This window comes from Podarcis liolepis (assembly GCF_965112155.1).
Source record: "Podarcis liolepis genome assembly, chromosome: 11".
Classification (NCBI taxonomy): domain Eukaryota; kingdom Metazoa; phylum Chordata; class Lepidosauria; order Squamata; family Lacertidae; genus Podarcis; species Podarcis liolepis.
Genome location: NC_139565.1, coordinates 6,309,640 through 6,593,117, shown reverse-complemented (window position 1 = coordinate 6,593,117; position 283,478 = coordinate 6,309,640). Strand labels below are relative to the sequence as shown.

The following is a 283,478-nucleotide window of genomic DNA, read 5'->3' as shown; positions in this document are numbered from 1 at the left end:
TTCACTTCTTCAAGCAAAGCACCTATATTCAATGTTGAATCTAAGATATGTAGACTAATATATTGGGCAATACATTTATGACACTGGGATGTTAGGGTGCATCAGAGCAACAAGAGCCATGGCTTAGCTACTGGACAGGACAGCCTATACTGGCATGCCTTTTTCCTGCCTTTCTTTTTGCTAATTCTGCTGTCACCTGTCAGGCACTCGAATCCTGTCCAACACTTAATGTGGACAAGTTGAAGTCTTTTAGAAGGGAGGAAAATGAGAACTCTGGTCCTCCAGCTCCTGTTGCTGAGCTGGAGTTAACTATGGACGTCTCTAGACATCCTTTTTATTGTGCATTCACGATGACGTGTACTCATTGTGCCATTGGGGTCACACACAATCCTGCTTTCAATTTTTTGTGGATTCTAGAAATTGTGCAAAATGCAGCTAAATTGTACTCATTTGGTATGTGCTTTATATTATTTTTCCCACCAAATATGCATTTTTGTGTCCTTCTCAGTGTGTTTTTCCTAAAATACACCACTTCACTTTTCACTTCACTTTATTATGTAACTGGATAATGGTGTATAATCAAGCAAAAACTGGAGGGGGCTGACATGAATTTTGCACAAGGTCCCACAACCAAACATCTATCTTAGATCACAACACACTTTCCCAGGTGATCCCAAAGTAGGTCTTTCTCTCATGATGACTTACAGCCCAATTGTCTATAAATATTTCGCATGTATATTTAAAAATGATTAACCAGTAAAGGAGGTGAAACCACCCATTAACCAACCAGAAGCCTGCAAAGAGAAACCTCGGATAGTTACATGCACCAAGTATGATCTGCATGGAGACATTTATTCTTGATTTAAGGCTTGCAGGAAATGCCAGTACTCTGCCAAAGTGTCTAAGAGAATGTTAAAAGAGCCTTTCTTCATTCACATGCCTGTTTCCATTTGCGCCACAGACTTTGGGTCCACTGAAGTCCTCTCCCCACCCATTTTTCTTTTCTGAAATATGTCATGTTGAAAGCAATCAATGAGATGTCATAATTCCAGTCTATAAACTAAATGGGAATAACAGCTTGGAGCGACCGTAGACTAGTTCTGCAGATAATGGTTTTTATAGACTTCATTAAAAGAGAATGTACGGCAGCAGGGGAAGACACAGCAAAGTTTAATGTGTCTGGAAACATGTTAAATGGCATAAGAGATTACAGACAACAAAGAAACAGCAATTGCCAATGTATATCTAGCCAAAAACAAATGGCATGATAGGACAAAGTCCGATCACTTTTTAGTTCCATTGATTTCACTGGAGAGAGGTAAGGAGGAGCTTTAACTACAGACCATACTAGACATAATGTCGGAGTTCTGTGATTTGAATGATCCATGGTTTTTCTTTTACAAGTAGTCATGGAAGGAGCATTTGGATAAGGGAGAGTGGTTCATCTCATCTTAGGGATGTCAAAGAATTCTGAGTAAAAAAGAAATGGGAGCAGAAATTGCTGGTGTTCAATTCTTCACCCCACGTTTGGAAAAGAAATAAATCCAATGTTGATTGGCATTCACTGTTCTTGCTTTCAGTCTGCAAATGTTATGCAATTGATTACTTTTCCCCCTCCCCATTTTCATTATGTTTCCTTTGCACTGAAATCAATGAGGTGGGATAATGTGATGTAATTTCTCTACATTTTTGGTAGAAGATGACCTGCAGTGGAAGAGAAACAGTGCTGTGTGCAATGAATAAAGAGCAGAATTGAAAAGGATACCTTCTTGCATCCCTATCCCCTTATTATTATTTTCCCCTAGTTGAGCAAAATAACAGCTTTCAGTTGTGATTTTCAGGAAGAAAACAATGTAGCAAGAAAGGACTAAATCCCTGTTCCTCATACAGAAGTCCCAACCTTGTCTTTCATAAAAGAAAACAAATGGGGTTTGGTGGGTCAGTCATGGAACATAATCTTTCGGCTTTTACCCACTGAAATCAATTGACATTTGGATGGATCATGATGAAACAGTGGAATTAATAAGGTCAAGAAAAAGTTTGAAATAAATGACAACTGAAAGGAGGAGTTAAGAAGAAACAGTGAATGATGCAGGAGCCCATTTTAATTCAGCCTGTCTAGATTTGAGGTTGCCCACAGCCTGCTTCCAATCCCTCAGCTGCAAAGCATAGATCAGTTTTTGAATTAATCATTTTCTCAACAACCAACTTCACTGGATCATTGGGGAGAAAGAGCAGGATAAATATCTAAATCATCATCATCTTGCTCAGCAAACAAAAAAATGATGAAAATATTTGCCTATTTCGCTTACTCAGCCCTCACTGAAAAAATAAGAGCATAGTCAAGTCAAAATGTTGCTGTTCAACCAATTAGCTGATCACAAAATAGTAGATTCTAATATTATAACAATGGCATTACCGCCAGTTTCTGTTTATAGCAATAACATCTCCCAGAACCAATGGAATAAAAAAAAGTTGAAAGGTCACCACAATCATCAATATTAGTTGTTACAAAATGTATTATCAACTTCTGAGCTGTCACAGCGAAATGCAGAACTGAGGTTGTTACACACTTGTTAAATTAAAAAAATAAACACTGTTATAAATATCATCCAAATTAGATAGAAATATTCTAAATTATCTTTCTCCTCAAATCTTCTTGCAAACCCAGCATGCTGAAGCTTTCACCTTTGCAGCAGCAAGCAGAAAGTCTAATTCCATATTTCTGAAAACGTAAAAAAACAAACACCCCAAATAATAGAAACCCTCTTTAATTGCCTGACCATCAAGAAGCAATTTGTGGTAATCAGGACAATTGCTAGAAACCACAACCCTGAGTCTTAATGTAATTAACCATTAACTGCTTTCTTTTGCACACCATCTGGAAATCCCTCGGCAACTGTAACCCTTATTGCACAGTTGACAACAGAACCATATTGTCTGCATACTTTAGCATCAACAGTCTGTGGAATAAAACTGGGACTGGTAAGCAAGCTGTCTTCTGAAACGCTGGTAAACAGGGATAGAGTCAATAGGACACCCTTTGCAACACCTTTGATAATAGGAACCACTTCTGAAAGTTGACCTTCAAAATTACTCTAGGCTGATGTGGACAATCATATGTTGGCTTAATAAGACAGAATATTAAGCCAACTTCAAACTGTGGCTTCATATCCTGTCCTGTTTCAAAACCATTCGTGACAGACTAAAGATGGGTGTTGAATAACATGATTGATTTTATGGGTGTGTCCATAGATAAATCTCTCCCTGTCACTTACACTATGAAAGTCTAAAGTTAACTGTTAACAGTAGCATTTGTGTTTAACAGCAGCAAGCATTATATTTCTGTGAAGGCTTCCCAGTGACCATTCATTTCCCACCCAGAGGTCCAAAGTATGAGGAAGCACTTATGGAACAGAACCTTATTTTTTCTGGAGGGATGAAGGGGTACACATACCCCTAAACATTTTGTGAATCTAAGTTTGGCCTCATTGAGGGGCAGTATTTCAATATAAGTAAGAAAATGAGAGTACCCCTAAACATATTTTTTTAGGGGGGGAAAGCACTGAACGGAACTATATGCTTATTTAAATTATACTCCACGAAGGTTTAACACTTTATGAGTAAGGTCCCCCTCCATTTTATCTATTTACATCTTGAGGGGTTGGGACTTGCTGGGCCTCCCTGCGATGGCAGAGAGCCTTGTCGGACCTCACAGCCTCTTCCTGATACGTGTGACATAATGTGCACACAACAAGCCCCCACAATGTTGGGTGGAACACAATGCCTCTGTAGGTAGACCTTTCCTACACAGAATGGCTATTAGTGTTCGAACCAGCAACCCCCATTTAGTCCCTTCCACAGGGAAGCAAAACCAGGTTGCCTTGCCTGGCTAACCCCACTCAGATAGTTCAAAACCCCCACTGTCAATCCTTCTCCCACTGAGCATCAAATTCCTATCTGCTCATCAAACTGTCAGCAGCTTGCTTAAATTTTACACCTTCTCTCCTGGTTGACTGCCAGTCTCACCAGCTCTTACTGGTTGCTGGGTCACCAGGAGGCAGGTCCAAAGTCTTTCTGTCACACCATTTACCATAGTTTCCCAATCTGGAATATGTGCAAAACTACAACTAATAGAACACTTCTTTGTCTCTTCAGTCTCTCACACCAATGAAGGAGAAAAGTGGTTGTGTGCTCTGCCAAAAGGTTCATTCATATCTCAAGTTTATTAAGCTGCACTGGAAGGACAGATCCTGAAGCTGAGGCTCCAATACTGTGGCCACCTCATGAGAAGAGAAGACTCCCTGGAAAAGACCCTGATGTTAGGAAAGATGGAGGGCACAAGGATAAGGGGACGACAGAGGATGAGATGGTGGGACAGTGTTCTCGAAGCTACCAACATGAGTTTGACCAAACTGTGAGAGGTAGTGGAAGACTTGAGTGCCTGGCGTGCTCTGGTTCATGGGGTCATGAAGAGTCGGACACGACTAAACAACAACATGGTCGTCTAAATATGGCCACTGACTTTGCCACATGTATCAATATAATGTTTCCTGATCAGAGTAAATGTCTGTCAACACTGGTATATCAAAATGTTACCCCTAGTGTCTGCTACCAAATAAAATGGTAGCTTTCAAATTGTTGGCAAAAACAATGTATAACTGCTTCCTAGACAATTAACTTTTCTAAGTCTGGCCTGTTTTTCCAAGATTATGCAAGTTAAAATTCAGCCCATTTTCCTAACTTGGTCAATAACAAGTGAAATTCAGAAACGGTACCAAACTAACTGGGTGATCGTTCCTGGGGTCAGATTTACCACCTGCTTTGAATGTAGGAACTACTGTATAATGCTCTGCTCTCATCCCTTCATGATCTTGCCAAAGGTGTTTCCATTATGGGCCAAGAACAACCCTTCCTTAAATTTTGGTTCAGCCTGTAGCAGCTTGGCAGCAGCCCTCTATAACCACCAGCCCTCTTGTCAGCTGGTTCTACTTCACCACACCCCTTTCCAACTTTTCTCAAAGGGCGGAAGGGAAGCAGCACCCCAAAAGGCTGGGGAAAGCCAAGCTCTCTTCCAAGGTTCTTGTGTTTCTGACTCCCTTTATTGATGGCTTCTGAGCATGGTTGAATGTAATCATGTAATCCAAGAGGACATGTTATGCAGCTCAAACAAAATAGAAAAGTATGAGAAAAAAGTTTATATAAATAACAGGGAGATACTTGCCCATCCACTTGTTGTTGTTGTTTAGTCGTTTAGTCGTGTCTGACTCTTCGTGACCCCATGGACCAGAGCACGCCAGGCACTCCTGTCTTCCACTGCCTCCCGCAGTTTGGTCAAACTCATGTTTGTAGCTTCGAGAACACTGTCCCACCATCTCGTCCTCTGTCGTCTCCTTCTCCTTGTGCCCTCAATCTTTCCCAACATCAGGGTCTTTTCCAGGGAGTCTCATGAGGTGGCCAAAGTATTGGAGCCTCAGCTTCACGACCTGTCCTTCTAGTGAGCACTCAGGGCTGATTTCCTGAAGAATGGATACGTTTGATCTTCTTGCAGTCCATGGGACTCTCAAGAGTACCCTTCCACTGCAGAACCAAAAATAACAAGGGACTGTTTATTATTTTGCATCTTCAAACCTATGATTTAAAAAATTCCTAATACATAATCGTGGGAAGTGGATTTGAACAGTACAATTCTCATCCTGGTCTTCCTCTGAAATTCCACTCCCCAGACCTAGTGACTACTGGGTGGTTACTAGAGAACAGCTGAAACATCACTGAAAGCTCACTAGGGGAGCCAGTCCTGTCAGGTGAGTCTCTCTTTAAAAGCAAGAATGGCAGGTCTTTGTAATGCAAGTTTGGGGCTTTTTTGTTTGCATTTTCCTTTCTCAGCATACGCTGTAGTGACACTTACAAAAATGAAATCTATAGTTCTTAGAATCTTAAGTCCATGCTTTTCTGGCTTGTTAAAAGTTATATTTGAATATTCAGCAGTGTGTGTCAAATAATCAATTTTAGCATTTGGTTTGCTGTGTACAACAGACTCAGCAAGAATCGATGAAGAACTAGATCTCCTTTGATTATGTTTTTTTATTTTTAATAATTTTTATTAAAGATTTTCCTCGTTTACAAAAGCACATGCATTGTCTCTTTCTTCAGGTTGTGTTTTCAGATCAGTTAAATTTGTTGTGAGACATTGGTGTCATATGCAGCATAGGGTTGGGAAGAAAAGAGGGGGGACAGGATGGGGGAAGCTTATGTTCTTTTATGTATATGTGGGGGGGTTTTGTGTCAGTGTCACTTGGGTAAATTCTTTCTATTCACTTATGTTTCCTTGGTAGTGAGAGAGGTTTGGGTGTGGTTGATTGTCTTCGGTTGGCTGCATGGGATATGTTTGTGCATGTGTGAGGGGGGAGTTTAGTTATTCAACCACCTTTGGCCATTTCGAAGTGCTCTTTCATGGCTTGGAGACACATTTCCCTATCTTTTGTTAGGAATATAGTCTGCTTCTACAAGAAACATAGGTATTTAGCACAGCAGGAAGTTGAATTTCACTGGATATCGTCATCATCAAAATTATTAAAGAAGTCTGCATGTACTGACTTTTTATTGACAGCTAAATCCATCAGCAAACTTGTACTTCCCCCAGCCTCCTCAAGGTCCACGTAAGGCCCCGTGCCCTCAAGGAACATCTTGTCCACTGCTGGCTTCATGACTGCGTCCCTCCGTAAAACTTTCCGGCCACCCTCCAACATTTTATTTCTTTGTTATTTTATTGGATAACAACTGACACAACTTTATTAAAGTCAATGGAGCTACATGATTTTCATAGAATCATAGAATCATAGAATCATAGAATCCTAGAGTTGGAAGAGACCACAAGGGCCATCGAGTCCAACCCCCTGCCAAGCAGGAAACACCATCAGAGCACTCCTGACATATGGTTGTCAAGCCTCTGCTTAAAGACCTCCAAAGTAGGAGACTCCACCACACTCCTTGGCAGCAAATTCCACTGTTGAACAGCTCTTACTGTCAGGAAGTTCTTCCTAATGTTTAGGTGGAATCTTCTTTCTTGTAGTTTGGATCCATTGCTCCGTGTCCGCTTCTCTGGAGCAGCAGAAAACAACCTTTCTCCCTCCTCTATGTGACATCCTTTTATATATTTGAACATGGCTATCATATCACCCCTTAACCTCCTCTTCTCCAGGCTAAACATGCCCAGCTCCCTTAGCCGTTCCTCATAAGGCATCGTTTCCAGGCCTTGGACCATTTTGGTTGCCCTCCTCTGGACACGTTCCAGTTTGTCAGTGTCCTTCTTGAACTGTGGTGCCCAGAACTGGACACAGTACTCCAGGTGAGGTCTGACCAGAGCAGAATACAGTGGCACTATTACTTCCCTTGATCTAGATGCTATACTCCTATTGATGCGGCCCAGAATTGCATTGGCTTTTTTAGCTGCTGCGTCACACTGTTGGCTCATGTCAAGTTTGTGGTCAACCAAGATTCCTAGATCCTTTTCACATGTACTGCTCTCAAGCCAGGTGTCACCCATCTTGTATTTGTGCCTCTCATTTTTTTTTGCCCAAGTGCAATACTTTACATTTCTCCCTGTTAAAATTCATCTTGTTTGTTTTTGCCCAGTTCTCTAATCTGTCAAGGTTGTTTTGAAGTGTGATCCTGTCCTCTGGGGTGTTAGCCACCCCTCCCAGTTTGGTGTCATCTGCAAATTTGATCAGGATGCCCTTGAGTCCATCATCCAAGCAAATCATCCATACACCAGCAAAAGAAATCTAGGGTTTTCCTGTGTGTAGGGAATGAGATAGAGGCCAAGCCGCAGTGCAACAATGAACACCCAATCACACTGAAAGTTTTGACTACAAAGTTTAGTTGTGTGGGGTCTCTTGCTAAAAGGCAGAAAGCCTGAGTCCAATAAACTTCATGCAGACAAGAAGTGCCTATAGTGTTCCAGCTGATGTCTTTATCTCACTGAATTATTCCTCTATCCTCCTTTGCAATGCTCAGTAATAAATTAATAATTTATGCTAAGTGGAGCTGGCTGCTGTAAACCCAGCTGATCAAAACAGAAAATGCAGTCGAGCTTCATGAAAGCGGTTCCTGAAATCCTTGCAGCTTTAACTGTGAACAGAACCTCTTTGGTACATGTGGACAGTTTAGGTAGTAGTGGGGGTGGCATAGGAGGGCAAGAGAGAAAATGGTTTTATGAAACTATGCCATAATATAATTTTTCTAAATCCCCTGTCTCTAGCAAATACCTAATTACTCTAATCTGGATTAAAGAGTCCACTGGCACTTGGGAGCTTTTGCCAACCTGATGTGGTATAATGTTTGGGAGATGCTGATGGGGCATCAGTCCATTTGGGGTTTGTGCTTATTTTGGTACTTCCATTGAATAATGAACCACAAGCTATTAACAGTGGAAGCTGCTCTGCCTTCTTGCTTGCATCCAGCCAAGGATATCAGTTTCCTCTTCTCCCCTGGGTGTCCCACTGAGCCCCAGTCACCACTGGGTATAAAACCTAACATGGCCAGTAGCCAATCTATTCTGATTATCTTCAACATATGAATGCTCTCAGGGTTGTAAATGCTTGATGTACATTAATGAGAATCGCCATTGACAGGCATCCTTTGCCTTCCAGTTTGGTGCTTAACTGAGCAAGAGGTTTGCTTCATATCTTCACTGCACATATGCTATGCAACACACTACTTACTCCCCCCCCCAATAGGAAACATGCACGAGCAATGTTAGTCAACATTGTTCCCTATTGCTACGATGTCATGATTTTTATTTTAATGTAAGGCACCAATATGCTGGAAACTGTAGAAATTGAGCTCATAACTTGATTGCACATGGCATTCAGCTCTTGCCAAAGCTGACTGATTGAGCCATAAGTCTTTTAAAAAGAGAGTGACATGCCATGACAACAGCGAGGAGAGCACTCTTGCCACACTGGTAACATCTGCAAAGTACTTGCCTGCAAAAGTAACAGCTTCTGTACATGTGGTGCCTCTGTTCAGAGCCAAAGTCAAATCCCGGGTGTTCTGAAGTATCCCACTAAAACTGCAGACAATACTGCTCATATTCAGCACAGCGCAGGATCTGCTTTATCTGTGGCATCATGATGTTGTTGTTTAGTTGTTTAGTCGTGTCTGACTCTCTGTGACCCCATGGACCTGAGCACGCCAGGCACTCCTGTCTTCCACTGCCTCCCGCAGTTTGGTCAAACTCATGCTGGTAGCTTCGAGAACACTGTCCCACCATCTCGTCCTCTGTCGTCCCCTTCTCCTTGGGCCCTCCATCTTTCCCAACATCAGGGTCTTTTCCAGGGAGTCTTCTCTTCTCATGAGGTGGCCAAATTACTGGAGCCCCAGCTTCAGGATCTGTCCTTCCAGTGAGCACTCAGGGCTGATTTCCTTAAGAATGGATAGGTTTGATCTTCTTGCAGTCCATGGGACTCTCAAGAGTCTCCTCCAGCACCAGAATTCAAAAGCATCAATTCTTTGGCGATCAGCCTTCTTTATGGTCCAGCTCTCACTTCCATACATCACTACTGGGAAAAGCATAGCTTTAACTATACGGACCTTTGTTGGCAAGGTGGCATCAGGATACAAGAGGCTATATAGCCTTGCCCTATGGATCAAGTGGAACGAGAGTTGTGCCAAATAGTTGTCCTGTTCTTCTTTTTTAAAAAAGCACACAGAAATTCCTTGTGGGAAAGACCTGTTCACCAAGTAAGAACACTCCCTTAATGGGCAGGTGGAAGAGATGTTGTTGTTTGGGGCACATTGTTCAGTACAGCGGTGGACAAAACGTAGCTCTGGATCTGCTGGATCAGGGGCGAAGGAAGGCGGCATGACACCCGGGGCAGGCGTTGCTACGTAGGGCGCATGTGCGGTGTCGCTACATACAACACATGCGCTGTATGTAGGAACGCCGCACATGCGCTGTACTTAGCGGTTTGCTGGCAGCGCTGCTCCAGCACCATACGGACGGCGCCGGGATCCTCTGCTCACAGCTGTAGCAGGAACAGAGGGATCCCAGCACCGTCCATACGGCGCTGAAGCGGTGGCACCGGCAAACTGCTATACAGCGCATGTGCGGCGTCACTACATACAGCACATGTGTGCAACGCCGCACATGCGCTGTACTCAGAGGTTTGGCAGCGGTGCAGGGAACCTCTGCTTGCGGCTTTAGCCGTGAACTAAGGATCCTCCACATGAGGCTGCGGTGGCTGCTCGCGTCGCCACGAGCCCCCATGGGGTGACTTCTTGTCACCCCCGCAGGCATGGAACCCGGGGCGCACCGCCCCTGCCCCCCCCCTGTTGCGACGCCACTGGCAAGGATTCTAACTCCCCATGGTTTACCAATAGCAGCAACAAAATAATACCCCTCCTGCCACTGCCCTAAATCATACTGTTGAAATTAAGGCTTAGGGTAATCCGGACAGAGTTTTTGTGTGGAAGAACTGTAAGCTCTGTGCACTGCTGATATTCAAAAGATATTTCTGGGCTCAGAATTCTATGATTCTGAGTATATGTCTTTTGTGCAGGGTTTCTAGAAGTAAAATTCAGACACAAAAGTTGAGCTTTTTTCTGGGAAATGAAACTTTCTTTTGGGAAATCAACCTCAAAATCCTGGACATTTTGCCAATTTTCAGAAATTCCCCCCAGGTGCTCTAAGGATATATACACACATCTACACACATGAGCTGACCAGAACTGATAAAAGTTGGAGTCCAAACTTCTGGAGGGCCTCAGGTGAAAGACGTCTGCTGTAAAGCTTCAGTTACTTCCAGAACTTACTCATTCCATTTGAAACTCCCAATATCAAGCTTCATATAGTGCCTTTGGAGAGGTAAGATGATAAATTGTGGATATGATATTGTGTTACATTCATCCAGACAAATCCAGATCATCAGCGTTCATGAGCTGCTCTTTCTCTGACTTCCCTTTATCTTGAATCGAGAGGAATTCTAACAGGGGACAAAGAATTAAATGAACAAATAACCTGTTAACTGCAGTCCTCTTAACACTGATATTAAAAAGTCACTGAAGAAAGTTCCTGGCAGCTATTTTCTCATTCCTAATAGTACTCTGGCAAGTCGGATAATTATTTGTTAAAATTCCACCCTCTCAATAGCCTCTATTTTTCAAGGATCTGAAACACTCATCTGTTGCATGAAATGGGCTTCCCATTGAAATTGTTTCAAAAATACCATATGGTGTTGGCTAGTTGATAAAAAACCAATTAGCATTTTTAAATAACTTGCAGAGAGATTTTGTGCTTAGGATTTACTTAGTCTGACCTTTAATACAGTGGTACCTCGGGTTAAGTACTTAATTCGTTCCGGAGGTCCGTTCTTAACCTGAAACTGTTCTTAACCTGAAGCACCACTTTAGCTAATGGGGCCTCCAGCTACTGCTGCGCCACTGCTGCACGATTTCTGTTCTCATCCTGAAGAAAGTTCTTAACCCGAGGTACTATTTCTGGGTTAGCGGAGTCTGTAACCTGAAGTGTCTGTAACCTGAAGCATCTGTAACCTGAGGTACCACTGTATTTATTTTGGCTTATTTCCACCTTTGCTAGCCTGATGGACTCCCCTGCCAACAGCCATAAGCCAGAATTGCTGGTTAAACCTTTTGGAGCCCCAAACGTCTGGAGGACTCAAGGCTGGAGAAACCTGTCTTAATTTGGTTTTTTGTCCCACAAATGTTGTTTCCCCTTCACATAACTTTCCTTCCTGTTCTTAGTCTTATTCAAAATGTCTTTCATCTCTAAATCATCTTCTAAAGTTTGCTGGTTTCTTCATATTTCTCACCATTTCTTTCTTCTGGTTCTGAAGACAAATTTTCTCTTTGACCTTGTTCATTTTCTTCTTCCTCTTTTTCTACTTGCTGCCTCAGAATGGCTCTTGCGTCTTCATCTCATTATATAGTTTGTTTGTTTGTTTGTTTGTTTGTTTGTTTATTATTATTATTATTATTATTATTATTATTATTATTATTATTATTTCATTCAAGCCACTGATTAAAAATGATTTTAAGCTGTGACCCTGTATGCACTTCCTGGTGGGAGTAAGCCCTGCTGAAAACAATGATATTTACTTCTGAGTAGCCATGTATAGGTTAAAGTTTAAGTCATTCAAAGGCAACTAAGCAGTGCGGTGCTCATCTCGCTTCAAGCTGAGGGAGCCGGCATTTGTCAAGACAGCTTTCTGGGTCATCTGGCCAACATGACTAAACCGCTACTGGTGCAACGGAAATGTTATTTACCTTCCTGCCGCAGCGGTACCTCTTTATCTACTTGCACTGGCGGGTTTTTGAACTGCTAGGTTGGCAGAAACTGGGACAGAGCAACAGGAGTTCACTCTGTCATGGGGATTCGAACCGCCGATGTTCCGTTCAGCAAGCCCAAGAGGCTCAGTGGTTTAGACCACAGTGCTACCCATTCCCTTCAATCCATGTATATGATTGCACGGTTAATCTCCAGAACCACTTCTAACATCATTTCAAGAAATTTTGATCCACTTCCCTCAAAAAATAAAATAAAAAAGAACTAATTCCAGATATATCTTCTTCTAGGTCACGGAGGGATATTTTCCACCTGATACTTCTGCAATATGTTCATCTAAATTATCAATGTCTTCTTCCATAAGTATGTCATTCTTGGGAGGGGTACCTTCTCACTGTACTTAATACGTGATTATGAGCTCTCATTGAAGCCCTCCAAACTTTTAACATGGTGTGAATCATAGAAAGTAACTCGTCGTTATTTCCACCCGTATAATTAGTCTCCTGAGACTTGTCTTGAGGTTTCAGATCTCCAACAGCACCAGTCTTGCCTATTTGCTAATCATCTATAGTAGACAACCTACCTCATTCTTTCCATTATATAACACCTACAGTGCTGGATTACCCAATATGTAACCCAGGCAGGCCAGCAAAGCAGAGGCATACAACAATGTGAGGGGTTTGTTTTAAGAATGTGATATCTGGGATTTTTAAAAAAGAAGCATCAAAGTAGTTATACAGTAATGGGGAAAATCAGAATTTCATTAGCCTTCTTTGTTGCCCACTGGACAGTCTTCCCTAATCTTTCTATTCTCTTTTTATTGCTAAACCAGGCAGCGTTCTAGGAATGTATATCAAAATAATGTGAGGAAATCAGATCCTGTCTTGTGTTGCAATAAATCTGGGGTTTTGTTTTATTTTATTATTGTAACATTTTATTTTACAGTTTAGTATTGTTTTTATTTTGAACAACATACAGTGGTACCTCGGGTTGCATACACTTCAGGTTACACATGCTTCAGGTTACAGACTCAGCTAACTCAGAAATAGTACCTCGGGTTAAGAACTTTGCTTCAGGATGAGAACAGAAATCATGCTCCGGCGGCAGCAGGAGGCCCCATTAGCTAAAGTGGTGCTTCAGGTTAAGAACAGTTTCAGGTTAAGAACGGACCTCCGGAACGAATTAAGTACGTAACCAGAGGTACCACTGTCTAGAGGGCACCATCTTTTCAATGCTTACCAGTGATTTCCCCCCCTAGAAAAATAGGCGCTGGTACTCACGAGGAAGTTGTTACTGTAAGTGTCACACTTTTTAACAACAACAAAAAGGTGTTGTTACTGCAAACCCTTGAGTACCCCCTGAAAAAGTACCGTATTTTTTGCTCTATAAGACTCACTTTTTCCTTCCTAAAAAGTAAGGGGAAATGTGTGTGCGTCTTATGGAGCGAATGCAGGATGCGCAGCTATTCCAGAAGCCAGAACAGCAAGAGGGATTGCTGCTTTCGCTGCACAGCGATCCCTCTGGTTGTTCTGGCTTCTGAGATTCAGAATATTTTTTCCTTGTTTTCCTCCTCCAAAAACTAGGTGTGTCTTATGGTCTGGTGCATCTTATAGAGCAAAAAATACGGTACTTGGTGCTTATGTCTTCTAAAGGCCTTATTCTGGCTCTGATCACCTACGCCTAACCAAAAAGTGTCAGAAACCTATTCTTCTGGTTCTGAGAAGTTCCCACCACTCCTGTCAGCACTCTACTCTCCCAAATCACCAAATCAATTTCCCCTCCCCTTTCCTATACCATTGCTGTGAGGAGAGATGAATTTCTGGTTAATTGTGTGATCTCATTCACTGCTTTCATCTTCCTCAATTGATCCAATCTTATTTGCATGCTCCCCACACCCAACATGGTTAATATTTGTGATTTCATTCCTAGAAGAGTTTGTGCATATTCAAATATGTTCCTATAAGTGTGTGTTCAGAATATATTGTAATGTTTGTTAAGGAATCATTGGAGGGGTTAAGATAATGGCGCTATTGTTTGTTGTATGTTTGACTGGGGGGTCGGACCTTAATGTGCCCCTGATTTTAAAAAAATGTTAATTCCTAAAATCATAAATGATTGAACAAGGGACAATAACTTCAACACCCTCATTGTGCATTAAGCATTTGTGTCACCCGTCACCCCCCAGGAACAGCTTTAGCTTTGTAGAGATGGATATATTTTCTTTAACTCCTCTCCCCCGCCCGTGTGTGTGTGTGTGTGTGTGTGTGTGTGTGTGTGTGAATTAAAAAAAAAACCTCCTGTCCATTCAGAATGAAAAGTGAAAGAATTCAAGTAAAATACTGCCATCAAGTGTTTTCTAAGTGTTATTGCTGAGAGAAAATTTTATCAGCGTACATAGCTGATCCAAAATACGGCTGTAGTAAGTATGAAGTGCAACGGCTTTCCACCCAGATCTTCCTCCAGTGTGCTCCTATTTTCAGAGATATTTCTAGTTAATAGCTACATTTCAGCCTGTGTTTTGGGGTATGATTTGTCTTTTGGAGAGAAGGTGGGGGTTCTGAACACTGCCAGTTTTTATTTCGTGGAATTAGTATTGTGTGATGCCCACAATATTTCTTAGGCTTTCAGATGTGCTTTCAGTCCCCACAAAAAGGTCGGGAACCCCTGCCTTAGAGCAAGTGTGCAGTAAATGAGCAGAAAGTAGTTTGGAAATTAAAACCAAATCCTATATATCCACTTTAGCTGTTGTGGTACAGTTACCTGTACTTGTTCTGGCACAGCTGAAAGCAGCGCCCTCTACCGAACAAGTGAGGCACAGCCAGAGGCTTCTGCAAAACCAGATGACTTATTGACAGGCAGACTAGGATTAATTTCCCTTTATCCATAAGGGCCAAATGAACTTTAATTAGATGCAGCCAAAGCATTGTCAATACTTTGCGAATACTTCTGGTGAAACTGATGACTAAGATTAATAATAAAGCAGAAAACATCTCCCGATGGTGTGAAGGGGGTGAGCCTTTTCCTCACTCCTTTCCAGTTTTTCTTTTCTGTTTAATTATTTTGTTTGTTTTGCATGCATTGTGGTACCATGTACAGTGGTACCTCAGGTTACAGACGCTTCAGGTTACATACGCTTCAGGTTACAGACTCCGCTAACCCAGAAAAAGTACCTCGGGTTAAGAACTTTGCTTTAGGATGAGAACAGAAATCACGCGGCGGCAGCGGGAGGCCCCATTAGCTAAAGAGGTACCTCAGGTTAAGAACAGTTTTAGGTTAAGAACAGACCTCCAGAATGAATTAAGTTCTTAACCCGAGGTACCACTGTACTGAGTCATGAGAAAGCCAGGCGTGTAAGGGCTTAAAAACTCAGAACAGCCACCCACTGCAGCCCCCGGCTCCTGAGTTTTCCCCACTGCAAGTGGGTGGTGAGCAGGGGCCTGGTAGGCAGCTGTCTTATTTGGGTCATTGCAGGCAGAGAAGGAGGGATGGGCAGCAATGCCGGCAAGGAGGAACCCACTGGCTTGGCTAGCTGAGGCTCACACTACAGATTGGCATTACCAGCAGACAACTAGCGAGGGCCCATTAGGGCCCAGGTCAACTGGCAATGGAGAAGAGGTGAGGAGCATGTGACAGCAGTTGGCTAGTGGGACAGTGTCCAATGAGCGTGTGTGTTCATTTCTCTCTCCTATCTATGTCTGTCTGAAGAAGAGAGAAATATGAAATGGTTGGATGCTTTGTAGATGCATTATTAATAATACCTTTACCTCAGGGGTAGGGAATCTTTTCATTCTGAGAGCCACATTCCCTTCTGGACAACCTTCTGGGTGCCATATGCCAGTGGTGGTTGGGGCAGAGGTGAAAGTGGGAAGAGCAACAAATGACTTTTACTTTTGTGCAGAAGGCTACGTAAAGGGACCCCTGACCATTAGGTCCAGTTGTGACTGACTCTGGGGTTGCGGCGCTCATCTTGCTTTATTGGCCGAGGGAGCCGCGGTACAGCTTCCGGGTCATGTGGCCAGCATGACTAAGCCGCTTCTGGCGAACCAGAGCAGTGCACGGAAAGGCCGTTTACCTTCCCGCCAAAGCGGTACCTATTTATCTACTTGCACTTTGATGTGCTTTCAAACTGCTATGTTGGCAGGAGCAGGGACCGAGCAACGGGAGCTCACTCCGTCGCAGGGATTTGAACCGCCGACCTTCTGATCGGCAAGTCCTAGGCTCTATGTTTTAACCCACAGCGCCACCCGCGTCCCAAACGTGCAGAAGGCTAGTGGTTTCTAAACATACTCTTTCATCCCTCTTTATCCTCCATCCAGGTGAGCAAGAGGCATGAGCAGCGTTCAAGAGCACGTTCCAGCCAGGCAAAGCACTCCAGCAGGGGGCAAAGCAGAACCAGCCAAGGATGTGACTGGGGAGGGAGTATGGCTTGGGGACAGTGCCAAGAACCAGGCGGAGAGGCCAGGAGAGCCACACTTGGCTCCACAGGGAGGAATTTCTCCAGTTCTGATTTACCATTATATCGAGACTCAAGAAAAGAGCTGATCGAGCCGATTCTGAGGAAAATACCGCGTAGTACAGACGACACCTATATCAGACACCTCTTAGCTGACAAAGACCCCGAAATCAACAGGCCTGTGGTGAAGTACTGTTACATTGCAACAAAAATAAGACGAGCAATGATGACAGCAACGGAGTTCAAATTGCAAACATCGAAGGAACGATAATAAACAGTAGTGACATTTGAATTGAATCCTTAAAACCTTAAAAGTCGAAACCTGGTCATAAACATAAGTACCAATTTTGTGATTTGGCCATATCTCCACTGTTATTTGTAGTACAATAGTACTTATATTGTCATATTTTATTTTATAAATTGCTTGCTGGTCATTGACCGTATTAAAGATATTTGAATTTGATGTACCATATGTTGTGTCCTGTGAAACGATGGGCACATTTTGAATTCTGTGACATGTGACTAGCCTTGGTGTCAGTGCTACTCATCTGTAAAATGTGAAAATATGTCTTGAGTTCGATGTCATGGATTGCAATGAGGCCAAAGTAGATGAAAGACGTGACGTGTTCATAGACCTTCTTGGCAATCGGCTCTAATTTCTCCTGTGTCTCCCCCGCAGTAGCTTTGGCATCTTCCGCAATTTGGCGCGTAGTAGCGTTTTCCTCCACCAATTTATTTATAGATTCTGTATTCTGGTTTAATCTTGCTGAAATTTCTGTTAATTTTAGTGTATTCTCTGAAGTCTGTTTTGTCAAAGACTCCAGAGTTTGGTTTATCTTGAGCAGGGCGTCTGTCACAGCTTCCATAGAGACGGCTGCTCCTTTGTCTTGTCCTGTTGTTCCTGCTGATCCGGCTGTTGCGCCTGAGATTGAGCCTCTTTTCTTTACCTGTTGCTGCTGCAGCTGTTGTTGTTGTTGTTTGGTCTTGGCTCTTGTAACTATCTCTTCTTGTGCGCCACTCATGTCAAGGTCAATTCCCACGGGATTTATTCTCCCTTGGAAAATTCCACTGTCTTAGGCCGTGCCGGACTTTACTTTGTCCTCTAGAGGGAGCAAATCAAAATGGCCATAGGGGAAAATTTCCAAGTACAAAAACAAAGGAGACTGTCCAAAATGTAAAAAAGGAGATTAACACACGACGCAACCTTGGCCTTGTGGGAGTTACAGAGGAAAGAGAGAAATTTAAAAATAAGACTGATTCCGGAGAATGAGAGAGACAACCTTGTGGAATATTTGACACGGGAGTTTGTGGATTGCTGGGACCTTGAGGAAGACGAATTCAAAATTACGACTGCCTTTAGATTGGGTAAAAAGCAACACAGAAAGACCCCGAGAGACTGTTTGATCACACTCAGATCCAAGGAGGAAAGAGACAAAATACTAGGACTACACTTTGAAAAGGCCTTGCAAATCGGAAATTCAGCTGTACAGATCTTCAAAGACATCCCAAAATACATTCTGGACTTAAGAAACTTCTACAAGGACTTAGCCCTCTTACTAAAGAAAAATTCTATCCGCTTCAGGTGGGAATTCCCACAAGGACTGTCATTTGACTACAAGGCAAACAAGGTGAAAATAAAGACAATTCAAGATAAAGACAAATTTTTGGCAAGATACCAGGAGGACCTACAGAAGGGGACTGTGGACGTACTTGCAGAACAGAGGAGAGCACTGGATCTCCTGAATCTCTCGATTGGACAAAAACCACCACCATCAGAAGAAGAGCAACAACTGGGAGCTGTTGGAGGAGCCTCAGAAAAATAGCAAGATGGCTCTGCAATTCCTTAGTTGGAATTGTAATGGGCTCAATGGGCCTTTGAAGAGAAGACAAGTATTTCATATATTGAATAGAGAACAACTGGACTTGATATGCTTACAAGAAACCCACATAACCAGAGCCCACAGGAGATTACTTGTAAATAAAAGGCTAGGACAAGAATTTATTTCTTCAGACAAAGTTAAGAAGAGAGGAGTTGTAATATATGTGAAGGAGAAATGGGCTCCAAAAATGATATTCAAGGACGAACAAGGGAGATATCTGGCAGTGGAGATACAAATACAAGGAGAAAAACTTCTAGTGGTTGGAATTTACGCACCAAATGAAGGCAAATCTGACTTCTTTAAGAGACTCCATGAAACCCTCACTGACTATCTGGACTACAATATGATAATCATGGGAGACATGAATGGCGTGGTCTCCACTAACATGGACAAGGCACAAAGACTAACAGTTAGCAAGGAAGGGAGACTCCCTAAGACTTTTTTCGAAATGACAGAAAATATGGACTTGATAGACATATGGAGAACAAGGAACCCTCTGGAGAGAGAGGGGACTTTCTTCTCCCAAGCAATGATGACCTGGACCAGAATCGATCAAATCTGGGTTACTAGTGGAATGGCTCCAAAGATCAAGAAAGTGGAAATCTGCCCAAAAACTTGCTCCGACCATAACGCCGTGAAGATGGAGATGAAACTCACAATACCTGGTCAATTTAGATGGAAAATGAATGACACCCTCTTTCGAGATAAGGAGATTCTCACGAAGGCCCAAAAGACCCTTAAAGACTATTTTGAAATAAATTTGAGGACCGACGTGGAGAAAAGAGTGATCTGGGACGCAAGTAAAGCGGTTATGAGAGGATTCTTGATTCAACAAAATTCAATAAAGAGGAAAAAACAAAATGAGAAAAAAGAAAAGATTCTGGAAAAGATAAAGGAAGGAGAGAGAAAATTAAGAACAAAACCAAAATCTCAGGACATTTTAAGAGAGATCAAGCTATATCAAACACAATATATGGAATTGATGAACCAAGAGATTGAATGGAAGATAAAGCAAATGAAGCAAAAGACTTTTGAATCAGCAAATAAATGTGGCAAACTTTTGGCATGGCAACTGAAGAAAAGGCAGAAACTAAATACAGTTACAAGCCTAGAGGTGGATGGAAAGAATATATCCAAACCCAATGAAATTAGAAACTGCTTTTTAAGTTATTTTAAAAAACTCTACACTCAAGGCCCGCAAAATGAAGAAGATATAGACAAATTCCTTGGAAAATATGGATTACAAAACATCTCTCATCAAAGTAAGATGGACTTGAACCAGAGAATCTCAGAACAAGAGATAGAGGCTGCCATTCAGAATATGCAACTGGGCAAATCTCCGGGACCAGATGGACTGACTTCCAGATACTACAAATCGCTGAAGGAATGGCTGACTCAACCACTAAAAGAAGTTTGTAATGAGATCCTTGAGGGAAAAAGGGCACCTGAATCGTGGAAAGAGGCATATATTTCACTCATACCAAAGTCAGAGACTGAAAAGACCCAACTCAAGAACTACCGCCCAATATCACTCCTTAATGTGGATTACAAAATTTTTGCAGATATTTTGGCAAAAAGATTTAAAAGAGTCTTGATGGAGAAGATTCATAAGGACCAAGCAGGTTTTCTCCCTAAAAGACACCTGGCAGACAATGTAAGGAATGTAATAGACATTCTGGAAAAGCTAGAGGTGAACATAAACACTAAAGCAGTATTGATTTTTGTGGACGCGGAGAAAGCCTTTGACAATATTTCTTGGAGTTTTATGAGGAAGAATCTTCATGGGATGGGGGTAGGCCAGGGTTTTGAGAATGGTATGGCTGCAATATATTCTGAACAAAAAGCTAAACTGATTGTAAACAATGTTGTGACTGAGGAACTTAAGATAGAAAAAGGAACACGACAGGGGTGCCCGATTTCCCCATTACTCTTTATTTCAGTTCTGGAGGTGTTGCTGAACATGATAAGAAATGACCAGCAGGTCAAAGGTGTGCAGGTCGGAGCTAAACATTATAAGTTAAGAGCGTTTGCAGATGACCTAGTATTGACTTTGCAAGAGCCAAACACTAGTACGAAAAAGGTTTTAGAAATAATACAACAGTTTGGCCAGGTAGCTGGATTTAAGTTGAACAAGCAAAAAACCAAAGTTTTAGGGAAAAACTTAACAGATATGGAAAAGGAGAAATTTCAAGAGGAAACAGGTTTGACTGTGGTAAAGAAGGTGAAATATCTAGGGGTATATTTAACATCTAAGAATGTGAATTTGTATAAGGACAACTATGAAAAATGTTGGTCAGAAATCAAAAAAGATCTAGAAATATGGTCAAATTTGAAATTGTCAATGTTAGGCCGAATTGCAGTAATCAAAATGAATGTATTGCCTAGAATGTTATTTTTGTTTCAGACCTTGCAGATTCTTGACAAGATGGAATGTTTTAAGAGGTGGCACAAAGACATTTCGAAATTTGTCTGGCAGGGCAAAAAGCCCCGAATTAAATTTAAGATATTGACAGATGCTAAAGAAAGAGGGGGTTTTGCCCTGCCGGACCTAAAATTGTACTATGAGGCAGCAGCTTTTTGCTGGCTGAAAGAATGGATGCTCCTCGAGAATACGGACATCTTGGATCTGGAAGGTTTCAATAATGCTTTTGGTTGGCATGCATATCTTTGGTATGATAAAGTTAACAGTGCCTTTAAAAATCACATTGTTAGAAAAGCATTGATTAATGTTTGGATAAGATATAAAGATCTATTGGAAAACAAAACCCCTAGATGGGTCTCACCAGTGGAGGCTAAAGCAGTGAAGAAACTCAATATGGAGGTCGGATGGCTGAAGTATTGGGAAATTTTAGAACAGGATGGAGATAAGTTCAAACTACAAAGTCAGGAGAAATTGAAGCATAAAGTAGAAAATTGGTTCCAATATCGTCAAATAATGGAATTTTTTAAACAGGACAGGAAAATCGGTTTTCAGGTGGAAAAATCAAAATTAGAAACCGAACTGTTAGAACCCAATACTAAGAATTTATCTAGAATGTACAACTTGCTGTTGAAATGGAACACACAGGATGAAACAGTCAAATCGGCTATGATCAAGTGGGCTCAGGATGTTGGACATAACATTATGTCAGCTGACTGGGAATGGTTATGGAACACCGGTATTAAATTTACGGCATGTAATGCCTTAAAGGAAAACATTATGAAAATGGTATACAGGTGGTACATGACCCCAGTCAAGCTGACAAAAATCTATCATTTGCCCGATAATAAATGTTGGAAGTGTAAAGAGACTGAAGGTACCTTTTATCACCTTTGGTGGACATGCCCGAAGATTAAGGCCTTCTGGGAAATGATCTACAATGAAATGAAAAAGGTACTTAAATGTACCTTTCCTAAAAAACCAGAGGCCTTTCTCTTGGGCATGGTCGGCCAATTGGTGACAAAGGAAGATAGAACTTTTTTTATGTATGCCACAACAGCAGCAAGAATACTCATCGCAAAGTATTGGAAGACACAAGATTTACCCACTGTGGAAGAATGGCAGATGAAAGTGATGGACTATATGACATTGGCCGAGATGACAGGCAGAATCCGTGACCAACGAAAAGAGACGGTGGAAGAGGAGTGGAAAAAATTTAAAAGCTACCTTAAGGACTACTATAAACTTAATGAATGCTAAAATGTTGTGGTTCCCAGAAGCAAAAGGGTACAGGGACATAAGGTTAGACTATAAAAGAGGACTAAGATGATAGAGATTGGAAAGCAACAATTGGGAGTTGCTAGTTGAATTATGGACATTGGGATGCAGAGAGGGGGGGTATGGGGAAGTCCAAGAAAAGAGGTTTATGAAAATATGTTTGAAATTATACGTGTATGTTTGTCTTTTTTAATGTTTGTTTGTTTTTCTTAAAAATGTTGTAAAACCAATAAAAATTTTATAAAAAAAAAAAAAAACAAAGTAGATGAAAGACGTGAAATAAACACTTGGGTTTGAATTCAGCATTGCGCTGCATCAAATGTTCTGTCCGTGTGCCTCACAGACATCCATTCTTATTGTTTGTCTTGTGATCACAAGCAAATATTTTTTGATGCTAGAGCCAGACACCCAAACTCTGAAGTCTGTGAAGTTGGATGTAATGGAAATGAAAGCACATGTGCAAGAGTTGCTAGGAATAATGAAACAACACAGGTAAGCTTGTGAAGAGACCTTTAGCACAATAACAGAGAATGCGGAGAAGTGGATGTAGGACTTAAAGCATCTAGACCAGAGCTTTCCAAACTGTGCGTCGCAACACATTAGTGTGTCGGCTGCAGTGTGTAGGTGTGTTGCACTCCCTGTGCTCCTCCTGGGGCTGGAAAGGGGTTACAGTGGTGCCCCGCAAGACGAATGCCTTGCAAGACGAAAAACTCGCTAGACGAAAGAGTTTTCCGTTTTTTGAGTCGTTCCGCAAGACGAATTTCCCTATGGGCTTGCTTCGCAAGACGAAACGTCTCGCGAGTTCTTGCGAGTTTGTTTCCTTTTTCTTAAAGCTGCTAAGCTGTTAATAGACGCTAAGCCGCTAAGCCGTTAATAGCTGCTAAGCCACTAATAGCCGTGCTTCGCAAGACAAGAAAACCGCAAGACGAAGAGACTCGCGGAACGGATTAATTTCGTCTTGCCAGGCACCACTGTAGTTTATCCTCCGATTTGATAGTAAAACTGAATTACTATGTCGCAAAATGGTGCATGCCTAAAAAGTGTGTCACCAACTTGAAAAATTAGGAAAGCTCTGACCTAGGCAAACCAAACAACTTTGGGAACACCCACTTCATACAATAAAAGCACATTCAACACACATTTGAAACAAATTAGTTCCCTCAAAGAATCTTAGGAACTGTAGTTTGTAAATCTGTGAGGGGGAAACTGCATTCCCAAGGATTCCTTAGGGGAAGTCATGTGCTTAAATGCACTATATAGTGTGGCTCTCTCAGGAAAGCATCGTTCCAGCCAATCCACAGAAGGGGTCTACTGGTGGTCCATCTACATGCCCAACTTGGATTTGTTTATTACATCATCTTGAGGACCCGTTTCTATGATGAAAACCAGCCTGTTTACAATTTGTTGGTGTCCCACAGTGAAGATCTTTCAAGCCCGTGCTAATTCTATTCATTCTGAAAATTTTGGGGATTAATCTGTTACTTGAATTTTTCAGTGCTGTTCTCTGTGCAAATAATGTGTATTAAAATGTATATGCTAGGTTAAAGTGTGCATAAAATGCTCACCAGTGGAAATTATATAGAAAAATGCATTATGTTGTACAGGCAAACCCCAATTTGTGCGGGGGTTGCGTTATGCGTCATCGTATGCGTCAGCAGAGTCCGCATAGGCCCACCCTACTTTGTTCTGCACCTGCGCCTCCCCCTTTCCACCCTCTTCCATGTCCAAAAACGGAGCATGCATGCATGGTCTTGTATGCTTTGAACGTGTGCAAAGTAGTCATTACCTGTATGAAGTATGTTAGGTTTTCTTAATATTTATGTGGTCAATGGTGTGTGTGTTTGTAATCTTAGCCTGCATGGCAGCACACCTCTGAGCTATCGACAATTCAGCATACCTGTGGTATGTTAGCAATAGCAGGGGGAGTTTACCTGCTGCACTGAATGCAACGATGTGATAGGATAATTGATTATTTTGAATACTGTATTTAAGTTGACCAAATGCTTTGTATCATATCTTGCTATCTTACTCTCTTATTTTATACTCTCTGTTTGACCAGTGTAGTGTTAAAGAATTTGGAGGAGTGTGTAGTAGTGAGAAGGGGTGTTTTGCAGCTGTTTGATTATTACTTAAAATAAAGCCAAGCAAAGATATTGCGGGCAAGTTTTTATTCCATCGTCCCAGCCGCTGCGCAAACTTTTTTTTTTAAGAATAATTTTTTATTAACCAACCAATCACATCAAATCAAACCAAATTACATAAATTCCAAATTACACAGCCAAATTTTAAATTTTTGTTGGGGGTACCCATATTTCAAGTTCCAAAGGGATCCAATCAACTTCTTGCTTCTTACTGCTGTTTTAATGTCCACAAATCTAACCTTATGGTGTTCACAGTACTATCCAGTCCTTTCTTATTATTTTTCCACATCTCTTGTTGTTATTTTCATATATTTTTCCTTTCTCTTTGTGACCTCTGATAGTCTCTGCAAGCTGGTTAGAACAGTTTGTAATCCTGCGTGGATATTAATTTTTTTTATCCAGTATCCATATCCAGACATTTTCCATATAACATCACTTCCATACATCAAAACAGTCTTAGCGTCATTAATCTTCACCAATCTGCCTCCTTTCTCAAAACCTCTGAGGAGATTCACTAGGAATGCAGTCTGAAAACAAATCCATTCTTCCTCCCGGCTATAAATCCTTTGGCAAGATGGCGACTCCGAATTAATTGCTGCACCATTCCCAAAAGCTCTTATTGCTTCTCGGTCTCCATAAAGCATACTTTTGGTTAAAGTTTTATCTCCACACAGACCTTAATCATCCTGCTTGGGTCAGTTCAACCGACGGTTCTAATGAGGAGGGGTTCTTGTAAATCACATAGAAGGAAAGTAAAAAAGGTTCCCCCCCCCATTCAGCCCCATTGTCAACATACCCCACCTTTGGTGTATCTTCATCGTAAAATATTCCTGTTTCTCCAGCCCGTCGTCTTCTTTCGCAGAGGTCACTTAAATTAGCAGACTTCACTCCCCTTCTTCACTTGAAATATGTGCATTTGCTTCTTTTGTAATTAATTATTCCAAATTGCTGCAACTAGTGCGTGATCAGAGACAGCGTCCAGGAGAGCCGAGGTCCACACGGGGGCATTCTGCCTAGGGCCCTCACCCCCTTCTTTCGAATTAGGGGGTGATTTATGGGCACAGCAGGCAAGGGCAGTGTTCCCCATTTCCTTGGGGCAACAAGGGAGGCTGCCTACTCCCATAACAGCCTCTTAATTACCCCGTGTGGGTCAGAGAGATGGTATTGTCAACCATCTTCCAATGCGCCCCCTAGTGGCCCCCCCACCGCTGCGCAAACTTGGTTGGCAAAGAAAGTCCAGCAGTTTGCACAGTACAGCATGCAGTTTACTGTATAAAGGTAAGAGTCACATCCATTACTCTGCCTACTTTTCCCTATGGCTCCACCCACCACAGACATGTGGCCCCTGAAAGGTTGCCCATGAGGGATTGTGGCCCTCAGTCTGAAAATTGTCTCCCACCCTTAAAGTGTAAAATAGTAAAAAATATTACTATGATAACTGGCTGCTCCTGCATAAACTGGTGTCTTTTTCTAGACTGCCACAGAGATTGCAAAGCTGCAGTCTGTTACTCTGAAATAAGCTGAAATTACATTCAGATCTCTGCTAGTATAAATATAGAGTGTTCAGCATAATCAGTGAAATTGCCTCACATTTGCACCAGTTTAGGGTAGATGAGACTTTCCTCAAGTGACTTTGGAACCATAATCTCATCTCCTCTAAGCCATATAATACTTGCAGTTAGAGTGTAAGGGCGGGGAGCCAAATTCAACCCATAATTCCCTATCAGTCACTATTATGGCCGTAATACGATTCTCATCCATTATAGTTTGATGCTGACAATTAATCTTTTCTGTAGCTGCTTTAGGCAGCTTTGGAAGGTGATTTTCTTTCAGCTTCCATTTGGAATTGTGAAATATATTTTAAGGTACTTAAGTGTAAAGCTGAATAAAATTGATAATCAATCACAAATAATGAGAGCTGCCCCTAAAGGCGTCAGTAAGTCAGAAACAAATAAGCCTTGTTCATTTCTCTAACTTCTTACACTTGCTTATAACAGGATAAAGAAACCTAAAGTCGTGGTGAAGAACCTCAGGTCCAGGAAGAAGACCTCTCTAGCCGGCCCTCAAGATTTTTCAAATTTTTTTCTAGTATAACCTATCATGTGATTTCAGGTGGCATAGCATTCAGTATGTGTATTCATTTTTTATGTTGTCATTTATTTTAATATGTCTAGACTGCTTTTCTGGCTATAAACGTTCATAGTAGTTTACAGATAAAAATGGTTACAGGAACTACAAATACATATTGAATCAGCAAGTGTAAAATACTTTGTGCAACACAAAGGATGGTCAAAAATATTTCAACAAACTTCCTAAAACCTGCAAAGTTTTAAACCTGACAAGCCTCCTATGAGGGAATTCCACAACAGTAGTGCCAACACTGAAAAGACCCTGCTTCAGGTGCCCATCAGTTAACCTCTGTCGAAAGCAGCAGATAGAACAAGACCTTGTAAATTATCTTGACAGCAAAAGGAAGGGGTGGTTCATGAGGAGGAGGCATTGCCAAGAACCTGTTAGAGAACCTGTGGTTCTACAAAAGATGTTAGACTTCAACTACCATCAACCACAGGCACCATAGCAAGAGATGACAGGACCACTTTCCCTAACCCTTGTCTAAAAACACATTTAAGCAAAACTCAAACAAGTATTTATTAGGGAATGGAGGAACACCAGAGTTTTTGCAGAAGCCCAGAAACTCTAGGGGAACTGAAGGAAAACCTCTCAAACAACCCAATGAATATTGAACATGCTCAATAGCCACAGAAGGCTGAGTCCGTGTTGATGGAGGGAAATGGAAAACTGGGGGGAGGTGGGGAGCAGAAATGACATTCCACACTGCAACCCTAAGTTGCATTCCCACTTGTAAATAAATGAGGAGACCGCAGTTGCTTGTCAGGAACTAGAGACAAAGGGTGACCAAAAAGGGTGAGAGAAGTGGTTTGGACCATCAAATGAGAATCCTCAGTGCAAGTCCACAAATGCAAGAGCTACAAGCTCAAATTCTTACCTGAATAACAACAGCTTGTAGATACTGTGTATTCCAAGGGAATACATTTTTTTGCATACCTCCAACTGTACATAGATGTCATGTTCAATGCTATATAAGTCACATACATTTATACTCCTATTGTACTACTTTGGCTATGTGTTTAATAAAATATTGAATTCTTGCATTGTGAAAAACAAAGATTATGGTGAAAAGTGAAAAACATGAATTGCAAAAAAAACTAGAGCTTACAGAACAAAACCAACTTCAGATATGAAATCAGCATGTCAAAATTAGGTTAGAACAACCTCAGGTATCAATGCAACAAAAAAATTGTTTCCCAGTGTAATCTTTCCCTTAACCACATTTGTTCTGCTCCATGTGATTCCCTCAATGGATTTTCACAGGCAGAGTTCCAGATCTTTTTGCACCCAACTCACAATCCTAGTGAAGCAGATATCCCACCGCTACCAACAATTGAAGCGGATCCCACTGCTATGTATACAGGCTATCTTGTGGTTTTACACAAGGTACAGCTTTGACACTTGGAAACTCAGGAAGAAGCTGAACAAATACAGGTTTGTTTTAAAGAACAAAGCTGGTAAAACAGCTGATTTGACAGGAGACAAAGTTTAGGAAACAGTTAACTTATTTACAATTATAATAAATTTAGCGGATGCTACAGCCTTTTAAATGAGTAAACGCACAGCTTCTTTTAAACTTCAGTTGCTTATATTCAGTGAGTACTCTTCAGTTAGATGCTACAGGCTTCCAGACTAGATTGTACATGTTCAGCTTATTTCGAGCTTGGTTACTTCAGTCTTGTGGAGGTGTCACAGGTTAATATGTTGGTTCTTAAACAAGGTGGTATTTTCTCTCTCAGTTTCCCAACCTTCTTTCAATCACACTCTAGCAGCATAACAGACCCAGGGGACCCCCAAATTCTTCTTAACTGGTTTGGGAGTCTTCTCTATCTAGAAGATCTCTCCCCTCCTGACAGAAATGAGACCCAAGGAGGCTGTCTCCTCACAGCTTCGACTTCTGTTCAAATTCTGCCTTCCTGTTAACTGCTGTTTAAATACTCCCACAAGACCCTAACATTGCCTTTCTATCTAAGCTCAGAGACTCTTTTCTCTAGCTGCAGATATTTTCCTCAGAGCGAATGTCACCCATGGACCAGAACCAACACCTTCTCTCCCTCTTAAACTATCTGAACCTTCTCTCAGAAATGGCTCCTTTTATTTTCCCTCCCAAAGTGCTGGCTCCACCCCGCTCTGTCTTGATAACCAATCAGAGACAGGCTCCAGCCCTCGGGTGGAATTCTGAGGCATCGCACCACCTGTCCATCTGTCTGGCTCAGTTGTCCACACACCAGATGTCATGGAGGACATGGAGGACCATCAGAGGGCAAAGAACCCATGTGGGTGGATGGGAGACCAACGGGCAGGGAGGACTTGACTTCTTCTCCAGCTCACATCAACTTCTAACTTTCCAGGATGAAATGCTTGCCTCACATAGGAGCCAACTCCTAGGGGCCAAGATCCCTTGCCCCCCCAAAAATATTTAAGGAGCCCCCTGCCCAGTTTATGGGCATTGCCATTCAAATGGTGTGCAAATCTTGTGATTGATTATGTGGGGCAGGGCTTACCTTGCCCACCTAATCTTTGATTCAAGTTGGCACCCTGGTTGCCTCATAATTGAGGATAATATTACAGGTCACTAATAATATTTCCAAGCCACAAAATGCAAAAATAGGAAGTGTCACTAATTAAAAGTGCAAAATTCACCATAAGCAAATTTGGAAAATCCGGTTTAATTAAACAGACTGTTTCTTCTTACTGGTTTTCGGATAAGGGAGCATGCTACTATTTTGCTAAAACAAATTCTAGACAGGCAAAGCTTTCCTAGAATCATGGAATTGTAGAGTTGGAAGGTACCCTGAAGGTCATTAAGGCCAACCCCCTCTGCAATGCAGGAATTACAATATTTACAAAATTTCACACCCAGCTCTTCCTAGAAGGCTCAGGACTCGAACTTCCTGATGGAAGGGAACCATTGCAGCAACTTTCTACAATTAATCATGAACTTTCAACATTTCCTCCACACCCTTTGTGAAGCAGAAGGCTAGGACTGTGGCTTCTGAAGGTCATTTGACAATTTCTATAAAAACAGAGGTGATAGTGAGCTATGGAGTGAGCTAAGATTGCTTCTGGCTTTATAACCCAGGTGGCCTGTGTACATGCTAGCAAAGTGAGGTTTGGTTAGTCTTGTGCCTCCTACATTTAAAAAAGCAAAATGTGCACTTCTGTCTACCCTCTTAATAATTAAAATATTGTTGTTGTTTTTCAGGGCAAACATCCTACAGCATTTGAGGACAGATTCTTCATGACATCAACACTAAGCAATCCGTGCCATGCACAACCAGTTTTGGTAGAAAACTAAGAGAAATTATCTGTTCAGGCCTGCCTCTGGTGAGAAAAGACAGTGCTGAATTGGAAACAATGGAGGGTGCTTCTTTTGTGATCACACTGCCCTAAAAATGTGGTATCTCTATCCTAGGTGCCATCTCTGTAGAGCTGAGGCCACCTTGGCTCCCTCAATATTTGTAGGCAGGGGGCCAAGCCCCAATATTGAGGCCTCCTCCCGACGATGCATGCCTCCTTGGCCTCCTGACGATGTGCGCCTTGCATGCCACATGCCACCGCTGCCACTCCTTGCTTATAAATGCAGCCAAGAATGCCTCAGACCACCAGAACCATCCACCACTGTCCACCACCTTGCCTTCACCATCTCTCTGCCACCTAGTGAGAGCGACTAGGACAAAGCTTCTGCCTCTGCCACAAGGCCTCCATTGAGGCCTGCTGCAGCCACAGGCATACTTCCAGAGCACAGCATTGTGTGAGCATGATGTCACATCACACATGCAACACTGCCCTCCCCAATCTGGGGTGCAAGTCAGCACCTCTGGTTTCCATTCCTTATTGCTGACAAACATCCCAGAATCACACAGTGACAATGATCTATAGAGGCTTTGACATGGTCTCTTGAAGTTAACTTGTGTTGGAGGATGTGGCAGTTTCTTAAGATGGCTCCTTTTCATCAAGTCTCTCATTGGCTCAAGTTAGAAATAACGACAGCAGGTCCATGACTGGGTCTCCCATGCTTTTTCTTCCAAAAGTGAATTGAGTTGCAGGGTGTGCAAATCAGATTTGGGCCATGGTGCTGCAGGAGAAGCGATTAACTCTTTCCGCTTCTCCCATTTACCGTATTTTTTGCACCATAACACTCACTTTTTTCCTCCTAGAAAGTAAGGGGAAATGTCTGTGCGTGTTATGGAGCGAATGCCTGCAGGTGGCGGGGGGGGGGATCTGCTGCAGTCGTGAGCAGAGGATCCATGGTTCCCCTTCCTTCCCTCCTCCGTGGTTACAAAGCATGGATCCACATGGATCCTCAGGATTTTTGCATTGGTCTACTCCAAACTCACTGTCAGATCACATGTCTGTGGCCACAGCATGAACCACAAAAATCATATATCCACTATTTCATTTAGAATATTTTTTTCCTTGTTTTCCTCCTCTAAAAACTATGTGCGTGTTATGGTCAGGTGCGTGTTATAGAGCGAAAAATACGGTAAGTTGGCCCCTTCCCAGTTAGCATTTGCCTCATGGTGAAAAACACAGTTACCTGTATGTTGTCTTCAGTGAGGCAAATGACAGCTGAGGGGCAATTTAAATTGGGAAAATGGTATTTTGGGTGGAGGTTTAGCTCCCCTGTTCCCACGCTGTAGCCCCAGCCCAATTCCTCCTGCAACTACATTTATCTTTAAAAAAAATAAAAATAGTGGTAGATTTGATCAAAGTTTTCATGGTTCTCGTGTGTAATTTAGCTAGTAATCAGCATTTCCAGGCATAGGTACCAATTCTATAGGACTGGTGTGTCTTTTCACACACACACACACACACACACACACACCCATCTGTTGGGATGGGGCTGAGCCCCTCCCCCTCCCATCTTGAGGGCCCGGGCCTTGCAGCGGTGGGGGCAGCCTTCAGCAGGCTTAGTGCTGGTGGTGATGCTCATAGCAAGGAATTAACATACCCAAGTGTTATGCAAAAGGACCAAATTGCCCCTGTAGCTCTCAAGTAGTCACTGATGCTTATAGAATAAGATGAGGACAGGACTTAATAAAACTTAGTTTATACAGACTGAGAATTGTCCCATTAATGCCACTCTGGGCTCAAACACGAAAAAGGGTGGGATATAAATCCAATGAATAAAAATAATGTAAGCTACAAAAACTCTTTGGTTTGGTTATGTCCTACACTGAATAAGAGGCAGTGACCACATTTGCACCAAAGATCTAGTCAAAAGTGGAACCTTTGAGGCCTAAGGCTTTCTTTTATCTCATTTGTAAACAGAGGATAGTAGACCACCCAGCTGACATGATTCCTTTTGAAAAAGCCCTTTGATGTAATCAAATACCTTGTGTTTTCTCAGGTTAACTCCCCAATGTCACTATTTCAATTAGAGTGTATTAAATCACTGGTAAAACAGATCTGCTTTTTTAAAAAAAGGGATTTCAGAGGTAAGGAAAGTTATGGGGAATTGCACTAAAAAGTGTGAGGCAAATGACAGCAAACACTCAATAAAGAGCAGGCATCGTATAATCTCCGTGCAAGCAAATCAGGGTGAAAGCTGCACAAGAAAAACTCCAAACTCCAAAGTAATCAAAGGTTGGAAGAAAGCTGTTGTATTTTTCTAATCTCAACCATCACCTGTATGTCTTGTACATGCTGCAAAACAGACTCCCCGCCTATAGCCTTTTGGTTTTGTTAATGGTTAAAATAAATTGATCTATTTTTTAAAAAAACATACGGAGGAAAGAATAGCAGAACTCCATGTAATATGTGCTTTGATTCCCTCTGAGCCTAAATTTAAGACAAAGTTATCTTTCCTCATTTTTAGCATGCTGCCCACTCATTACAAACACTGTTAAGTTAAGCTGCCATCTTCCTTTTACTGAAAAGGACACCTGCACAGCGGTTAATGTTCCATGTCCTTCATCTACTCACTTTGTGGCATATTCTGTATGAGTCTGAGCGTTAGCAAGACACAGATTCATAACAGCTTAGTGTACATAGTGTGCATTCTGCACCACTCCTTGCTGCTGTGGGTTGCCATTTCTATCTATCTATCTATCTATCTATCTATCTATCTATCTATTGTTAACGGAAAAATCTGAGGGCTCCCTTGGACAAAAAGTAAAGACACCAACCAGGATAACTTGGAGCAAAACAGCAGCCTGTAGGCTTGGCCTTTATTGAACTGTTGCAACAGGGTATTCCCTTCACTTGCAAGAGAGAGGAAAGACCCAGAAAGATGGTCTGCAAGACCTTATAAAAACTTTTGAAATTCCCCTCCTCTAGCTCAAGCCCACCCCCAGAAACATCATGCATACATTACAGAAAGGAGGGGTTGACATCATGCATACGTTACAGAAAGGGTTGACATCATGCATACATTACAGAAAGGAGGGGTTGAGGGAGGAGTTGTGGTGGTAACCTGAGTGTCCTGTCACCCAGCTGGTTCCTCCTTTCCCCCTCCCCATGAGTACTTTCCAGGTGACAATGGGGAGTTTGCAGTTTCCTGCCCCCAGAGGGAAGATCTGATCATTGTCCTTTGTTTCAGTCTGTGCTGAATCCACTACCATATGCAAGTTCTTTGTCATTTTGATTGTCTTCTGTCTGGGATTATCAAGGCTGACATAGCAACTGGGCAGGGTTCCTGTGGATGTGCTGGTATGCTGAAGGGATTATGGCTGACCAGAAACCAAGCCACCCTCCTTTGATAGTAAATAAAAATGGAACAGTGCAAATCCGATGTATGGTTGATTTTCTATGAATTTATAACAGAAATGTGGCGTATGTAGTGTGTGAGTGTGAGTGTGTGTGAAGTTTGTGCAAACAGAATGATTGGGGTGGGGGGGTTCCTGCTACACTATCTATCTATATTAAAAGCATCTATGCCCTGGGTCTTGATCTGGTTGCCTTTTGCTTCTTGATGGTATCGAAGACACACAGTTACAACTTCAGATGAAAGTTGTGACCTTAGCATGACTCATTCTGGAATAGTTACATAATAGAGCACAAAGCGTTCATTAGCAAGAATCACACCTATTACTATGCACCAGGAAATGACTGCGTGGCCACAAGCCAGCAGCCGTAAAAGAGCACACAACTATTGTAACTGTTCACGAGGACTTGTAAGTGTTTCATGATACTGTATCAACAGAATTTCCTTACCATTACAGTGTTTCACTGGTATTGCTTCTTTTAGTATGTGAATAGTAGTCACAAGTGGAAGCATTGAACTCTATGGAAGGATAGCCAGCTCAAAGCCACAAAGCCTCCCCCACAAACACGCAAACATTAGACGTAAGAATAAGGCTTTGCAAGGCAGAGCAGGTCTTTGTGGCCATCACCCTGAAGCCCTAGGAAATGCTCTCTAGCAAGGTCTCTCTAAATTCCTTGCAATAAACAAAAATCTGCCCTGATTCTCTTATGGGGAACACAAGAGCCCTTACAGAGTCTTTTGTAGGTTCTCCATTGGTTAGAGAAAATAACAGAGGCCAACCAGAGAATATTGAAAAGCAAAGCAGCTCGTAAGCCTGATCTTTATTGAGCTGTTGCAACAAGGTGCTCCCCTCACACGCAGGAAAGGAGGAAGAACCCAGAACAAATGTGTGCCTGCCCTTATATAGACATTTTAAATTGCCTTCCCTGGGGCTCATCACAGAAGGGGTAGAATCATAGAATCATAGAATCATAGAGTTGGAAGAGACCACAAGGGCCATCGAGTCCAACCCCCTGCCAAGCAGGAAACACCATCAGAGCACTCCTGACATATGGTTGTCAAGCCTCTGCTTAAAGACCTCCAAAGTAGGAGACTCCACCACACTCCTTGGCAGCAAATTCCACTGTCAAACAGCTCTTACTGTCAGGAAGTTCTTCCTAATGTTTAGGTGGAATCTTCTTTCTTGTAGTTTGGATCCATTGCTCCGTGTCCGCTTCTCTGGAGCAGCAGAAAACAACCTTTCTCCCTCCTCTATGTGACATCCTTTTATATATTTGAACATGGCTATCATATCACCCCTTAACCTCCTCTTCCCCAGGCTAAACATGCCCAGCTCCCTTAGCCGTTCCTCATAAGGCATCGTTTCCAGGCCTTTGACCATTTTGGTTGCCCTCCTCTGGACACGTTCCAGTTTGTCAGTGTCCTTCTTGAACTGTGGTGCCCAGAACTGGACACAGTACTCCAGGTGAGGTCTGACCAGAGCAGAATACAGTGGCACTATTACTTCCCTTGATCTAGATGCTATACTCCTATTGATGCAGCCCAGAATTGCATTGGCTTTTTTAGCTGCCGCGTCACACTGTTGGCTCATGTCAAGTTTGTGGTCAACCAAGACTCCTAGATCCTTTTCACATGGACTGCTCTCAAGCCAGGTGTCACCCATCTTGTATTTGTGCCTCTCATTTTTTTTGCCCAAATGCAATACTTTACATTTCTCCCTGTTAAAATTCATCTTGTTTGTTTTTGCCCAGTTCTCTAATCTGTCAAGGTTGTTTTGAAGTGTGATCCTGTCCTCTGGGGTGTTAGCCACCCCTCCCAGTTTGGTGTCATCTGCAAATTTGATTAGGATGCCCTTGAGTCCATCATCCAAGTCGTTGATAAAGATGTTGAATAAGACCGGGCCCAAGACAGAACCCTGTGGCACCCCACTAGTCACTCTTCTCCAGGATGAAGAGGAACCATTGATGAGCACCCCTTTGGGTTCAGTCAGTCAGCCAGTTACAAATCCACTGAGTGGTAGCATAGTCAAGACCGCATTTTACCAGCTTCTTTACAAGAATATCATGGGGCACCTTGTCAAATGCCTTGCTGAAATCAAGGTAGGCTACATCCACTGTGTTCCCTTCATCTACCAGGCTTGTAATTCTGTCAAAAAACGAGATCAGGTTAGTCTGACATGACTTATTTTTCAGAAATCCATGCTGACTATTGGTGATCACAGCATTCCTTTCTAGGTGCTCACAGACTGTTTGCTTAATGATCTGCTCCAGAATCTTCCCTGGTATTGATGTCAGACTGACTGGGCGGTAATTATTTGGGTCCTCTCTTTTCCCCTTTTTGAAAATAGGGACAACATTTGCCCTCCTCCAGTCTGCCGGGACTTCGCCTGTTCTCCAGGAATTCTCAAAGATGACTGCCAGTGGTTCTGAGATCACATCTGCCAGTTCTTTTAATACTCTTGGATGCAGTTCATCTGGCCCTGGAGACTTGAATACATCTAAACTAGCCAAGTATTCTTGTACTATCTCCTTAGTTATTCTGGGCTGTGTTTCCTTTGCTGAATCATTTGCTTCAAATTCTTCAGGTCGGGCATTGTTTTCTTTATCGGAGAAGACTGAGGCAAAGAAGGCATTGAGGAGTTCAGCCCTTTCTGTGTCCCCTGTAACCCAAGACCACCCCCCACAAACATCATACCTACATCACAGAAAAGGCGGTCTACAACAGAAATCTGAGTGCGTTGTTTATCTCCTGTCTGGCAGGTTACCTGTTAATGGTCACTTGACTGGATACCCTGGGGAGCCTGGCCAGTCTTTTGTAATGACAGATACGTAGTTCCTGAGCCAGGTCACAGGCTCACCCTATTCATACACAGACATAACCTTAAGACAGGATTTGTGAATGAAAAGACAATGGGGAGGCTTTTCCATTTTCCTTGACCTTGCAGAGAAATATTTGAGGTCAATTTGGGAGGGACAAAATGGTTTCAGGACTTTTTCTGTGGGGTTTCAGACATGTGGTTTATATATGCAGTTATGAACATTATATATATATATATATATATATATATATATATATATACCGGTATATATATATATATATATATATATATATATATATATGACCTTAATTTTTTTATTTCACCTTCATAACAGAATATAAGGCTTTCTGTTTGTTTCCAATGGTCTTCCAGAGAGAAGCAGAGTTTCTGTTACTGGAACTTGGCTGTTGTTTTGATAGCGAACTGTTGCTCAAGTGTGTTATGGTGTGTGCCTTTGCAACTGCAGTTTCCCCTTGAAGTTTCTTCGCTCCAGTACAGCCACCTTAAGGTTAGTGACAGTGTGTCTTGGGAGGTTGAAATGTTCCCTTAATCCTTTTTTTCGATATTGCCACAAGCCAAGACAATGACATTTGCCCTCTCACGCACCTTAGGCGGCAGGCCTGTACTTGCTTATAGGCAACCTCCCAACACAAAAGAGTTACTCACTGGTAACAAAAAGGCACATAAGGGCACAGGTACCAGCGCCTGTGGCAGATATACGCGTCAATGCTACCCCCATTTCTACTCTGGAAACACTACTAATTATATCATCCACAGCATCAGGGGATCATTCAGCGGCTCATTTTCCAATGCAATATATGCAATATGTAATTTGGCATGGTTCACAGGGAAAATAGGCTAGCCTCTATGCAAAGGAATAAATGGGTGGAAATCTGGGATTTGGCTATTTCAGCCTCATAGGGCACCCTGTAACTCATTGTATAAAAAAACTTCAAAGGGAAACTGCAGCATGAAACTGCTGAATTAAAATTTGTTAGAAATTGTAACGTTCCCTCTTGTGGATTGAATCACCACAATGGATTTTTTTTTCACACCACATGTGTTAATTGGTTGTTTGTGTTAATTATTACAGCTGGTTCTCTGTGAGTGTACAAATGGCCAGTGTTAATAATTGCTTTAAAACGTCACTGTGTGTACTTTTCTCCATTTTTTCCCTTTCCTGGGTTACGATCTTCCTCCCAGCCCTGTGTATATAAACCTGCAACTCATAATAGTATTTCATGCATCTGATGAACTGAACCTCCATCTGCAAAAGCTTACGCCATAAAAATGTGTTAGCCTTTAAGATGCCACAAGACACTATGTTGTTAATTCAAATAATAAAGGATCCATCTCAAGTTTGACAAGTTTTAGTATGTTGTACACATTTATTGTTCTTAGCACTGAATTTTTAGAAGTAACAAAGAATATTGTAAATATTAAACATTTTTGGTGACGATCCTATGTATGTTTCCCACTGTTTAGGCTGATTGATGAAAGTACACAATATATGGTGCAATAAATGCACAAATAGAGTCTTAAGTATGTTTCCCCAACATCTGCTTTGTAATCAGCTGTGGAGCCACAGTTTGTGGGTCTTCTACATGCACAGGGTATCTCTGCATTTGTGCACTGGGCAGATGCCAACCCTGAAGCATATAGAGAAACCTCTGCTTGTATGAAACTCCAAGAAAGTGCATATCAGAGCCTCACATGTACCTACAGACTTTGTTGAGTGTTCAGGTAGGTATAGGGGTTCCTCTTGGTAGTTCCACCACCTTCAAGAGGTTCTGGAGATGGCAGCCTCGGAGTGGGCATTCTCTGGGGCATCCCATCCCACAGAGGTGTGTCTGGCACCTTCATTATTTGGGTTTTTGTCATATGCTGAAAATGTACCTCATTAGCCTGCCTTTGACACTGGAGACATATTTTAGAACCCACCCTATTTCCTTGACTGTAATTTGTTTTAACTTATTTTAATATTGTTTTTCTAAAATGTTGTCTAAAATGTTTATTATTATTATTATTATTATTATTATTATTATTATTATTATTATTTATACCCCACCCTTTCCGGCCAAAACCAGGCTCAGAGCGGCTAACATCAAATGTATAACACATTAACATAAAACCAGGCAATCAATTAAAATACATCCTAAAATCAGATCAGGATCAGAATAAAATCCTATCAGATGGCAACCCACAGTCTAGGGTTGGAACCTGCTATTGAACCTGGTGGTGAAGGGTGGGTAGGAAATATATCATCATCATCATCATCCACCCCAATTCAGTGACTCTAGCTTAGCACATATCCACCATAACCCCTCTCACTGGGAACTCCTAAGCAAAATTCCAAGTATTCAGTTTATTTTGGAGCTCATAATGGAATGTTTCCTGGGGACCTACAACCCTGGCTATAGAGGGGTAATGATTTAACAATCATATGAAACTCTTTTGGGTTCAAAGCCATGTGTTAATCATCATCTCAAGAGTTTCACAAGCTTGGGTTTTCACACTGGTTTGTGTGAGTGAGTGACTCCTCAGAGACACAGGAAGGTGGAGCAATGAATTCAGCATAAGAACCCTGGGAGTGGCTACAGTCAGGTAAACTTCTAGTAGTAAGAAGAACTACTGTACACACAGCTTAACTTGATATTGTTGGTGGCTGCATAGCACCACAGCCACAGCTTTGAGAAGTGTCTTTTTTTAAAGCAACAACAGCCTTGCTCTACCTGAAGAAACAAATGGCTATACGGGAAGGAAATGGGAGTTTTGCCAATAGCTACAGGAACCCTGCATTTGAGGTAAGATGAAAAGGTTTTCATTCTGTGGAAGGCTAAAATGGCACAGTAAGGTTTTAGGGAGCTTATCTGATCAACAGGGACAAAGGATTTTGCAATCCCTGTTACACCTGCCAAAATGTATCCTACCTGTGCTCTTGACCAAAAGGCTGAATACAATTGGGGTATTGTGAACAGAAGCTCCCGTCACCGCTTTCTTTGTCACTTACTGTATCACTATAGCAGACAGAACAATTCTTGGCATGTTTGTTTTTTGTTTTAACTTTGGAGCCTTGTGAGTTTTGCTTACAGATTTTAAACATTCTCCTGCCTCCTGCTACCTTTCACTGACTGAAATTGTGCCCAGCAAATTATCATGGTCATTTGGGCTCTATGCCTGCTTTGGTAGTGTGGTAAAGTGGTTAGAGTGCCAGACTAGGGACCATGGAGTTCTGTGGGTGACCACAAACAAGGCAGTCATCACCTCTCAGCCTAACCTACCCCTCATGGGGTTGTGATGAAGATGAAGTGTGGAGAGGGAGGAAAGTGCTTAGAGTTTGGATTTGATATCCCGCCTTTCACTCCCTTTAAGGAGTCTCAAAGCGGCTACCATTATCCTTTCCCTTCCTCCCCCACAACAAACACTCTGTGAGGTGAGTGAGGCTGAGAGACTTCAGAGAAGTGTGACTGGCCCAAGGTCACCCAGCAGCTGCATGTGGAGGAGCAGGGAATCAAACCTGTTTCACCAGATTACGAGTCCACCGCTCTTAACCAGTACACCACACTGGCTTACAGGATCCTATAAAGGTAGAGATAGGTTACAGCCATTTCTCCCCCAGGTAGAGATGCTCCCCAGTCAAGGGAAATAGCCATAGCCTGGACCGTAGAGTTCAGTAACAACGCAACTGCTTTGCACCCCATAGGTTTAGGTTCCAATTCCTGGCATCTCTGAGTAGGAAAAGCAAAGGCCTTGTCTGAAACTGCAAACAGCTGCAGCCCATCAGTGTGAACCAGGGATGACTGGCAGATAGGAAGCCATAAGCAGGAAGGATGTGGTTTTCCTTCCCCTTTTATCCAGCTATACTATAATCTGCATGGTCAGAGAATGAGCCAAGTTGAATCATAGAATCATAGAGTTGGAAGAGACCACAAGGGCCATCGAGTCCAACCCCCTGCCAAGGTTGAGCTCTAGGAGGAAAGAGAAGCCAGGAACAGTTGCCTATCTGCTGTGCTGATTTAAAAAAACAGGCTTTATGATTAAGCACTATGCAAATTTTGTTAAATAAATAAACTAAATGGGTGCAACCCTTCATAACAGTGAGAAGAAATACAAGCGTTTGTAAAGCATTTGGGGATTTAACATTCCAAGATGCAAGGATCAGAACCTGCTTTTTCAATAAACCCATCATTCCTTACCCCCCCCCCCCATTTCCTCAAAAGTATGCTATCTTTAATGTAGCAGCAATATGCCATTAAAAAAACCCCAGTGTAAAATGGATTATTTTCTAATAGTTTGTAGTGCATATCGTGACATAATCCTCTCTAGGTTTACCAGGTCAGGAGCATCCCATACCTTGATATTTCAGAGCCCCAACCTGAGACCCATAGCTGTCAACTTTTCCCTTTTCTTGTGAGGAATCCTATTTGAAATAAGGGAATTTCCCATTAAAAATGGGAAACGTTGACAGCTATGCTGAGAACTAGGGGAGTGCTGCACATGGGGCAAGCCCAGTGAGGAAATTAAGCATGACACATTAATCACAGTCTCTGAGAGCATATCATTCAATGGAAGAACCGGAAGTCTAACAAATGAGAAAGTTTGTCGCTGGTTGATAGAAACCTTAGCTCAAAGGGCTGTTCCCAGGTCTAGCTGAAGTAAGGGGAGTATTGCTTCTCATGTGCTTAGGGAACCTGGGTAGTGAACATTGAATTTAGACTACAGTGGTACCTCAGGTTTCATATGCTTCAGGTTACAGACTCCGCTAACCCAGAAATAGTGCTTCAGGTTAAGAACTTTGCTTCAGGATGAGAACAGAAATTGGGCTCCGGTGGCACAGCAGCAGTAGGAGGCCTCCTTAGCTAAAGTGGTGCTTCAGGTTAAGAACAGTTTCAGGTTAAGAACGGACCTCCGGAACGAATTAAGTACTTAACCCAAGGTACCACTGTACTTGTTTCTGGCCAACAGGGTTTAAGTGCCCTCAGGCCAGGCAGCTCACGTGAACGCTATTACAGGAAGAGAGGAGCCAAGCATGAGGATTTTAGATGGCGACAATCACTGTTGTGAACTGCTCTTGTGAACAGTTAATGATGCAAACAGTTAATGATTCAGTACTCTATGCATTCAGTTTCCTTTTGACATCACTACCTACAAACATCACCACCCACAGCTTATGCCATTAGACAAGACATTATTGTTTGTTCAGAACCACCACCCCAAGAAAATACATGTAAGAATTTATACATAGCATTAGCATCAACCTTCTAGATCACCTGACTGGCATATAAAGTAATCTGGCAGAAGTGTGAAGTCAGGACAAAACAACTTCCCCAGCCTCTACTTTAAACAGAAACACACATACACACTTTATTTTACAAGCTCTGTGTTTAAGACACAGGATGTAATGGGAGTTGTAGTCCACCAGTGTAAGAATTGCAAAGATCTTCTTTTTCACACAAAGAACAGACCTTTCCAAACTTCTGCTTGGCACAGAGATAAAAAAAAAATATTTTCCAAGTTCTGTGTTCAAGACTCCTGGGGAGCTGTCAGAAGACAGTGAAAAAATAAAGTAGAAAAATATTGCAGAGCAAATTTTGTCAAGTATATAAAATCATGGTAAATAATCACTCCCCCCCCCACCAAAAAACAATTACACATCACTAAACAAAATATCACTAGATGCAGTGATAATAATACTGATCTGAAGGACTAACTGGAACAGACGTACTTTAGAATTACTTTTTAAAAAACTGAAGCAGGCATGAGAGGCTCTGACTTTGATTGAAGTGGTAGCGCTGCTCAAGTCTTCCTGAAAAATGTTATTCCAGTCTTACTCTTACCTCTGCCCCAGAGCTATTAGCTCCACTCCGCACTGGCAGGTGTCCATTTTAGCTCGTAGGGTAGAAGACATGAAAACCAACAGCCTGGGAATCCAGAGCCAGTGAAGCAGAGGCAACTATAATAAAATAAAATAAAATAAAATAAAATAAAATAAAATAAAATAAAATAAAATAAAATAAAATAAAATAAAATAAAATAAAATAAAATAAAATAAAATAAAATAAAATATTTATATCCCGCCCTCCCCAGCAGAAGCAGGGCTCAGAGCAGCTAACAACAGAAAAAGTACCTGTTATGGCTAAAATCTGGGTGCGGGGTTACTCTGCCACCCAGCTCATCGGACTAAATCCGTGGGTCCCTGCGGAAGAAAATGAGCTCAGCCGGATGCAGGAGCAAACTGCAGAAGATCCAAGTTTATTGCGCAACAGGTTCAAGGCGAGATTGAACAGCCAGAAAGGGGTGACATGAACTTTTGAAATTTCCCTCCATATCCCAGAATACAGTGCAAAATACATCCCAGTTACATCATGAATACATTAAGAGGTTGGGTTACACAGATTAACATATGGAGGAGGGAGGGGTGAATATGCAGAGAGCTGGATGGAGGAGGGAGGGGTGAATATGCAGAGCTGGAGATATGCGCAGATAAGCACATCCTGAGAAGACAATGGTCCATGTACACGTAGTCTGTCACCTGGCATTGCCCGGAGGAAAGGTTTGGCAGAGTGATTTTGACAGGATTACTTGAGAGATTATGGAGGACAGGGGAGGGGTGATGGAGTCCTAGAGAATTTGAGCAAATATATTGTAGTGAAGAAGACATGCCCCCCCCCTTCCGAAACAGTCCCCCATTCGGAGATAGATTTGCATTAAAGTTCTGTAAGAACTTGCAAATCTTTTCTCCGCACCCTAAATCTCGGTGAATGGGATGTGTGGCTTTATGCAAACCTGAAAGGGACTTGCAAGCCATGCCTCTTACGGTCATTTGCAAGTATAGCAGTGCAGGTAGCTGCATATAGGGTATTATATAAAAGAACACCTCTTGTATTTTGTTGCTAAATTACTTGTGGCATTCTAACACTTTGGGAGAGACCATTTACTCAATAGTGTTCTATGCTTTACACCTAGCAGGAAGGTCCACTAATGACTGAAAAATGCAGTTGGTGTTTTGTCCTTTGCCATTTTTGTGTATTTCTCAGGTGTCAAGCTAGCTCTTCTGTGGTCTCACACTGACATAGTGCTACAGCAACACATCCTGTCTGTTGAATCCCCTCAGGGCTTTCAATTTACCATGTCGCCTGGCATTCACCATAGCTGGCACAGGTTTGGACCTCTCGTGAGGGAGAGGTCTTTGCCTTGGCCTTTAGCTATGGGATTTTTCATTATTGCAGGCTCTGGTCTCGCACTCATGGAAAGTTGTCCACTTGCTCTTAAAGGACCAAAAGCTAGTTGCAGCCTGGATACACGTGTCCAATTCCAGTAGAGTCCAATTTGAATTTATCTTGCCCCGTGGTTCTCAACTTTTCAAAACCAATATGTTAAAACCAAAGCCATTCTTTAAGGGGGCATTTGTCCAAATGAGTCAATTTAACTCTATAAGGGACCATTCTTGCTACATCAAGGCATATACACGTTTCTTGTTATCAATAATAATATAACATATGGTAGTCGTGTCCTCAAATAAATAAATAAAATTTGGGACATGATCTACACCCAATTTCATCTGGCATCCTAATCAAACATCTCAAATAATAAGGAGCGTTGCTTCAAATCTACCTGATAAAATATGGTTCCGATAATAATACTTGGTTGTGGTTAGATTAATTTCACAGCTATACGGGAAAACCAAGATTAATAAGTAAATAAATACAGAACAATTGCTACTTGAAGACAGTACTGAATCTGCAAGAGATTCAGAGAAGTCATAGAAAAGATTTGAAATAGTTTTCTGGAACAGAAAGAAAGAAATAGTAAAAATCTGGGAACTTCATGTATAGGAAAACATTAAATACATAAATAAATAGGTAGGGAAGGTTGGACTCTGCAGAGTGCCAGGTGGGACAAGGAAATATGATCATCAGTTGACTTAATCTAAATATAGTGTGCTCTATTGGAAAGCATTGTAATATATGGGAATCCTCCATGAAAAACTTGGGTGTAAGCCATATCCTTCTGCTGTTCATAGTTATGTATCCTACATTATACAGAAACAATTACACACAGAATTTTTTCTTTGTGGAGATAACACATTATCAGACACACTTCAGCATTCCTACATAATAACACATAATACACAAAACGTACAAATTATTAATTCTACACTATATCTTGAGGCAATAATGTGATCTTGAGGCAATTCTTGCTGCTTTTACATGTATTTCCAAACTTGGCACAAGGGCATTTCCTTCAAAATCCAATTAGTCAGTTTCTCAAGTCTTTTATGGGAAGAAATTGTTGTGGCCACTGTGATGCATTGGCAGGTTGCTTAGCTGGTGAGGAGATGGTCTTAGTATTTTGGTCTCCCGCAAAGCATCCTTTGGAAATAGGCCTGTAGGATCTGAAGACATAATTAGTTGTTGTTTTTTCCTTCTTTTCTTTTTAAGGAGGAAGATAATAGTCAAGAAAGGAGAGAATATTCAAAAAATTTCTTCTTGGGAGGCTGTAAATACAAACTCATAGTTAAGCATTTTATCCATTTGAATATTATAATCATTTACATTTAATTTCCTTCACTTAGTTTGGCTGTGGAAGAAACGAAGGGACAAAACCTTTGTTAATTTGAACACAATTGGCAAATTGTTAAACATTTTGCTTATGTGGGTCCGAATTCTCTTCACTATCCTGTTTGAAAGGGAAATTTTTTATTTCCTGTGAAAATCTGTCAGGAATGCTGTTCCTATAATGCATAGGTATATAGTATTCACAAAACCAAACGAGATAAAAGACAAGCTCAGTGGGAAAACTGTGAAAAGAATTTTGCATGTTAGATTGGGGAACTGCTCAAGAGAGGAACTCACAGTGGGAGTGCTTTGATATTTACCTGTGAAAAGAATTTGGCATGTTAAGATTTGAAACTTGGAAAGCTCTTGACTTTTGATGGGCAAGTTTTTTGTTTTGTTTTGTTTTGTTTTGTTTTGTTTTGTTTTAAGCCTTTTGTCTTACATAGCCCCTGGAGCAAAGGCAGATTAAGGGTGATTTCCCTCAATGGTTCCAAGTTTTTGCATTTGGATAAATTTCTCTCTGCAGTTCTCGAAGAAACCTCCTCTCCCCCCTTACAGTTCCCCCCTTCCTCTCTCTCTCTCTCTCTCTCTTTTCTTTAGCTGATCTAGCCTCTGTGCATGTGCAGAGTTCATGTGTCAGCAAACCTTTTATACTATTGAAAATGTTGCATCCTTTGGCTAAATTACCATTTGAATAAGGGAAGGGAAGGGTATGGAGTAGATTTTAAAAATAGGGTTAGATTTTAAAACAAAAAAGAGAAACTCAGTGATTCAAGTATTCACCAAAGCTAGCAATTGCAGCCCAAGCAAAAAGAGTGCTTCCTTTATGTACAGGAAAGGGCTATCATTATTGGTCATTTTATCTGGTCATTCGCGGAACAATCAACCGCTCTCTTATTTATGAGTAAAAATGGCCAGAATCAGAATTCATAGGATTTTTTTTTTAACATTCTCAGTCATTTCAGCCTTACCATTTGCAGACAAATTTTACTGCCCTTTATTTACAGGATGGATGGTCAAGGCTAATTCTACTTGATTATTCATTTGTATGTGCTTAAACTTTGAGTAGACTTTTAAGTCTGATTTTTGTAAATAATAGACAAAATGATAAACACTGTAATCACTTAAATGCCTGATATCACCAGTTCTGCTTCAAACATCATGGCTTCACCTCACACCTTTTAAAAAACAAAGAGCAAATCTGGGCTGAATTTCAACTCATCAGCCACAAATTGGGAAAGTTGAAAGGGACCTGGGGTCATCTAGTCCAACCCTAAAATACAGGGTTCATAGCAAGATTTGTACTACCAGAAACACACACATACTTATGTACACAGACACAACTGAAGAAGAGACCACAAGCCATGCAATAAAAGTACCCATATTTACACAGAACCCTTTTAGCAGATCTTGAAGCTAGTTTGAGTGAGTTTGCTTCCTTAGACTAAAGAGTGCAAATTCCTATAGAAATTATCTTTAAAGGAAGATTGAAGTTAATATTTTTCCTAAGATAGGGAGAGGATCTTTTATAAAGCAAAGTTAATTCAATTGATATAACCACTCACAAATAATTACAACAGCCATAGATTTGACAATTTTTTCTGAACTTGCAGAGCAATAGTAAGCCTAATCTATGCCCCCCCTTGCAGTTTCCTTTAAAGGAAGCTTACTCAGGAGTAAATTTACCTGGCACAGAATAAGAAGGAGAAGGGAAAAAACCCTGAAAGAGACAGAATGAAACAAGGGGGGGCATTTTCTAAGAAAAGAGGCCAGGACGTCTTATAGAGACTGATATCAGGAGCCTTACAATAACTCTTCTGTCCTACCAAATCAAAGTTAAAACTGGACTCACATAATTTTCTTAGAAGGAACACCATACTTTCATAGGCATATGCTTAATGAAGTACATACACTGCATTTTAGCTTGAGAGAGCAGTTGGTTCAACTAGGCTTTTGCAGCAGAAACATTAGGTTATCAGCACCTTCCAAAATAAAGACTGTAGACTCACAATCTCAAAAGTTGGGGCAAAGCAAGAGGTGGGGTAAACATTTGCACACTTCATTCTCATTTTCTCTTATTTAGGACTGCTAAGATCCAGCATGGCTTCCTTAGATTTAAATTTTGAAGCAAGCTTGCAGTTTAAACTATGCACACTTAAGAAAGGCAGTCTGCCAGAGACAGAAGGAACAGGCAACACACATAACAGACAACATGTAAACATACATATTCTCATATATGTATTAACAGACAACACACATAACAGACAACATGTAAACATATATATTCTCATCCTTTAGTTGGTTATTGCAAGGAGTTGGGCCACTACCTTTGGCTTCATTAAATGAAATTAGTAGGAAGGTCCCACATGGTTTTATGAGCCTCCTTGCCTCTTCAAACACACCACCAATTAATCAAACTGGTAGGGCTCACAACGCTTGGTTGACTGGGTACCCCTTTATAGATGCATGCGTTGCTGTTGTTGCTTTTTTTGCTTTTTCCTTATTTTTTGGGGGGGTGTCTGGGATAGAGAAGGGGGAAAGAGAGGGGTTGATTAGGATTGGTATGTCTAGGGGTTTGGTATGCTTAGTACAGGGACGTATAGTAAAGAGGAGAAGGGGCTTCTAGTTGCCTGGCAACTTCCTTAGTGGGTTTTAGAGAGCTCTAGCTATCCGGTTCCTTGCGTTCCCTTTCCTATTTCCTTATTTCCTATTTCCTTATTTCCTTATTTCCTATAACCTGGGGTCTCTTTCCACTCTGCCAGTCCTGCCCAATTCCTCATGGGCTATCCCTCCTGGCAACCTCCTACCTATCGTCACATCTCAGGAAAAGGGGCCCTACTGGACGCCCGCGCCATGCGGTGCCAGATCGGGTGGTCCCTGGATAGAATTTCGAACTGAAAATCCCCCTTGCTTTTGGAAGCGGGCTCACGTACGATACACGTGTTACGTGGCACCGACCAGTGCGGCTGGGATTGGGATAGAAAGCCAGACCCATTCCTGCCCCCTCCGTAAGGGCGCTCGGGAAGTTCGGAAGAAGAACTCCAGCCCCTTGCTTTCAACTGAGATGCCCGTTGCGGAGAGTCGGCTGTCTTTCCAAGCCGGGTCTCACCGTCTTACTTTCGGACTCCCAATTGGTGCGGCTGGCTAGAGAGTTTAGAAAAAGAGATAGAGCTCAGAACCCCCCTTTCGGGTCGAGCGGTGGTCCACGGTCTCTCTCACTAACCGGACCAAGAGAAAGGCAAGAAGGAGCGATAGAGAGGAGGGCAGAGAATTCAGTTGCCAGGAGATTCCACCCCTTTCCCACCAGTGCACTGGATTTCTTTTCCTATACTCACGCGTCTTCAACGTTGATCCCGGGATCGATGAGTAAGCCGGCTGGATCCCTCTTTTGCTCCCCGGCTGAACTCCTAGGGCTTTCGATTACCGCCCGGAAGATGGCTGGGGGTCCAAAAGGATCTTCCCAGGCAAAATGGCCCAGAGCCGGCTGAAGATTTCGGGGCCCCCAGTCAGCAGCTCGGGAGAACCGCAAGCCCCACGTTGGGCAGCCAACTGTTATGGCTAAAATCTGGGTGCGGGGTTACTCTGCCACCCAGCTCATCGGACTAAGTCCGTGGGTCCCTGTGGAAGAAAATGAGCTCAGCCGGACGCAGGAGCAAACTGCAGAAGATCCAAGTTTATTGCGCAACAGGTTCAAGGCGAGATTGAACAGCCAGAAAGGGGTGACATGAACTTTTGAAATTTCCCTCCATATCCCAGAATACAGTGCAAAATACATCCCAGTTACATCATGAATACATTAAGAGGTTGGGTTACACAGATTAACATATGGAGGAGGGAGGGGTGAATATGCAGAGAGCTGGATGGAGGAGGGAGGGGTGAATATGCAGAGCTGGAGATATGCGCAGATAAGCACATCCTGAGAAGACAATGGTCCATGTACACGTAGTCTGTCACCTGGCATTGCCCGGAGGAAAGGTTTGGCAGAGTGATTTTGAAGGGATTACTTGAGAGATTATGGAGGACAGGGGAGGGGTGATGGAGTCCTAGAGAATTTGAGCAAATATATTGTAGTGAAGAAGACATGCCCCCCCCCTTCCGTAACATACCGTAACACAGTTTACATAAAATCACGATCAATTAATTGAAATACATTCTAAAATCAATTCGTTCTAAAATCAATTCAGATCAAATTAATGGCAACCATTGGGCTAGAGTTCTATGAGGATTACCAAAGGATTTTCCAAAACTAATCATGGTTTTGTCCAGTCCCTTTTTCTGGGGGGACGCAGGAGGTACGCATACCCCTAAACATTTTGTGAATCTAAGTTTGGCCTCCTTGAGGGGCAGTGTTTCAATATGAGTAGGAAAATGAGAGTACCCCTAAGCCTAAACATTCTTTTTTGGGGGGGAAAGCACGGGTTTTCTTCCCCTCCCTGCGGAGTTCAACACAGGCAACAATGAGAAGAGGCCTGACACCCAGGGTCACCCTGGCAGCCAGTTGTGAGTAAGAAGGCATGGAGGTAAGGGGCTGGCTGGAGGCAAGCTGCTGGTGATGGGGCACTGCCACATTTGCCCTAATGAACCAGCGTTCACTGAACCCATCCCTGGAAAGGAGATTAACCAGGAACCTATTGCACCTGCATATTTTCTATTGCAGGTTGTGAGATAGATAGTGGCTCCTTATGTTAAATACCCCATCTCCCAGTGCCAGTGATAAAAACTGGGGTCCCTTGTGGCTACTTTAACTTTAAAAAAATATGGATCACAGACTTCCCATATCCTGCTGTGTTTAGACCCAAGTTTCACACCTTAGGGATGCACTAAGAGTTTAATCATTAAGCTTAAACAAAGAGCATTGTTCATTCATTCTAGAGAGTAAATAAGTGAATTATCAGCTTATATCAACTGCTTACATACAGCTACAGTATCTACTTCCTAATGGTCAAAAGGTCATAATAGGAATGCTTTCTAGGCTACTAATGGGAGTGGCCTTGCAGTGACAGTCTTTGTTCCCTCCCTCCCTCTATGTTTGGAAAGGGCTTTTCTAAGACCATCAGCAATTGTTGTTTAGTCGTTTAGTCATGTCCGACTCTTCGTGACCCCATGGACCAGAGCACGCCAGGCACTTCTGTCCTCCACTGCCTCCCGCAGTTTGATCAAACTCATGCTGGTAGCTTCAAGAACACCATCCAACCATCTCATTCTCTGTCGTCCCCTTCTCCTTGTGCCCTCCATCTTTCCCAACATCAGGGTCTTTTCCAGGGAGTCTTCTCTTCTCATGAGGTGGCCAAAGTATTGGAGCCTCAGCTTCACGATCTGTCCTTCCAGTGAGCGCTCAGGGCTGATTTCCTTCAGAATGGAGAGGTTTGATCTTCTTGCAGTCCATGGGACTCTCAAGAGTCTCCTCCAGCACCATAATTCAAAAGCATCAATTCTTCGACGATCAGCCTTCTTTATGGTCCAGCTCTCACTTCCATACATCACTACTGGGAAAACCATGGCTTTTACTATACGGACCTTTGTTGGCAAGGTGATGTCTCTGCTTTTTAAGATGTTGTCTAGGTTTGCCATCGCCTTTCTCCCAAGGAGCAGGCGTCTTTTAATTTCGTGACTGCTGTCACCATCTGCACTGATCATGGAGCCCAAGAAAGTAAAATCTCTCACTGCCCATCAGCAATTAACAAGTGGTTAATTGCTTTAGCTCCAAGCCAAGAAAAGCTTTTCTAAGACCATCAGCAATTAACAAGTGGTTAATTGCTTTAGCTCCAAGCCAAGAAAAGCTTCACACACTCATTTCTGCACAGCAAAGGGTTCTCAAATGCAAATGCACTATTTATGTTAATTCTAGTTGGCTATCATGAATAATTTGAGGCAGCATGGGTTGGCTTCCCTACCAAACCAAGAAAGAAAGAAAGAAAGAAAGAAAGAAAGAAAGAAAGAAAGATGCTGACAGTTGACGGTAATAGGAAATGCTCTTGCATCTGAGTTCTCCCTCTCTGCTCTGAAACAGTAGTAAACTTCTAGTAGTAAGAAGAACTACTGTACACACAGCTTAACTTGATATTGTTGGTGGCTGCATAGGACCACAGCCACAGCTTTGAGAAGTGTCTTTTTTTAAAGCAACAACAGCCTTGCTCTACCTGAAGAAACAAATGGCTATACAGGAAGAAAATGGGAGTTTTGCCAATAGCTACAGGAACCCTGCATTTGAGGTAAGATGAAAAAGTTTTCATTCTGTGGAAGGCTAAAATGGCACAGTAAGGTTTTAGGGAGCTTATCTGATCAACAGGGACAAAGGATTTTGCAATCCCTGGTACACCTGCCAAAATGTCTCCTACCTGTGCTCTTGACCAAAGGGCTGAATACAATTGGGGTATTGTGAACAGAAGCTCCCGTCACCGCTTTCTTTGTCACTTACTGTATCACTATAGCAGACAGAACAATTCTTGGCATGTTTGTTTTTTTGTTTTAACTTTGGAGCCTTGTGAGTTTTGCTTACAGATTTTAAACATTCTTCTGCCTACTGCTACCTTTCACTGACTGAAATTGTGCTCAGCAAATTGTCATGGTCATTTTGGCTCTATGCCTGCTTTGGTAGTGTGGTAAAGTGGTCAGAGTGCCAGACTAGGGACCATGGAGTTCTGTGGGTGACCACAAACAAGGCAGTCATCACCTCTCAGCCTAACCTACCCCTCATGGGGTTGTGATGAAGATGAAGTGTGGAGAGGGAGGAAAGTGCTTAGAGTTTGGATTTGATATCCCGCCTTTCACTCCCTTTAAGGAGTCTCAAAGCGGCTACCATTCTCCTTTCCCTTCCTCCCCCACAACAAACACTATGTGAGGTGAGTGGGGCTCAGAGACTTCAGAGAAGTGTGACTGGCCCAAGGTCACCCAGCAGCTGCATGTGGAGGAGCGGAGACGCGAACCCGGTTCCCCAGATTACGTGACTACCGCTCTTAACCACTACACCACACTGGCTTACAGGATCCTATGAAGGTAGAGATAGGTTACAGCCATTTCTCCCCCAGGTAGAGATGCTCCCCAGTCAAGGGAAATAGCCATAGCCTGGACCGTAGAGTTCAGTAACAATGCAACCGCTTTGCACCCCATAGGTTTAGGTTCCAATTCCTGGCATCTCTGAGTAGGAACAGCAAAGGCCTTGTCTGAAACTGCAAACGGCTGCAGCCCATCAGTGTGAACCAGGGGTGACTGGCAGAGAGGAAGGCATAAGCAGGAAGGATGTGGTTTTCCTTCCCCTTTTATCCAGCTATACTATAATCTGCCTGGTCAGAGAATGAGCCAGGTTGAGCTCTAGGAGGAAAGAGAAGCCAGTAACAATTGCCTATCTGCTGTGCTGATTTAAAAAAACAGGCTTTATGATTAAGCAGTATGCAAATTTTGTTAAATAAATAAACCAAATGGGTGCAACCCTTCATAACAGTGAGAAGAAATACAAGCGTTTGTAAAGTATTTTGGGATTTAACATTCCAAGATGCAAGGATCAGAACCTGCTTTTTCAATAAACCCATCATTCCTTACCCCCCCCCCCATTTCCTCAAAAGTATGCTATCTTTAATGTAGCAGCAATATGCCATTAAAAAAAAAACCCAGTGTAAAATGGATTACTTTCTAATAGTTTGTAGTACATATTGTGACATAGTCCTCTCTAGGTTTGCCAGGTCAGGAGCATCCCCATACCTTGATATTTCAGAGCCCCAACCTGAGACCCATAGCTGTCAACTTTTCCCTTTTCTTGCGAGGAATCCTATTCGAAATAAGGGAATTTCCCATTAAAAATGGGAAACGTTTACAGCTATGCTGAGAACTAGGGGAGTGCCGCACATGGGGCAAGCCCAGTGAGGTAATTAAGCATGACACATTAATCACAGTCTCTGAGAGCATATCATTCAACGGAAGAACCGGAAGTCTAACAAATGAGAAAGTATGTCGCTGGTTGATAGAAACTTTAGCTCAAAGGGCTGTTCTCAGGTCCAGCTGAAGTAAGGGGAGTATTCCTTCTCATGTGCTTAGGGAACCTGGGTAGGGAAACACTGAACTTAGCCTACCTGATTCTGGCCAACAGGGTTGAAGTGCCCTCAGGCCAGGCAGCTCACGTGAAGGCTATTGCAGGAGGAAGAGAGGAGCCCAGTATGAGGATTTTACATGGGGACAGTCACGGTTGTGAACTGCTCTTGTGAACAGTTAATGATGCAATTGTCATTCAGTACTGTATGGGGGGACGCGGGTGGCGCTGTGGGTTAAACCACAGAGCCTAGGGCTTGCCAATCAGAAGGTCGGTGGTTCGAATCCCCATGACGGGGTGAGCTCCCGTTGCTCAGTCCCTGCTTCTGCCAACCTCGCAGTTCGAAAGCACATCAAAATGCAAGTAGATAAATAGGTACCGCTCCGGCGGGAAGGTAAACGGCGTTTCCGTGCGCTGCTCTGGTTGGCCAGAAGCGGCTTAGTCATGTTGGCCACATGACCCGGAAGCTGTACGCCGGCTCCCTCAGCCAGTAAAGCAAGATGAGAGTTGCAACCCCAGAGTCGGCCACGACTGGACCTAATGGTCAGGGGTCCCTTTACCTTTAACTTTACTGTATGCATTCAGTTTCCTTTTGACATCACTACCTACAAACATCACCACCCACAGCTTATGCCATTAGACAAGACATTATTGATTGTTCAGAAGCACCACCACCCCAAGAAAATACATGTAAGAATTTATACATAACATTAACATCAACCTTCTAGATCACCTAACTGGCATATAAAGCAATCTGGCAGAAGTGTGAAGTCAGGACAAAAAAACTTCCCCAGCCTCTACTTTGAACAGAAACACACATACACATACAAACTTTATTTTACAAGCTCTGTGTTTAAGACACAGGATGTAATGGGAGCTGTAATCCACCAGTGTAAGAATTGCAAAGATCTTCTTTTTCACACAAAGAACAGACCTTTCCAAACTTCTGCTTGGCACAGAGATAAAAAAAAATATTTTCCAAGTTCTGTGTTCAAGACTCCTGGGGAGCTGTCAGAAGACAGTGAAAAAATAAAGTAGAAAAATATTGCAGAGCAAATTTTGTCAAGTATATAAAATAACCACTCCCCCCACCAAAAAACAATTACACATCACTAAACAAACTATCACTAGATGCAGTGATAATAATACAGTGGTACCTCGGGTTACATATGCTTCAGGTTACATACGCTTCAGGTTACACACTCCGCTAACCCAGAAATAGTGCTTCAGGTTAAGAACTTTGATTCAGGATGAGAACAGAAATCGGGCTCCGGCAGCGCGGCAGCAGCAGGAGGCCCCATTAGCTAAAGTGGTGCTTCAGGTTAAGAACTGTTTCAGGTTAAGTACGGACCTCCGGAACGAATTAAGTACTTAACCCAAAGTACAACTGTACTGATCTGAAGGACTAACTGGAACAGACGTACTTTAGAATTACTTTTTAAAAAACTGAAGCAGACATGAGAGGCTCTGACTTTGACTGAAGTGGTAGCACTGCTCAAGTCTTCCCAAAAAATGTTATTCCAGTCTTACTCTTACCTCTGCCCCAGAGTTATTAGCTCCACTCCGCACTGGCAGATGTCCATTTTAGCTCATAGGGTAGAAGACATGAAGACCAACAGCCTGGGAATCCCGAGTCAATGAGGCGGAGGCAACTATAAATATATAAATATATATTTATATCCCGCCCTCCCCAGCTGAAGCCAGGCTCAGAGCGGCTAACAACAGTAAAAGTAACACAGTTTACATAAAATCACAATCAATTAATTGAAATACATTCTAAAATCAATTTATTCTAAAATCAATTCAGAATCAAATTAATGGCACCCATTGGGCTAGAGTTCTATGAGGATTGCCAAAGGATTTTCCAAAACTAATCATGGTTTTGTCCAGTCCCTTTTTTCTGGGGGGATGCAGGGGGTACGCATACCCCTAAACATTTTGTGAATCTAAGTTTGGCCTCCTTGAGGGGCAATGTTTCAATATAAGTAGGAAAATGAGAGTACCCCTGAGCCTAAACATTCTTTTTTTTGGGGGGAGCACTGGTTTTCTTCCCCTCCCTGCTGAGTTCAACACAGGCAACAGTGAGAGGAGGCTTGACACCCAGGGTCACCCTGGCAGTCAGTTGTGAGCAAGAAGGCATGGAGGTAAGGGGCTGGCTGGAGGCAAGCTGTTGGTGATTGGGCACTGCTACTTTCGCCCTAATGAACCAGCGTCCACTGAACCCATCCCTGGAAAGGAGATTAACCAGGAACCTATTGCACCTGCATATTTTCTGTTGCAGATTGTGAGATAGATAGTGGCTCCTTATGTTAAATACCCCATCTCCCAGTGCCAGTGATAAAAACTGGGGTCCCTTGTGGCTACTTTAACTTTAAAAAAGTATGGATCACAGACTTCCCGTATCCTGCTGTGTTTAGACCCAAGTTTCACACCTTAGGGATGCACTAAGAGTTTAATCATTAAGCTTAAACAAAGAGCATTGTTCATTCATTCTAGAGAGTAAATAAGTGAATTATCAGCTTATATCAACTGCTTACATACAGCTACAGTATCTACTTCCTAATGGTCAAAAGGTCATAATAGGAATGCTTTCTAGTACTAATGGGAGTGGCCTTGCAGTGACAGTCTTTGTTCCCTCCCTCCCTCTATGTTTGGTAAGGGCTTTTCTAAGACCATCAGCAATTAACAAGTGGTTAATTGCTTTAGCTCCAAGCCAAGAAAAGCTTCACACGCTCATTTCTGCACAGCAAAGGGTTCTCAAATGCAGGTGCACTATTTATGTTAATTCTAGTTGGCTATCATGAGTAATTTGAGGCAGCTTGGGTTGGCTTCCCTACCAAACCAAGAAAGAAAGAAAGAAAGAAAGAAAGAAAGAAAGAAAGAAAGAAAGAAAGAAAGAGCTGCTGACAGTTGACAGTAGTAGGAAAGGCTCTTGCATCTGAGTTCTCCCTCTCTGCTCTGAAACAGTGAGAAGACCTACAGTCCTGGGGCAGAATAGGGAATGAGGAAGCTACAGCCACAGAAGATGGGAACAGCCATAATGCCTCAATGAGAATGGAGAATTTGGGCCAGGGGGTGGTTATCCACAGCAATTCTAGGTGTGAAATTCAATGCAGCACTATGTAAGGGATGCACTCATAGAACACTCATGCAACAAGGTCCACTTTCCTCCCTTCTCCTCCTCCCTTGTATCACATGCACACACCCTAAACCTGTTTCGGGAATACTTCCAAGCACCCAGTGCAGGTTTAGGGGGTGAGATGCATGGGGGGGGAGAGTCTCATTGCATGAGCAGACCTTGTTCCATGCATGTAACAACTTAGTTGAATCCCACCCTGTGTGCCCAAGAAGACGAAAGCAGTCCTTTAAGTCAGCTGCTTTGGAGATTTAATGCAAAGCTGGCATTCCCCTAAACCTGGTTATACATTTCTTCTTGTATATGTATCATACTGTTCTGGTTACTTAAGGATCAGCTCTCAGAGAATGTTCTCACTGGTAATATATATGATAAGTAATTTTTCCCAGGGTGTACACACCTGTTCTTCATGTCCCCTAGCTCATCTCTCACAGAGCAGGTTTTGCATGCTTTTGAAGCATTACAGACACTATTCGTTCTATTATTTCTATGTCATTTCCAACACTCTGAAGGCATACAGACATGAAATATGGAGACTTTCCGGCATGACTTTCCCTTAGGGCATAGCAGATATTTGAACATTCCAGGAAGAGGTTTTCCATTCATTTCAAATGGGGCTTGTGAGGGATAATTTCTCAGTGGATTTTGCTCTTGTGATATAATAGTATTCATTGTTCTTTTTCTTTCTAAACAAATCTTTGCCGTGAGCTGCCTTGACTCACAAAAGTGACACAGAAAGGCTGGAGTGGAATATTTGAGTAAATAAGTAATTATTTTTTCAAATAGGGACTTGCCTAAGACCATGCAAGCTCACGCCAGAAGTGAAATTTCAAGTGGGGATTGTAGTGTTTTTTTTACACTTCATACTTAGTCACTGCACTCTGCTATGCGGAACTGTGGCTTCTTTCACAAACGTGCCTTTCCCGTCAGCAACCGGGCAATGCAAATCTCTTGAGGAAATACATGTTCCTCTGGTTTAAACTCTGATGCCAAAACAGGACAGCCCATATAACAAATCCTGGACTAATGTCAACCTCCTGAATAGTAAAGCCTCATAATCCAGAGCACAGCATGCAATTAAGCAAAGAGTGGTTTCTGGCTACATCAAAGATAAGGCTTGTTGTTTTTTTCCACAGACAAAGAACTGCATTTCCTTCTGGGCAATTTTCCTGGGGGTCAAATGCCAGTGATGGGTAGGAGCAGAGGCAAACATGGGCAGAACAATGAACGTGTATTTTACCTTTGAACAGCAGGCTAGTTCCTACACACACTCATGCAACCCTCTATTATCCTCTATCCAGACAAACAAGCAGCATGATCAGCATTATCAGAGTGGACAGTTAAAATTTAGCAGGTGGGGGGACAGTCAATAAGGGAGCAAAACAGGAGCTGTGCAAACACACCCACCTGCCAGGGAGGGGCCAGGTCCAATTCCCCATCCCTGATCCAGAGTCAGAAACTTAGGCTGGGTTTAAAGGGTAAAGGGACCCCTGACCATTAGGTCCAGTCATGGCCGACTCTGGGGTTGTGGCGCTCATCTCGCTTTATTGGCCAAGGGAGCCGGCGTACAGCTTCTGGGTCATGTGGCCAGCATGACTAAGCCACTTCTGGCGAACCAGAGCAGCGCATGGAAACACCGTTTACCTTCCCGCTGGAGCGGTGCCTATTTATCTACTTGCACTTTGACGTGCTTTCGAACTGCTAGGTTGGCAGGAGCAGGGACCGAGCAATGGGAGCTCACCCCATCGCAGGGATCCGAACCCCCGACCTTCTTATCAGCAAGCCCTAGGCTCTGTGGTTTAACCCACACAGCACCACCCGCGTCGCGGTTTACACTGGGTTTACACTGTACCTCTAAAACATATTAAATGCACACAGAAACAGCGGAGGAAGAAGCTGCTTGGGCGCTTGGGGCAAGTCACCCATAGGGGTGTGGTGTACTGAGGGGCCTCTGGAGTCTTCCTGCCTCCTCCCACTTCCTGCCTCCTCCCTACAGCTGGGGGGGGAGGCAGGGGGCAGACCATTTGGGCAGCGTGGAGCCTTGGTGCACCCAAGCCACCGCATCTCTCCCAGGAGAGATGCGTGGCTGTGGTGCGCTACATTCCCCACCATGACTGCCACCCTGCATTTTGTCACACACCCCCTCAGTGGTGACACCTGGGGCAGACCGCATCTACCGCACCCCCCTTCTTCTGCCCCTACACACACACACACACACACACACACACACACACACACACACGGGTTGCTGGGAATTGTGACTCTGAGGGATAAACCACAGTGCTTAGAATTCTTTGAGGGAAAGAACATGCTTCAAACGTGCTTTCTTTTCAAATAAGTTTTATTAGTTTTCCAACATTCTCTGAATAATACCCAAATTATAACAATATCAATTAATTCCAGATCAAATGTGCTTTAAATGAATAGCGTCTACACAGCCCGTGAATCACTCTGCCCATTTGGGTGGTATCTTCAATGCTTTTGTTTTGCTTTGCTTTTACACATTTGTTGTATATTTAAGGCAGAGATGGTGAAGCCGTGACCCTCAAGATGTTGCTGTACTCCCCATGCCTATCCTCAGCCCCAGCCAGCATGGCCAATGGTTAGGGATGACAGCAAATCTGTAGTGGCAGGTTTCATCCCTCATTTAAACAATACAGCCTAAGAGGGTCACACAAATGCAAGTGTGCACAGAGAAGGCTCTCTAGAGACTTTCTAACAGGTAGGTCAGAGGTGGAGATGCTTGCCCAAAGAACAGCATTCATTGAACCTGAATGAGCATCTCTAAAGGGCTCAGAATTGCTCTCCTGTATCCTTACTGAGGCAGGATGGTGGCAATATGCTTTGGCATGAACTCTGAACCAGGAACCTCTTCAGTAAAAGCCAAGCTGTGTACACTTTACTGTTTACCCTGGCTCCACTATGCCCCCACTGCTATTGTTCGAAGCTGAGCAAGCAGCGCATTAGTCACAATCCATACCTATCCAGTAGTTTCTTGACAAATGTTGCTGTTTGGCATTTCACCCCTCAAACAAGCTTCCATCTGCTTTGAAAATGTAAGCTGCAGTTTGTCAATTGGAAGTCTACTCAATAGTGATCCAGAGTAGATTCCAATGTATAGTTAGCAGAGTAAAAACTTAAACATGTTGCAGGACGCACACCCTCCCCAAATAGACCAGAGGCAATTGTATTTCATCCAGCAAAGCTACTGAAGGCAAATGAGCATAATGGTCATAAATCCAATACAGTGGTACCCCGCAAGACGAACGCCTCGCAAGACGGAAAACCCGCTAGACGAAAGGGTTTTCCGTTTTGGAGGCGCTTCGCAAAACGGATTTCCCTATGGGCTTGCTTCGCAAGACGACAGCCCATAGCGAAATCTCAGGGACAGCGGGGAAGCGCAGCGCGTCTTCCCCACTGTCCTCGGACCTCCTCCGAAGCCTGGCGGCGGGGCGGGGACACCTCCTCCCGCCGCCGCCGGGCTTCGGAAGGCTCCTCCGAAACCGGGCGGCGGGGCGGGAACACCTCCCGCCGCCGCCCCGCTTCCGAACGGTGCTCCGAAACCGGGCGGGGGGGAGGGGACACCTCCCGCCGCCGCCTGGCTTCGGAACGGTGCTCCGAAGCCGGGCGGGGGGGGAGGGAACACCTTCTGAAGGCGGGCGGGGGGCGAAAGTCTTTGCTCCCCCCTGCCTGCCTGTCCCGGAGGGCTTTTGAAGGCAGGGGGGGAGCAAAGACTTTCGCCCCCCGCCCGCCTTCAGAAGAGGTCCAGGACCTCTTCTGAAGGCTGGCGGGGGGCAAAAGTCTTTGTCCCCCCTGCCTGCCTTCCCAGGGGCTTTTAAATCGCCCCGGACAGCGGAGAAGTCCTCCGCTGTCCCGGGGTTTTTTAAAATGCTGGGGGTGGGAAGAAAAGCCCTTGTTCCCCCCCCCCCAGCCTTCAGAAGAGGTCCGGGGACAGACTGTCCCCGGACCTGGTCTGAAGGCAGTTTCCCTAGGAATGCATCAATTGATTTTCAATGCATTCCTATGGGAAACCGTGCATCGCAAGACGAAAAACTCGCAAGACGAAGAGATTTGCGGAACGAATTAATTTCGTCTTGCGAGGCACCACTGTACAATCAGGATTGGCAATATCCATAAGAAATCCAGTTGCAGCAGACTTAACTTATACTTACAAGTTACTTATAATAAGCATATAGTATACTAGAACAAAAACCACACTAGAACAAAAGAGAGACAGAAAGATAAAGTGTGAAAGCCAAGCTCCTTCTGGCCTCTTATTATACTACCAAAGGTGTCATGGACTTTGAAGAGACTCGAACTCAGAACGCAAGGGAGAAACGTGCTAAGAGGAAGGCACGCTTGGCAAATCCACATTGTGGTCAACTCCTGCCCGGGAACCAATGTCCCCACTGTGGAAGGACATGTGGGTCCAGAATTGGCCTCCACAGTCACTTATGGACTCATTGTTAAAACCGTGTTTATGGAAGACAATCTTACTCTGCTATGAGTGATCGCCAGAGAAGAAGAAAGAAGACAGAAAGACAAAATAGAACCAGTTTAAATCAGCTGTACTCAGCTTCCCAGAAGGAATAACCCAAACATCAGGAACCTTCTGCTTGCTTCTTTCACACAGAGAAGCTTCCAGAACCCTCTTGAAATTAAGTAGAATAGGGGGAAGAAACTCTACACATCAGATCAATACTTTCTGCACTAAGAAATGAAAACTGACACAGTTAAGCTAAGGTGTGTACATTTGTGACATCTGTGGTAATGCACATCAGGGGAAGACATCCTTGTCCCCTCTGATGTGTACAGCAACATAATAATAATAATAATAATAATAATAATAATAATAATAATAATAATAATAATTATTTATTATTTATACCCCGCCTATCTGGCTGGGTTTCCCCAGCCACTCTGGGCGGCTTCCACAGAGACCAAAAATACACTAAAATGTCACACATTAAAAATTTCCCTGAACAGGGCTGCCTTAAGATGTCTTCTGAATGTCAGGTAGTTGTTTATCTCTTTGACATCTGATGGGAGGGCGTTCCACAGGGAGGGCACCACTACCGAGAAGGCCCTCTGCCTGGTTCCCTGTAGCTTTGCTTCTCACAATGAGGGAACCGCCAGAAGGCCCTTGGCACTGGACCTCAGCGTCCGGGCAGAAAGATGGGGGTGGAGACGCTCCTTCAGGTATACTGGGCTGAGGCCCTTTAAGGCTTTAAAGGTCAACACCAACACTTTGAATTGTGCTCGGAAACGTGCTGAGAGTCAACATAAAAATGTTACTTGAAACGCAGCACAGGGAAAGTACTACACCTTGCTGTGTACATAGCCCAAGTTCCCAAAAAAAACCCTCTCAGATATTCATATCCGTGAACCTTAGGTGATCCCTTCCCTTTTTGTTTCTATATCATTTTTGCATGCCTGCCTACATGACTAGTGGCATGTAATTAATTAATTAATGTAGTTTCTTTAACCTGGGCAGGATCTGTTTTCATTAAGAACTTTACATTTTCATTTCCTGAAGGCCGTGTCAGAGCAGATGATTCAGAAGCCACTCCTGCCCTCGGGATAGAAAGGAAAAGTATTTGCATATAGCATAGCAGTGAAGTCAGACCTATAATCATGCTGCCATTATGACAATGGCAGATTGGGTCCAAGGAAGCAGTGCATCTTTTCATGGCCTTGATCCAGAACAGAGAACTGACTCATTTCGGTCACAAAGAGAGATTCTAAAGAAGCACCAAGGAATCCAAGCATGGTTATGTCTAGGACCCATCTTTGCTGAGAAGTGTCATCAAACACAAAGGAGAGCGGGGCTCCTATACCTTGACCAGTTGTGTCGTGTTGGACATTTCGGCAGGCACAACTCATCATGCAGATGTGATAAACAGCGGCATCAGCTGAAATTGCTCTATATGATGAAATGGAAGAAGAACATCACCTTCCTTTGTTCTTTTCTGGTCACCCGATTGCAGCTTTCACGAACTTGGTGCCCTCCAGACTACAACTCCCATTAGCCAGGGAAGAAGGCGTCCTTCCAAATTTTCTGGTTCCACAAAAGCTCTAGGCAAAATTGCTAGCGTGATCTTTACGGTGAATTGGAGACCACAGGTTTTGAAAAATACATTGTAAGCAAGGAGTAATCATAACCAAAGGGCAACATATAACAAAACCACATGATTGTTTAGACTACACAAGCCCACAATCTAAGACTAAACTTTAAACAGCTGCCAGATACTATGTAGTTCAGGGTTTTAGTATCTATGTTTACATTTATAGCTTTACCCACTTGTGAAGAACTATGAGAAACGGGGGGGGGGGGGGAATTGCATCAGTCAAAATTTATGTCAGTAAAATATTATATGCATATGAGCTCTGGCCTATTTGGAATCTGGTACAGCTGCCAACTTTCCAAGCAACCATGGGAGTTGTGCCTTTAACAGCAGTTATGTAGACATTAACAGACATTAACACAGGGATGGGAACTTGTGGCCTTCCAGATGTTGTTGGACTACAATTCTTATCATCCCTGACTATTAGCCATGCTGACTGGGACTCTTAAGAGTCCAGCAACACAGGTTCCTTATCTCTCCCACAGTTTAGTTCAGTATTTTTTGTGGACAGTCTAGACGCCTGTTGTGGGACAACTAATAAATCTTTGAGATGGGTCATGGGGAAACTGAATAAGACTGGACCAGAATACTATGAAGTCAGTACTAAATACTAGGAATCCTTAATTCTGCAGCTCCCGCTTCATCCATTAGGTGCCTCCCATGCTATTTGAAACCTCCAGGTATAGGGCAGTATATAAATTGAAACAACAACAACCTGCTCACCAAAATTCACAATCACCCTTTTCAGAAGGTCAAGCTGTGTAGGTGAGTGGCAGAGGGTCGACAGTGGGCACTTTCTATTCTATGCCCTACAAGAGCTCACTTGAATGTTGTAATAAGAGACAATACAACTGCAGGCTCTCACGTAGACAAGTATGGTGTTTCACTGAGGATGAATGTCTGAAAGTGTCTATTGTCTCTCTTTAACTCTGCTATCTTCTTACTAAGGCATTGCAGTGGGGGTGTCCTCCTGTTTGTTGTTCATTGTGCTGATAAAGGTTTGTTATTAACTTCCAATCGGAACAAATTCTCTGTTTTCAATTGTTGTGCCTTTTAGGAGGAAATCGAAAGTGATGATACAAACAAAAAGAATGATATAGCAATGAGACACAGGAACATGGAAAAAGGCAACCCCCTCCATCCTAACCAGGTAAGAACTACTTATTTCACCCACTTGCTACAAGCACTTCTGAATCTGAATACCAACCAAGCTAAGGGCCAAGCTACACTTCATATTATAGCAGACTTCCTCAAAGTGGTCTCTTCTCGATGTTGTTGGACTCCAACGTTCATCAGCCCTAGCCAGCATGGCCAACAGTCAGGTTGATAGACTTAGTCCAGCAGTGGCAGACTTTGGGCTTTCAGATTTCAGTGGTGCCCTGTGCAACACCAAAATTCGATGTTCCCCCTCCTCTCGCATCTCATTATCAGTTATTGTTGCAGTGTCCCCTGTGACAGCCTCATGGCTTGGCCCCCAGTGCAGGTGAACCAGTTCCACACACCCCCACTCAAATTTGCCTCCGAGTTCAGCAACATCTGGAGGACACCAGGCTGGGAAAAGCTGTATTTGGATTTTTAAAAAATGGGTGGGGCCAGGAGGAGTTTACCCATTTCCACCTGCCCCACAGTCCTGACAACACTCACACACAACTTCCATCTTGCAATTGCTGTTGGGGGGAAATTTTTCATTTGGACCACGGTGCAAGGGGAACTTCTTCCTGTGATCATGATTCTGATCCCCCTGCTGCTTTCTCTTCCTTTTTAAAATAACACTTATTTTTTTAAAAAATAATATTTATTACTTTTCCAGCAATTTAAACACTACAAAAAAAGAAATAAACAATACAATACAAAAACAATTCCTTACACTAACACATTAAACTAACAAAACAAAACAAAAACAGTTTAAAACACATCAAACAGTTTCAATATCTTATCTTTCATTCACTTATTTCAATGACCTCCTCACACCTCCCTTTTTGTACTCCACTTCTGTTTCAGCAATTCCTTTCCATCTTCCTCTGCTTTCTATCCTTTAATTATCTTAACACATTCTAACCTTATTTTCCCCTTTAATACTCTAGTAATCTATTTATACTTAATTCCTTATAACATTTCTACTAAAGCCATATAACTTCATTCCAACATTTTCCTAACATTCATTAATTTCACAGTATTTCTGTAAATAGTCTTTAAACTTTTTCCAGTCTTCTTCCACCAACTCCTCTCCCTGGTCTCGGATTCTGCCAGTCATTTCCGCCAGTTCCATGTAATCCATCAACTTCATCTGCCATTCTTCCCGGGTGGGTAAATCTTGTGTCTTCCAATACTTCGTGATGAGTATTCTTGCTGCTGTTGTTGCATACATTAAAAAAATTCTATCCCTCTTTGACACCAATTGGCCAACCATGCCTAGGAGAAAGGCCTCTGGCTTCTTCAGAAAGGTATATTTGAGTACCTTTTTCATTTCGTTATAGATCATCTCCCAGAATGTCTTAATCTTTGGGCATGTCCACCAAAGGTGAAAGAATGTACCTTCAGTCTCATTACATTTCCAACATTTATTGTCGGGCAAATGATAATTTTTTGCAAGCTTGACTGGTGTCATGTACCACCTATAAATCATTTTCATTAAATTTTTTCTTAGGGCATTACATGCCATAAATTTCATACCTGTGGTCCATAACTGTTCCCAGTCAGCCATCATTATGTTATGTCCAACATCTTGTGCCCCCTTTTTAAAATAACACTTAAAGGTGATGGCGTTTTTAATATAACTGCCCTAAACCCACAATCCTATGTAGTGTTAGGCTAGCTTAAGGTCATATATGTCAGCAGAGGTAGATGCCTGGGACTGGGCTGCAGGAACGAATGGAAGAGAGTTTCATTTGTTTGCGTGTTCAGACCCAGAAACCTCCCCCCTAAATAAATTCACACATGACTCAAAATTTTGGTTTAGTTTTTGGCAGAATTTAGGCCACAACTTTATTGTTTACATCAAGTGACTGGTTGCATAGGCTCTGGTTCGACAAGCTCCCTGACATACAGGTAGCGCTGACCCAGGGTTCCAGCATAGGTCAGCCAAGGGTGAACACCTGGATAAGAGGAAAGCCAGGAACAGGCTATCTCCGCCACCAAAATGTCCCCCTGGACTCAGGCATGGGCACAATCCTCTCTCAGGGGTTGACCAAACCATCGAGTCCCTGGATTCCTTTAACGGAACGCCCTTCACATAGGGATGGTGAGAGCGTTCCCCCATCCCTGTCACCTGAACCAGAGCGTATCCACAACCTTACAAGTTGTGACGATTTCCTACGCGGCAGACAAAACCCAAATGGCAACAGCCAATCAGCCAAGTGGGGAAAATTCCTGCCGTGCCCCTGTCCCAACGACAGACGACACACGACGGCATAGCAAGGTCAAGTGCAACAAGCTCTAAAAGTAGGGAGAGGTGGGCGGGTGTTCCGAATGCACATGCCGAAAGAGGAAGCTCTGGGTCACGTGCAAGGGTATATATAGGTCCCTCGAACCATTTGGACTGCGTCCCATTGGCCAGATTGTACCCAGCTTCGAGGGACCTACCAGTCAGGTGTTGTGGCTTACCAAATGTTCCCACCCACAACACAGGGTGTCGGTTGTCCAGGTCTCACCGCAGTACGTGCCCTCTTTAAGGGAGGACCCGATTTTCCATCTGTAAGCAGATAAATCTGATTTTTACCTCTTGGATATGGATTGGATGGTAATTATCCTTCAGATTGTGCACTCAATTTTGCAAGAAACAGTAGCTGAGGATGACATGTTCAGGATTCTTCTCTGCTTCTTCCCACCTCCCCCAACCCATCCAGCTTGATACAGACATCAGTATTGAAGGTGAACAGGAAGTGGACAAACATGACTCAGGAGAAAACAAGGACTCTGGGTGCAAAGGGTAAAAAAATAATTCCGAATTTCCCACTACCACTTTCCTCTTCAAGTGAAATGTCACCACATAGATGTGTTCTGTTTGCCAAATCAACATTCAACACCATATTTTCAAAGGTGTCACTGATGTGCAGAAGCCTATTCCAGAGGTCATCACTTGACCTTGAACCTCAACCAAAACTGTTATTGTTTCTTTCCTCTAAGTAACACAGAGGGATGCACACAGGGCTGCCCCATTTTATTCTAACAAATAAAATCTTGGGAGGAAGAGACTTGGAGAGATAATGACTTTCCCAAAGCCAGAACTTCCAGCATTTAAGGCCCCATATTTTATACAGAATGTCAGAGATCAGGGGGTGGGGAAACTCAGGACCAAATGTAGCCCTCCAGGACTTATTTTCTAGTCCTTGGGACTCTCTCCAATCTCCAGACCACAAAACCTCACTGCGGGCTGGAATGTGTCCTTGAACTATAATAAGGCTTCCTGCCTGTCTGGATAAAAGGCTGAGAATCAGTGCGCCAATACGTTTTTGAGTGACTCTACTCTGAAGACAGCACCTTACAAATCTGTGAAATGGGTGCAGAGCTTGGGATCCAGTCTGCTTCCTTTTGGGCTGCTTCAGGGAAGTGCCACTTCAGCCTGGAGAAGTAGCCTGCTTCAGTTCGGTATTCCTATTCCTCTGTTTGTCTTCACTTTTGTTTGCTTTCACCCACCCTCTTTGCTTTTTGTCATCCTAGGTGTTTTGAAAAGAAATATGATGCAGCCTTACACTTTTTCAGGAAACATAAAACCAGAATTCGATATGTTATTTATGGAATACTAATAGCAGGTATTTATTGAACATCACAGAAAATGATAATCTCTTAGTTTTATAGAGAGTTTGGGTGGGTGTGTTTCTGTTTGAAGCCTGAAATTACTGTATTTTTTGCTCTATAAGACTCACTTTTCCCCTCCTAAAAAGTAAGGGGAAATGTGTGTGCGTCTTATGGAGCGAATGCAGGCTGCGCAGCTATCACAGAAGCCAGAACAGCAAGAGGGATTGGTGCTTTCACTGCGCAGCGATCCCTCTTGCTGTTCTGGCTTCTGAGATTCAGAATATTTTTTTTCTTGTTTTCCTCCTCCAAAGACTAGGTGCGTCTTGTGGTCTGGTGCGTCTTATAGAGCGAAAAATACGGTAATGACACAAAATGGAATTACCTTATTAGACAGCAACTGAAACTTATCTGACGATTGCATACCATGCAGAATAGTAGTGCTACTTGTTATTAGGATCTACAAAGGGAAAGATATGATGTACACTTACATTTTTTATTATTATTACATTTATACCCTACCTTTCTTCCAAGGAGATCAAGGTGACATACATGGTTCTCCCCCACCCTCAACAACCCTGTGTGGTAGGCTGGGCTAAGGGACTGCAGCTGGCCCAAGGTCACCCAGTGAGTTTCATCACTCAATGAGGTTTTGAACCCTGGTCTCCCAGATCCTAGTCCAGAGATAGACCTAGTCCAGAGTCCCACGAGTTCCAGCCAGCGTGGTCAAAGATCAGGAATGAAGAGAGTTGGACTTCAACAACATCTGGAGAGCCACAGGTTCCCCATCTCTGTCCAAGTCCAACACTCTAACCACTGCACCAAATTGGCTTGATGTGATATACATATTTTCAGTATAGCTCAGTTGGTAGAGCATGAGAATCTTAATCTCAAGGTTATGGGCAAAATATTCCAACATTGCAGAGGGTTGGACTTCTTGATGATCCTTGCGGTCCCTTCCAACTGTACAAATACTTTGATTCTTTGAAATCTCTTTGTAAGATTTCAAGAGACTGCCACCTACTTCTAAACTTACTACAGTGTGATCCTACACATATCTATTCAGAAGTCCTATTGATGGGATTTACTCCCAAGCGTGTACAGGATTTCATCCTAAATGATCTAAATTACCCCAAAAGCTCACTGGAAAAACTTGTTGGCTCCCTGAACCTCCCACATTTTGAGAATCATTGTTAGGGCGCCTGCTTTGCATGCAGAAGATTCCAGGTTCAATTCATGTTCTCTCTAGTAGGGCTGGGAATGTCTGCTGTCTCAGACGCTGAGACCCATTGCCAGTCTAAGTAGACAATATTGAGCTACAAGGACCAATGGGTCTGACTCAGCAGAGGTCAACCACCAAATGTTCATGCGTTCAGAAGCACAGTTGGTTTGTAATGATTTTAACTCAACATGAAGCCATACTGGCATTGATATCATGATAGGTAAATGAACTTATATTTCAGCAATATTGTTTTGTAAACCCCTTTTTGTAACAATTCTCCTGGAGAAAATACATGTTCACACTGCAAGTTGTAAAATGAAGTTATCAAAGCTGGCTGTTCATTCCTACCTTTTGCTCTTGGATCAGAAAGGTGGTTCCTCCCACCTTAATCTTTAATGAAAACTCAACGAAGAGAGGATTGCAGAAACGCCACGCATTCATCTCACATTATCCCACATGTAGGCACTTGCCTCACAGTGCAAAACAAAGCACACTTTATTTATTTTTATTTTTTACCATGGGAGCTAATATTTAAGGATTCAGTTTCCATGTCTCTAGCTATTTGCATAACACAGGCTCTGGGGCAAATAGTGAGAAAAATATGTGAAAAGGCCTCTCTAAATAATTGGTTCCTTTTCATAAGCACTTCTGCTGTTGTCTGAGGGACTTGGGCACTTGTGTGCAAAGGAGAAACACAGACCTTATTTTACTGGTGATCGCAGAGACTTCCTCATTTAAATATACCATGGGAGGAAATGAGCCAATAATGTATCCATTTTACCAAATCATGAAAGTCCCTCAGTGGGAGCCAATTCTGTCTTAAATGATCACATTATATTACAGAATAAAGACTGGCTTTGCTAAGTCATGGCTTTTCTTTCATTAGAGCCTCTGCCTCTTCCAAAGCTCTTCCATGAACCTCAAAATAGCTTCCATTCAAATGACTGAACCTACCCTGGACCTACCTGGGATGCGGGTGGCGCTGTGGGTTAAACGACAGAGCCTAGGACTTGCTGATCAGAAGGTCGGCGGTTCAAATCCCCATGATGGGGTGAGCTCCCGTTGTACGGTCCCTGCTCCTGCCAACCTAGAAGTTTGAAAACACATCAAAGTGCAAGTAGATAAATAGGTACCACTCTGGCGGGAAGGTAAACGGCATTTCCGTGCGCTGCTCTGGTTCGCCAGAAGCGGCTTGGTCATGCTGGCCACATGACCCGGAAGCTGTATGCCGGCTCCCTTGGCCAGTAAAGCGAGATGAGCGCCGCAACCCCAGAGTCGGCCACGACTGGACCTGATGGTCAGGGGTCCCTTTACCTTTACCCTGGACCAGAATACAGATTGTGGTCTAACAGGTAGCTGGGCCTGCCCTAGACTGGCCAGGTCTCCTTGAAATACTTCCTGATAGTCTGATAGTCAACAGTTCTTGCATTATCCCCTCCCTTTTACAAGAACAGAGACTGAAGCACTATGAGTGGAATTCAACTAAGTTTTATTCAGAGTAGATGTGGTGTTGTTTTTACTTACCGGTAAATTATAGTAATTATTTCCAAATGTGCATCTATATATATAAATTAGCATGTGAGAATCTTTTGTCCTTTTTAAAATGTACCTTTTGTGTGATATGGAGGTATGTGGTGATGGGAAAATGTTGCACTTGGGGTGGAGCTCTCAACTCTTCTCTGATCAGCAACAGAGAATTTCAAATAGATACACACATATCAACAAGTGTAATGTGAGCAAGTCTTCTTCTAATTTTCTTTGTCAGTGAAGCATGGAAATTTGGCTTAGTTAAACATTAGATGTGATAGTGTGAGTGGTCCTTTCTGCTTTGCTGGGTAAGGATGCTTCCACCATCCTCCCTCCTCAATAATAATAATAATAATAATAATAATAATAATAATAATAATAATAATAATTTATTTAAACCCTGCCCATCTGGATGGGTTTCCCCAGCCACCCGGGGCAGCTTTCAACAGATTATTAAAAAAACAACAAAACATCAAACATAAAAAGCTTCCCTGAAAGTCAGATACAGTAGCATCTCGGCTTACACGTAAACTTCAGGTTGCGAAAGTGGCAAACCCGGAAGTGTTTCACCTCGTGCGCATGCACAGAAGCGCTCTACCATGCTACGCACAAGCGCAGAAGTGGTCTGCTGCCACACACGCACATGCGCAGAAGCGGCCCCTCAGGTTGCGGAAACCTACTGATCCAACAGGAACTCCAGAAAGGATCCCGTCTGCAACCGGAGGTACCCCCATAGTTGTTTATTTCCTTGACATCTGATGGGAGGGCGTTCCACAGGGCGGGTGCCACTACCGAGAAGGCCCTCTGCCTGGTTCCCTGCAACCTCGCTTCTCGCAGTGAGGGAACCACCAGAAGGCCCTCAGAGCTGGACCTCACTCTTCCCCGGCATTCCAGCATAGGAAGCTGCCTTAAACCAAGCCAGATGAATTGGGTCCATCTAGCAGCTAGATTCTAGCTCAATGCTGCCTACAGTGATTGGCAGGTTCCTCCAGGATTCTTTCCCCAGCCTCAACTAGAGATGTCAGGGATTGAACCTAGAACCTTTTGTGTGCAAAACAGTTGCTCTCCCACTGAATGCTTCCCCAAGCATTTGCTCTTATCGCATGGAAAGGAAAATTGCGTCAATAAGTGCACTGGCTTATGCAAGTAGCACTGTTTGAAGTGCTGTTTTCCAAACAAAGGCTTGGATAATTGTAGCAAAGATGTTTGAGGATTTTGTTGGGAGAGGAAACAAGGGAGGACAGGTATTGTATGCAATGGGCATGTCTTATATATGGCATATCTGATTTATGACTATGCTTGTTTCCATGACAGCTTATCTGGCCATGGTAATTGCGGCCTGTATCTTGAATTTTCGCAGAGCTTTGGCCCTTTTTGTACTCACCATCCTGGCCATTTTCTTCATCTGCTGGGACTTTTTGATGGCCAGATATGAGGACAGAATCGCAGAATCGCTTTCCCCTTGTGGAAAGTTTCTGGATACCCAATGGTTTTGGCTGAAATGGTAAATATTGTGGTTTCCTTTCTTTGCAGATGAGTTAGTTGCTCTAGCTCATAATCATCACATAATGTATTCATTGAAATCACACTTTGAAACCATGATTTATTAATTTTTAAAGAGGCAGGGAATATAAATGCAGCTTTATGAACACCGAGGATGGACCTTTAGGTGTTAGTTCTTGGTAAATGTTAGTGCCTTCTTAACCCTGCAGAAGTCAGTTTCAGTATATATAGCCATAAGGTGGGTAGGCAAGAGCTGGCAACATTTGAAGCCACCTCTGCAGCTGTCTTTTTTCACAGCAGTTTGCAGATTTTCACAGCACTTAGCAGATTTCAGTGTTTAGCTCATTGGTATCGAAGGGTTATCAAAGTCCCCCTAGGAGGGAACCTCTCCTATTCACTCCCACAAGGAGTAGTGATGGCCACCAACTTGAATAGCTTTGAAAGACACATTCATGGACCATATAGTAAAAGCTATGGTTTTCCCGGTAGTGATGTATGGAAGTGAGAGCTGGACCATAAAGAAGGCTGATCGCCGAAGAATTGATGCTTTTGAATTCTGGTGCTGGAGGAGACTCTTGAGAGTCCCATGGACTGCAAGAAGATCAAACCTATCCATTCTGAAGGAAATCAGCCCTGAGTGCTCACTGGAAGGACAGATCCTGAAGCTGAGGCTCCAATACTTTGGCCACCTCATGAGAAGAGAAGACTCCCTGGAAAAGACCCTGATGTTGGGAGAGATGGAGGCAGAAGGAGAAGGGGACGACAGAGGACGAGATGGTTGGACAGTGTTCTCGAAGCTACGAGCATGAGTTTGACTAAACTGCAGGAGGCAGGGGAAGACAGGAGTGCCTGGCGTGCTCTAGTCCACGGGGTCACGAAGAGTCGGACACGACTAAACAACAACAACAACAAGACTATCAATGGCTACTAGCCGGGATGATGCCGCCGCCCTCCACTGTCGAAGGCAGTATGCCTCTGAATGACAACTGCTGGGAATCACAAGTTGGCTGTTGTGCTGAGGTGCTGCTTTGGGGCATCCCATAGACACCTGGTTGGCCACTGTGAGAACAGGATGCTGGGCTAGATGGGCTTTTGGCCTGATCCTGCAGCCTGTTCTCATGTTCCTATGTTCTTAGCAAGAGTAAGCCAGACTAGTTTTTCCTTGCTTCTTGGCAGCCGTAAATATATGCCTTGTCTTGTTTGTAGGTAAACAGGGAGGAAAAATAGGGGGATTTTTGTGTGTTGATGATTTATATCTGTTTATTTGCTTTAAGGAAATTATAAAGTATTTTAAAAACATTTATGTGGGATGAAACATAACCTGAGAGGTCAGCATGCCTCTCAAAGGTCATGTACCACTGAAAGATGAATGCCTATATTCACGCAAACCTGCAGGTGGCCTTAACATTCTGATCTTATGCATGTTTACTTGGGAGCAAGTCCCACTGAGTTCAACAGACCTTAATCCTAAGAACATATTGTTACACACACTCCAACTGATGAGCAGAAGGAATTCACAGGAGTCCCAGCCTTGGGTTGGGTTTTGTTGGAAAGGAGGTCACTGAAGCCTTATGGAGTCTTTGTGACATATGGTTTATTTTCAAATATATAGAGAGTGAGCATAAGATGGAAAATTCACAGCACTGACACTCCAGGAGACCTTGCCCCACCATTAGGTTTTTAGGTGGAGCAACAATGCCATAGCCTTGGATTCTCACAGACAGCAAATGAGGCCTTTGTGTGACACCTGCTCTTCCAGGGGAGGGAGAGAGGCCTAGCCCCTCATCTAAGCATCACCTGCTATGATAATGAAACTTTGGACCAAGTTTACATAACAAAGCCAATCTTTAACAGACCTAGATAGTGGCATTAATTTAACAAAGAAAGCAGTTTGACCATACCCCTCAACTGTCCTGGCAAAACTGGGATGTCCCTTTTTTTTTTTTTTGCAAGAGCCCAGCACCCACTTTGGGCATAGTCATCTCATGCCACTATCTCACCCTGAAAAAGGAATTTTTCAGGGTCGCAATCTCATGCAGTGCCCAAAAATGGGTGGTTTGGGGCACTGTGCTCTTGGGCATGGTCTCTTGAAACCATGATCTTACGCAGGTCACATGACTTGTGTGAGAGTGCAACCCTAGAAGATATGCACCCAGGTTTTTCACCTGAAGGGCATGGTTTGACTATTTGAACAATCTTTGCAGAAATACTATCTTATAGATATAAAACACAAGCTTGAAGAAGCCCCCAAATCCATTTAGTCTAACCCCAAACTTATTGCACTATGCATGGCATTATATTCTTAATCTGCATTGATTTCAATGGGATGTAAGTATCCTAAGCTATGCATAAAAACGCGTAGTTGTATTTTTGGTGGAATTTATTGCTTTCTTAACCTTCCTGGAAATAACCTCAACTCAGACCTTCATTGGTTGGGAAAGAGCCAAGCTAACCCCATCCCAATCAAGTAAGAAGTGGGAAGCATACATTTCTGTCTCTTGTGAAGATGGCACAACCTATGCTGACCCAAAAAAACTGAGCAAGGTTCAACCAGCCATCTGTTGTGACCTGCAGGACAACCCTCCTGCTGTCACACCCTAAGGCAAGTAGCAGAAACAGGAGAGTGATTGAGCCTGTGGTGGGCAGCTGTTCAGAGAGATGGCGGGCTGCATTTGGCTTAGCGTATGTGCTTTGTGAGGAAGGGTGGTACTAGAATAGTGCTTCTGTTTTGCTACTGAAAGTGATTTGTGGTTGTTCCAGATTTAGTTTTATTGTGCCCCATGGTGAAAGGCATGTAACCATTTTTTATATAAATAAGTTGCCTAAAGCTGAAGGGAAAAGAAATTTCGACCAAGATGACGGTTGTAAATCTTTTTCCCTAGGGCAGTGTGGATATCACTAGCAGCTGCCATCGTGTGCTGGCTTGTCTTTGACACTGCCAGACAAGGAACCAACCAACTCATTTCCTTTGGCGGCCTTATAATGTATGTCTTCTTGATGCTGATCTTTTCCAAGTACCCAACGAAGGTGAGTCCTACATTTGCTTTGTCTGTGGCTTCATGTACTAACACTATAGATTTGGACCCCTGGTGAATGAGCTTACTTGCAGCAAGATTCCTAAATAATTATGTATCTGTTGCCAACAAATACCCAGTTTGGGAGTCAAAGGCTTGATGTGAGTACTTTTGATACAATTTATTAAAAACACTCTAGGCAGATGCTTTTATCTCCTATGGTCACAACTGGGCCAGGTCACTCCGAAGGAAAAGATTGGGTTGCACCAGAATCTTGAAGATGCAGCCTAAGTTTAAGAGGGCTGAAAATACCCTAAACCTAGTCAGGGCTCTGGAAACGTATAGAAACAAACCACAGAATATGCGGAGTTAGCCTATCTTTCTGAAAGAATTAGAGATAAACCTAGGCAAAACTTCATTTTAGAATGGGATCATTAAGAGATACTTTTAAAATAGTTGCTGCAATCTGAATACCGTAATAGCTTTCGAGTAAACTCTGTAAATAATATATATTAAGGAAAAAGATAAGGTAAAGGTAAAGGGACCCCTGACCATTAGATCCAGTCGTGTCCGACTCTGGGGTTGCGGCGCTCATCTCGCTTTATTGGCCGAGGGAGCCGGTGTACAGCTTCCGGGTCATGTGGCCAGCAGGACTAAGCTGCTTCTGGCGAACCAGAGCAGCGCACAGAAATGCCGTTTACCTTCCTGCTGCAGTGGTACCTATTTATCTACTTGCACTTAGACCTGCTTTCAAACTGCTAGGTTGGCAGGAGCAGGGACCGAGCAACGGGAGCTCACCCCGTCACGGGGATTCGAAGTGCCGACCTTCTGATCGGCAAGTCCTAGGCTCTGTGGTTTAACCCACAGCGCCACCCGCGTCCCTGAGGAAAAAGATATGAAACACTAAATAGTGTGTTACAAAACAACTAAACAAAATCATGCAATATTAAAAGAAAGAAATATGGAAGGGACGGGAAGTCAGATGTCCGTGAAGAAAATTTATTGCTGAAAAAGTATATACTTTTTGTGATGATTGATGTTTTTTGATGGATTGGTAATGATGATTATGAGTTCATGTTGTACAAATATAATTACGAACAATAAAGCATTAAATAAATAAATAAATAGAAACAAGCCACAATGAAGAGGACAGAGGAAGGTTCACTAGCATACCCAGAAATGCCAAACTGCATCTTTAATAGAATCCAGTGTCCTCTTCACCTTGTTATATGAATATCCCAGCTTTTGAGAGTTCTGGTTTGGTCTGCTACAATCATCTCTGCTATGATGACAATAGAAGATGGTTCTTTGATCACCAAAGAAGATCAGCTTACTCTGATTTTCTTGCCAAGAACCAAGGCTTTCATCGGAATCATAACCTTAATCCACTGCCCTAGTTCACCACAAGTCACTGAGCTGTTTCCTAAGATTTTTGAGTCTCTTTGTATATGAGGAAATAAGCAACATAGAAGAGGAACTGCATACCAATACAAATTCTGATAGTTAAACCACTTTTCTGGAACAATTAATGTCTTGATTGTAACCCATAATCCTCCACATAGCATTCCTAAAAACACCAAGTGATAATAAGCCAGTCATCTTGTGTTTTCCCATGAGTCTTATTGCCCCTAATGGGCCAGTTCTGTTACAATGAAATCCAAACCTGACCCCATTAGCTTTAAAATAGTCGAGATTTACAATCTGGGAGAAAACCGCAGAGGATAGAACTGTTCATAGTGGGATACTTCATATTCTAAAATAAGTATGTTCTGGAAGCTTAGATTCTAAAATTCTTCCAAGTGGTCAAGTATCAGAACCACAAAACACGAATACACACATGTGCCTATAACAGGTTTTTTCCCTTATACAAGAAATTTTAAGCCATAATATATAAGATATATATGGCAAGGTGTTAGGAGTTCAAGAAGCGCATTCTAATCCCCTCCCTTAATTTTCCTTTTCCAATTGTCAGCATTGCTATTGAGCATGCTCAATCCTCAAATAACTGTTTTAGGAAGGTGTTTTCTTCTGGTCCCCTTAGTTTTAAAACATTTTGGGTACTTCTGCAAATCATGGGGTTTCCCTGTATCTGTAGATTTTGCTTTCATATTTGTTAGTGGCCCTGTTTGGACTGTAACCTTGCTCATGCTCAGCACCTGAGATTGCTATTAGATTGGTCAAATTTCCATTCTAAATCGAGTGCTTTCTTTGTTTTGATGCATGGCTAGGTTGTATGGAGACCAGTAATTTGGGGGATAGGATTACAGTTTATTCTTGGACTAATAACTTTGAGGACAAAAGTAGTATTCGATGCATTCAACTGGCTTGGTGGTCAAGTGCAGGTAAGCCATTTTTTCTACCTATATGCATCAGCAAGAAGAGCTGTGTGGGTGGCTGCGGGAGGGGAAAGAGAGCCCATGTGAGTGGCTCCATGAGGAGCTATCCCAAAGTAGGTTTATCTGCCATGTCCTGGAGGCTGAAGCATATTCTCCAACATGCTGCAGAGGAAAATCAGGATGGGCATCTTTTGGGGCTATGCAAGTCACATGACTCACATAAGAACACCCCCACCCCCAAACACACGTCTTTTGGGGCTGTGACTTTTGGGTGATAGAGTGACTGCTGGTGGTCACATTAAAGGGGGACAGAGAAAGAGAGAGACCTAGATCTAAGAGATCCATTCCATGGTGGACAAGAAGGTGGGTGGTGGTGGTGGGGAAGAGATAATCTTGTTAGGATATTGATGTTCCGTTCCACCTTAAAAGGAATAGGCAAGACTGTTGTGTGTCACATGCCTGTTTACAGTCCAGCACAGCCTGCTGGGAACTTCCGTTGTGGAGAGCTTTTGATTTTGTGCTTCCTGCTCTTGGACACAAAAGAGAGCAGACATGTATTCTTTGTCCTGAACTATGCTGAATAAAATGCTTGTAAGAGAGTATGCCCCGTTCCCTGGACGCATCCCAACAACACTCACCAGCTCAGTGGGGCAACCCCGACGTCAGCGAAGGTTGACTGAGGGAACCCAGAAGTAAGCTTAGAACAAGCAGTGGCACTGGGGTGGGAGCTCACCACCAGATGTCACACTGCTGCTCAAGGAGCCAGGTGACATGTGCGAGCCCAGAAAAGGTGTGTCTTTCAGGGGCATACTCTCATGGGAGCCAAAACAGAATACCCTGGGATCCATCCAAAGCCAGGATGTCTTCTGTAATTCCAAGATGTCCCGCTTAAAGTGGGACAATGGAGGGGTTTTCTGAAGGGAAGCAGCAAAGTAGATCACTCATAGAGCGATTACTTGGGATACGGCCTGATCCATGTGTGTGACTCCCGGCCAAGATGAAACTGTCCACTTTTCCACCAGGACTCCTGCGTCTTCTTTTCATGGAGGATAATATTGTCAGTTTCTTGCCATGATGGCTATTGCCCTGCCTCCACAGTCAGAGGCAGCAATGCTTCCGAATACCAGTTGCTGGAAACCACAGGAGGGCAAAGCGCACTTGCGCTTGAGTCTTGCTTCAGTGGCATCTGGGTGGCCACTGTCAGAACAGGATGTTGGGCTCAATGAGTCATTGCCAAAGCAGGTTCCATTTTAGAAAAGGCCTTCCGTGTGGGAAATGGAGGGATGCCTCTGCTAAGATAGGATTGTCAGGATTAACCAGTTAAAACTGAAGCATTAGTGCAAAGGTCTACACTGTCGGGATCTGCGTTACGACCGAGCTGATAAAGCTCATGTTCCTCCAGCCAAGCCTTTGGAATCGCCTCCCGACATGATTAATGACCTGAGCCTTTGATGAGGCCTCAGACACATTCCCATCCAGCAGAGAATCAAAGCAGCACGCGGAAGTGATGAGCTTTATGGCTACGTGGCTAAAGAGTTTATTTCTAAGCTACGCAGACAAAAAACACATCCTCTCTCTATGAAAGCAGAGAGCAACTGAACAACAAAGGAGCAAAGGAACAGGAAACCACTAACGTCACATCCGTCTCCCGTGAGACTTCCAACAGCCTGGAAGGTCTCTGGAATGTAAACAGAGTCCTGCGACTCCAAGCAGCTGCACAGTGGCAAAACAGAAACTAACATACACTAGGAGTGAGGAACCTTTGGCCCTCCAATTACAGTTGTACCTCAGGTTAAGAACTTAATTCGTTCCGGAGGTCCGTTCTTAACCTGAAACTGTTCTTAACCTGAGGTACCACTTTAGCTAATGGGGCCTCCTGCTGCCGCCGCGTGATTTCTGTTCTCATCCTGAAGCAAAGTTCTTTTTATAAAGATTACCCGCTGTGGGATCCCACAGCTAATTCTCCCCTGGTCTCCTCGCTGGCCCAAATATAACTAATTTAGCCAGCTAGCCCTGGTGATCATCTAATGTTTATCGGATGGATTTTCCCCCTAAATTGATTTTTTACTTTATTGTTATTCATGTTTTATACCGTATTTTATGCTGTTTTTTTGTAGCATCAATTAAGTGTTTTAAATTTGTTGTTAGCCGCCCTGAGCCCGAGTATAAATAAAATTTTTTTTTTATTATTATTATTATTATTATTATTATTATTATTATTATTCCAAGGTACTATTTCTGGGTTAGCAGAGTCTGTAACCTGAAGTGTCTGTAACCTGAAGCATCTGTAACCTGAGGTACCACTGTATGTTGGACTACAGCTCCCATCATCTGCAACCACTGACCTTGCTGCCCAGCCTGCATGACCAATGACTGGGGATGATGGGTGCTTGAGTCCAACAGTGTCTTGAGGCCCACAGATTCACTGGTCTGGATTCACACCTGTAACTATTTGGATAAATTAAACATACAGAAATATTTTCTCTTGTGCCAGGAAAAAAGTCAGGTGAAGAAGTAAGTGCAGGAAGTGCAGCATAGATTATTTTTAGGAAACAAGGAAATGTACTGGACATGCACCTGTGTAAATAGATACAGTACCTGAAGGAGTTGTTTATGGTGAATGATGTTCATTTATTTCAAACTACTAGACCTATAACAATGCGGCTCTACAACTCTTGAACATTTTCCATTTGCTGTTCAGAACAAGTACATTTTGTTACATTTCTAAAGCAGTAAGCTAACCACACTGACATTTAACTGGCGGCTTCACAATGCTTCCATTAGTTTAAAACCATCAGTCCTCTACCTTTTATACTAGCAGCTGCTTTTGTGGGAAGGGAGTGAAAAGCATTGCAAACACACCTGAACGTACAGCAACTCTCTGGAAGACCCAGGTCCAAACACTGAGACTGCACAATGACCATACATTTAAAGCACTGTTGTTTGGATCAGGAAAAGCTCAGGCCAACTTAACACAAAATCGGAATGACAATGGCCACTTCTCTTTGTATTCTGATGTGATGGAAATGCCGTATAAGAGACTTGAGCATCATTTCCAACTGGCTGTTCATGTGCAGGGGTGCAGGGCAGGAGCAGGATTAGGATTCTGCCTGCAGGTTTAGAAAGCCCCATTGAGCTCAATAGGATTTACTCCCAAGTAAGGTCCCATCCATACGCTGTTTGTACTGTGATTTAAAGTCATGAGCCCAAGAGGCGGTTTTTTGTTAGTTTTGTCCTGCTACTTTCCCCCAGGAAAACTCACTGTTTACTGCTAAATCGAAACAAATTCCAATCTGGCTTTCTGTGGATCAATATTTGTTCTGATTAAGCAGTAAATAGTGGGTTTTCCAGGGAAATGGGTGGGAGAAGAAAACAACCCACCTCTCAGACTTGTGAGTGGAAATCACGAGACAAACGCAAGTCTGGATAGGCGCACAATAAGTCTATGATTGCATCCTTAGCCAGTCATCAGTTCACCCACATGTATAATCTCTGGCAACATCTCTGGCTCCACCAGGTATGTTACGGAAAAGGAACAATGCGGCAGCGAGCTGCAGCTGGCTGGAAAGCAAAACATGATGGGAATGTTGGGACTGTACCGTGGGAACAGAGGGACAGTCTATTCACAGTGCTGAGCACCGGATTTAGCTCAGAGTGTAATTTGACCTGTACAGGAAGTACAGGAGGTGGAGTTTGTCTCTCTGCTGTTGGAGTTTGAAGAGAGCAGACGCGTTTCTCTGTAATGCTGCAAAGACAGAAATAAAGGCATGTAAATACATTTCTGTCTATCTCTTTCCCCTCCCTGGGGGGAGCAGGGGGCAGGGAAGAGTAGTGTGTCCTTCTCACGCTGAGGAGGATCGCCGATCGCGACCTAGCCTGTATCCTGCCAGGAAACGCAGACAGGGAGGTCAACAAGGAGATCAAGCCGGGTGCCTGGAGAGTGGCCAGTTTCTCCTGATAAGGCTTGAATTTCCAACAGTCCCACTGTATTATTCTCAACAGATCCACCTACTGAGGCAGACCAGATGGGACTAGGAATGGACGGGGGCAATTCAATTCAGTTCACATCTCAGAGCAAAATTACCAATTCATATTTTCACATTTTCCAAAACAATATATGAATTGAAACACACCTTCAAAATTCTTCAAAATACATACTTATCCATTTTTTGCAATGCATTTCTCCCCCCAAGTGATGTGTACACTAATGCATTAAAAGGTAAAGGTACCCCTGCCCGTACGGGCCAGTCTTGACAGACTCTAGGGTTGTGCGCTCATCTCACTCAAGAGGCTGGGAGCCAGCGCTGTCCGCAGACACTTCCGGGTCACGTGGCCAGTGTGACGAAGCTGCTCTGGCGAGCCAGCACCAGCGCAGCACACGGAAACGCCGTTTACCTTCCCGCTAGTAAGCGGTCCGTATTTATCTACTTGTACCCCGAGGTGCTTTCAAACTGCTAGGTTGGCAGGCGCTGGGACCGAACAACAGGAGCGCACCCAGCCGCGGGGATTCGAACCGCTGACCTTTCGATCGGCAAGCCCTAGGCACTGAGGCTTTTACCCACAGCGCCACCCGTGTCCCGACAGCGCCACCCGCGTCCCGATGCATACACTAATGCATATACTACGGCAAAGTGTGAAAGTAACATGCAAAGCTGCACGATATCAGGGGGATGCGGCAGCTGAACTGGTGACCGGGCATGGCCACTGGGATCATATAACACTCATAAACAATCTTCACTGGCTCCCAGTACGTTTCTGAACACAATTCAAATTGTTGGTGCTGACCTTTAAAGCCCTAAATGGCCTCGGTCCAGTATACCTGAAGGAGCATCTCCACCCCCATTGTTCAGCCTGGACACTGAGGTCCAGCTCTGAGGGCCTTCTGGCAGTTCCCTCACTGCAAGCTGTGAGGTTAGAGGGAACCAGGCAGAGGGCCTTCTCAGTAGTTTTGTGAAACACCTTCCCATCACATGTCAAGGAGATAAAGAACTACACAATTTTAGAAGACATCTGAAGGCAGCCCTGTATTGGGAAGTTTTTAATGTTTGACATTTTATTATGTTTTTATATGTTCTGCAAGCTGCCCAGATGGGTGGGGTATAATAATAATAATAATAATAATAATAATAATAATAATAATACCAGTTTGCAAAAATGTATATAGTAGGGGAAATTACATATAACAGATACTCAGACCATTGATTGCATCTAAAAGACAGAACAAGATGAATAAGGCCATTCTACCAGAAGCCGACATCTGCCCTACTCCCGTGGAAGAACCCAGTAGATGGGAGAAACCGCAGCCAGCTACCCGGGAAATCACACAAGAAAAATCCAAGCTCTCAAACCAAGCGACTGTAGCATCAAATAACAGCCTCGCCCTTGATACAATAGACTGGACAGTCCCAGAAGAAGTAGATCTGCTGAGTAACTTTACCAAGCTACCAGACAAAGAACAAATAAACATACTCAGTAAATTGACGAAACTACAGGCCAGATTGACCGAAATTCACCAACAAGGGCAACAAAATGCAGTAGAAACAATACACAATCAAACTTTACACTTACCAGCCCTCTCCCCTAAATGCATAGTCAAAAAGAAAGCCACCAATGGAACTTTCAAATGTATAGATGCAGACCTTCAAATCCAGCCTCCTTTAGAATATGAAATGGCAAGGAAAAACTCCAGCAATGAGACCACAAATTCCTGGCTGAGATATCAAATACTAGCTCTAAACGAAATAGGTACCCCTTATTTAAGTACTACAAAGGACTCTAACATTGCCGAACAAAAGATGACCTCCAACAGACCTGATTCACTGAGCCCAACATCAAATGAGGCCAAAGAAATGGAACTAGAGACTGAAAACAGTCCTACTGTCCACAACAGTCTACCAACCACAGAAATTTCTCAGGAACAAGGAATAGTTAAGGAAGAAAACCAAGAAAGGGAGGAAATCTTAATTTCCCGCACTTTAAAAAAGAATCTAAAAGACCCACCATTATGTTCCCCGCCGAAAGCAGCGACAAATGGCTGTATCTGCACAAGACAAAATCCCTCGCTGGACTCAATAACAGAACTAGAATGACTAAATGCTGTCAACCAGCCATCAACTCAAAAACGGATCCTACGCTTGCTGTCCTGGAATATTGCAGGGTGGGGAAACAAAGACGGAGACTCAGACCTAATGAACTTCCTTAAAGATTTTGAATTAATACTTCTACAAGAAACATGGTCAACTAGAGATATTAAAATCAATGGATTCACCTCCTATACGAAACCCGCAGTGAAAACAAACACGAAGGGCCGGCCGAAAGCAGGGTTCTGTTGCATGATCAAAGACAACTTAGGGTTTGAAATCAAGCAGCTAGAAAAATGCTTACCACTTGCACAAGCTCTACTTTTAACCCAAAAAGACGATACTTTGCTACTTGTAAATGTCTATATCCCCCCAACCAAAAACAACAGCAGCAGTGAAAATTGGTCACAACTAACCTTTTATATAGAAAATTTGATCGATAAATACCCAAATGCCTCACTGATAATAGCAGGTGATTTTAATGCCAGAGTGGGAACCAACAATGAACAACTATGTAGCAAACTAAATTGGAATACTGATAATGATATCGCACATGCCCTGAAAATAGGACGATTCTCCAGAGATAGGGTTGTAAACAACGAAGGCTTACGCCTACTTGAATTATGTAACAACTTTAATTTGCAGATTGTGAACGGTTCAACAAAAGGCGATAGAAGCGGGGAGTTTACATACTTCTCCCCCCGAGGATGCAGTGTCATCGACTATATTCTTGTCCCTTATAATATTATAAATTCAATCATGGACCTCAAAATTGGAACGCGTACTGAAAGCGACCATCAGCCATTATTGTTGTCTATTAACTTAAAGGACGAAACCAAAATAACCAAGTACAATATCATAGAACCTTCTCAATACAAACAAATGACCCAATTAAAATGGTCCCAGGAAATGAGTGCAGCAGTGGGGCAAAAACTTACAGCCAACCTGAGAAAACAAGTATTATCCAACTTAAAGACCACTAATCCCTACAGTGATATTCCGAAAATTTATAATGAAATCTTCCAAATGTTCGTAGAGCTTAGTACTCCACCTAAAGTTTGGGTACTTAAACATAGCGCTAGCCCTTGGTTTGATGATGAATGTTTCCAGCTAAAAAGAAAGCTGCGCCAAACATTTAAAAATAATCGCGCTAAACTAGAGCCCTCTTATCTTGATGAAAAAAGACAATACCATTACATTCTGGCCGAAAAGAAACAGAAATATGCAACCCAAAAATGGCTACAATTACTCGACTCAATTCAGAGTAAAAACAACAAAGCGTTCTGGAACCTGGTGTACGGAGGATTGAAAGCCGAAAACCAACTAACTCTACCACCAATTGCAGAATCCAAATGGTCCCAATACTTCACATCTGTATTTAACAATCTACACAGTGAACTCAAAGGAAATGAGACCACTAAAAATAAAATCAATAAACTCCAGGAGTGGCCAAGGGTAGAAGAAGAGGAAATTAGAGAGATAGTTAAAAATTTCAAATCGGGGAAATCTCCTGGGCCAGACGGTCTACCAATAGAATTATTCAAGACCTATATAGATTGGTGGGCAGAACCCTTAGCTCAATTGTTTACTCTCATAGATAAATATGGGATCATACCTGAGATATGGTTAAGATCAATAATTATCCCAATCTTTAAAAATGGCGACCCAAAAGAACCAAGGAATTACAGACCGATAAGCCTATTATCAGTAATAGGGAAAATCTACGCCAAGCACCTTTTATCTAAACTTCTTACCTGGATGAAAAATCTAAATTTACCAGGGAAAGAACAAATAGGTTTCTCCAAAGGTTGCTCTACATTAGACCACTGCCTTATACTTATGCATTTGGTTGAAAAATATAGATCCCAAAGGCAATCTAAGATATATGCTGCTTTTGTAGACTTTCGTGGTGCATTCGACTCAATTGACCGCCCAAAGCTGTGGAGGAAACTCGCAGAATTAAAAATTGATCAGCGCTTATTGATTCTAATACAAAATCTATACTCTTCCAATACCTGTCAAGTCAAACTTAACACCAAAGGTCACCTTTCATCAGACATCCCAAACTCGAAAGGGGTAAAACAAGGGTGTATTCTCGCTCCCTTTCTATTTAATTTATTTTTATCAGACTTGCCAGATCACCTCCAAAAAATAGAATCACATGCCCCTAAACTTAATCAGAAACCAGTTCCCCTCTTATTATACGCAGACGATGCTGTCCTACTATCATTAATGAGCTTGGGTCTGAAACGTCTTATATCTTCTCTGATCCTTTACTGCGAATGTAACAAACTCTCTATAAATTATGAGAAGACAAAAATTTTGGTCTTCTCGAATGGTTGGAAATTAGAGAAATGGAAAATAAGAGGGCAAGAAATCCAACAAGTGAAAATCTATAGGTATCTGGGAATCTTATTCCAGAGCAATTTAGGGTGGGCAAATCATCGCACAAATGCCATAAAACAGGCAAAGTGTACCTCATCAGCAGTTGCCCGTTTTTATTATCAGAAAGGTAATCAATTTATTCCTGCGGCCAATCAGATATTTCAAACAAAAGTGCAATCCCAGATATTCTATGGAATCCCGCTATGGGTCCAAGCATATAACAGTGATTTAAAAAAGATTCACTCCAGCTTTCTGAGACGTATTCTTGGACTCCCAGCTGTGATCAAATATGAAACAATGTGTGCAGAAATAGGCATACACACAATGGAATATTGGGCATGGTCCACCTCAATAAAGTACTGGTTACGCTGCCATTTTCGCTGCCCTCCATCAAGTCTGCTCGCTGATTTGCTCAAAGACTCCTATAAATCAAGATGGTATCAGTACCTCGAAAAAAAGATTGAATCTTTAGGCATCGAGCTGGAGCCCCTGTACAATTCTAATGAGCAATACATTTTCCATAATATCCTAACTAGACTAAAGGATATCGAGAGACAAAATATTATGGCAGCTGTAAACAAAATTTGCTCCCCCATATTCTATGATTTAAATATCCTAGATAGCAGAGCCAATTACGTCACTAAATTAATAATCCCAGCCCAACGTAGGGCTTTTATGCTGGCCCGTTTGAATGTTTTTCCCTCAGCATTTGTCAGGGGAAGATATCAAAACATTCCTAGAAACAAGAGATTCTGCAGATGTTCTATGAATGTCCCGGACACTGTAGAGCATATTCTCTTTCATTGCCCATTGTACAGTATCCCACGTCAACGCGTGCTGTCCCCTCTTTTGGGTGGTCTGGAACCCCAGCAAGGTGAATGTGTGGGATTCTGCCTATCCGACGTCGACCAAAGGGTAACGGCGGGGGTAGCTGAGTTTTTGGTAGCAGTCCTCCAAGGAGCAGGTTAACAACGAAAACCACTGATTTTATATGTATATATATATATATGTATGTAGCCAACTGCTGCCTTTTATATATATTTCAAAGCTTTTATATGTTATTTCCTCTTTTATGGTTTTATTTGCACAATGCCTAATAAAGGTTTGATAAGTAAGTAAGTATTACATATAACATGCATAGTGGAAGAATTTTGCACTAAAATGCTGACAAATTTTCACACTTACTGTAGCACATCATCTGTAGCACATTGTTGTCTAGGAAAGATTTCTTGTCAGTGTTTTGCTTTGTTTTTAACAGTTTTTCTTCTTTTTCTTTTAAGACTTTCTTGGAATACACAGATGCTGGCTCTAAGTTTGTCTTTGGTGATAAATACACTGACCACTTCTTTGCTTTCAAGGTAATTAGTTATTCCTTACGTTTCTGGTGTAGTGTCAACCGCACAAAGGCATGTAAATTTGGAAAATGTACAAGTAGTATGTGCAACAAAACGCTGCAGTGTGTTTCTCATTTTAGTGCTGTATTGATGTTCAGGGCTTAGCCAGTCATTCCCTTCAAGCAAGTTCTCTGCTGGGGAATGGAATGGTGGCAATTCTATTCTGCTGAAATTGTGTGATACATTGATTGGAGTGTTGGGTCTGGCAGAAAGATGTCCAGCTTCCCACAAGATATATTTCTGTACTTAATCTAATTAATGACACACATGAATGCATGGATGAGATTCCCACTCTCTCTTCCTACTAACTGGTGAAACCACAGCAATGGGAACGAGATTTGGCACTGGTGCTTTAGTTGAGATCCCTGCATTGCAGGGAGTCGGGCTAAAAAACACGCAGGGTCTGTCCCAACTATACAATTATATGATTATCCTTGCTGAGAGGAGCAAACTTTGTTAATGATCTGCAACAGCACAGCCTCCAGCATAAATCTAGACTTTTTGCTTATATAACCCTTATATAACCCTATCACACATTCTTTTGATTTCCTTAATTAATGGTACAATTTTCTTAATGATAAGTTTCGAAAGAGGAATCTGAAACTATTGGGTGATTCTCAAGAGGCTGCTTTAAAAAGAAAAAGAAAAAAAGGTAATCTTCACCCTAAGTGTGCCCTCTAAATTCACAAAAGGAATCAATAAAATCTCTCTCCAAGCTCCCCTCTCCTGTCTTAGACTCAGGAATGAGCCCAGCAATACTTGACCTCTTTGGAAGGGGATGTTGCCCAGCAACCAATCTTTTTTCCATTTCTTTGGTACTGGAGCAGATGAGAGCAGGCAACAAGGTCTTATTCTCTCTTATTCTCTCTTTCTCCATTGGATTGAGGAGACAGGTCAGGCCAAAGAATTGGCCTTCTGGAAGAAACTTATGTCCACCTCATCCGCATTTTTTACAGCCCTTCTGGAACTTTTCTCAAGAATTCTTCATTCTGAGAATGAAGTGTTCCCAGTCCCCCACTCATCCCCCAGCCCCGTTCATTATTTCTGTTTGTGATTACATCCTCTTTTCATCGGCTGGCAAATGTATTGAAATCTGTTGCTTTTGAGAGGTGCCCCTTTAAATGGAATTCATTCCCCCAGTTTACCACCTGGGATTTCGTTTAGGATTCTTTCCAAAGGGGTGGATTCCTGTTTGTCTGTTTTTTTTTCAAATGCATGTTCCATATGTGATTTAAGGGGGATGGAGTTTACTCACTGTTTTGATGGCCACAAACATATTTCTCCACCTTATTTTCAACCAAGTTGCTTTTGACTCTGTCCCAGTAATATGCATGGAATGTATCAGGCAGATTTTTATTTTCAAAGCACTCGGTGTTCCTGCGCACCCTTGCGCAGCCCAGGAATACGTTGCTTTGGTGCACTAATCAAAGGCATTCTTGAGGAGAGCAGCTGGTCCCGAATGACAAAGGAACTAAGCATTGTTTATGTGGCTTATTAAAAGGCAAAAATATTAGATGGAGAGGTTCTGCTCAAGCGTCCTTGATGTGATTATTGTCAGCGAGACAAAATGAGCCAAGACCTGATAATCCCAGCTTGCATATACATCTAGCAAATTTGTGCCAGGGAGCATCTTCAATCATTAAACCATCATATTGGATGCATCTGCCATCCTATCCCCTTTCGATGCTCCATTAGGTATTCATTCTCTTACCCCTTTACTAGTAAGCAGATATATTTGCAGCCTAACGTGGCTTTCACTTTGGGCACCAGCTGTGGGCCTCCCTTCCTTAAATAACACAACAAAACAAAAAAGCACGATCCTTTTGCCACAATCACCCATGCTTGGGCAACTTCCAGTTAGGCTGCTGCATTGCGCTGCATATGGGTCTGCCCCTGGAGAGAATGCTGAAATTTCAAATGGTACAAAATATGGTACCGGATGATTGGCTGGTTCCTATAGAACTGACTGTATCTTGCCTGTAGTAAAGAGTTTCATTGGCTGCTTGCGCAATTCAAGGTGCTGATTTTGACTTTGAAGTCCCATATGGTCTAGGCCCAGGTTATCTCAAGGACCACATCTTCAGCTGCTTGAACTTGCCTGTGTTTTAAAATAATACGCAGAAGCCTTGTTTCAAGTGCTTCCCTTTCAGAAATGAGGCAAGTGACTACTGGGGACAGGGCTTCCTCTGTTGTGGCACCCAGACTGTGGAATGCCCTCGTCAGGCACATCTTTCTACCTATTTTTCCCTGCCCAGGCTTCTGAGTTTTTTCAGCCAGTGAATATTTTCTGGTCTGCATTTATGTTTGTTCTTGATGGACTTTTGTGGTTTTCAGCTTGTCTGAAGGCTGTAGCATAGGTATATCCTTTGATTTCAGAAGTGCCTACCTATTGTTTCTCTCTGGAAGTTTAGAAAAAAGGTTTGATTTTTCTCTCCTAATTAGGTGCTGCCTATTGTCATTTTCTTCAGCATGGTGATGTCTATGCTTTACCACCTTGGATTCATGCAGTGGCTTATTAAAAAGGTAACAAAGCCCCCAGGTACTTTCTCTCATACTTTTGGTGAATTGTAGAATTCCACTCTGTCTCTCACACCAAGAGGGCCCCACTCTGTGCCAACAGAGTCTGATTCTGTGGCTTTTGAACAACTTAATACTTTTCACCTCCACTATCCAACAAATCCAGGCCCTCACCTGAGTGATATGAATCGTTGCCCATAGAAAGGATCTCCCATTCCTTGTCCACAGTAGCAGCACAACATATCCACGTAGGGCTTGGAGATGCTCCTACCCAAAATCCTTTGTCAGTCAGTGCAGACCAGGGTTTCCAAACTTGGGTCTCCAGCTGTTTTGGACTACAGTTCCCATCATCCCTGACCACTGGTCCTCCTCGCTAAGGATGGTGGGAGTTGTAGTCCAAAAACCCAAGTTTTGGAAACCCTGGTGTAGACAACACTGAGTGAGATTGACCAATGTTGTGATTCAGTATAAAGAAGCTTCCTGTATTCCTAACACTTCCATTTATTTTTTAATTTACTCCATGTTTTTCCCACTCACCAGTGAGCTCCCCATTCAGATTTCTTTGTCTTCTCTTCTCTGAAATCCCACCAACCCAAATTGTACAGCTTTCAACCTGTAAACACCTGCCTGGTTGGGCCCACCCATCAAATATGGGAACAGGATAGCACAAACTTTCTTTTCAAGCACTAACTTCTTGCATAGCTTGAAGAAAAAAGCATCAGGCATAACTGCGATAGGTAAAGGTAAAGGTACCCCTGCCCGTACGGGCCAGTCTTGACAGACTCTAGGGTTGTGCGCTCATCTCACTCTAGAGGCCGGGAGCCAGCGCTGTCCGCAGACACTTCCGGGTCACGTGGCCAGCGTGACAAGCTGCATCTGGCGAGCCAGCGCAGCACACGGAACGCCGTTTACCTTCCCGCTGGTAAGCGGTCCCTATTTATCTACTTGCACCCGGGGGTGCTTTCGAACTGCTAGGTTGGCAGGCGCTGGGACCGAGCGACGGGAGCGCACCCCGCCGCGGGGATTCGAACCGCCGACCATGCGATCGGCAAGTCCTAGGCACTGAGGTTTTACCCACAGCGCCACCCGCATCCCTATAACTGTGATAGGTTAGCTTTAAGTTTGTAAAGTTGGGGTAGAATTCCTAGCCTGTTGTTTCTGGGGAGATTAGCAGATGTAGGTACCCTAGAGAATCTCTTACTATATTCATAAATTGTAAGACACATTATCCAAGCTGTATCATCTGAATTCAGTAATGTGCCTTATGTGGCCCTGTGACATTATGCAGATTTATTATTCATACCTATGGTCTCTGGGAGAAGATTCATGGGGCCATCAGATATTCTTCTCCAAGAGCAGAGAGAAAGCTCTAGCCTTGGAAAGAGAGATCCAATGTCAGATGGCCCCCCTCTCCACTGCCACAAACTTCCATAGATTTTGCCCTCCCCATGTCCTGCTGAAAGGAGTCCAGGGAGGTGCTGGATAAGGTAGCTAAACCACTTTCATTTCCCTACCACACCTTGGGATTTCACCCTTATTTCTAGATTTGCTGCAACAGCACACTACAACTTGACAATTTCCAAAGTACTGCTTAGATTACTTTGGCTGAATTTCCCTGGCAACTGTCTGCATCTCTGCCCCATGCATTGTGATTTCTTGCACTGCAGTAAAATTATGTTTACATGGGGTGCCAAAAGGACCTCTCCTTGTTTGACACTGGAAAATAGTTACTTTGGGAAAGATGTGCAACCATCCTCTAGTCTAGACATGGCGTTGACACTTCTAGAATTTCACAAATGTGGATTAGCTTGAGAACACCAGGAAATTACATTTCCATGTTGCATCTTACACCAGTGTGGTGTAGTGGTTAAGTGGTAGACTCGTAATCTGGTGAACCGGGTTCGCGTCTCTGCTCCTCCACATGCAGCTGCTGGGTGACCTTGGGCTAGTCACACTTCTCTGAAGTCTCTCAGCCCCACTCACCTCACAGAGTGTTTGTTGTGGGGGAGGAAGGGAAAGGAGAATGTTAGCTGCTTTGAAACTCCTTAGGGTAGTGATAAAGCGGGATATCAAATCCAAAACTCTCTCTCTCTCTTCTTTTCTTAGGTTGGATGGGTAATGCAAATAACCCTCGGGACAAGTCCGGTAGAATCTCTGGTTGCAGCTGGCAACATATTTGTGGGACAGGTAAGCTGTGAAACAGGAAAAACAAACTAATAGCTTTAGGGCAGGGAGTGGGGCAAAGTATGTCCACCATAGTCATGAATAGCAGTATCCTTTGTTCTTAGTGATCTCCATTAAGAACTGCTTGAATTAAACAGTCTGCAATTGGCAAGGACATTGGAGAACAGGCAAAACCTTGGAACCCTGGGGGCAGATTTTAGCCACCACTTCACTAGCGCTTCCCAATACATATTTTTTAACCTTCCATGCAGCAGGTAATCGGTCTTATATGGCGCTGATTTACATCAGTTTGGAAAACTTGGATGCAGGAAAGTCTGCTTTCCATAAAGAGTGATTGAAGAGCATCACAGGCACATGTGCACATGAAACAAAAGAGACAGAAACAAATGGCCAGATTCTGGATCTAGATGTATAGATGATGTGACAAGTTAATCCCATAGGTTTCTTATGTTATATTGTGTAAATATATTCACATCTTCAACTGGCCAAATAGATTGACTGTGATCATTCCGTTAGAGCACAAATGAAAGCAAAATGCTCATTTGCCCACTTTTAAGCTCTAATTGAATTGTCACTGACTGTTTTTGCATTCCATTGCCCCTTAACACCAGCCTTTACACTTTCACCCTCCTACACTCCTGCAGATCCCCCTAAGTGCATTTGATGAAGGGGTCTCTAGACCACAAAAGCTTATGCCGTAATGACATTTGTCAGTCTTGAAGGTCTTTTGCCATTGCCTTTAAGACTCTTGCTGTTTTTGCTGAAATAGACTGATATGGCTACCACTTTGGAAATTACGCCTATCCCAGTATTTCTAGCTTACAGAAAGGAAAAGGAGATGGTTTTAAATGTACTCAAGTGTAATTTCATACTATGGATAAAATATAGCAATATGAGGCAACACCTAATATGTGCTGGCTTGCTTTTTTGCTCCTTTCCCACCAGACAGAATCTCCTCTTTTGGTGAAGCCTTATTTGCCCTATATCACCAGGTCTGAACTCCATGCTGTCATGACGGCAGGATTCGCCACTATTGCTGGAAGTGTCTTAGGAGCATATATTTCATTTGGTGTAAGTATAGAAACATGCTAGCTCTTAATTACTGTTTTCCATCCCCACCAGACTAGTAACAAAGAGCATGAAAGGGAATTAGTTCTCCCTAACCACGCAGATTCCTAGAAGACAAATCTTTCATTAACAGCACTTTCCTGGGAGAAGGTTCCATCAAACTCCGTAGGTCTTGCTTCAGAGTAGACAGTTTTCCTGCTGCAAACCAATGTGACTATCCTGATTACGGTATATTTAAACCAGTTAATGTTTTCAGCTAGACATGCATATATCTTGATTCAGGCAAAACACTGAATCTTTTTAAAAAGATATCATTCATACCTTTTGACCTATTTATTTCGTCAGCAGGGGTGCCATCTAGGGAGGGCAAGAAGCTGAGCCCAATTTTCAAAGAGAGGGTTGCCCCCCCCTCAATATTTCACAGCCTGCTGAGCTGTCAGGCCTTCCCACAGCTGGTGGAAGGCTGCACTGGCCTCTGTGGTGTCAGGAGATGCCACAGGGACCAGCATGCCTGGCACGAGGTCACACTGGCCTGCACGGCTTTGGGAGGTGTGCATGACATCACACAATGCACATGTGACATCACATGTGTGTTCTGGGCCCCCTCAATCTTGGGGGGCAGCCTGGTGCCTGTGTTCAGCAGGGTTACCACAGGAATGTTATTCAGCATCTTGTGCCCAATTAAATGTAAAGTATTGCACTTGGGCAAAAAAAATGAGAGGCACAAATACAAGATGGGTGACACCTGGCTTGAGAGCAGTACATGTGAAAAGGATCTAGGAGTCTTGGTTGACCACAAACTTGACATGAGCCAACAGTGTGACGCGGCAGCTAAAAAAGCCAATGCAATTCTGGGCTGCATCAATAGGAGTATAGCATCTAGATCAAGGGAAGTAATAGTGCCACTGTATTCTGCTCTGGTCAGACCTCACCTGGAGTACTGTGTCCAGTTCTGGGCACCACAGTTCAAGAAGGACACTGACAAACTGGAACGTGTCCAGAGGAGGGCAACCAAAATGGTCAAAGGCCTGGAAACGATGCCTTATGAGGAACGGCTAAGGGAGCTGGGCATGTTCAGCCTGGAGAAGAGGAGGTTAAGGGGTGATATGATAGCCATGTTCAAATATATAAAAGGATGTCACATAGAGGAGGGAGAAAGGTTGTTTTCTGCTGCTCCAGAGAAGCGGACATGGAGCAATGGATCCAAACCACAAGAAAGAAGATTCCACCTAAACATTAGGAAGAACTTCCTGACAGCAAGAGCTGTTCGACAGTGGAATTTGCTGCCAAGGAGTGTGGTGGAGTCTCCTACTTTGGAGGTCTTTAAGCAGAGGCTTGACAACCATATGTCAGGAGTGCTCTGATGGTGTTTCCTGCTTGGCAGGGGGTTGGACTCGATGGCCCTTGTGGTCTCTTCCAACTCTATGATTCTATGATTCTATGATTCTATGAAATGTTGTCCTCCTTCACCTTTGACATTTCAGATTCCAGCCTCCCACTTATTAACAGCTTCCGTGATGTCAGCGCCAGCAGCTTTGGCTATTGCCAAGCTCTTTTGGCCAGAGACCGAACACCCCCAGATAACTGCACAGCAGGGTGCAAAAGTGGAGAAAGGGTAAGAAGATTTATACTTGCATGATGCAAAGGCTTAGGCAGAATTGGGAAGAGTAGGGTAGCTCTCTCTCTCTCTCTCATCACAAAAATAGAGGACATCAATTTGCATAAAATATGTATGCACTGATTTATAGGGTGAGGCAAATTTCAAATGCATTATAACTAGGAATATAACTCATCCTAGTGGAGAAGACTGTGATCAAGTGGCCTTTGTGGCAGCTTGGACTGCTGTCGTGGTGCTAATTGTGGATGGGTGACTAACAACCTTTTTTACGGTTCTTGTGGTTCTTTATCTTTAAGCTGGACTTGAACGGGACTCTCAGATAGAGGGCTGTCCTCTGCCACTCTAGGGAAAAACAATATATAGAGTTGTTATGCAGACATTCAAAAATACAGTTGCAGTAAATTGCATAACAAGCCATTTCCTGCCCTTTCACAACACCTTAAATCAAATGCCTGGTCCTAAGATAAGCGTCTCACTTTGCCTAACGATAGGGGCGGCTGTAGCTCAGGACATTCAGTCACAGGTTGCATCTTGTGCTGCTTGGCCCTGAGAAAGTGTGCCAAAGGACTCTGTAAATGCTAAATATTGTTAACAAGATTAAGTACAGTGGTACCTCAGGTTACAGACTATTCAGGTTACATGCCCTTCAGGTTTCTTAACCCAGAATAGTACCCCGGGTTAAGAACTTTGCTTCAGGATGAGAACAGAATTTGTGTGGCAGCAGCGGGAGGCCCTATTAGCTAAAGTGATACCTCAGGTTAAGAACAGTTTCAGGTTAAGAACGGACCTCCAGAACAAATTAAGTTCTTAACCTGCGGTACCACTGTACTGGTTCTGATCATTTTTCTGGTTGCTGGTTTTTTTAAAGGGCGAATTCTGTTGTCATGGGGGCTGGGAGGTGACAGGGGTTCCTACACCTGCTCTTTTAAACATCACATTAACCTGCACCTTTTGTTCTTGTTTTCTCGGTGAAGAGACTCAAAAAACCTATTGGAAGCAGCCAGCCAAGGGGCTTCTGCCTCCATCCCTCTGGTGGCAAACATTGCTGCAAATCTGATTGCCTTCCTTGCCTTGCTTTCTTTCTGTAATGCAGTCCTGTCCTGGCTGGGAAATATGTTCAACTATTCACAGTTGAGCTTTGAGGTATTAAGTGCTATAAGCTTTGTTGTTGTTGTTGTTGTTGTTGTTGTTGTTGTCACTATTCAGTACAGCCATGGTAAATGAAAAAGACAGTACATTATAAAAGGTTATTTGCTTGTTCATAATATAAGAAACAAGGACAATATACTTAAGTTTTACTCATGTCCTATAAGATTTTAGCTAAGGCATGATCTCTCTCTCTTTCACACACACCCCTGACATAAAATAAAATAATTACCGTATTTTTCGCCCTATAGGACGCACTTTTGCCCCTCCAAAAATGAAGGGGAAATCTGGGTGCGTCCTATGGGGTGAATGCAGGCTTTCACTGAAGCTTGGAGAGCGAGAGGGGTTGGTGCGCACCGACCCCTCTCACTCTCCAGGCTTCAGGAAGCTATCAGCAAACCTGGGGACCCCGCGGGAGTTCCCGCAGGGCTCCCTAGGCTGCGGATAGCAGAGCGCCCCACGCGCCAGGCAGATATCCGCAGCCTGGGGAGCCCTGCGGGAGTTCCCGCAGGGCTCCATAGGCTGCGGATAGCAGCCTGCTGCACAGAGTGCGGGGCGCGCTGAAGCAGAGCGCCCCGCGCTTCGGGCAGACATCAACCAGCCCCACAAGCTCGGGGGACAGCGGGGAGGCGGAGTGCCGCCATACCGCTGTTCCCCGACCTGGTTTGGTTTCGGGGAAATAAAGGGAAAACTTTTTTCCTTTATTTCCCCCCCAAAAAACTAGGTGCGTCCTATGGGACGGAGCGTCCTATGGGACAAAAAATACGGTATATTTTCACATGAATCCCATTTAGCCGATGCAAAGGGAGTCTGACTGGCCACTTCTCAGGGATGTTGTAGGGCTGGACTTCCTACACGGCACTGAGTGAGGCTCAATGACCTTTGAGATCTCTTCCAACTATGGTTCAGTGCTGCTGCTCATTAAACCAACCCTTCTATAGTCTGCAGTTATATCAATGATTTTTTTTTTAAGCACCATTCATTCAGCAAAGTCCTTCATTCAGTTCATCAGTGGAGGGTGTTGCCCCCTTCCTCCGTCACTGGTGTCCTTGGACTTTATGAGACAGTGGAGATCCGTAATCACATTCCCCCTTTTCTGTCTTTAAATTTTATTAAAACACAACTGCAGATAGGGGTGGGTGGGTGGCGGTGATTAGGGAAGGGGAGTTTAATGGCCTGCCCAGTTACCTGCTCCTTTTTGTTTCCCATTGTTATGCGTGCTTTGCACTGGCGCCAATGGCTTCACATGACAAAAGGTAGGCTTGCCTAATATTGACTTGCTTTCTAAAACCGTACTGATGCATTTGTGAGCCTGACCAGCTTGGTTACCACAGCAAAGCAATCGAACATAGGAGGTGGTGGTTGTTTTTATGTAAACAAAAAGCCCTGAGAAATACCAATATGTGGTTAATGTATTTATTGGCTTTTAGATCAACCCCTCCCCCTCTCTCTCTTTAGGTCATTTGTGCTTATGTCTTTATGCCATTTTCATTTATGATGGGAGTCGACTGGGAAGACAGTTTTCTTGTTGGTCGACTTCTAGGCTATAAGACCTTCTTCAATGAATTTGTGGCTTATAAAGATCTTTCAGAACTGATCAAACTGAGGAAGGCAGGAGGGGAAAAGTACATTGGTGGAGAGAACCAATATCTGAGTGTGAGTATCCTTGCACAGTTCTTTGCTTTGATTTGACCCAACCTTCTCAGAGGTTCCAATCGTCACACCGAATAAAATTGATTTCTGATTTAAAAACCACTTTGGTTAAGCATGTGTTATTATAGCAACACAGAATATTTTTCTAATGCCCATTTAATTCTGTTACCTCACAGCACCCAATCTGAGCTAAGCAGCATAATCTCCCATTTAGCAACAGGGAGCAGGGCACAAATGTGGAGGCAGGGGGATAAGATGACTAGGCTAATTCTTATTGCTGCCCCAATCTCCAGGAACCGTTTCAGTAAGGGATGGTACAAAATACAATTCCCTAGGAATCTGAAGAGAGCGGCAGAATGTTTTTCTTTACAGCTAGTGCGTCTTCCTAGGAAGAACTTTGAGAGTTCTGAATCCAAGACTATCTGCCTAAAAATGCCACATTTTCTTTCAGAGTGAACCATTTCAGACTGACCCTGAACTGACAGTCCATTTTGATTGCCATTTTGGAGTATCAGAAATTGATTTCCAGTGGTCTAGGCTGCCATTCTGTTCATGGTGAAGTGGTCATTTCACTACTACACCCAGAGCAAGTTGAAAGCCTGTGCTGTCACTGCAACGAAGCACTTTGATTTATTTATTTATATATTTAACTTTTGTGCCACTTCATATTTCAGCAGAAATCGTTGTGGTTAGGCTTGAACCTGTGTCTCCTGGTGCTTCCTAAGTTTGATGCCAGGCATCATAAAGGGTTCTCTGCTTTGGTAATTCCAGAACTATTCAGCAAGAACATGACGGCATAGTGAAAAAGAGGTTGGAAGGTTCACTTTTAATTTTTCTCAGAGCCTTCTAATAAGTCTAGATACAGGTATATATCTCCAATAGAGTCTATTCTGCTACATGTCCACTCCCACAGCCTGCAACAATGAAGCTTCCCAGCTTTCAAACATTTCCAGGAAAAGGTTGGACAAAAGAGACCTTGAAATGTGTTTTTCTACGTAGGCAAGAAGCGACCAGAAATATCTACAAATGGCTGCTTTAAAACATGAGGGGGCAATCATAAGCATATAATCAATTGAAATGCTTGTATAATTTCATTATAAACAGGGAACAGCGGGTGGGAAGAGTGAAGATATGCTCATAGTTGTATCTCTTGCAGTTGGAAAACAATGTGTATATACAGTATATACCCAATAGAATCATCAGGGGCCTCTTACCCATAGAGGCTAGTGGTGCAGGGCGCCAGGCACCAAGTTTTGGAGGATGCCAGGGAAGAGGCAGAGGCTGGACGCGGCACCTCCCGGCATCAGCTCGCCACCCTCACCCGCCTCCGCCATGCTGCGCCGAAGCAGCACCATGCCTGGAGCCTCCACCTGCTGTGGCCACCATGGCATGAAGCGGCCAGTTGAGCCAGGAGCCGCCGCGTCCAGCCCCCGCCTCTTCTGTGCTGGAGGAGCTGCCGTCCAGCCGCTGCCTGCCTCCTCCAGCCCTGCAAAGCTGGGCGCATTGCCGGCAGCGCCGTCCTCCCTAAAAAAGGTCTGGGAAACTGGGAGGTGGCACCAGAGGGATCTTTGCACCACAGTGCCAGATATGCTTAAGACAGCCCTGAGAACCATTTAAAGAAAGGCAGCAGTTTCCACAGGCACACAGGAGAGAAGCTGCTTAAATCATATTTTGGTAGATTTTGCCATTTCAAAGGGTAAGATGATGTAACCTAGCAAGATGTTTTCCTTTCTTCAAATTTTAGATTCGATCAGAAACCATTGCCACTTATGCTCTCTGTGGATTTGCAAACTTTGGCTCTTTGGGACTCGTAATTGGAGGACTCAGTAAGAAAACGTTTACTTCTTGTTTGGGGCATAGTATTGAACAAAAATAATCCAAACCCAAGCACTCCTGCTGCTGCAATACATGCAGCTGTGGATGGCTTGGCAGGACTGCACTGCTGAGCTGACATCTGTCTGGCTGAATCACTGCAGAGAGCGGGAGGGGTGTGGTGGCAGCAAGGTTGTGCAGTGGCAGCAAGAGCACTGGATTGGTTCTGCTGATGTGTTTGAACCGCACAGGCCTCACCACCAGTGTGTCCTTCCCCTCTCCATCCCAATAACGTCTGATATTGTGCTGTACTGTGGAGGTCCTGCAAGCATCTCTCTAGGTCATTGTGATGTCAGAGACACTCTGCACCTCTCTTCTGAGGTGCGAAAATTTCAAGGTCATGAAAATCACCAACTCTGGCTATCTACAAAGAGCAGACAGAACTTACGGGCTCCGGATGATACATGAGAATGCATCAACCTGGTGCTAATGCCTAAGGAAGCCATTGTCATACCAAAAAGGCAAAGGTATCCTGCACTGGAAGCGGGTGGCGCTGTGGGTTAAACCACAGAGCCTAGGGCTTGCCGGTCAGAAGGTCGGCGGTTCGAATCCCCGCGACGGGGTGAGCTCCCGTTGCTCGGTCCCTGCTCCTGCCAACCTAGCAGTTCGAAAGCACGTCAAAGTGCAAGTAGATAAATAGGTACCACTCCGGCGGGAAGGTAAACGGCATTTCCGTGCGCTGCTCTGGTTTGCCAGAAGCAGCTTAGTCATGCTGGCCACATAACCCGGAAGCTGTACGCCGGCTCCCTCGGCCAATAAAGCGAGATGAGCACCACAACTCCAGAGTCGGCCACGACTGGACCTAATGGTCAGGGGTCCCTTTACCTTTAATGTGAAAATTGGCCCAGAGGCTACTGGACACTTTCTTGGCTGCTTGGTCAAGTCTAGCTGGTGCAGAGATAGTCAGAGGCAGGGCTGGATTTAGGTTTGATGAGGCCCTCAGCTACTGAAGGTAATGGGGCCCTTTATATGTCCAGCTGTCCCTTGTCAACAACAAATTGTGTCTGTTTTTTGTGTTGAGTATATGCCATACACAACACAAAACACTGTTGCTGTGTGCAGGTTTTATTTTATTTGCTTTTTATCTTATATTTTGGAAATGTACATCCAATTTTTTTCCCTTTCAATTTTTCTGGTGGCCCCAAGAGAGCGGGGCCCTAAACTATAGCTTGTTTAGCTTATACGTAAATCCAGGACTGGTTGGAGGGTTCAGGAAAACCTTGACTGGAACTGCTTCACATTCCAGAATGCAAGAACTGATAGTGGGTGTCGTTTTCCTCTTCCTCAGCATCCATGGCTCCTTCCCGGAAGAGAGACATTGCCGGCGGGGCCTTCAGAGCCATGATTGCTGGCACGGTGGCCTGCTTCATGACCGCTTGCATTGCAGGTACCATATTTTTTTCTACCACAGGATGGCAGTGTTTGGGTTTGTGTTCTTCAGCAGGCCCTGCTGGCTCCAGGACATTTCGGTGTGGTGCTAAACCTCATTGCAAGGATGTATTCTGTGTTCATTATTATTATTATTTTAAGGTTACTTTTTCTCCCTTTATCTCTTATCAGTAATTTTCAAGATCTATATTAGCGGGCATGCAAATTGATGGCAGTGCATCTATTTGAAAGGGGTAAAGGAAAAGGAAAATAATATTTCCAGCGCTGCACTTCCACCATACATTCTCAAATTGGAAAGAAGAGGAAAGTTTTGTACTAATGAACCTACAATCCAGCTCAGGCTCTTCTGTATTGCACACATGGGTGGCTGGAATTTCCACTAAAATCAGTGAAACTTCGACTTCTGGTTAAGATGGTGACAGGGCAGGCAGCTGCCTCTGAAGCTCCACAGGTCACACAATTTTAATTGGTTTTAACGTGTTTTAGATCAATTATCTTATCTTGAAAATCAGAGGACAGAAGAATGTGGCGCTGTGATTCCAATAGCAATTAACAGGCCTGGAGCTTATTTGTCTTGTCAGCTTTCTTTTTACTGAGTGGTGATGTGGCAGGCAGCTGAAACCAGTGCTCTGTAATTAATGAGATTTTTAACTTGGTTTTAATACAGCTTTTAATTGGATTTAACTTGTTTTATCAACTGCTTTTCATTTTGGAGACCTGAACGCTGCGAAAATGTGGTGTTTATCTGTCTAGGCTGCTTGTTCCTTGACAACTAAAACTGTGGACTTTATCTGTAGAAACTTCAAATTGATACACTCTGGACTGGATGTTTTAACCAGAGATTTGATTTATTTTTGCGCCCAATTAAAAGGCAGCAAATTGTCCTCACAGCCTCTGGCAAGCCTGCAGGCAGCCCACCTGCGGATCCAACTGTAAGCACCCTGCAAAGGTCTACAAGGCCAGATAAGCCCCTTTTCTATCAGGATGAACAAAGGACAAATGTTCTATCAACTGTCCTGGCAAATATGTAAGATCTGCCTGACCATTTGTAAATTCAATGGTAGCACCCCCTGTTGGAAGTCTGTCTCATTGGCTAAAAATCAGATAAAAAGCTTGTTTGGGGATCAAATTGGCTTTGTTGATTTAAAATCATTGTATGCATTAAACCACCCTTTCCAAAGACAAAAGGTTCTGTTAATATTTGGCATCCCAAATGCTTTTGGAAGCATCACATTAAGTACAAATAGACTTTAAATTTCTGAATCAAGCTCTGAAAAGGGGGAAAGTTTGTAATGCAACCAAGAAATATGGTTATCACGTAATAAAGGAGGTTTTCTGCTTTATTTTCAGGAATATTATCTGTTGCAGGAGATCCATGCACTGCTTTATTTGAAAACAACTTCAGTATGACCAGCAATAGCACAGAAATAGTTAGCTGCTGCTTAAACCTCTTTAGCAGGTAATTATAGAATGGCAGAATCTCACTTCAGAGAAACACATCTGAAGTTCAATTATTTCTCTTACAGAATACAGGAATACTATATGCAATACTGCAAAAAGATAATACAAAGATAATGAAAATGTAGCTCAAAGGTTAATGCTTCAGACTTCATGAACATTGTCGAGCTATCATTTTATAACTATTAATCTTAGAATTTGAGGTTGGTTTCTATGCACGTCACCTCTCACCAGCTACACACAAACAAAGGCCACATTCATAAATAGCACTTCCATAAGGTATCATTTAGTAAGCGATGTTGCAACCCAAGAATGCCCACTTCACATCTCCCTTCACAACAGGGCTCACATAGCATGACATCCAAATGCATTATTTAAGGCTCCCCCCCCCATGATAAACCATGAGCACAGCAAGAAACCATGGTTTAAGTTTTGGGGGCTGTCACAGGAACCAGCCAATCAGCACTGTGCACAGCCAACTTCTTCTGGAAACAGAAAGAACTTGTTGGCCCTAAGCTTGATTCTGTAAGGAAGTGTGTAAAAGGTAAAGGTAAAGGACCCCTGACAGTTAAGTCCAGTCACGAACGACTCTGGGGTTGTGATGGTCATTTCGCTTTACTGGCCGAGGGAGCCGACATTTGTCCACAGACAGTTTTTCTGGGTCATGTGGCCAGCATGACTAAGCCGCTTCTGGCAAAACCAGAGCAGCACACAGAAACGCCATTTACCTTCCTGCCACAGTGGTACCTATTTATCTACTTGCACTGGTGTGCTTTCGAACTGCTAGGTTGGCAGGAGCTGGGACCGAGCAATGGAAGCTCACTCCATCGCGGGGATTCGAACTGCCAACCTTCCAATTGGCAAGCCCTAGGCTCAGTGGTTTAGACCACAGCGCCACCCACGTCCCTAAGGAAGTGTGTACATCTGGCCAAAAGCAGAGAGTAGCAGATCCACATTGGGCTCACCACTCAATCTCTGTGCATTGGTACACAGCCTAAGCCAACCCAGAGACTGATTTATTTATTTTAATGAACCTGCTAGGTCTTTAGCTTCAGATGTTTTGTTAGCCACTCTCATTGCTCATCCCAGAGCAGAGCACATAACCATTTTAGAATACAACACCTAAAATAAAAGTAAAATAAAACACAAAACATACTCTCAGCAACAAGTACAACAGTAAATCACAACAGCCTCCTGCATTAAGTGCATCTAGTGATGAATAGGCACCCTGAAGTCCAACAGATATTTGAGATGTACCCTATAGCCTCAGAGTACTGATGGGAGAAATCAACAATAATAGCTCATGGATGCAGTGACTCTCTTAGAATTGTTTTAAAACTGACAGTCTTCAAACACAGGGAATATGGTGGTGTGGCTCAGGTTAGGGAACCCATAGAATTTATACACAAGCACTTAAATTACTATTACAACAGTATTAAAACTTATTTTCCCTTCTCCACCAGTGCGAACAGTTCCACAGAGACTTTTTTAAAAGCAAACAACACATTGAGATCCTTGAATGGATGCTGCAAACTTCTGAACCCGTCTACGTTTAACTGCTCCTGGACGACTCCAGAATTTTAAACTGGGCACTTTATGTAAAGAGACAAGCATAGGGATTTACTTCACTGATGGACTGGTAGGAAGACAAAAGGACAGCGGAGTTGTCTGGTGGTTGTTGCAGACAAGACAAATCTTGTTTCCCAGCTTAAGTAGACTGGCAGCTGTGTAAATGCTGCAGTTTCATTGGGGCTACTGGGTAAGTATCTGCTCCGTATCTCTGATGAGCTCCTAAGTCCTGATATAAGTGCCTGGTCATGATGAAGGACATGTTTAAACTTTTTAAATGCTATTTCAAATATTTATGTAAAACTGTTCCAAATGCCATGTTTGCTTACACCTCCCGACTCTCTTTAAGATCAGGTAGAGACATTTCAATCAAAGATCTTTCTCACACTGAACATAGAAAACTGCCTTATATATCAAGTCAGGCCGTTGGTCTATCTGCTCAATATTGTCTACACTGACAATATTGTCTACACTTACAGGGATTCTGTGGGAATGTTCAGGGATGCAGGAGCGGATATATTGTCTGATTATAGCCTTATCCAACTTGTGTTAACAAGTTCCACAATTTCAGCAGAGTAACATTCCCCTTATTTTAAACTTTGCAACGGCTGCGTTTGCTCAGGCTCGCTAAAGCCTCTATAATAACTGTTCTGGTATTTTCCCCTTATTCCCTCATAAAATATAAGAGACGACACGGTCTTTTACAAAAGTATAAAAAGAGTTTACTCACATTCTGTTCACAATCGGATCCCAGAAGGCAGACTTAGCTTAATGAAGTAACATACACTTGGAATCTATCTCATAAGAAGACAGTCCCTTTGCCCTCTCTTGGCTTGAAGCCAAGAGGGCATCTTTGGCTTAGTAGATGTTGTGTGTCTTTGATGCATGTGGTGAAAGAGAGAGAGATGGCTGCCCTGCCCTGTGCTTTTGTCATTACCTGCACAGGTGAGACCACACCCACCTCTAGTCACATGCAGAGGAAGTCTGTCCTAGCCCAGAAGGAAACAGGAAGTTTACCTGATGGCTGGACAAACATCCCTCCCCATGTGTAAACATGTTCACTCTAGGAATGTTGTACTTGACTGCTCTTGTGTTTCACATCCTACAGATTCAGATAGTGTACTTTCCCAGTCCTACCTGGTGATGCTGGGGACTGAAACTGGGACCTTCTGTATACAAAGCAGATGATTCCCCCCATGACCTTTCTCCTCGGTTACAGCCCCTTCTGTGGTCTTGCTCTATGAACTCAAAATTACCTAAGTGTGATCTTAAGTATATATCTCAATAGGACTTTCTCCAACTAAATCTGCTAATATTTGCCATCTGTCTTACACTTACAGTGGTGCCTCGCAAGACGAAAATAATCCGTTCCGCTAGTCTCTTCGTCTAGCGGTTTTTTCGTCTTGCGAAGCAACCCTATTAGCGGATTAGCGGATTAGAGCTATTAGCGGATTAGCGGCTATTAAAGGCTTAGCGGCTTAGCGGCTAAAAGGCTATTAGCGGCTTAGCGGCTTAGAAAAAGGGGTGGGAAAGCGGAAAAAAATCGCAAGACTCGCAAGACGTTTTCGTCTTGCGAAGCAAGCCCATAGGGAAATTCGTCTTGCAAAGCGCATCGACAAACGGAAAACCCTTTCGTCTAGCGGGTTTTTCGTCTTGCGAGGCATTCGTCTTGCGGGGCACCACTGTAGATTTTCATTGATATAATTGTGGTTATAGGGATTAAGAGATCTGATCTGGAACTAGCTTTGTTTTTGCCTTGCATTAAAGCATCCTTCATATTTCTCCACACCAAACATGACCTCGTTTGAGGAAGCCAATATGCTGCTGCCCAAATGTTGCTGGCCTCCAACCCCCAACAGCATGTTCTGTCAAGGATGATAGGAGCTGTAGCCTAAAAACATCTGGAGGACATCACTTTGACTAAACTAGTTATTATTGTTATTTATTTTAAAAAATACTGACTTATTTTGGTGACAAATCACGACTTGGGATCTGCTGGAAATCTAGATGTGGTTTTCTTTCAATATTGAACATTCCTGGAAAGTTATGTATCTTTAGATTCAGGTGGCATATGAGGGATGATATTCCACATGACCAAGAAAACAACAACAGTTCTTCAATTTCAGCCAGAAATTCAATTTCAACCAGAAATCTGCAGCAAATTAAATTAAAAATGTCAATAAATAGTTAGAAATTAATGCCTGGTTACTGTAAAACAGCCGGGTTTTTCTTCTGAACCAACTGCATGAGCTGCTGTTAGCAATGTGACCACCAAGTGTTATATAAGAAAAGCTTCATAATATAGAACTGTATAGGTACGAAAATAGATCTCACTGCAATCGTTTTTACATGACCAATAACAATACTCTGGTGCCATTAACTTCACCAGAGGTTAATTAACTCCACATTGTTATCTCTTCTGGTGGAGCCAGATAAGGGAAGCACTCCTCTGGTACCTAATTTACAATATTAAAAGATGTTAAGGCTGCAATCCTACCACCAGCATTTGGCTGGCTGAGGGGCCATAGGAAGCTGCCGTTCCAGAGGTGGAGATGGTGGCTTGCCAGCACATACCACTCCAGAATGCCCACAGAAAGCTCTGCAGGTCCCACTGGTGGTGGGGGACAAAATGAGACGGTGGTGGTGTATTGGGACAGGCCTTGGATCTGTAGGATCCTACCTTCTGCCCCTAAATAGGTCCCTAAACTATGCCAGCTCCTGCCATAGCTGTCAACTTACAGATTTGAAAATAAGGGACCAGCAGCCAAAATAAGGGACCTGCAGCCTCCCCTGTTCCAGGCACTCCAGTCTTCCTGTCCTCCTGCAGTCTGGTCAAACTCATGCTGGTAGCTTCGAGAACACTGTCCAACCAACTTTGTAACCAGAGGTTCAACTGAATAGAATCTGAATCACATGCACCACAAGGCCTTAAGATGGCTCCCCGGCCTGGCTTTGCACTGCAAACCCAAAGGGTGCTCATCAATGTGGCATAACAGAATAATCTTATGGACCGAACCCAAAGGGTGCTCATCAATGGTTCCTCTTCATCCTGGAGAAGAGTGACTAGTGGGGTGCCACAGGGTTCTGTCTTGGGCCCAGTCTTATTCAACATCTTTATCAACGACTTGGATGATGGACTCAAGGGCATCCTGATCAAATTTACAGATGACACCAAACTGGGAGGGGTGGCTAACACCCCAGAGGACAGGATCACACTTCAAAACGACCTTGACAGATTAGAGAACTGGGCCAAAACAAACAAGATGAATTTTAACAGGGAGAAATGTAAAGTATTGCACTTGGGCAAAAAAAATGAGAGGCACAAATACAAGATGGGTGACACCTGGCTTGAGAGCAGTACATGTGAAAAGGATCTAGGAGTCTTGGTTGACCACAAACTTGACATGAGCCAACAGTGTGACGCGGCAGCTAAAAAAGCCAATGCAATTCTGGGCTGCATCAATAGGAGTATAGCATCTAGATCAAGGGAAGTAATAGTGCCACTGTATTCTGCTCTGGTCAGACCTCACCTGGAGTACTGTGTCTAGTTCTGGGCACCACAATTCAAGAAGGACACTGGCAAACTGGAACGTGTCCAGAGGAGGGCAACCAAAATGGTCAAAGGCCTGGAAACGATGCCTTATGAGGAACGGCTAAGGGAGCTGGGCATGTTTAGCCTGGAGAAGAGGAGGTTAAGGGGTGATATGATAGCCATGTTCAAATATATAAAAGGATGTCACATAGAGGAGGGAGAAAGGTTGTTTTCTGCTGCTCCAGAGAAGCGGACACGGAGCAATGGAGCCAAACTACAAGAAAGAAGATTCCACCTAAACATTAGGAAGAACTTCCTGACAGTAAGAGCTGTTTGACAGTGGAATTTGCTGCCAAGGAGTGTGGTGGAGTCTCCTGCTTTGGAGGTCTTTAAGCAGAAGCTTGACAACCATATGTCAGGAGTGCTCTGATGGTGTTTCCTGCTTGGCAGGGGGTTGGACTCGATGGCCCTTGTGGTCTCTTCCAACTCTATGATTCTATGATTCTAAGTTTGCAGCAGCACGTGCAACAAAATGGTGTCCAGCATTCAAAAAACCCCTCAGCTTGCATTAACTAGCCACACACAAGGCATGCAAGCTCCACCCCCAGTCGTTCTTAGACTTCTTATTGGGTGAGCAACACAGCCAAGCAACACAGTTGGAGCCTCCCTCCTCCCTGGCCAGCAGGGAGGGAGGGAGAGGAGCTGCTTCCTTTGAAATTTAAGGGACATCATTTAAGGGACATTTAAGGGACATCCATCAATAAGGGACAGCGGCGGGACATGGCGCTGGAATAAGGCACTGTCCCTTCAAATAATGGACACTTGACAGCTATGGCTCCTGCTGAGGTCAGTGTGGTCAATGGGAGGGGGGAAGAAAAGGAAAAACATTGAGCAAATCATCAGCATTCCATCTCTTGCGATGGCTGCATCTTGCCAGCCGGACACAGGAAGTGGTGGTCATTCTGCCATGGATTCTCCCCAACATTGACATCTCCATAAGATTATTCTGTTATGCCACAAGTCAGCCATTGCTAGAGAACCTGGTGTCCCCCAGATGTTGTACTACAAGTCCCATCAGCCCCAGCCAGCTCAACCAAAGGTCAGGGACAACGGGAGCTGCAGTTCACCAACTTCTAGAGGGCAGAGTGATGGCCGCCCTGCACTTTGGAGTATCCGTCACACTTTATGGAGATTGTCTCAGGGTAACTATGCAGAGGACTGCAGTGTGAACCTCCTTAATACTTTTTGTCAATTTCATTTCACATCTCGGAATTTTTTTCACTGCAGAGTCAAACAACCTTCAAACAATACTTTACAAAAATATTACTCTTGCAAGAATGTCAAGTGTTAATAAAATTTAAGAACTGGTTATCTATTTATTGTCTAGAGTCAATAAAACCACATTGTTTCTTATAGAATTCTGTCTTCATACAAAATATATATTTAAAAAAATCCCTGTTACAAGAATATTGAAATGGTCTTCTTATGCTTGGAAACATTTTCGCAGGACACCTTTCCTACTTCCAGAAAAAACATGTTAATAGCAAAGGTAATTTTGACTGGCATGTTTTTAAATGCAGTAATGAAAAGAAGCCTTTGTCTGAGAACACAATGTTTTCTCTCGCTGCACGTACAGCTTTCTTGGTCACGTCCTTGGTAAAGACATTCCTGTGGAGGGAATGTGTGAGTTTTGAAAGTGGAATTAGGGGGTGTGAAGCTAATCTGAACGTCTAATAAACTGAAAAACAACATAGCAGTGCTATGAATCGGAGTATTTCAGCAACTGAGCAGTCATGACTGCAATTCCTTATTTATTTTAGTAACTGAGGAGAAGAAAAATTATCAGTCATTACACTTTTGCAAAATAATCATTAATTTACATAGATTTAAGACTATTCAAAGGAGAATAAAGAAGGGGAGTGTGCAAAAATAATAAATTCTGATTAATTTCCTAATCTGGATATAAACTATGAAATCAGGGGTGGGAAACCTCAAGCCAAATGCAGCTCTCCGGGTCTCTGTCTGGCTTTTAGGACTCTGGCCAGTCCACACACCCTCTCCAGGAAACACCAATTGCTGGCCTTGCTCTGCTGCTGATTTTGCCTGGCTGGAATGTGTCCTTGAATGATGACAGTACATCTTGTGGGGATGTGTGTGTTTGGTCACAGCCAGTTTTGCAGCACCCACCATTGGTGTGTGGCACCCAGAAGGGTGCTCATGCAAGAAGGCAGCCCTTGAGCCGAAAACAGTAAATAATTTTATGAGTTGCATTGTTTATTTACTAAACAATGCAATTCATAAAACTATCAACTACACCTACAACTGCATTAGGACATAAAGCATATTGTATTTCCATGTTCCAGTACCTAACGAAATCCCTCAATTTCTCAGTGGTCTACTTGTCTTCTACTTTCTCTGGCTCTTATAAAAGTTCTTACAATAACCAGTCAAATATCAAGGGAATGTTTTTATTTTTACAGTTACAGCTTAAAGAGGTTCTTGCTTGTACCCTGTTACCTAAAAATAAGTCCCACTGAGTAGAGAGGCATACAGTACTATACAGTAAGTTTCTCAGTCCAAAACGGTTATGTCTCATGTCTGGAAATACAGTCGTACCTTGTTTTGCGGTCAGGATCCGTTCAGGAGCCCCGGCTGCTAGCCAAAAAGGATGCAGCGCAAAGTGGTATGTGCTTCTGCGCATGTGCTTCTGCACGGTTTAGCGCTTCTGTGCATGCGCGAGGGGCAAACCCAGAAATAACTCATTCTGGTACTTCCGGGTTTGCCGCGGACGTTCGCCGCAGGTATTACTGTACTGAAACAGATCTGACCAAAGATGCTACAAGAATAGCACAGTTGATTCAATGCAGAATAACAAGTGTGTGTGTGTGTGTGTGTGTGTGTGTGTACAAAGTAAGAAGATGAGCTTAGCAGGGGTCAGCAAACTTTTTCAGCAGGGGGGTGGTCGACTGTCCCTCAGACATTGTGGGGGGGCCAGACTATATTTTTGTGGGGGGGGGGGGGGAATGAACAAATTCCTATGCCCCACAAATAACCCAGATGCATTTAAAATAAAAGCACACATTCTACTCATGTAAAAACACCAGGCTGGCCCCACAAATAACCCAGAGATGCATTTTAAATAAAAGGACACATTGTACTCATGTAAAAACACGCTGATTCCCGGACCATCTGCGGCCCGGATTTAGAAGGCAGTTGGGCCCGATCCGGGCCCCAGGCCTTAGTTTGCCTACCCATGAGCTATAGGTTTAAATAAAGTTAGACCTTCTTTCATCCAGCTAAGTAGTGGAGATGCAGGATGCCTTGCCATTTCACACTGCCTTTGGAAACACATTAATAAATGAAATGCAAATGCCACAACATTTGTGTGCTATTTTTTCCATATTGCCAGAGACAGGAATTCACTATAGCAACCAACAGACGTTGGTCACTAGGTACATGAGGCCAAAACCACGAAGAAGAGATTGAATTTGTTATCCCACTTTATCACTACCCTAAGGAGTCTCAGAGCGGCTAACATTCTCCTTTTCCTTCCTCCCCCAAAACAAACACTCTGTGAGGTGAGTGAGGCTGAGAGACTTCAGAGAAGTGTGACTGGTCCAAGGTCACCCAGCAGCTGCATGTGGAGGAGCGGGGAAGCAAACCCGGTTCACCAGATTACGAGTCCACTGCTCTTAACCACTACACCACACTGGCTCTCATGAATATTTACTGTATTCTTCTATAGCTGGCTTATCAGATTTTGCAGCCCAACTCCCAGCAGGCTCATCAGTGTTGCCAATTGTAGGGATGGTGGGAATTGTGTTCTAACAACAACTGGAAAGCCACTGGAACATGAAACTCTTTATTTCAGGGTTGTGAGTTTGAGCCCCATGTTGGGTGAAAGATTCCTGCATTGCGGTGGGTTCAGTGCTTTTTTTCCCCTTAAAAAATGTTTAGGGATACTCTCATTTTGACTCAAGAAAATCACCATTTTATAGTTCAAATAGGGAACAATAAATACAGTAAATGGACAAAAGTACAAAGGTTCACAAAATGTTTAGGGGTATACGTACACCTGCGTAGCCCCAGAAAAAAGCATTGAGTGGCTTGGAATAGATGACCTTTGCAGTCCCTTCCAACCTTATGTTTCTATGAAATTCCTGCTCCATATTAATTTTACTAAGGGCCAAACTACATAGACCATAGGAGATCCAGGACTGGAAGTCCTAACAACTTCATGTTTACTTTTAAAGCAGCCCCAGGGATCTGCTGGATTGATCAGGTAATCAGTAGAGGAAGGCTTTTGATAAGTGGGATTCTTACCACATTGGTGAGAAGCTTGCACGCAATCAATAACTTTATATTTTCAGGGTTCTCAGTCATGCAGAGGCTTCTAGGGGCATCCATGCAACTCCACTTTGAAGCCCCTTTTAGACCTTCCTGGTCAGTGTGGGGAGGCAGAGGAAACTCATGCAGACATTTAAAGCTATATAAATAGCTATATGAAATAAAAGGTCCACAGCCTTCTAGTTTGTTAAAAGAGAGCAAGCATTGACTTGCGTACTGTAGAAGTTGGCAGTTTTATTTTCATTACTTGGGAAAGAAAATGGCGAAAATAGCTAAGGGTCCAAACTGACATACTATTCAAAACTATTTGAGCTACTGAAGTTTAAAATAAAGTTGGAACATTTGCGAAAATTGTCATCTAATGGGAGCAGATACAATTACAGTTATACTAGCGAACTTTCCAAGAATTATTAATTGTGCATACTGAAATTATTATTATTTAAAGACATCTGAAGGCAACCCTGTATCAGGAAGTTTTTAATGTTTGGTGCTTTTATATATGCTGTAAGCTGCCCAGAGTGGGCAGAGTATAAATAAGATTTTTTATTATTATTATTATTATTATTATTATTATTATTATTATTATTATTATTAATTATCTCCCCATTCATAAAGGAGTTCTCAACTTGTTGTAATCTAACTAAAGAGAACCTTGTAGCAACTTTGCTACACAGATGACGTTCCTGATTTAAGTTGATAAAAGCTCATGGGTAACTGACTGCAATCCTAAACACACTTACCCGCGGATAAGTCTCCTTAAACTGAATGGACTTGCCTTCTGAGTGGACATGCACAAAATTGCCCTGTACAGTGGTACCTCGGGTTAAGTACAGTGGTACCCCGCAAGAGGAACGCCTCGCGAGACGAAAAACTCGCAAAACGAAAGGTTTTTTCGTTTTTGAGTTGCCTCACAAGACGAATTTCCCTATGGGCTTGCTTCGCAAAACGAAGCTTGCCCCGGGGACAGCGGGTCTTCTCTTTTGAAGCAAGGGGCGGCGGGGAGAAGCGATCTTCTCCCCACAGCCCCAGGTCCGGGGACAGCGGGAAGCGCTTCCCGCTGCCCCCGGACCTCTTTTGAAGCAAGGGGCTGCGGGGAGATCGCTTCTCCCGGTGCTCCGAAGCGGGGCGGGGGGGCGGGAACACCTTCCCCCACCGCCCCGCTTCGGAACGGTGCTCCGAAGCGGGGCGGGGGGTGGGAACACCTTCCCCCACCGCCCCGCTTCGGAACGGTGCTCCGAAGCGGGGCGGGGGGCGGGAACACCTTCTGAAGGCTGGCGGGGGGCAAAAGTCTTTGTCCCCCCTGCCTGCCTTCCCAGGGGCTTTTAAATCGCCCCGGACAGCGGAGAAGTCCTCCGCTGTCCGGGGCGATTTTAAAATGCCGCCCGCCAGCATTTTAAGATTGCCCGGACAGCGGAGAAGTCCTCCGCTGTCCCGGAGTTTTTTAAAATGCTGGGGGTGGGAAGAAAAGCCCTTATCCCCCCCCCAGCCTTCAGAAGAGGTCCAGGGACAGACTGTCCCCGGACCTGGTCTGAAGGCGGTTTCCCTAGGAACGCATTAATTGATTTTCAATGCATTCCTATGGGAAACCGTGCATCGCAAGACGAAAAACCTGCAAGACGAAGAGACTTGTGGAACGAATTAATTTCGTCTTGCGAGGCACCACTGTACTTAATTTGTTCCAGAGGTCCGTTCTTAACTTGAAACTGTTCTTAACCTGAAGCACCACTTTAGCTAATGGGGCCTCCTGCTGCTGCCACGCCGCCGGAGCACAATTTCTGTTCTCATCCTGAAGCAAAGTTCTTAACCTGAAGCACTATTTCTGGGTTAGCGGAGTCTGTAACCTGAAGCGTATGTAACCCGAGGTACCACTGTAATACACTCTATGATGGCTGGTTCGTCATTTTCTTGACACACTTTGCCTGTGTTTTAGGAAAGAAGCACTAGGTGGCAGAATTTCATCAGGGAAATATTTTTTTCACGCTCGCATTCCTGCAACAAGTGCAGCTTGCTGATTTTGTCCCAAATAATTTGATGTGTGTACTTCTTAATCCATGATAACACTTTTCCATCTACATTCCAAAAAGAAATTATCCTTGCTGGTAAGATGCAAAATAAATAATCTGTCCACTATCTGAATGCTGGTGGCTTCTAGAGCATCATATTGGGGCTTCTAGGGTGACATTTTGTTTATTTACTCACTTGCATTAATATCCAAAGAACTTGAGGTGGCATGCATGCTTCACTCCCCCCCCCATTTTATCCTTACAAAAGCTTTGTGAGGTATGTTACCAGGGGGTGCTTTCAGGGGTAAAGGTCTCAGTCCCAGAAGATAAAAGCTTTTTATCAAAACGCTTCTCCAAAAGAGCAGAATTCAGGGTCAAACACAAAGAATCAGTCTAGGTCTGAAGCAATCTCAGTTGACACCCCCCCCCCATAGCTGTCAACGTTTCCCTTTTTTAAAGGGAAATTCCCTTATTCCAAATAGGATTCCTCGCAAGAAAAGGGAAACGTTGACAGCTATGCCCCCCCACACACACCCCGCAGACCCATTTCGCCAACCACAAATGGGATGAAGAATTGTTAGGAGGTCATTTGTGCTCAGTCCTAAAAAAGAAAAAAACTATTTGATGGCAGGCATGGTAAAATCATATTTCAAATAAAATTAATGGTCACGTTTCTTTTTATTTATGTATTGTGTGCACAACGCTAAAGAAAACCCTTATCCCCTGAAGATTCTGAAAATCCTATACGCAGACTTAGCTACATATTAGGGCTAAATGTAGCATTGTAATCCACTCCCGGGCTTAGTAACTTGTGTGATAGGATTCAGAGCCAGTACTGTACAAGGGAGAGTGGGGAGGGAGGGTGATTGCATTCTAACCAAAAACCTTATTATTCATGAGATCTGGACATATACACCCATGGCAGAAGACAATTTCTTTATGGTGGGTTTGCTTTCATGGCTATTGTGGTGTTATAATCCCCTAAACAGAAATATGCCTCCTTGTCCAACAATCCCCACCAGCACAGCTGCTTCTTCTTGTCACTGTGTCAATACCCCTTTCCCAATCACTGTGTTGTCATGAGGGATGGTTACCGTTATGTACTGAAGTTCTCACCCTGGGCCAGCAGGGGGATACTGTAGATAGTTATGCAAATAAGGGATCGAAAGTGACGTTCAGTGATTGGATAGTTTTAGAAAATTGTTACAGTTACATTGTACTGGAGCTCTATATAGGCAGGCTGACTGAACCCTTCAGTTCAGTTCTGTCCTGGCCTGTGAATAAACAAGAGTTGTTTGAAGAATCGCTGTGTCGTCTGATATGTTCACCCACCACTTAACAGTTACTTCCTTCCATTGCTCCACCCAGACCTCAGTGCGAGAAACGACAAACGCAAGGACACTCACAGACCTGTGGGCCCAAACAGGCTGCGCTGCTCCACTTCCTTCTCTTCCTGGACCCCCTCAATTGCAACATATAACAGGGCAAGAGGACGGGAGCAAATGTCTGTTGTGTTCTTCCCTGGGAACATTTCACACTAAGGATCTAAAAATTACCTTTCTGTTCACTTTTTTTGAAGTGCCCAGGCCACCTTCCTCTTCACTTGACTTACCACACTTATGCTAAATTTCCATTTGTGAACTTTTCATGCTTCTGCCTCAGTTCTTAAGACAGGTTCATCGCTATGGTAACCGAGAACCAAGCTTCCTTAATTTCACTTGCGCAAATCCTACCCATTCAAGAAGGCTGTTTTACAGGCAAATCTCCCGTGGAAACAATTTCATATTAGCTTAGAAGTGAATGGCAGCACCATTTATTAAAATCAATGCAAAGCACATACTCCAAGGTGGCTATTGAGTGCAGTTCAGAGCTGTAGATTTATAATAACAAAGATTCCAAATGAGCTTTTTTCTTAAAAAAATAAAATAAAAGTCTTATGAAAGATGAGAAGGGGAGAACAGTTCTCTGGTTCAGTACGCAGCTCTGTTTCATTTTATCATTGTAGTTGTTTACTGAAAAGTTGTTTGGAAATTTCTCCATTTCCCATCTATTACCACTTATTAAACAGGGCATATATAGAATTATAGAATCATAAAATTGTAGAGCTGGAAGGATCCCGGGGGTCATCTAGTCCAACCCCATGCATTGCAGGAATCTCAACTACCGTATTTTTCACTCCATAGGGCGCACTGGACCATAGGGCGCACCTAGTTTTTAGGGAGTTAAATAAAGAAAAAAAGTAATTCCCCCCCCCCCAGCCCCAAAGAGCAAAGAAGCCAAGACAGCAAGCGGGATAGATCCCGCTCACTGTCTTGGCTTCGTTTTTAGCCCAAGCTTCCCCCGACCCCAGCCCCCAGAACAGGTCCGGGAGAGGCATCAAGGTTGTGCGCAGCCTTGCCGCCGCTCCCGGAGCTTGCGGGGCTGGGAGCATGCTCCTAAGGCTTGCGGATAGCTGCCTAAAGCCCGGGGAGTGCAGCGGGAGTTGGCGCTGCGCTCCCTGGGCCTCAGGCTGCTGCCTGAAGCCTGGAGAGCAAGAGGGGTCGGTGCGCACCGACCCCCATCGCTCTCCAGGCTTCAGCGAAAGCAACGTGAAGCCTCCGGAGCGCGGAGGGAGCGCTCCCTCTGCGCTTCGGAGGCTTCCCGTTGTTATCACTGAAGCCAAGGAGCCTGCATTTGCTCCATAGGACGCGCACACATTTCCCCTTCATTTTTGGAGGGGAAAAAGTGCGTCCTATACAGCGAAAAATACGGTAGATCTTACAGGACAGATGGCCATCCAACTTCTGCTTAAAAACCTCAAAGGAAGGAGATCACACCACCTCTCATTGGAGTCTGTTCCCCCGTCAAACAGCTCTTACCTTTCAGAAGGTTCTGCCTGATGTTTAGTCAGAGCAGAAGAAACTAAGTTTGCTCTATCCATCAAGGGACAATCCTTTAGATCATCGGTAGGCAAACTAAGGCCCAGGGGCCAGATCCGGCCCAATCACCTTCTAAATCCGGCCCACAGACGGCCCTGGAATCAGCGTGTTTTTATATGAGTAGAATGTGTCCTTTTATTTAAAATGCATCTCTGGGTTATTTGTGGGGCATAGGAATTTGATCATTTTTTCCCCAAAATATAGTCCGCCCCCCCCCCAAGGTCTGAGGGACAGTGGACTGGCCCCCTGTTGAAAAAGTTTGTTGACCCCTGCTTTAGATATTTGAAGATGGCTATCAAATCGTCTCTCAGTCTCCTCTTTAACCCTCTTTTCCCCGTGTTCCCCATCTTGTTCCTTTTTGGGGAAGGCCTGTGTTTTAGTAAAACGTTTCGTAAAACATACAGATATAATTTACTTTACATACAGTGGTACCTCGGGTTAAGAACTTAATTCGTTCCGGAGGTCCGTTCTTAACCTGAAACTGTTCTTAACCCTCTCAATAGCCTCTATTTTTCAAGGATCTGAAACACTCATCTGTTGCATGAAATGGGCTTCCCATTGAAATTGTTTCAAAAATACCATATGGTGTTGGCTAGTTGATAAAAAACCAATTAGCATTTTTAAATAACTTGCAGAGAGATTTTGTGCTTAGGATTTACTTAGTCTGACCTTTAATACAGTGGTACCTCGGGTTAAGTACTTAATTCGTTCCGGAGGTCCGTTCTTAACCTGAAATTGTTCTTAACTTGAGGTACCACTTTAGCTAATGGGGCCTGCCCACTGCCGCTGCGGCACCGGAACATGACTTCTGTTCTCATCCTGAAGCAAAGTTCTTAACCCGAGGTACTATTTCTGGGTTAGTAGAGTCTGTAACCTGAAGCATCTGTAACCCAAGGTACCACTGTTTAATAATTATTATTATTATCTGTTTTCAAATAATTTGTATATACAGTGGTAAGGTAAAGGTACCCCTGCCCGTACGGGCCAGTCTTGACAGACTCTAGGGTTGTGCGCTCATCTCACTCTAGAGGCCGGGAGCCAGCGCTATCCACAGACACTTCCGGGTCACGTGGCCAGCGTGACGAAGCTGCTCCGGCGAACCGGCACCAGAGCAGCACACGGAAACGCCGTTTACCTTCCCGCTATACAGCAGTACCTATTTATCTACTTGCACTTAAGGGTGCTTTCGAACTGCTAGGTGGGCAGGAGCTGGGACCGAACGACGGGAGCTCACCCCGTCGCGGGGATTCGAACCGCCGACCATGTGATCGGCAAGTCCTAGGCGCTGAGGTTTTACCCACAGCGCCACCCGCGTCCTATATACAGTGGTACCTCTAAATACGCTTCAGGTTACATACGCTTCAGGTTACAGACTCCGCTAACCCAGAAATAGTACCTCGGGTTAAGAACTTTGCTTCAGGATGAGAACAGAAATCGCGTGACGGCAGCGGGAGCCCCATTAGCTAAAGTGGTACCTCAGGTTAAGAACAGTTTCAGCTAAAGAGCGGACCTCCAGAACGAATTAAGTTCTTAACCCGAGGTACCACTGTATATACAAATTATTTGAAAACAGATGTTAATAATACTCATTATTCAACAAACCTCAGTTCTATACAATCCCTCCAGGCTGTTTTCAGGCTACAGTCCTGTCAAATGGGCCATGTCTATAACAGAGAGCCTGGTTATATATACACAGGACCACTCTCAAAGCTAAATCTATATTGCACAACCGGGTCCCTCAATGTGGCTCAATGGGTGAGGAATGCTATGGGGCTGTGTACTGACTTGCAATGTATTTTGAATTAACACTCCTGTTTTCTGTGCTCAGGAGTTCCTGTCCTGTTGATGTGGACCAGACAAGGACTAAATGTCCATCTCACATCTCAGGTAGAGTCGTTGCTTAGAGCTTAGAGCTCCACTTCCAGGTTTTCTTGCCAAGACACATTCCTCACAATATCAGCGTCCAAACATCAGGAAAGTGTTCAAAAGTGCAGAACCTGGGGAATAAATGTAATCAAAAGTGGAAAACCTAGGGAGGAGTAATTTCTTAGGAAGTACAGTTGGTATCTCTTGTTAAGAGCTTAATTCGTTCCGGAGGCCCGTTCTTAACCTGAAACTGTTCTTAACCTGAGGTACCACTTTAGCTAATGGGGCCTCCAGCTGCCTCGTGATTTCTGTTCTCATCCTGAAGCAAAGTTCTTAACCCGAGGTAATATTTCTGGGTTAGCGGAGTCTGTAACCCGAAGCGTTTGTAACCTGAAGCATTTGTAACCCGAGGTACCACTGTACTGTTCATTTCACAATGCAGAGAAGTGGCTATTGAATCCAGTCACTCCTTGATTTAATGAATTTGTGCTCTCTGACTCCTACAGCATCTGCCTAAGATCCTATATACCTTTTTCATGAGGAGTTTGCTATTGATGTAGATAGGTCATAAATAAAAACTACTTTGGGTTCTTCAGTTTGGTTATTAGTAGAAATAAGCGTAGGACTGGAATCCTATGCATACTTTCTTGGTAGGGAGCCCAACAAAGGATTGTGCTTCGTGCGTCTCTCTTCTAAAAAAAGTAATTTTGCTTTTCCCCGCACGACATGTATTTGTTTCAATGCAGCTACCAAACAGAATGTTCTGAAAGGACTTGAACTGGAACAGTCCTTGAGCAGCTTTCTTCATCAAAATTCTTGGTCTGATTGAAAAACACTGAACGACCCAATGTAAAAGAGACACGAAGTCTCCTTTTCAAGTCATCTCCGTCTTTCCCTCAACAATAGTTGTTTTTCATTCGCTGGAGGGCATCGCAATAATAGACAATTTCTCGGAGAGCTTTATATCTATATCTTTCTATATATCTAGCCATAGAAAGAACATCTGGGCCTCACAAGTGCCTCTCCAAGGTTAATAAATTAGGACAACTTAAAGCTATTGCATCCTTGTTTGTTGCATCCAGGTTTTCCCTGCCCTCTCTGACTCACCGTTCTGGTCCTCATTCCTCCCCAGCCCCATATGTGCTGTTCGTAAGGAAGATATTCAGTTCACTTTGCCTTTTAAGATGAACCTACCTAATTTACACTTTTTGAAACTGAAGCACAGGGCACCCTTTGAAATTCACACTTCTCTGAATTTTGCAATGCTCCCCCCCCCTCCAGTAATATGTACCAAAAAAATCATGATCTGGGGAAATACATAAAAATTCACATATTGGGGGAAATAGCATACAGAAATGCCTTATACTGAGGAAGATTGTACCGCAAAAATGAGGTATATTAAGCAAAACTGCATACAAACATGTATATTTCAAGGATTCTGTTATTTTAATAATAATAATAATAATAATAATAATAATAATAATAATAATAATAATAATAATTTTTATTTATACCCCGCCCTCCCCAGCCAAGGCCGGGCTCAGAGAGGCTTACAAGCAATAATTAAAACAAGTTGAATGATTACAACTTAAAAACAAAATTAAAATACAACATTAAAATATTGAAACATTAAAATATTAAAATGTAGCCTCCTCGCGGAGGAGAAGGAAAGGAAAAAAGAAAGAGAGGGAGGGAGGGAATCAAATTGGCTCCAAGCCAAAGGCCAGGCGGAACAACTCTGTCTTACAGGCCCAGCGGAAAGAAATCAGATCCCGCAGGGCCCTGGTCTCATGAGGCAGAGCATTCCACCGGGCCGGGGCCAGTGTTGAAAAGGCCCTGGCTCTGGTTGAAGCCAATCTAACTTCCTTAGGGCCCGGGACCTCTAGGGTGTTGCTATTTATGGACCTTGAGGCTCTCCGTGGGGCATACCGGGAGAGGCGGTCCCGTAGGTACGAGGGTCCTAGGCCGTGAAGGGGTTTAAAGGTCAAAAGCAGCACCTTAAATCTGACCCTGTACTCTACCGGGAGCCAGTGCAGCTTGAAAAGCACTGGGTGAATATGCTCCCATGGCAGAGACCCCGTGAGGAGCCTCGCTGCAGCATTCTGTACCCGCTGGAATTTCTGGGACAGCTTCAAGGGCAGCCCTGCGTAGAGCGAATTACAGTAGTCAATCCTGGAGGTGACCGTCGCATGGATCACTGTGGCCAGGCTTCTGCAGTTCATGTGGCTTAAAGTATTAAGTCACTCCAGCACAACAAATCCACTTTCAAAAGAAATTGACTTTCTGCAGTTAGGAAAGCATCAAGGAAATGCATTGAAAAGTGTGTGATGGACAAGCAATTAATGGCAAGATGTATAAACACACTGCAAGCAAGTCACAGGACGAATGCTCATTGTTGTATAACTTTCCCACAAACAAATCTGAACATATGCTCAATAAAGAACTGGATATAATTTAACTTTTGTGTAAACATGCAAATCAGGATGAATCTCAGTGAATAGGTTGTAGGAAGGAACATAGATGTTGCTTTACACCAATTCAGCCCATTAGCCCACCAAGCTCAGGGTTTCAGACAGAATTCTTTCCCAGTCCTATCGTGAAACGCCAGGGATCAAACCTGTAACCTTTTGGATGAAAAGCAGATGCTTTGCGACTGAGCTACAGCTCTTCAATTATTAAATCATCTGTCCTCATCTGTTTTTGATGCCGTGTAAAATGTATTTTAAATAGATACCGGTATACATAATTGTTTCATGACATGAGATATTTTGATGGCCCTGGCTAGGCAGACATAATTTTGGGATCTAGACCCACCTGTGAAGAAACTCAGAAATCTAATCAGAGCTTCAGTTTAAGCATCAGTTTTCAAACATTATTTCTACATTCAGATTAGCCAGATGGTGCCTGTGAAGGTAAAAATCCACAGTGACAGAAAACCCGCTCATAAAAAATATTGTTTTACATGCAATCAGTGAAAAGGGTCTTTTAAAGGAAAAAGTAGAACGGAGACAGCGGTCTTCAGTAATATCTGTTTATTTTCAAGGATTCAGGTCAGGTAGGCGATGTAATCTGTACCACAACAGTGAGATTCACCACTGCAAACAACAGCCTATAAATCCATTCTCCACTGCAACTGGACACCTTTTATTTCCTTACTTATTAAAACATTTTTAGTCTGCTTTTCAGCCCACAAGAACATATGAGATCACAAGGTAGCGTACATATGATAAGCAAGAAAAACGTATCATTTAAAACAGAAAAAGGTTTTTTAAAAAGATGGTGATTGTGACAGTTTGCTTCATTTTTGTCAGCTTCTCAAAGGACAGTTGGTTATAATGGCCTCTGTGAGAGGAGAAGGAGTCCAGAACATTCATATGAGTAATGTAAACAAAGAGTTGTGGAGTTTTTAATCCATTTTTGTCAGAGGCATTTGGTGTCAGATTTTAACATTCTTCAATATTTAGAGAGCTGGTCTTTTACCCAGGCATAAAAAGCAGATTTAGCTGCTCCACAGAGCTGAACTGAATCTCAAAAGCTTTCTGGCTGACTTCTGTCCCATGGGAGTGGTTGCAGAGCCAGCCCTACTGTTGGGTGGGGTGAAGTGACTGCCTCAGGCAGCAGAGTTTGGCTATCATGAAAGGGCAAAAAAAAAAGTGTGTTTAAATTTATTATTGTTGTGTTTTTACTACCAGAGGAGGGAGAAGTGCTTGTGGGATTTTCTGCCATGGACGCCAAAATAAGTTGATTAACTTTCTGTACCATTTGCTGCTCTGACGCAGGCTGACCTTGAGAGGCTGGATAAGAGAGAAGCATTGCTGGTTTCTTATCATTCTGGGCAGAAATGAGATGGAAAGCACATGGCACCAAATTCAACTCCCAAGATATTCCGTCTCAACAGTGAAAACGCAGCCACACAGGGCCACATATTGCACAGCCTGAGTTTGGCCGTATGAAATTACACCACACCCAGGAATCACAACAGTCTAGATGGAAACAGAATGTGAGGAGCTCTGAAAGGATATCTGCCAAAGAAAGAACAGAATGGAAAAGGAAATTTAATGCAATTAAGAGTTATGCACATTGGGGAAAACAAGTCCTAACCACAGATGTTGCTTAAAGTGTTGCTTAAAGTGGCTGTAACTGCACAGGAAACAATGTGTGAAGTCACGGTCAGAGAAGCTCACTGAAACTACCCACTTTTTAAAAAGCCAGATTCAAGGGACTAAAACTAAAGCAATTATTATAAAGTTTCTGTGGAAATTCCATGGGGCACCCATCCTCAGAGAATACAGTGTGTTCTAGTCACTCCATCATAGAACTGATAGCACAGAGCTGAAGAAGGTATAGAAAAGACCAAGTAAAATTATTGGCTTGAACATCCTGGTCGGAGCAGGGACTCAGCTGGATTGGTAAAGAAAAAGCAATTTATATGCGTTGTATATGCAATATATGCAATATGCAGTATATGCAGGGACGCGGGTGGTGCTGTGGGTAAAACCACAGTGCCTAGGACTTGCCGATCGTATGGTCGGTGGTTTGAATCCCCGCGGCGGGGTGAGCTCCCGTCTTTCGGTCCCAGCTCCTGCCCACCTAGCAGCTCAAAAGCACCCTTAAGTGCAAGTAGATAAATAGGTACCGCTTTATAGCGGGAAGGTAAACGGCGTTCCGTGTGCTGCGCTGGTGCAGGCTCGCCAGAGCAGCAATGTCACACTGGCCGTGTGACCCGGAAGCATCTGCGGACGGCGCCGGCTCCTGGCCTCTAGAGTGAGATGAGCGCACAACCCTAGAGTCTGTCAAGACTGGCCCGTACGGGCAGGGGTACCTTTACCTTTTATATGCAATATAACACTATGCCACCAGATGGCGATGTGGATACACGTTTTTCCCTACTGGATTTCCCTGTTTAAATTTACAACGTGTGTAACTGAAACGCTTCTTTGATGTGTCTAGATCCAGCCCAGGAGGAACTTAGGAAGAAGTTGATGGCTTTTCATTTAAGCAGAAAGGCAATGAAACGGGACACAATAGATATTCATAAAAGTATGGATGCTGTGGACAGGATGACAACAAAGACAGAGAGTTATTCTCTCTCAAAACACCAGCACCCAAGTGGAAATGGACAAAAGGTGAGTTCAGGGCAAATAAAGGGAACTATTGCTTCAAGCAACACACAATTAAACATACAGAATTCATTTCCCCCAGGATGTTGTGATGGTCACAAGCTGAGAGATGGCTTTTAAAAGGGATTAGACAAATACAGGAAATACGGGTCTATTAATGACTCTAATAGCGAAAAGTGGAGCCTTCATTTTCTGATGTACTATACTTCTGATTAGCAGGTGCGGGAGACAAAATAACAGGGTCCGCGAGCTTCCCAGCAGCATCTGAGGCTGTCCTCAAAAAAAAGGGAGGGAGTAAGGTCTATATGGTACAGTAATCGTGAAATTATTCTCCAAGTACGGATCCTTATGCAATCAGAATGGCCAGTATCCATGAATATGCGGGCAGAATCAACAGGCTTGGGGAAACCTCAAGGCTTAGAGAACAACTTTGGGAGGAGGCAGGGGACAGCTCACTGAGGAGTCAAAATGCTCAGGAGCCATTGAATACCAACTTACCATTGAGGAAGTAGGAAGGAAATAGGAAGCCAGGGGTGGGGGCCAAGGGTGGCTGAATGGAGTATCCTGCAAAAGGGCATGACTAGCTGGCTTGAATCCTGAAAAGGAGCTTACCACACTGCATAATTTTGTTGCAAGTTCCTTTCTATATCCATCTTTATGCGCCCCCTCGCCCAGCTTGTCCGGAGTTTTGGGCTGGGTTGCCATCAGTATGCCGATGACACCCAACTCTATCTGTTGATGGATGGCCATCCTGACTCGGCCCCAGACACACTGACCAGATGTTTGGAAGCTGTGGCTGGATGACTCCCTCCCTCGGCAATCTTCGCAGAGCTCTGGCCCAATGGTTGCCAGTGGCTTGATTTGAATTAATTTTATAATGAATGAATTTAGAGTGTTGTTTGTGCTGTACTTTTGTACTGTTTTATTGTTGTTAGCCGCCCTGAGCCCGGCTTCGGCTGGGGAGGGCGGGATATAAATAAAATTTATTATTATTATTATTATTATTATTATTATTATTATTATTATTATTATTTCTTCATAGCCCAGGTGTAACTTGCAACATCTTCAAATGGCTAAGGAAATTGAAGGTGTTCCATATAGGGGGGAAACAACTAAAATGAGATGTGATTTTTTTAAAAAACAATATATTGGCCTGATACAGCATAGCAATTCTTGCATTCTTACATCTCTCATGCCATGGGCTACCTGAGGGTCACCTGGGGTAGCATCCTTGAGCAAAATGACCAAGTTGGTCCCAAGTTCTAAATAAAAAGAACAACAATCAGAAGGAAAGTGTACTTTTTGCTGCGCCCAGGTGTTAAAATAATTAAATTAATGTTATTTCTATAGGCCTTTATAGAATCATACAATTGTAGAGTTATTTACTGATCTTATTTCAGGTGGGTGGAGGAACGGGTGCGTGTTTCATCTCTGCAAAGCAGGTTGGTTTCTACACACACTAACAAACTCCTCTCGGTCCTTCCTTCAGGGCAGCACAAGGCCTTCTCAGAGTCCAAGGACCAGAGTCCAACCAGACAGGAACACTTGGAGTGCAAAACCAGGCCAGAGAGGGGCAAGTCTTGGGAAGAAGGGGTGTTGTCTGAGTAGTCCCAAGGGTGACATGGAGATGCCCAAAGAGCCACATTTGGCCCCTGGGCTTCCCTACTGCCTTTAAAGGGAGGGTCAAATCACTCTCTTGTGGGCCCCACCATCTGACACTGGGCCTGACAAGAGGCCGAGTGAGAAACCTCCCCCATTATCTGTGGTTCTCTATGCCTGCAATCTATGTTATCTACCTTTAACAAGAAAGCAAAAATGATCAGTCCTCTCTCTCTCTCTCTCTCTCTCTCTCTCTGTGTGTGTGTGTGCATGCGTATAAAAGTCCACTTTTTAAGATTAAGACATAGTTTATTCATTGCCAAACTGCCCTTTAATCACAGCTGAACAGGTCTTCATCTGAATATGTGCTGTGCGATGAAGGGGAAGTTAATCCGGCCTTTTGGCAATTTGTATGCAATAATAAGCTAAAGGAACTATGCCTGGTGAATTAAAATGTCTCAGAATGACTTATGCAATTGGCCTCTGCAAAGGAAGACTCTGAATACAGGACATAAAATGGGGGCTTCAGTTTCTTTAAAGAGCGCATAGAATTTTCTTGAGCGATGGGAAGCCATCCAGGCCAGCTGTTTATCCATTATTTCATCTATTAATGGCCTGCTCATCTAGTGCTTTTACTAAATTATCCCTTTGTGTGTCTGGATATGTGGGGCATGGGTGGCTTGTCAAGGAATACATTTTTTATATGTATTAAGGCTGCCACTTACAAAGTGTGCATCTGCAAGGACGAGCCTACAGGCTTTATTGCTGTAAAGTTACTTCCTTTATATTAAGTGTGAATGGAAGCTTTTCTATTGCTCTTGCTCTGCCTTTAAATACACATAACATTTGCCCTATTTATGTGCTTGCTTTAGAGGGGCATCTTTGCTCCTTTGCTGGAAGGGCCAGCAAGGCATTTTGCCACTTGAAGTGAAAGGCAAGATTGTGCCGTCTCCCCATTCCATACACTGATGCTGACTGGCCAGAGAACAGGAGAACGGCAGAATTGCCATCCTGAGCCTCTGTCAGCTCAAATGGGGTATGGAAGGATGAGTGGCAGGAAAGAGTGTGGCCCTGAGATTTTGCAAACAAAACAAAACAAAAATCATTTCATTTGGTAGAGCTAATCCCTGGTTGCCCCAATGGATCAAACTCCCCTGACTTTTTTCAGAGAAAAGTGCAGAAACAATGAACTGGACTAAAACACCAGAGTATTTTAGGCATTTCATTGTAGTCATGTTGGGGTGTTATGGGAATAATAATAATAATAATAATAATAATAATAATAATAATAATAATTTATTATTTGTACCCCGCCCTGGGCGGCTTCCATAGAAACAAAAAATACAGTAAAATATCACAGATTAAAAACTTCCCTGAACAGGGCTGCCTTAAGATGTCTTCTAAATGTCAGGTAGTTATTTATCGCTTTGACATCTGCTGGGAGGGCGTTCCACAGGGCGGGCACCACTACCGAGAGGGCCCCCTGCCTGGTTCCCTGTAGCTTTGCTTCTCGCAGTGAGGGAACCGCCAGAAGGCCCTCGGCACTGGACCTCAGCGTCTGGGCAGAACGATGGAGGTGGAGACGCTCCTTCAGGTATACTGGGCTGAGGCCGTTTAGGGCTTTAAAGGTCAACACCAGCATTTTGAATTGTGCTCGGAAACGTACTGGGAGCCAATGTAGGTCTTTCAAGACCGGTAGCATCCCTGGTGGGGGACATGTTGTGCTCCTTTTGGGGTCGTTTGTCCACACTGCACTCAGCTGTCACCTGTGGCTCCTAGAAGCTGTCAGCAGGTAACAGCGGCCACACCCTAGGAAACAGGGTGGCACACGCCATTGGCTCTCAAGACAGACGGACACCAACAACTCACATTGCAAATGTATCCTCTCAGTGAAGAATGTCTGCTAGTAATCTGAAGGGGCCTTAGCTGCAGGGGGTCCTATTGCATACAGTACTTATAAATCCACCACTGCTGGAGGGACCCGTCTGCAGGGCAATGGTAAGGAACAGAGTTGAAATGGTAAGCAGGACAGAAACAATTAGCCTAGGCCCATCAACATATCCCAGGGTGCTTTAAATGTGTGCTGGATGTGCTTGTGTATATGGTGTGCCTATGTAGAATGTGTCACGAAGAGTCGGACACGACTAAACGACTAAACAACAACAACAACAACATGTAGAATGTGTATAGTATATAAGTAAACTTAGTTTCTTGATGTGCTTCTGAAGTCAAGCTCCAAGAGATATTCAAGAGGATCAGGCATTACCAAGGAAGCAAACCAATGAAAGGAAACAATTTTGTCCACTGTCTACACACATGAGGCAACCATTCAAGAAGGAAGGGTCTAACACTGTTTCAGAGCTGACAGTCCTAAACCTCCTTTGACTACAAGGAACCACCTGCACTACCCTAAATGTTGTTGCGCTCAGGATCATGTTAATATTTGAAAGGATGTACATGTTGCTGTGGTGGTAGCTTAGTCACACTGTGCATAGAGAAGGGGGCAGAGGGGCTGTGCTGTAGACCCCACTACCAACTTCATATGTGACATTAGCCCCATCCCTTAGACATCTACATCTAGAAAAACATCTGTGTCAAGATCATACCAGGGTTCATACCAAGTGGAAGCCTATATGGAAACAGCTGTTAACACTTAAGAATCTCAATGCAAACAGCTCAAAGCAGTGCTTGGGTGTCTGGGGGGAGCGCCAGAAGTACAGCTCCACCCTGCTAATCATGGTGCCCCCCTACATACAATTTGATGGAGTGTGTGTGTGTGTGTGTGTGTGTGTGTGTTACACATTTCCCCACCCTCCCATCCCTATGAACTGTAGGGTTAAACTACACATTATATGCAAAAGTTTATGCAAAAAACCCACCTACCATAGTTACAGGCTGCGTTCCAAAGAGTCTGTGAAACAAAGTTCTCTGTCCCTCCCCCCAGAAAGTCTCCTTTATGTGTTAGGGGAGGGCTAGATAGTTTTTTTCACAGGGGCTTCTAAACAGCCACAGGTGCTGAGCATGTCAGAGGTAATAAACATGGTGGGCTCTGCTGAGTGAAAAACACAAGGTTCAGAGCTTATTAATTATACACTGTTCCATCAGCCAGCATGAGGCCCTCGGATAAAGTGCCTCTGCGTGTTCTGAAGCAGTTTTAGTGCACATGACAACCTTAATACTGTAGAGAGTAAAATGCATATATAGCTAATCAATCGTGTTTAGATTAATTATAGGGGGAAATCAAGAGGACTGAAGATTATGAAGACGTAGAATCATGAGACAATCACCATATCATAGCTGAAACTAATTAGCAGCCAACAACATAAGCAGAAGTAAAGCACAGCACACAGAAAATGCTTGGGCACAATTTCAAGTATATGAAGTTGTTCTATTTTTCTAAATGGTTGTTTTTTGTCCTACTTGCATTTATTGATATGCTTTGTTAACTGACTTCTCTTCCCTCTCCCAGAATGCTTTCATAAGTGTTTTAAGCCTCTTTGGCCATGGCTCACGTATAGAAATTCTATCAGTCAGTCAAGATGGAAGATCTAGGCAGCCAATCGAAAAGAGGCATCCCAAGTTGTAAGGAGAAAGGAAAAAGCCCTACAGTAATACATTTGGGATGAAGGACAACAGATCCCTAGAAAGCTCTGTTTGCTCACAATTAGATATTGTTCATATTGTGCATAAGAATCTTGAAATTGCAATGACATTCACTCATCCTGCTAGATCAATAGCTGGCTATCAATGGAAAAAGAGGGATGTGAGCAGGCAAAATAGCAGCTGTAGAAAGGAAAGAAATAAGTATTGTAGTGCAGCCATTTAAGGTCTAGCTTTCATTAGTATTTTTTTATCTATGCATCTTCCCATGTGCTACAACTAATGGAGGCTTTTCCTGTAATTTTATCAGGCATGTGCTACCATTTCAGCCACACACAGGAGCATTTTTAAACCCAATTGCTTCCAAGCCAGTTTGATCTTCGAGTGCAGAGTGCCATACAGTTTCTCAAAATTGGCTCTGGTGCCTGCAGTGAAAGTCCATGTACACTTACACAGAAGTAAGTCCTGTTGTGTCCAGGAAAGTGTGCATAGGAGTGCAGCCCTAGTTGTTTAAACCAGGAGTGGTGACACTTTTCAGTCCAAGGGGCACAATTCTTCCTGGACCACCTTCCAATAACTGCATGCCAGCAGTGGGTGGGGCCATAAGCAAAAGTGAGTGGAGCAGTAGATGTGGCTCTTATATGCTACAATAGGCCCGAGCAAAAGTCAGGCTTCTGCATATAGGGACATTTCTGTACATCCTCCATTCAGGCAAACAAGAGGGATTATCACAGTAAAAGGACACAATTCGGCCTGGCAAAAAGCAATCAAGGAGGGGGAAGAGCAGGGCTGGTGAGGGGGTGTGGCCTGGAGAAAGGGGGTGTGGTCTGGAGAAAAGGGGTGTGGCCTTGAGAAGGGGATGTGGCCTGGGGATAGTACCAAGTGTCAGATGGAAAGGACTGTTGGGCCACACATCTGGCCTCTGGGTCTGAGGCTGCCCACCTCTGGTTTAAACATTCCAGAGATGAGTCAGAGGTTGAAGCGAACCGACAGCCGCAGCAACAAAAGTTGGTAACAGCTGGCAAAACCCAATGCTCTCTTTTTTAAAATAATTTTTTATTAAGAATTCCGGCATAACAATTTATCAAAAACATATCATCCTCATTCCCCCCTTTTTTTTCTTCCCTCCCCACTCCCCAAACCAGAAACCCACCCTCACACCCACCCCCAGACTTCCCTCAGCTCCTCTCTGGTTTCTCAGCACATGTTAATCTCTGCATATTATAAAATTGTAAAAATGCTTAATTTATCTATCTATCTGCTACCAATAATAAATTTGTGTATGCTTATTCAAAACCTGCCAAGGAGTCCAATTCATTTTGTTGTTTCTTTAAGTACTTTGTAAAAGGTTCCCATTCTTCTTTAAAGTCACAGTTGTCCTTGCAAAACCAAATGTTCTTAATACATTTTTCTTTCACGTTAATAATATAAGAGTTAATATCTCCGACAGGCAGCGTTTACAATTCCATAGGAAAACACAGTGATGGGTGAATGTCCCAGGAAGTCCACAAGAGGGTATGTCTAGAGCATTTGTGTAGATCAGCCTTCTGTTGCCCTCCAGATGCTTGGTTGTCTGTCACCCTGCAATATGTACAAGGTCTGTGCTATGAGAAACAAAAACCTACTTGCTTTTTCCTCCTCAAATTATACACTGTTTTCGCTCAGTTTCTCAATAAAGTGTTATCAGGACTTTCCCCCCTGGACTCTGGGTGCATTATTTAAGGGAGTTTGCCGATAAGAGGAGCGCAGGCGCTCCCAGCATCTGGAGCCAGCTGTGCTTCCCAGCCTTCATCAATTTGTAATCTGAAGTATTACTTGTGACCCTCGTTGTGTGCTTTTCCAGGAGTAAAATGGGAAAATCCTCTGACTGTTTTTCTCCGCTTGTTTCAATAGTCTATTTGCACCATTTTGCCTCTCTCTCTCATTAAGATGCTTAATAACATCAGCAAGGAAAGACATTAGAGCCCGACCTTTGTGCTCAGTTGTCATGTGTTTATCCAGTTGCCTTTTCTTGTTTATGCTAATAAGAAAAAGCACTAATAATAGATTGTTACATTTTTTGGAAAAAAACAAAAAAACAAAAACATGATGTTCCTATGCTTCAGAGTAGAGATGGCGGCTTCAGCCTCCTGACCAAGATCCTCATGCTTGATAATGAACGTACATGCTATTTAATTGTGAAATAAGGTTCCTGGCAGAGGGGGAGGGGGGGCGCCAGAGGAGATTCTTCAGCCAGACACAGAAATGGTTTATAAACGCTGTTTAGGACAAATTATAAATGTGGACAACAATACAGCTCTCTGTGTTTTCTTCTCCGATGCATATATTAACAGCTATACATGGGAAACAAATGCTGCTTTGTGGGAAATGAATTATGCAAATGCAATTTATAGCATTAATTTGGACTTGTAAATTTAATCCACTCAAACATAAAAAGGGGGTTCGTGCAATGAATATTTCTGAGGCAGTTTAATACATTTAAAATAAATATTGAGCAGCTGACAGGGAGGGAAGAAAAAGCACTATGCTCTCCACATCACAAAAGAAGCAGCTTTAAAACAATCATTTAAGTCCCTAATGAATATTTACTACCTGGGGATCTTACCTCCTAAGTAAACGTGGCTTGTAAAATACTCATTGTGCAACTATACAGGTGGCAGATTTTGATGGCTGCACATCAGAAGTGTGCATGCTAGAAATGTATTAGGGAAATAAGTCGACCTATATTGAGAGTACCAATTTTTAATAAAGCATTGTTCAACACAAATCACTGTAAATATTTCTGTAGCAAAGTGCAGACAATGGATATTCAGTCAACAGGAAATTGTGAAATACAAGGTATCAGCTTTATAATCAGTTTGCTAGTTTAGGTTCACCCCCCCACACACACACTGGTGGTTATAACTATGATGCCGTGTACCCTACTTTAGTCAAAACTCAGGAGTGTGGCTATAAACTGACTGTTCAAGAAGAACTTAGTGGCTACCAGAAAGGTCCCCAAATGTCTAGGCCTCTTTTGTAAGGAAAGTATTCGCAAGAATGTTAGGAAACTTGCAAACCCTGTAGTTTGGCAACATATTTTGTTTGCTTAGTATTTCAAAATTCCCGAAGCCTCTAATACTTCAGAAACCACATTTTTGTAGTCAAATTGTAAAGCATTTGTGAAAATTAAAATTGGCAAAAGGAAGCTAACAAAACTATTTTACCTCCTATCAGAATGATTGTCACAGCTACCTTTTCCAACACCTTCTACCCAGTCCACCTCTGACATGGAGACCTTGCTACACTCTCAAAGCAAATGTGTACACACAAAGGCTACAATCCTGAGGCAGATAACTATATGCACACCCTGCCACAAAAGCAGGGTGGCTCAAAGACCCTGCAGTTTTGGGGTGATGTCATAAAACTGGTTGCTTACATTAGGCAGCCATGAGACCATTCTACTGGTTGTTGTGGATGTGATGGCATTTGCTTCCCCTGGACAGTGCCCTACACAAGGCTTGGAAGTACTAAAACCCACTGGCATCATTTGGTCTTTGTCTAGGGCTCACCTGACAGTTTCTGGAACAAAGTAACTGATGCCTTCACATATTTGCCAGGGGCGTACTGTGTGTGAATGAATGAATGAATGAATATTTATTTGCGTCAGCCATCGGTCACAGCAATAAAATAACAACACGATATACAAAGAATAGGGACGCGGGTGGCGCTGTGGGTAAAACCTCAGTGCTTAGGACTTGCTGGTCGTAAGGTCGGCGGTTCAAATCCCCGCGGCGGGGTGAGCTCCTGCCGTTCGGTCCCAGCTCCTGCCCACCTAGCAGTTCGAAAGCACCCCCGGGTACAAGTAGATAAATAGGTACCGCTTTATAGTGGGAAGGTAAACGGCGTTCCGTGTGCTGCGCTGGCTCGCCAGATGCAGCTTGTCACACTGGCCACGTGACCCGGAAGTGTCTCTGGACAGCGCTGGCTCCCGGCCTCTTGAGCGAGATGAGTGCGCAACCCTAGAGTCGGTCACGACTGGCCCATACGGGCAGGGGTACTTTTACCTTTATACAAAAAGTCAATTATATAAAATACATTTTAGGGTTTTGAATCAATAGTCAAATAGTGAATCTTATTCTGATTGCCCATAGTGGGGGGGGGGTGCTGCTCACTCTTCCCTTCCTGAGCTGATTTGTGAGGCTGGGATCATTTCAGCAGCTCCGTTCACCCCCATGCACCATGAAAACATGATGCATATTTGCACCTGCAAGACAAGCAACCTGGTAACCGTATATACTAATACACCTCCAGCCAACAGTAGGTGCTGTTCCATGTCATTGATGCTTAACTAAGGTTATGTGTTACATCTTGAAAAAGCTCCTAACAAGAAGAGATCTATGCTGAAAGTAATACCGTTGGGTTAACTTCCAGATCTCTAATAAAGTATGTTACTTTCTACAAGTACTTCAATTGGTGCAGCAGTTTCAAAATGGCAAGAGCCTTATTGCCTGAGAAGAAATTTATTGGTCACTCAGATGAGCCTGCAAGCAGTCAGTACCTGGCTAATTTTGAGCTTTTGGTCTCAGTGAATGAGTGGACTGGTCAGAAAACAGCACAGTACCTCACAGTGTTTTTAGAGAGTAATGCCAATGTATGTTACCAACAGTTTTTCACTAAGCAAGCATCACAATACAAAGTTTTTCAGTGAAGTAGATGCTAAACACCACAGAACTATAACTATTGTCTGGTTCTACCTTGGCTTGAGGCTCCCAGGAAAGGCTGGGTTGAAGCAGTGGCATTTGTTGGAAAGGCAGGGCCTCATCCAAAAGACCAGATCACTTCCAGTCAGACAGTCATGTCTGATAGAGTGGTGTCAATATACAAGCATTATAACAAGCAAGGCAAACCATGGTCTGTCAGGACCCTGGACAGCTCACTGTGGCAGGTGTGGCCCAGAACTCACCAATGGAGAGCTACTGTCACATCAGCATGCTGAGGCCTTTTGAAAGGTGGCTCGGCTGGACTTGCTCTTAACTCCTCTACCTCTAAGGAGCTGTCTATTTCTTAAGGTGCCATTACCTGGTTTTGAATCCACCGATACCCAAGGCCTCCAAACTGCATCCAGCCATGGAGACTTCATTGAGATTGCTCCAGCTTTGTGGAAATCCATTCCACAGAAAATTATAGACAGGTACCTTCTGCTTTGTTGAATCACGCTTTTGTCAATTAAACTGTTATTCATTTTGCCTGCAGCTGCTTTATGAAAATTTTTTGCATGCTGTTTAGTATTGCTTTTATACTGGTTTAAGCTTACTTGCTATTTATTTGTAGATGTTCATCATTTTCACGGTATATAAGTCTTCACATAAAAGTAAATAAAAATAATGTCATAGGCAATCATTCTGTAATGCCACAAACCACGGCATGAAATCACATGTCACCCAGCAGTGCTCACAACAGCCACAATGCACATTCTGCCAGGGGAAAGGATCGCAATTTCTTAGGAACAAAATATTGTTATTTGACTGCTGGGACAAATGCTAATCCTCTTGATCTAAGCAGCAACTGTACATTTAGTGCATATCCATGAAATGTCTGAAATGGCTCATAGTATACTTCATTAAAAGAAATCAAAGTTGTAACAGAAAACAACCACAACAACAGTATAGCAATTAGAATGAATCTAGTGTGTTGTGGCTAACTAATCTTCCGCAATTAAAACATGTGTGGCCTCTTTTAGCATACCCACATCATAATTTGAGATAGCAACATAATAAGAATTCCTGGGAGAAATGTACAATCCAAATTCAAGGTAAGCTACTCTCTCGCTCTCTTAAATTACCAAAATGTTTATCATCACTGAGAGATGCAGAAAGGTAAAATGGAGCACAATGCTCTTCTTTTAGGAGAAGCCATAATTAGATACGAATTAGATGAAAACACTGTATTTACTGCTGATCGCCATGTAGGCTATTCATTCATCTTCAAAGTTGAATACAGGAGACCATCCATCAACTTCAACCACTTGAAGTACAGAACAAAAATATCAGATTTCCCCCTCTTCTTTTAAATGTAACTTTGCAGAGTGTTTATAGATGCATAGTGTTTGAAAAGGCTCACAGCTACATTGTTTCTGAATTTTAAGGATAACGGTTTTGCTTATCTAAGTGCACTCGGGCATCAGGAAGTAATGACTGTCATTACTGATCTCTCTTTTCTTGATAGTCACAAGTAATTTTTACATTACTCCTGCCAGTGAAAATATTTGAAACTCAAAAGCCACTGATCTGAGTCAAGGCTGTGGTGGGTCCGTTAAGCATTGACTGGAGGTCAGATTCAGATACGCTAAACCACATACGCTAAATCAACTCCTGACCTATAATGACCCTTAAAAAATTACTTTTGACTCATACAAATCAATGATTGCTCATATTATCATTTTTTATTAAATTTATATACGGCCCTTCATCCGAAGATCACAGGGCGGTTTACAATCCAAATTGGTCATACAATCCAAAGACGCATGTTTACAAGGATATATCCCTAGGACAGGAACTGTGTGAAATAGATTATGTCCCAGCCATCTGTAAGATCAGATCATTTAATATTTCATTACAGTCCATCACAGCACAGTTCCAAAAAATGTGCTTACCCTGCTCATTGTACACAACAACTTTAAAGCCTCTGGCAAAAGTGGTCCCTATGCACATGTTTTCCCTAGCATAACACAGTTTGTATGTTATTTTCACAAATATATGCATTTATATATGCACTGTACCCTAGTATATCCATAACACGTAACTTGACTGGAGAATGGTATGCAAAATTCAGCAAAGTGTGAATTTTGAAAGATGGCTATGTTTTGGTTCATGTGTGTTTTTCCCCCAGAAAATGCAAATTAAGTTTGCGGTTAAAAGGGAACTGAATTGAAGGTCTCTCCCATCCATCGCCACTGATAGCCTTATCCTCCATGAATTTTTAAAACCATCCATGTTGGTGTCTATCACTACTTCTTGTGGCAGTGAATTTTCAGGGTTTAACTATGCAGTGTGCTTCCATTGTCCATATGGAATCTTCCAGCATTCAGCTTAATTGGATAACCCCAGTTTCTAACATAACATGAGAGAGAGCATGGGGAAATTCTCCATCTACTTTCTCTGTATAATTGTATATACCTCTATCATGTCCACATTTTTTCTCAATGAAGTCTCAAATGTTGCAGCCTATCCTTGTAAAAAAAGTTCCGCATGCTCACAAGTCAACTAGACATGCATAAAGTAGCCTTCTCTTCTTATTTATATAGCACTTTCTCTCAATGCTTAAAGAACTAAATGGTTACAGCAGTGCTCCTTTCAATCCCTATATTACAGCTGTAGGACTGTAGCTGGGAGATAATGACTTGCCCAGAGCCAACTAGTGAGTTCATGACTGGGTTCAGATATGAACTATGGAACAGTCAACACAGAGCTCTTGCTCTGACTCATGATGCCATACCAAGGTGTCAACAAATTGCTCTCTTCTTGCTCTACGCCTCCTTTTTATTCCCCGCTCAAAGAACAAAGGGGCATACAGTTAGATTGTTTATGAAGTTGTCTCCAGACAGGTGTGTGCAGGCACCTAACATTATCAATGTCACTGGTGCCCTAAATTTTAAATCCTGCTTTCAGAACACATCACATTGTTTATTAAATGTGAAATTTACTTGAAGGTAAAAAAAAAAAAAAAAATCTAACATTCCACTTTGGATGTTAGCGTCTTAGAAACCTAAAGGGTAATACAAAAGTCTGAAAGTTCAGATGATAATCAGCACATTATTATTCCCTCGGTGCTCATTAAAATGGCAGCACATTGTTTCGTGAAAGCGACAGGATGCGGACTATGGTGCTAATACAGTGATCCACTCTCTCTCGCTCTCTCTAAAATTTGTCTTCCCTTTCAAAAGGTTGTGGATTTATGGGAAACAGGGTAGCTTTGGTCACCATTAAATCAATCTCACCTCACATCTTTTCATAAGTGTGAAATGAATTTTGAGTGATACTGATTATAGCAACTGTAGCCAGGCCCTGGTTAAACCTAATTACAATTTCATGCAGTATTGCACTCCATTATTGTTTCCAGGTAATGTGGCCTCTGTCTTTTTCTTTTTTCTTTTTTTTTAAGCAACAGCCTTTACAAACAGCTCCTTGCTAATGAATAGAAATAGTTTGGGGAGGGAGGGGTGGAATGATACAGTCTCAAATGACCTCTTTTGCATTGTAAAAAGATATGTGCATTGATAAATACACTAGGATGTGCTATTATCCATTATTCAGTTCTACAATTAGTGAACACCTGGCATCAGGAAAGTGAGATAGCTGTTTGCTTCCCTTCTGAATTAATGTTGATTGCCCAACAGACCCCACAGAGCATACCAATTTCCCTTTGTTAGTAGGGTGGGGAACGGGAAGCCACACAACAAAAATAAGGAGCTTAATATTTAGGGATTGTGAAACTGAACATTAACGTTGCAAAGCAAATGAACTACTACAGGCGGTTGATAGATCACATTTTACAAGGATCAGAAATAGATTGGTAGTGGAAATGGAGTGTTGGTCCTGTACATTTCAAACTGATGAAGAACATGCAAACACAAATGTCCATGTGGTATATTAATACAGGGAATTCCAAAGGGCAAAGGAAACACTTCCTGCCCCCTTCTATTTTATGTTACTCATTGGGACAAAACAAATAGCTACTTTATAAGTTGCCCACTCAGGATTTGGGCCAGTGGCTCTCCAGGAACCTCGTCAACCTCGCCAAATGAAGAGGCTGGGTATTAGATCCCGAATAACAGCTTCAATGCTGCACTTAGGTTTGGTCGAGAGAAAGGGAGCACACCTATGCTTGGAAAGATGAGAGCATGAAAAGAAATGACAACAGAAGCTAATATGATGAGATCTTTTTGCACAGCTCATCTCTAAGGACATTATTTTGTTCCTTTTGGCAGCAGCAAGAATGGAAATAGCCAAGCACTGGAACACTATCCAGTCCAGAACTGGCTTTCAGTGACTTGGAAGGCAGTGCTATCCATAGAGCAGATGCACCAAAGGAGATTGGGCAACGGGTTAAGAAAGACCTCTTCTTAGAAATGTGATTCCCATTTATTTCATCAATAAACAAGGGATCTTTGGATGCTGTCCCAGAGTTCCATTTCATTTGGCTAGTAGCCTTTTTCTACAAGTATAAATCCCCAAATCCAAAATATTGCAGCTTTTTGTGCAACTTGCAAAAGAACCATTATCAGCTTCAACCCTTAAAAAAGCAACCTTGTGGCTTTTATGTGGTGGTGGTCAGTGCCAGGGAGACCAATATGAGGTGGAGCAAGAGCCAGCCAATTCTCCTCCCTGCTGGTTGTATAAGGGCAACACTGAGGCATAGGAGAAGGAAGAAGCGAACAGGCAGTGCCAATGTCTGGTTGTCTGTAAGAAAGCAGACTGGTAGGGGCTGGCTGAGGACAAGCTCAGGCTGGTGGGGAAGTGCCCCTTTCACCCTTACGGACAGGTCTCTGCTGTTTTTACACTTTAAAAAACAGCAAACATTGAAAACTGTTCACATTTTCCACCGGCAAATACAACTGTATCTCTGATAGAAGCGCCATGCTGATGTCATAAGGGTAGGCAACATCTCTGCCCTTCCAAGAATTCCCCGCCCCCCTAAACTTGTATATTTGGCACAGCTGTGGTAAATTCATTACCCCCCCCCTTCACCGGCAGGTCCCAAGGCAAGTCCCAACAATTTAAACATATAGTAAACAGTTAAATTAGCCACAGGAATGGGGTGGGAAAAGGAAAACACACACCTGAGGTGTCAGAGACTAGTGTAAGCCACAAGCAGTATGTTAAAGTAGCCATACTGTGAGGAGGGAATTTCACAGTTTAGAGGCTGCCACAAAGAATGCCCTTTTCTGAGCCACTACCCCCCTCAAAAAAAATTATGAGAGTAGTGGAACTACCAGGAAGGCCTATTCTGCTGATCTTAACTAACAGTAGTAGTAGTAGTAGTAATTTTATTATTTAAATGCCACCCATTTGACTAGTTTGCACCAGCCACTCTGGGCAGCTCCCAACAAATGGAAGGAGGAGATCTCTCAGATATTTTGGGTCTTAGTCATTTAGAGCTTTCAACACTAGTGTAAGCACATTGAACAAGCCTCAGAAACGAACCGGCAGCCAATTCAGCTGTTTTAAAAAAGGGGATATATGAGGCAACCCCAGTAATCTGGCTGCTACATTTTGGACCGCTTGAAGTTTCTGAGTTGTCTTCAAGGGCACCCTCACCTAAAGGACATTGCAAAATCCAATCTAGATGTCACCAGATGTCCTGATCCCCTGGCCTACCTGGCAGACAGTGTGCCAAAACGAAATTCCGAGTCCAGAAGCCAATCCACACAAGCCAAGTCCAAAGATCAGGAAACGCAGTCCGGGGTCAGTCCAAGTAAACCAAGATAGGACTTCAGGATACAGTCCAGAGTCAATCTTGAAGTAGAAACCTGTGAAAGTCCAAGGAGAATCCCAGGCAAGGTCCCTCAACATGGGCAGTTGAGCAGACACAGCACCTCAGCTCTGCTGCCTTCTGATACTCTGCCTGCTGATGGCAGCACCTGGGCTTGATGAGTCCTGTGACCCTCACCTGCTCTCAGCTTGCCTCAGCTGAGGAATCACATGCCTCCTTCACCACCTGGCCAGCTAGTGAACTGGGCCACAGGCCCTGGCCTGCCTCTGCTTCCTGGAGTGCCCTACGTCTTAGGACCCATTGTGTTCATGGAGATGGGGGCCTCTCTGGCTCTGGCAATGGGTCCCACTGTTCTGCTTCATGTGCACTAGCCCCTGCGCCTCCTCACTTTGTGAGGTACTACCTACACCAACCTCTCCTTCCCCACCCGCAACTTGCTCCCATGTGACCCACTCCCATCTGCACCCCTTGGCAAGATCCTCTTCCTTTTTTCCCTCCCCCCTGAAGTCCTGCCAGTTCATGACACCAGAGCATGGCCAAGTCATCTCTGTCCAAAATGGAACATAGCTGGTGAACCAGCCAGAGCTGGAAAGAGGCACTCCCAGCCATCAGGGTGTGTCACCTTGCACCAGTAACCAAGGTGAGGAAGACAGAAGAGGACAGAGGTTCTGGAAAGCTTTCAAAGACAAGATTTAGTAAGCCCAGGAGGCCTATCTTGTTTGCTCCAGTTCTTCCTTTACGTAGAGCATTTTTGCTGTTTGTTTAATGTAGTTACGAATTTTGCAGACAGAGAGACAGTTAATTAAAAATGAATACTTTTGGATTTAACTTATTTCACCTTTCTTCCCTTATGGAACTGAAACAATGTACACAGAGTTCTAGGTGGTCTGTCATCCAAGCAGTGACCCGACCCAAACCTGCTTCAGCAAGTGACTCAGGATCAAACCAGACATAACAAAAATATAGTGCAGAAGCCCCAGTTATCATCTGGACTGCAGAGCATGGGGAGAGGAGATTTAACTCTTCTAATCCAGACATGATCCAATGAAAACTGTGGGATGGGAAAGCAACAAGCCTTAGTAAAAAGACTCCCATATACACTCAGTATGGGAGTCCCCCATCAATCCTGAAGGCTAACTGCAACACAGGGAGAACTTATTTCCATCAGGGTTGCATCTGGGGAGGAAAGGTTAAACCTCCCTGCATGCTGTTTTTCTGATGAAAATAGGGGTTGGGGCCTTTAAGAACCCAGCTGGGTTGCCAATCACACTATTAATGTAACAATTCTTCCTTTATTAGGAAGAGTGATGACTTTAACTTGCAGAAAATGAAGCTAAATTCTTTCAATCCTCAATACAATTTCAGGTGCGTATAGTAAAGTATACTATACTTTAGTATAGTAAAGTATACTAAAGTATAGAAGCCTTTTGGCTTCTATATGACCTATCTAAATTTTTATTGCTGCGATATATACCCTTGGCACCAACTTTTATTGATCTGTGATAATGGATTATATTAATACCAAGTATTGTTTGGTTTAGCCCTCAGACCATGCCCTGCAACTACTGATGGGCCAATATAACAAATATTTAATTGTACGTACACACACATTTTTTTAAAAAATAAAATTAATTTATGCAATAGCTAAGGGTGACGCTGTGGGTAAAACCTCAGTGCCTAGGACTTGCCGATCGTATGGTCAGTGGTTCGAATCCCCGCGGCGGGGTGAGCTCCCGCCGTTCGTTCCCAGCTCCAGCCGACCTAGCAGTTCAAAAGCACCCCTAGCTGCAAGTAGATAAATAGGTACCGCTTTATAGCGGGAAGGTAAACGGCGTTTCCGTGTGCTGCGCTGGTGCTGGCTCGCCAGAGCAGCTTCGTCACGCTGGCTACGTGACCCGGAAGTGTCTGCGGACAGCGCTGGCTCCCGGCCTCTTAAGCGAGATGAGCACACAACCCCAGAGTCGGTCACGACTGGCCCATACGGGCAGGGGTACCTTTACCTTTACCTTAAAAACACCTCTTTTGCCTTTTAGGAGAATTGTGTGTTATAAATGTACCAGGCAATAATGACTAACAAATTGATTCTGAGAATCTACCCTGGGAAAGATCATAGTGAAGTAGGGGTTGAAAGGGAGGATTATTCCTGCTCTACAGAGATACATCTCAGATCTTCACTCTCAGTATAAACAAGGCTTTTCTATGGAACAGATCACCAGTTTACCATCCTACAGATGCCCTTTGGTTTAGCACAGGGGTTTTTTTTAAATGCCATTAAGAAAAGCCTAATTAACATATTTCCTATAATTTTAAAGCCAGTCCATGGGGGTGGGGACTCACTTCATTCTTCGTCTTGCAGGTAATGTCGTGATTCATCCATACACAATTCATTCTTTTTTGTTACATGGTTTCCATGGAAACAGTTTTCTTTCAAGTGAGAAGTACATCTCATTTTGATTATACAAACAGCACTCTCTTATATAGGTAAATACTCTGCTATCATGGGCATAAACATTCCATTTATTGTACCTACTCTTTTCAGAATGTGTTCTTCAACCAAGACCTAGTATTTGCATTTTGCATTCGTTTTTGTTGTTTTCATTTAACTCTCTTAAAAGTATTTCTGTGTAAGTCTGCTATTTAACCCCATATCGATCTCATATGTGCATGAATACCTATTGTCATAGAAGATTAAGACATACTAGTCAGGGGGCTAGACGAAAATGTTATTATCTCTTTCAAATAACAGAATAGCCACAGAAAACTCCTGATTCCACCCAGGTACAAAATCCAGTACTTCTTGGTGACTAAACTATCCATACCTCCCCCCTTTTTTGTTTTGTTTAAAGGAATAACTAAATAAATCAGCACAGCTGAAATATTTGCTTGTTCACGTATTTGGTCACTCAGCTCTACATCTAAAAAGTTTCTGAACAATTCAGCCTGAGTGGATGAAGATTTGAGTAGAAACTATTCTGTCTTACAAGATAGTTCTGATAAAGTTCATCTGATGAACTTTGGAGATGTCAGTTTCTGCAAAGTATTCCATGTGGATTTAAGTGTTTTTTCCTTGTACAGTATTTGAGTCTGCCGTGATTTTTCTTCCTTGTTTTTTCTCCCTTTTCCCATCTCTCTCTCTCTCTCCCTCTCTCTCTCTCTCTCTCTCTCTCTCTCTCTCTCAATATGGTTGTTCCTGCTCTGAATTGCACCAGCTATAGGAACGCTCATCCCACATGATAATCTGAAGAGGCAACATTTTCCAGGTTAGGCCACTTTGTAATGAGATTCTTGCCTAAGGATTCGTTGGAATGGGAATTTTGTTTGTCTTCCTGTGAGCCAGGCTATATCCAGTAGTTATTTGTGGTGGTGACCTAGAGCTTGAAAGAGCAATTCTGTCTCAGTTATATGGCTTTCTTTGCTTCACTGTTTACTTGAGGGTAGTGAGGACTAGTGTTAATACAACAAAAATTGTATGATGCCTGGAATTACTGGAATTCTACTTCCATAAAATGGGTTGCATTGTTGGTCATGAGTTGCCTTGAAAAAGCCAAAGTGAACAAAAGTATTCTTTGATTGTGCAACAGGCGTGTCAGGCAAGAGAAGCAACTCCATATAATTAGAACAGTAGACCACAGCCAAATAGTGTAAACTGCCCAATTCATATAGATCAGCTGGCAGACTCTTCCAGGGTCTAGTTGGATACATGTGCAGTGATCAAAGGTCCCATCAGTTGTGCTGATCTTGCAGTAACCACTGGAAAAGACTCTGTTCTTTATATATCATTCTAATAGGTTGATATCCAAAACAGGCTGCTTTGATTGCGAGGGATTCCATGCGCAGTGCTATGCAAGCCATGGTGATCAGCTGATTGTCAGGGCATCTGTGCACAGGACTGTGAAAGCCATGATAATTGCCTGATGGTTGGGGCTTTGCAGATGCTGCTGACGGACAGTGCCTATAAAACCCCTTCTCATCCAGTCATGCCTGTAGGGCAGTTTGGTGTGGCTTGGCCAAAACAGCCTTGCAGGCCAAATGGGGCAACCTGGTGGGCTTAATTACACCCAAGGGCCAAAGACTCCATGCAGCTGATCTACACTGACTTGGCTTTCCAGGGTCTCAGGCAGGGGACGTTCAAAGCCCTACCTAGAGATGCCAAGGATGGAACGTGGTGCTTTCTGCATGTAAGCAGATGCTTTCCTACACGGCTACTTCATCAGATGCCTCCATCATCACAAACCAGGCCTGAAAAAAGGAAATGCTGAAATGCAACTATTTGGCAATGATGTCATCTGGATTGTCTGTTGCAACCGAGTGAATAAGTGATGTCAATGCCAGATAAAATGACTCTTGGGGAAGCAGCCCTAATCCATTCCGTTGCGTGAAGAAGGATCTTCTGTTTAACACACAGCAACGGTCCGACATTAATCTCTACGTTAATCAGAGTAATCTCTAGTCCATGAAAGCTTATGTCATAACCAATCTGCTAGACTTCAAGGTGATGCAAGCCGCTGTTAATCTCTATCATCCAAACACTGGCTGTCATCCAAAGAAGAGATATGGTGTCTAAGGTTGGAAAGCCCACGCAGTAGGCTTTGGTTTTGCCAGACTCCACCGGATGAAGAGGCAAGCTAGTGCTAAGATAAAATGCACACTAAAACAAAAGAACAGCTTTCAACCTTGGGGGCTGAAAGAGCTACTGCTACAAAAATGTCAAAGAAAACACCATCTGTGTGTGGTTATTGTGGTTTGGGGTCCCAGGATGTTCAAAGCAGATGGTACTTCCATTGCCACTAGATGTGTTGTTAAACACACACACACACATCCACACACACAAATCACATATGTGCATAAACGGATTATTAGTTTGAAATCTCTTCAGACAACCACTTTTCCTGTTTCCGCTTATTGCCATCAGCTGAGGAAGAAGTATATTTAGGTTTGGAACTTCTGTGCCTTTTGAATAAAAAACTAAAGGAGATCAAGATGAGATGGAAAGAGTACTAGAAAACTTTCTCCCGTTTTTGTAATGGGATGCGTGACCATTACGCAGGATGTACTACAATCTTTTTAAAAGGCTCAGCGGTAGAGTACATGGTTCGCATGAAAAGGTCCCAGAATCACTCCTATTTTTTTACTGTGCGTGGGTGATGTCTCAGAACATCAGAAAAATGTTGTTAATCAATATAGAACACGACGCATAAATGTCATTGGCTGCTCATAACTACATTTTCTGGAGCGGAGCAGCCCACCCTGACTTTGCTTGGGTCTTTAAAGTCATAGTTTTCTGATTTTCTGCCTTTTTATAAGTCCTTGAAAACTAAAGAAACTTTAATGACCACCTGCGTCCCTTGACTATACATCACGAATACAAAAAAACCCCTCTATTCTCAGATATTTTGCTATTATTGAAGGAAATATTTGCCGTTCTTCAATTTCAAGGACAGTACAATATATAAAAACATGATAAAAGGATGACTCAAGGCCAATTTAAAAACTGAGCTCTTCAGTGCAAAGGTTGTTATCCAACCAAATCAGAGAAGACCCACGGCTATCAATAGACATATAATGTGCATCCATTGATTTCAGTGTATCTTGCTTTGAGTATGATTAACTGCTGAATACCACCCAAAGTCTCAGTGACCTAGCTAACTATTTTAATATATAGGGAGGCTGATTCTGCAATCTTATACACACTTAGGAAAAGACCACACCAGATGAGATTGACTTCTTTGTAAATGTGTTTAGAATTGCAAATTCTTTCAACTTTATTTTTCCCCCGGGAACACAGGATTTTATCAGATCTGTCCACACAACACTATCCCATATTTACTGATTATTCCTCATCCCATTGTTTCATGTTGTTTCTTTGTTTTTGTTGTTTTTTGTTGCCAATAAGTGTCACGGTCCGGTTCACGGGTGATCAAAGTCCTGGCTGGGGATGTCAGGACCCGGGGGCAAGATGGCGGGGTGGGAGCAGGAACGGGAGTCCAGAAGCCAGGAGTCAGGAAGCCAAGAGTCCAAGAGTCCAAGAGCCAGGAAGCCGAGGGTCCGAGGGTCAGGAAGCAAGGAGTCACAAAGTCAAACACAGCAAGGCAGGGAACGTGTTGCTGTGGCAAAGAGCTGAAGGGAAATGCTGACCTTATAGCCCTTCCCAGCTCTTGCCCCCAGGTGCTGTGAGTTACCAATCAGCCTCACCTGTGAGGTCGCACCTTGCCTCTTCAGAACAAACTTAGGAAGGCCCCAGTCCTGCAAAGTCCTATTGGTCACAGGGCCTGGCTCCTGCATGCACACCTAACAAAAAGGAAAGCAGAGAGGTGGCCTCCCATGGACGTGAATTCCACAATCTGGGAGTAGCCACCAAGAAAGCTCCCTCTCATGTGCTCACCAAATGTGCCTCTGGCAGTGGCAGTTGCAGTGGCAGGACCAAGAGAAAGGTCTTGTCATCTGGTAAGGATCATCTGGTAAGATATGGTCCTTCAGAAAGCCTGGACCCAAGCCATATAGGGTTTTGTTGGTCATGACCCACAGTTGGAAATGTGCCCAGAAATGGTCTGCTAGCTGTGGAGCTGCTATGACAAGGAATTTCTCTTTTCCCTCTTGTCAGCAACCTGGCTACTGCATCTTTGAGGAACTGAAGTTTGGAAACATTTTCCAAAGGCAGCTCCACGTTGAGCGTGTTCCAATAACTGAAGCAGATCAAATATTCCCAGTAAAATAAAGCAGGCGTTTGACTTGTACAGAGTTTTAAAAGAGGTGGTTTACAACAAAGAGAACACTAAGGTGTTCCCACAGAGAAATCTGATGCATGTTTACTGAAGGGGAAAAGCTCCACAGTGTTCAGTGAGGCTACCTTCCAGGAAGGAATGGGTGAATCTGTCAATTTTAAATTCTCTCTGTTTCTCATTTTCCTGAACTTAAAGTCCAGTTCTCCACATTTTCCACATCAGTTTGGTATTTTTAAAAAATTCATGAGTGTTTTAGAAATTCAAATTACTCCTATACACATTTTTGTATACAGTTTTGCCTAATATTCACATTTTTTGCAATTTCCCTAAATATACATTTTTATGCTGCTTTCACAAATATATTCATTTTTATGCACACCCTGCCCTACCGCATGCATTTTTGTACATGTCACTGGCTAGATATCTGCATTGCAAAATTCAAAGAAGTTTTGGTTTTGAAGGTTGGCTGTGCGTCAGTTTGCACTGGAAAGTGTAAATTATGCAGTTTTACCTTTAAAAGCAAACCAATTTGACTTCTCCCCATCCCTGCTTCTAGGTCTAAGTGCTCGTCCAACTGCAACCCCCAACTCCTATAGCATATGTGGCATCAGCATGCAGAAACTTCAGCACATATATGAATATGCATTCTGGGTTGCCGCTGCAGTATTTGTTAACTCACATTCATAGTAAATGTTATTGTCTAGAGAAGTTCCTCAAATGAAAGAAATGTTAACAAATCCCAAATTAACCATTTGTTAGCGAAAGAAAGTTCATCACACTGCGCGTCCTTTTTTTCAAAATAACTTGAATCATTTTAGCATTGTGTGCATCGAGGACTGCACCCCGCCTCAATTAATTAAGTACGGTTACACTTGAAATGTGGACTAATTACTCAAAAAGCATTAATCAATTTGTTAAGAACTCTCAAGAAATAATGCAGATCTCTTTACTCCTGCCCCTGTAAGATTTATGCTGCCCAGCCATAATCTACTTATTGATACAAATGTCTCTCTCTCCCCCCCCTTAGTTAATTTAAGGGAAACATTGTCAAAGTACCCTAGGATGAAAGGGATAATAAATAATTTTTAGACTCAAAGTTGAAGTGGATTGATTAGGAGCAATTTTTATGTTTTGCACAATAAAAAGATGAGCTCCCAGGGTTCGCAGAGCCAATTTGCAGAGCAACCTCTTTTCTCTAATTGCTGCTAGACTAATGTAGAAGCACACTCCTAGGAAGTAGAGAAATCCATTTACCCAACCATGTCATTTAAGTAGGGCGCACAAGTACTGGATTTTTCTATTTACCCTTCCTATTAGCCCTGCCACACTCCACCTGTGACCCTCATTTCACGAGGGCAGTGCTCTTTTATACAATTTTGCCACTATAATAGAGGCCCACTTTAAAAATTTTCAGAGCAGACCAAGAACATTTTTTTAGGGGGGAAAAAACATAATTAGGGTCCTAACCAATCTCACTAATTCCTGGTAATGCATTGTCAGACCAAATTGTTTGATAAAAGGTCTAATAAATCCACATCTTCAGGAGCAGAAAATAACATTTCCTCTATTACAAGAGCGTAGTGACTACCCACGTCGGATTACAGTTTGACATTTCTGCTACATGCATCTATCTGCCCTTGAGCATTTGAACACACAGAGCAATGTCTCTAAGTGAAAGCAGCAGGGAGCGGGGAGGGGGGACGACATTAGTGGAGCCAGCTGCAACCTGAAGCACACCGATGAGGGAGAAAGCCCCCTCTCGCTTAGTGGGACTTGCCCACTGTAAGAGATCTTATGACAAGCAGTGCGGACAGGTATCCACCATCACTTGCATATGGAGCCTGAGTAGCGCGGTGGGTTAGAGCATGGTGCTGATAATGCCAAGGGTGCAAGTTTGATCCTCATGTGGGACAGTTGCATATCGCTGCATTTGCAGAGGGTTGAACTAGAGTTCAGGGGTCAGCAAACTTTTTCAGCAGGGGCCGATCCACTGTCCCTCAGACCTTGTGGGGGGCTGGACTATATTGGGGGGGGGAGTGAATGAATTCCTATGCCCCCACAAATAAATAAAAGCACACATCTACTCATGTAAAGACACCAGGCAGGCCCCACAAATAACCCAGAAATGCATTTTAAATAAAAGGACATATTCTACTCATGTAAAAACATGCTGATTCCTGGACCGACCGCGGGCCGGATTGAGAAGGCGATTGGGCCAGATCTGGCCCCCAGGCCTTAGTTTGCCTACCCATGAACTACTAGACAATCCTCAGGGTCCCTTCCAATTCTATGATTCTATGAAACAGCAGAAAGCAAAGATTGCCAGTTCTTCAAAAGGGAAGGGGCAAAGGGCACAGACATAAGACTTGATGGAATATAGCTCAGCCGCGTTTGGCTCCCTAATTCCCAGTCGAAGGGGGGGGGGAGGCCCATGGAGGGAATTATGCCTGCAGCGACAAGAGATGAGGGCTGAGATTCAGAACTTGGTCTTTTCATCTTCACTCCATGTTCAAAGTGGCCCACTAACAGCCCGATCCTATGCAGTTAGGTCTGCCCAAGCCTACTGATTGCAGTGGGTTTGTGTGTACCTAATATAGGAACATCGGATGTTGCCTTATGTCATCAGCTCAGTGGTGCACCCAGCTAAGTATTGTTGACACTGACTGGCAGTGGCCCTACAGCATTTCAGATTGTGTATATATTTTGTGGATGGAAATATTCCCTAAGTATCAAATGTGGTGACAGTAATAATAATACAACAAAGCAAGAACACCACAAACTGGCTTATAAGTATAAAACCAAATTTACTAGAATAATAGCTAGAATAGAGACAGACTTGTAACCATTCAAACAACAAATACTAAGGTGCCATGTGCAAGACAAAGCCTGGAGATACTGTAAACATGGAGTGGATAAATGTACAACTCTATCTTAACAAGTTACATGCGCAGTAAACATTATACAGACTGGATAAATGAACCGTTCAACAAGTAGCGTAAGTCCAGTCACAGAATGGCAACCCCGTGCCGCCACAATGGCAAGCGTAGCACGCTGGAGAATATGAAAAAGCTTTTCAAAGCTGTCTTTCAAAGATTGAACTGGATGAGATGTTCTTCAAGGGGTCTTGAGTTGGAAACACAAAGCCTTATGCATGGATCAATCATGGGAAGGCAAATCAAAGCCACCACCCTGGTGAGAATAACGCAAGAGGGAAACAGGAGACCTGTTCTCCGGATATATTACAGGTTTCACTACACGCTTCATCAGTCCGAAAAGCTGCATGATACAAAATAGCACTCCAATTACAATGTGTGGTAAACCATAAAAATTAGAAAATATCAGTCTCATACTATACCTTACCCAGTCATACAAAACGGTTTGTTTCTTTATCCTGTTTTGTATGTAATATTTCCATCCACACCTGGAGGGACCTCTTGCATGCAAATCAAATGCTCTACAATTGACCTACAGCCCTTCCCTGAACTTTGAAGAGGATTGGGCTGCAATAAAACTTGTGGCTGACCAGGAATCTAGAGCAGGGGTCTTCAAACTAAGGGCCGCAGGCCGGATCCGGCCCACCAGGGTCCTAAATCCGGCCTGCTCAGCCATTGCAGAACCCGCCGCGAAACCATTGAGGAAGAGACTCAACATGCTTTGGAGAGCTTGCACCACTGTGCCTTTAAGCAGAGCAGGCAGGAGGGTAAGAGGTGGGTCAGGATTTGTCCGCCTCCCTTGATCCCCAGCCACCATGCTGCTTGCTTGCACCATGCGCTCCGCCACGGTGTGCTGCCCGATCCAGCCTCGGCCGCTGTTGTCCTTGCAGCCCCGTTCGGCGGCCCCAGTCACCTCCAGCCAGGCTCACCCTCCGTTACCTGCGCCTGTGGTGGCCTCCACACTGATGGTGAGCTACACACGAAGGGCAGGGAAAGGGGGAAGAAGGTTGCTCACAAGGAATGCAGGGCTCTGGTGCTTACTCATGAGGAAGCCCCCCTTGGGGTCACTGGGGATCGCGTTTGAGGAAAAAGACGGCCGCCATCATCCTAGCGAGTTTTTGTCCTGGGAAAAGTGCTTGGGGGCTGGGCTGCGATCAGTGGCGTAGCGTGGGGGTGCAGGGGGGGCCGGCCGCACCGGGCACAACATCTGGGGGTTAGGGTTAGGGGGCGCACGTCCACGGGTTAGGGGGCTGAAATATACTCAGAGTCACAAAGTGATTTCATGCTCTTTATTCAGCTCATAGTGGTGAGGAGGAATGAATAAAAGTCCCCTCAAAGTATCTGCTTTATATACATTATTTACACAATGGGCTGCACATGATTGGTTAATTCTGGAATTCTACTGTAAGCCAATCAGGTTGTGGATTCACTTATATCTGGAGCATGATTGGGTGGTTCCTGCCAACCAATCATACTGCTGCATTGTTCTTGGACCAATCAGACTGCTGCATTCTGAATCCTATTGTTCTAGGACCAATCAGACTGCTGCAGTTTGGATCCTATTCAACTCAGTACATAACAGGGGCGCAAATTACTTGCCTTGCCCCGGGTGCTGACAACCCACGCTACGCCACTGGCTGCGATCCAAGGTGCGCTTGCTCGCGAGGATCCAAGGAGCGCTTGCTTGTGAGGAATCCCCCTCGGCATCGGGTTGCCCGCGAGTAAACGTCTGCCTGCCATCCAAGAGGAGCCCAGGCAGAGGCAGGCTGTGAAAATAAAATAAAAAAATGAATGCGCTGAATGCGGTGGAAGTCTTTTATAACATTTTAACTAGGATTTATATATTATAAGGTTTGAAGCATGAATTTGGTAATATTATTGGTTATGAAAAGTATTTCTTTTCTTTTGTCTTTTGTCTTTTTTTTAGTTTGCATTTTGGAAAATGTGTATAAATGTGTTTACAGTGTTATGTGTTGTTCTTTGTTTCTCTTTCTTTATAAAATTCAATAAAAATCTAAATTAAATAAAATAAAATAAAAAATGGGTATGGGTTCATCCGAATCCCCCCACCCCAGAAGTGGGACAGAGCAGTTACTGAATTTCCATCCCACATTTTTTCTCCCAGGAGCTCAAGGTCTGTGGTTTTCACTCTCCACATTTATTCCCAACAACCCCCAATGAGATGCATTCAAATGAGATGCATTGGCCAATTGGTGTCAAAGAAGGACAGAATCTTCTTTATGTATGCTACAACAGCAGCAAGAATACTTATCGCAAAGTATTGGAAGATACAAGATCTACCCACTCTGGAAGAATGGCAGATGAAAGTGATGGACTATATGACACTGGCTGAGATGACTGGCAGAATCCGTGATCAGGGAAAAGAGACGGCGGAAGACTGGAAGAAATTTAAAATTTATCTTAAGGACTACTATAAACTTGATGAATGTTAGAATGTCGAGGTTTTCAGAAAGAAAGGGTTACAGTGATATAAGATTAGAGTAAAGAAAAGACTAAGATGACAGAGGTTGGAAAGAAATATTCAGAAGTTGCTAAAAAACTATGGACATTGGGATGCAGAAAGGGGGGGTATGGGGAAGTCCCGGAAAAGAGGGTTATGAAAAAATGTCATGAAATTATACGTGTTTGTATGTTTTTTTGTTTTTTATGTGTTTGTTTGTCTTAAAAAATTTTGTAAAACCAATAAAAAAAAATTATAAAAAAAAGAGATGCATTCAAATCAAACAGCCTCACTAATTTCTATGCATCTCCCCCCTCTGAGACATATCTTAATCTCAGAAACCATCCACTCAAAATTACAACCATCTTTGGCAACACCTATGTCTGTGAACAGACTTTTTCCCAAATGAAACATCTGGAATCTCCAACCAGATCCAGACTAACTGGTGGACGCTTGCATCACTTGCTACGACTAGCAGCGACAAATAAGGAACCGGATATTGACGATCTCATTAGCCAAACACAGGCCCCATTGCAATACTTATGTTTATGATTCAAATAGGTAGCCGTGTTGGTCTGACGCAGTCGAAATTTAAAAAACAAATAAATTTTATTTTTAATTTTATAAGTTTATGGTGATTAAAATCATTCTTCATTTTAAATATTGTATTGTTTTTCCTGTTTTTGTGCACTAAAAATAGGAATTTGTTCATATTTTTTTCAAACTATAGTCTGGCCCCCAACAGTGTCTGAGGGGCAGTGAACTGGCCCCATTTAAAAGGTTTGAGGACCCTGATCTAGAGCGTCAGTCTTAATGAAGGTTGGTGTCCTTAAATTTTTATGGTGTACAAGAATCTGTCCAGAATCTTATTTGGTGACTCCTCCTTGAGGCTTCACCTTCCTTTGCAGGGTGCCAGAGTAGGGTTCCCTTACTGTTTTGGGTTTTTTTTTCACAGTTCCTTTAACTGGGATTACTTTAAAGTGAAAACAAAGGATGCGCTGATCAAAGATTGGATTGAAACAAAACAAAGAAAATACAATTTCCTTTCAGAAGGAGAAATCAGAGCTGGACAAGTTTAGATTTCCAAACAAAACGGTTTCATTGGGAGATTTCCTGACATGAGTGAATTATGCAAAACAAACAAGACTCCTGTCAGTATAAAAAAAAGTCACATGGGAAGTATTCCCCAAACTAGTGGAAATATTAAGTAACAAATTGGTTAATATTAACATGTGTGTTTGTTAGTAATTGGTTTATTACTAACTTTGAGTTGCTAATTATGAATATGGAATTTGGTGTACATTTCACTTTTAAAAACCAATTATTATTTCTAGAGCTGTGATAGTAACTAGTCTCTACATGTTAAGTCACAAATGTAAGCTTTTCTGGCATGTACTACAGAAATTCCCATTTCTCTCTCCAACAATATCACTCTAATTTTTGTGTATTATACTTATTTTGTTTACAAAACCTTTTCTCACACACCCAGGAGGCAATATTCTGTGTTAACCTTGGCATTTATACATGTTTGTAATGTATTCCGAGAACTCATTAAGACTCATGCTTGGGAAAAATCTCATTTTAAGTGGTATAGTTGTTAAGCAACTTTACAATTTAATTAGAACCCTCTACTGCATTTCATTAGAAGGTTATTCAGTAATTGCTCAGCAGGTCTTGGGTGTTTACAAATGGAGAAGTGACAGTACATAACACTCTTAAATTATAACTGCACAGCGGGAGAAGATGCTTTAAAATGAGGAATACATTGTTTTAAAAGCAGCATGGGAAAATTCAGTGTCAAATATAATCACCTTTTCCTAGCTATAGTTCCCTTATCAGACAGATGCTTCCATATTCAGAAAATGGAAGTTATTGTATAATTTGCCAATGCCTGCTTTAAATGTACCTCTACAGCAGAACTGATACTAGCCGCCAGGCGCTGCCAGCCGCAGGATTTTGGTACCACATGGGTTGGGCATGTCTCCAGATTCCACATGATAAATCCGTCATCACAGAACTGGTTGTATCATTGCTTTTGATATCTGAGAAGTTGAACAAATAACATTCTGTCCGTGCCATTGTGATAAGATTGAATCTAAAACCAAAGGTATCCCATTGACCTATTTTTAAAAGTACATTGAAAACAATGTTGCAAGTAGCAGATGCTATTAGGACTCTAAACACTTGTTGGATATTTCATATCCCTACTGCAATGTGAGGGTCTAGGGCAAGTAGCTAAAGGTAAAGGGACCCCTGACCGTTAGGTCCAGTCGCGGACAACTCTGGGGTTGTCACACTCATCTTGCTTTACTGGCCGAGGGAGCCGGTGTTTGTCCGCAGTTTTTCCAGGTCATGTGGCCAGCATGACTAAGCCGCTTCTGGCGAACTAGAGCAGCGGTAAAATGCTGTTTACCTTCCCGCCAGAGTGGTACCTATTTATCTACTTGCACTTTGACGTGCTTTCAAACGGCTAGGTTGGCAGGAGCAGGGACAGAGCAACGGGAGCTCACCCCGTCGCGGGGATTCGAACTGCTGACCTTCTGATCGGCAAGCCCTAGGCTTAGCAGTTTACACCACAGCGCCACCCGCGCCCCTGGGCAAGTAGTTACTCTGCCCTAATAAATTAGCACATCCCCAGCACATGAATTACCTGGGGTTGCCATATGTCCGAAATTTCCCAGACACTGCTGGGATTTGGCTGTCAGAAAGTGTCCGGGTGGAAATTGCTGGAATAGCTGGGGAAGTCTGGCTATATGGTGGCTCAGGTCGCGGGTGGCGGCGGCTTCATGGCCTCTCTGGTCCTTCCTGGATTTTCCCATCCGATGTGGCTTGAGCACTCTGCTGGGGCACTCTGCTGCCACTGGGGAAGGGCAGTGGCGTAGCGTGGGGGGTGCAGGGGGGCCAGCCGCACCGGGCGCAACATCTGGGGGGGGCGCTCACCCTCGCAGCTCTCTGCCCCTACCTGGCTCACTCACTCTCTCTCACTGCAGTGCTGGCTGTGCGAATCCGATCCGAGCCGCCGGGTTGCCGCCCACTGTGGAGGGGGTGGGTGCCAGGCGTGCGGTGCGGAGAGAGAGCGAGGGACTATCTGGGGGAGGGACAGTGCAGCGGCCGCCCAGCGCAGCGCTGAGCGTGGGAGAGAACCACACCAGCCCAGCCCAGGCAGCAGCAAGAAGCTGGCAGCGGCGGCAGGTTAGGGGTTAGGGGGCGCAAATTACTTGCCTTGCCCCGGGTGCTGACAACCCACGCTACGCCACTGGGGAAGGGTCAAGCAGGACCAGAGAGGCCGCGGAGAGATGAGCCTCCCTGCCTGGGCCTGACCCAGGCACAACCTTGCCAATGGCCACTTGGAGGTCGAAGGAGGCCTGAGAGAGAGGTGGCTCCATAGCGGAGTCCGCTCAGTGGCCCAGAGTCAACCCCCAGCACTGGCAAGCAGGAGCCCTGTTGCAAACCACGAAGCTGGAGCAGGTGCAGGAAAGGAGTTGGGCAACAAGAGGGGAAAAACCTCCGCCTGGCTGCAGCTTTCACGTCAAGGGTAGGTCTGTCCAGTAAGGCCATTTTCAAAATATGGCAACTCTAGAATTACCCAGTAAGAACTGTGGTATTAGTTGGAAAGTAGCCTTGAATCCCGATAGGTTTGTGTTGAGACGACCGATGTGGCTGATAACATCTTGTCTCTAGCTTTGAGTATTTTCCTGAGGGTCTCCCTGTCAGTCATTCAAATTTACAATTCTTCCAAGTTTCTGTGTTTTCATTGCTTCTCTTATGGCAAGGTTGGGAACCCTTTTCAGTCTGAGGGCCACATTCAGTGGTGGGCACTGATATATATATATATATATATATATATATATGTGTGTGTGTGTGTGTGTGTGTGTGTGTGTTTTTTAAAACTGCTCCTTTTCCCTTATGGGTTATCCAAGATCCCATTTAGGGTCCTTTTGTAGGTTCTCTATTGGTAGGAAAAAATGACAGAGACCAACCAGAGAATATTGAGAAGCAAAGCAGCTAGTAAGCTTGATCTTTATTAACTGTTGCAACAGGGTGCTCCCCCCCCCCACAGGAGAGAGGAGGAGGACCCCGAGCTATGCGTACAAGCCCTTATATAGACATTTTAAATTTCCTGCCCTGGAGTCCAAGACCACCCCCTGAAACATCATACATACATCACAGAAAAGGTAGTTTACAACAGAAATCTGAATGCGTTTTTACCCTGCCTGCCAGGTTACCTGTTAATGATCACTTGACTGGATTACCTGGGGAGCCTGGCCATTCTTTTGTAATGATAATACTTAATTCCTGAGCCAGGTCACAGGCTCACCCTAGTCACACCTTAAATGCGCCCTTAAGGCAGGATTTGTGAGGACAGAGACAATGGGGAGGTTTCTGCATTTCCTTCAACCTTGTAGAGAAATATTTGAGGTGACTGAAAGAGTCAGAATGGCTTTAGGACTTTTCCAGTGGGTTTTGGACATGTGGTTTATATATTTATATATGTGTTTGCCTGGTACATTTATGAATATTTATTATATATAAGACCTAAAAATTCTTATAACACACAGACACACACATACGGGAACAGTTAGGGCTAGAGGCTACAGCAATTGATGTCCTGATATCATGCATGTGGGTTTTATACTTCCTTCCTTACGCTGGGCAGAAGCTTCCCTGACTTTGGGAAGGGTTCCAAGGCTCTTACAGGATGCTGGAGCCCTCTTCCCTCCTTCCCGAAGCTGGGTGGGCTTTGGGAAGGTGGTGGGAGGGCTCTTGAAAATTTTAAAGAAACAGATTTCCTGAAGTCAGGAATGCAGGTTTCATATATTGTTCTGCGGAGCAGTTCCAAAAGTCAAAAGGTCCCCTCCCCATTTCAGTCAATCTCCCTTCCTTTTTGGAGAAGAGATTTTGTGTAGGAAGTGGCTGCACCCAAAGGCCAATCTGCCTTTTGGAGATTCATTTTTTTATTTTTTTAGGGTATATGTACGAATTCCCTGGGGCCCCGAGCACCCACAAAATTCCCCATGAAGGGACTGGGCACTCGCACATTTCAGTGCCAGAACCATGCACACTGCATGCCACCCACGGCCCTGGGCACCCACAGTTGCAGAGCCAAGCTGGTTTGGGGGCAAAAAACAGCCATGCGAGGTTGGTTGGTTACTGATCCAAGGTAGGAAGTGAGCAAAGAAAATGATGAGTTAAGTGCACATGCTCATAGTATTTTCTTTTTGTTTATTAAGGCCATTTGTGATTCAAATCCTCCACCAATCTATTCAGCATTCCTCAGCATGCCTGCTCTTTTTTTCTTTACAAGGCAGATTAGCAAGAAGAGTTTTTTTGCTACAGCACTGGGGATGCCTGGGGCCTTTCTCTTGGGCTGTGGAGCATGAGGTCCGCAGAATACAATGGCCTCTCAGCTGACTTTCCTGTTAGCATAGAATAACTCTGTAAAGGTTCAGACCTAGAACGTATCTTGAACTACAATCTGCAATCTAATTTTTTTACTCAAATGTGACCGTTTTCTTGTCTTTCTCTTAGTTGAGCAGGTGTAAGAAAACACAGGGCTCCTATAGTGGAATCAGTTGTGTAGGAGCAGGATTTGGGGCAGGTATTGGTTATCATACAGAGGGTGTCTGCAGAAATTCCCTTCTATAAAACTACTGTATTAAAAGGTATAAGAAAGGTAAAAGTTGCTTCTGGACATCTTTTCTTTTTTTCTAAATGAAAGATTGAAAATGGTGAAGATGCCACCACTACAACCCACTTTAGGTCATTTGTTGCTCCCAGTGCGCCAGCTGAAAAGCAGTATTCCAAAAGTATTAGGATCAACCAACCCAATTAATTATGACTTTGACAAGCTTACAAAATAATGCAAGCACTCAGTGTGAAGAACTTACATATTGTATCACTAAAGGTATGATAAACCTGAATGATGGGGGATATGCAAAATATCTGCATCAGAAATGCCATCCTGAGAGATGCCTGGATCTCCTGACAACAAATGATCACAACCTGCAATTATTGCACAAAAAATAATTGCCTAAAATGTTTTGGATCCAACTGGGTTGACTCACAATGGATGATTAAATAAACTCGAACTATCAGCCATTTTAAGATTCTAGATATTATTTGAGCTGTTTGACTAATCAGTGTTTATAAATAAGATCTGCTAAAGGCACATAAGTCCTAACACTGTTGCCACGAAGATTTTAACAACCTTAGCAAAGAGGGAGATCAGGTAGCAATGGTTTATCCTGCTAGTTCCTTCTGCTTTCTCTACTCCTAGCACAGTAGTGTCCAAACTTTTTTCTGAGAGGGCCAGATGTGATGAAGTGAAGGCCTGTGAGGGCCGACCAAAGTTCAAAGTTGTTGATTTTTTTTAGGAGTGAAGTTGTTGAGGTTTTTTTAGGATTTTACCCCAGGAAATAAACTGCCACAGGGGCCATATTAAATTGACCAGCGAGCCAGATTAGGCCCCCAAAGTGGACTTTGAACATGCCTGTCCTAGGGGAACCAGATGGAAGAAAATAGGGCTCTTACACCTCGAATAGTTGTGTAGAAAAGGGAATTTCTATAGGTGGAGATTGTGCAAATTATACCCACTGAAATTAAAGGCACAGGAGCCTAGTCCTCTGTTCCAGGCTAGCTTGGTTGTCTTTTGTGTTTCAGCTCAAGACATTGGTCTACTAGGCTTACAAATAGTTTTATTTCAGGTTTTTCAAAATGAGTAAGATAGAAATGACATGATGCACAAATACCTTAAAAGTAGCAGAAAAACACATTGCAAATTGAACAATTCTGACTTGCCCACCACAACAGTTTAAGCATCAATTTATTTTCAGAAAGCTTATAAAGTCTTAGAAATGTGCTCCGGTAATACTGGATTTTCACTTACAGTATTTCCAAAACCTTCAGTTATGTCCAACAGTGTCGCTTAGCCGATAGTAAGGCTCTCATCAACAGAATAGGAGGTAAGCAATTTTGAGTGATTCCCCCTCCCTCTTGCAGCCCCCACCACCTAAATCCACTCCAGAATTTTGAAGGACCCTCCAGGGCAGATGTGGGGTGAGAGCATATCACTGGCTATAACTCTTGTTTTTTCCTGATAGCATGAGAAAGTATTTTTGAAAACAACAGCACAAACCTTTGTTAAAATAGACAAGTACCAATGAAAACATGCCGCAGTACTCAAGTATTTTCCTATCCCACTGATTTTTTCTGAATTCAAGCACCCACAAAACGACATTTCAACTAATAACTAAATATGATTTGTCATTTAACAACTTTATGGGATCGCAAACAAGAGTTTTACTTAAATGCAGCATGTATTTAGGCGTTCTTTTAAATTACTGAAATCATTTGCATTAATGTCTTGCAAAACTATTACTGTTGCTTTTGTCTGAGAAGGGTTAAATTTGATGGTCATCAAACAACAGAGGTCTATTAGTGCTCGTTGGCAATTCTGTAAACCTTCCTTAATTCTGGGGCCTAGGACAGGATCTTTCTTTAGTTGTTTCATTTCAGGTGCTGAAAACCCGATCAAGCTTGTTAGAATCTCATCAGCAAAATCAACTTCTAAATAAGCTGTACCATCAGATATTTTTGCTGATAAACTTGAAAAGCCACCACTGCTTGTTAGATTTCTGGTAAGAGTTACTATAAATGCTCTAATTTTCAGAGTTGTAATAGCCTTGGGCTTGTTACTTAATAAAACTGATAAATATGTGAAGGGAAGGGCATTTAAATCAACTTTGTGGCACTTATTTTGTATTCTGCAAGTCTGTTCAGGTTGAGGATATTGTTCAAGTTCTACATTAATGTCTGTTAGCCTACTGTTAGAATTATTGGAGGGCTTTTCATTGTTTTTCTCTTGTACCATCATATTTCCAAAACGGCCTTCCATGTTTTTGGTTCTCTGGGCATTATGTTTCATTAAAAAATCTCCTGTGCTTTCTTCATGTATATCACACACTATTGTTTCACCAGATTCCCCATCTTTGATTATGCTAGGGCTTCTATTCAGAACCTGTATCTGTTCTTGCATGATCTCTTCTTCTAAAAGTAAATCATCCTCCAATGGAAACTCATAGAAATCTCCTTCCATGTTTCCCAGAACTGGAACACTTTGTTCTTCATTTTCTGCAATGAATGCTGCAGGGTCTTGCTGCAAGCCGCTTTCAGTAGTGGGAAGCAGAGATGTGGTGGAATTTAATCTGGTACTTCTGGTGCAAAATCTACTTTCAAAGGGGGCCTCATTTATCATTAATTCTTCATTTTCCCCAAGACTTGCCAGAAGCTCTTCATCAGAAGGGCCCACTTCATCAACAGGTAGTGAAATGTCACATTCAGCAGCATTTGATTTCTCAGCATTAGGATTTCTGTCTTCTTCTCTAATAAGCCTAGCAAGAACTCTTTCCTCAGAGTTTTCCTCTACAAGGCTATCCACTTCACCCCCCAACAATCTTACATTTTCTGGTTTAAGCAAAAGAACACCTAAGCGATATGCAACTTTCCCCTGTATCATAACCTTTGTCCCTGGAGGAAGATTGCTATGGAGAACAGGGATAGGCTGGTATTCCATGCCTTGAATGTCATGTATGCCATCTGTCAGTTGCAGCATCAGCATTCGAGTAGGCTTTGCTTCCCAGGGCCTCAATGTTCCCTGTGTATTAGCAGTTATTTCCTCATTTACAGTATTTTTCTTTCTTATCTTTTGCAGTTGGGAATAGGCAGGCTGACTCACATCAACAAGTGAATCAATCTGTATGGAATAAAAGCTGTTCAATTCTCCCTTTGGATTGTTTGAAATGCAGTCAGGCAGAACTGGGTATTCGAGATCTCTGAGATCTGTAAGAAGCCACTGCTCAAAAACTTGCTTGTTAATAGAAGCCTGAGCCAAACTGCCACTGCCATTTTCTTGTTGAATCCAATCAATACATGCTTCTAGCCACGGTGCAGGAACCTTCACATGCCATGTAGATGAAAGCCAAGTTTCCACTCTTGCTGCCAGACCTGATGCAGCCATTTTCTTTTGAGGTGAAAGGGAAACTGTTAATGCCCTGGAATGAAACAAAATAGGTTTGCTGACTTAACTAAGTTTTTACTAAATGTCTGATTAAACAACCTATTGCCTGTGGAAACTCATGCAGCAAAATTTAACCAATCGCAACCTATCTGGTAAGCTAGCCAAGTAATTTGCCAGCTCTACCTGTTCATTTAGCGAAAGTAAGTTGTTCGTAGGTCAGCAACTGAGCAGCTAAAAGTATCCCCCCCAAAAAAACTATCATATGATTACTACATTTACTGGACTAGAAAAAAACACAGTTATGGTACCCAAAGACCATCTCTTTCTCACAATTTATTGCCAGGATTTTAGGAAGTGTCTAACAGCCCAACCCTATGCATACTTTCCTCAGAATTTACTCCTTTAGTGCAGAACTATACTTCTCCAACACCCAATGCTAATTCTAGACAACAGAGATAGTTGGTTGGCCACTGTCATAATCCAGCACTGCAGAACAGAGAAGGAATGAAGAAGCAAGGGATAGAAAACGAAGAAGCAAAAGACAGAAAGAAGAGCAGGGTTTATGAAACCATCTGAATATGTATAGTTCTATCCTAAATATATTCCGATGTAACCCCAACTGAATTAAGGGGTTCGGCCCTATCAGCAAGACTGTGAAGAATAAGAGAAATCAATCCACAAAGCATTTACTCTGAAGTAGATGCAGTCACTTAGCTAAAACCACAGCTAGATGAATGATGTGTGAATGACCAGGACACCGTGTGCACATGTGCAAATCTTATGCAAATAACTGAACCATGGAATGAAAACACGCACAACAAAAATTTTAAAGGAACCAAAGCAATGGGAAATTGGGGTGGGGACATAAAAATTGTTGAAACGATGGACACATTTTGTTGATTTGAAAACCCTTCCTAGCATTGTATTAGAAAGTAGAGGTTTTCTAACTTTTTTTTTTTAAAAAAAAAAACCCTCTTTTTTGCCTTCCACAGCAGTCTGGATTGCAGAAATTAAGCACATGAGGTGAAAGTTCCCCTCAGAGAATTAAAGGCTGATGGAGTTGTTTTTTGCAGGCTGTTGTTCCACAAATCATCTGGAAGGCAAGCTAAGGAAAGGCGGTGGTTGTTTTCCCCCTTTAGTTCCTTTTTATTAACAAATTTGCGAGAATGGGCTAAATATTATTACAGGGGAGGTTCTCAAACCTCCGTGGCCTTTGCAGACTGCGATACGGATTCCCCACAGCCAACATTTCCATAAACGGATTAAGACTGCACTACTTCCAACCAGCGAACATTTGATGACAGCGCAACTCTTTTTGTTTCCTAAGCTCAGCTATTTATTAATTATTATTATTATTAAGAAAGCTTAGCCCATGGGGTGGGTCATCCTCTCATTCCGGCGCCCTCTCTCCTCCCGCTCCCCGGACTCCGCGGGACCCGAGAGAAACGGGAGACGAGAAACCCAAGGCTGCCCCTTTCCCCCGCCATCCCGCCACGTACGTGAGAAGCGCTCGACTCGCGTCCTGCCGCCACACGCGGGTCCTCGGGAGCCCTCCGCCCTCCCCCGCTTTTGTTTTAAGCGCCAAAGCGAACTTCCCAGGCTCGCGAGAGGTCCGCCCCGCCGGGAGGACGAGACGGAGTTTGCGCCGGCGCCATTTTGTTTCGCTCCGTCTCTCTCTCTCTCTCGCTCCCTTTCCCCTCACGCGCGACCTCGGATCAGTTCCGTTCTCCTTGAAGCCCTTCGCCCCCTTGTCATTACCGTAACGAGATTCGGACTGGTTTTTGTTTTGTAATATATATATATCTTAAATGTAAGTACCAAGCAAGTATGTGAGCAGGGGAAATGGAAACAGCCGGGGGATAAGAGGACGGGATGCCGCCTCAGGCGCCCGGCCGGCCCACAGCCCCGTTTGCGAGGTTGGCGCCGCGGCAGCCGCCACCACGGAGGGCGGGCCCCGACAGCACAGCGTGCCTCGCTTCGAGAAGGGCGGCGCCGTCAGCCAATAGGGGTGCGGCGGCGGGGCCGGCGAGCCAATAAGCGGGCGGCCGTGGCTTGTGTGAGTGTGTGCGCGCGCTACGGCTGCTTTCGGCTCTTTTCTCTCGCACTCCTTAGCGACGGATACGGCGGAGTTTAGTGCGCTGCGCGGTAAGGAGCCGAGGGGGCTTTTTTCCCCCCTCAGAGATTTGCCGTTTGCGGCGGTGGCGGGGTGTGTGTTTGTGTTTCTAAATATTTCCGTATGCTGGGTCTCCGCCGCGTCGGGCCTAGGAGGTTTTCGGGGCGCTTGTGCCTGAGGGGCGGGTGAGCCTGTGGGGGAGGGGCGACAGGAGGCCCCGCTAATGGCGGCGAAGGGGGGGGGAGGCCGTTTCGGCCGTTGCGCTACGTGGCGCCGCCCGCTCAGCGCCACGGCGTCCGCAGCCGCCCGGGGAAAGGGAGGCGGCGCGAGGAAACAAAGCTCCCCGGGTTTTGCAGCGGCTGCTGCTGCAGAAATCATGGCGGCCGCGGTGGGTGGAGAGGCGGCGGGAGGCGTTTCCTTCCCCTGGCGGAGCCCAGCAGCCCCGGCGCTCCCTGTAGGCTTTTCCCGCCGGCGAACGGAGCGAGGCGGCGCCGGGCCTCTTTTGTGTGCTTTGCCTGTCGGGCGGGTGGGCCCTTCGCTCGGGGCCGCCGCCGCCGCGTGGCGTTACTCCTTCCGCTCCCGGCTCCTCCTAGCAGCTCGTGGTCGCCATTACAGCCGAAGCTGCTCTTGAGAGCCGCCATTTTTAGAGTCGCGTTGCTCTCCAGTAAAGGCAGATCAAGCTTATGCAACTAGAGGGAACCTTCCTTCGCTCCCCGCGCGACCCGTTTATTGGGGGTTTGTTAGCTTTATTTTGACGGGTTGTGGCGAGGGTTGTTGCGGTTAAAGTGGGCCCTCCTGAAGCCTCGAGGTCCCTAACGGAAGTACTTGAGTGTCTTGTGCTGTGGGCCGCCTTGTCCGCAGCGCGACGGGGAGGAGAACGGGGCGATCCTTTTTGTTGAAAGCTGTTTATGAGGGGTTTGTGACACCTTCCACCCCCCTGCTCCCCACCTAGAGCCCGTGTTCATAGATCGTGTTCTTGCTTGGTACTGCCTACTTGGTACAATAGCGCCTTCCCTCTTGCTAACACCGTTAAATCGCTTTAATTGAACTCTACGCTATGGTAGATCCCGAAATCCGTTTGTATATTGCGCTTGTATGTGTTGGGGTTTATCTTGTTTTCCTCAAATCAAATGACTTGCACCAAACACAAAGATGAAATAGTAAACCAAGGTGCAGTGGCAGTGAGGGGTTTTTTTTTTAGAAAAAAAGCAATATCTAATTTATGGAAGCAAAGCCACTTCTTCCCAACGGTCGCAACTATTTTCTGCAGTTTATCACTGTTGCAATTATTCATCAGTTGCAGTGCCATGAAAATGAATTCAGTTTCTTTCACTTTGGTATAGGAGTCCCTGGCTTATATTGAGCTGTATTCACTGTTGCGTTGCTTTAAGAAGAAATAGCACCTTTCAAAAAATTCAATAAAGGGCATGTTTTTCATGTGGAAATAAGTTCTGAAGTCTTCTAGGATAGAAGTTGCAACTAGCAAAAAATTTAAAGGTGGTATTAATTAGCTGAGAAAACTAATCAGATCTGAGAAATAATTCAGAGGAATTTCTTTAGTTCCTGAAACTGAGAGAACTTGGCTTCAGTAAGAAAAGTGAACGGGCATTAGTGTTTTTTCCTGAAAAACTAGAGTCAAGATTTTGCATGAGATGCAATTCATGACTGGGCTGCAAATAAAGATATTTGATATAGTATGTACTCTTATACAATTCTTCAGAGAGATTAACTTAGGAGAAAAGAGGCATTGTTGGACAGACATTTGATATGTTTCATTTTTTTCTGTATTCTGGAATACTGAACTGTAAAATAATGAACAAGACCAAAATGGCTGTATGTTGCTTTTCATAGGCTGGCTGATCTTTGATCCCGCCCAGAACGTTTAAGGTTTGCTTGGTGAAGCTATATAATATTGGTAAGTGCTGGAAACCAAATGTCACTTCATTTCTTTAGGAAGCTGCAGAGTTGGCTGCTCTCTTCTAAGCACTTATGGGGTTTTATTTATTTTTATTTGACAGGTAGTATCTGCGAGGCTAAAAATAATGGAGACTGAACAGCAAGAAGAGACCTTCACTAATACAGAAACTAATGGTAAGCTATCTTGTATGTAATCAGAAATTACAGCTCTTATATGTGAAAGTAGTAACTGTATGGAATATCTGTCAAGGGTTCAGAATTTATAAATGCCATGTCCAGGCGTGAATAAAAATCTCGTTTACAATCTGCACTGCAGCCACCGTAGACAATGGATGTTGGTTTAATAAAAACCTAAATTAAATGCTGCAACCAGGTCCTATTCATTGGTCATTTTAACATGTGGATCGCTCAGATTTCTGAGGGCATTTGAATCGCCTGGGGGTTTTGATTTCCAAATGCTGTATGGACTGAATGCATTTCCAGTGTAGATACTTAAAATTATTACATAAATGATGAAAAAAACTTGGTGTACTTAAAATGGTAACCATAGTGAGTTATTTTACATTCCATAATTGATAATCCCACTATAAGCATTTTGATGGGTTAGATGCTAATTGGTATTGTTACTGTTAATGTGACTAAAAAGCTAACTTCACAAACATACAGACTTATAGTTAGGTTTTTTAGAGCTTTCAGTAGAAATGGACAATAAGGTTGCTTTGTTGTCTCTTCTATTGCACTTACTGTCTGGCTGTTCATTAAAGCTAAAAATAGTACTGAACAATATGGATTTGCCAAGCTTACTTTTATTAATGCTGTTAGGATAGTAATTGTTTATACCTAATTAGCCTTGGCTTAAACTTTGAAATCACAACATTTAAAAGACTCCTTATTCCATTTAATAAAATGACTTGTGCCCTACAGCTTGTAGAAGCTAAAAAGTTGGATTGTTAATCCTCTCTGTTTTCTAAAATATTAGGCAAACGTCCAGCTGAAGATATTGAAGAGGAACAGGCCTTCAAAAGATCAAGGAACACGGATGAGATGGTGGAACTACGCATTCTGCTTCAGAGCAAAGTATGTTTTGTTACATAATTGCAAAAAAAGTTATTGAGTATGTGGTATTTTGTTGTAATAATTTTACTATCCACAGTTGAGGATGAATAGTGTTCAGAATAAAGAGAATACCTGATAATCAGTTTAAGCATACCAGGGGTTATATCACAGAACTCTTAACAGATTTCTGTTTGGAGAAACAGCAAAATGTTTCTGCCGTGTGAGACAATAAACCTGATTTTAAGAAGGACCTGACATTTTTTAAAGAAAAGATTAAGCTGTATGACATATCTGCTTTTCTGAATTTTGGGAAACGGCAGCTCATTTATAGGGTTGAAAGCTGCTTCCTAGTTAAGCATTACAATATTCTGTCATACCTTGTACCGTATTAAAACATATCATTAGTATTTTAATTCGAGCAAATCTGCATTAATTGTTTGAATTTATTTTTTATCAGGAAACCAAAGGCAAGTCTCTTACGTTTGCTATAATAACATAAAGCTCTGTGTTTAGGTTGGATTTATTTGCCTTACCCACTTTTAAAAATCTATCTGAGAGGTTTACTTAAAAGGAGTGTTAGTGTCAGCTTCCATGTCCAATCACAGCCTAATTATCATAATTGTATTTGTGAAAATCAATTTCAATTTTGACTTTTTTTTAATAGAATGCTGGAGCAGTGATTGGCAAAGGTGGCAAAAACATTAAGGCACTTCGTACAGACGTGAGTATTTACAAGTTAAACACTAATAATTTTGCATAGCTATTGTGAAAATTTTATATAGGTGTCTAGTACAAGCCACTTGTATTGATTTTTAAAAAAATCTTAAGTGTCAGGATATTCCATTCATATAATTAAAACACAGAATAATTCATATGGAAAAATTCCTGTCCCTTATTTTACAAAGCATTAAACTAAATTGTATTTCATTGCTTTCGCTTGCAATACCAGAGAGCTTAAGCTTCCAATTAAAATAATTCAAACCTGGATGGCCATTCTTTATCCAGCTATAGAATTAACTTTGCTTAAACAGTCTATCTCTTCAAGAGAGAAGTGTTCAGACTGGCATGATACTATGTACAGAACCGTTTAGCTGCATTTAATCTGGAATGAATTTTTCATGAACATCACAGTAAATATACCTACCTTTTTATAGTGGGTTGACTCCTGTGAATAGACACTTTCAGTATTAAGTCTCAATAGTTAAACACTATGCTTTGTAAAAAGCAATTTTTTATATTGTGCATAGTCTTCAGTTTTTGAAAGTATGATATTGGTATTTAATGAAATATTTGGCACGATATCATTTCACATTGTGTTTGATATTTTCATTATATTGTAAAACGCCTGCAGAATGTTATAACTGTCAACTTTGGTTACTAGATCTGAGGTATAAGAAATGAACTTGGGTAGTAATCACATGTGCATTAACTGACCTTTCTGAAGCTAGCGTACTTAAAAATTCACCTGCCTAAATCTAGATTCCATACATATAATTCATGGATTAGTGGCTTTCCCAATTTTCCCAGGATTTCAGTAATCTGAATCTCTACAGATTTTGTGTCTACCCTCACGAGCCAGCCTGCTACTGCAACTTCTAATGTTAAAAGTAGTTTAGGCCAAGTAACTCATTTTTACGGTCCATAACTGTTAAGCCACAGTCAATGTAGCTATCCGTTATTGTGTTAGTCTTCAGAACAACTTAAGCTTGTTTCATTGAGAGTAATGAGTATAGTTTGTATTAAATTAAAATTTATTGCTTTTCCCCCTCTTCCCTCTCCTTGTTTTTTTGGCCATATATCTCTCCGTTGCCCATGTACTGGATCGACATGCCCCTGCGTTGCCCACCATGACGTTGGCCCATCCGCCCCTGAACGCCCATGTGAAAACCCTGGTTGGCTATGCCCAAAAATGTGCTCGTTGCCAAACGGGTGCCTTACTTGACAACTTCTGATTGAATGCCCATGCCCAATGCCAACATCCACGAACGCCAATGACCAATGCAGTACAATGCCAGTGTTTCAGTCCCAGACAGCAGTGGCCCCGAGCGGTATGTCCCAACAGTTTATGCCTCACTGCCTGATTAGAAAGAGAGAAATGTATATTATTACCTGCCTTTTATATAATTAAATAGTATCCCCGTAGACGGTGTATTGTTTTTTTTAAGTTTTCTGTCTTATTTTCCCCATTAAGTCTTTTTTGTCACTGAACTTTTACGTGAGTTGCCCACCCAACAATCCACTAATTTTATTTCAATGGAAGGAGCACAGCTTCAATTGTTGTATATTTGCTGCATTGTAAATCAGATTGTTTCAAAATAGTCTCTCGCTCTGCTCTGTCTTTGTGGTCCACCTTGCTCCCCCAGCATTGCCTGTTCATAATTTTTTCTGATGAAATGCTAACTCCTGGTTCACTCTCCTTCACTTCTCATTTGTGTTGTCTTTTTTGTCTTGCATTTGTATTCGTTTTCTTGCAGAGCCCATTAGTAACCTAATTTCTAACTGGTCTCATAACCCTATTCCAAATATAATGTTCACCACTTGCATATTCCCATGTTTCCTATGAGAAGGTGTGCCAGTTTAACAATGTAATAGTGAGGGTATCCTAAATTAGTGGTGGCGGGGAACATGAGTATTCACTCCTGCTTTCAGTTCTTCGTTAATTTCTTGTCCACTTAATCTGACTCCTTCCAAGAAACTCATTCTCTTATCTCCAAAACCTTATTTTAAACTTGTATCATTTATATTATTGGGCATAAACAAAGGTGCATGTGCTGTATCTTCAGTAAAAGGTTTACTTAAGTGGGTAATATTAACTCGTAAGTTCAGCTCTGTAAAGTTGACTTATAACACATAAAATTATGAATACACAACTTACTTTACCTTTCCCCCTATCTTATTTGTGACACCTGATGCTTAATGCTATTTGACAGCATACTGAGTATAAGTGCAGATATCGAAACAATTGGAGAAATCTTGAAGAAAATTATCCCTACTTTGGAAGAGGTAAGTGTATTTGGGTGTATACATCTGAAAGGCGAGCTTCAAATGCTCTTGCTTTCTGTCGCTAACTTGCCCTCTATTTAAAATACAGATATGTGTCCCAGTTGGAGTGTCAGCAAGAGTTGGTTGTGTATAACACACCAAATAAAATTAAGTTTGAAATTTTAATGTACTGAGGCAGGCCATAGGTCCATGTAACTCAGTATTATTTTGTATTTTGATTTTATTGTGTGAACCGCCTTGTCATCTCTGGGTATAGGGTGGTATATATATTCAGTTAATAATAATAAATCATCACCTTGTCTACACTGATAGCAGCTCTCCAAAGTTTAAGAGGGTAAGAGGGGACTTTGCTAGCCCTTTCTGAAGATGCCAAGGCTTGAACCTGGGAGCTTTTTATATACAAATTCTATCACCGAGCTGTGGCCCCTTATTTTCTTGGGGTGCATTATCAATAGCAAGGTCACTGTGTGTGGTCATAGACCTTGATAGTAGGGGTTGATTTTATTTTTCCTATATGCTGAATATTCCTTGACTTAAATAAAACCCGCTAAGAATGGTAATCTCTGGCTGGGAAAGTATTTTAGGCTGGTCTACTTACATATGCACTCCTTCCAGTGAGATCTTCTACTTGGAACATTAGGAACCCCCGCCCCCCAATACAATATCACAGCTGTGTTTGAAACACCTTTTAGATTTTTAAAAGCAGCTGGCTGGACTGCATAAACTTGTGTTAAGAGTAAAATCAGGCCCCTGAACTCTTGGATAATGGTACTACTTTAACATTTAAATCGTAATATATAAACTGTTTGGAGAATGATGTCTGGATTTAGTGGGTGATAGGTACTGGAAGTTGGAAATCAGAAAAAATAACAGTATGGTACTGTACTGGGTAGTAAATGGGTACTTATTCAAGCAAACATCTTACTGACTGTTTTTCTTACTCTTCACCCTGAATATGTCTATAGTATCAACATTACAAGGGAAGTGACTTCGACTGTGAGTTAAGGCTGTTAATTCACCAGAGTTTGGCTGGAGGAATTATTGGTGTCAAGGGTGCTAAAATCAAAGAACTCAGAGAGGTAACATAATTTTTGTCTTTTGATATAAGCATAGTTATCTTAAAAATAATCACTTTCTTGAAGATGATGTTCAGTTCATAGTTGATACTAGTCATTGGGTGGCAAGAATGCCTCAACTTTACTAGAATTTATTCATCTTGTGCTGCTAAAGAATTACAAACCCAAATATGTGATTAATTTACAAACACAGAGTTTCCTTTCAGTAAAAGAAAGTGTAGAGAAAGAGATCAATTTTATTCTGGTTTTAACTTTGGTTACTAAAATTGGTGACAGTTTCTAATACTTCTGTAGTATCTGAAGCTGTTTCTCATTGTACAGCTGAAATGGCTAGCGCAAAAGGTTTGTGGGTGCCTGATCCCCTGATGGAACTTGTACTCCAGAGATTCTAGAGAAACAATTTCTTAGCAGTTACTGCAAAGGTGGTGGTTTCCACATAATTTGTACACCGTAGTTGGAGGTTCACCAAAATCTGAGCCTGTGTAGTAGCGTCACTAAGTGTAAAAATGGAATACGAAATCTATAGAGTGAAAACATAGCCTAATAATTGTCAAACACTTCACAGTGGTCTTTGTTAATCACATTTCACTCCTGGTATAAGGAACCAACTTGGGCTGCTGACAAAATAGCTCCTTAGAGATTCACTCAGTTTCTGGAGTGCAGGCCTCTCTATAAATTAGGGTTCCGAGGCTAAAAAGTCTGTCTTTGATTTGAGCGCTCATGGGGGAATACTGGGACAAATCCAACTACAGTGGTACCTCAGCTTCAGGTTACAGAAGCTTCAGGCTACAGACTCCGCTAACCCAGAAGTAGTACCTCGGGTTAAGAATTTTGCTTCAGGATGAGAACAGAAATTGTGTGGTGGCGGCGGGAGGCCCCATTAGCTAAAGTGGCCCTTCAGATTAAGAACAGTTTCAGGTTAAGAACGGACCTCCAGAACGAATTAAGTTCTTAACCCAAGCTACCACCATAAACATGACTTGTATACAACTTACGAATGTGTTTAAAGTTGATGATAAAAGCAAGTAGGTCTGCCACAATTGTGTCTGCACAGTTTTGTTCAGCAGACCTTTTTATGACTGTTGAAGTGCTTTTGCAGCCTGGCGATCTTTCACTGGAAAATTTTGAACCTTTAGACTCATTGTGAAGACTTTCTTTTATTCATTTTATTAATAAAGGACATTATTTCATCTACTCTTAGAGGCAATAGTAAGACCAGTGTTGCAGAAGCTCGCTTGATCCCCAATTAATTAAATACTTAAAGTCAAACCATTTGCTAGCTGTTGTGGCTGGGCACTCAATTATTTAGACATTTAAAGACCAGGGTTTGGTCTGGGACTTCTTTGGCTTCATCTTCTTTCTGCATCTTTGTAGGAGAGAAATTGAATGTGGCCCTGTTGAGTGTCTTGCACGCTTTGAGGTTATTGAGAATATTAAAAATAGCACCACACTTTATTACAATCCTGAGTTAGAGGTTTTGTTTTCAATGGTTCCTTCTATTTCGTTGGGACATTAATGTACTTCTTGTCGTTGGCTCTTGTGGACTTCTGCCGGGGTTTGTCCTAACTAAAACTACTGAAAAGGTTCATATTGGATTTTGGAGCGGATTCATGATGGTCCAGCTCAATTTATTCTGAAGCATTTGTGGCAATATTCCTTGAATCACTTAGCATAATGTAGCATGCTAGCATTACTTAGTAAATAGTAATACAGTCGTACCTTGGTTCTTGAATGCCTTGTTGCTTGAACATTTTGGTTCCTAAACATTGCAAACCTGGAAGTGAGTGTTCCACTTTGCAAACCTTTTTTGGAAGCTAAACGTCTGACACAGCTTCTGTGGCTTCCAATTGAGTGCAGGAAGCTCCTACAGCCGATCGGAAGCTGCACCTTGGTTTTTGAACATTTTCGGAAGTCGAAAGGACTTCCTGAACAGATTCCATTCGAGAACCAAGGTACGACTATACTTAGCATGATGTCAGTAAAAAGTCCAATTTAGAAGAACAGGATTTGTTGGTAGCCCCAGAAGTAGTTCAGGAAAACTGCTTTGTGATGTGGTCATGTTACAGTTAAAAGAGCAGATACGCAATTGGGAGTGTTCCTATCTCCAGGCCTCCTATATCAGGTAGAGTTGGTAGCCAGGAGTGTTTGTCTACTGACTTTGGCTAATGTACCAATGGTTTGAATGCCTGCTAAAGAAGGATTGTGCAGGCCCTAATACCTTCTTGACTGGACCACAGTAATGTGTGGGCTTTGGAGCTGCAGCAACTTGACAGCTTGGAAACTTTACTTGGTTGGTTAGATATGTCAACTGACAGAAGCTTATAATAATTGCTGGTTCTCTTCTGGCAAGAATTTTTTTCCAGACCAAATTGAAGCCCAGATATCAGCAGTTAATATATCATAAATGGTTAAATTTAAGGAATAACCTTTGGAGGGAGTATGTGACATGGATGTAAGCTGTGGAACCAAGCATGTGAAAAAGCATCAGTTCTGCTTTTAAATGCATTTTACAAATTTCTATTTTGAATTGGGGAGGAAGGAAGGAAACTCAATAGGGGCGGGACCATAAATCATTCCTGTATTGTTGAATGTTAAAGATATCAAACAGTGAAAAGTCGGTGAACCATAACTAGTGTAATTGTATGGTTTGTATGTACAAGCCCTGAGAGTGCATTATGAGAGTGGAGTTTTCTTAGCTTCCAGTTTGTATTGTTTGTGCCGCAACTTGTTCAGCATACAAATCTCAAAAACAAACTATGTTAAATAGTTTTCAGCTTTCTTATTGGCTAGAGTGGATTCTAAATAATTTTTTACTTAAAATTTTCTTGGCAGAACACTCAGACCACCATTAAGCTTTTCCAAGAATGCTGTCCTCATTCTTCCGACAGAGTGGTGCTAATTGGTGGAAAGCCTGATAGAGTTGTGGAATGCATCAAAATAATATTGGATCTTATATCAGAGGTAATTTAATCTTTACAGTAATTTGTTTTCATACCCCCCACGCCTTTTTTGTGCAAAGATAGTTGCATTTTTTGCTTGAAATAAGCTATACATGTAACTTCAATAATTGGTAGTCTTTTAATATATGTGTTAAAATATAATTGTGGGAAATGTTCAGAAGACTAAAGTTGTTTTCCTTTTTTCATATTAGTCACCAATCAAAGGACGTGCACAGCCTTATGATCCGAACTTTTATGATGAAACGTACGACTATGGTGGATTTACAATGATGTTTGATGACAGAAGGGGGCGTCCTGTGGGATTTCCAATGCGTGGCAGAGGAGGCTTTGATCGAATGCCTCCAGGTCGTGGTCGTCCAATGCCTCCACGAAGAGATTATGATGACATGAGCCCCCGCAGAGGACCTCCTCCCCCTCCTCCAGGCCGTGGTGGTAGAGGTGGCAGCAGAGCTCGCAATCTTCCTCTTCCTCCCCCTCCTCCTCCCAGAGGCGGGTACGTCAACATTGTAATTATTCCGAGTGCTTTTATAGAGCAGTTCAGCTAACAGCTGCTTAGAGTAAGGTTTGTGCTTGAGGGAGAACATAGTAGTTGATAAATGGAACTGGTTTTTATGTTTGTTTTAAGTGGGATGGATGGATTTATAAAACATGAATTTCTGTGACATAATATTAGTCAAATTGCTTATTTATGTATTTGACAATGTCTTTATGCGAGACTTTCACTTGTAAACACTCTAAATTATATCATTTGCTTTCTTAAGGGACCTTATGTCTTATGACCGAAGGGGCAGACCTGGCGATCGCTACGATGGAATGGTAAGTTATGTTCAATAGGAGAACTCCGAATGCAGTTTTTCGGTAATTGGGTATCTTGAAAGCATTGTTTTATGTATGACTTGGGATATCAATGCCCTTTTACAATTTTACCTTTCACAATTTTCAGTTTTCTTTAATAAAGTGTTCATGCATCTTGAGTATTTGGAGACTTTAATAGTATTGTAGTTCCAAGTTTTTCTCTTCACTGGCACTTGTGTACTTAGAACAGAGCTTTTGAAACTGTGTCACGACAGGTTAATGTGTTGGCTGTAGTCTGTAGGCTTTCCTGGGGCTGGAAAGGGGTTAGTTTTACCTCCAGTTTGCTAGTAAAACTGAATTACTGTGTCACAAAATGATGCATGTCTAAAAAGTGTGTGGCCAGCATGAGAAGTTTGGAAAGCTCTGACTTACAGGATCTTAATCTTCAGAGTTAGGAACATGATTCTAATTGTGGGTCATCTTTTTCAAAATGAGTAACAGTTCTGATGAGGAAGAAATGTACTTTGTCCAAGTTATTTAAGTCAGATTCATGTAGGGCTGTAGTTCCATAGTATTTTATGTTTGCAGTATGAAAGGAATATAAAGTTATATTTTACTGCTACCAGTTACCTGGGAAAAAGACCCATTGACTTCAGTGGGATTATATCTAGGTGGGCAGGTATAGAATTGCGCTGCAAGGCTCTTAGCGTATACAAGATTTCAGCCTAATTTACTGTGTACAGAATGCTTGCTTTCCTGCATGCCTAAATCAGAATTTACACATTCTTAGGAATTACCAGAGGGGAAATGAACTCAGTAACTGCCCACAACACAAGTTCATTGAGTGACTCAGAAGCAAATGAATTACAGTATAAATTTTAATATAGTTAAAATACATAGTAATACAGTACAAATTAAATTAAACCCAAAACTGTATTTTAACTTAAAACATATAATAACTGTTTGATACATTGAACCAAGTCAGGCTTATTTATTTTATGTTACTTTATTCGGGGCATTGTGAGAGGATTTATGTAGGTAATTGAAAAAATAAGAGCAGTATCCAATATTGCGTGTGTACAGGGCCTGCCACTTACATGAGAGTTCAGCTCCTGGCATCCATGTGCAAAGGCAAAATCACGTAAACCTAGGAACCCCCCAGAACTACTCCCTCACCCTGCGCAATCATCCAAACTTGTCCAGAGCAGACCTTGGCCTCTGCCTTGCTTTCTGAGCTCTGGGAAGGCTGTGCAAGGCCCTGGCGGCATCCCATAACCCTTGAACATCCTTCCCAGAGGCTGGTAAGCAGTGAGTTTTCCCTGCCCTTCTTTTATTTCTTTTTTGACTGTCTGCCCAAGGTCACAATTGTGTAAGTAAATTATGCATAAGTGGTGGCCACTGCACACTTCTCACACAATTGGATTTTCCCTGCACCCCCCACCAAATCTCTAGGGATTCTCAACCTTTGTAACAGAATGGGGTGGTCTGCATGGGGAAAGTCTGGAAAAAGGAGCATTCTCTGCATCTAATTGAAGTCAGTTCTGCTTGCATATGGACTTCACTCACGTTGCTTAAGAGCTGCACTTGGCTGCAGAATAATATAAGTAGTGCATATGGAAATTGCCTTAAATTGTCACCTATCAAGCTTGTTTTGCATATATTCTAACATGCAAACTGGTTTATGCAGTCTGTATCACATAAGTTTACAGGCACATAAGCTTTATGATTTATGAGTCTATAAAGTCCCAAGTAACTTGTTTCAAATGTATTTCTTCTTTCTTCTCTTTGGCAAGATGATGCAATGTCATGTCAATGCTTGCGATGACATAGAAACGCCAGAAATGGTGAGTACACTAATTAAAAAGCCTGCTTTGATTGGTGTTCTTGATGGTAGGAGAGAGGCAATAAGGAACTGGTTTTGCGCATAAACTGCCATTGCTAAAAGCTTCCATTTGGGCGTTTGCTGGATTTTAAGCAAGTAATACTTTTAGCAACAACTTTCTCCTAGAAGTTTGTAGTTGAAATGGATATGTTTAGATTAAACTCAAATACTTGTAGAGGCAAAGGAAACAGTTGCCTTAAGTATGGATGATGCAAAATTTCCCACTTCTTAATTTGTACTGTGGAATTCCTTCTCATATACTGTTTCAGTCCCAGAAATGTTACAACATATACAACCTGAAGCAGTGATTTGAGTTCCTTATCTTAATGTCTCCTGAAATGTGTGTGCCTTTAAGTTGGCAACTGAAGACCTGAAAGATTCCAAAATGTTTTTTCTCTTAATATGTTGTGTGTTTGATAGGCCTTAACGGAAATGTTCAAAAACTTTTATAAACCTGTGTGCGCACACTGCCATGATGAATGTATGCATACCCATGTGTATGCATAGGCTGCTTAAGCTGGGTGGGAACAGAGGGAGAGCTTGCCAGTGCACCAGGAAGGCATTCCATCACATGTTAAATTAGTGGAGCTGAATTTGTAACATACCTCTGACTAGAACTGAGAATGTTTTGAGTGTTGATGGGAATGTAATTAACATTACTGCCTGCCTTTTTTGTACAAGGTTGTCAGAGTGTTAAATAGGAGTAATAGACTATTATTGAGGGCTATATAGTTTAGTCATTATCTGGAAATGGAATCTAAATATTTCCACTAGAATTGTTATCGCTGACTTTGCATGAATCATGCTGCATAAAATACGCCCGGTCGGTTACTGATTTGGTGTTCTCCATTGGAAAGTACAGTGGTACCTCGGGTTACAAACACTTCGGGTTACAGACTCCGCTAACCTCAGGTTAAGAGCTTAAACTCAGGATGAGAACAGAAAACACGCAGCAGCAGGAGGCCCCATTAGCTAAAGTGGTACCTCAGGTTAAGATCGGTTTCAGGTTAAGAACAGACCTCTGGAACAAATTTGTAACCAGAGGTACCACTGTATTTTGAGATTGTTGAGATACCTAGATTCATTGGGGAAGGAGTTCCACAATGCTTGTGCTTTGGTGGTGAAAGGCCCTTGTTCTCCTTTGAAATCCAGAAATGCACAGATTTTACCTATGGTTTTATGGCAGAGGTCCAGTTATATATAGGTGGAGTTATATGGATATATATAAAGGTAAAGGGACCCCTGACCATTAGGTCCAGTTGCAGAAGACTCTGGGGTTGCAGCGCTCATCTCGCTTTATTGGCCGAGGGAGCTGGCGTACAGCTTCCGGGTCATGTGGCCAGCATGACTAAGCCACTTCTGGCGAACCAGAGCAGCGCACTGTTCACTCTGTTCACCTTCCCGCCGGAGCAGTACCTATTTATCTACTTGCACTTTTGTGTGCTTTTGAACTGCTAGGTTGGCAGGAGATAGATATAGATAAAGATATCAGCTGTTTAAATACTTTTGTTAGCTTCCATGATACATGAAACAAAAGCTGCTAAGACTTTTTCTTTTTGTTTCCCTTTTGCTAGTTCGAGGGTGGATCAGGATATGGTAAGCTTTAATGCATGTGTACTATATACAATTTACTGTTCAGTCATAAAAAGAGCAAGATGCATACGTTTTAAATCAGACTATTCTTATGCAGGGGGTCGTGGCTCTTACGGTGATCTTGGTGGACCCATAATTACAACACAAGTAACAATACCCAAAGATGTAAGTATATTCCCTGTAGTTAAAATATTTTCAAATCTTGCGACATACGGTTTTTTAATCTTTGTGCAGTATGTTAGATTTACTGTTATCTTCAGTGTTATATGTTAAGCTTGTATTCTGCTTTGAAGGAAATGGGCTAAAATTTCCTCCCCAACTTGTTATTGAACATACTATCCAGGAGTGCTGCCTAATAAATTGTTGTATTGTGTAATGGTATGTTTTTGTACTCTGGTAATAACTTTGTATGTTGTAATACTGCAATTACTAGCTGTTGGTTAAAAAAAACCCTCACTTTTTTTTCTAGCTGGCTGGTTCCATTATTGGAAAAGGAGGCCAGAGGATCAAACAGATACGCCATGAATCAGGAGCTTCAATCAAAATTGATGAACCCTTAGAGGGCTCAGAAGATCGGATAATAACTATCACAGGCACACAGGACCAGATTCAAAATGCACAGTATTTACTGCAAAACAGGCAAGTTGCATAGAACTGCAGCTGTAAACTAAATGTGTAAATCATTACTGAACTTTGTCTCTTGTATGGTATGCCTTTTTAAAGAAAGCTATTTTAAAAACAAAAAAACACCTTTATGCTGGTAGTGTATACTAACTTCTGCACTTCGTAGTATGCCTTTCTCTTCTGTTTTCCATTCTTACTCTATGAAGACACCCTCAAAACTAATCTTGCTGGAAGTGACCTTAACCAAGCAGTCCTCATTTCTCTGGTGAAAACTGCTGCAAAAAACCTACTTGTAATCTATTACATAGAGCCTGTAGAAAATATAGAAGATTTCAGTGGATCTTGGTCTAGTTCTGTGTGGAAGACTAGTGATTTTGTTGTTTTTAGATAACCAAATCGACAACAAATCGCAGTCTGCCATATGGCACAGACCATGCCTCTACAGGACAAGTTGAAAACTATTGGTGCTGTTAATGCAGCATTTCACACCTCACTGGCATTGCTTCCTTTTCTGCCATGTATAACAGCTCTAGGTTGTACTTGCTTTATTTCCGCTAACATCAGCTGTCTAGTGAGCATTTTGCAATGTGTAACTTGTCTTTTTGAAAGTAGATAGCTACTAATTACAAACTGTAAAATTTTAATCAGTATGTATTGTCTAATGTTTATAATTGTGTAAAATGTATTTGCAAATATTGATTCAAGTTGTTTGTTCAACCATTCTAATACATGCCTTTTTTTTTCTTTTTCCTTATAGTGTGAAGCAGTATGCAGATGTTGAAGGATTCTAATGCAAGATATTTTTTCTTTTTTATAGTGTGAAGCAGTATTCTGGAAAGTTTTTCTAAGACTAGTGAAGAACTGAAGGAGTCCTGCATCTTTTTTTTTTCTTAAATCTGCTTCTGTTTAAAAAGCCAACATTCCTCTGCTTCATAGGTGTTCTGCATTTGAGGTGTAGTGAATTTTTTTTTGCTGTCACCAGATGTAATGTTTTTAGTTCTCTACATATAGGTGGGTGGGAGTGGGGTGGCTTGCAAAACTAACATTGGTATTTTGAAACAGCAGCAGAGAAGGTGGATTTTATTTTTGTTCTATGTTGGTTGTAAACTGTAATGTTTTTTCTGTCACTTGTGAACCATCTGCTTTATACCTTTTTTGTTTTGAAGAGGGAGAAGAGTACTGGTAGTTCACTTACCTATCCCTGGCATCCATTCAAAGCAGTGTGCAGAATGTAATGCTCTTTTGTAAGATGTTTTATGATTTTAAAAATAAATTTAGTGAACCAATTCTTGCAGTCATTTTTTTAATGCATACTTCTGTAGCTAAAATACACTCTCTACACCATTAATTGAGCTTGGCTTTTTCCCTATACCAGAGAAGCAGAACACCCAATTTCATTGTTTTGGCAAATTGGGAGTATTGATAATGCACTGACTCCAAAGTTTGATGTGTGAAGAAACTGAAAAATATTGAAACAGTTTTGCGTTCTTGTTACTCCAAATGTATGCCCCTAATTATTGTACTGCAACTTGTTGGTTTGAATAAAATTTCACAAAACTTGGTTTGTCATGGAATAGCAATTAACTGTAGAGGCTATTGGAATTTTAGTCATTTCTAGCATTGGCAATCTTGCCCATATCCAACTGTAACTTGTTTAAAATGTTTCTATTGTATAAAAACTGAATGACAAAACAATTGTATCTCACTGTTTGAGTTGCATAGAAAATGTGTGTGGAATCAAAAGAACCTGGATATTTTCATGTAAAAATCTCAGCATTTGTATTAATAGTTTACAAGTTTATTTGTCTCGAATAAACATTGTAATAGCATCCAGCTGCATGTAACTTCGAGGTTTCAATATTTACTCTAGGTCTAATTCTCTACAGACTTAAAATATTTTCCTCTTTGTGTTTCACAATAAATTAAAAGATAAATTGAAATCTACCATGCCCTTCTTTCTTAGCTCTGAATGCTACACTGAGAAGCTATAGAAGAACATTTGCCAAAGATTCCTTCATTTGAGATACCTTTAGTATTTAAGGAAGAACATTTTCACGAGGGCTTTTTGCAAAACCTGATCATGTAAGTGCTACTTATGTCAAAGTTAAAAAATGGCATATAAAGTTGCAAGTGCAGAGGAAGCTGTGCTGCAGTGGAGTGCTTTAGAGCAAAAAGAACAACGTAGATCTGGATTGTCGGCAGATCTCTGATATGAAGTGGATCGGCAGTGATATTTGATACCCCATTGGTGAAATGAAGACTTGGATTAATCGAAAGTGGATTTTGAGTACAGAAGAGCTCCATTCAGTTTTGGTATTTGAACGGATATTTTTGGACTATTAAGTTTTATGCCATTTGCACTAAGCTCTGATTAATGGACCTTCAGGTTTTCACAGAAAATGAAACATCCTTGCATTAGAGTGTATTTTTAATACCTCTGGTGAAATTCACCTAAAACAAAAGACTTCCTTTAGCTAGGTGTTTGCATTTCATGTAGGAGGGATGCATTATGCATCAGGATTTGACGCTGTTGTGTCCGGTTTCTGAACATTGAGTAAATGGGTCTTTAATCAGAAGATTTACACCCCTGTGCAGCAGTACAGTGGTACCTCTGTTTACGAACTTAGTCCGTTCTGGAAGTCCATTCTTAAACTGAAACCGTTCTTAAGTTGTGCTTTCCCTAATGAGGCCTACCACCACCAGTGCCCTTCCACTGTTTGGATTCTGCTCTTAGACCGAGATAAAGTTCGCAAAGCGGGAGACTACCGGTTTTGTGGAGTTCGTTAACGGAATTGTTCGTAAACAGGACTGTTCTTAAACCAAGGTACCACTGTATTTGCTGTAGCCTTTGGCTATGTTGCCTTTTAAGTGTGATTAAGGGAAAGATTATTTTTAACCAGGGGTGGTACTTTTTGTCAAGATGTTTATTTTGTCCTAGCATGTTTTCATGATAACAGTTATGTCCCAACAGGTATGGAAGGGAAGCTACAAGCAAATATTTTGCCTCTTCTAAACTTCCTTTAGGGAAAGGTGGGCAGAAGGCAGATGGGGTATTTTTGCAGTACTGGAATGGGTTGGTAGCCTTTTCCCCTCCTAAATTGTGAAAGGGAGAAAAACATGTAAATGTGAGATCTAGTTCAACTACTGAAACCTGTTCAGAACAGTACCTCCCCACTCTCCTATGTTCCTCTTCCTGAGTTCCAGCTGGTGACCTGGGTTCTAGTGAAAACCAGCCTAGATCCTAGGAGACTGAAGTCTGCTGACTCTTGCTCTTAGGAAATACATTGTAAAGGAAACGAAAATATAGGAAGTTGGCAACCATTATAATAAAGGACTCAGTTTGATGGCAAGGTTAACATTTCATTAAATGCAACTACAGTACTTCTAAAAAAATCAATCATTTGTCATGTTGGGATCCCTTTCTACTAAGAATTGAGTTCTTCCTTGCCCCTACACCCAGGCTTTTGAAAGGTTTGCAGAGGAGTGATAATTTTCTCACGAAAGGAGGCAAGAATCTTGAGTTTACAAGTGAAGCCTATAGTGTGAAACAGACTCGCAAAGTCACTACTGAATAAACTAGAGCCTGCTTTCTTGCAGGCTGTTTAGACACCGTCATTTTTCATTTATTAATTTCGTATATTATTTATTAAATTTGACATCCCACCACTATCCCATAGACATAAGTTTGACGATAAGTCTGTACTTGTTCGATCGTGTCCGCTTCCAATAGGGAAGTGCTAAGAACTGCTTTTGCTCGAATGCAGCAAGTTCCCCTTGGAACAGTAACACACGAAGGGGAGCTTCCCTTCCAAAGCCCTTTTCTGATTGCAGGAAGGACTCGGGGGAGGGGTATCGGTCTAGGAATTAGCAGGTCATGGAATACAGCCCACTGCACTTGGCAATGCAAGGGATCGGGGTTGAGTTCTTAAAAGTGCCAAGTAATGTGCATAGTTGGGCACCGGCTATTTAAGCTGATTTTTAAATAAATGCAATTCCAGCAACCTTCGAGAAAGTCAAGCTGAGCAAGTGATTTGCAGGGACTGGAAGCCCTAAACCCCTTTGATGGGCACAGGGCCAGATTTAGGTTTGATAAGGGCCTAAGCTACTGAAGGTAATAAAAAGGTAAAGGGACCCCTGACTGTTAGCTCCAGTCGCAGACTGGGGTTGAGCCGTTCATCTTGCTTTCTTGGCCGAGGGAGCTGGTGTACAGCTTCCGGGTCATGTGGCCAGCATGACTAAGCCGCTTTTGGCAAACCAGACCAGCGCACGGAAATGCTGTTTACCTTCCCACTGGAGCGGTACCTATTTATCTATTTGCACTTTTTTGGTGTGCTTTCAAACTGCTAGGTTGACAGGAGCTGGGACCGGACAACAGGAGCTCACCCTGTCGGGATTCAAACCGCCGACCTTCTAATCGGCAAGCCCAAGAGGCTCAATGGTTTAGACCACAGTGCCACCCACGTCCCACTGAAAGTAAAAGGGCCATTTAAATGTCCAGCTGTCCTTTGTCAACAATAAATTGCCGCTGTTTTTTGTTGTTGAATATATGCTATATGTCTAGTTACAGGAAGGTAGCCGTGTTGGTCTGCCATAGTCGAAACAAAATAAAAAAAAGAATTCCTTCCAGTAGCACCTTAGAAACCAACTAAGTTTATTATTGGTATGAGCTTTCGTGTGCATGCACACTTCAGATACTTCTGAATAGATTGTAGATAGATTGTATCTGAAGAAGTGCATGGACACGAAAGCTCATACCAATAACAAACTTAGTCGGGTGGCGCTGTGGGTTAAAGCACAGAGCCTAGGACTTGCCAATCAGAAGGTCGGCAGTTCGAATCCCCATGACGGGGTGAGCTCCCGTTGCTCAGTCCCTGCTCCTGCCAACTTAGCAGTTTGAAAGCACATCAAAGGGCAAGTACATAGGTACCGCTATTATTATCATTATTATATATGGGCACGCCTTTTGTGTGCATGCAACATTTTATCCACACACACTTGCAGATGAGTACGGAAAGAGTGGGGCAGAGAACATGCAAATAAAATGGAGGAGCAGGAAGTGCTTGCAGGTTGCACATGCTCCAACCCTGTACAGTGGTACCTCAGGTTACCTACACTTCAGGTTACAGACTCCGCTAACCCAGAAATAGTACCTCGGGTTAAGAACTTTGCTTCATGATGAGAACAGAAATCGTGCTCCGGCGGCGCGGCGGCAGCAGGAGGCCCCATTAGCTAAAGTGGTGCTTCAGGTTAAGAACAGTTTCAGGTTAAGAATGGACCTCCGGAACGAATTAAGTACTTAACCCGAGGTACCACTGTATATAGAAACAAGCAAACCAGTGATGTTTTAGGGAGCAGTCTAGCAGGCGGGGCCCATTACTTACATCATAGGAGCCTACACAACACAAAACACTGTTGCTGTAAGTAGGTTTTATTTTATTTTATTCGTTTTTTATCTTATATTTCTAAATGTACATACAGGGGTTTTTTCCCTTTAATTTTTTTTTTGGGTGCCCCCAAGAGAGTGGGGCCCTAAGCTATAGCTTGTTTAGCTTATATCCGGCCCCGGATGACCACGAGGCCTGCCAGGCTGCACGCAGCTACTTTCGCTTTCCGAGTCCGGCCCGCCTGCTTGTAAATACGGCTAATTCTGATTGGAGCGTGAAAGTGGGAGGACTGGTAGGAAGGTGGGAAAGGAAGGCATTTGCGCGCGCGGAAGCGGAGTGCGGGGGAGGGATCTTGTTGCCTTTCCTGCAACCGGAGTCCAGGTATCGTCTGAACGTGGTAACACCTGCTCGCTTGCGGAGGTAAGAGGGCTTTGAGCGCTCGGAAGCGTCGCGATCTTTGGCTCAGGAGAGAAAAGCGGCGCTGTAACTGCAAAAAGTCACAGATTCCGCGCCTGCACCTATTTTCCGCAGGCCTGCGGGAGAGGAGCGGGTCTGGCGCGGCCACGTGCGTGGGAGAAGGGGACCCGATTCTCTTCTGCCCCACGACTCGCGCGGAGACCCTCCACTGGGATCCGATTGGGGAAGGGAGCGGGAGAGAGGAGAACAGCGCCTTTTTTGGTATCGTCTGAAATGCCTGGCTTTGTAAGAATCCCCGGAAATCGGCAGATCGGCTAGCATTCCGCATCTGGAGGCCGCTTTGCACAAGACGGCAGGATTTTAGATCAACGCTTTAAAAAGAAAAGAAAAAAATGATAAAATGAGAAGTGAAAAGTCGCCTGGAAAGCCTAGTTATGAGTGAAACCATTAATCTGAACTAGGCGGTGGCAGAGAGTCCTGTTGGCAACCCTGGAGAGCCCTGCCGGCCAGTGTCGGTAATGCTGGACTCTATGGGGATAAGTTACAGATAGGTAGCCGTGTTGGTCTGCCATAGTCAAAGTAAAAAAATTCCTTCCAGTAGCACCTTAAAGACCAACTAAGTTAGTTCTTGGTATGAGCTTTCGTGTGCATGCACACTTCTTCAGATACATAATCTGAATCTGAATCCCCATGATCTATGGGGATAAGTTGGCCAGGGAAGCTAGAAGAAGTGCTGTCTCTTCCTCCCCTCCCAGATTATTAAATGGGCTAGAAGTTACGTACTATATTGTATAAGAGAAGCTGTCTTAAATGAGCTCCCTCAAGTTCAAAGCTTCCCTAAATGCAAGGAGAAACAAGCTGTTGTAGGCAATGTTCATTCAGTTTTTGTTGGGGCAGGTTATACCTGGAAAAGAGTGATCCCAGAAGAAGAAAGATGGGGCTATTGGCAATAAATGCAACAATTGTGGAAGAAGTAACACCTCTGCAGGCATCTGGCTGCATCTCTGTGGGGGACCCTGGATTTCTTTGAAGGGACCTGCTTCCTGTTTTTGTGGAGCTTTTCCCTCTGCCTCCTTCTAAATCACAGGCCCTGCTTTGGTTCCTGTTCTCTGAGCTAATAACTAGATATTCCAGCAAGCTGAGCTTGCAATAATAGGCTATTTCCTTGGAGAGGCTTGGCTGGTTATTTGCTTGACCTTTGAGACTCTTAGGTCTTATTTATTAGATTAATGAGGGCTGATTCATGCATATTCTACTCAGTGGTGCAAAGTCTTTGTGCTGGAAAGCTTTGTGTCTGTTAGTCACACATTCCTAATCATGGAACAATGAGTGCATGTGCTGCTTTTTTTACTGACTACATGCAGTATCAGAAATCATTCCCTTGTTGTTCTTCAAGTATGTTCATTTCTCCTGCACGTACTGTCCATATGCCGCAAATTCAGCTCAGATTGGAGTGCTGTGTTCTACTTATGATGTTCCAAAACAATTACACTCAACATACAGACACCAGAGCAAAAAACGCCCACATGCACAGCCTACTGAATGGAAAACTGACCAATGGGTGACATCTAATGCTGTCCATGTGCAGGGTGGTAGAGACTTCCACGCAGAGTGTCCTTTTCCTCTCCTTGCCACCAGCAGCCCTTGGCATAGCTGTCAACTTTCCCCTTTTCTTGCGGGGAATCCTATTTGGAATAAGGGAATTTCCCTTTAAAAAAGGGAAACGTTGACAGCTATGGCCGTTGGTGAGCCTGAAAATCTGCTACAGAAGGTTGAGGGGGGCATGGGGGGAGGAGAATAAGGACTGGGAGGTGCTTGGGAAGAAGAGAGAGCAGAATTAGTGTTTCTGCTTGCACGATAATTGGATTTCACCCAGATCAGATTAACAGGCAATATTATCTTTACATAGATACATAGGAAGACCATGGAGCCATTCTTGAACCCAAAAGAATCTGCCAAATTCATAGCAGAACACAGTAAAGATGTGTACATCGAAGATGATGGTGTACGGAAAGTTGCAGAGATGTTATTTGACAAGGTCTTGGAGAAAGAGTTCAGTGTGGCCGGCTGGAAGTCTTCTCATGAGCTGAACCCTCAAGCGGCAAATGAAGATGCAGTGAACTGGGTGTTCCTTGCCGATACCCTCAATTTTTCCTTTTGGTCCGAGCGTGAAGATCACAAATGTCTGGTGAAGTATAAAGGCAAAACATATAGTGGTTACTGGTCTCTCTGCGCTGCCATCAACAGAGCACTTGATGAGGGTTAGTTCTTAATTTTCAAAATTAAAGAAGAGAATTTGTGGGCAAATAACCTTGATTTGGGGGGAAATGCAAAGCTCCATTCAAGTCAGCATTTGAAATCTTTGTGTTACTCATACACCTGCAACTTTAGGTTTGGATCCCAGAGTCACAGGTCTGAGTTTCATCATTATTTTAAATAAGCAGGGCACTTGATACCTAACTTGCCATGCTTCAGAACTCCAGTACCAAAGGACCAGAATTAACCAGTCACAGGATTTGCCTCTCACAGTCTCTGCACCTGTGGGGTAAACCTGAACACTTCTGGTGCCTGTGTGGTCTTTAGGTAGCTTGAGGAGCCTGGAGGCAGGCTGGACTGGCTGGTACGTTAGGGAGCTGCTGAGATTGGGCAGCAGCTATCATTCTTAAATTCCTTGTCCTGAATCCTACAGTCCGACACAGGAGAGCTCTGGTGAATGACAGAAATGAGTGAGGTGAGAGACCAAAGAGAAATGATAGTTTGTGGTATGAACAGAGTATTGATAAGAGAGAGGCGATTGCCTCTGGGAAGCCTACTTAGCAGAGAGTGTAAGGGAAGTGGCTTCGTCGGGTGGGAGAGAGGTAACAGCCTCATTTTCTAGATCACAGAAAAAGCAGCTCCTCTGTTGAAAAGTGGGTAGACATAGCAGGCGACACAGCGATTCTTCCAAAGCAGCTCTTTATTTGTAAGCTGGAACAGAACTGAACAGCAGACAGCTCAGCCGGCCTGCTTTTATAGGCAGCCGGCTGTCAACATTGTAGCAACAACAACCCAGGGTTTCCCGCCTAAAATAACTGATGTGGACCTGAGTGAAAACTACATACACAATACTCCTGGTGGCCAGGGTGAGAACTTCAATACATAACATCCTCGTTACGAGATCACCAGAAAACCAGTTGCTCCTGTAATCAAGGGCAAATCTAAACAAAATATAAGCAATATTTCTTTTTGTAGGGTTGAGGATTCATTTGGAAATAATGAAATAATATTGTTAGCCTGTGGGGACTTTTTGTGAGTGGGGATTCCACCTCCCTTCTACGAGGTGGCATTTCGAATCCAGTACTGGGTGCTGCATAGGCTGCCTAAGTGTTGGGTTACTTAATATTTTGGTGCCTTTGGTAGGGGATGAGTATGCTAGAGCCTTCTTCCACTCGTGTATCGCCCTCCTCGGCGGCTGTGCATAGGAGAGTTAAGTTCTGCTTTATATTGTTTTTATGTACTTATTGTGATTAAAGTTAGGTGCTTTCAGAAGCTGGAGCTGAAGTTAGAAATACATCCAATAATGAACACAATTTGAAGGGGGGAAATAAAGTTTTTTTAAAAAATTAAATAATAGGTTAACTCAGGTTCTGTTTTCAGGCTTTCTGTGGGCATCTGTTTGGCAGAAGCAGGATGCTGGGCAATTTAGAAGTAAACAGTTTAGTTGCTTTAATAACGCGAGCAAAGGTAAAGTTTGCAATTCTGTAGCTGGGATATAAATAAATAGAGCTTCATCTGTTATTGTATGGTTGTTTCTGTTCCTTGTTGTTTTTGCTTTCTGAAGGAATACCCATTACCAGCGCTTCATATTATGCCACTATGACCCTGGAGCAAGTGAAACACGTCTTTCGCTCGGACACAGAGGTTCCCATGCCTTTAATCGAGGAGAGACATCGGGTGTTGAATGAGACCGGGACAGTTCTCCTGGAGAAATTTGGAGGCTCTTTCCTCTCATGCGTTAAGAAAAGTGGGAAAAGTGCCCAGACATTACTACAGCTAATAGTAGAAAATTTCCCATCTTTTAGAGATGAAGCCTCATTTCAGGTATTCTTTTAATTTTTATTATAGTTGCTTTTTTATTTTTTTACAAAATGTAATTCAAAGCGGTTTACAAAAGTAAAACCTACATTGAAAACCAGCTCAAAACTAAAACAGAGTAAAAGCTAAAAACAAATTCAGCATGGCTGTCAACTTTTCCCTTTTTTAAGGGAAATTCCCTTATTCCAAATAGGATTCCTCGCAAGAAAAGGGAAAAGTTGACAGCTGTGCATTCAGATTTATTAAAAGACAGGATTGAAACATCCCACCGACTGAAGGGAAACTACTTCAGGACAGGACACCACTAAATATTGTGAGAATTGCGCTTACCTGTCTCTTGCCAGGGAGGCAGCCATCACCCATTTGGGGGAATATATTCCGGATCTACTCTAATTTTCAGTGTAGAAAATTTTCTCTTCTAAATATTCATAACTTCCCATTGCAAATAGACACCATTCTTCTCTGGGGAAATAAAATGCAAACACTGTTAAATATTATGGATTGGTGTTTCATTGACTTCACAAAACAGTGGCGCTTCTCAGACATCACACCAGGCAATGGCGTGTTCCAAATGTAGTTTAGAACCCAAACAATGGCTTGGGCTTTCAGATAGTCAGGAAAGCGTGGTTTAGAACTTCTTGTTTGCTTTGCTTTTCTGTCTGCTCAGCAGTCTTGTATCCAGGAGCCTTAGCCATATCTGGTTTATTGCCATAAAGCAGTTTATGGTCACATTAATAGGGTCAAACTATCTCTTAGCATGAGAGAGGAGATTGGGGCCGCTTTGTTCTTCCTCTAGTTCTCCTCCTGTTCTTGCATTGCTCTGAGCAAAGTGTGTTGCCTGAACCTTGCCTTACAGTTTTTCTTGCTCCAGAGAAACCATAAGCTGTCAGCTATGTTGTTTCTCAGTTTACAAATCATGGTTTGTTTGGAGAAGTCAAACAAGTCTTGGTTCAGATGACACCATAAGCCAAACCATGGCTGTCAGAGCCGCTTCCAGGTCCCAGCTCACAGAGGACCACGCTAGCCGGCAGTACTGTACAAAAGTCTTTATTGAGTTACAGTTTCCATTTCCAAGCCGCAGCGCGCAGCTCTACGTCTTAGAAGCTAGACCGGCGAAGCTCCGTCTGAGTCTCCGCCTCCTGTACACCAACTTAATACTCTAGCCTTACTCCACCTCTTCCGTCTTTCCTTTCTCCTCTGGGTCCCTCTACCCCCCGTGGTCTCTTCCTTCCTGGACTCTTCTGACGCTGACCCCCCCGACTCTTCTCCTTCCTTGCGGCGGGCTTTAGGACCTGGCTCCCTATCCGGGCTGCTTACTGTGCCGCCTTCCTGTGCATTTGAACTTGGCGCGCGCGCGCAGCCTTCAACCTTCCTCTTGACCGTTTCCTCGCTCCCCGATGGAGGTGTGGCCAATCCTAACTCCTGTCCTCCCTCTTGCGGCGAGCCGCCAGATCCCGATACCTGGGACTCCTCCCCCCTACTGCGCTCTGGTGGGGACGCTGGTCCCGATTTCCAACTGCTGCTCTCTGAGTCCCCTCTGGTCCCTTCTTCCTGGGGTGTCCCCCTAGGCGCCCCCTTGCTCTGACCACTGGCGCCCCTTTCTGAGAATCTTCCGACTCACTGGAAAGACTCGGAGATCTCGGTCCGCTGTCGTCGCTCATATTACCTTCGGATTCCTCCCCCTCACTCTCTGTTTCCTCCCTTTCCTGTGCCTCTGCTCCTGAACCCCTGACATCCAGGAGCCTTAGCCATATCTGGTTTATTGCCATAAATCAGTTTATGGTCACACTAATAGGGTCAAACTATCTCTTAGCATGAGAGAGGAGATTGGGGCCGCTTTGTTCTTCCTCTAGTTCTCCTCCTGTTCTTGCATTGCTCTGAGCAAAGTGTGTTGCCTGAACCTTGCCTTACAGTTTTTCTTGCTCCAGAGAAACCATAAGCTGTCAGCTATGTTGTTCTCAGTTTACAGATCATGGTTTGTTTGGAGAAGTCAAACAAGTCTTGGTTCAGATGACACCATAAGCCAAACCATGGCATACTCACAGAAGCTCAGCAACAGTAGAAGCAAAGAACTAACAATATATTCTCCGACAGCCCCTGCATGTGTGTTTGCTTTAAGCTGCAGATTCATTTAGTGTTAACATGCAAACTGAGCCATGGTGTTTTTGAAAACTCACTTTAAACCATGCTTTCTGATTTGCTAGTGGATCACAAACTGTGGTTTGTTAGTTCACACTTCACACTAAAACATAATTGCAATGCAATCCTATGCATGTCTACTCAAAAGTAAGTACTTTTTCCCATGTGTGTAGAGTATTATAGCCATAAGCACCATTAACCAGGGTTTAGTGTGATCTTTGAATAGAGCCAGTTACCTATACATTTACAACTATATATATATCTATAGATATCTATAGATAGATAGATACATAGATAGATAGATATGACTTCAGTGTTCAAACATGGGTTGTATAGTATATTCTGGTTACCATGTGACTTGGAAGATCTTGGCTAAATAACATAATATATTAAATTGTAGTAATTTGTTTTCGGTGTCCATGGATTTGAGCACTTGACTGTGGCTGCTGCATATTCAGCTACAATATCATTTGTCATTCTTGTATTATTTAACTTGAGACTTGAAGTGTCAGTTCAGAATCCTCATTCTGCCAAATGTATGCAGTTGTTACTTATTTGCATAGTAGTTTGTTACAATTGAACTGTCTGAACTTTTCGTTTGTAAAGTTTTAGGTCTTTTTAAAATGCAGAATTTAAGGCCCCTTAAGGGTTTTTAAAAATCCAGCGTTCTCTAAAACCAACAGTAGTAAACAACAACCTCTGTAATAGAAATAAGTCCTCTCATCTTTATACAATTGGACTGTAGCTTTCTAAGGGAGAGCCCTTGGCTATTTTATCCTACCAGGTTACATGTTCTGAAGGAAGACCAAATTTTCACCATTCTTCTAACAAGATGGATGCTAGTATCTGTTCGCATTGTCAACACAGTTGCCCTGGCAACAGATTGAGATATTGCAGAGATTTGCAGTACCAGGAAGGGGTGTGAGACGAGATTTAAGTGGTGAAAATGAATTAGATTTCACCACTTTAGTAAAAATGCTTACTAGAACTTGGTAAATTTATTAGAATTGCATCCTAATCCTAAACATAATTGTAATGAAGCAAGTTCTGTTGATTTCCATGGGATTTCTATGTATCTGTTTGGAGACATAGCCATAGATTTTCTGCTCATTTTACAAGGTGCTATATGAGATCTCAGCCTGTGACAGCAGCTGAAAACTATTATTCACCTGAGGGAGCTATGAAAAAATAAAATTAAGTATTCCATTATGTAATTTTGGTTGTGTATAATTTTGATTTGCATATTACTTCAATGAATTTGCTTCTCAAAGCATCCTAGTCAATGGATAAATATTACTTTTATATTGTTAATTATAGATATGAAAATGTTTACAGTTAGCAATGTAATGAATCATTTCATGCTGGTGCATTTTATGGTGACGTACTAATGTTAACAGGTGTGCTGAATATATCTTAACCACATCTCATGCAGTATAACTAAACCAGTAATAGTTTTGAAGTTCTTAGCCCCAGTGAAATCTACATACAGAAGTGTTATTTGCTGCATTGGAATGTCAGGTATAAATCAATCATGCACTTTGACCACATGCACTGCATTACTTTTGATGAGATGTACACATTTGATGGCTTGGTTAGTTTGCCCTATGCTATTTTGCAAAATTTAATTAAAAGTGAAACATAAATTATGGAAGTAAAATAATATTGTAACAAAGATTCTGCTTTTATTCTTGATGAGAGCTGCGTCAGGGCACAAATGTTATGGAGTTGTTTCTTATTACACTGCTAGTTTTTTAAAGATTGGAACTTTTGTAAATTTTACAGCACACTAACAAAAAGCAATAAAAACATACATAATCATCGAAATCCACAGTTGGGCAATGCATTTTAGTAGGAGCAGTCAAAATGTTGCAAAAATAGTGCTTGAGCTTTTAGGTTACTTATAACTCTTCACCAAGGTAGGTATTACACAAAGCTGAAGTTGGGTGAATGAAGGAAAAATCCATTAAAAAAATAGGCTGGATGTTAAAGCCTTGAAGTCTGCATTTATACTCATTCTGAATATAGTGATTGCAGACCGATTAGTCTCTACTGTATGTTTGCAAGTATCAGGTTACATCTAGAATTCTGCGATGAAGAAGCATCGGCTGCCTCCTATTTTTGTACACGAAAAGCCTGTTATCTTGTCTCATGCCTTAAGGACAACACACAGGTCAGGGAATAATTTAGCAAGTGTAATATTTTGATTACACTGGAGTTTTGAGGTAATGAAAGGATCGTTTCAGATCAGAATGTGTGTGCAGATCTGAATAGATAACCTGACCTTTGAAATTTTCCAGAAACATATTGCTTCAAATGAAATCCAATATATGTATAGAAATATATATAGAATCCAGAAATATACTGATGTTTGGAGATTTACAAAAATAATCCAGTGTAGAGCACAGATGCAAACATTAGTATATCAGCACAACCCTTTGCCAAAAATGCAAAATCTCTGAAATAACTGAAGTAAATAGTTTTATCAGTGTATAAAGCAGACATGCCAAACTTTGCCCTCCAGCTGTTTTGGGACTACAATTCCCATCATCCCTGACCACTGTTCCTGTTAGCTAGGGATGATGGGAGTTGTAGTCCCAAAACAGCTGAAGGGCCAAGTTTGGCCATGCCTGGTATAAAGTCTATGATCCTCACCTGCACCTAGAGCTTTGGCAGGGCATTGCAGCAGCAGTCCCTACTGTTGATGAGGATTTCTTTATTATTGAACTGGGCAAAAGATTCCTGTATAGCAGAGGGCTGGACTAGACTAGAACACCCTCTTGGTCACTCCCAACTCTATGATTCTGTAACATTTATATTGCACTCCTGAACCAGATTAGAAGCCAGTGTACATGACTAAGTGCTGTTGCAATGCAAGTGAATCGCCCAGTTCTAGTTGTTAATCTAGCCCCCCTCTTTGGGAGTCACTGAAGTTTCCAGGCTGTTTTGACAGAGAGGTCTCAACATGCACCTATGCTATAAGTTGTCAAAAAGAACCTTGAAGTATCATAATGGTGTATATTTTTCCTTTGCCTATCAGGGTAGAAAGGTGGCTTTCTACAAACGAGCGCAGATTCTTGTGGCTGACACTTGGAGTGTCCTGGAAGGAAAAGGAGACGGCTGCTTCGCTGATATTTCCAGTGTGACTATATTTGCTGATTATAGAATACCACAGGTGCTTGTTCACTTGGGAGCAATGAAATATTCTGATGAACTAATGAAAAAACTCAAGGAAGGTATGAAACCATTCAGGATAATCAAAAATGTAATGTTTGAGAATTTGGACCACATTGTTAACCTCTTTTGCTAAATGTATCACCACCTATCTTAGGCTATGTACACATTAGTGGTTTAAAATGAAGAAAGGTTGTTTCCCCTTCTGCATTTCAAGTTACATTGGCATGTTGCTGTACACACTAGCGAGGAGGCATCCTCTCCTGTGCATTATCTGTTTTACCCAGGCATGCACACACACACACACACACCACCACCACACATGTACCAGCAGTGGGAGGGCACGAGAGCTACAGCAAACCATATTGTGTACACAGCTCCTGTCAGGTTTGCAGATTAAACCATTGAATATACATAACCTGAATTATCCTGATTAAAGTTGAAAGCGTTAGAAATGCCATCTTATATATATATATATAAAAGTGCTGTGTACCGCAGGTAGGTTTAATATTCTGAGTGTCCTACCTCTTCTGTTTTAATAATTTATATTACTCTCCTGTAGGGCACATGTTCCCGTCTGGAGACTACCAGGAAGTGGAAATCCGAGGTTGCTCTATTTGGTGTTGTGATCTCATTTGCAATCACTTGCTGGAGCTTTACAAAAAGAAAGGCCAGAACATGGATGAGAAGATCAATGCAGTTCTCCTCGATTATTATCTATGGGATTATGCACGGGACCATCGGGAAGATATGAAGGGAGTTCCTTTCCATCGTACACGTTGCATATACTACTGAATACAATTTTAATGATTGAGGATAAAGTATAGTATCAAAAATCTAGATGCTGAGTTCTGCCAAGTAGTGTAGTGCCATTGAAATCAGCAAGACTTAAGTTAGTCATGACTCATTTAATTCCTATTTGTTACCCAATAACGGTTTTGTATAAAAACTTGCAAAGAGTAAATTGAGAGCACTTATCATGTATTTTTTAGAATCTACTCTTTTAAAAGCTATTATGCACACTATCTGTATCACAGGAAATGTATTTTCTTGTAATGTTTACACCGTTCCTTTGCTGCTTCGATTGCTTTGTTTCAAGCTCACCTGAGTCTGTAACTGATAAAGTTTCTATTTCTGTTTCAGCAATATTTTTGTATTCAGTTCAATGAAGAAAATGGTGTGAAATAATAGAAAACATAATTCTGGATTATATCTCATAATGTACCAGTAAGCTGAATACGGCATCGTAGTAAATGCTTCTTCAAATTAATCACCTGTGTGCTTGTTCATATATGCATATATACATATACCTCATATACCTTTTTGTTCTGCATATCTGCCGAACTAAAACCAAGTTTTATTTTTATGTAAAGCATTTTTGTTTTTGCCCATTATCCCAGTGGATTCCAGGATGCTTTATAATTTTTTTTAATTAAAAAAATACAAATATACATAATAAAACTGCATAAAGGATGAGACCAACAACCAAAAGGAGCAGTCAACAGCACTTTCGACTTTTAAAGACAAAGCTAATGAAAAGGTTTTGGCATGATACCTGAAGATATAGGAGTTGGTACCTTCTGCATGCAAAGCATGTGTTCTACCCCGATTTATAGCCCCTTACAAGGATGCAAATCTAGGCACACAAAAGGAAGACAATTATACGTTGCTGTATGTAAGGGGCTTCAGATGGATACCTTCTGAGACCTGAAGAAATCCCTGCTGTCAGGAGCTCTTCTTACACTCGAGTAGGACCCTGGTAGAGACACATGCCTGACTGGCATGTTTTCTCCCTCCTGGTCGATCATTCGAGAGCTTCAAAAGCTTTCTTCATCCCAAACGTCACAGCGACTGATGCCAACAGACGTTGACACACTTAGGGATCTGCAGAGTCTTTGCAGCTTGCATAACAGACCTCAATAACTCAGCATTTTGGCTAATCTACTTTATATGTAAATAAACATACACGGAGCACTGCAACATGGCTCCCTCTAGCATCAGACAGCAAAGAGAGAAAGCAAAGGACAATAGTCCCACTTCACGGAACACAGTAACACAAACATCCTGTCTCCGTCACTTCTCACACTCTGGAGTCAAAACATACACCGTCATGTGATAGACAAAAATCCCATGACTGCAGTCACGGAGCAGGAATTCTAACACCTGCTGTGGCACATGTGAGTCAGAGCACCCATATGCCTACGTGGAACATCTGTGGTCTAAACTACTGAGCCTCCTGGGCTTGCCGATCAGAAGGTTGGCGGTTTGAATTCCTGCAACGGAGTGAGCTCCTGTTGCTCGGTCCAAGCTCCTGCCAACCTAGCAGTTTGAAAGCATGCCAATGCAAGTAGATAAATAGGTACAGCTGCAACGGGAAGGTAAATGGCGTTTCCGTGCGCTCTTGTTTCCCTTATGGTGTCACGTTGTACCAGAAGCGGTTTAGCCGTGCTGGCCCCATGACCCGGAAAGTTGTCTGTGGACAAACAGTGGCTTCCTCAGCCTGAAAGCGAGATGAACGCTGCAACCTCATAGTCGCCTTTGACTGGACTTAACCGTCCAAGGTTCCTTTACCTTTACGTGGAGGATCTCCACATAAAGCGGGGGGAGCCCGGGAAAGCCCCCCGCCCCTGGAACCAGTAGACCCATAGCTTGGTTGTACAGGAGTGTGGCTACTTCACACACTGGCAGAGACATGAGCTGGCAGAGTTGTGAGAGTCGTGGCAGCTTCACACAATACTGTTTCCTCTTTTGGTGGGTGAGGAAGGCAGCCTGCCAAAGCTGAAATGGGGGCGATTGAGGCCTAGTAGTCCATAAATATCCAGCCATGGCTCCAGTTAAGCCCTGCCAGGGCCGGCCCACACCTCAGGTGGACTCAGGTGGCAAGATCCACAGGGGCAGCAGATCCCACTGTCAATCTTGTTCCTGGTGTGTGGGCCCCTCACGCCTTCTCCCCTGCTGGGGAACCCACTTTGGGGTCCGCCTTGGGTGCCAAAGCCTCTTAGCCCAGACTTGAGCTCTTCACATGTGAATGGCCACCTGTGGATACCACAAAACGTTCCTGTTGCCTCAGAGATGGCCAGGATCAAGTGCTTGGGCCGGTTCTTGGGCGAATCCAGTGTTTTTATTGGGGGGTGGCAAAAATTGTTGAGCTTTTTGGGGGGAGATTGGGGGGGCAGGTCTCTGCTGGGGGGGCAGAGAACCTCAGTTAATGGAGTATTTTTCATGCTTTTCGATACTTTTTGACAGCCCTCCGCCTTGAGCATTGTTTTAACTATTGAAAGGCGGCATACAAATAAAGTGACGATGATGATGATGAAGAAAGGAGAATCTGAGCGGTAAGGGCAGGGGTCAGCAAACTTTTTCAGCAGGGGGCCAGTCCACTGTCCCTCAGACCTTGTGGGGGGCCGGACTATATTGGGGGGGTGAACGAATTCCTATGCCCCACTGATGATGATGATAATAATAACAATTATTATTTATTATTTATACCCCTCCTATCTGGCTGCGTTTCCGCAGCCACTCTGGGGAAATAACCCAGAGATGCGTTTTAAATAAATGTACACATTCTACTCAATTAAAAACATGCTGAAGGTGAAAGACTTCTGGGAAAAGATATATAACGAATTGGAAAAAAATGTTGAAATATACATTTATAAAGAAACCAGAGGCCTTTCTTCTTGGAATAACAGGTTTGGAATTGCCCAAGAAAGATGTTAAATTATTTTTGTATGCCACAACTGCAGCTCGTATTTTGTTAGCTAAAAAGTGGAAAGCCCAAGAATTACCAACAATAGAAGAATGGCAGATGAATTTTTTGGAGCTAGCCGACCTAACCGGAAGAGTCCGCGACCAGAAGGAGGAGTATCAGGAAGATTGGATCAAATTTAATGATTACTTAGTTAAATATGTTAAGTTTAATTAACTGAAAACAGCTTGCAGATACTTAATTGGCCTAGGATTTTATTTAAGTGATGAATTCATATGTTTAATTTCATAATGTGAAGATCTAAGGATGTTAATGTTTAAGTTAATTTTTTTTAAGAACTGTGATTTGGAAAACCGTTAAAAGGACATGCAATGAAATTCAACTAAGGGGAAGCGAGGAAGTCACTTAACAATGGTAATAAGTGTAATTTTTAATAAGGCTGTGATTTATGTTTGTTTGTTTTATGTGTTTATTTGTTTATAATGTTGTGAAAACCAATAATTTTTTAAAAATAAAAACACGTTGATCCCCGGACCGCCCGCGGGCCGGATTGAGAAGGCGACTGGGCCGCATCCGGCCCTTAGTTTGCCTACCCGTGTTCAAGGCAAACCGCGCGGCCTCGGCGGGAAGCGCGGCTTGCGCCTGCAGGGGGCGCTGCGCCCCGGAGGGCCGCGGCGAGAACGCGGAGGCGGCGCCGCTCTTGAGGAAGCCGCCGGCTGCCCGTCGCCAGCGCGAGAGGCCCGCTCGGTTGCCTAGCGACCGGCGTAAACAAACGTGGGCGCGGGGCGGGCGCGAGGAAGCCGCGGATCTTTGCGGCGGGAGGGAAGGAGGGCGGTTTCGCCTCGGGTGCGGCGGGACGCGGCGCCCCGCTCCTCCTCCTCCTCCTCGTCCCGCCAGCAGCGCAGGCTCCGTGGCGGCGGCGGCGGCGGCGGTGGCCGGAGAGGGGTGGCTCCCGGGGCGGGCGAGGAGAAGCGCGCTTCGCCGGACGGAGAGTTTCCGAGTTCACCCTTCCCTGCGCGCAAAGCCCAGCTGCTGCTTTTCCCTGACGGCAGCCCGACGGCGAGAGGCAACTATCCCAACTTTTGTTTTGGGCCATTTAGCAACATCTGAAGCGCTTGCTTGGGAGGGAGCCCTCTTGGCCGCTTTGGGGAGGGGGGCGGGTCTTACTTCTGAGTAAACAGGCCTAGATAGGTTCGGGCTGTAAAGGATCTTTAGGCTGTGGAAGACTCTTGTGACTTGTGAAAGGAAGTATTTTGCAAACTGGGTTTTATTCTTTGCGTGGTTCTGTTGCATCCCTTTTCCCATTACAGTGGTACCTCAGGTTAAGTACTTAATTCGTTCCGGAGGTCAGTTCTTAACCTAAAACTGTTCTTAACCTGAAGCACCACTTTAGCTAATGGGGCCTCCTCCTGCTGCCGTGCCACCGGAGCCCAATTTCTGTTCTCATCCTGAAGCAAAGTTCTTAACCTGAAGCACTATTTCTGGGTTAGCAGAGTGTGTAACCTGAAGCGTATGTAACCCGAGGTACCACTGTACTTGTTATGAGCAGAGTCATAATGTAATATTATGCTTTTTATTGGTTCCAGACAATGTTTCTTAAGCGAACTTGGGGGGGCCCCCGCATGCTGCCAACTCCTCCCCCACCACCCCACAAAAGAGGTAGGTTAGGGGAGAGATGGTGACCTTGTGTGATTCTGGGTCTCCCCAGTCCTGTTTGTATGGTATCCAGTCTAGCATGGTCACACACACACACACACACACACACACACACACCTTTGATTCCTGTGGCTATTATACAGTCCTACCTCAGGTTACAGATGCTTCAGGTTGTGTTTTTTTGGGTTACAGACCACCCAAATCCGGTAGTACCGGGTTACTTATGGGTTTCGGCGTTCGCACATGCACAGAAGCGCAAAATCACACTTTGCACATGTGCAGAAGCGCCGAATCACAGCCCGCAGATGTGCAGCTGCGGGTTGCAAACACTGCGGGTTGTGAACGTGCATCCCACACGGATCACGTTCGCAGCCCGAGCGTCCACTGTATATGCATAACACATGGGAGTTCAACAGGTTGTGGCTCTTGACAGCATTTAGAAAAATGTTCCCCTGTCAAAGTTCTGTTTGTTGGTTTTATTGATCTTGAAGAGCCTCAAGCAGTTCTGGGATATAAAATGAGAGAAGATGCTACTTCTGCATAACTTTTCAGAGCAGTTCTTCATTATAGGTAAGAGAAGTTCTTTTCTAGGTAAGAGAAAAGTAATCTCTAATATGTTGCTCTTTGTTCCCCGTTAAGTGCTGAAGACTGAGAATATAATGAGGACAGAAATAAAGAGAAACTCTCTCAAAGTGAAGTTTGTAAAGTAAGCGGGAATTGTTTTACACACAAGCTGCAATGGAAGAGATTCCAGTTAAAGTAGCAGTAAGAATAAGACCTCTACTTTCAAAAGAAGTGCTTCACAACCATCAAGTATGTGTGAGGTTAATCCCAAATACTCAGCAGATTATTATCGGAAAGGACCGTGTTTTCACGTTTGATTTTGTTTTTGGAAAGCATTCAACCCAAAATGAAGTGTACACAACATGTATTAAGCCATTGGTGGCATCTTTGATAGAAGGGTATAATGCTACCGTTTTTGCCTATGGACAGACAGGCTCTGGAAAGACTTACACTATTGGAGGAGGTCATGTTGGTATGTGTTTGAAACCTTATATTTTATGATGATTTAATCATAGTTTTCTTGCAACGTTATTTTATGTCTCACCATTGGTAAAGCGACAATAAGGAAACTTCTGCATAAACTGCATAATCTGTTGATATCTGTTGTGTGTGGGTTTTTTTACTTCTCTTCCTCTTAAAAAAAGACGTAGCCAAAATTCTTCACTAAAATGTGCTTTTTCTGTTATGCAGTGCAAAGAGTACAACTGTCTGCCTAACAGCATTTTTATGTTAATTGCTGCCATATTGAAGTATTCTTAATTAGCCAAAGTATTTAAAATGTATCAAACTATTCTAATCTTAGTTTTCTGCTGAAACATGGAATACAGAAGCTATCCAGAAAGAGTGGGTTAATCTAGATTACTCTCAAAGTAGCTAAAAGTACAATTTATGAAATACCGCTTTCTTAGTAAGGGATTCACTTTGGTACAGTACTTCCCAATAAAATAAAATAAAAATCTATTAGCCACTCATTATCAGTTAGATTTTAGGGAACATAATGTGTTTGTGATAGGTGGTCTATCTCCTGGCTTTCCATAGTAAGGTTTCAAGTTGTACTGATGTGAAGCTGTGCCATAGGTAATGACCACACAGTAATATGGTGTTTGTGCCAGTCATTGTCCATAAGGATGCAGAAGGAAGTATCATTGTCAGGTCATTCTGTGCTATGGTGTCATGTGACATTTTAAAAAATGCATTGGCAGTACCACAATTTATTTATCTATTAAATTTATATATCTCCCTTCCTCCCAGAGCACTACCCACTTTGTACATTTCAGCAATTTATTCATTTGCTGAAGAAATTGGGAAAAACATATTGTGTCATATTAAATTCTGTTAAACTAAGCCATAAATTTTGCACTCACTTTTTAACTACACATCTGCAGGCGATTTGGATAGTACCAATTTGATCTTGAATGCAGACTTAGGAATATAGAAAGCTGCCTTATACAGAGTGAGACAATTGGTTTATCTTGTTCAGTATTGTCTATGCTGACTGGTAGCAACTCTCCTGGGTTTCAGACAGGATTCTTTACCAGCCCTGTCTGGAGATGCCAAGGATTGAGCCAGGAACTGTCTGCATGCAAAACACATGTTCTACCATTGCTCTAAGCTAAGGGTCTTGGTTGTTTTTGTATCATGACTCAAAGTCAGAAATGCTGGCCTTTTAAAAAACAAAACATTGTGTTTTTTCTCTTCTTTCTTTTTTACTTCCTGCTAAAGTTCAGAGCGTGGCTTGACTCCACAATTCTAATAGCAGGAGACTGTATCGCTTCCAATATGTTTGCAGAATTCTGAAATCAGACTCCTGCTGTTCAAATATTGATGATGTCAATAGATAGGCTGTTCCATTGTATAGGAAAGGAGCTATTTTATGTTTCCAGTGACCTGGGCTTAGGTTGATTATAATATCAAAACTAAGTATTATAATGAAATAATTGAAGACAGCATTTACTCTCTTGAATCATGTTTACTGGCTGTACGTAGCCATCAGTACTGGACTTCATATTTAGTTCAGGCCATTCTCTGAGGGTGTTGAGGGCTCTTTTTGGTCTTGTACATTGTTGGATATTTTCAGTTTGGGGGAGGGCATAAGGATGTGCACAATGTGCTCTGTAGGCTTTGACCAATTCTTTCCCCTCTTGGATGAGTATATTTGGCAAATACTTTTTTCAATTTGTAACCAACTATTTGTTATCTCTGAGAGGAAAGATTTATGTGTGTGACCTTGACAGGATTAAATGACTCATATTCATAAAGCTAAGAAGCCTTTAGAACCTTTGTGGAATTTCCATGTGTACATCTTTAGCATTTGAATGTACAAATTTTAGCTGGGTGCTTAGGCTGTTTTCTTGTTTCGTTTTAGCATCAGTTGCAGAAGAAGAGAGAGGTATCATTCCACGTGCAATTGAGGAAATATTTCAGATTATTTCAGAAAACCATAATATTGATTTCACTGTGAAAGTTTCTTACATCGAGGTCTACAAAGAGGAACTCAGAGATCTTTTGGAACTAGAAACCTCTATGAAATATCTACAAATTAGAGAAGATGAAAAGGGCAATACAGGTAATTATTTAAACTTAATTTGTCTGTTTGCTCTTGCTTGCTTGGCAGTAAGTAATATTCTAAATGATTCTTTTAAAATTTGTTTAATCATTTTTTCGATACAAAACATCAACAAGACACATACAACAAAAACCATAATAACAATAATAACACAATTTGACAATTCAGATTTGAATACACTGATATACCTACGACTATACCTTTTTTAACAATATTTTCCCACCTCTCATCCACCTACTTCCCACCACTATCTGCCTTATTGCTTAAATATTCTTTCCAGATTTCTTCATATTTATCCATTCTTATTTTGTGTCGACATGCAGTTTGTTCGTATGTAGCTAATCCGTCCATATTATCCATGTGCTCAAAAAAATAATAATAATGAATTTTTAAAACATACAAGTATTGATGTCAAAAGGCTACTGCTAATAAGACATTTCTAATAGCATATCATTACATCCAAAATACTACATGAAAACAGTTGCCTCTGCTGTGGTATGAACGTAACTTCAAGTCTTTACAGAGATGAAAATATATATTGGATTGGAGCAAGACTGCCCATGGGTAGAACTCTGCTACGAGAATTCTCCTGCTGGTGGAAGTGAGGAAGGCAATATACTCTGATTTCCCTTTTCTCCTGCAACCCAATGTGTCCCCTGTAAAGCTGGTCCCCAGAAGCAACTTCTTTATGCTGTGCATCATTGTTGATGATAATGTCACTTGTGGTTTAAGTACAGTGGTATCTCTGGTTACCTACTTAATGCGTTCCGGAGGTCCGTTCTTAACATTAAACTGTTTTTACCCTGAAGCACCACTTTAGCTAATGGGGCCTCTTGCTGCTGCCGCGCCGCCGCGGCGCAATTTCTGTTGTCATCCTGAAGCAAAGTTCTTAACCCGAGGTACTATTTCTGGGTTAGCGGAGTCTGTAACCTGAAGCGTATGTAACCTGAAGCGTATGTAACCCGAGGTACCACTGTAGATGCTTGAAATTAGGCAAGTCTTTAAAACGGATGTGATAACTTGCTGTTTAATACCTAATAACATTCTGTTTATAGCTTAAACATCTCCACTATATTTTTTAATTAGAGTAATTTTTCTCCACCTAAACTGTCTTCCAGTTGTAATATTTCACGACATTTTCATAGAACACATTTGGCCCTCCAGGCCTCTCTACCCCACACCCCTGGTGTACTGGTTTTACAGATGCCGATGCTTGTTCCGAAATGAACAGGGATGAGAGAATGACACAGAGTTTTTTTAAAGGTCACCAGAACATACAGCTATGAACTTGGAAAGCAAATTACCTGTGCTTGATCTTGCTTTTCCTTTCTCCCCCCCCGTTCTTTTTTTCTTGTGTGTTGTGTCTCTTTAGACTGTGAGCCTGAGTGCAGGGCCAGTCTTAGTACTGATTTTTGTGAGCTGCTCTGAAAGCTCTTTTTATTGGCTAAAGGACAGGGTAAAGAAATAAAGAAATATAACTATAGAGCAGCATTGTCAGCCTTTTGTCTCCCATTAATTCCAATCCCAATTTTTATGCCATTTTATTTTTTAATATTATTTTTATTACATTGATCAGTCACTATATACAGAAGAAGAAAAATATAGTATGAAACTTAGTGTGTTTTTACCAAGTCTGACTCTTGCTCCATCTAGCTCAGTATTGTCAACACTGTCTTGTCAGCAGCTCACCAGTTTTAGACAGGATTTGTTCCCAGTTGTCCCTGAGATGCCTGAGATTAAATACACTTTGTGTGATCAGCTATGGTGTGTGTGTGTTTGTGTGTGTGCACACTCACTGTTAAGTTGTGGGTGAACATATCAGACGACACAGCGATTCTTCAAACAGCTATTGTTTATTCAGAGGCCAGAACAGAACTGAACTGAAGGGTTCAGCCAGCCTGCTTATATAGAGCTCCACTAGAAAGTAACTGTAACAACTTTCTGTAACTATCCAATCACTGAACGTCACTTTCAATCCCTTATTTGCATATGTGGACCTGAACTATCTACAGTATCCCCCTGCTGGCCCAGGGTGAGAACTTCAGTACATAACACTCGCAACACTCTTCCAGGTGCTCCTAGTGATTCCGAATTATTGCTTTTCCATTGTAAGCTACAAGTGGAATTGCAACTGATTTTCCCTGCTGTTAGGAGCATTGTGCTTTCTGTCTACACCAGTGAGTGTGACAGAGTTGCTGTAGATAGGATCAATTGCAGCTCAGCACACATTCTCTTGTGGAGAGTGTCATTTAATAACCACGGTGTTATTTTTTAAAATTAAAGAGGTATAGCATTATAAGAATACTGTTGTAGTGCTATAACACTATACTACATTTTAAAATGTAGGCAGAGAAGCATTGGCAATAGGTAGATTAAACAAACAGATCAGGGTCATAAAATGCTGCCCACAACCAATGTTGCAATGTGTGTTGTGTGGTGATAGGTTCACTTTCCCAATACATCACTGCCACTGTCAAAACTTTGTCCTTTTTAAAAACCTGGAAGAGTAGTATAAAAAGTGACTGAATGTGGAGATTGTGCTTCTGAAAAGAGGTAGACTTTCTGAGGTTAGATAATAGGGAAATCTAGTATGACAGTGACTGGATGATGGTGTTGTGTGAGGGCCCCATAAAAGGTAAATGAACAAAGTGGGGCAATTCACCCTAAATACCTAATGTGGAAACACACATAGAGCACACCCCATTCAAATATCCCCTCTTCAAACGCTTGCAGTTGTTTATAATTAACAGCTGCATACTTTCTAATGCCATAATTAATTTGTCAAATGTCTTCTTGAATGAGGCATATGAGTTTTAATAGTCTATATTTTGCGGTTAGCTTTGTTTACTATTCTTTATGGTTTGCTCTTTAAAAATGTGTTTTTAAATTTATTTTTAAAGTAATTGTTGGTGCCAAAGACTGCCAGGTTGAAAACGTGGATGAAGTAATGAGCTTGTTAGAAACCGGAAATGCCGCTCGACATACAGGCACAACCCAAATGAATGAGCATTCTAGCCGATCTCATGCGGTTTTTACAATCAGTATTTGTCAACAACAGCAACCTGGTCAGACTCAGAAGGACACAGATTCTGCGCAAGAGTCACCTCAAAGTTCAAGCCAGCTGATTGCTTCCAAGTTCCACTTTGTTGATCTCGCCGGCTCTGAAAGAGTAACAAAAACTGGGAACACTGGTGAAAGGTTCAAAGAATCAATTCAGATCAACAGTGGTTTACTGGCTCTGGGAAATGTGATAAGTGCGCTTGGGGACCCAAAGAGGAAAAGTGCACATATTCCATACAGGGATGCAAAAATTACACGTATTCTTAAGGACTCCTTAGGAGGCAATGCCAAGACTGTCATGATAACTTGTATTAGCCCATCATCATCGGATTTTGATGAATCACTAAATTCCATCAAATATGCCAACAGAGCCAAAAATATTAGAAACAAACCTATTGTCAACTACAACCCAGACTGGGACCTTATTGATGAAATGGAGTTTGCCATCAAGATACTCCGTGAAACTGTTCAAAACCAGCAGATTAGTGGACAGATCCCTGGCAGTCAAGGGTCACAGGATTCATTTCGGGACAGAAACAAAATTCGCTCTCTTGAGGAGCAGCTTGCCCAGCTTCAGGTGGAAAGTTTTAACTACCGAAATTGCATGGAAGAAGCCTATGTGTTCCTTGCCGAATTAAAAAATATTGCCAGCCTATCAAAAAGTCAACAGGAAAGATTGCAAGATTGGCTATGTGTGGCTCAGGAGCTCAGGAGAGAGGCTTCTTCAGTCATTCCCCAGGTAAACTGTGGAAGTGGAGGTAGCCAAGAAGGACCACATCACATCACAATTCTTCAGCTGAAGAGAGAGCTGAAGAAGTATCAGGTATTTTACTGTAAATTTAATGCAAGTGGTGAGAGTACATAAAAAGGAAATCTACGCTGTAACTGGAAAGTTTATCCATTCTTAATCAAGGTTCTTTGTAAATTGCACATACATTGTTTGCTCATCTGGAGGGTAAATCAAATTTGCTAGATGTCCAAAAAATAGATTTTATTCATTGGGATAATACTTTAAGCAGAATTGTAAGGTTTGGAGGAATAAAAATCTGCATCAGCTTTACATGGCTGAATTACATATTAGTTCCTTATTTTTTATATTCTTCTGCAGCTTGAATACAGACAATACTATACCACAGCAAAATTGAAGTATTGGGAGAGTCTGACATAAGGGTGAAATAATTATCTCATACAAAATGATGTCTTATATATGGATTGATGTGGTGTTATACCTGTTTGTAAGGGAGGAAATTTGCCTTTACCTTAATCAGAATTTGCTTTAGAACACTGATAAAACACAATGTGCTACATTTATTTTCTACTTTTATTAATAATAACAAATTGGCTCCTAATTCATTGACAAAATTGCAGAATCTCATTGAAAATAACTAAAATATTAATAGTTGTTTAGTTCTGTGGGGCATCTTTGTTTGTGTGTTGCCAATTTGCCTTATATTTACAGTCTTATCGCTTCTTGGCTACTGCATGATTCCTTGTTATGTATTGTGGTGACTGAAGGAATCAGACTACTGTATATCTCTCTGCATCCTGCCACTGAGTGAAAAACTAAAAATTCTCAGCAGGGGTGTTATACAAGGGAAGGTGAAAGTGCAACATGCTGGTAGTTTTGAACAGCTGTTTCTGCTAGGTCACACATACCTCGTTGGTCTACACTTCATAATAGTGCTAGACACAAAACCTGTAAAGAGAAACTCATTTTCCCATTTCAGCCAAGGTTTACTGTTCTCATTCTAGTCCCTACAGCCAAAAAAAAAATCCCACATGAAACACAGATATATATAGTTGTTGTTTGAGCCAGTTTTGATTACTTCATAGAAAAAAATCCCTTGTTTTTGCTTCCTGTGACTTAAAGTCATATACTGTAATCAAAGGCAAAGTATTAATAACCAATAACATCCCTCTTTTAACTTGCTGTTGTCCTAGATTGTAACAAATACTAAGGGCTGTATTTAAATTTTATATATATAGTAGCTTTGCTTTCTAACAGTTTCTGTTCAGGTGGTAGAACATATCTAACTAATGGAGGAGTGAATACATTCAAGTTCCAATGTGCACTTTGTGCAAGACCCTCCATTTCATATATTTGGTATTCTTTTTAACCCCTTATTACCTAGCAGGCTCTTGCTACCGATGCAGAAGTGTTTAGTGAGAGAGAGCTTGAGATAAAAGTATTGCAAGATCAAATACAGAAGCTGATAAAGGAGAATCAAGAATATATGGAATTGCTGAAGGAGGCCCAAGAGACAAATAGGCTACAGGTAACTTTCCGTTGTGCTGGTTATTGGCGAAGGCTGTATGAAGTAATATTAAAGTTGTCAATCTTATATAAATTATTAAACCAACATCGTGGAAATAATCTTAACCCAAGGGAAGTAATCTGCAACGGACATTATCTGAAAGTCTGAATAGTGATATTCATGTTCGTTTTAAAATGTAAGTATGTGTAGGATTGCAACCAAAGTTTGGGTTATGCTCTGTCAGAATTGCACAGTATCATTCTAGATGATTTTTTTAAAGGGTGTGTGTATAATGTATTTTGGTTTTTGAACTACATTTATTTTAAAAGTTTAAATATTACATTCCCAGTCATCATACTGTTAACGCTTTGGTGGACTCGACTTGAATGAATCTCAGCATTGCAGTATCCCAACTGTTTAATTCTTAGCCTGAGTTTTGTTAAGTTATATAGCAATTCTTAATGCAGTTAAGCTCACAGAGTTCTGCTTACTTACAGGCAAACAACTCTAGTGCTTAAATTGACCACACCTCACAACATTTACCGTATTTTTCGCTCTATAGGACGCACCCGACCATAGGGCGCACCTTGTTTTAGCGGAGGAGAACAAGAAAAAAAAACCTCCCCCTCTCTGCTCAGCGCCCCTTCAGCGAAGCGGCAGGAGAAATGGAGCCCCTTTCATTTCTCCTCCCGCTTGGCTGAAGGGGCGCTGCGCAGCTCTCCCTCTCTGCTGAAGCCGGGAGAGTCTTGTTCTCCCGGCTTCAGCAAAAGGAACCTGAAGCCTCCGGAACTCGCGCTGCGCTCTGAGGGCTTCAGGTGGCTATCCCTGAAGCCTGGAGAGCGAGAGGGGTTGGTGTGCACTGACCCCTCTTGCTCTCCAGGCTTCAGCAAAAGCAATGTGAAAGCCTCTGGAGCGTGGAGGGAGCGCTCCCTCTGACCTTCGGAGGTTTCGCGTTGCTATCGCTGAAGCCTAGGAGCCTGCATTCACTCCATAGGACGCATACACATTTCCCCTTAATTTTTGGAGGGGGAAAAGTGCATCCTATAGAGTGAAAAATACGGTAATTACCAATTATAGCAATCAGAACTTCTATTTGTTATACTAACTCCCAAGATGTATCAATTCCCTAGAAAGGAATACAAGAGAAATTCAGTATCTCAGCTTAATTTACCTCACAGTGTTGTTGTGGGAAGGAAGGAAGGAAGAAAAAATTCAGTAGCAAGAACTGTTCAGGCTCATGTATTGGTCAGCGAGGGCAGAAATTACTTAGTTTTGCAATTTTGTCAGATGTTTGATAAATACATATTTTGTTTTGTTTAAAGAATGATAAAATGGTGGAGCAGCAGCTTATAATTGACCGGCTAAATGACAAGTTAGAGAAAATTACAAAAGCCTCTGCCTCCAGTGGTGGTTGTGGAGATGGACCAGCTGGCATGATATCTTCAAAAAGACCATACAGTGTTCCTCTAACTAAACGTTTGGTGCAATCCTTTAATGCTACCGTGGGGCTGGATTCTCGAAAGGTATTTTTTATTTAACAAGTTTTATACAGTGCTTGATTGTAAGAAAGCCTCTAAGCAGTTTAGAAAAATATAAAATACAACATTAAATTGCCAAATAGACTGTTAAAAACAGGTATTAAAAACATTCAAAAGATGATTTGAAATGTAGGTATGAAAATTACCGTCTTTTTTCTGATATATAAGTATGGTACAGAAGTGACCATTCTCCACCACAGTAAATGGTATATCTGACTTTTTGAATGCCACTTCTCCAACCATATTGAGAAAGTTTCTGGTAGCTTGCAGGTTTGCAGCTTCATCTTTAGTTGAAGAAAACCATCTTAGAACAGAATTCCTCCCACTGGATTCAAGAGGCAGGGCAAAGACGGGAGATCTCCTGATTCACCTGGAAGGTTTTTAAGAACCTTAGAAAAGCCCATCTAGTCCACAATAACGTTCTTGCAGCAGCCAGCCAGATGCCTATAGGAAGCCTTCCAGCAGGATCCGTGTGCCATACCGCTCTCCCCACCTGCAATTCCCAACAGAATTCAGAGTATTCTGGTATTTGGAGGCATACAGCCTCCAACAGTAGAGGCTGAACAAAGCCATCGTGGCTAGAAGCTATCTATAGCCTTATTCTCCATAGATATCCGGTCCTCTTTTACAGCAATCGAAGTTGGTGCCATCACTATGTTATGTTTTATGTTACACTATGTAACAGGGACGCGGGTGGCACTGTGGGTTAAACCACAGAGCCTAGGACTTGCCGATCAGAAGGTTGGCGGTTTGAATCCCCGTGATGGGGTGAGCTCCCGTTGCTCAGTCCCTGCTCCTGCCAACCTAGCAGTTTGAAAGCACGTCAAAGTGCAAATAGATAAATAGGTACCACTCTGGTGGGAAGGTAAACGGCGTTTCTGTGCGCTGCTCTGGTTCACCAGAAGCGGCTTAGTCATGCTGGTCACATGACCCGGAAGCCGGCTCCCTTGGCCAATAAAGCGAGATGAGCACCGCAACCCCAGAGTCGGTCACAACTGGACCTAATGGTCAGGGGTCCCTTTACCTTTATGCTACTGTTTATAGGCTGCCTTTTGGCCAAAAAAGGCCTCCAAGACAGCCCATAAAGAGTAACAAACAAATACAGGGTGGAATTCAGTATTGCGCCATGGTGAACATATTGCAGCGCAAGCATTACAGCTTGCCAGATGGAACGACGCCCCACTTCCCCATCCTCACTGCTCTGGAGGCTCTGCTAATACCATCGCCACCACTGCTCAAGCCAATATCGGGTTAGTATGTATGATTAGGACTGTGGAGACCTAGACTCAGATCCCCATTCATCCATGAAGCTTACAGGGTACGTGCGCCAGTCACACCCACTTAGGCAAGCCTATCTTCACAGGCTTGTTGAGAGTAAGATGGGCAAGTGAAGAGAACTCTATACCCCACTTTTTATTTTGTCCTGTGTATATCACAATGTTCTTTTGTTGCTATGGCCGATGGCTGACGCAAATAAAGTTTCATTCATTCATTCTATATCCCACTTTGAGTTATTTGGCAACCATTTTTTTACATCTCTAAAGGTACACACAAGCCCTCCAACATATTCGCTCAACAGAGTAATGGCTGGATTTCGAACCCGTAGCCAAATAGTGTTGGATCATGTAGAAGAACAAGATGAAGTTCTTCATTGCTGCTTTTCTGATCACAGTGATGAAGATGAAAGAAATGCCAAGAACAGAAAGAGAACCCTATTTAGGTACATATTTTGTCCTGTTTTATGCCTGTGTATTTAGGAGGAAATACTGGCCTACTACAGACCTGGGTCAAAATGTAAATGCATATCAGGGTTATGCTAGGCATTCATACAAAGCTGAATGTACAGGTGATTAGCATTGGAGTAGCTCCAGGTTGTAGCAGAGATGTACTTGAATAAATAGGGCTGGCCTGTTAAATATGTGTCTTTTAGCACAGGGCATTAAGTTGAGGTGGGTATAAGGCAGGAACAGTGGAGTTCTAGCTCTGCACCAGTAGAACAAACCAGAAGGCAACTTGGCTACAAAGGAACGTCAGAGCATTCAGTGTAAGTATTTTTAGTAGTACCCCACCCATCTGAGTGGGTTCCCCCAGCCACTCTGGGCAGCTTCCAGCATATATAAATATATAAATATAGTAAAACATTAAACCATAAAACACTTCCTATAAAGGGCTATCTTTAGATGTTTGCTAAATGTTATATAATTACTCATCTCCTTCACATCTGATGGGAAGGCACTCCACAGGGTGGGCACCACTACCAAGAAGGCCCTCTGCCTGGTTCCCTGCTTATGGATTTGGCAAACACGTGAAGCATTGCTAGAGAAAAACACCTCATGCATGTGGTCTCAAAACTGTGTTTGTAGGGTTTAATCAGTTAAAATGCGTGGTTTAATTTTACTCTAGACGCTCCTTAAATCGTACATGGACACGAAAACAAGCTCCTCCCAGCTCTACAAATGAACCAAAAGAGATGCAGCACAATTCCATTTCACAAAATGAAAACATTTTACAGATGGAAACTGATACAGGTAAGGAAAGGAAATGGATGCTATGATGCAAAAAACATTTTCATGTATCGTTCATTCTACTAATAATTATTAGGGACATTAGGGTCCAACGAGTAGTATTGGTCTTGTAGTGTGGAAACATTGATCAGGATCTGTAAGATTAATTTGGGAGTGTGACATTTGCCATAGGGTGCTAACCATCATAATCTTTATAAAACTCAGCAAAAAATGCATAAAAAGGAATAGAAGTTGCCATCATATTATTATTTATTAACTTTCTGTTGTTGTTTAGTCGTCTTAGTCGTGTTCGACTCTCTGTGACCCCACGAACCAGAGCATGCCTTGGAAACTCACACTTTCTTCTCAAAGTTCCTTTTTTATGTATGTCCATGGAGTTTTCTTGGCAAAATACTGGAGTGGTTTGCCATTTCCTTCTCCAGGTGGATCACATTTAGTCTAAACTCTCGGCTATGACCTGTCCGTCTTGGGTGGCCCTGCACGGCACAGCTCATAGCTTCTCTGAGTTAGTCAAGCCCCTTTGCCACGGCAAGGCAGTGATCCATGAAGGGATAAATTTCTTCACCACCCTTCATTTAAGGATTGCAGTATCTACTTCACAACATTGATTGCTCATGCTCAAATGCAAGTGGCATTGGACATGCCTTTTACCATGTTCTAGCACAACATACTACCACAAACATATTAACCAATGTGGCACAAATTGTTAACCAAGGTCTGTACCAGGTGTGGGGACGTGGATGTGGCTGGAGGACTAGATTCTGAGTTGGTTCACCCTCTGTAGACGACTTTGACAAGTGGGTGGTGTCTGAGTCTCCTCTCTTGTTCAAAAATATAAATAATTTTTACTTCCTAAATGTGTAATCTACTTTTGCTCCATGGGTGCTAAAGCAGATTTATAGCTAAAAATCTCTTTAAGCTCTGAAATGAGCTGTACATTCTTTAAAAGATGATTCTTTCTTTCCGAGGTGCTGATATTGAATGTATTCAGAAAAGTCAAATACTGAATAGGCAGAAATTGAAGAACTCAGAACTAAAGCTTATTGCTGCTAAGCAAAAAATGAGTGAACTGGCCCTTAATATCAGAATGAAGGAAGAACTTATTAAAGAGCTGGTGAAAACAGGTAACTGGATTTTGAAAGTTGAATTTTATAAAACTGGAAACATGTCAAAGATGATACCTTAATTACTGTTACAGTCAAACCTCGGTTGTCGAATGTAATCCGTTCCGGAAGCCCGTTCAGCTTTTGAAATGTTTGACAACCAAGATTTCTGATTGGTTGCAGAAGCTTCTTGCACTCAAGCAGAAGCCACATTGGATGTTTGGCTTCCAAAAAAACGTTAAAAAACCAGAACACTTACTTCCAAGTTTTTGGTGTTTGGGAGCCAAAACGTCCCAAAACACAGAATTGATAACTTGGCACTCTATTCAAGGAAATCATCCATATGCACAAGGAGTTCCACTTATGCAACAGAACTTTCTCTCCTCGCCCCATGTCCGCGGGTTACTAAGTCCATTTCAGTCTAATAAAGTGGTAGGTGGGGAGGACACAACCACAACTTGGAGGAAAGGGTGGTGATGTATATGTGTATGCAGAGAGAGAGAGATAAAGATTAATAGGTTTGTGGGGTTTTTTTTTAAAAAAGGGAAGAAGTTCCTTTTGAGCAGTGAGCTGCTATGTTGTCAAAAGTTACAAATGATGCCTTTGCTTTTAATCTGTGGATGTTTAAGGTAATGATGCCCAATCTGTAAGTAAGCAGTATTCACTGAAAGTAACACAACTTGAGCACGAAGCAGAGCAGGCCAAAATGGATTTAGCTGAGACACAAAAGCAACTGCAGGAGCTAGAGAACAAGGAACTACGAGACATTGCTGAAAAAGCCAGGTTACAAAAAGAATTCAGAAAGAAGATGGATACAGCAAAGCTAAAAGTACAGGTATGTGTAGTTGGGAAACTAATTTCCCAATTTCCTTACATGGCAAGTTGACGTAGGATCTTATGTACTCCATTGTATCAACTTAATGATAGTATTCTCTCAGACAAATAGTTTAGGGATGGTAGAGCATGGTGGCTTAGAAACAGAGCCATTGATCAGGAAGTCATTGGTTTGGAATTACTAAGTAGCATCTATTTATACCACTTCCTGTATTGGTACTACCCACAATTCTCTTTCAGACTTGCAGCACATTCTCATCTATTGTGCATTTTGTTTTATTAGCCAGGTAATTCTTCTTGTATAGCCCAGGTGTATGTGCCATATAAAACCAGCAATGCAAATTTAACTAGTCACAAGTGATTTCCCAGGCAATGGACTACTTTTGTGAATATGCAGTGTTAATAAATTCTGCTTCTAGGCAAATACCCATGGCCTTGGTTGATGATATTTATACATCACAGTACCCATTGCTCCCCACCCCATGCAAGACTTGGTTTATGTTCTGCCTACCTGTTTTTCTTTAAAGTAAAATATATCTTGTACAGCTTGCCTTTCTACTTAAAAAAATAAAGCTTAACAAAAGCCACATAGTTAAACATATTAAAGTGGTCCACTTTACAATGATAAACAACACAATAATAGTACAATACAGTATAGCAAGATGGACTAAACTGGCTATGTCGCATTAGGACTTGCAAAGAAAACAGCAGGACACTAAGAAACTGGCATCGCTGTCCACCCAGAATGAGAAACGTGTAACTGAACTGGAGCAGAATGTCAGTCACATGAAAAATCAGCAAGCCCAGCTTCAGAAAAGATTGCAAGAGGAGAGTGAAAAAAAGAAAAGCTTGGAGGCAGAAATTCAGCAGGGCCAACTGCAGATAAAGGCAAGAGATTTGATTTCTGTATGTCCTAATAAAACTGTAATACCAGTTTCATAGCCTTCTGTGAGACATATCTTTGGCACTTTTCCTGTAGAACATCATGCAGTACTAAGATGATTTTTGTGTCATTTGCAAACCAGGTAAATCCCTGGTTCAAATTTCACATCAGCTCCGAATGCACTAGGTAACCTAGGCAAATTGCTGTCTCTGCGTATGAAGTAATAAAAACCTGCCTTACAGAGTTCATTGTAAAGATTACTGCATCCAAAGAACTCTGAAGATTCTGAAGTGATACATACACATCTTTTCCTGATATTTATATTTTGAAATACTTGTAACCCATCAGTTTGTTTTAAGACTCATATGTTAGAACTTCCAGTGCTGTAACCAATACTTTCTGTTACTGAAATAACAGACATTAACTACCAGGCTAGGTTCAAGGGGCTGGTTCTGGTGTGGAAGGTCCTGTACAGCTTGGGACCAGGATACCTAAAGAGTAATCCCATCCTTTATACGCCCAGTCAACCACTGCATTCTGCAGGAGAGGGTTTCCTACAAATACCATCTTATTAGGAGGTCTGTTCCACACAATATTGGATTTTGACCTTTAGTGTTCTGTTGAATATTAAACAGGTACCATCTCTGTTATCTTTTCAGCACACACTAAAGACCTTCCTCTTTAAACCAGCCTTTTTCTTTCCCAAGCTGCATCTGTACTGGAATTGTTTTTGGATATTTTAATTGTTTTATTGCTTGTGTGATTTCCGCCCTGGGCTCCTTTGAGAGGAAAAGCAGGATATATATATATATATATATATATATATATATATATATATATAATAACAACTAAACTTTAGTTTTCCTTTCAAAAACTGAGCTAATGTGTGAAAAGGATTCTTCCTTTACTTACAGGAGCTCCAACAAAAGACAGAGCAGCAGGAAAAGATTCTAAAACTAAAAGATGAAGAAATTGCTGCATTTAAGAGAAAAAACTCATCTGAAACCACTCAGCAACTGCAGGTATGCAATATTTTGTAAAGTTGACAAGTTGAAATGCTATGACTGATTTTTGTGGCAGAAGCTTCTTCCTTTACTAGGATCTACTGTAAAGCTCAAGGGCTGCAACTTGTTAACTTGATTTTTTAAAATAGAAAGTCACAAGGAAAAAATGCTTCTCTAATTGAAAACAACAAGAAGATATGACAGTGTTTCAGTTATTTGGTGTGCTTAATCAACCAATTTTTTACTGTACCATTAAAAACCCTCTGGTTGATTAAGCAATTACTAAAAAACTTGAGATGCAATTCTTAACATGTACACTATCCTGCAAGCCACACAGATGGAGACTATGTTGACATGTAGGGCTTGAAAAATGCAGGGTTCTTTTTTTGCAGAGCGCTTTTATATATAGCAATTTGCAAAGGTACCGTATTTTAGCTTTGACCATATCATTACAGAAGTGTTTTACACACAAAAAATGAACAAGGGCTCTGAGAGGTGCTTTGTTTTTATTAAATAATCAATAAAACTTAATTTTTAAAATAACTTCAGATGACATTGTAACATAATAGGGTACAATTTTAACTATTCTCACGAATGGGTGAGTTATTTCAGGCTCAAAGAGCCCTTAAACCTATCCAAAAAAAGTATTAAAAAATTGTTTAAAAATTACCTCAAAATCTATTTATTTTATAACCACAAAAACACCCTCCTTATTTTTAAAACATAACAAGTACATGGTTAGCCCATTCTACAACAAAAGTATGATAGGTGTGTTAGTTGTAGTTTGTGCACTATAGCTTATCGAACCTACCAGGAATAAAATGACAAAAATTCCCCTTTGAATGGTCAGTAACCCTTTTCCATTTTTCTACCTTATTTTGAAAGAGACCACAAATAGCTTTGTTTTGATACCAAAATAAGCCCAGTCGGTTGAAAAATAAGCGAAACAGGAAGTTTTTTTTCTAAACTGATGCAGAAATTGCATTAGCCTAAATCATGCAAAAATTGAAATTTTCAAAAAATTCTCCTGTGCCCAATTTTGGACCAAAAAAATCTTTAAAAATTAATTTGAGGTTATCTGACACACACCAAAAAATAAAAAATAAAAAAACGAAGAAAATCTGAGTCGTGAGAGCATGGTCAAGTATTAAAACCAGGTGATTTGGCATGGAATAACCCTCTAGAAAGAGACTCCATAAGGTCATAATGTCCCTACTGTAAGTCTGGATCCAACTGAGTGTTTTGGGTTTTTTTGTAATTTGATCTATATACAAAGGTTTCATATGAAACTGTCCTTTTACTGAGGTTTTCCAATGTGTAGAGTTGATTGGTTATCAGTTTATTTCATTAAATTAAATATCTAGATGGCAGTTCATTATTTAGTCAAATGAAACCAAACAACTGTCTGGTCTTAGTTCCACCCCTTCTAGACATGTCAATATTAGGTCTTGTCCAAGAAATCTGAGATTGTGCTGTTGTTTTTAATGTGGGGAAAGTGACTTTGCTGAAGACCATATATCTGAGAATATATTTATGAACATATACAATATTCCTCTGTTTTCTTCCTTGCCTTGATAAAGAAATTAGAAGAGAAGAAGAAATGGCTGGATGAAGAGCTAGAGAAAGTTTTGCATCAGCGGCAAGAGTTAAAAAATTTGGAGGAAGATTTAAAGAGAAGAGAAGCTATCATTTCCAAGAAAGAAGTGCTGACACAAGAGAAGAGCCATTTGGAAATTAAAAAACTGAGATCCAGCCAGGTGCCTTATTTTTGTAATAATGCTTGCTGCTGTCTAACTGAAGAGGTGTCATGGATGCTCCCCAGCAAAACAAATGCACATGGCAGATAGCTAACTCTTTATTGTCGAAGCTGACCACTTACAGTCATTTCTATGGCTCACCCGCACCAGTCTTGTGTGTAGGCAGCTATTCCCAGGTCTGCGCTCTATGGAGCAGTTGCAGCAACAAGAGGCCACTTCCCCTCCATCAGTTTATGTATTTTTCCCCAAAAGGCGCCATGCATGCAGCCTAAGACTGCGTGGAAGTTGCTTGTGCTCTTCCCACTTCAATTATCTCCTGGTTCTGGGAGACAGTAGTGCAGGAGACAATGGTGAAGCACCCACTTCACTTGCCTGGCCAGGCTTTGGCTCTGAAGCTTCTCCTGCCTCCAGCTGTTACCTCCTGGCTGGTGCAGTTCCCCACAGATCACTGGCCCAGACTCCAGCCCCTCTTCCCTTGGCAGCATCCTGCCATTCCCCTACAGGCATCCCCAACCTCAGCCCTCCAGATGTTTTGGGACTAAACTCCCATCTTCCCTAGCTAACAGGACCAGTGGTCAGGGATGATGGGAATTGTAGTCCCAAATCATCTGGAGGGCCGAGTTTGGAGTTGCCTGCCCTACATGGTGTTAGTGAAAGCAGTTAGCACTGTGCTGCTATGGTCAAGAGGTTGAGGTTCAGGCAAAATATACATAACTCTCCCCTACCTTTTTTTGTAGTAAATTTGGGCTACGCTCATACGGGGTGAGATCTCACATTATGGTGAGCTCAGATCCGGTTTTCAATGTGTGCATTGGTGCAAGGATATTTTACATTTTCTGCCTAATTCCTAAACCACACATCCACACAAATGGGCACTTTCTGATGGGGATGCATGTGCTTAGTACATACATACTCTCCATTACCATTTTTTTCTAAATTGGGCAAGTGTGCAGGTATTTCTTTACCAATGCACACACACATCTCTCTTTATGTGGACACCTCTTTTTATTTGCAATGAAAAGAGAGTCCTGTAGAAGTTTCCCCCTGGATCTGTCACCGGACAGCCAGCTGAGGAAGTCTGCCTGCCTGCCTGCTTTCCTCCCTCTCTTCCCTGGTGTGCTCTCATTTCAGTAGGTGATGGCTTTCTAAGAAACCCTTAATGTAACTCAAATCTCAGGACCCTTCTGATTAGGGAGAGCTGCAACACAAGTTGAAGGGAAGGAAGATCTCTGAAAATGGAGCAGAGGCAGCTTCCACAAGCAGGAGCTCAGCTCGCTGGGATCGCTCTCTCAGCCCCATCCAGCACAGTCCCCTGACCTTGGGAAGCCATGGGAATCCAGCCCTGTTACATTCAATTAGCTCTGGATCCAACCCTATACTGTCAGTGAACTTTGGAAGGATTTGTGTGTCAGTTGCTAAAACTTCGGCAAGTGCAGAGTTTCCATAGGCATAATATAGACCCTATTCATTGTATTGTTTTGTAATCAAACACTCTCTAATAAAGTGGCTATTATGTTCTATTTCGGGCAGGGGTTATCCTAAAATAGATTCTGTTTTCAATTGTGGCTTTATAGGCCCTCAATAAAGACAGCTTAAGATTATCGACTCGTCTGAGTATGCTGAATCAGGAGTTGTGCGACAAAAATATGCAGCTTCAGAGCAGCAGCACTGATGAGCAAGAAAAGATTATGGGAGAGATCCAGGCTCTACAAAAGGAAAGGGATCAGCTGTTGAACAGAAGGAATAGTGTGGATGAGAAACTGAAGAATGGCCGAGTGTTGTCACCAGAAGTAAGTAAACTTTTCCATTCAGTTAAGCACAATTATCAACCAATCGGAATGACTCTTTTATATTAATGGTAGCTAGTGTTTGGAAATACTATTATAGAAATGAACCCCAGAGTTTTTCAAAACACAGTTTAAAAAATAATTGTGAGGATACCTATCTAAATAACACTGAATTCAGTGCATACATACATTGTAGTAAGGTCATTCAACTCAATAATACCATTCTACCACAATGTCTGATGTCTAAACTGGAAGATCTGGGGCTTCCGTTATCACTTTGTGGGTGGATATTGGACTTTTTGCCAGACCGCCCCCAGAGGGTTCGGTTGGGCCCTTATACCCCTGAAGGGGGCAATGACAATAAAGATATTATTATTATTATATTATTCTCAGGAAGCATTCAGAGCACCAGGATGTACTTTAATAGCACAATTTTAGAAGTCTTACACTGAATTGAACCTACATGAGGACTGGATACTATTACCACTTGTATCTCTGGGCTGATTTTCCTACATGTAACTAATTTGGGGGCTTTTGACCACAGGTTGGCAGTACGAGAACTCTTACTCCACGCTGCCAATCGTGTGAAGGATTTTTCGTTATATTGCAAAAGATCCCCCACCTACACTTCAGCAACCCTGCCTGGTAGTACTGCCGCCACCTCAGTGTAGAGGCAGGGAAAGCCCAAGTTGTTTCTGGGTATCTTTTCGCTCTTGTTTTTGTGAGTCCCAACAGTCCGGCCATTGCCTTTTGAGCCTTTTGGGCAGCAGCAGGAGGCCCCATTGGCTAAAGTGGTGCTTCAGGTTAAGAACAGTTTCAGGTTAAGTACGGACCTCCGGAACGATTTAAGTACTTAATCCGAGGTACCACTGTATATGACCAAGCAGCCAGATACCAGATTCTGTTGCAAACAACAGAATTAGAGCACTTTACCAATAAAAGGCACTTAAGAAAAGCTACTCATGTAAATACACTTTTGGGAATTAAAGTACAGTGGGATAATCTCTGCTCTCTTGCCAGGAGGAACATGTTTTATTTCAGCTTGAAGAAGGGATTGAAACCTTAGAAGCTGCCATTGCTTACAAGAATGAAAGTATCCAGAATCATCAGGACTCCATCAGAGCTTCCTCTCAAATCCTCACACAGAGTGAGGCCAATGTGATGGGAAAGTTGGTTTCCTTGTCTGCTACGGAGCTGAGAGCAATTCTTTTAAAGTATTTTCATAAGGTTTGTTGTTTGAACAATTTATAACAGAGAAAATTCTGAACATTCTTTCTGTTGGCATAAAATGGCTTCATGGAGAACTTTCTTTTGCTAATTAGTGATAGTTGTGAAGATATTTAATTCTGAATAGGGTGTATTTCATACACACTGTATATTCTGAAGCATGGGTAGGGATGTGCAGCCCTTGTTCTCTTTTCATGGGCTTGTGGTAGAAACCCAGAAGAAGAAAAGTGTGGTAGTGAGAAAGCAATTGAGGGTGGAAGGGGGAAAAGGGAAAGACCTCTGCAAGCGATCAGGTAAAAGCTCAGGCAAGAGTGATGTTGCCCTGTCCTGGCAGCCCAGTGTGAGCGAGGGTGAGAAATAGGGATGTCAGAAAAAAAGAAATGCCACCGTGAACTCTGGCCCTACCCACCACCGGCTGTGGCCCATAACAGATTATCTCTGAGGCAATGTGGCCTTTGAGAGAAGAAAAGGTTCCCCACGCCATCATAAAAGATTACCTTGCAAACTATGAGTGATATCATCTGTCATACTCAGAGTAAGGTAAAGGTAAAGGACCCCTGACAGTTAAGTCCAGTCGTGAACGACTCTGGGGTTGCGGCGCTCATCTCACTTTACTGGCCAAGGGAGCCAATGTTTGTCCACAGACAGTTTTTCTGGGTCATGTGGCCAGCATGACTAAGCTGCTTCTGGCGAAACCAGAGCAGCGCACGGAAACGCTGTTTACCTTCCCGCCGGAGTGGTACCTATTTATCTACTTGCATTTTGACGTGCTTTCGAATTCCTAGGTTGGCAGGAGCAAGGACCAAGCGACGGGAGCTCACTCCGTCATGGGGATTCAAACCGCTGACCTTCTGATTGGCAAGCCCTAGGCTCAGTGGTTTAGACCACAGCGCCACCCGCGTCCCTACTCAGAGTACATACATTTAAATCTATTACCTTAAGCAGGTCCACTCTGAGAATCACTAACTGTATACTGTCCTCTTGATAAATACATGTAGCGTAGCCATAGATAAAGCCCAGTATGTTTTGTTTCTGTTTGTGTTTCTTTTTGGAAGTTTGACAGTTGTGGAATCTAAGATGGAGTTAATAAATTATATGTTTCCTGGGACATTTGGATTGGATGATTCAATTGACTTTCAACTCAAGCACAGTATGGGACTCAGAATATCTTATTAGTGAGACTATATAAACGGTGAAAGATGTACAGTAATGTATTAGCTTTCCATCATATTATTTCATACTTGGACTCATTACAAATATGACCTCCATATTTCATTATTATTTTGAAGTGTGGTTGCCTGATTTCCATGGCCAGGCATGCTTTGATTTGGAAAAAGGAATGGCTGTTTCTTTTTTAGGTTGTCGGTCTCCGTGAGACTGAACGCAAATTGCAACTGCAGGCAGAAGAAATGGGAATGAGGGTAACGGAAAAAGAGAACATAGTAAGAGAACTTGAATCGGCACTTGAGCATCTCATGCTTCAGTGTGACAGGCGTCTGACTCTCCAACAGAAAGAACATGAGCAAAAGATGCAGTTAATATTGCTTCATTGCAAAGGTATTTTGGCTTTGAGAACTTTGAAGTAACATCTGGTTAATAATGATCGTGGGAAGCAGGATGTCAGTCTGATCCAACAGGATTCTTCTACTATTCCTAATTTTGAAATCATATCTAGTTACTACTAAAAGTGTAATTCCATCAGAAATGTTCATATGACATGTAAGATTTATATATTTTACAGTAGTATGAAATTACAAATTTCGCTTCAAATATTCCATTATCACTTCACTCTCTTGCGATCCAGGGATATAATGTCCAAGAATCCTATCCTCATCTCCACAAATTCCTACCCAGATTTAGGCAGCCAGACAATGCCTGGCCCACCAGGCATTGGATTTTATTTTAAGATGCAAAACGTAATTGTAACAAGCAGAAGTATTGAAAGTAAAATTATCTGGGTTCCCTACCCTATTCTATAAGAATGCAAATGTTCAGATTTGCTTAATATTTCCCCCCACCTTTCAAATAAGTCACATCTTAAACTTGTTAATGATCATCTTCCTTTGAGCTGTAGTATTATGATTATCATTTTCTCCCTCTACAGCTTCAGTTATTTTTCTTTCCTCCATCTATCCTTCCCTCCCTCCACTGCTAATCTCTTGTTTTCATTGGTAAGAACAATACCTATCTTTCTGCTGCACTTCTACTAGAACGTGATTCTTAGATTTATACATTTAAACATACTGTAGCACGTAACATTTACACTTTGAGACAAATTACAAATGAGATTCAGTATACACTATCTGCAACTCTGTTTGTGCTATAATGAAGTTTGAATCTAAACTTAGTTCTGTCTTTCTAGAAGAAGATGGGGAGAGTATTGCAGAAACTTTTAAGACGTATGAAACTAAAGTCCAACAACTGGAAAGAGACTTGTTCTTCTATAAGAAAACTAGCCGTGAATTAAAGAAGAAATTAAAGGAACTGGTCGCAGAATCAATACACAATCCTCTGACACAAAGTAAATATTAGAAGTATTGTAATTCTAAAACATACATAGCTGCAATGTAACTCTTACTCAGCTTGGTAGCAAAACTCCTATTAAATCACAATGAAGTTGGATTTATTTTAACATTATCAGTACAGAGGATATTTTAGATTTCAGGTCTCTTTAATTTTCTTAATAGCTTTCAGATGCATAAAAAAACATTTTACCCCTTTAACTTTTGCAGACTTTGATCATTAAGCTCGTACTCAGAAATGGAGATGAGGGGAGACAATTTTCAATGATTTCCCCCATGCTCCCTGATTTTCCCACTATTGGGCGGGGGCCTTCTGCAACAGCTTGAGAGGTGGTGTTGGGGGCTGCAGGGGAAATGGGCAAAAATAATTTCCCAGCCGTTTCCTCCAGCAGGAGCCCCTGCTAAACTACACTTCCTTCCATGAATGCAGCAAGCCCTTCTGTTTTCCAGCAAGGTAACTAGGGATCTCAGTATATTTTACTCTTTTTATTTTTTTAGCTAGCAGTGTTTTTCATTTATTAATTAACACCCTCGGGGGATACTGTAATAACAGCAAACAGCTGAACCAAGTTAGAGTCATAACATTACAAAACAGAACGAACCATAATAGTTCCCTCAAAGCATCCAAGCCAACTGCATTTTAAACAATATTTCTTTTTAGGTAATTGTTCCAGTGATGGGATACTGACTCGAGAAGAAGTAATTACCTTGTCAGAAGAATTCAAACGGACATCCACACCAACAGGGAAATTAAAAGAAATAAACTCCCCAAGGGGTGATTTAGGAGCACAACAGAATTCATTCAGATTTGAAGAGGAAGCTGCAGAACTGGGACCCAACACATCCATCAGTCACGAAGAGCAAGCTGGAAAAGTACACCAGCCTGCAAAATCTCACCCACAAGTGTGTTGTCCTTCTCAGGCGAGAGAGACTATGACACAGCTTCAAGGAGTAACCCCAGTAAAACTTCCTCGCAAAGAATTGCGCTATATCCCTGCTTCTGAGCTTTCCTCAAGGCGTTCCGGCCTTGCAGTTGGTATAAATTCTGTTCCTGCTGATTCTATTGAAATGCCTAGAAAGTCTGACTATAATATATAATTATCCTTGTAATATTTTGAAAGCAATTACACAGTTCCCTTTATTTCCAGTTTATTTCAGGCAGCTACAATATTTGAGTTATTTCACATTGCGTGTCTCACACTGCTGATCATTTATTGTGCCCCATAGAAATCTGACGCCTTAATAGCAGAGTGATTATATCAGGGGTCAAAACCAAAGGACTTTTTGTCCTTAAAGAATAAATTTTATTTGTACTGATTTTTCCTTCAGAGTAACTGATGGATTTTTATTCCACATCTTCATAAATGCATTCTTCTATACTGCAAAGAATCTTAGGGCTGGTTCACAAAATACATTTTTAGTTGCATGAGTTATCATCATCATTCTTGAGTGCATATTTATGAAGACAAACAATGTATAAAAGCAACCACAGTTACAGTCTTATTGTATAGCTGTGGAGGGCGGAAATCACATTAGGTTAAATGCTGCTGACTGTATAATTGGTTATTTTTACACATTATTTGTCCATATGAACATGGTGGTGCTGACAGCCTGGAGCACTCACATGGAAAAAAGAAATCTGGTGTGAACCAGCCCATTGTAATAAAGGTCTTCATAGATACATCAGCAATACTTGGTTTCCAGTCCAGGCATACTTATGCTGAAGTTTGACAAAGCACTTGTGACTGACCAAAGCCTTGGGTTGTGAATGTCCTTTAAAAACAAAACACGAGTACAGTGTCTCTAAGAAATTAATGTCTTCGCAAGGAAATTTATTTTGCCCAACTCATATTTTAAATGAAAGCCCCAATTTCTCTTTCTTATAACTAACTCTGTTGTTATGTGACTTTGAAACTTTCTGTGGGGAGAAAGTTTTTTTCCATAATAGAAAAGAAACATTTTTATTGGCTCCAGGGAAATTACTCTCTGCTTCTAGAGCTATGTCACGTATCACTGAGATAGATGTAGATGTGCTGTCAGTGAACTAGGGCAATAAAGTTACCCTGCTTGGAAGGCACAGCTGTGTATCTCTTAGCGTGAAGTACATGATAAGTTAGAAAACTGCTTTGTCTACTTGACTTGGTGTAGACATAACACTTACTGTGGATAAAGGGACTAGGAGCAGACTTGCATCATATATACTCACTCTTCCCATGATAATTCCCTTGACCCCCATTTCTCAGTACAGAAGGTCATTGTTAGTTCTAGATAAAATGACTCCAGGGGCACTTCTAAATTTTTGTTTTTCTCATTGGTTCCCAAGTTGTTTGTTATCTGTGCACAGGACGTGTTTTGTGCACAGAAGGTATTCCAGTCCAGCAGAGTCTCCAGCTGGCCGAAGATGGGTGACTTCTCCCATATTGTTCCCCGGCCTCCTGCAGTAAATTTGAAAGACACAGAATGGTCAACTAGCAAAAACTGCCTCCACCGCCCTTTCCATTGGCTGGAGCATCCCAAGTGGTAGTCCTTTCATGGGGTCTCTAAAATCTAAGCCAATGTGTGCCTAGTTTCTTAAAAAATTAAAAAAATAAAATACAGGATTGTATCAAACTCTGCCCCTCTGCCAACAAATGATACTTTTGATCCAGTAGATGCTTGCATGAGTGGGAGGTCAAAGGTGATTTGGGCAAATTCCCTTATTCCTACTGCTCTCTCATTCTTTCCATGTTGTTCTAGCCTTCTGGAGCAGGGTTGGGAGACATAAAAAGGGAGGAAATTTCGGGGGTGAGAAGCTCTCCAGACTCTCTCAGCACCTGGATGAAACCTTTACTACTGATCTTTGGGGTAGACTATTGTGCATTAAATATTTGTCATGAGTGTGAGTGTTCAGATGTACTTTACAGATAGTTAATAGCCATTTTTGCAAATTTGGGCACATCAATCTTTGCACTTAAAAATATTGAGTACATGGCACTCTGCTGGAAGAAGAGTTGTCAATTCTGGCCTTTTCTCCCTCCCCTGCTCTGCCTGCCAGAGTGGCAGGGAACTCTGTTCAAGAGTGTAGGAGATTAATTAATGAAACCCACCTCTATCCTCCTTACTCCAGTGGGAGCCTCCTCTGCATATTGTTCCTTTTCCCTTTCCACAGGAGTCTGGATGCAGCCCATTGCTTTGAATTATTTTTTGCTTAGGTTGCATTTTTTTAAAAAAACTGGATAATATCTTACACAGTTGCTATCCGCTTGTAGGCATCATTAACTTCCAGTAGTGATTCTTAAGAAGAAACCTTTCTGGTCAGGATATCAGAATATCATGTTTTAAGATAGACTGTGAACATGCTAAAAACCATAGTTCATCCTACTCTATGTCAGTGTGTCCAACTGCTTTATTTGTAAACTAAAATATTTTACAATTTCTCAAGATGGAAATAATCGTTTTAATTGCATTTGTTATTTGTTGCATCGTGATTTGAGAGTTTTGCAAAGGGGTGTGGTCTTAAGTTCAAATATTTCACTCTCTTAAAATGTACTTACACAACCCAAATACAAACATTCTAAAACACAAAATGAAGTACAGTAAATGGTTCCTACAGTATGCAACTTCTTTAAAAAGGTGCAGCAAAGGGGCCTGTGTGGGTTGGTCAGTTCACAACATCACAAAGCTAATCAGCACAGTGAACAGCTGCTGTAAATGTATGGAGCTTTCTTTTTTCTTTTTAACCCTTAGCTTGATGCTGGAGCGGAAATGATGCAGAGAACCTTTCAGCATGGTTCCACTGTTGAAACAGTATTATCAACTAATTGCTATAAATTACAAATGTCTTAGCTTTCATAACACATACCCATATACTAAATTAATAATCATCTTTTAAAGCATGGGTTTCCAACATGGACACTATGGCTTGCTTGAGGTCTTCCATGGGTGTCCATTCCTTAAAGCCTCTTATGCGCTTTTCAAGGTTCATTATTAATTTTCCTGGCTCTGACATTTACACAGCAAGATGTGTCCGTGGGTGGGTGTTCTCCGTCTCAGGAGCAGGGATAGTAACTTTAAAGGTGTTTTAATCTTCTCACTGCTTAGGGCAACCAATGTGGACACCACCACCTGTTCAGAAAATGTCTTAAGTCATTGCAGCGCACAAGTAGGCATGTCTAAATTGATTTCAGAGATGTAAAGCAGCACTATTGGCCTAATAAAGTTTGCTTTTTAATTTAGCCCGTGTGTGTGTGTGTGTGTGTGTATCTGTACAGTGGTACCTCTGGTTACGTACTTAATTTGTTCTGGAGGTCCGTTCTTAACCTGAAGCACCACTTTAGCTAATGGGGCCTCCGCTGCTGCTGCGCCGCCAGAGCACGATTTCTGTTCTCATCCTGAAGCAAAGTTCTTAACCCGAGGTACTATTTCTGGGTTAGAGGAGTCTGTAACCTGAAGTGTTTGTAACCTGAAGCATATGTAACCCGAGGTACCACTGTATCTACCTACCTACCTACCTACCTACCTATTGTTGTTTAGTCGTGTCTGACTCTTTGTGACCCCGTGGATCAGAGCACACCAGGCACTCCTGTCTTCACCTATTAAAAAGGTAAAGGGACCGCTGACCATTAGGTCCAGTCGTGACTGACTCTGGGGTTGCGGCGCTCATCTCGCTTTACTGGCCGAGGGAGCCGGTGTACGGCTTCCGAGTCATGTGGCCAGCATGACTAAGCCGCTTCTGGCGAACCAGAGCAGCGCACGGAAACGCCGTTTATCTTCCCGCCAGAGCGGTACCTATTTATCTACTTGCACTTTGATGTGCTTTCGAACTGCTAGGTTGGCAGGAGGTATAGGTATAAGTAGATACATAGATACTGTATAGATACACACACCTAGTGGCGATGGCAAACCTAGACAACATCTTAAAAAGCAGAGACATCACCTTGCCAACAAAGGTCCGTATAGTAAAAGCCATGGTTTTCCCAGTAGTGATGTATGGAAGTGAGAGCTGGACCATAAAGAAGTCTGATTGCCGAATAATTGATGCTTTTGAATTATGGTTTTGGAGGAGACTCTTGAGAGTCCCATGGACTGCAAGAAGATCAAACCTCTCCATTCTTCAGGAAATCAGCCCTGAGTGCTCCCTGGAAGGACAGATCCTGAAGCTGAGGCTCCAGTACTTTGGCCACCTCATGAGAAGAGAAGACTCCCTGGAAAGGACCCTGATGTTGGGAAAGATGGAGGGCGCAAGGAGAAGGGGACGACAGAGGACGAGATGGTTGGATAGTGTTCGTGAAGCTACCAGCATGAGTTTGACCAAACTGCGGGAGGCAGTGGAAGACAGGAGTGCCTGGCGTGCTCTGGTCCATGGGGTCACGAAGAGTCGGACACGACTAAACAACAACAACAAGAAGATACACACACACACATATATACTGTATTTCTTTCCGGAGAGCGCCACTAACCCTGATTTAAAAAAATATATTAAAGAGCATATATTGAAATGATAAAACCACAAGTGCGCAGTCAACGCCAATAGCAGAATGTCAACCACGTGTTTCCCCAAAAGAGCAACGGAACAGAACCGTTTTGACCCCGGGGGAGGGGACCTTCCCCCGCCCACGGAGCGCGCTTAACCGCGGGGGGAGGCAAAGAGAAAGCGGCGCCGGCGGCGGCGCGCCTGAGGGAGACCCAGCAGAGATTGCGGGGTTTGGGGGGGCGTCGCCCTCTCGCGCCCCCGCCCCGCCCGCGGCGACCACGTCAGACGTCACAGACCCGCTTTGTTGCGCATGCGCCCCGCGCCCCTTCTCCCCTCCCTCCGCGTCGCCGCCCCCCCCCCCTCGAGCGAAGCGGCCCGAGACATAAACAAACTCCGCGAGCGAGTCCGGCGCGGGAGCCTCTCCTTCCGCCTCACGCGACGCCCCGAACCGTTTCCCGAACCGCCGCTGCCGGTTTCCCTCAGCCCATCCGCCGTCCGTGAGGCGGCCTCCGTGGCCCCTCGCTCTCCGCACCCCTCGGGGCCGCCATCTCTCTCTCTCGCCCAGACGGGGCCTCGTCGAAGGGGGACCCGGAGCCTTGCCTGCCTCCTTCCAGCCCCTCAGAGGAGGCTGTTGCCCGGCTTCAGCAAGACGCCCTCCGCGGTGGGTGGCGCCCAACGGTTGGCTTTTGGGGGTTAAATTATTATTATTATTATTATTAGGGGGTTCAATTATTATTATTATTATTATTATTATTATTAGGGGTTCAATTATTATTATTATTATTATTATTAGGGGGTTCAATTATTATTATTAGGGGGTTCTATTATTATTAGGGGGTTCAGTTATTAGGGGGTTCTATTATTATTATTAGGGGGTTCTATTATTATTAGGGGGTTCTATTATTATTATTATTATTATTATTATTATTATTAGGTTCTATTATTATTATTCAGGCTAGTTTTTAATGTGTGACATTTTTATGTATTTTTAATCCCCGTTGGAAGCTGCCCAGGGTGGCCGGGGAAGCCCAGCCAGATGGGCGGGGTACAAATAATAAATTATATTATTAAAATTACAGTATTATTATTATTATTCAAACTGGGGGGTGGGGGCGGCATGCTGCCCTCTGGGGAGACTTTCTGCTGAAACGAAAGAGCGGGGAGAGGGGCTAAAGGTGTAAGCTCACCCCACAATTTCTGATTATCACCTTAGCTTTCATTCATGCGCTTTTTTATTTTTACAGGGTCTTCTCCAAAAAGTAGGGGGAGGGGGGTTTACTGCTGGGCCTGTTAATCTTGGGGTGTCTCTCAGTCACCCCTTTCTCGAAGGCAGAACCCAGAACTGGGCAGGATATATGGCATTTCAGGAGCGCCAACCTCCACCCAGTGTCAACTCGTTTATGTGGGGCAGAATTAGAAAATGGGTCCCCAAACATGAGAACTTTAAAGGGCTTAGCTTTAGCTGGGGCCATGCCCCTGTTGATATCGGATAAAACTGCAGAAAGCTATTGGCATTGGCAAGTGTGTGAATGATCTTTTTAAATGACATGTTTTCTGGTGGTAAGAATGTGCAGTTGTCTGAGCTTTGCAGGACTGTTCTTTACGCGCATATATATATATATATGTAATTTATAAGTAATAGTTTAACTGCATGTCTTGCTATGTTTACAGACACGTAAAGCATACGTATTCATTTTCATATGTTTATCGTTCTGAAATTGTGTTTATTTAATCCATTTTATAGAGCGGTGTCTGCTCATTGTTTGTACATTAATAGGATATTCCCAGGTTACTGCAATTAAGATTGCAACCTATTTAGCATCACAGAAGGCAATTTCATCTGCTTTCTAAAACATTTTGTCAAAACCTTGATTCTCATAAGTACACGCCTAAAAGCAGAAGATGGAAAGTCTGTTTTAAGAAGATCTCTGTACCTTTTGAAAAAACTTGCACCTTGTTCAGAAAACATCTACATGGAATATTAGCGTTGTAGATTTTGATCCATAGTTTCTTGTTAGATAGTATTATTTGGGCCTTCTTGCATGTGGAAGAAGAGACACCCTTATCATATTGAATTCTTTAGAAAGCAGGGAAGATGCCTCATGCTTATTCCTCTTGATTAAAAGATCTATTAGTTCTGTCTTTGAACCTTGGAGTTTCCAACAGTGGTGCAGCAAGATCCACTATAAACATTTCATCTGATACTTTTTCATAGTTACACTTCCATGAAATTATATAGCTCTTTTTGTTCAAAACATGTTCCTTTGATGGGAACCATAGTTCCACAGACTCCTAAACTTAATCCTTAAGAGTACATGATACTTTCTTAGAAAATCCTTGTTAATCTTCTGAAGACTATGCTTGTGTGCCACTGTTTTCAAAAGATCAACGAGCTTCCCTTTTGCAATCCTACATAGGAATGAAATGACAGCTACATTGTCAGTAATAGTTCCTATTGGTGACCTTTCTATCATCTGAAGAGTTTAATAAGCACAAAGTTTAAGAGAGTGAATAACAGTATTTATTTAGTATTTATTTATCTATTTTCCAAAAAAACCTATAGTATTAAGTTAAATTTTTTTGCTTTATTTTTATCACCATTCTTTATATTTTGCACAGAAAGTAGGAGTATAAATTAGTCATCCAAAGCTGCTACAATAAATTCAACAAAAACTACCAATTAAAAATATCTGAAGAAGTGTGCATGCACACAAAAGCTTATACCCAGAACTAACTTAGTAGGTCTCTAAGGTGCTACTGGACAATTTTTTAAATTAATTTATTTTTTTCAATTAAAAATAGTTATTAAAGAAGTACTTTGGGGCTGCAATTCCTCATTCATTAAAAGTATTTCTGCTTTCTTGCAAAAATTATTACCCTGTCCCTTGAACAACTTATTCAGGGTGTTGTCCAAAAAGGGGCCAGCTATTTCTGGGCCTATTCATCTTGGGCATGCTCTCAGTCACCACATTGATTAATGCACCTAGAGCTTAACGGGAGATGGTATTTCTGGGTTACATAACTCTGCAAAATGGAAAAAAAAATCTTATCAAACCTGATTCAGAAAAATGTGGTAGTTTTGTTTGTGAGGTCTTTTGGTTACTATATAAAACTCTAATCCATTTTTTAAAAAGTGATTTAATGTACCAGTCCTCCTATAGTAAAATGGTGGATCTTTTTTCTTCCCCCACCCCATCCTTATATTGCTGTTACTTATCCAGGAAGCTTCTTGAAACAGCGGCTTGCCTCTAGACGCCTCCAAAGTTAAAATGGCCTCTGCAGTTATTAGTTCGGTTCCTACTACTGCATCACGGTTTGCTCTTTTGCAAGTTGATAGTGGCAGTGGATCCGATTCAGAATCTGGAAAAGGAAGAAACAGTCGAAATGGTGGAAAGTCCCAAGCTTCAGGCAGCAAGTCAACCACAAATGAAAAGAAAAAAGAAAAGAGAAGAAAAAAGAAGGAACAGCAGCAGAGTGAAGCCAATGAGGTGGTGTGACTGTTATGTTTCAATACTCAGTTGGGCCAGGTATCCACATGCATGCAAAGGAAAAGTCAAAAAGTGAGGGATCAAGAATTAAGTATTCTTGAGATGTAGTGGAGATTCCAGCAGGGGTTAGAAGTGGGAAGGTGTTTATGATCAGGTGAATCCTAAACACTTTTCTTTCAAAACTAGAATGGCATCCTAATCCAAAACGTTTATCTTTGGAAGGAGATGTTTCTGAAGAAATCTGCCCTAAGGTAGGGCAGATGTTTGAGTGTTTGTTTTCTTTAATGTAGGTGTTTAGGTTCATAGCATATATTGGTGCATATGGTTCAGAAAGTTTAAAAAAAAAAAAAACTGTTTGTGGGTGACAATGCCTATATACAAATATTATTGAGTAGTATTAAGTGTTATTCAGTTTTCAAACAAATACTAAATTAGCAGTACTTCTAGAACATACTATGAATTATTTTGAACTTGGAAGACTTCCTCAATTTTGCTCCCTATCTTACTATATTGTAGCTACTCATGATATTTGTAATGCATCTGTTGCTGTGGAATTCATGTCAGGTTATATCCAATTGTGCTAGCAAAAGCACTTGAGGCAGGGCACCTGATTTTCACTGATTGCCCCTGAAGGTTATGGGACCATGTGGAACAGTGGGATATGGCACAGAGGACTGGAATTGTGGCAGTCAGGGTTTGTGGCAATGGGGCACCTCACTTTACCTTTATCTTTCGAGCTTTACATTAAGAGAAGTACTTCAGCTTACATAAAGCCACCATTGGCTACAACCCACCATTATTTATATTGTAAAATACCATACTTTTATTCCTATTTTCAGAGAAAACTAGTCTCCCATAGTATCATATCATTCAATAATTCAGTATAGTTCTGGTGGTAGGTGCAGTACATAAATGAAAAAGAGATACAGACCCTGCATTTGTGCTTACTAATTACAAGGGGAAGGGGAAAGGTAGAGGGGGTCAGTTTGAGAATGCTGGAATGATGTGGTGAATTGTATATTTACACTTACAGTTTGGGCCCAGCTGATCTTTCCTTGTTCCTCTGGCCATTTGTCCACAGGGAACCTAACGTGTGTTTATTGTTTTAACCAGTTTAGACCACCAACATTATTTGAGGGTTTCTTCTTAATCAAATCACCAGAATAATGTAAGGCACTTCAAAGCAAACCTATACCGAGGTTTCAGCTTGTCACAGTGTTTTATACTTTATAAAAATATTTATTTATGTTCATTGTTTTTATAGCTCAGAAATCTCGCTTTTAAGAAAATCCCTCAGAAAAGTTCCCATGGAGCTTCTTTGTCTCAGCACGAGCAAGCATTAAATAATTCAGCCAGGAAAGATTCTCAGGAAGAGAACTGGCAAGAGTGGAGACAAAGAGATGAACAGGTAATTCATCAAATATGTTATTAAAGTTTTAAGTGTTCGTGATTCTTCATTTTAACCGCTGCACCTGCTTTGTATGCATTAGTATTGGCAGGCATTTGGTCAGGTTTGAAAGAAAGCTCTATTAAACACAATAGGACTTAATTCTGCATAAACGTGGAAATGATCAGGCTAATACTTTCAGCAATCATGAGCGTGTGTTCTGAGAAAAAAGTTAAGTTTAGTTCATTGAGATTTTTTCTCTAGTCAAGGTGCCAAATAATATCATTTGCTACCCACCCCTTCACCCTTTGGTTCCCGTTAGGTTACAACAATTAAAACACAATGTTAAAAGCTGTTTAAAATAACCAACAATCAATTAAGGTGGATCCTAAAAATATACATCTCTAGCATCGAAAGAGGTGTGTCCTCGGCAATTTCCAGAAGCTATATAATGAAGATGCTAAGTGTCCCTCTTTAGGGGAGGGAGTGACTGATAAGTAACTGACAATGGGATACTGAGATAGAGGGTGGTGTATGTTTGAATAAAACCCTGCCACGTGATACACTTTTCCATCTTGTTTCTTCAGTTGACTTCTGAAATGTTTGAAGCCGATCTTGAAAAAGCTTTACTTCTCAGCAAACTGGAATATGAAGAACACAAAAAGGTATTCCCTTATCTAAGTATGATTAAAACACAAATACAGTGGTACCTCTGGTTGCGGACAGGATCTGTTCCGGCGCTCCAGTCAGATCCTGAGGTTTCCGCAACTGGAGGGACCGCTTCTGCGCATGCACGCATGGTGGTAGACCACTTCTGCACAGGCGCACACAGCGAAACCTGGGAAAATACTTCCGGGTTTGCCGCATTCGCATTCTGAAGGATACGCAACTGGAGGTGTGCGTATCCAGAGGTACCACTGTATTCTTAACAGTGCACTTTTTTGAGCCTATGTACAGTTGTAGGTTTTTTTGCTAGATTCAGTTGAGTTAATAGCAGATCAAGAAAATATTGCCTATGGTAATAGTAGTGGTGAAAACAGAATTATATCTTATGTAGTTTTGTGTACAATGCTGGATGTGTGATTTACTTGTTTAGAGAGCCAGTTGCATAGACACAGGTTCAAAATACTAAGCAAGAGACTAAAATGCTTTATATTGTTTCAAAATATTTCTTTGCGTAACTTGTTTTCCCTTTGGCAGTGTTTAACCATAATGTCCTATGGTTTAGCCTCTCAAATTAAAGACAGGTGTATAAGGTGTTTTTTTTTTTCTTTCCAGGAATATGAAACTGTTGAAAGTGCTTCTCCTCCATCAAAAGCTGTGCACAAGAAAGAGAAAAGAAAAAATCAGCAGGGAAAAGACAAACCTCTCACTGTGTCTTTAAAAGATTTCCAGTCTGATACTAACATTGGTAAGTTTTGAGTGCTAAATGTTTCATAGAATCATTATGTCTGTTAAAGAGTCACAAGATGTAGACACCTGTCAGGTTAGGAATTCAGATTCAGGATTCAGACTTCACTTCCATTGCCAACAGTGTGAGGGGGGGCCTTTTGCCAATTCCCCCTTTGTACCCTCAGATATGTTCCAGAGTATTGGGGGATTAATTGAAACAATCTGAGAAGTGTTTGTGTCCTGGGGGTGGGTGGAGAATTGGCAAAATATACATCTTCTCTTTAGGTTAGTGAGATCTCTCTGCTTAATCAGAAGTCTCCCATGGACAGAATGCCTGTACAAAGAGCTAAAGTGAAACTTTACACTGCTTTAATCTTTTATGTTTAAATACTGCTGAGAGAAGGATATAGTAGAATTAGCATAGTTCGACTCTCTCCTTCTATTCCCCAGAAAAGGTGGTCCAGCAGGACAGCTAAAACAGTTTTAGTTTTAACACCAGCCCCAAAACTACTTTGAAGGACCTCTAAACTGGTTTCATCCCAGTAAACCAGGGGCCATTTTGCAAATCACACACTTCATCACACTTTGTGGCAAATTTGATACTCAGTTGCAGTAGTTTAGTTTCAGGTGGGTCAAGTGGTGCTTTGTTATTAGATTTATAAATCTGGCAAAACAGAATACAAGGAATTTAAAGTACGAATGGAAATTTTAGCTTAAACTTAGAGAATCATATTTTATAATTTAGCAGCGTATGAAATATTCCTGGATAATCAGTTTTAGGGTTTTCGTTCACAAATTAAATTTAATCTGTAACATACATTTTTCATTTTGTTTCAGATCACCTTCCCAAAAAGCAGGAGGTAAGTAACTGATCAAACAAAAATAATGCTTGAAGTATCTAATGAGGGAATTCTTTAAATGGCACTGTTAATTTTTCCACTTTCTTCGCAAGCATTAGTGCATGCTCTGTTCTATATAAGTGACATGAAAATATTGTTTGTGGTTCTGTTGGGGAGACTTAAGTGAACAGCAGGAATCTGGAAAATGTGAAGAAATTGTATTTTTAAAGATTTCTCAGTGAATAATTTCTGTGGCTGCACCAAATTTTTTGCACTATATATTTTTAACAAGGAAAGTGGGCTCTTGAAAGTTCAAAATGGTCACTTGAGAAACCTAATCAGTTCTTATTAGCTGTCTCTCTTGCACCTAATCTTTGGTTGTTTAGTTGCTATAATTTTTTGTTTCTAGCTTCTCTTTTGGCTTTTTTTCTGAATGACTGTGTGATCTCAGCTAATCATGGTCCAGGTAGTGAATGTGATGACATCATAGTACGCAGCAGTCGGTCTAAGTGTACTACATGATGACATCACTTTGGGCAAATTAAGCCTTGGCTTTACCCTCAAACTGAATGATGCAACACTTTCTTGCTGTGCTGAGAAGGCAAAGAATGAAAGCATTGTAGCAAGATAATAGTTACTTGGTTGTTTCTGAAAGACACGAATGCCTTTCACAATGCCAGTGTGGTGTAGTGGTTAAGAGCGGTAGTCTCGTAATCTGGGGAACCGGGTTCGCGTCTCCGCTCCTCCACATGCAGCTGCTGGGTGACCTTGGGCCAGTCACACTTCTCTGAAGTCTCTCAGCCCCACTTACCTCACAGAGTGTTTGTTGTGTGGGGGAGGAAGGGAAAGGAGAATGTTAGCCGCTTTGAGACTCCTTAAAAGGGAGTGAAAGGCGAGATATCAAATCCAAACTCCTCTTCTTCTATTCCATGTTTTGCTGCGTTACAAGGCCATAGTATCTAAGCATTATTAAAATAATTCTAACTTTTTGCCTGATGCAGTTACCAAGACCTATTGTAGGGATGGAGGGCATTTAGAAAAACATATATTATTGTAAATTGCTTTAAAGCTGAAATTTCATATTTAGATTGGGATTTCATGTATAAGCCTTAGAGTAATTACTTATTAAGTTGTTGAATTGTTTTACTAGAGATTAATTATAGTTTCTTGGCAGGAATTGAGCTCTTCACATACTGTCTTGCATGATGGTGAATTCTTCAATAGACTGGAAGACGATGTGCACAAAATAATTACTAGGGAGAAAAGAAGAGAGCATATCACAGATAATGGAATGGATAACAGTACATCACGTGATCCCACACATGTATGTTAAATGTGTTAAATTCCTGAAAGTATACTGTACTGATTATAATAGAGGAGGTGAAATTGAGTAGCTGCTTAAAAGTGCATATAGGTATGAAAAGGCCACTAAATTTCCTCCTCTGAGAAATATCTGACAAGGAAACTGTAAGAACGGGTGCCTTAGTTTCTCTGTTTTACTCTTCCATTTTTCATTTTGTGTAGTGCCTTTGGATTGTAAGCCTCTGGCACGGATTGCCTTGTTTTTACTTTTTATTCGTCTTTTTGGCTGAAGAGTCGAGTAAAAGTGGTTTAAATAATGTGTGCCACAGGGATTGGTGCGTTTGTTCACCTGCCCTAGGAGTGGAGAACCTGTGGCTCACCAGGTGTTGCTGAGATACAGCTCCCATCATCCCTGGCCATTCATTGCCCATGCTTTCCAGGACTGATAATAGAAGCATGAAATTGTAGAGTTGGAAGGGACCCTGAAGGTCATCTAGCCCAATCCCCTGGAATACAAGAATCTCAACTAAAGCATCCATGACAATGGCCATCCAACCTCTGTTTAAAAACCTCCCTTTCACAGTAGTTCATTCCACTGTCGAACAGCTCTTAACATCAAAGTTCTTCCTAATATTTAGTTGGACTCTGCTTTCCTGTAACTTGAAGCCATTGGTTCAGGTCCTACTCTCTGGAGCCGGAGAAAAGAAGCTTGCTCCTTCCTCCACGGGACAGCCCTTTAGAGATTTGAAGATTGCTATCTCCTCACAAGGCTAAACATACCCAACTTCCTCAGCTGTTCTTTATAAGGCTTGGTTTCCAGACCATTGATCATTTTGGTCACTCTCCTCTGCGCACATTCCAGCTTGTCAATACCCTTCTTAAACTGTGGCACTAAGAACTAGACACACTATTCCAGATGTGGTCTGACCAAGGCAAAATAGAGTGGTATTATTACTTCCCTTGATCTGGACACTTCTTCTGTTGATGCAGCCTAGAATAGCATTAGCTTTTCTCGCTGCTGCATCACACTGTTGATTCATGTTAAGCTTGTGATCTGCTAAGACCCTTAAATCCTTTTCACATGTATTACTGGCAAGCCAGGTGTCTCCTGTGCAACTGGTTATTCCTGTCTAAGTACAATACATCTGTCCCTATTGAAATTAATTTTGTTAGTTTGGGCCCAGTTCTCCAATCTGTTAATGTCATCTTGAATCCTGATTCTGTCTTCTGTAGCATTGGTTACCCCTGCCAGTTTGGTGTCATCTGCAGATTTGATGAACATCCCCTCAATTCCTACGGCACCCCACTTGTCTTTTCTACCCCAGGATGACAAGGAACCATTAATGAGTACCCTTTCAGTCAGTCAACCAGCTACAAATCCACTTCACATTTACCTCATCCAGCCCACGTTTTACCAGTTTCTGCACAAGAATATCATGGGGGACGTTATCAAAAGTGTTACTGAAATCAAGATATACTACATCCACAGCATCCCCCTGATCCGCTAAGCTTGTACAATAACTTGGTCAAAAAAAGAAATTGGATTTCAACAGGCATTACTTGTTTTGAGAAACCCAGGCTAGGTCTTAGTAATCACAGCATCCTTTTCTAAGTATCCCTAGACTATCTGTTTAATTATATGTTCTAGGACCTTTCCCAACACCAGCATCAAGCGGTTCAGTAGTTTCATGGGTCTTCTTTCCCCCCGTTTTTCAAGATGGGGACAAGAAGTGCCTGCCTTCAGACCGCAGGGACCTCACCTGGGAGTTGGTTGTAGTTGGCAACATGTGTAGAACCACAGGTTCCTTATACCTGCCCTACCTGAACTCTGGACAGGTCACCTTTTAAAGCTGCTCTGAATTTCAGGGGCAGCTTACCCTCTGGGTAATGATTGAAATTTCTTTGTAGTGAAATAATTTTTGACCAACTGTAATAGCTTCCTGAATGAGGAAACATTTTGGACTAACAATCAGTGTTATATGTCAGTTTCCATAGAATATGTGACCATATAGTAAGTTCCATTCTATTTTTGAAATACTAAAAGTTTAAATTGCTAGCATTTTAAAGCATACCTATGTTCATTCGTTACTTTTGAAAATATTTTGAATGATAGTTTACATCTCCTCAACCTTGTTAAGGGTGTAAAATTCATTTTACATTATATCTCTCTTTTTAAAATCTGGAGGATTTTGTATTGAAAGACGGAAGAATAGAGAGACTAAAGCTGGAACTTGAGAGGAAAGATGCAGAAATCCAGCAATTAAAGAGTGTTATCACTCAATGGGAGGTATGTAATGGGTTTCTTTATGCAGCATTTAATTTAAACAAATGTTTAGACTGAAAATATTTATTGTATTAGCATTTTCAAAACACTGCTTTTCAAAATAAAAATTACATTTAATCTATATTAGTAGGAGAAGGTGGCATCTAGATAAAGTTATTATTTCAGAAGTAAATAAAAGATTTTTACTTAGTAAAATAGGCTTATCATTTAAAGGCTTTCAGTGTACGCTGTCAGTCCTCCATCCCCAGCCTCAGAAAGTCCACGTGATGACATAGTAATTGTAAATCAACCTTTTTCTTATTGTTTTCTTTCATAGATATTCTTTATTCTACCAGTTAATGCTGCTGTAAGGAGAGAACTTAGTAATTATAGGTGTTTCTACCACATGAGAGAGTTGGACATGTTGCATTAAAAGTCCACATTTATAAATAATTAACTACTTGTCAACAGTTTGTTAATGTTCAGAAGAACTTGGTTCGGGGGGGGGGGAGAATAACCACAGACTTGTTATGTGTTTACTAGAATCATAGAGTTGGAAGGTACCCCAGTGGTAATCTAGTCCAACCCCCTGCAATGCAGGGATCTCAGCTAAAGCATCCATTGACAGATGGCCATCCACCCTCTACTTAAAAACCTCCAAGGAAGGAGAGTCCACCACCTCTCATGGGAGTCTGTTCCACTGTTGAACAGCTCTTACTGGTCAGAAAGTTTTTCAGAATGTTTAGTCGGCATCTCCTTTCTTGTAACTTATTAGATATTTTTGTTGCATTTATGAATGTTGCCAAGAGTAATTATTTTTAGCACATTACCCACCTCATCTGTTTAATTGTCAGTAGGGATCAAGGAAGATTAATTGATCTTTGAAGGCAACAGTCAACCTTATATAAATGGGGCAATTTTGTGACTTTTAAGCTCAAAAATATATTTCTCTTTTTCTCTGCCATCTTCTCTTGATTCTTGAAGCTCACCCACACATACACTTTTATCAGAAATGGAATTTGGGGGATCTTGAGTGTACTTGTGTTATTATATTTTCCTTTTGTCCCATTGATTAGAGATTGATTTTGAAATGTTAAGGCACCAATTCTAAATACACTTACTGGGCAGTAAGTTTCAGTGAGCATAGACATGGATAAGATTGCACTGTACAACTAATACGCTAATGTCCATATTGTTTAAATATGCCGTTTGTATTAATTGAACTTTTAAAACGTTTAGGCAAAGTATAAGGAAGTGAAAGCACGAAATGCACAGCTGTTGAAAATGCTGCAGGAAGGAGAGAGTAAGTACTGCTTTGTTTGTTAAATATTAAAATTCTTTTAAAAACTTATGTTCCTTAAATCTATCAGCAAATTGTTTGGACAGTGCTAAGACTTAAAAATATTTTTGTTCAGTTTTTATTTCATAGCAGCCCGATGCAATCTGTGACCCTGCATGGCTGAATGCAGCCCATCAGCCATGTTTCGTGGTGCTTGAAAAATGTGCCTCTAACTATTCTCAACATCTTTAAAAATAGGAAGTCTAATCTTTTTTGTTTGGTTTTAAAACTTTAGTGAAAGATAAAGCCGAAATACTGCTTCAGGTCGATGAATCTCAGAGTATTAAGAATGAGCTGACTTTACAGGTAAACAATTCTGTAATATATTTTAAAAAGCATATTAAATCAAAATATCAGAACTGGGTTGGAAGAACTATGAGTAATGTTATGTTCATGGAACAGGACCATCCCTCTGCACCCAGCTTAGATGGATTAATTTCAGTGAGTAAAAATTAGTAAAATGTAATCCTGTCTTTTCTCTTTGCAACAGCAACTTTATATAGTTTCCAGTAATTCTCAAAATATTGTGAACTTGCTGCCAGAAATGGTACATGTTGCCACATTATTTCCAGGAAAAGTTTCCAGGCAAGAATTTTGAAACTCAGCTAATAGGCAAAATAGCACATACCGATTTTCTTTTTCATTAGTGCTGTCATAGGCATGTAACTTTATTATCTTCAAAATGTCACTTTGTTAAGAGACAAGACAGTAGTTGTTGAGCTTTTATTTTGTTTTTTAAGGTTACCAGCCTTCATGCTGCTCTGGAGCAAGAACGATCTAAAGTGAAGTTACTGCAAGCAGAGCTAACAAAATATCAGGTAACGTTACTAGCTACTTCATAAGTAAACAGAAACTCACAGGAGAAACTTTTCTTATACCCATCCCACCACTGCAGCTGCCTGTACTCCTAAAAAGCCTCTTCAGGAAGGTTGAGGTCTTGGAACAGTGTCAGAGAGGCAGTGGGAGCTGCTAGAGGAAGGGGGACAAGAAACTTTTCCTTCAGTGAACTTACTTAGGATCCAAGCCTGTTTGTTTATGTTTACATACCAAGTTTTTGTCCATTTGCTCTAAAAAGGAGCTTTTAAAGCAGACTTTACAAATATTTCCTCTGGATCCACTGTATTCAGTGAATCTCCTTTTCTGTCTTGTTGCTTAGTGATCTGCACAATTCCCCTATCACCATAATTGTTTATTACCTGTTATCTCTAATTGACAGTTTATACACACACACGCACACACACACACACAGAGAGACACACAGAGAGAGATGATACCTATAGATACATATATAGATACACACACAAAATTGCGGTATTGGTCCAAATGTAAGACGCACCTGCAAATAAGCCACACCTTTAAAATTCAAGGCTAATTTGCGGGTGCAGCCCGCCTGCCGGCACTACTGCCCTGAATGGGGGGCAGCCGGTGCCCCACTCCCCAAGCCGGCGCTCAGTTTTGAGCGCACTGCCCACCCACCTCACAACACAATCGCTTCCCAGCACTACCTCCCCAAGCCGGTGCCGGGGGAGGCTTGGGAGCAGTGGGCAGGCTGCGTGTCATTGCCCCATGCTCCCGGGCTGCTTCCGGGGAGGAGGAGCCACTCTGCTTTGCCGGTGGCCTCCACCCCTTTCCCCTTCCTTACGGCGGCAGCTTTGGAGATGCGGTTGGGACGGGCGCTGCTGTCCCACACCCCGATGGCCCTCGTGGGCAGCTGTTTCAGCAGCGATAACGTAAGGTTGCGAATATAAGCCACACTTTAACTTTTCATAATTGGAATTTGGAAAAAAAGTGTGGCTTACATTCGGGCCAATACAGTATCTATGCTATATGAGGGAGGCATCCAGACAGACATGGGTCACTTCCACCCAGGACAGGCAGGGTTACATAATACAGCTATGAAGACCAGGACTGGCAGTTCTTAATTCTCCTCTCACACACATTCATTTGTTTGTGTATATGTTGTACTTCAGTGTGCAATAAACAGCAACTTGAGGATACTATAAGTCTCCTCCCTAGTATTATGCTCAGGATCCACAAGCGTATTCACTTGTTTCAGCAACAATGAGCATCTGTCTAAAGAAAGTGCTGCTTCTGGGTGATGAATCACACCTTGAGAAGGGAAAGGACAAGTGATTTCTATTCCTCCTGGAAAAAAATAACCTGTGAAAAGGGAGAGAATCCACCCATTCTTTCAGGAGTGTTTCTCTCCCTTCCCAGAGGGCTCTTGTGGGAAGTGGCAGTATTGAAGAGGCACAGCTAGTGCTTTCTGCAAAAGCCCTGTTTTGGGGAAAATTTTGCATTTTTTTGTTGATACTTAGGTTTTCATAACACAAGCTTTTTTCCTTCTCTGTTATAGGCTGGAAGAAAAGGGAAAAGAAATTCAGAGTCTGATCAGTGCAGGTGATCACATTTGTACCAAAATCAGAGCAAAAAAATAAATTTGATCTTCAGGGGTTTTGCAGAAATGTATTTGTACTACTGCTTAACTATGCAGTTTTTTGGGTTTGGGAGTGAAGTTTAATTGACTAATGTTCTGAATATTCAATCTATTGCACTTCTAGTATAAAGAAGAGAAGCTGGATACTAATGTTACAGTGATGCTCAAACCTTGTTTGTCCTAATGCTACACCTAGTTTTTCATCACTCAATAAAGTTTTTGTCATTTTTATGACCCTGGTGTGTTTAATGTTTTTAGCCTTATTGAAATTGTTGGGCCATACTGTATTTCTATGCCATTTCCATCCTTTGTACATTCTGCTTTTTCACACATCCACTCAGTGATGGGTGCTTGACTTGTTTAACCTAGTACTGAAGAGGGCATAATAAAAAAGGGCAAAGCAGTGGTTCTGGACAAGGCCTTCTGAGGGTAACATCAGACTACAGGGTCTGCAACAAGAACTCCTGCCAACACTGTTTTGAAGGGTTCAGTAATTATGTAATGAACTTTAAATGATTAATGCTGTCACTTCACTGTTAGTCCTATATATAAACAAGATTCCTTAAGCTAGGGTTGTCATGTGCATTCATTTGCTTTGTGTTCTCTTTTTTGCTCTTCAAGATATGGCAACCCCATGTGGTACGGTTCTTTCCAAAAAGAAATAAAACCTTTCTCCCTTACTCCAGTCCTGCCACATAGAAAATGTCCTAGATTCCCCCCCCCCCCGCAAAAAGATTATCTTAAATAATTTTTTTAAAAAATCTCATGGTTTAACAGGTTTATAATTCTACAAGTCTTCAACATGGCTTACAAACATGTTTAAGTAAACATATTTATACTCTCATTAAGGGCTTGCTTAGAGTAGAGCAGCAAGGAATCCTCAGTGCCCAACACATGCTTTTTCTTCAGACACCTTTCACTTTAAAGTCCCATGGCAGGTTACAACATTAAAAGGCAACATTAAAAACAAGTTACAACATAACATTGGAGCTGTTCCAGTTCTTCCTACAAATTGGCTTGAACAGAACCTAAGAGGACAATTGGGTTCCCTTGCTAATTTTAGTGCAGCTCTCATTTAGTTTTTCTTTAAAACACATCAACCAAACATCAGTTTATCAGATTATGCGGCTCATAGAAGGTACCAACCCCCAGGTGTTTCTTCACACCACCTACATACTGGACAAGCAGTAGCTTTGAAGATAGGATTAGTATGCAAGGCTCAGCCCTGTTCCTTTGGATAGAAGTTGGCAACGCCTCTTATTGAAGACATTCCTGAACTTGTCAGTGATGGACATCTACAGCATGAATAACACTTTTAAAAAGTGAAGCTGGAGGACAATGACAGATAACAAGCTGCTGCTGCTGTAAGATGCAAGCAAATATCCTTTTCTTGAAGGTTAACTGAATGGGAACAGGCTTGCTGAACAGGAAAAGAAATAAGGTGGGTGGGGAGCGTCTGCCCAGGGGACTGCGCTCATGGCTCTCTCTATCCAGCCTGCAGGACTCTTGCCTTGCCAGGCCCATCCCAGTCCTTAATCTGTGCCCCCAGACAGCTACTGTCTGGCTGGAGCGCCCTTTGACCCATGACAACGCCTCTTGCTTGTCCTCAGAGCTGCCCAGAGAGGGACGTGGTTCTGCAGAAACCCGCCTTGCGTTGCTCCCTCCAGTAGGGAGAGCACTCCAGCACCAGTTCCTCCCTATAAAAGGTGGGAGGCCGGTATGTGCTGAGGCTGCAAAAAGGCAAATGGCTGTACGAGGCTCCACGTGCAGCGTAAAAAGCAGCGCCACCGTCACGTGAGCAGCAGAGAGACCGTGTCCGCGCATGCGCGAGCACCTCCTTACGGTGTCGTAGCAAGCGCTCGCCTAACAATGCCAGCCTGGGCCTTCCGTGACAGCTGCGCTTGCGCAGTGGGGCTTCCGATGTGCGCAGGCGCACCGTGCTTCTCTTCTCTCCTCTCTCTCTCTCTCTCCCCTCCCCCCCAACCATTTCTTTTTTCACACATGCGCAACACGCTCCCGAGTCCCAGCTCCTCAGTTGCCGGCCAAGTCGGTTCCTCTTTTCTAGTAACTTCCCCGATTCCTGACGTCATCAGCAGGCGCCGCGGCTGAGCCGGGCTGTTTCCGTTGAACTCTCCGAGAGTGCGAGAGCTGTGGCGGCGGCGGCGTCGCGGAGCGAGAGAGAGAGAGAGGAGGCCGCGAAGCGTGAGGCGAGGAGAGGGGAGGGTCTGCCTTTCCCAGCGTCCCCCGCGCGGCTGGGCTAACGAGTCCCGGAGGCCCCTCGGCCGCCCGTCCTCCCTCTCCCCTCCCCCCCCTCCGCGCGCGCGCCATGTCTGAGAGCGGCGAGAGCCCTCCTGGGCCGCAGAGCCCCGACGAGACCCCCGGCCCGGCCGCCTCGGCCTCGGAGCCGCGGATCATCAAAGTCACCGTCAAAACCCCCAAGGAGAAGGAGGAGTTCGCCGTCCCAGAGACCAGCAGCATCCGGCAGGTGAGGCCGGGGACGGGGGGAGGGGCGTGGCCGGTACCACCGCGCGAGTGGGCGGGGGGGGGAAATGTCTGTGTGTGAGGGGGGAACCGGCGTCTCCTTTATTTCCACGCCCGCCCCGGGAGAGGCGAAGACGGAACCCGGCCGGCGCCCCTGCGTCGTCGTCCGTTGGCGGGCGGAGCTCTTGCCTCACACCGAAGGCCTCGGAGTGACTCGGCTGCAAAGGGAGCGCGTCTCTCTCGTCGCTCTTCCAGGTGCGTTTCCTCTAACGACGAGAGAGGCGGGGAGATGGCGCGCAGCCCGGTTCTGGACGACGTGTCCGTTTGCAAGCGGGGCCCGTGCGGTTCGGAGAGGCGGACTCCCGAGAGCAGGCGCGCGTAGGATTGAACCGGTCGAGGAAGTCGGGGCAGGCTTGGTGGTGGCAGGCGGAGAGAGCCTGGCTGGGGAAGCCCCGGAGATGCGGTGGCTTTGTCTGGGAGGGGAACACAAAGGAGCCAGGCAGATCGGCGAGGCGGGAAGGCGGGCAAGCGACCAGCCGGTTTTAAAGTGTAAAACGGGACCCTCGGGAAAAATGTGGACTCTACAAACATAGAAGATTCTCTAGCACTTTGGTGTAACACTGCTATCTAGAACACAAAAGTACAAGCTGCGCCTAGGAGATTAAATGTGGTAGAGGATCTTGTATCTGTATATGGCTTCTATGCTGTTCCCTACACGGCGGTACTTTCTGACAAATTTTAAGTGCTCCTCTGTATCTTTTCATTACTTGATACTTAAACTAGCACTACAGTATGTTTTTCTGATTGTATACAGTATTCTATGTATATGTACTACTGAAAAATCAGTGTGTCATTATACTTGAATATGGTAGCTGCCGAGTCATCTGCATGACTACTTCAGTGCTTTGAATTCGTTTCTTCTCAGCCTTTAATGTCTTGGACGAGTCATATTAACTAGGCCTGGTCATTTGGTAACAAAAGGCTACTGTAAAATTTTAAGATTCTAAACATACTAGCTCAAAGACAAACTTCAGAGACTAGAAGATATGTGCTAGCAAGATCTACATTGTGTGGATAAGTATCCAATCCTTTGATCATGCAAATGATGAGACTCCTAATCACATTGCCATTTGAATGTGCTAAAGACATTGTATAGTATGTATCTGAAATCTTAATTTTTTACCCATGTGAGAAGACTTTCTCAAACTGACACTTGGTAGTAGAGTGGCTATCTTTGTCTAGGGTTCTTCCACCTTGATTACAGTCTAGCTCATAGAGCAAGAATATGCCATTGGGATGACACTAATTTGCTACCAAACAATAATAACAGTTACATCAGTCAGTTCTGGTCATTTCATTCAGTTTATTAAAACACTGCAGTTTTGTTGCTTCTAGGAATAGGCCATTTAATATTTAAAAACAATGCAGGTACCTCTGTTCTCTCTGGAGTTGGAATTTTTAAATTGTAAGTAACTGCAGTATAGTGTCATTTTATGTACTCACTTGGTAGTAAATAAAGTCTTGCAAGTCTTTAAAAAGAGCTTGTGGATTTCAGTTTTCTTCCATTGCTATTAACACTGGACTCCTTGTAATAGGTATAAAGTGGTAAACTTTGTTTGACTCCTTGATGTACAAGGAATTTATGAACTCTTGTCCACAAATGACTTGCATTTATAAATTACTTAAGTTTCCCTACTTAAAATATGCAGGATGTATATCTTGGTTATGGCTATTTTAATTAAGCTAAAACTAGTTCTACCTGAAAAACTAAGGCTTGTTATCACAAGTACTTTGTCCAGTTTAATAAACGCTTTACTATTACTTTATTTCTTGCAAGTACTTGCAAGACTTGAATTAATGATACTGGAAGCCAATTTGCATTCAACTTTTCCTCTGAATTCTGGCATATAACCCAGTTTTTGTGTATTCTTGGGAATTGCTTCCTTCAGTGTCCCCATTGTAAGTAAGAACATATGAAGGTGCCTTGTAAAAAGTCAGATAATTTGTCCATCTATTTCAATATTGTCAACGCTGCCTAGCAGTGGCTCTCTCTAGGATATCAAACGGGTCTTTTGGAGCCCTACCTTGGCATGCAAGGGATTGAACCTGGAACCTTCTGCATGCAAAGCAGTTGCTCTGTTACTGAGCCAGAATTTTATTGCTGAGCCAGAATCCTTCCAGCCACAAGGCACAACTGCTGCAGTTGTTTATGGGATATGAACAGATGAGCAGGGGGAGAACGTGGGGCATCAGCAGGAAAAATAACATAAAATCTAGATCAGAGTACTTACGAAAAACCGTGAGAAAGTTCAACTTTGGGACACATCTTTGAATAAAATCTTGAGAAATACTTGAGAGCCGTAATCCTGTTATTCCAGGTTTTCAGTTGCTGTACACCTTGGGGTACTGTTCCGGTCTCAGCTATCTTTTAAATTATGGTGGCTACTGCACTAGCACAGGAGTGGAGCCTGAAGTACTTGGATTTAAACAATTTCTGTGTAATCAGGATCCTTAGTTCATGTATAATTGGAGATACATTGATACATTTTGCCTATAATTTCAGCGCCCTTTCATATTACCATGACTAGCTCAAGAAAGGTTATGTTGATTTATCTAAAAACAGTTCTTAAAAATGTGTCTTACTCAGTTCATGCAGAAAGGGTGACATCACCAATCAATAGATTAGATAGTTACTTTGATGAAATTTGCTAGTGTATTTTGGAGATGAGCTTGTGTTATGCTTATGAACCAAAACCACCAATATTTAGGGTGCCTGGTTAGCCTGTACAAGGAACAACCATTTTGTACACTACCAAGGCATGCACAACTGCCAACACGGGCACCGCTTTCTGCCCTGGAAGGGTACAGGACAGGCTTACGTCCAACCGCTGACATGCACAAACAGAGAGTTGCCTGTAGTATTGTTAGCTTCCATTCAGAAAACCCAAACTGTAGTCACAATACAGTCATTTCCACAGAAATTGAAGCATTTCCTCTTTGCTTAACCTGTGAAGACAGGTGTAAATTATTGGGAAATTGATGGTCATGAGGTCTGCCTGTGGTTGCAAAATCACATAGGAATCCACAAATAAAGCATGGTGTAATTGGCCACAATGTAGCATGGTCAGTGTTTTCCTTGCTTCCACAGTATGGTGCAATGCATTGCATGTTGATGTGGGTAGACCTTTTTGCTGTTTGATGTGGTGTAGGTAGGACTCCTAATAAAGCCATACAGTACAGTACCCTTCAGCAAAAATCTAATCCATGTTCCTGGACCAACAGAATTGTGTGCTGTGATGATGGCAAGGCTAGGGCCAAAGTTAGATTCCATTTTCTTCAAGAAAATTCTATTTTTTATTGGCGGGAAAAGGACAATCATGATTTCCTGGCATTGTAACTTTTCACATCCAGCTAAGCAAAATTATAGTAAAGAACAAGTGATTTCAGTCTCCATTGGATGATTCAAAGCTAAAATCTTTGTTTGTTTGAACAAAGACTGGTATGCTTGGGTTGCAATAGTAGGTGTCCTTGGCAACATTGGTATAATCCTGATCTACTAATAGTAATCCTAACCACTAGACCTGCTGTCTGAATGTAATATAGGGCAATTGCAACCAGATAAATCATCTGATGCTTTAGAGAGTCATCTAATTAAGCATGTTTGCTTTATTTTATATTTAGCAAATAAAAGCATCTTGTGTTCATTTTTTTGGTCCCAGTACCACTGTACTTTTCCAGGACAGTTTCTACATGTTATTAAATGTTTCTACATTCTTGTTTCATTGTTTGCAGACTCCTTCCAATAATATTTACATCTATTTATTTTTTAATTTTTTTATACTGCTGTTTACCTGCAGATCTCAGGGCAGTTCACAACATAGCTTCCCTTCTCAGTGGCTTCATTATGATGATGCCAAATACTAGGTTTTTTCCTAGTTCAACATTGTTATGACTCAGTAACCAGATGAACTACCAAAAAAAAAGAGGGGGAAAAAGATTTTAGACAAGCATTTTCATCTTCTCCAGCTCAAAAAAAGAAACTATATAATGCTCAGGAATTTTTGCTTTCAGCTGAAAGTGAAATTAAAATGACTCTCCATTTTACTTTCACTTTCACTAGCAGTCTGAGGCTAAATAAGACTGGTTTGATTTAACCTGCATAGCCAGTGAGGAGAATTCAGTTAATTACTTGATTTATTTAAGGATGATAAAATCTGTCTTTAAATATGTTAGAGATAGGACAGCGGTAAATAAATAAAAGTAATAATAAATAGTAAAAAATGTACAATAATTAAAAACCAGAACAATACATAATCATTCATGGCAAAGTATTCAAACATTATACATTTGTTGTTTCAGTGTTCTTTCAAATACAAATCAGTGGCATATATGTATTATCTCACATTAAAGTTTTGAAGCTGTCAACCTTGCCTAATGTTATACTTGCATTTGGCATCCATTCATTTTTACTAACGAATTTATGGACCAGTTTCCACACCACACCACTGGGCCTGAAGTTGGGCTGGATAACCTTGGATGTGCTTGATCCACAGCCGCTCTGTTCTCCCAAGAAGGCCCAAAGATTGGACCTGTTAACTATGCCAACCTGGAAGTAGCATGCATATTGGTTTTGTTAGGCAGTGGGGGTTAAAAGGGGGGGGGGGACACACACTGGGAAGTATCCCACTAAGTCATACCCAGAGTAGACCCATTGGAATTAATGGACCAAATTTAGTGATGTCCATTGATTTCAATAGGTTGTATCCAGCATAGTTCTGCTGGCACAACCAGTTTTAGCTGTGCAGCTAAACTTCCCTTCCCCGTCCTCTCCCCATGCACTCCCTAAATATGTTCTGGAGAACAGCAGCAGCAATTCCTCCAACCGTCTGAAGCAGCTTTGGGGGAGGGGAAGTCCATCATGTGCCATATCATATTAAAGCCTATGAAGTTCTAAAGAGATTGGTACTTTTAGTTTTGAAATATCTAAAATCTGGACTGAGCTTTTAAGGTTTTTGTGTGGCAAAATGTCATTTTTTGAAAATTTAAACCCTCATAACTCAAAAACTGGATGAGATAAAAAACAAAAAATAGAGACCCGGGACCTTCTCTTATACTACTTTTAGGAAACTGAAACTGAAAGCAATATAAAATGGTGAGGTAAAAGTCCCTGGATCACTTGACATGGAATGACCCATTGAAAAGCCCCGCAGTTACTGCAAAGTTTGAGCAGTCTCACCTCCCTGCCAAATCTGAAGGAGAATTAAATGAATACTGATTTTCTGGAAACTAAATTCTACACTTGATAACAGACTTGCGGTGATCTACTGGAGTAATCTGTTTCTCTACATTCCCATTGATATGTATAAACCATTTCTTAAGTATTTAGCAGCAATAACTTATAGCTAATGTGGTGTTATCTTTAAATATATATAGAGAGAAAATGTCAGTAAAATTATTCCACACTCAGGGTGAAATCCATTGTACTTTTAAGGCTATTGCTCCAACAGTACAATAATTTCAGCTTGTACAATTGGAATTTTCTCCACTCCCCCAAACACCCTCCAGTCTTTTGTAAGATTTCCTTCAACCCTGGATTAATGTTGGATGTGTTATCTCCTTAATGTATTTGTGCATACTTATAATACTACATATCTTATCTTTAAAAGACATCTGGAGGCAGCCCTGTTTAGGGAAATTTTTAATATTTAATGCTGTATTGTTTTTAACATTCGATTGGGAGCTGCCCAGAGTGGCTGGGGAAACTCAGTCAGATGGGCAAGGTATAAATTATTATTATTATTATTATTATTATTATTATTATTATTATTATTATTATTATTTATTGCTACTACTACTACTCTGATACATTGGTAATGCTTAGAAGAAGTGTATTAAATAAATTAATCCTGAGAATGAAATTATGCACTCTTTTCCAGTTCAAGGAAGAAATCTCGAAGCGTTTTAAAGCTCACACTGACCAACTGGTGTTGATATTTGCTGGAAAAATTTTAAAAGATCAAGATACATTGACCCAGCATGGGATCCATGATGGGCTTACCGTTCACCTTGTCATCAAAACACAAAACAGGTAGGCTGGGGGGGGTATTGTCTCCTGTTCAGTTATTCGTGGTTACTTCCATCTGTGACAGTCTTGGTCAAGTTGAATTGCTAAAGAATTGTATTTAATTTAAACCAATAGAACAAAACAAAGCCAGTAAAAGGTTGGGTTGCTGCAAATGGCAAAGGTATCTTTATGTATCTTATATCTGTGTGTGCTTCCTGTGTAGTCTGAACTCTTGGCAGTTTGTGTAAAATTTCCGGGTGCATTTGGCTCTTCCTGCAGAAGTCATGCTTTCTCAACACTCATGTCCCATTGTAGAACTGAAGGGGTTGGTCAGTCTCAGTCTCTCTATCTGCCAAGTTGTTGTCTATGTTACTTTTGCTTAAGGAGTGAAAGTGTGATGAAGAATAGGCAGATTCCAGAGAAACTGGGCAAAATACAACAGTTCACAAGCAGACAACATTGGATAAGCCTTCAAAATCCGTCAGCCAGGTGCAAAATGCGCCTATTGGCCACTTGCAACCAAGTGAAGATACCTGGGCACTAGGATGGCACTTGACATCTTCACCATCTGGAGGTGCATGCCTGGGGATCCTTGGATCTTCACTCTTTTCACACACTAGCAACACATCCTGTAGAATTCTATTCGTTATATTTTATCTGCACAATCAGAAACTGAACAGAATTGTTCTTGCCAATAAGTGCAAGAACGTAGTCTTGTTAACTCTTAAGTTCTTGCACTTAACTGACAAATTTTAATAAGCTACCATGTCCAGATGGTATCATAATTGTTTGAGTTCACACGGACAAAACCTGACCTGCAAGTTTCTCCTAAAATTTGCTTCTGTAACACATTACTGGAAAATAGCCATTGAAACACTGATCTTTAGAAGCAGATCAAGGAAGCAACAGTCCAGTTAGTTTTGTATCAGCACTGAGTAAATTGGTGGAAAGAATTATTAACGGTTCATTTTTAGACACCCAGAAGAACACGGTTTGCTATGGAAGAATCAGCATGGTTTGTCCAGAGGGAAATCCTCGCACAGCATGCATTTGATAATAATAATAATATCTTTATTGTCATTGCCCCCTTCGGGGACAACGAAATTTGGAGCTCTTTGAAAGTGTCAGAAAACATGTAGTTAAGCGTGATCCTGCAGACTTTATTTATTTGGCTTTCTAGAAGATGTGATGATGGCCACTAGCATAGATGGCTTTAAAAGGGATGATGTATAGCGATTGACAGCTGTTAGTAATGATGCCTATATGAAACCTCTGGATTTGCTGGAGAGAGGCAGTGGGAGAGAAACTTGCTTTCTTGTCTTTATTGTGGACCTCCTAGAAGCATCTGGTTAGCTATTGTGGGAAAACAGGATGCTAGAGTGACCCTTTGGACTGATCCAGCAGAGCTCTTATGATCACGAATGGCCAGGATTTCAGCAACATTAAGAGCTACTTTCAACATTTCGCCCCAACACGAGCACTTAATATTGTGTTGGAAAGATTGTGTACCTTGGAAGGGATTAAGACTACAGGAGTGCCACTTGTAGTGACATCCTGTTACCATCATCTGCATCATTAGGAGATGTGCTTGTAATAAATAGCACAAAATCACTATATGCATCATTTGTACTTTCCCCCAATACAGTTGGTCATATTTATGTAGGAAAAAATAATTTATAAAGTCTGGTGTCACACAAGTGGAAGCCGACTTGCACAACAATATTTATTCTTCCTTTCTCCAGCCCCGCCCACCTTTTCGCAGAAATTGAGTCTACTTGCTTGTGGACACAACTGGGCAAGACCCTTTCCTCTTCTCACATGGCGGAGGAGGAGGAGGAGAGGGGAGGGGAACATACAAACCCAAAGCTGGCTGTGGTTCATTCACTATCATTTAAAACATAGCTAGGGTCATCTGAACTAGGCCTTTAAAACCCACACAAGGATTCACCAGTCTCTTGTTGGCATCCATCCGTCTCAAGAGACAGTGGACGAGTCAAACCGTTGGAGAGTTCCAGCACTTGCTTTGGTTCTTAAGACACAAGTTTTTCTCTGTCCTTCCTACCAACACTTAATGGTCACACAACTCAGCCTTGTAATTAAATAACACATACTTCCTTTGATATGTAAAATATTTTGCATTCATTAGGCTGATTGAAAGCCAATTTTATGCAAATACATCCAATAAGCCTGGTAAATATTTAGAACTGGAGTGTCAGACAAATGCAATTCTGTGAGTCAGCTTGACTCACGACGAGATATTTGACCACCAGGAAGCATTTGTGTTTGAAAGATTACTGGTCCAAGAGTAGCATCAAGACAGACTGGCTTCTAAATTCATGAATCTAGGGAAGAACTGCAAGCAACCCAAGCTGTTTCATGTTGGACATGAGTTAGCTGAGAAAAAATGCCTCTGCTATTTCAAAAAGCAGATCTGGGCTTTGAGGAATTTTCATTTTCCACATGGAAAGAATCAGGAGCCTGGGATATATTCCATTCTGTGTTTACTGCCTTTTAAAAGCTTTGCTGTGTCTGTATGAGAAATGAGCCCCAGGAGCAAGAATCCTTCTGGAGTATTTTTCTTAGCAGGCTGACTAGACAGCAATCCTTTCCTGCTGTTGCATCATGTCACAGCTATTCCAACAATTGTAATACTAATTAATTAAGCAATGAGCTGCAGCAAACATTGGATGTACTCAGAGTACACCCATTGAAATTATTAGATAAGGCTAACTTAGGTCTCTTAATTTTATTAGGTCTACTCTGAGTAGGACACAACAAATTAGTCTTATAGCTTGGAAACTTGCCACATAATTTTGCTTGTAAGTTGAATAGTGTTTTGATGCAGTAGCACCACCATTCCCTGCATGTTGAGGAAAGTGGCTAATTGAAGTGCTAGATTTCCTTTGCCAGTGTTGATTTCACAATCATCCTTTAGTTTCTCTAGCTAAATTTGAATGGTTAAGTTATTTTTTTCCTGGTGTCACCAAACCAGATTGTATCAAAAAGAGAAAGCCAGGTAATTCAATAATGAAAAGAGAATATTGGAGCTAGTTAGCATGTAACTTTGAGTTTGGTAACAATGACTTTTCAACTAGCTTGTGAAATAGTGCAGATGATTACGTGAATGCAAATACTATTTGTCTTCCAGCCCTGAACCTATGATAAACATTACAGAGACCTGGCAAGCAGCCTATTCAGTAGAAGCTGATCTAAGTTTTTAGTGCTCTTGCTTTCATCTTTCTTTTTCTGGCCAGTATATGCTACTTGCATATAAAAGTAGGAGGCCTTTAATACAATAACTACAGACTACAGATGCCTGTTGAACTAATAATAAATAATAATAATAAATTTTATTTATATCCTGCCCTCTCCAGCCGAAGCCGGGCTCAGGGCGGCTAACAACAATAAAATAATACAACATTCTAAAATCATTTCATTATAAAATTAATTCAAATCAAATTGATGGCAACCATTGGGCTAGAGTTCTGTGAAGATTGCCAAAGGAGGGAGTCAGGCTGTGCCCTGGCCAAAGGCCTGGTGGAACAACTCTGTCTTGCAGGCCCTGCGGAAAGATGTCAAGTCCTGCAGGGCCCTAGTCTCTTGTGACAGAGTGTTCCACCAGATCGGAGCCACAGCCGAAAAAGCCCTGGCTCTAGTTGATATATTCTAACTGATATATTCTCATTTAACCACATGTTATTAAGAGCTGGTAATGGGTTGGTGCAAAGGTTTACAACCATTTTTAGTCCATGGCTCCCTTGACCAACTACATTCTTTCTGGGCTCTGGAGCCCAGTTATGTCACCCCTTGCCTGCAGACCTGGCAGCCTCTCACCCTTTTTTGAACACCCTCCCTTGTGGAGTGTTCCCTCCGCCTCCTCTCTCCTCTTCTTGGGAGTCCTCTGGGCAGCCGCTCTTAGCTGCACCCCTCTGCCCCAAAGAAAGGTGCCACCACACACTGCCCCGCAGGAGCCTGGGAAGAGGTTGCCCTCCAGCCTTAGTGACCCAGCAAAGACTGGCCAAAAGTGGATGTAAGGCCAGCACCTTACCTTGGGAGGCAGCAGCGGATGCTGCCAGGCCTGCATGGTGGAAAGGCTCTCCTTCAGCACCGGGCACTCAGCTCCCAGGCCTTGCAGACAGACAGTAAGCACAAGAAAGTCCAGCGTGGCCACGCCTGCCCGCCCATCAAGCCTTCCACTTGTCCATCCATTCCCAAAAACAAGGGCTGGCGGAATGGCTGGCTGGGCTCGCTTGCTTACTCCAAGGCTGCCTCAGCTCCTGGTAACCAGCACCCCCTGGCCAGCCCAGAGGCACCATTCGCCTGCTGAGCTTGAGGCCAGGGCTGCTGCAACAAAAAGCTGTGCAAGACTTTGGGAGGCAGAGACACGAGAAGGCATCAGAGGAGGGAAGGAAGGAAAGGGGGACAGAGGCCAGTGTTGCCCGCGGCACCCCTGACCATCATTTAAGACACCCTAGGGTGCCATGGCACACTGGTTGAAAACCACTGGGTTGGTGTGTCATGTGCTGTACACCAACAGTCATTAACTTTTTCAGACCAAGGGCTTCTCTTTATCAGCACCAGACTGTATACTCTTACATATCAAAATAAAGCTACTAAGTATATTCCTCTCTGTAGTAGGACCACATGCAAACAATGGAATCTTCTCCGTGCAATGATCAAAAGTAAACTAGCTGTAGTCTCCTTTGCATATGGCTACCTTATCCCCGTTTGTTTTTGCCTTCACTTTCATCTTAAGGAAAAACCCTAACAGCGAACAAAATGTTGGTGGTACTTAACTCGTGTGACTTGTTTTAGGTTGGAATAATACAACCTACATATTGGTCCTGACCCACTTGCTGAAGACCAGCCTACTACTAGAAGACACTTTACCATATCATTTCCTCATTTGTAGTGCATTTCTTCTCCCGTGATAGGCAAAAAATAGAGCCCTGCGTTTAATTTTATGTTCAGGAAATAGTATTGAAGTGATCTATTAAAATATGAATGAATAGTTCTGGTTTACTAGTTCGTGTTTAACATAACTGTAAAATGAGAGGATTGAATTGCTAGATATTTGTAAATTGGCCTTTCCAATAATCTTTTTGTTTTGAATCTCCTTTAAATTTCCTCATTTGTTGAAGTGTTCTTGTTCTGTATGTCTTTAGATCACATGACAATTCAGCTCAGCAAACAACTACTGCAGGGAGTACTGCTACCACAACAGCATCCACCAGTAGCTCTACAAATTCAACAAACACCAGCCCTTTTGGTTTGGGTAAGGCTCCATAGTGTTCTAGAGCTTCTTGAATAAGAATGCTGCTTTTCCTAACGTAGTTCGGTTGTTTCAATCGTACAAATAACTTTTTCAAACATATTTATCTTGCTGTAGCTATATTTTTCAAGTAAAATGTATATTTGTATTTTTTATAGAAGCTGTTTCTTACTAGTTTTTAGTGGGTAGCCGTGAGACTGAACGTAATATTTTCTCACCTTTAAATAAGGAGCTGTAGAAAAATCTTCTGGGTAGCTTAAGAGAATAAGAAGATGGGTGTTTTCCAATTGAGCTCTAGCTGGATATGATTATACTTCTGGATTACTAGATACATGTGTTCTCTTGAGCGAATAGATGTGTGTAGTCCCAGGAATAAATGGTTCTAGGTTCCTGGAGTCTGTAGTGAAATCCAGTGGTATCTACCGATGGATCAAACACTGCAAGTGGAAGAGAGTTCCTCTCTTAAGGCCGTCCCCAGAAGGTCTTCTGGGGTGTTTGTTTTTTCTTTTTTCTTGTTAAAAGTCACAAATAAATATAAACAACAATAAACAGGTTCGGAGTGCACAGGAGATTAGAGAGGAATGAGAAACCCCATTGTACGAGTGGAGGTCTGATTGCACAACATTGGAGGTGTGCATACAACTGTACATGTTTCAAGCTGTACTTTTCCAGACAGTCAATGAAATGGCCCTAGGCCAGGGGAGAGCTTGCTACTGTGTTCCTGCTCTCCTTCTGAGCACATTCTGCAGGACATACTGTGCGAACAGGACTAGTGAATATCAGGTTTCAGTAAAAGGTGTTAGTTTTTTGAGTTGTCAAGACAACTGTAAAGCACTAATTTATAGTACTGAATGGCCCAGTGTAGCTTTTTCACTGAATAAAGGAAAACAAATGATAAACTCTACATCTTCTCACAAGTAGAAGGAGGATCTAATTAGCAGTTCAAAATATCAGTGGTGAACTGCTTTTAATACAGCTTAGGGTCAGATTAGTTATTACCAAGTTATTCTAGGCATCAATATACCAATGCCCCAAATCTGAGTACTAAAATCAGAGAACAGCAGTATGTTTGGAATAAACTGTATAATTTTTGGCCGTTTTTGTACAATCCACCTTGATTTACTTCATTGCCAAAGTATGTTCAGTGCTGTGTGAAAGAATTGGTGCTATGAGTTCTTAACATGTAATTAATGTAGGTGGGAGAAAACTTTGGTGCAAATGTTTGGTTTCATTCAGTTAGTTTGAGATGTTCTGTTTGATAATGGATAGAGTGTATTGAATGTCCAAGAAAAGATAGAAGTTAAAACAGGAATTTTGTGGAGGGAGAGAGAGCTCCACTAGAAGTTTTTTCAATATTTAACCTTTCAAGAGATACATTCTGAATCAAAAGGATTGGAGCTTGCTTTTTAAAACTAACAGAATATGCCTTTTTATATATTTGAATATTGAGAGAAGATTAAGAACAGCAACTCCTTTTCTTCATGTAAAACTGAACAAACAAGTGTGTTGTATTGAATATTGTAACCCTAGATAAAATGTGGGTAAAAGCAAATTGCTGTCACAATAAAATTAGGGAGGGGAAGAGAATCCTTATTTATTTTTATTACATTTCTATCCTTGTTTCCTTTTGTGAAACTCAAGGCGTACATGGCGTTTCCATGCAGTCACTGACCAAGACCTAGGCTAGCTTTAGCAAAATTGCTGCATCATGGGTATACAGACCAGGCTGCAGGGGACCTATGCAAAACTTCCCCTCTCCAGAATTAGTTCTGATAAAAAAAACTTCTGGTAGATAACATTTATAGGGTGTTATTGAAATATTCAGATACTTAGAATGCAGTCAGTTTTATCAGTGTCCTAGTCCTTATTTTCAGTAGACTTATTAGTTAGCCAATACTTCATAATACAAGTTGTCAATCAGTTGAATATGAAAACTAACACGGGGACAGAGTATTTTGGGGGTGTTGCTGCTAGAAAATGGTTTCTGTTGTTTTATGATACGAGAAACATTTGCACAAATAGAAACGGATCTAGGAACATATTTAGAAAGTGCATTTTCTTCTTTCTCTCCCCCCACCCCCAAGGTGGTCTTGGAGGACTTGCAAGCCTGAGTAGCCTAGGCCTGAACACATCAAACTTCTCAGAATTACAGAGTCAAATGCAACGGCAGCTCATGTCCAATCCAGAGATGATGGTTCAGATTATGGAGAATCCCTTTGTTCAGAGCATGCTTTCAAATCCAGACCTAATGCGACAGTTAATTATGGCTAATCCTCAGATGCAGCAGTTGATACAGCGAAATCCAGAGATCAGCCATATGCTTAATAATCCAGATATAATGAGACAGGTATGTGAATAGTTGATCTATAAAGAAGGTGTTTGCAGTTTGTATACTGATTCATTTCTACACACTACAAATTCTGTGACATGTTAAACTGCTGAAACATTTGCTAAGAGTGTTTTTCTTGTTTTTGCTACTTTCCCAAATTAAAAACTTACTTTCAATTGACTTTTCAAACCATTTAGCCCAGTAATGTCAACTATGGCTGGCTGTGACTCTCCCAAGTTCCTAGGCAGAGGCATTTTCCAGGTCTGCCTACCTGAGATCCTTTAATTGGATTTGCCACAGATTGAACCTGGAAACTTATGCAAAACATGTGCTCTGCCATTGAACTAAACAGGTTAAGGCCCAGCACCATTCATCCTGACCATGTTGGATGATCATCCATGAGTTCCTAAACAATATTGCCAGGAATGTAAAGTGCCAAACTTGAGGTAGTGCCTGTTATATTTCATAACTACACTGTATACCTAGCGGTTCGAAAGCACATCAAAGTGCAAGTAGATAAATAGGTACCACTCTGGCGGGAAGGTAAATGGCGTTTCCGTGTGCTGCTCTAGTTCGCCAGAAGCGGCTTAGTCATGCTGGCCACAGACCTGGAAGCTGTACGCCGGCTCCCTTGGCCAGTAAAGCAAGATGAGCGCCGCAACCCCAGAGTCCGCGACTGGACCTGATGGTCAGGGGTCCCTTTACCTTTACTTTTACCTTTACCTTTATATTCAGCAATCGGAAGACCCATACAGCCAATTCCATGCATCCAGGGGAGCTTTGGACTTAGTTTTGCTCAAATACTTTTGAAACTGACTAATTAAAAAAGAAAAGCAAAGCTTAATACCAGCTGGGTTGTAAACATTTCTTTAAAAATAGGTCCACTCTACATTTGCAAGCCTCTGAGCACCCCTAAAGTAGCTCATTGGATCCCAGTCTTAGACCTTTAAGAATAGTTGTATTTCTAATGTGAACTATTTTATTTCCCAGACTTTAGAACTTGCTAGAAACCCTGCAATGATGCAAGAAATGATGAGAAACCAGGACCGTGCCTTGAGCAACCTTGAAAGTATACCTGGTGGTTATAATGCTTTGCGACGCATGTATACAGATATTCAGGAGCCAATGCTCAATGCAGCACAAGAGCAGGTGAGGAGGACTGGGGGTGAGGGCCCAAGCTGAGTTAAAGTGAAGGAGCGTCTCCACCCCCATCGTTCTACCCGGACACTGAGGTCCAGCACCGAGGGCCTTCTGGCGGTTCCCTCACTGCGAGAAGCCAAGTTACAGGGAACCAGGCAGAGGGCCTTCTCGGTAGTGGCACCCGCCCTGTGGAACGCCCTCCCACCAGATGTCAAAGAGAACAACAACTACCAGACCTTTAGAAGACATCTGAAGGCAGCCCTGTTTAGGGAAGCTTTTAATGTTTGATGTATCACAGTATTTTAATATTCTTTTGGAGGCCGCCCAGAGTGGCTGGGGAAACCCAGCCAGATGGGCGGGGTATAAATAATAAATTATTATTATTATTATTATTATTATTATTATTATTATTATTATTATTATACCTCAGGTACAAATAAGGATTTGTCCCTGCTTGGATTCTTTTTTCTTTAACCTTTGTTTCATTCAGAGCTGCTGCCAAAAACAGCAACCATATGTTGAGCGCTCTTCCCACTTCCTGTAATATTTCAGTACATTTGACCTTTGCCATTTCCCTGCCAGCCACAGTCAGTGATGTAGACTGGGGAGGGGAGAACATAAGACATGATTTCATTATCTGTTAAATTTATACTTACTCTCAAAGGAGTCCTGGGTGACCAACTTACGATAAAACAATAGAGTTTTAAAAAAATCAAGCAGGTAATGAAGCTTCATGACATCTAACAGTGTCTAAATGTTACATATGATGGGGAGAATGATCACAAGGCTGCTGTTTTTCAGCTACAGCCCAATAGTTCTGGTCTAAGGTGAAGAAATGGTTCAGCTTTAAATCTGTCATTTTATTTCCTTGGTGCTTCAACAGCTTTGGAGTATAACATTCTGCTTTAAAAAAATGATGGTGGTTCACTTAAGTAACCGTACATCAGATCATGGGTCAGACTAAAAGTCTGTCTAGTCCAGCCTTGTGTTCTCACTGTGGTCAAGCAGGTATTCGTAGGAAGCTTGCAAGCAGGGCATGAGTGCAGCAGCACTCTCCCACGTGTGTTCTCCAGTAACTGGCACTCACAGGCCGACTCCCCCTGACAGTGGGGGTGGCAAGTAACCATCACGGCTAGTAATGATATAGCCTTATTTTCCATATACTTGTCTAATCTCCTTCTAAAGCCATCCAAGCTGATGGTCATTTCTGTATCTTGTGAGACTGAATTCTATAGCTTAACTCTGTGCTGTGCTATAGCTTAATCTCTGGATGGCCAGAATCTTTCAACTTTCAGCTTCGTTGGATGGCCTTCATTGGAAGTTCTCGAAAATGACTAAAAACATTGCTGAATGTTTTGCCTTCAGATACATGCCCTGCTCCTCAGTTGCTTGTTCAGATGAAAGAAAGAGATGGTGTAAGGTGCTCCATCTGGACAACATCTGGGGACTACAGGTTTCCCATCTGTAACTTAAACTGCACCAGGCAAGGAAGTGTCCCAAATTAGTTTTGAAAGGTAGCTCATAGTAGGACTCTAAAACAAGAAGAAAACTCATTACAGGCCTTATTGGCTGCTTATGGTGTGCTGTAGGAACGATAAAATAATGGGACCGCTAATCTTGACCATGGCCACTACAAAATCTTGCACTGTGGTCTTGAGCAAGCTGTTGGCAACTCTTCCAAGGACCACAGTTCTTCAACAAGCAGCAAAGCAGTGCAGTCACGGTCATGCACCTAAGTGTGCATTCAGGGACTGCTCCAAAGCAAGTTTTGTTGAATAAGAATGCTTCTCCTTAATCCTGTTTATCCATAAGCACTTTTCTTTTGTAGTTTGGGGGCAACCCATTTGCTTCATTAGTAAGCAATTCATCAGGTGGAGACAGCCAGCCATCTCGCACAGAAAACCGAGACCCATTGCCAAATCCTTGGGCTCCTCCGTCCACCACACAGAGCTCCCCAAACAATAGCAGCAACAGCGGAGACAGTGGGGGAGGCAGCAGTGTTGGAAGCAGCAGCACTGGAAACACAGGGCAAAGCTCAACAATGCCGAATTTGGGACCAGGTCTAGGAGGTATGTTCACTACACAGCGGTTATATCAGCTTCCTTGCAAAATAGTAGCCCCCAAGGGCATGGCTGTTAGCTCTTTTCTCAATTCAGTTTGGACTTCAGCTTCAATAATGAGTTAAATGTAACATTTCAAGGAGTAATGGCTACTGTCCACTACAAAGCAGCCACAATTTGTTGGCTTTTCTTTTTGCCGTTGACTTGTGTGTCACTTTGTTAACTCACAACTGGTACCGCATCCCTGAATTGCTGAAAGTTGTCTCCTCCTCTTTAAAGCTGGCATGTTCAACACACCCGGAATGCAGAGCTTGTTGCAGCAAATAACAGAAAACCCACAGTTGATGCAGAACATGTTGTCTGCCCCCTACATGAGAAGCATGATGCAGTCATTGAGCCAGAATCCTGATCTTGCGGCCCAGGTAAGTCCTGAAGTGCATAAAGATTTAGAATGCAGAATTGCTTCTGGTATGGTATCCTATCCTGGACATCTACAAATACATTTTCCCAAGTCTCTCATTTTATCCAAATTGTCATTCTGGAAGGGCTGTAGCTCAGAGGTAGAGAACATGGTTCAATCTCTCTGACATCTCCAGGTAAGGATAGGAATGTCCCCTGTCTGAAGCCTTGAAAAGTGGCTGCTAGTGAACTGAGCCAGATTGACCAATGGTCTGATTTGGTATAAGGCACTTCCTGTGTTCCAACATACTGATGGGATGTTACTGGATTACTGGTTGTAGCTGGAGGTTATTCCAAAGCTTTTTGCTCCTTGGATAAATTGATGTAGACAGGCTTTGTAAACAGGATAAACTTGTACATAGCCAGATCACCACCAGCAACAAAAACTTCAACTACACTGGCTCCCAGATTGTAGACATGATCCATGTGGATCCCACTGGTCAGTCCGTCCTGTTTTAAACCCTATAACATCAACACAGTTGTGCAGATTCTCTGACTATCCTGTGACTGACAACTTCTGTTTCATTGCTCCTGACTTCTGGCTGCTCTTGGGACTACTGCTACTAATTGCCTTTTCTAGCAGCTCTAGTCAACTGGGTTTTTTTTTTTTAATCTATCCTGCTTTTCAAGAGAACTCCTTACAAAGTAGCTTACAAAACTCAAAAGCAGTACTGCGTCTTGCCCTGCTTGGGGGCCTTTTCTCCTGCACTTCAAACTGCATCCTGTAGCTCATTTTTGGTGGTTGGATGTTTGTCTTTCTGAACAGCCAGCAAAATGTGCTGAAGGATCAGGTTGGAGGGAACAAAAGCTGAACCTTGCTAGTACATAACCCTCACCCCACCCTCTGCACCCCTGGCTCCCTTTTTGTTGTTGTTGTTTTTCTTTGGCTGTGCTTAATTTTGTAAACTGCTGTCAGGCACCCATCATATTGAAGAGTATGTATGGGAAAGCCTTGATCAGAAACCAGCTTTTCAATACCAGGCATGTGTGAAGCACTAGTATCAGAATAATGCTTCTGAGTATATGCCCAGTGAGCATGTCTCACCGTTGAGTAAATGTAGCTAGTGGCACACAGAGAAGAGTGGTAGGGAGAGGAAAACAGGTTGCTGGCTTGGTTTAGGGGCAGTTAGGAAGAGCGGAAAAGGAAAACTGAAGTGGCTAGCAGGCTTGGGGACACTGGAGGAGAGAGAAGTATGGCTGCTCACTGCAGTTAATTGATGGAAGGGAAGGTTTTTAAGTTGACTGAGGCATGTGTCAATATGAGAAGGGTGTGTGTGGCTGCTTGGGGAATTTGAGGGGTGGGCTGGATGGAGGAATGAGAATAAGCAAGCTTTGATCCTACCTGTAAGGCTGCCAATTTCTGGTGGTGTTTTTAATTCTGCAGCTTTTTACAGATAAAATACTCACTTATCCCTACAGATGATGCTGAATAACCCTTTGTTTGCTGGGAATCCTCAGCTTCAAGAGCAAATGAGACAACAAATTCCAACTTTCCTTCAACAGGTAAGCCACCTATTAGGTTCTTATCACAATTCTTTCCTTAAAATGATTCCATTCTTAATCCTAAATGGTTACAAAGGTTGCAAACCACTTTGTGGTTGCAAAAGTGTAGAACCATCATGCAACCACCCAAAGCTTTTTACTGGTCTCCAGGGGTTCATGCATTTGCACATATTTCTACAGTGGTGCCTCGCAAGACGAAATTAATTCGTTCCGCGAGTTTTGTCATCTTGCAATTTTTTTCATCTTGCGAAGCACGGTGTCGCGAAAGTTTTGGAAAAGCTTCAAAAATCACCAAAGTCTTTAAAAACCTCAAAAAAGGCTACCACACCGCGTTCTATGAGTTGCTCCTCGAAGTCAAGTCGCAACTGTATTAACGGTGTTAAGAAAAAGGAAACAAACTTGCAAGACGTTTCCGTCTTGCGAAGCAAGCCCATAGGGGAAATCGTCTTGCGAAGCAGCTCAAAAAACAAAAAAACCCTTTCGTCTAGTGAGTTTTTTGTCTTGCGAGGCATTCGTCTTGCGAGGTACCACTGTATAACCAATTGTTACCAAATGATCATTTTGACATGTCTGCACATGTATGACGCATCACGTGTTTCTCTTAATAGATGCAGAACCCAGATACGTTATCTGCAATGTCAAATCCTAGAGCTATGCAAGCTTTGCTACAGATTCAGCAAGGTTTGCAGACTCTAGCAACAGAAGCACCAGGACTTATACCTGGGTAAGAGTTGGCAATATTTTTTATTTTCATTGTCTGACTATAAGTTTGCACTCATAACATTGATGTACTAAGCTGCTTGCAATTTAAGAGTTTGGCTTCTGAATTAGTATCTAATTTTTAGTAAGGAATAATTTGAGATTCTGATTTCATGAAGAATTTGATACTTGGGTGTTCCTTATTTGTGTTACAAATAAAATTCTTGTTTGTGCTAAACCGAGGCACGATTCTTACCTCTCGGGTATAAACAACTTGAATGTGTCTTCTATATTGTGCAGATTTAACGCTGGAATAGCTGGATTAGGAAACTCTGGCTTAGGAAGTGCTGGACTAGGGAGCACTGGCCTTCCTACTGCAACAGCCGTGCCCACTTCCGTCCCAAATGAAACGACAAGTCCAGCATCAGGAACTGGTGAAACTGGACACCAGCAGTTTGTTCAGCAGATGTTGCAGGCTCTTGCTGGAGCCAACGCTCAGGTAACATAGTAGATTGTTATGTTTTTATTTCTCTCCTATTGTATCACTAAAATAAGCAATCAGCATATACAGCTTTCAAGTCTATTCACCAAGAAAGCTTCAAGTTTTGTTGATGAAACACAGTGGTGCCACGCAAGACGAAAATAATCCGTTCCGCGAGTCTCTTCGTCTAGCGGTTTTTTCGTCTTGCGAAGCAACCCTATTAGCGGATTAGCACTATTAGCGGCTTAGCGGCTATTAAAGGCTTAGCGGCTTAGAAAAGGGGGGGGGGAGCGGAAAAAAATCGGAACACTTGCAAGACGTTTTCGTCTTGCAAAGCAAGCCCATAGGGAAAATCGTCTTGTGAAGCAGCTCAAAAACGGAAAACCCTTTCGTCTAGCGGGTTTTCCGTCTTGCGAGGCATTCGTCTTGCGGGGCACCACTGCATTACCTTTTGTCTTCTAAACCACTGTCTTATGTAAAGGGTCCTTTGCTCAAGATTCTGCTTAATTTGGGGGTTCTACTAGTATCCTAGGACCCTGACTACCTCCCTGAAAGATGTGTCCCCATTTCCCATGAGATGGCTGGACTTTCCTTCTTGCTGATGAAGTCCAAGTAGCATTGTATTCCTTGAGCTAAAATATATAGGCATATCTGAAGTCTGGTGCCTAAACCTCAGCTTCAGGAACTAATTGAAATACTTGATAGCCCCAGTGAAAATATCAGTGTCAATGTCCTCAGAATAGGGGGGAACCTTTGAATCCTTATAACTTTGAACCTGTCCATCCTTCAGCAACTGCTCCAACATTTTTCATTTCTGCCTGTTTAGAAAAATAGTTATTTGCAAAAAGACTGGCTGAATTTATTTTTTTCTAACTTTGGCTCCTTCTTTAGTTTTGCATGTTGGGTAGACATGTTTGTACAGAAATGACACCAATTTATATTTTTATCTTTTTAGCAATTACAAAATCCAGAAATCAGATTTCAGCAGCAACTGGAGCAGCTCAGTGCAATGGGCTTTTTGAACCGTGAAGCAAACCTACAAGCTCTAATAGCAACAGGAGGTGATATCAATGCAGCCATTGAAAGGCTACTGGGTTCCCAACCATCATAGCAACATTTCTGAAACTTGAAAAATGTAATTTATTTTTGATAACAGCTCTTAAATCTTTAAAATACCAGCTTTATTTCATTCTGACTCTTGGGAATTGTCTTGTTCTAACTAAACCCAGTCTGATGCATTAAGGTGGAGTGCAGTAGTTTTCTTCGAACAGTGGGAATCAATGCTTTTCACTTGGTTGTTGCATGCATCAAACACTTCTTCATTCTGCATTTATTGTGATTTTTTAAAAAATGGAAATTGCTTATACAGTTGGGTGACCAGGTTTTATCTGACCTTCAACTGTCCAATTTAGTTGCTTCTTAAACATTAGCCTTTGATAGTAATTTATGTAGAATACAAATTAAAGAGGAAACTAATTGAAGCTATGATTTGTGGGTACATATTGCTTATTGTGACTTGGCATGTCTCTCTTGCTAGGAAAATGCTGTAAGATTTATACCACTTGATTTAGCTACTTTCTTGCTCTTTTGTCTCTATAAAAAAATGTATAACACGGAAACAATATTTTTCCAAGCAAATCTTCATCTCAAAGCCAGAATAAGTGAAAGACATGAGACACCGCCAATGGAGTAGAATCTTACAGCATCTTTAGCAAGTATCTCTTAGCAGAAGTGCTTTGGCAAATTCTTTTAAAATACTAGGATTGCTGACCTGATCTTTACAACTGTACAGAAACCTGCATTGTAACATTGTCTCAAATATTCACAAGGATTGATTGTAAATTACCTTCGTCTTTGTGCAGATTGAAGGGGCACAGCCTTTTGCTCTGAAACTGCTTTTGCCTAAAGCTCTTTGGCTTCCCCCTTGAGATTCTAACTTGCATTATGATTTGTAATTGGACGCATACTTTCACTGACGCTGTCATGTGATATTCTAATTACTTTTAACCACCATGTAAAAATACTGTATATCTTTTGGGTTTTTATTGGTAGTTATTTCTCTTGTGCACAGGTAATAAATGAATTAAACTTCTTTGTGAGCAATTATTTGCAGTCATTTTATCCCTAGCGGCAGAAATTCAAGTCACCGTATTAAAGGCTGGGACCATCTTTGTTCATCTTGCCCTTAACAGTAACTTGCATTTGGAGTTCTGTTCAATACGCTATGATGAAGATTATTGTCATAAAGCAGGCCTCCCTCACTGGTGTGAGCTCCTAACATTCTGCCAAACATTTTTTAAAACTGTTACGAAGGGCTCCATGTAGGCATTTCTGATGTTCTATACCAGCAGATGTGTTCCTGAATCCTTTTCTTTGGAGACCCCTAAACCACAGGAAAGATGGCTTTTACTGGAACTCTTCTTGTAAGAATGATAAACATCATGAAGTGGCTCACTTAAGATGAAAAAATCATGTAAAAAATGTAAAATTACTCATTTTAACCTACATCCCTGCATCTAGGTTCATTTAATAGAAAAATGTGGAGTTGCATTTTAGGGTGTGCCTGTTATTATACCACAAGAGGGCACTCTTTATTTGAATTTTAGTGAGACTTGAATAGTCAAAACATGAAGCAATTGTTATAATAGTAGCTGGGACGAGTTAAATGTTCAGATTTCTCATTAATAAAAATCTACCTTTGCTTCCATGAGGCAGGCTCAAGTGAAGCAAATGTTTTATCACCTCTAGGGTTTTTTATCCCTTCCCAATTTTACTTTGGTGACATGATGGCTCTACAAATGTGAGAATATTGCTAGAAGTATTGAGGTCATGTATTTCAATTTGTTTTAACTTGTTTTATGTGTGTTTCAAACAGCTGTATGCAGCTGGCTAAAAACATTTATTACATAACTTCATGCATGTAGATCCCCCCCCCCCAACAGACTATAAATTCTTAACCCAAATTGCTGGCACAAAAATATCTACTGGTTAGATTTTCACACTGGGTGGTATCCATTGTTAGTCACTCAGAGTAGACCCGCTGGAATCAAGTAAGTTAAACCAATTGTATTTGGTCTACTTGAGTATGACTTATTTGGCTACCCCCGTTCCCCCAAAAGCAAATTAAAAGTGTGTGCTCTAGAAATTTCTTAATGTTCTATTGAAGTTAGTGAATCATAGCCTGTAGACAGTGGTTAATTTCAGCTGGTAATGGAGCACAATTTCATGTCAAAGAACGTGGCTTGTAGATTAGAAATTGTGTACCTTATCAGAGTTGCAGTATCAGAGACTTTTCATACTTTGCCCTTGGAATACTCTAGAATTGTTGGAGGCAAAATAGTTATGGCTTAGAAACTTAAAACACTTACTAAAGAGAAAAAATGCCAAAGTTCCCTTCATAGCTGACGATCAGTACAACTGATGATGGGATGATTCTAGAGTTAATATCTGTATATTATGAACATCTCTGTTGTTGTGACTTGTGTGTGACTTGTTACAGTCAAGATAATACTGACTCTCTCTCTCTCTCTCTCTCTCACACACACACACACACACACACACAAAGAGAGAACACACTAAAACTACATCCACATCCTTTGCTTCCCTACCAGAATGACTTTTTAAACATCTGTCAGCTGCTATTTCCAGTTTTTGTGGAACTCTGCAATCTTAACTCGTGGAGGTGGCAAACATGAGTCTGCTGTCACTTTAACTGCGAGTGTTTTGACTTGTGCCACTTATTTTGCACATAACTCTGCTGTTGCTGCAGAACTAGAGACCAAGCACTTCCCCAATTCCACCTTATTCCCCCATCTGTTCTGCTGCCAGTTTCCTACCACTGTAAAATAAGCCTTGCCTCATCTGACAAGTGGAACTGTTCTTCCCTCTTCTGTTGTAGTTCCTGGAGTCAATTGAACTTTTTAGGTCAGTCTTAAGTGCTTTCGAAAATCCTCACAATTCCAGCTTGTGTACAAAAGTTAAATACCATATGACTAAAATGTCTTTTATTTTGTGCTCTTCACAAGGGGGGGGGGAGCCAATGCATAAAATTCTACTTCTTAATTAAAGAGAAATTGTAAGAGAGATGTCTTTGTTTTGAGATGGTATTGTAGTGCAGGAACCACCTTGGTACAATTAACGATTCAAGTTTTTAATATATTCTTCGATTTCAGATACAATTTCTGAAGCGGACTTTTCTAAACTGACAGTAATAGACTTTTCTGGGGGTGATGGAGGTTCGAGAGTATCAAACTGAGACTGGAGTAGAGCAGGTGGCATAAAATGTCCCTTTCTCTTCTCCAGCCGTTTAGCAATTAGGCTCATAGGGCCATCTAAGTGGACAAAAAGGATATTTAGTGGTGGAGTCACCTCATCTTCCTCTAGGTGACCACGGTCGCCACCAGTCCCTCTGTTCTCCAAAATGCATCTATACATTTTTTTCAGGGCTGAGCAGGCTAAAATTGCATTCTGTCCTGATGCTTGTTCCCTACAAAAAGGAAAAAAATATTATTACTTGCACACCTCAGGAAAATATTATGCACATAGTGATTAAGCTTCCTTAGGACTGAGTTTAAGGAACAGCCTACCTAGTTTGTACTACCTTCAAACATATAGTATTTCTGAATTCTCGCTCATGCAAAAAGCCCCCTGCATGTAGAAAGGAAGCTAGGGTAGAGTATAGTAGCTTTTCCACAAGCAAAAATAGTGACATGGGGGAGCATTTAGTCATGTATTCCCCCTCACATACACAAGTGGTATCATCCCCATTAGGGCTATGTTGTGTATCCTTCCTGCAATTAAGCCATTTACTGTCAGTTTGCTAGATTACACAAAAAGTTTAAAGGGTAAAGGGACCCCTGACCATTAGGTCCAGTTGTGACCGACTCGGGGGTTGCGGCGCTCATCTCGCTTTACTGGCCGAGGGAGCCGGCGTACAGCTTCCGGGTCATGTGGCCAGCATGACGAAGCTGCTTCTGGCGAACCAGAGAAGCGCACGGAAACGCCGTTTACCTTCCCGCCGGAGCGGTCCTTATGTATCTACTTGCACTTTGACGTGCTTTCGAACTGCTAGGTTGGCAGGAGCAGGGACCGAGCAACAGGAGCTCACCCCATTGTGGGGATTCAAACCTCCGACCTTCTGACCGGCAAGTCCTAGGCTCTGTGGTTTAACCCACAGCGCCACCCGCGTCCCATACACAAAAAGTTAAGGCAGAACTAAGCTTTGATTCCAGCTCTCCAAGACCTCTAGCAGGGCTGGGGAACCTTTGGTCCTCTAGCTGCTGTTGGACCAGAATGTCCCTCATCAATGGCTGTGCTGGGTGGGACTGATGCGAATTGGAGGCCAACAACATTCGGAGGCCCAAAGGTTCCTTGTCTATAGTCCTACCTACTGGCTTTCTAATAGTTTGCTCTCACTATAAGCGGTTAATGTGTGTTACAGAAATCTGTCCTGCTAGTCATGGAAGCAGAGCTAAGTAAGGCATTTAAGACTGAGCTCTTGACTACTGGAAATCCTATTCAGCTATATAGTCTGAGGGGCTAGAAATCTTTCTTTCTTTCAACAAAACTTAATGAGCTCCATACTCAAGCAGCCGTTTTTGGCAATAATGTGGGTTCTACAGCAGAATGCACAACACTGGTTTCAAGTTTCTTAAGATTCAGTCACTTTCATACCTCATTAATATGTCATGCAGGTGGCAAAGCCATGGGATTCTGTCCTAAGAAACAAGACAGACAAAACAGATAGGCTTAAGCAAATTCTGCCATTTTACCTGAAATAACAACGCCTAATATTCTCAGGTTTTCTGCCAGAAGTACATCATAGCCTCTTCATATTAACAGCAATCACAAATCATCATCACCATAGCCACATTTGCTTCAATATGAATCTTTAGTGAGGGATTAACTTCTGCCTGCTAGTTCACTTGGCTCAAATGAGTATGGCAAATACAATCAAAATGATTGATCAGCTTCTCAACGTAATCCAATTTAAGCTTTATATTGCCTGCAGATTTCTTTGTAATTGCTCAGCATTAAAGCTTCACCTTTCTGTCTAGCTTGTGTTAGGACAAGTTTTATAAATGACAGCTCGAAAGTCTGCCGGGCTGGGAAGGAGGTGGGAGACTGTTCATTCACTATGAAGCGCACTCCTGTCTTCCATGCGGCTTTCACAGTTTCATGCCACCAGTTCATTCATCAGAAAGCATCTGCTCCCTTCACCGGCATAAGCTTCATAGTGTTGGCAAAGGCCAGTAAAGAGACACCTATAAAAGATGTTCTTAGGTATATCCTATGAACTCTTATTTTGAGGGTGATACTGCTCCTTGCAATGACATCCTTAGCAAATCTTAAGTTTAGCCATGTGAAAATTGTATAGTAATGTGCACGAGAGATATGCTGGATGTAGCATAATCGTTTCATCCACTTACGCAAGGTAGCTATTTCCGTATACAGTATTAAGAAAATGGTTGCATTTTTACGTGTTATAAAAACGATTGCAAAGGTGTAAGTGGAGTCTGCTTTTGGCCAGCCACATTCCAAAGCAGTGGCTGATATTCATATGTTCAGTTTCCTTTAAAATGTTGCCTGTGCTGGTATGTTATATAACATTTTTAGTTGATTTTCGCTGACAGTTCCTGTTAACTTGTGTACGTCGTTTGAAAAAGCACAGGCACTAACTGATATAAAGTGGAAGGAAGGAAGATCCATTGTGATGCATCTTTCTAGTTATTTCTGGTTGGTAAAAGTATCCTGCAAAGAGGACAATTCACAGACAGTGTCTAGCAGTGCAGTCCAAATGGCTTCAAAGGAATTAAACCCAAAGAAGTAAGATTTATAGACCATGCCTTCGGAAACGGCTTCAGTGAGAACATTTTTACTTCACTGGGTTTGCACTTGTGTAATAAGTGGGTGTTTTTGTCTACTGTCACAGCTCATCCAACCAAAGCGAGGCTGCAATCCCAGTGGCGTAGCGTGGGGGGTGCAGGGGGGGCCGGCCGCACTGGGCACAACATCTGGGGGTTAGGGTTAGGGGGCGCAAATCCACGGGTTAGGGGGCGCAAATTACTTGCCTTGCCCCGGGTGCTGACAACCCACGCTACGCTACTGTGCAATCCTATTCACCAGGGGTAGCCAATGTGACTACAACGTCCACCACCCCTGATCATTGACCAAGAAACATCTGGAGGGCATCACATTGGCTACTCCTGCTATACACACCTGGGGAAGTAACCACCACTTGTTTCTGAGTTAAATGTGCATAAGATTATGCTGTCAATAAATTTTAAAATCCTACTGATTACAATGGCAGAGTTAAACATATGCAATTATTGCACTGCTAGAAGTTAAGAATTTTTATAACCAACTAAATCACTGCACATGCGGAACAATTTCCACAACTTCAGTGAAACTTGCCTTCCCTCTACTTCCTCTGTGCAACCCCACAAATCTCTGCATTTCCCCTAGCCCCCCAAAGCAGATTGGGGAGGGGTGTGGGTGGCGTGCAAGGGCAGGAGAATGTGGCTCATGGAAGTCATTTCGTGTGCACAGCAATTTAGCTGGATGCAACCCAGAGTTGTATAAGATGAAAAACACGGCTCACCTATTCAAATGTAGCCGGGATGTTTACTCAGAAGTAAGTCTCCCTGTGTTCAGTGGAGCTCATTTCCAAGTTAAGTGTGCACAGGATTGCAGCCTCAATTCAACAGGCAAAAGAAAATAGAGTTCTTGGTCTACTGGCAAAGCAGCAATCCATCAGAGCCCAAGTAACCTGCAGATTACGGCTGACTGGGATGTGGGAGGCATACAGAGACTTCCTGTTCCCCCTAGTTGTAAACACTTTGCTTGTTCACAGGCAGCTGAGAGGGGGAAGACGAGGCTTCTGGAATATATGCCATACCTGGTCATTCAGAGGTATTCCTGCTGCCATTTTCTTTCTGTTCTCTTCTGGATGATAGTCGTCGCCATCATAGAATTTCCATCCGAGCTAAATAGGAATTATAATTAGGGATTACTTCATCTTAGTTTTGCAGCAACAAATCTTAGCAAACACACAATAAGGATGACACAATCCTTATGTCACAAAATGAGTCACCATTTATATCGGCCTTTCTCAACTTTGGGTCTCTGGAAGTTGCAGGACTCCTATCATCCCTGACCGCTGGTCCTGCTAGCGAGGGATGACGGGAGGTGTATTCCAACAACATCTGGGAGACCCAGGTTGAGAGGGGCTGATTTACAGTCCTGGAAAAAGAAAGTGCACATTCCATTCCAGGCAACCTCCCAGGGTGGGCAGGGCTAAAGGCAGAAAAGGGTGGAGCAGCTGATGTAAATCATGCCTTTGCACAGTGGGCTGGTTTGTATGCACACACTCACAGCCCTCTCTGCATATCCAGGCAGAGTTACAGGGCATATTCCAGCCAGCCCAAAACATTCAAGGAAAGTGGACTGGCTAGGGAAAGGGTGTGCCTTGCAGGGAGTCCCAAGGGTCAGGCAGAAGCCTGGGGGGCTGCACTCTGCCCCTGGGCCTGAGGTCCTTCACCCCTACATAAACACTTGGAAAGCGCAGCAACAGACAATGAACCCATGTATGAAAAGTAATATATCAACGGTACCTTATCTCCCAGCTGGGAGCCCACAGTTGATCTGTAAAACAACACGGAGAAGTGTAAATTCTGTATCTGGAGAATAAATTCACTAGATAAAATCAACAGTCAATTCTATCTGTTATCCTGCCTATAAATGCCAGAGGACTATTATAAATCTAAAGTGGAAACTCTCAAGTGAGAGAATTATGTTGGTTATCTGGAGATAAACGTATCAGATATAAGTTACAAATGAGTAATATATGTAAGTGGGTGACTCACAGAACCTTCACTTCAATCAGCCTAACTGAAGTTACTATTCTAAACAAATGCAAATGTCCCAGCTGAAACAGAAATGAGTGTAAAATGCAAATTATTATTATTTATTAAAGTTGTATACAGCCCTATAACCATAGATCTCAGGGCAGGTCACACGATGCTGGCAGAATATAGGAGCTGACCAGGTCTCCTCATAAGGCACCGGAATCATCTTGCTCCCCATTCCTGAGGGAGAAGAAGAGTGAACTAGTCCTGAGATGTGCTACTTGTGAGGTCTGGAGAGAGCTAGAAACACAGAAATGGCAGTAGCAGTGAAAAGCTGAGCTGATACAAAGTTTATGAAAGTCATGGGTGGGATGCTAGAATGCGGAAAATACAACAGAAATAATTCATCATAAAGCAAGGTATTTGCATCTACCGCAGTGCTATTTTTCTAGAAAAAGAGGTGCCGGAACTCGCCATGAATGCCTCCTTCGTTCTCTTATAATGGCAATGGTGCCAGAACTGAGTTCTGGTAAGTTTCCCCTGAAAAAAACCCCTTCAGCTAGGCAACTCATGTTCAAGTTGCAGGCCTGGGAAGCTTTCTGTCCATGTAGCAATGTTTGAAATGTAAAGGCAGTGATTGCTAAACAAGGTCAATGAGCCACATTTGGCTCTCTAAAAGGTTTTTTAGGTTCCCCCCAAAAGTCATATTTTAAATTAAATTTATTTATCACTCTTGCCAGTCGCCAGCTGTGATGCCATGATTCCCCCCTAAAAAAATTTTTAGCCTCTCTGCCCCCACCACTCCCAGCATGAGAGATGTACAATCATGGCTGATCCGTGGAACAAAGAAGCCTGTAATTGTAATCTTGACTCTACCACCACCTCTCCAGGTGGCCTTAAAACAAGCCGTATGTTTCCAACCTCAGCCCCTATCTATATCATGGGGAAAATAAGAGTGACCGACCTCACAAGGTTCTTGTAAGGCACACTGACATAATTTCTGTGAAGTTCTTCAAACACTCAAAAACACTGAATAGATGCTGTGAATTGTTATTAGAATAGATATCCATTCCACCACTGCAAGTTTGTGAGGAAATATTATAAATTGCAGCACCTCTGGTAAACTTCAAAGTCTCCACACCTTTTCCCTCTCTCCACCACCCAAAAGCAGCAGCCTGTCTTTCTAGTTCATACCACTTTGCATGAGGCTCCCAGCAATGTTTTCAACCGTAACAAACCGATTTCAATTTTCTCATTGCTGAAGCACAGAAAGAATAATGTACATTGTAACACAGAGACCCAAAAGCTGAGACAGGCGAGTCAAGACGCTTCACAGAGAGACTGAAGATCTGAAGAGTCTTCAGGCTGAAGTCCTATAAACACACTTGGGAATAAACTCCACTGTAACTAAGGGAGGAAACTTTGGAAGGGGGGAAAATGCATAGGATTGGGTGCATGCTAGCCAGTTTTCGGGTTGGTGCTTAATCCTGAACTAAAATAGAGCAGGAGCTGGAGTGCTGGAGACAGAGGTAACTTGGGTTCAAATTCTGTTGTAGGTGTGAAGCTCACTGGGTAGTCAAGGCCTGTCTTATACCAATTCAGGCCATCGGTCCACGTAGTTTAGTACTGTCTGCACTGAGTGGCAATGGCTTTCCGGGGTTCAGAGTTCTGTCTTTCAGGGATTGAACCTGGGAGCTTCTGAATAAAAAGCTTATGCTGCACCACAGTCACCTCCCCCCCCCCCAACCTCAAAGAATTGTCGTTCTTGGTGTCTGCATTCATGCTTATGGGATCTGCACTAGAGATTGCTAAAAACTGGCACTCTTTCCCAGAATAGTGAGGTACCCTTACATTAAAAGGATTGCATTAAACTGCCCAGTTCTAACCAGTGTGCAGTAGCACATTTTCTGCAACAGTATATTCCTTTGAAGATCGCTGTGTGGCTTTGGACAAGTCTGCCTCCCTCAGTCGAACCAAACTCAGAGGATTGTTGTAAGGGTAAAAGCAGGAAGGAGACTATGTATTCTGGTGGGAAACAAATGCTAAATAAACCAACAACAATATTGTCTTTTTTTGCACTCTTTAGTGAAAACTGATGATTGTGTCTGCATCAATGAGGCTGCAGCTCTATACACGCTTACCTGGGAGCAAGGACCACAGAATTCCCTGATTAGACATGCATAGGGCTGCGCTGTTAAGTGACCGGCCCTCTTGGTGTGTGCAAATTGCCACAGATAGAGGATATTGCCTCTGATCTCCTTTAACATGCCCTGTATAAGCCAATCAAAGGTTAGATCTCTGTCCCCAATTCTACATAATGGGAGCTTGAACAATGCAAAGTGTCAGTGCTATTATCAGGTTATGATCATTTATAGTCTTCCTTTTGCTACTGCGGCGAACTGAACTTTTTTCAAGAGGTTGCCGTGTCTTCTGAAGTAGAATACTTATCCTAGGCAATGATATGATTTGTACAATAGTTGTTCGTCTGTCTGTATGTTGAATAGGCTGGTCTTTAAGACTCAATGGGGCAATGTCCCACCAATGCCAGCCAGCCTCCACTTCCTCCTTACATCCAGGGTATGGCACTGCCTGACATCTGCTTTAGCTGAATTTTGCTCTAGCTGACATTCCTGCATCGCAGGGGGTTGGACTAAATGACCCTTGGGGTCCCTGCCAACTCTACAATTCTATGATTCTTAGATTCCTAATCTCAGCGCTGCCTTTGCATAACTCAGCTAGGAGGTGGCTGGGTGCAAAATTAGAATTTGTTGGCTTTGCCTGTTATTGGCCAAACTCAGCCTGCTGCTGGTCTCTCTGCTTTCTGCCCTACCAGCCACCACTATCAATAATAATAATAATAATAATAATAATAATAATAATAATTATTTATTTATTATTTATACCCCACCCATCTGGCTGGGCTTCCCCAGCCACTCTGGGCGGCTTCCAACAAGATATTAAAATACCGTAATACATCAAACATTAAAAGCTTCCCTAAACAGGGCTGCCTTCAGATGTCTTCTAAAAGTCTGGTAATTGTTTATCTCTTTGACATCTGGTGGGAGGGCGTTCCACAGGGAGGGCGCCACTACCGAGAAGGCCCTCTGCCTGGTTCCCTGTAACTTGGCTTCTTGCAGTGAGGGAACCGCCAGAAGGCCCTCGGCGCTGGACCTCAGTTTCTGGGTAGTACATATGCTTCAAGATTTGACGAGATCTGTAAAAACCTATAGTTCCATAGCTGTGTAACTGTGAATGGCCATGCCAACAGCCAATGGTATTCAACACATGAACGTGACTGAGGGGAGCTGTATGTTTCGTCTACCCTATTCTAGTGTATGCTTCAATAGGACTAGCATTGCCCTGCAGAATCAGTACAACACAGAAGATTGCTACAGGGCTTGCATCAACTTTCAGTATTAAAGGTCAACGAAGCAAGTCTCAGTTCCATGCACGCTTACATTCTCTTCCCACTGAGCCCTGCTCTTTCTTTTATTCTTTGAGAAGTATTTGGCCAGCCTTGCTTTGAAGAGATCCCCAAGCAAACAGCAATTATTCACATTTAGTAAATAACCCTATATATAAAACTGATGTACAAAGAGTTGCTCCTGCGAAGCAACACTCTCTCAGCGTGCAATTTGAACAGTACAATTATGGCAAGTAGGCCTATTAAAATACATACTGTCTCTTCCAAAGTAATATTTGGTAATAGGTTATCAGATTAGTTTTGACATGCATGTGTGGGTGTTGAACACGCCCACAAGGGTTTCTTCATGCAGCATGGAATTAAGTTTTCACATCACAAGCTCCCCAACATACTCTGGGGGGGGGGGGGGAAAGAAAGCTGCTTTAAGTGCACATATCAAAAGCATGCAGATATGCGAGTTCATTTGGCGGTATCTGAGCTCAATGTGGAGCAACGACTAGACCTCTGCAATCAAAACATTTTTCACTGTCATTCTAAACGCTGTTGTTTTAGCCTGTGATGTTGCCAGCACCACATAATGTGTTTTGCCATCTTGTGCTAGCAAAGCTGAAGGAACACCCAGTTTCCACACACAGATTATCACTATCCATTAATTAACTGATTAAAACATTGCATTATTGAAATGTAAGTGATAGTTTGAAAAGAAGGAGTGAGGGCCTTATGATTTCCAGTGGAATCTTACACATCTACGAAAAAAGTCATTGTGTTCCTTGTAGTTTATTCATAGGAAACTGTGCATAGGATTGCAGGCGCCTTCATTGGACTACCTAATCAATCCTGCCAGCCTACCATTTCCACTCCTGGAAGAGTATGCATAATTATGACCTGAATCTATAGGTTGCCCTTCAGAGAGTTCTGGGGACCTGATTCTAGATTCATCTCTGCCTCAGAGTAACTCTCAGAACTGCTGCGCACACAGACACTTCACCACAGCAAGGGGAACATGATTGTTGCAGGGCTTACAACAAAATCCCTCCTCCCCACAAATGGCTGCTTGCCACCATTTTTCCTGACCAAGGCTCTGTGGCTTTAACCTGACAGGCAGATGTTCCAGAGATATGGCTTCCCTAGCATGAAGTTGCAGCGAGACAGAAAAGCTGTCATTTTTTGCCTGTCCAGTAACATAGCCTCTGTCAGTATATATTTTCATGGCTCCCCTTAAGAGCCACGGTGCTTGATATAAACCCACATTGGACATTCCCTAGAGTAAGAATGATTAGAATAGGGTTTGGATTAAACAAAAACAACTTTAGTAGCTACTCTGTTTTAGAAGGGGGGACATTGCGGTCTATGGAAGAACAAACAAGGAGGGGCATTTGGGGAAGAAGCTCATATAGCCTTCCCACACAATGAAGCAACAATAATTGTGAAATGGATTGTGATGTCTATGCTAAATACATATGCAAAGAGTGAGGAGGTATGATGTAATGTGGCAGTTAAGTGTGTGTAATCCAGGAGCCTTCTGTTTAACTGCAAGATATTTTATGTAAATATATGAGAATTCAATGCACAAATTTTAATGGGCAGGATTCAACTAATGAGTCCTGTCCGCCAAAGCCCTGCACAGAAGGATCTCCGCTTGCACAATGAGGCTTTTCCCTCCCTCGTCCTGCTGTGTTCCCCATATGTATTGTGGGATTTCAGGAGAATCCTCAGAACAGCCCACAGGTGGAGAGGAGGGTGGATCATGCCATCCAGGAAGCCAAAACGCTCATCCCGATGGAACCATCAGCCTAGAACAATGTGGAATTCCTCCCTGTGCCATATATTTAGGAAAGGGCAGAACAGCAGCAGTTTTTAGCACGGCTGACAAATCGAGGTATCTGCAACTATATGAATCCAGCTATGGATCACCTGCAAAGCCCCTGCTTCATGTTCCCCTTTCCCCGCAGTTACGGCGAGTGGGCCCAAGAGACAGAGCCTTTTCTGCGGTAGCACCAATACAGCAGAACAGACTGGCAAACATGCCTGGATGCCTGGATATATCCTCTGTTCTCCTGCAACCAATGCCCTAGCCAGGGCTGGTTTACCATCTACGTCCCCCTCCAACTACAGCAGCATTCATAGCTACAGCCGCAGAATGTGTGCCTTCTTCTCCCTCTCAGTCTGGCTGGGTAATGTGCTTTGCTCTGGCAGCACTGCTGGGAAAGTGGAGTGAAAATGCTGACATGTTCTTGCAGGAGAGCAGACGGAGAGTCTTGCACCCATTTAAACTAGGTTAATTGTGAGATAAAAGATATGCTGGCGGTCACTACTGCCTGAGCAAGAAAACTGCTGTGGGGAATGGAAGCTGTGCTCATCCAGTGAATTTTCTTGAGGTAAAGTGCTTATGGGGCTGCTGTGAGAGGTGGGGTTTGGGTGGGAGGGCAAAGTACAGAAGACGGCTAAGAATGGAGTTTTTCTCCTGCCATCAAGAAAGCTCTGAAATAAGGCAATAACTGACGCCAATGAGTTTCTGAAGCTGGCTAAAGACAGATATGTTATATGTTTGCAATTAATATGGAACTGGTTCAGAGTGGATACTTGTGTAATTAATGGCATTTTAATGTGCTGGTTTTTATAGAAAATATCTTTGTACTGCTGTGAACGGCTCTAGAATGATTGACGAAGAGCAGTATAGAAGTACCGTAGTTTTAAAAAACAAAACCAGACAAGATTTTAAAGATTTCAAATTGGTAACCTGGCAACTTCCCCAACTACCGGCAGCTGAGAATGCATAGGCAGTTCTTTCCCACAGTTTGTCAACTCAAATCCTTCTTCCAGGGCAACAGCTGTAATTAAAATATATTCCAAACCGGTTTTTAATCTCCAGCTGAAAAAAACCCAATAATTAGCCGGCTCTTCTATTCACACACCTTTGTTTATGTTTTAAATGGCCCCATTCCTGTTACTTCAGAGCAAAAGAAAAGTGAAAAGGACTTTGCTCAGTTAGCAAGCAGGCATTTGACCCCTTCTTCTTTCCTTCAGCTGCTCATTCCAGAGGGCACAAATCTCCCCGTGCAGGGAACTCACACACGTGTCCTGCGTTGCTGGGCATCCCCTCCAGCGTCAGCTCCTACACGAGCGTGAACCCAGCAAGTCACGGCACGTGAGGACGGGGAACACGGGAGCTTGGCGGCACCTTTGTCTCCGCGGCTCGCCTCTTGCGCTTTCACACTGCTGCAACCCCCCCGGGGACCTGAAGGCGAAGGTCGGGTAAGGAGCAGCCCGGGAAAGGAGAACCACGCTGGGAACAAGACTGAAGAGACCTTTCAGAGCAAAGCTGCGAGAGGGAAGTTCTCGGAGACCCGGATGAGGGAGGCGGCGAAACGAGCTTCTCCTCCTCCTCCTCTCTCCCGCGCCCCTCACCGCCCGCTCCCCCGCGCCCTCTACCTACTTCCCGGAGCCGCTCACTCCCATGACCACCAGCTGCAGCGCCATCACGCCCAGGCGGCTCCACTCCGGCTCCCCGGCCGCCTGCTCTGCTCTGCGCGGCCCCGCCTCGCCGCCTGCCCCGCCCCGCGAACCTGGCTGGCGGCTCCGCGGGCCAAGTGCACGGGGCGCCGCGCGCGAAACGCGTCCGCTTCGCCCTAGCGGGCTGCGCAAGCAGCGCCTCAGGTGGACTCGAAGGGGCTCCGCCTGGGTGATCGTGGCTCCGCTTTCCTGGGGCGCGCGGGGGGGTGGTGCATCTTGCCCTTCCTCACAGCAGCCAACTCCTAGGGGTCCCTTCGGCCGCCCCAATAAAATACTTGAGGGGCCAGCCCCCTCGAAGTTGATGAGCATTGCCATTCAAATACAGTAGTGCGTGCATGCCACGTCATGTGATCGATTGTGTGGGGCGCGGCTGACCTATCCCAGTGGCGTAGCATGGGGGGTGCAGGGGGGCCCGGCCGCAACATCTGGGGGTTAGGGTTAGGGGGCGCAAATCCATGGGTTAGGGGGCGCAAATCCACGGGTTAGGGGGCGCAAATCCATGGGTTAGGGGGCACAAATTACTTGCCTTGCCCCGGGTGCTGACAACCCATGCTACGCCACTGACCTATCCCCCATATTTTATTCAAGTGGACCTCCCTGCCCCCCTTGAAAGGAAGGATGGCTACCTGCCGGCTACGGTTGCCCAAAGGGTGCCAAGGCCTTAATAATAATACTGTGTAATAATAATAATAATAATAACACAGTGGTACCGCTGGATGCAAAAGGGATCCGTTCCAGAGCCCTGTTCGCATCCTGAAGAGAACGCAACCCGCGTTAGCAGGTCGCAATTCACCACTTCTGCGCATGACGTCATTTTGAGTGTTTGCACATGCGCAAGCGGCGAAACCCGGAAGTAACATGCTCCATTACTTCCGGGTCGCCGCAGAGCGCAACCTGAAAACGCTCAACCTGAAGCAACTTTAACCTGAGGTATGACTGTAATTTTATTATTTATACCCTGCCCATCTGGCTGGGTTTCTCCCAGCTGCTTTGGGCAGCTTACAGCATACAGTGGTACCTCTGGATGCGAACAGGATCCGTTCCAGAGCCCCGTTCGCATCCTGAGCAGAACGCAAACCATGTCTGCGCATGCGTATGTCGCGATTTGCCGCTTCTGTGCACGTGCGTGACGTCATTTTGAGCGTCTGCTCATGTGCGAGTGGTGAAACCCAGAAGTAATGCATTCTGTTACTTTCAGGTCGCCGCGGAGCATAACCTGAAAACGCTCAACCTGAAGCGACTTTAACTCTAGGTAAGGCTGTATATAAAACATAGCAAAATAACAAACATTAAAAACTGCCTGATACAGGGCTGCAAAAATTTCCCTCCGTTCTCTAAACAAGCCATGCAATGCAACCTTAGCAACCACTGCAATTATAGGCAAACACAAGGCTGGATTAAGGGATAGCTGTAGAGCATGAGACTGGTTGTCAGGATTGCCCCACATTGGGCAGAAGATTCCTGCATTGCAGGGGACTGGATGAAATGACCTTTGTGGTCCCTTCCAAGTCTATGATTCTAAGGTGGTTGGGGGCCCTGTTGCAATTCCTTAGGCCCTGGATGGGGCAGCCTGATTCCTCCCTCCCTTCCCTGTTGAACCCCAGCTCCCCTCAGCCCCAACGGGCAGCACCAAGGGAAAGGGTCCAGTTTTGGTCTGGCATGAGGCCTTTCCCCCCTAACCACTCGCCACACACCAGACCTATGAAGTAGAGGAGGTAGAGACCAGACTGGATCGACTGCAGAACCGGATTGGAGCACAAAGCTGCCTGGAAGTCACCGCCCATCAACTGATAAGTGGTGACCTGAAGCCTGCCCAGCAAAGTCCCAGCAGTCATCATCTGACAACGGGTGATTGAGAAGTGGGTGGCCTCGCCCCACCCACCTACCTGTCAAATGAGCTTGGGAGAGGTAAGGAAGATCAGGATCTGGCCTGCTGGCATCTGGAGGACCTCAGGGTTGCCATCCCTATACTAGGGATATAATCCTACCCACTTTGGAGCCCTTTGGGCCCAGAGGAAAAAACCCAGTATCAGTTGAAGCAGGAGACATTTTGCAGTAGTTTCATATGTTAAGTTGGAATCATTACCCTATGACAAAATAAAAACTAGGCATGCAACACTGACAAAAGAGTATTCCAAGACTGGCTGCTAAAACATATATTTTAAGCTGTTTTCTCCAAACTGGTGCCCTCCAGATGTTCTCATAGAATCATAGAGTTGGAAGAGACCACAAGGGCCATCGAGTCCAACCCCCTGCCAAGCAGGAAACACCACCAGAGCACATTTTGTTTGACTACAATCCCCATCAGCCCCAGCCAGCATTTTTTAATAATAATAATTATAATAATTTATTATTTATACCCCACCCATCTGGCTGGGCTTCCCCAGCCACTCTGGGTGGCTTCCAACCAAACATTAAAATACAGTAATATTTACCGGTACATACATTCCAAAACATGAGACAGGACCAGGTGAAGGCTGCTTTAAGGCTTGACCGCAGAGTAATTACTGTAACAAGATTATTTGCTTTTGTTGCAAGGATTATATTGCAGGGCAGTAATATATCTCAAATGGAAGGAAAATGGAAGAGATTAAGACATTGACTCATTTTATGCATGAAATCATTCATGTAGTGTTAAATTATACTCACAACTATATTTATATTAAGATGCAATTTTTAACAATATCAAAATTAAGAGTGAATTTTAATTACTTTTCTTATAGTTTCTACAGTTTGTAGTTTCTTATATACAGTTTCTTATAATTTCCACAGTTGCCTATCATTTCCACCGTTTATTAGGATTATATGCAGGTTTATCTAGGAACAGCTGCATATCATCCTAAGAATAGAACATATCCTCTCTGTCAATACTGCACTCCTGATCAAATTTGCAGGAAATGAACTTCAGTGGAAGATTTAAAGCAAGCTCATAATTTCCCCCCATTTGGATGATGCTCAGGCAATAGCTGGAGAAAATTTAATTTTGCTGCCTTGATGACAAAGCACCTCCCTTTTGTTTCCAGACTTGCTTGTGATAATACCTGGGGCTTGGCTTTTTAGATATCTTGGATTGAAATGGAATGCTTATCTATACAGTGGTACCTCGCAAGATGAATGCCTCGCAAGACGAAAAACGCGCAAGACGAAAGAGTTTTCCGTTTTTTGAGTCGTTCCGCAAGACGAATTTCCCTATGGGCTTGCTTCGCAAGACGAAACGTCTTGCGAGTTCTTGCGAGTTTGTTTCCTTTTTCTTAAAGCCGCTAAGCCGTTAATAGCCGCTAAGCCGTTAATAGCTGCTAAGCCGCTAATAGCCGCTAATAGCCTTACTTCGCAAGACGAAAAAACCGCAAGACGAAGAGACTCACGGAACGGATTAATTTCGTCTTGTGAGGCACCACTGTATATTTATTCATGAAGTCAAAGCCAACTTTGGATAGTTTTTTGGACACTGTACTGTGGTCATAGATAGGCAAATGAAGTATCAAATTAAAGCACAGAACAAGATTTGAAGAAAAATAATAGAGACCTTGTGAGGGAACATAGCAGTCCAGATAACCACTGGCTGTCCGTGTCCTGTGCCACTTGAAGTTGCATTAAACAAATTATATTGAAGTAAAAACAGCTTTTTTAAAATAAAAAGAGTTGACACTGCCCTTCCTCAACAGTTCAGCCTCCAAAATCTCTCCTCCAGATTGATTTTCTTTTCCAAATTTCACCCACTCCCAGTCTCCATGAAGTTCAGCAAAAAACCAAAACCAAAACAAGCAGCTGTTGCATGATATCCGATACATTTAAAGAAATATGTTCTGGAGCTTCCTCATCTCCATCAGATGCCAGGGCAGGGGGCAAGGTTGTAAAGGGGAGGCAGTAACTAAGTGACAGGAATTAAGAATGAAAATGAAAAAATGGAACTAATCTCCCAGCAAACACTTGATCATGTAATGTGCTCTTTTTAATGCACTCCAGCACAGAAGAAGACACAAAGTTGGTGGCAACATTTTAATTTGCTTATGGCACCTCAACCCTTTAGGCTGGCCTTGGCCATGGGCATCCTAGGCACTCTGCAGAAGCTTAGTAGGAAAGAAAGAACTCTCAGGTGGTTGGAACCACAGTTTTTTAGGGTCTGCTATATTTTCTATAGGGACACGGGTGGCGCTGTGGGTTAAACCACTGAGCCTAGGACTTGCTGATCAGAAGGTCGGTGGTTCGAATCCCCACGACGGGGTGAGCTCCCATTGCTCGGTCCCTGCTCCTGCCAACCTAGCAGTTCTAAAGCACGTCAAAGTGCAAGTAGATAAATAGGTACCACTGCAGCAGGAAGGTAAACGGCGTTTCTGTGCGCTGCTTTGGTTCGCCAGAAGCGTCTTAGTCATGCTGGCCACATGACCCGGAAGCTGTACGCCGACTCCCTCGGCCAATAAAGCGAGATGAGCGCTGCAACCCCAGAGTCGGTCACGACTGGATCTAATGGTCAGGGGTCCCTTTACCTTTACCTATATTTTCTATATAAGAACAAGCACTTGTCCAAGGAGACAAGTCTTGGAATTTGCTGCTGAGCAGTCTTCAGCCTGAAACAATACGGATAGTCCAATTTTGCATGAACATATCTAACATAGATTTGATGTCTGGACTGGCTTTCAGTTTAGTCACCTTCATTCAAGCCATCACTGACTTCAGGCACTCTTTATTGAAAGCCACAGCTCCTCCTGGATCTCATAATAGTAAGATAAATAGGGTGAGTGTTTTCAGGATAATAATGGCATTTGTTTAAAACCATGAGAGACAACATTATCTCTGGAGGCAGCCAACAGGATAATTCTCAGGAGGAGCAACAAAAGTGCCTGCCGCCTAGGAGTGGAACCACTGCAAATTGGAGCCCTGGCT

At 42.5% G+C, this 283,478-nt stretch overlaps 9 protein-coding genes and 2 long non-coding RNA genes across 28 annotated transcripts; 6 read left to right on the top strand and 5 right to left on the bottom strand.

The window, feature by feature from the left end:
• Positions 1 to 6,424: 6,424 nt before the first annotated feature.
• Positions 6,425 to 6,749, bottom strand: LOC310688494 (COP9 signalosome complex subunit 9-like; the record flags this gene model as incomplete). The annotated part of the gene is made up of 1 exon (XM_083465075.1): positions 6,425 to 6,749. One exon carries the CDS (start codon positions 6,747 to 6,749, stop codon positions 6,546 to 6,548), a length of 204 nt encoding a protein of 67 aa, XP_083321201.1. The 3' UTR covers positions 6,425 to 6,545.
• Positions 6,750 to 38,746: 31,997 nt separating this feature from the next.
• Positions 38,747 to 103,361, top strand: SLC28A3 (solute carrier family 28 member 3). Of its 3 annotated transcripts, none has more exons than XM_083464900.1 (18): positions 38,747 to 38,936; positions 63,032 to 63,124; positions 65,820 to 65,902; positions 66,634 to 66,725; positions 70,772 to 70,961; positions 73,843 to 73,987; positions 76,203 to 76,316; positions 86,056 to 86,133; positions 88,612 to 88,692; positions 90,793 to 90,873; positions 91,816 to 91,941; positions 93,423 to 93,553; positions 94,531 to 94,699; positions 96,161 to 96,358; positions 98,100 to 98,181; positions 99,516 to 99,614; positions 100,967 to 101,075; positions 102,538 to 103,361. In XM_083464900.1, exons 1-18 carry the CDS (start codon positions 38,877 to 38,879, stop codon positions 102,656 to 102,658), a joined length of 2,052 nt encoding a protein of 683 aa, XP_083321026.1. In that variant the 5' UTR covers positions 38,747 to 38,876; the 3' UTR covers positions 102,659 to 103,361. The 3 variants fall into 3 exon arrangements, with proteins under 3 accessions (XP_083321026.1, XP_083321025.1, XP_083321027.1); XM_083464899.1 differs by lacking the exon at positions 38,747 to 38,936 and adding an exon at positions 50,717 to 50,902; XM_083464901.1 differs by lacking the exons at positions 38,747 to 38,936; positions 76,203 to 76,316 and adding an exon at positions 50,740 to 50,902.
• Positions 103,362 to 156,895: 53,534 nt separating this feature from the next.
• RMI1 (RecQ mediated genome instability 1) lies at positions 156,896 to 160,888 on the bottom strand (the record flags this gene model as incomplete). Its single annotated transcript, XM_083464908.1, is given in 3 exon segments — positions 156,896 to 159,267; positions 160,733 to 160,857; positions 160,859 to 160,888. Coding segments are annotated over 3 exon segments (1,902 nt in total). The 3' UTR covers positions 156,896 to 157,520.
• A 20-nt stretch (positions 160,889 to 160,908) lies between these two features.
• On the top strand, positions 160,909 to 178,192 carry HNRNPK (heterogeneous nuclear ribonucleoprotein K). Of its 9 annotated transcripts, none has more exons than XM_083464983.1 (16): positions 160,909 to 161,043; positions 163,198 to 163,261; positions 163,365 to 163,437; positions 164,243 to 164,340; positions 164,984 to 165,040; positions 166,324 to 166,367; positions 167,250 to 167,322; positions 168,288 to 168,401; positions 171,231 to 171,359; positions 171,550 to 171,851; positions 172,120 to 172,174; positions 173,947 to 173,997; positions 175,610 to 175,631; positions 175,711 to 175,793; positions 176,098 to 176,267; positions 177,010 to 178,192. In XM_083464983.1, exons 3-16 carry the CDS (start codon positions 163,389 to 163,391, stop codon positions 177,041 to 177,043), a joined length of 1,281 nt encoding a protein of 426 aa, XP_083321109.1. In that variant the 5' UTR covers positions 160,909 to 161,043; positions 163,198 to 163,261; positions 163,365 to 163,388; the 3' UTR covers positions 177,044 to 178,192. The 9 variants fall into 9 exon arrangements, with proteins under 9 accessions (XP_083321109.1, XP_083321114.1, XP_083321108.1 ...); XM_083464988.1 differs by having other exon boundaries at positions 160,935 to 161,043; positions 177,070 to 178,192; XM_083464982.1 differs by having other exon boundaries at positions 161,040 to 161,378.
• On the bottom strand, positions 177,111 to 179,828 carry LOC310688543. The gene is made up of 2 exons (XR_014517024.1): positions 178,967 to 179,828; positions 177,111 to 178,926 (listed from the first exon to the last, which is right to left on the bottom strand). It is a non-coding gene; the product is annotated as an uncharacterized lncRNA (long non-coding RNA).
• Positions 179,829 to 181,929: 2,101 nt separating this feature from the next.
• Positions 181,930 to 192,707, top strand: QNG1 (Q-nucleotide N-glycosylase 1). The gene is made up of 5 exons (XM_083465058.1): positions 181,930 to 182,056; positions 183,963 to 184,314; positions 185,874 to 186,133; positions 191,304 to 191,499; positions 192,000 to 192,707. Exons 2-5 carry the CDS (start codon positions 183,978 to 183,980, stop codon positions 192,230 to 192,232), a joined length of 1,026 nt encoding a protein of 341 aa, XP_083321184.1. The 5' UTR covers positions 181,930 to 182,056; positions 183,963 to 183,977; the 3' UTR covers positions 192,233 to 192,707.
• Positions 192,708 to 195,874: 3,167 nt separating this feature from the next.
• On the top strand, positions 195,875 to 224,638 carry KIF27 (kinesin family member 27). Of its 7 annotated transcripts, none has more exons than XM_083464768.1 (18): positions 195,875 to 196,209; positions 197,439 to 197,835; positions 199,729 to 199,929; positions 202,830 to 203,812; positions 205,122 to 205,265; positions 206,567 to 206,767; positions 208,327 to 208,502; positions 209,186 to 209,310; positions 210,276 to 210,431; positions 211,040 to 211,245; positions 211,935 to 212,132; positions 213,042 to 213,149; positions 214,712 to 214,888; positions 216,463 to 216,678; positions 217,696 to 217,902; positions 219,261 to 219,459; positions 220,268 to 220,423; positions 221,086 to 224,638. In XM_083464768.1, exons 2-18 carry the CDS (start codon positions 197,538 to 197,540, stop codon positions 221,520 to 221,522), a joined length of 4,188 nt encoding a protein of 1,395 aa, XP_083320894.1. In that variant the 5' UTR covers positions 195,875 to 196,209; positions 197,439 to 197,537; the 3' UTR covers positions 221,523 to 224,638. The 7 variants fall into 7 exon arrangements, with proteins under 7 accessions (XP_083320894.1, XP_083320892.1, XP_083320891.1 ...); XM_083464766.1 differs by having other exon boundaries at positions 220,265 to 220,423; XM_083464765.1 differs by having other exon boundaries at positions 211,935 to 212,150.
• Positions 222,721 to 225,113, bottom strand: LOC310688501. Its single transcript, XR_014516974.1, has 2 exons — positions 224,417 to 225,113; positions 222,721 to 222,859 (listed from the first exon to the last, which is right to left on the bottom strand). It is a non-coding gene; the product is annotated as an uncharacterized lncRNA (long non-coding RNA).
• Positions 225,114 to 226,035: 922 nt separating this feature from the next.
• On the top strand, positions 226,036 to 240,557 carry GKAP1 (G kinase anchoring protein 1). 2 transcript variants are annotated; one of them, XM_083465017.1, is made up of 12 exons: positions 226,036 to 226,537; positions 229,098 to 229,364; positions 230,629 to 230,772; positions 231,339 to 231,416; positions 232,030 to 232,162; positions 232,981 to 233,003; positions 234,157 to 234,306; positions 236,470 to 236,571; positions 237,787 to 237,850; positions 238,122 to 238,192; positions 238,627 to 238,704; positions 240,243 to 240,557. In XM_083465017.1, exons 2-12 carry the CDS (start codon positions 229,146 to 229,148, stop codon positions 240,288 to 240,290), a joined length of 1,110 nt encoding a protein of 369 aa, XP_083321143.1. In that variant the 5' UTR covers positions 226,036 to 226,537; positions 229,098 to 229,145; the 3' UTR covers positions 240,291 to 240,557. The 2 variants fall into 2 exon arrangements, with proteins under 2 accessions (XP_083321143.1, XP_083321144.1); XM_083465018.1 differs by having other exon boundaries at positions 226,217 to 226,541; positions 229,102 to 229,364.
• A 1,593-nt stretch (positions 240,558 to 242,150) lies between these two features.
• On the top strand, positions 242,151 to 264,903 carry UBQLN1 (ubiquilin 1). Its single transcript, XM_083464917.1, has 11 exons — positions 242,151 to 242,808; positions 248,741 to 248,892; positions 254,034 to 254,143; positions 256,225 to 256,487; positions 257,460 to 257,618; positions 259,438 to 259,678; positions 259,949 to 260,091; positions 261,548 to 261,631; positions 262,240 to 262,355; positions 262,631 to 262,829; positions 263,767 to 264,903. The coding sequence occupies exons 1-11, from the start codon at positions 242,650 to 242,652 to the stop codon at positions 263,920 to 263,922; spliced, it is 1,782 nt and encodes a 593-aa protein (XP_083321043.1). The 5' UTR covers positions 242,151 to 242,649; the 3' UTR covers positions 263,923 to 264,903.
• Positions 264,904 to 266,804: 1,901 nt separating this feature from the next.
• On the bottom strand, positions 266,805 to 278,623 carry IDNK (IDNK gluconokinase). The gene is made up of 5 exons (XM_083465060.1): positions 278,518 to 278,623; positions 271,424 to 271,454; positions 270,709 to 270,795; positions 268,485 to 268,528; positions 266,805 to 267,297 (listed from the first exon to the last, which is right to left on the bottom strand). The coding sequence occupies exons 1-5, from the start codon at positions 278,559 to 278,561 to the stop codon at positions 266,946 to 266,948; spliced, it is 558 nt and encodes a 185-aa protein (XP_083321186.1). The 5' UTR covers positions 278,562 to 278,623; the 3' UTR covers positions 266,805 to 266,945.
• Between the last annotated feature and the right edge of the window lie 4,855 nt (positions 278,624 to 283,478).

Excerpts from the sequence above, each read along its gene's own strand:
- SLC28A3 (XM_083464900.1), top strand. The coding sequence starts at position 38,877 with ATGGCTATACGGGAAGGAAATGGGAGTTTTGCCAATAGCTACAGGAAC. Across the intron at positions 70,962-73,842 it reads CAATGGTTTTGGCTGAAATG|GGCAGTGTGGATATCACTAG; the intron begins GTAAATATTGTG and ends CTTTTTCCCTAG. Across the intron at positions 98,182-99,515 it reads ACTCGTAATTGGAGGACTCA|CATCCATGGCTCCTTCCCGG; the intron begins GTAAGAAAACGT and ends CCTCTTCCTCAG.
- HNRNPK (XM_083464983.1), top strand. The coding sequence starts at position 163,389 with ATGGAGACTGAACAGCAAGAAGAGACCTTCACTAATACAGAAACTAAT. Across the intron at positions 171,360-171,549 it reads TATTGGATCTTATATCAGAG|TCACCAATCAAAGGACGTGC; the intron begins GTAATTTAATCT and ends TTTTCATATTAG. Across the intron at positions 173,998-175,609 it reads ACATAGAAACGCCAGAAATG|TTCGAGGGTGGATCAGGATA; the intron begins GTGAGTACACTA and ends CCCTTTTGCTAG.
- QNG1 (XM_083465058.1), top strand. The coding sequence starts at position 183,978 with ATGGAGCCATTCTTGAACCCAAAAGAATCTGCCAAATTCATAGCAGAA. Across the intron at positions 184,315-185,873 it reads CAACAGAGCACTTGATGAGG|GAATACCCATTACCAGCGCT; the intron begins GTTAGTTCTTAA and ends TGCTTTCTGAAG. Across the intron at positions 186,134-191,303 it reads GAGATGAAGCCTCATTTCAG|GGTAGAAAGGTGGCTTTCTA; the intron begins GTATTCTTTTAA and ends TTTGCCTATCAG.
- KIF27 (XM_083464763.1), top strand. The coding sequence starts at position 197,538 with ATGGAAGAGATTCCAGTTAAAGTAGCAGTAAGAATAAGACCTCTACTT. Across the intron at positions 203,813-205,121 it reads GAGAGCTGAAGAAGTATCAG|CAGGCTCTTGCTACCGATGC; the intron begins GTATTTTACTGT and ends CTTATTACCTAG. Across the intron at positions 212,151-213,041 it reads AGGCAAGAGATTTGATTTCT|GAGCTCCAACAAAAGACAGA; the intron begins GTATGTCCTAAT and ends CTTTACTTACAG.
- GKAP1 (XM_083465017.1), top strand. The coding sequence starts at position 229,146 with ATGGCCTCTGCAGTTATTAGTTCGGTTCCTACTACTGCATCACGGTTT. Across the intron at positions 230,773-231,338 it reads GGAGACAAAGAGATGAACAG|TTGACTTCTGAAATGTTTGA; the intron begins GTAATTCATCAA and ends TTGTTTCTTCAG. Across the intron at positions 236,572-237,786 it reads GTGTTATCACTCAATGGGAG|GCAAAGTATAAGGAAGTGAA; the intron begins GTATGTAATGGG and ends TAAAACGTTTAG.
- UBQLN1 (XM_083464917.1), top strand. The coding sequence starts at position 242,650 with ATGTCTGAGAGCGGCGAGAGCCCTCCTGGGCCGCAGAGCCCCGACGAG. Across the intron at positions 242,809-248,740 it reads AGACCAGCAGCATCCGGCAG|TTCAAGGAAGAAATCTCGAA; the intron begins GTGAGGCCGGGG and ends ACTCTTTTCCAG. Across the intron at positions 261,632-262,239 it reads TTCCAACTTTCCTTCAACAG|ATGCAGAACCCAGATACGTT; the intron begins GTAAGCCACCTA and ends TTCTCTTAATAG.
- IDNK (XM_083465060.1), bottom strand. The coding sequence starts at position 278,561 with ATGGCGCTGCAGCTGGTGGTCATGGGAGTGAGCGGCTCCGGGAA. Across the intron at positions 268,529-270,708 it reads GAATACCTCTGAATGACCAG|GACAGAATCCCATGGCTTTG; the intron begins GTATGGCATATA and ends CTTGTTTCTTAG. Across the intron at positions 267,298-268,484 it reads CTGCATGACATATTAATGAG|GGAACAAGCATCAGGACAGA; the intron begins GTATGAAAGTGA and ends TCCTTTTTGTAG.